The sequence below is a fragment of the Molothrus ater genome, chromosome 7 (assembly GCF_012460135.2).
Source record: "Molothrus ater isolate BHLD 08-10-18 breed brown headed cowbird chromosome 7, BPBGC_Mater_1.1, whole genome shotgun sequence".
Classification (NCBI taxonomy): Eukaryota; Metazoa; Chordata; class Aves; order Passeriformes; family Icteridae; genus Molothrus; species Molothrus ater.
Genome location: NC_050484.2, coordinates 25,805,011 through 26,079,644, shown reverse-complemented (window position 1 = coordinate 26,079,644; position 274,634 = coordinate 25,805,011). Strand labels below are relative to the sequence as shown.

The 274,634-nt window shown below is 39.2% G+C and overlaps 4 protein-coding genes across 14 annotated transcripts; 1 reads left to right on the top strand and 3 right to left on the bottom strand.

The window, feature by feature from the left end:
- The first annotated feature begins 32,256 nt into the window (after positions 1-32,256).
- Positions 32,257-47,343, top strand: LOC118689137 (leucine-zipper-like transcriptional regulator 1 homolog). 3 transcript variants are annotated; one of them, XM_036387223.2, is made up of 8 exons: positions 32,257-32,807; positions 39,546-39,798; positions 40,535-40,614; positions 41,397-41,475; positions 42,988-43,034; positions 43,795-43,915; positions 44,821-45,007; positions 45,344-47,343. In XM_036387223.2, the coding sequence occupies exons 2-8, from the start codon at positions 39,645-39,647 to the stop codon at positions 46,008-46,010; spliced, it is 1,335 nt and encodes a 444-aa protein (XP_036243116.1). In that variant the 5' UTR covers positions 32,257-32,807; positions 39,546-39,644; the 3' UTR covers positions 46,011-47,343. The 3 variants fall into 3 exon arrangements, with proteins under 3 accessions (XP_036243116.1, XP_036243118.1, XP_036243117.1); XM_036387224.1 differs by lacking the exon at positions 32,257-32,807 and having other exon boundaries at positions 39,738-39,798; positions 40,522-40,614; XM_036387225.1 differs by lacking the exons at positions 32,257-32,807; positions 40,535-40,614 and having other exon boundaries at positions 39,718-39,798.
- A 2,451-nt stretch (positions 47,344-49,794) lies between these two features.
- EPB41L5 (erythrocyte membrane protein band 4.1 like 5) lies at positions 49,795-102,011 on the bottom strand. 4 transcript variants are annotated; one of them, XM_036386483.2, is made up of 26 exons: positions 101,900-102,011; positions 100,791-100,975; positions 90,358-90,462; positions 85,470-85,512; positions 84,272-84,350; positions 81,722-81,766; positions 81,363-81,415; positions 79,446-79,566; positions 78,959-79,046; positions 78,239-78,327; positions 78,004-78,073; positions 77,136-77,305; positions 76,568-76,674; positions 76,099-76,126; positions 73,910-73,952; positions 73,497-73,612; positions 65,218-65,375; positions 64,645-64,739; positions 59,552-59,680; positions 58,945-59,006; positions 58,184-58,294; positions 57,538-57,631; positions 56,529-56,606; positions 55,663-55,704; positions 55,153-55,280; positions 49,795-54,645 (listed from the first exon to the last, which is right to left on the bottom strand). In XM_036386483.2, the coding sequence occupies exons 2-26, from the start codon at positions 100,968-100,970 to the stop codon at positions 54,588-54,590; spliced, it is 2,292 nt and encodes a 763-aa protein (XP_036242376.1). In that variant the 5' UTR covers positions 100,971-100,975; positions 101,900-102,011; the 3' UTR covers positions 49,795-54,587. The 4 variants fall into 4 exon arrangements, with proteins under 4 accessions (XP_036242376.1, XP_036242375.1, XP_036242377.1 ...); XM_036386482.2 differs by lacking the exon at positions 101,900-102,011 and adding an exon at positions 101,728-101,818; XM_036386484.2 differs by lacking the exon at positions 101,900-102,011 and adding an exon at positions 101,715-101,735.
- Positions 102,012-104,487: 2,476 nt separating this feature from the next.
- On the bottom strand, positions 104,488-247,456 carry PTPN4 (protein tyrosine phosphatase non-receptor type 4). 3 transcript variants are annotated; one of them, XM_036387030.1, is made up of 27 exons: positions 247,436-247,456; positions 175,086-175,240; positions 168,518-168,625; positions 165,640-165,682; positions 165,465-165,543; positions 162,113-162,157; positions 161,817-161,869; positions 159,676-159,796; positions 158,520-158,607; positions 157,684-157,772; positions 152,347-152,410; positions 146,132-146,304; positions 142,389-142,457; positions 135,531-135,665; positions 134,170-134,328; positions 129,556-129,715; positions 126,587-126,670; positions 126,445-126,501; positions 124,950-125,106; positions 123,314-123,480; positions 121,775-121,865; positions 121,628-121,689; positions 120,712-120,858; positions 118,294-118,422; positions 116,717-116,865; positions 113,549-113,684; positions 104,488-111,074 (listed from the first exon to the last, which is right to left on the bottom strand). In XM_036387030.1, the coding sequence occupies exons 2-27, from the start codon at positions 175,221-175,223 to the stop codon at positions 110,988-110,990; spliced, it is 2,790 nt and encodes a 929-aa protein (XP_036242923.1). In that variant the 5' UTR covers positions 175,224-175,240; positions 247,436-247,456; the 3' UTR covers positions 104,488-110,987. The 3 variants fall into 3 exon arrangements, 2 of the variants coding, with proteins under 2 accessions (XP_036242923.1, XP_036242922.1); XM_036387029.2 differs by lacking the exon at positions 247,436-247,456 and adding an exon at positions 213,837-214,485; XR_008508494.1 differs by lacking the exons at positions 104,488-111,074; positions 113,549-113,684; positions 116,717-116,865; positions 247,436-247,456 and adding exons at positions 119,028-119,146; positions 213,837-214,489 and having other exon boundaries at positions 118,343-118,422.
- On the bottom strand, positions 247,330-262,689 carry TMEM177 (transmembrane protein 177). 4 transcript variants are annotated; one of them, XM_036387033.2, is made up of 3 exons: positions 262,483-262,689; positions 259,890-259,964; positions 247,330-248,749 (listed from the first exon to the last, which is right to left on the bottom strand). In XM_036387033.2, exon 3 carries the CDS (start codon positions 248,733-248,735, stop codon positions 247,785-247,787), a length of 951 nt encoding a protein of 316 aa, XP_036242926.1. In that variant the 5' UTR covers positions 248,736-248,749; positions 259,890-259,964; positions 262,483-262,689; the 3' UTR covers positions 247,330-247,784. The 4 variants fall into 4 exon arrangements, with proteins under 4 accessions (XP_036242926.1, XP_036242924.1, XP_054371455.1 ...); XM_036387031.1 differs by lacking the exons at positions 259,890-259,964; positions 262,483-262,689 and adding exons at positions 249,897-250,225; positions 251,694-251,974; XM_054515480.1 differs by lacking the exons at positions 259,890-259,964; positions 262,483-262,689 and adding exons at positions 249,897-250,000; positions 251,694-251,974.
- Between the last annotated feature and the right edge of the window lie 11,945 nt (positions 262,690-274,634).

Genomic DNA, 274,634 nt, shown 5'->3' with positions numbered 1-274,634 from the left:
TTGTAAATAACTTGATAGCCAAGAATCAAAAGAAAATAAAGGGTCTACAAAGAGTTAGAAGAGGTTGTTCCATGGCCCAAAGCCAAGATCAGTTACACATATATAATTTTTTGGCATGCCATTTTTTAAAATGCAGCTAAGATTGTGGTATTTTCATTGCAGTTTGTTTAAAGTACTGGACTATTTTATCATAAGGAAAAAACCCAAGAACATTCACCTTACCTGTCACTTTCTGCAGATTAAGCATATTAATTAGTTCTATACTGGACATAGCCATGAGATTTTTTTTTTTTCCCCTTTTTTGCACCTGTATGATAAATAGTCAAAAATCATTACTTTTTTTCACTCTTTATAGTTCTTTTCCTCTTTCAAATAACACCTGATTTTGCAGCTGTTTTTTGTAGATCGTGTTTCCTAACTGCCAGTCACTCTCCTTCCCCTTTGGACTCCCTCCAGCTGGCTGATGTTTCCTAAAGTGTACTGCTGAAGCAGATACATTAAGTGAAGCTTTACCTGTTAAATGTAGAGTAGAAAGTGTACCTTAGTGTCTCACAGATCACACTGAAGCCAGTTTGGTAAAAACATGAACTATTACAAAAATGGATAAGGCAGGAGATTTTTGTTTTAGAATAATAAGCAGCTAACAGAGTTGAGGATTTACGTCCCTGAGTTGAACAGTGCTACCTTGATGAACAGCTTCTGTTGGAAGGTAGTGTGAGCATACTAGAAAAAAATTCATGCTAACAGATCTTGTCCCCCTTATTTTTAAATCAAATTTTCCAGATTAAAATATTGACAAATATACTACATTAATAATGAAAATTCCTGGCTTTTATAGCATCCAACATCCTAGCAGTGTGGGAGCAATACTTCAGGAAGAAAAATAATTTTCAATTAAAATTATATTATTTTTAAGTACTTACTTCTGTCTACAATCTCTAATTAAGGTGATGTAACTTAGAATGAGGTTAAAATGTCTTTCTGAAAATTAAACCAGATAATTAAACCAAACTTTTTAATGTAAAAATATTCTGACCATGAGAGCCCTTAATTTTTAGTCTACTATCTTCATTACTAGAAGTGCAGTTTTCCCTATTCCATGTTTAATCACATCTTTTGCAAATGTTTGGAAGGTTTGATGCCCCTTCACTGTTTAAGTGGCAATAGAAGTTTTTTTTTCTAAAGCATCTCACAACTTAGCAGAGAGATCCTGGCAACTGAATTTTGTAACACAGTTTTTTATGATGACAGTATTTTACCTATTCAAGAATGGCACTCCTTCTAGAATAAACTCTGACATGACTTGGCTAAAAACTATCAGACTTTTCTTGCACCTACAACATAACTTTGCACTATTGTGCTGGGAAATGTCTAATTAAAAAACGGTCTAAATGGGAACTTGAATGGAAAATCTCTTCTGGAATTTCTGTTTGAAGTGGTTTGGATGGTGAAACAAGTGGCTACAAATTTTGTCTACAAAAATTCCTCTTCAGCTGCACTTTGCTACAGATACTACTCCCTAAATTTACATCATATAACACTTCACTGTTTGTTAATTCCTGTATTTAAACACAGAGATGAAAGCCTTAAAAAAGTGGGTAAAACTGGGTAGTAATCCTGTAGGAACTTATTCCACCAGTGAAGTTTTTGAGGAAGTTTGTGTGCTATGATACATTGATGTAAGTATTGTATTATTATAGCATTACATTGTCCTCAACTAGAGAGCTTGTTCAGCACATTATACACTCATCTGATAATACTGCTGCATTTGAGAAATTTTCACTACTGAGCTGAGTGTTCCTGTGTTAGTTTATACAGCATTCTTTTCTAGAAAAGACACGTTACTTGTGGTTGGTAAGTCTACAGTCCACAAGGTCTCCTAATACAGTCTAGAAAGAGCCCCTCCTTCTTTTCAATGTTAAATTGATAAGAGCACAATATGCTTTACATTAGAGGATTAAGGAAAGCAATTTCAAAATAAGCATGCCTTGTATCCTGTAACATTTGGGCTTCTGAATTGTTTTTTATCTTTTCAGTGAACAGGAACACACACTTAGGATCTGTCAGAAGAGTCAGAGATTAACTTTTTAGAAAAGACTAATTGCTAGAAGCTAATTACGTCATTACTAGCAAATTGGGATTCAATATATTAATAGGTTTAATCAATATTCAATCTACTAACTCATTAAAAAATACATTGTCAATTAAAAAAAAACCAAACACCACTACATTCTGTCTTCTGATGCAACTTACAGTAAATCTCCTATTCCTTTGGAAAAGCTTGGGAGGAGGTGTGCTGGTTTGTGGGATCCTCAGTCTACAAAAGCAGTGTACCTTGGCCAAAAAAATAACTACAGTACACTCTCATTCACAACCACAGCATAAGCTTCTCTTCAATCCTCAAGTTTTTGTTATTTCATTAGGATTTATTTCTGGAATACTATAAAAAAATAAAACAGGAGCACTACAGTAAAATGAAGGCTAACAAAATTGCCAAGAGCCAGGAAGTTCTGAGTTGAACTTCTGATACTGTGGATAATGTGAGCAAGCAAAGGGGAAATATAAGGAGGGAAGAACCTCTGAGGGGAGAGAGAGATGCATATCTATGTGGGTATATATACATTTCTAATTTAAAAGTTGAAGCTGTTGTGATTTTGCACAACTGAAATAGTGTTTAGGGACAGAAATACTGTTTGTGCCCAAAATTCATTGAATCCATTGCTACACTGGATTTCTAGCACAAGAAAACTGCATTATGTAGTCACAAGCAAATCCACCCACTCTTCTACCTAGGCTAATCTCCTCAAAGTAAATAACTGAAATCCCAAATTCATTCCATATTTGCAGCCTAAAAGGAGCTGTTTACTGGGAAACAGTGAATATTTGCTTTAATTTAGTCTGATTTTCCCCTTCCATTGCAGGACTGTGCTTTAAAACCTTGCAAGTTGTGTTACAGATTTGCCTAGAGCAGAATGACCAAAGAATGGCTTCATCAGACATTTTTTGATAACTACAGTTTATTGAATAGTGTCATATCTTGGCTTTCTCAAATCTTGTTTTCTTGTTTTGACATTTTAATAGATGAGAGCAGAATCTGTGTATATCATTTACTGCAAATCTGCACCTGTACTACTGCTGAATCAGTGTGTCTTGTAATGCAAATGCTGAGCAAATTAATGCAAAAAGTTCCATCTATTCAGAATGAAACCCTAAAAATTACAGTGAAAACTAAACCTATGTCTGCATCTTCTAAAAGTCCTTGAGAACTATGATTGCCTTTAATCATACAAAATACCTTTGTGTAACTTTGAGATCTTTAGTAAGAAGCTTCACACAACCTTTCAGGGAACAATAAATCAAACTCTGACTTTTCAAAATTGATTTGCTGCATTCAGGCATGAGTTTATCTTAAAGCTGGATTTCTTGAAGGGCAGCAACAGACCTTTAGTCTATTTTTCCTGATCAGATTTTCAGTAGCAGAAAATGAATTGGTTTGATCTGGCTCACATAACTACAGTTATTCCCTTTATAACTCTTGCCTTTTTTAGGCTTTCCATTTTCTATGCAATAGTTCACTAACATTTTAAATGGAATGATAACCAGGTCATAAGATGTACAAGACCTGCTTTTCCCCTAATTCCTGTCTGTGAAAACCCCTGCAAAATGCTAAATGTCAATTGATAGAGATTTAATCACTAGAGAAATGGTCACATAATGTGGAGAGGTGGCCCATAATCTTATTTTTCCATTCTCTGGAAGCAGTGTACAATGCATTAAAATTAATGTGGAATCTTCCTTCATCCTTTAAAAAAAAAAGCAGTCCTTCCTGCTCTTTGGAAAGCAAAAGTGCCATGGATTTGACCATTGTGGCTGCAGATATCCATCATGTCAGATGCAAAATGCAACAGTCATGTCACGTCCATGCTAGATTCAGCTTGATGTAGTTCTGCCTTTTCAGTTTCCTTTCACAGAGCCTAAGCAATGTGACCACCTGCTGAATCCCTCTCTTTAGCATGTAAAGAATCCTTTGTCTAGATCAGCTGGGCTTCTTTGACTTCTTAGCTCAGAAACAGTTTCCTTGTGGCTTTTCTTACACCTCTCCAAGGGTTTTCTTGGGATAACTTGGGAAACTTTCAATTCAGAAAAAGATGGTAAAACTCAATTCCTTTTCCACTTAGCTGATTTGCACTTTCTTGCTTTGTTGTATATCAGTGGAGATAGGTCTAAGCTAGCATTTCTAAATACAGTCTGAATCATGGAAGAAAGAGTTGCAGCACTATTCTACTTGCATTTAAAATTTCCTTAAACTTCAGGACTCATCTTTAATACTTTATTAAATTAAGCTCATCTTTACAATTCTTATAATTTCTTGCCCAGAGATTTTACGAAAGTTTTCAGTTTCACTAAGACATAGCTAGCTTTTCTGCCATTAAAGTTCCACATATCTTATGGAAGTTTCATTTCTTAGTTCTTCTCATGCAAACACAGCAATTAAAAAGTAGAAGCAGGTAAAGATTTCAGCATGGGGAAAAAAAATCAAAACTTCTGATGGAGAACTATTTTGCAAATAGAAGTAAAAGATTCACTTAGCTTTTACCTGCATTAGAAGAATTGATTACCAGCATTAAAAGTCAGGGATCATTATAATATGATTCCAGAGAGCCTTAGGAGATCTCAGATCCAGGAGTCTCTTCCAGTTAAAAGCAAATGAGATTTATTCAACAGCTTGATAACAGTGTGGGAAACACTCTGTCTCATCCCCAGAATTTTCCAGCTTTGCTTAAAGCTGTTCTTATGAGGTGACTCCACACACAAGATCCTTATGACATGAAGTTTAACTGTTGGCTTTTGACATAGCTGTTGCATGACACAGGTGAACTACCTGATAATTATCGTGTCTGCTTCTCAGGAATGGGTATAAATCAAAAATAATCCTTCCTGTCAGTTCCCAAAAGCCATAAGTGCAAAAACAAGGTGTGATTGCCATTATTTGTCCTTGGTTGCTGCATCTACAGCATCAATTTCACCTCCTCTCTTCTAAAATAAAAGCCCTTTTAATACAAGGGCTGCCCTCCTACCATGTCAGTTGTTACAAAAGCAGCTGTCATAAAGGAGGATACTGCCTGGTTTTACAGATCTCAAGGTCACAAATCAACAATTAAAAAGGCTGTAAAATTTATTTCTCTAAAAAGATGGTTTCCATCTCCCTCAAGCTAAATATAAGTTTCTTTTAATTACAGAAGAAATAAGACTTGTGCTTTTCCAGTCAGCTAAAGGAGGACCATGCTCACCTATCTCTTTAGAGACTTCTTTCAATATATAGCCATAATTAAGAGGAAGACCAGCCTTTAAAGCTGACCAATAAAAATCTGTCATCTTTTTAAGATGTACATTCCTTCTCCATCTAGCAAATTTCAAAAATGTGTCACAGGTTTGGATTGTGGAGAGACTCTGAAGTTGCTGCTAGAAGAGGTGTGAAAGCATGCTAGTCCAGATTAGAAAGTGCTGAGCAGCAGACAGAGCTACGATACATTAGAAGGCACCACACTTGTGGCTACTCCTGATCTTATTTTAGATCCACACCACAGAGCTATTTCCTATTTGTATTTTGGTCCATGTGCATTTCTAGTTCTCTGAGAAGCATGCTTTGTGTTCCAGCACAGAGATTTTGAGTCTGTTTTTATTCTTATTGACTAATATTAATTCTAACTCCATTTCTGTGAATTCCAAACTTTTGACTATTCCTTTTTCAGGAGAATGTCAATGGCTCATTGCTCCAGGACATAACTCATTTGTATTCTCAATTCACTAAAGCAGACTTTTCCAGCCTGCTGGAGACACAGCTCCAGTTATTTGGGCAGCCAGAGCTCTCATTCAAACCCTAAGTTTTGAGTGAACATTTTTCTCATATACTCCTGATGTATTCCAAATCTACCGAACCAGTCTGCTGGCAGCCTTGTTTTAGTTATATAAAAAAATGTTTTAGTTCCAGCTCTTACTCTGTTCCATGTACAACCATTTCATTCTAATTCTGCCAAAACTTTGCCACTCTTGTTCTAGTTCCTGTTAATAAAATGCAGTGTTTCCTGGTCTGCATCCTGTTAGTGCTGACACAGTGTCCTCATATCCAGTGTGAGTTCATCCCACCAAGGACAGGAAATGTTCTGCTTTGCTGATTCCAATCCAACCAGAAATAATGTGGACAAAGAAACTTTTAAGAGAGATAGTTTAGGTAAGAACACAACAGTTGAGAATGTAACAGTCAAACTCAAAGGGACAAAATATCAGAACTGGCTTGAAAGTCCTTGATAAATGGTAAGAGTCATAGTAATGAAACACAGTCTGAGATTTTAGATATATTCACCTAATATCACCTTTCTTCTTTGTTTTTCCTAAGGTTTTTTTTTTTTTTTTTTTGGTGATTGTTTCTTCTTTTTTTTGGTGATTGTTAATGTATTCTAGTCTGTATAACTTGTTACTTTCAATGGTTTGAGCACATACCAATTTAAATTTATATTATTTAACAAATGTTTCACAAGTATTTTTGGAATTTTATGTTGCTAATAAGAACTTCATGTGGAATCACCTCATGAGGTTGGCAGCTTTCAATCTTCCATTAAAGCTGCCATTTGTGACCAATTGTCTAAAAAGACAACCAAATCCACTTCTAAACAGTTAAAACAAACTGTGTGATTGACTGTGATGGGTTCTTGAAACATTAATATTACAAAATGTCTGTGGAACTGGCAGTTGCTAGACAAGAAGTGAAGGGCTATTAGGGCACAAGAGGCTGAACTCTAAGGACTCACCTTGGCTTAGGGGATATAGAAGTTCTGTGTGTAAAGACAAACCACTGTTATTCAAACTCTGCTACTTAGTCACATTAAATATATTTGAATTTCTCAAATTATCAAATGGCCTGCAGGAGCTGTGCTGCTGAAAGAATGAAAGTTCTCTGCTGAGAATTTGAATGGGACATGGTATAAATATTTAAGCCAAGGCATAGCACAAAAAGAGGAAAACTGACCAAGTGTGCTTGTTAAATCTTGATAGAGGGAGATGAAACAAAGGTAGGTAAGCCCTCAGGTTCTTCATTTCACAGCTTCCTTGAGCAAATTAGAAAGTCACAGTGTAGGAGAGTAAAGTTTAATAGGTACTTTGCACAGCCACATCCAAAATCATGGCTTCTTTTTCCTAACCAAATCTGAATATCCTTCTGCTTCAACAAGGATGGGTAAGGGATTTGCTGTGTTAGTAGGGCCTCTTTAGCTGATTTAGCATGACTAGGCAGGATGCTGTCCTTCCTCTGAGATTGCTAACGAGTGTCAGGAAGTATTGCCTTCCTTCCTGGCTCCAAGCTTGCTACCTCTACAACACCCTATGCCTCTTCTGGCAGGGCTTCCTTGCCAGAGTACAGAGCAGATATCCACATGCTGCTAAAAAATAGAGAGTGCAGACATTTCTGGTGGATGCAATAATCTTATTTCTTTTTTCTTCTCTGTTGTATAAATAACCATCATGTTTTATCTAGTAGTGAGTATTTTGGTTGTGAAGGACCAATCTTTATTATGATAAACTTTATTATGATAATTATTATAGCAATGTAAAATTTTGGTCATATAGATTAATTACAATTTTGGAAAGCAATAGTTTTGAAACCTTTGGGTTTGAAATATGCTGTATCAACTGATTTGGGTATGTTCAATATACCTACAAAAATTTGAGTATGTTCAAAATACCTACACTTGTAATTATTTTCTTTCAATTCTAGTACATGTTTCACCTCTGTAATAATGGATTTTCCCAGTGATGACTCAGAGGAAATAGTCTCTCCAAGCAATTTTTCACAGAGTAAATCACAAAAGTTTCCCAAAGCTTTCACTGAAAAAAATGCTACTCTTCTGCTAGAGAAGGAATTTAATGCAACTCCAAATAATACTAGCCTAAATATGTGACCAAATGTAATTTCATGAAGTTGTGACCTCAACAGAATAGTGCCTGGTTTGGGAACCTTTTTACACTGTTACATAGCAGATGTGCACTTCTGAGCTATATTAGCAGCCTGTAACACAAGGCAGCACAGACTCAGCTTGTCCTGCTGACTAAGCCTTATTTAACGTCTGCATAGTCTGAGATACTGGGAATGAATCTATTAGCTGCAGTATTACTGGCCTCCTCTCCCCTTCAGTCTCTCTGTTTCAAGAGTTATGACCATACTCCATTCCAGTGACTTTAGCACCAAATCTGGATATGCACAGAGATGGCAGAGAAGAATCTGACAGCTATTCAAGATGGAGCTACTTTGTATTGTAAAATTACTTCTTGTTTCCTTCTTGATCTTCACTATTAGCTCAGCTGGTCAGAGTATGGTGCTAATAACAACAAGATCATGGATTTGATCTCCATATCGGCCATTCACTTAGAAGTTGGACTCAGTGATCCTTAGGGTCCCTTCCAACTCAGAATATTCTGTGATTACAGAAAGTTACAGACATAAATGATGCCTTAAAAGGCATAAATGATGCTTAAAGACAAATGCCCCTTCCTTGTGGAGATTATAATCAACAATAAGTAATTAAAACACAATATAAAGAATTACTGCCAGGAGGCAATAGATTCTTTCCAGAGACTATGCTTTCCTATGGGACATGCATGCACTTAGTCATTCTTACTCTACAATCAGTCCAGATTAAGTCCTGTGTTTCTTTTAAAGATGTAAATAGCAACGCCTAGTGGATTAGCATAGAAACACCTTATGGAAGAAATGAATCTTAGGAAGGATTTGAATGAAGATAGATTTGAATGCAAGTTCTTCCAGAAATCTTATCAGAAAAGATTTTACATTCAGAGAAGAATAGTTGCTGCCTTTTCATCACAGTTACTTTCTGAAAAACAAGCATTGAAGAGAGATAAGGAAACTTTCTTGTAGACTATTCCTATTATCAAATAGCAACTTTGCTCCACCCTTCCCTTGGATTTGGCTTCTTACAGAGTGCCTGGAGCTGCTGTTTTGTTCCAAGATTACCTTCAGAAAAAATCCCCTGCCATTATCAGACATGCTAACAAAAGAAGTGTATACCACTTCCAAAGAGGAAAAACATAATTAATTGCCATTGATCAAAATCTGGAGAGGGACCCTGCTAGCTTGCCTGAGACAACAATCAATAGCAGCTCAGGACTGTGATTTCATACCTCCTACCATTCACACTGTCATACTTGGGCAGTGAATCATGCTTGAGGGGAAGGCTGGGTGGAGCAACAGGCTGCAGGGGAAAATTACTGTCCCTTGCTCCCTACTCTGTGTCCCATCCCTCCTCCCTACCCCCCAACAAGCAGCAAATGAGAACAGCACAGGTGGAGAGGTGCTGCTGTTCCTACCTGCTCAGCAAAGAGATAAGGCAGCGGCTATCTAGGAGGGTTTCTTTTGCATGTCCAAGCACTCACAATCATTCAGACAGAAGCACAGCAACAACTTCTCTGTATTAGGGTGCTCTCCTTGCCCACATTTCCTTCTCTTTGGGATGAGGCAGCAGCTCATCCTGAGAAAAATCCTCACTCCTTTCCTTCTCTTTAAGAGGAGGCAGCAGCTTGCTAGTTGGAATTTCCATAGAAGAGGTGTTTCAAACAAGACAGAAGATCCTACAGACCAGACTGGGCCAGAGAGCTGCATTTTGAACCATGCTGGTCAAGAATCTCAAATTCATCTGTGTCAGCCTGACTACATCAACTGACTGTGCTCAGTGTTAAGAGCTTTTGGAGATCACTGTTTATATCTGGACATAAAGACTCTTATTCCATCCTCAGTCTTTGTGCAAACCTTCTCTTTGCAATAGGACACTGCTCACAGCAGGGCTACACAACCCTATCAGGATAGTCTCAGATACTGGGCAACATTACAAAGGAAATTGTCATCACCCAAGAAATTCACACACAGTTTGTGGCTTTTGGAGTCATCAGTCCTTACTAGAAACAAACAGAGACCAGTACGAACAGGCTGAAGAATTATATTGAACTCATAATTCTGACAGCTGTAGCCAGTTTGATTTTTCCTTGGTTACCTCATTTGTTGTCACAACACTTCATTCTGGAACAGAAACCCAGTGGATAAACCATGGGATCAGTAAATTAGTAATCTAAATGCACCCTTAGCACTAGTCCTTATGTACTGTAACAATGCGGAGATTTCTGCACAGTATTATGAAGGAAAGAGTTGTGTCACAGTGCTGAGGTGGAAAAAGTACTGTTTATGATTCCTATTGATACTGTGTTGCTGCACCATAGTTTTAGTAAGAATAATGCTGCAACATAAATGTTTCTTTCAGCTGGAATATACCTTGTTTGTTAGACTACAGGAGTAGAAGGAATTTCCAACATTCAAGCTCATAAGATGCCTTTTAAGTGAAAACAGAGACTTGGCTGATTGAGACAAAGACGAAGGACTGAAGAAGTTTGGCATTTAGATCACAGTAGTAGCAAAACCAGATGACAAAGCAGAGCTTTAAAAAGCCTCTCAGATGGAAAGATTTAGGATGGAAAGGAAGTGAGAGGAATGCAGGGTGTCTCTTATTAAAGGGAGGAGATAGCAAACAATGATGCTGTTGTGGCAGCAGAGCTGATGAAGGTCAGGGACAATAAGCTCTGATTTGCATTCTTTCAAAACACTCAACAAAGTTGGTGATTTTTTAGTGTAAAATTAGAGACATTGTGGCCAGGGAGTTTGATGTGCTTGCATGATTGCAATCTACAGTGCTTTAGTTTTTCAAGCAAAAATCAGTGCCTTCAGCAATTTCATGCAAAGGATATCTGCTTTGCATTAGACTTGCCGTAAGCCTTCTGAAGAATTAGCTATAAACCTTAAGATCTGCACTTTACAGGAAGCTCTGGGAAGGGTCAGTCCAAGCTCTGGTATCTGGAAAAGTCACTGGAGGACATGGAACAAGCAATGAGGCTGTCAGGTCTAACTCCATCCAAGAGATACTAAACAGAATATTTTCATTTTAAATACATGCTTTTCTGACCACCTATTGAAGAACTGTGCCAGACACAAGAGACAAGTGTCTGAAGGGCATGGGATCGTGGCTGGATCTTGTGAAATTAATAATGGTTAGTCCTACAGGGGGATCCATGTTAAATTTCTTTTACATAAATAGCTTATATATATATCTATCTCCTAGGAAACAGTATTTATCTACATTAACATTCTTTATCTAGTACTAGATATATAGAATATGCCTAGGTTCATTGCAGTTTAGGTTTCCCTTCTTTAGCAATCCTACAGCTTGCCAGAATGTCTGCTTCTGCAGAAACAAAGGTTAATTAAACACATCCGCCCATTAGATCAAGGGGTGAACATTATTACAATCTGGCCCCGAGCTACCTTCTTCAGCTGTCAGCACTGAAAGACACTTGGAACTACAAATTAGTCCTCAAGCAAAACTAGTTTCAGCAGAAACCACCTGTTTTATTGAACAGAGAAGGTCTTCCCCATATTTACAGTTTCGGCTTGTACTCATCTTGCTGTTCCTAGTTCCAGCAAGAAAATATTCTAGGGGTATTTTGCAAGTTGTGTGATGATCCAAGGTTCTTGGACCTTTATGGTGCCATGTTAACACATAATAAGGAATGTTAGAAAAAAATCTTCCTTGTCTGCATTGCTAACACCATATTTTATAATAGAGCTTAAGGTAACTCATATTGGATTTTTTTTAACTTGAATGCTTAGTTTTGCCCCTTTCACTGTGCTTTGGCCAGTAGAAGAGCTTGGGAAATAAACTAGCCAACTCCCTCATTATGCATTTCTTTTCACTTTCTTTTCCATTTCATTTTCTGGCTCTCATGTATAAGCGCCATATTACCACAAATGCTTTCTCAATTCTGTGAATCAAATCTAAAGAATTACACATTAACTACATGAACTCTTCAGAGCAGCACTGTGGCTGTACCTCAGTTTCCCTCTTGCCATCATGGGGAATGAAATCTGGCAGCATATACCTTTCACAAACATGTACTGTTACCATGCCTATAACCCCCACTACTTGAAGAACTGATATTCATGAAATGCTTTCTTTCTGTGCTGAATCAACAGAACAGGGCTGCAACAGACCTGCCAGGGAGCAGTGACCAATAATCCGATTATTCAAGGTAGGCAGGACACAGTGAGGTCTTCTCTGAAAGCAGGATCTTAAATAATGTTAATTATGTAAAAAAGCACAGTATCTACTTAATTATAGAAGCTGGCTTGTATCTATTCTCTTCAATAATAGATGAAGCAAGTATAACTCTTTGCATCCAAAATTCAAGGCCCATATTTTGTCAGAACTCCTCTCAAATGTGATAGTGTATTATGCATCCCCCATTCTCATTCAGATTATCCACAAGTAATGCTTTTCTCACACTGACTCATTTTCATACTTATTAGCTGAACTGTTAATGAAAATGAATCTCTACCCATGAACTGAATGTTCATGTATTTAATTTCTACTGGTTTGGCTAGTTTTGGTCAGACACACAGACCAGATTCTTTCCCCTATTCCCAGTCAGGAAGAGAACACCTGGGCATTTTATTTTGAACCCTGGTTTTTTTTTAAATATTGCCTAATGTTTGATTAAAGTTTTCAACTTCTCAAACACTATTACCATTTCACTTAACGGGTTAATAGTAGGAGCTACAGATAAAAGGAGACATAAATGAAGAGCTAGCAAAAAAAATCAGTTATTTGTACTGCTTTTTTGGGTTTGGTTTCAAAGTCTATAAAAGTCACAAAACTATCTTTGCCCAATTTGTACTGAACAACTCCTGCCTGCTTTTCAAAAACCCTTTGAAAGGCAGCATCTCTGTCCCTGATAGCGGTACACAGACACAGCGCTGTCTTGCAAACAGCTCATCACTTGGCTTCAGGATATTTGCTGAAATCTCTGAGAAAAACCTCTTACTCTCTGGCAAAAACAGAAAGCAAAGCTGGAGTGGTACTTTGATGGATCTTGGACAGCTGATCACTGATTAGACAGCCCAAGTGGCAAAGTGCAAAATATGCTCATAGTTAACATTTTAAGAAGATAAACCCCAAAGGAAAACTACACGGTAAACTGGAAGTATTGACCCCAAAGAGGAAACAGAATGTCCTTATTGGAACATCTCTCCTTAGCATCTTACCTGAAACATTCTGTCTAGCCTGTAATTCAGTAGGCAAGATGTGACAATCTTCTTTACAAGTACAACATGTTAAATTACTTTAGAGTTGTTTCTATAAATATAGCATGCCAATGCTTACTGACTGATTCTGCCACCTAGGAGCTTTATTTGCAGCAATGCTTCAATTTGTTTTATTTGCAGCAATGCTTCAATTTGCAACTGCTTCATTCAGCAATGAAGCAGTTGAATTTTTAAGGTATTTTGTTGTTAAATTTCAATTAAGTTGTAAGGCTGCCTACATCACAATGTAAAATGTAAATTCGTTACATGTGGCAAAAGTCTTGACAAAAATGTTGGAGCTGACCACATCCTTTGCTGCTTGTCTCACCCACACTAAAAATATTGTATGATACAAAGTATTGTATAAGGCTGTGTAACAGACAGCTATGTCTGAACTCAGGTTTAATAAGAAGCAAGCCACAGTAATATCATTCCCTCATTCCTCTTTCCTGAGCCTCTCTTATACCTAAGTACATATTTTCTGGGCCATTTATTCTATCCTATGCTGAAGAACACTATTAAACAAGTAACATGGCAAGGATTGGAAAAAAATTATATATGTCCTATCAGCATAAACAAATCTGTGGACCATGCTCAGGAAAGCTCTAAAACTGCAGGAGCATTTCATTAGCCTGAATATGGGTACTGTTAATTTAAACAGGTCTGCAAGGATGGCATCTCTTTCTCTACCAGTTTATTCAGAGATGACCCAGCATGTAGTTCAGTACTGCACTTCTAAGCACATATTTCTTAACATGCTGTTTGCTCTTTTGTGCTTCAGGATACATTTTCATTTAGTCATGACAGTATAACCAGCAGTCAATCTTTTGCTTTCTGTGGGCCAGTAAGTTCAGCATGCTCCATTAATTAAAGCTATGGCTATTATTGAGTGGAACAGCCCTATACTCACAAGAGTATGAGGAAAGTAATATTGACTGAAGGAGATTGCTCTGAGTTTTAAGTGCATTTTTAAAGTGCATTCCTTTTTTTTTTTTTGTCGAGATTCGCTAGATTATATTTTTGAAGTTCAGGATCACTGTAAACAAAACATATTGAGCTAATAACCTGAAGCAAAATCTGAACAAGAAAGACAAAAAGGTCCTAAGCAAGGAAAACTTTTGTAAATATTTCAGTACTGCTTAGGTGATTAAAACATTAAGCAAAATTTAGAACTATTATTTTAATAGACTAAGGAGTTTATTCAACTTTAGAGTTGAGTCTACTTTGATGATTAAAATACAGGGAAAAGAACCAGAAGACAAAGTCTATTTTCAGCATTAGCACTGACTCACTGTGTGATATTAAGCAAGTCACTTAATTTACTGCCTCACTCTGTCTCACCTGTAAAATGAAGGAGCCTGCCTCACAAGTGCTGTGTGGGATTACTTAATTAAACATTTGCTACGCACCTAACATGTCTTAAAGGCAAGGTGCTGGAAAATTTATTTTTGAAGATGTATAAAAACAGGATACAAGAGCAGAATCAGATAGTTTCTGTAAAGGAAAATACACATCTCTTTCATTTGATTAATTCTTTTCTTTGGATTTCTAAAGCATGACAACAACATAATTAACTACTGGACCTGTTAGTCAGCAACACAAGTGAGCTAATTGGTGAGATCAATATTGGCAGCACCCTGGGCTGCTGTGATCACACATTGGTGGAGTTTCCAGTCCCCAGGGATATGAGTTAGGTCAGGAGTAAAGTCAGGCCCCTGAATTCTAGTAAAGCGAAAAAAATTTCCAGCTCTTCAAGGAGTTAGCAAAAGGAGCCCCCAATAAACCATCCTCAGAGAAAAAGGAGCAAAACAGAGCTGGCAGACCTGGACATTTTCCATAGAGTGCAAGAGCTCTCAATACCCAGGTGTAAGAAATCAGGAAAGGACATGTGGGACAGGGAGGAGATTTGAGATATTCAGCATGGCTTCATCTAGGGCAAGCGGCCAACCAGGTGGCCTGACTACATCACATATTCTAGAACTCTAAAACTGTGAGTCAAGCCCTTGAAATAAGTTTATAAGTTGAAAAAAATCATTGTCACAAACTAGACAGACCAAACTATAAGTAGAAATAAAAATATATTATTCTTCAGTAGATCACACAATCGAAATGCTAAGTTGAGTTTTTTCTATGATGTATAAGCAAGTTTATATCCAATGGAAATGAATTGCAGTGATTTAAATCCAGAGAAAGGAAATAAATGTTTTTTCTAAAATAGAATTTTTACTCAACTCATGGCCACACAACTTTGTTGGAACCAAGATCTCAGAGAATTCAAGAAACAAACATTTCTATGGAAACATGAACATCCACTGTGATATTCTATTAAATGAAAGAGTTACAAATCTGTCATGTTGCAAGGTACAAGACAATTATTAACCAGTAGACATGTAAAAGTACTAATTGGAAGGCATGTAAAAACATGACCTGTGAAGCCTATTTGACAGCTGATCTCTCTGGACTGAGCTGGATCAGGTCACTGTGGGAGGCAGAAGCCTGGAGGAGGTGTTCCAGTGGTCATCTCTGGTACAGCAATCTCCATGCTAATGAGGCTGAGCAGCACACAGCCCATCTTTAGCCTCCTGCTACTCTTATCATAGCTGTGTTATAGAAAATATCAGGTTTGATCGATCATAAAACTAACTACATCCGCAATGTTTTAACTAAAGAGGAGTTATTACCTCACAGTGCAGTTTAGCAGACAACAAAAAGCAATGCTTTTTACTAACACTGTGCTGTGACCCCATGAAGGAGTTCATCAAAACCACAGTGAGCAAAGTAAAAACACAAAGTAATGTCATCAATGACATATGCAGAGGTTATGTGTTTCCTCTATAATTGCTCACATCACCAAGGACTTTTTTTGAAGACAGTTATTGTTATCTTAAGCCTTCACAGAAATATCACTGCTGCTTTCTGTTGCTTTCAGCTAATCCTAGATCGAGGCCTTTATGTGAAACATGGTCATAAGTCTTTTACAACCTTGGAATGAAGTGCTTGATATTCTATGAGGACAACAGACACAGGAAAATTCAGATGCTCTATCCTTTTAAAAGCAACTTTCTAGGTTAATAAAGGAGTTCTACAAGTTCATTTGGTAGATATAAATGAATGTCATTTATTTACTTTCATTATAACATTTTTTATGCTGTGAAACATGGATCATACTACCTTACTTATACAAATATTAAATATAATAAGAAATCATGATCATAAATTTATTATTTATATATTTACCTATTTTCTACTAAATTATCATGCCAGAGACATCTAGACAAAACCTTAGGCTCTCCACCCATGGTAGGAGAACCTTCAGCTCCACATTTCAGAGCTACAGATGAAGATGGAAAAATGCAGCAGTAACACCACCACAGGTTATAGTTATACTAAAAAGAGTCAATGACTCACTGTGAATGTGTACTTGACCTGCATGCTTTAGGGATGAGTGAAGATTACTGAAGACAACCCTTTCTTTTATTCTCCTTTTATTTTGCTTATTACTAGCTAGTACTACTACATTCCTTATATGAAACCAGATTAAGAATAAACAAGAGGTGCTTGTCATCCAGCATTAATACAGTACCATGTGCTTGGGCACAGCTACTTGCACATACATTTTAGCAGCTGTTTTTTTCCTGTCTCTCTGTCCACCCACAGCAAATAGGTATGTTGCCTGGCACAATACATGTAGCTTTTCTACACCTAGCCCACACCTTTAATCCAATCTCTGCACCCTGAGATCCTCCCATGTCACTGCTGTTCCTTTTCTCACTCCAGCTGGGCCAGGGAACTCCCTTCTCCACTTCAGTATCAAATAACGACAGCAAGTTTTGATTTTACTTTTGTGTCCCAATCTACACAGAAATGTAAGCACACAGAGCAGTGATTGCTCTCTGATGCAACTTTACAAGCTAGATAAATTGGTTGCTTTCTCAGCTGATACTCACTGTGCTTAAAGGATCCTTTGTCCTAGAGCAGCAGTTTCTTCAGGAGTAGGAATCAGGGAGGCAGGAGGTGGCAGAAGGAGCTTCACTGCAGTTTCACAGGCCAATTCTCATGATGACTGTAGCTGGATGCCTCCTAGTACCTCAGAAAGTTACAAGAAAAGGGAAGGGCTCAGGATATGATATCATGCACTCATTCTAAAAACAAGGAAACTGTTGTAGATAATTTAAAAAGTAACAGCTTAAAAATCCTGAATGGCCAATAAGAGAAAATTACTTTTTTAATTCATCTCCTACCTTTTCCAGTGAAACATTTCAATAAATAAAAATTACAAAGTTAGAAAACTATGTTTTCATCATTAGTAGGACTAGCCTAGGAGACCCATTACAACTGAGCCACCTCAGAGCAATGCTTGCTGCTGCCTCTGTCAGAGCTCAAGCTTTGAGCTTGTTGCCAGCTCTGATGAGGCAAATATACCCAGGCCCAACACAGCTGGGTCTGTGTAAGCAGCAGGGACCCACGTGTATCCACTCCTTGCCAGTATCCTGACTTGTTCATTGCCTTTCTCAGCAAAAGTAAAATCTTCTAAAGCATCTAAGTGATTCAGGAATCCAATTAATATTTTCTAAAGCAATGTAAGCAAACAGGATTTTAATTCTTATGAAAAGTCAATGTGATTTTGTGCAGATTTGCCAGGTTAAGTTTTACTCCTCAGACCTCTTCTAATTGCAAGTCTGCTTCAGAAATTATTTGCAGGGATATATTACTATAAATGTACTTACCAGGTCATTGTCTACAGCTTTTAAAAAAGAAATTAATAAGCATTTGAAGCAAAGTAGATGTCCTAACTCAGCACAATTGTTCTTTACCTGGATTTAGCTTTTTCTGTTTTTACTTCAGATCTGAAGCAGCATTTGCATGCCTGGAAGCTTCTTTGTCCTTTCCAGCTTTATGAATTCATCTACCAAGACACTCATTTTTCTTTCAAGTTGTCAGGATAATTTTGTTTCTATTATAATCCCATAAAACACACTCATAGAAAAATTTAGCCCAGATTTCAAGCAAGCAACATTTTAATGCTGTGTTAGGAATTGCTACATTCTCTGTTATGGTGGTCATTGTGCTTGGCTTTCAAATTTCTTCTTTTTGTATTAAAAATTTCCAGTGATTTTTGTTTATGCAACTCATCCCAGACTCAACATTAACGCCACCTGTGAGTGATATTATAGTTTATAATAATTTTCATAAATGTATTGGCTTTTAGTTAAATGGCTGGAATTTTGAGGACATCATATCATATTAAACTTATCATATTAAATCAGTTTAGGGATCAGGCATTCTACATTTCAGTATTTGTCAGGACTTGTACTGAGCTGCACAACAGGGTGTTGCTCTTGCAGCTCTATTGTTAAAGAAGAAATATTTTGCTGCCAGATTTCTTGTTCTATTTGTACCTTTTGTTAGTGGATTTTCAATTTCAGGAACTTGTTCTATTTAAGAGGGTAAGAGAACAATACTTTATAATATATTATTTATTAAACAGATGCTGGTATTATCAATGCTCGTTTATCCGGTGGTGATGCATCTCCCAAATAAACCAGCAGCAGCAGTAAAATAAACCAGAGCACAGAACCATTTTCTTCATAAAGATTCTGGGGACTGTTTAACTACTTGTACTCTGGAATGAAGGATCTGAGGGCAATGACTTCTCAAATTGTTTATGAGTTGGAAGACTGTGATTTGAGATCACTAATACATTAATTTTTGTACAATTTGGGAAGTCCTTCTAAAAAAACTGTGACAGAGTTTACGTGTGTATTTTGTTTCTCTGCTCTCACCTTGATTTTTACTAGTACTAGGAAACCTAAAGAGGTGATCACCTGGATCTGAGATTTCCTAAAAGAGCAAACAATTGTCACAGGTCTGGATTTGATTTGGACATTTCATGTATTCACACCCTGGACTGCAAACCATACCTTTGAATTGTTCATAAGACAAGAGAGCTGGAACTGTTGTTTGCCATGAAGGGGGCAGGGGCACCTCTGGTGTGCTCCTACTCCTCTGCAGCCCCAAAGGGGTTAATCTCCAGTGAACATCTGGCTGCAGCACCCAGGTCACTGCTCAGCCCAAGCTCTGAGGAGGTGGGTACTGCCTGCATCATTCTCCTACTCTGAATCTGCAGCAAATAAAACAGATGGTGCCTTGGAATATTTCAGAGGAGAATATTCTGAAGACAACACACTGAGTTCTAACCAGGCTTTGAGGTCAAACAGATGAAGTAAGCCTTGGTTAACCACAGACATGTTGGTGTTCATTCTCTTCTTGGTTCTCTGCAGATTTTAGCATCTCTCTGATTGCATCCTGAGTTACTCCAGTGTGAGCATGAGAAACAGGATAACTGTGCACAGCTCTGTTTTGTTTTGTTGCATTCCTTTTGCTTCTTGCCAGAAAACCATATTTTTCTTAGATTCTTGTATTCTCCTTCTTCCTCTTTTTCTTCAAGATTTAGTTAGAATTATGAAATAATTTTGATTAAAAGGAATCACTGGAGATAACCTCATCCTTTACCTGCTAAAAACAGAGCTTCAAAGTTAGGCCAGGTTGCTTAGCACTTTGCCTGGTCTAGGTGTGAATATCTCCAAGGGTGAACATTCCAGTCTCCCTGGGCATCCTGTTTAAGGGTTTGACCACCCTCACTGTGAAGTCCATATGAAGTGTAACACATATAAGGGTGGGAGGTTTCCTTATGCTAACATACAGCATCTGGTAGAAAACCTGGATAGGGAAGAAGTTTTGAGCTTGGGAAAGAGGTTGGAAGGGATTTATAGCATGGGGAAATGAGGAAAAGCCAAGATTTAACATTTATAGTAGGAGAGACACTGATGAGCAGGAGTAAAAGGAATCATGGCAGTGAGAGAGAAAAGCAAGGACTGCTTCACAGGTCAGGCAAGGTCATGTGTGGGAGGAGAACTTGGATGATGACGAGGCAGGACCATAACTGAAGTGGTCACCACCCCCAGATTTGGGTACCTCTCACAACCCTAAATAAATCTTCAAGAGTGTGTCATAACTAAAAATATCTTGCCAGTTCTGGCATGAAGTTGATTGCAGGAGCTTCCAGAGCATTTTGCTCTCCTGGCACCCTGCAATTCCAGTTGGATAGTACTTCACATTTTAAACAGTGCTGATCTTTTGGTCTGCTGCTGTTCTGTTCTAGAGAAAGTTGTCTTTTTGAAGAAAGAACTACAGGTCCTGCAGCATGCAAACATAGGCAACACATAATATTAATACAGGGGCACTACAGGGGCACTCTTTATAGATAACTCCAGTTTCAATCACAGTTAATTCTCTTAAAGACTGCTGGACTAAAAAATGCTTTATAGATATATGCAGATATTCTTCTTCATAACAATACCAAGGAGTTGGAGCAGTAATGAGAAATTTTAGTAGTCAGCAATATTAGGTAGGAAGCATTTTCCAATACTGATAAAAAGGAGAACAGAAATTGAAGAAGAATTATTTTCTTTTGCTGAGTATTTAATTGTTCAGGAAAATACAGTGTGATTGTTAAAACTGCTCTCAGGTGTATAAAAGCAGTGCTAGCAGCTATTGCACTTTGCAATAGCAGAATGCAAAGAAGAATACGGATGTGTGAAAAGAGGGAGAAGATCTTTAAGAAGGGTGAGATGAGTTTGTGTTCATAAGAACTGAAGCCTAGGTGATTTATAATAGGAAATCACTTTTAGTGATTTAAACATGTTAACTGATGATTCCTCCCAAGACTGTTGTGAAGCAGGGAAGGATTATGCCTTGTTTTGACAGATGGAGAAAAGGCTAAGTTCTTACCAGGAACTTTGCCAGCTCCTTTCAAAGTAGTTTCCAAGGAAGATCTTTCCCTTCAGAAATCTTGAAGCTACAGACATCCTTCAAAGCATCCCTCCGTTACCATGGGAGAGCAGAGATGGTCATAGGTGTTGAAGGTACTGGCCTGGCCTTTTTGGAACTCTGACTGGATTCAATCTGAACAAAGAACAAGCAGAAACAACCTTTCCAATGTGATGACTCACCCTGCTAGAGGAAGATTAGTCAATGGAAATTTGTGTGTGCCTGTATTAGTCAGTAAATATGTACCCATGCCTGCACAGGGCCAGGGGCAAAGCACCAGGGCAGTGGGGGTTGAAGGCTGAATGGAGCAGTCACAGCTTTTTTGCTGTTGGCACTTCAGCATCAACAGAAGTAAGAACAGAGGAGTGCTAGGCTGATTTCCAGTACTGTAACAGAGTTTACATGTGAAGGATGTCAGGTAGTGGGTCTCGGCTCTCCCATTTACCCTTTCTGCTCAAAATCTGTCCAAGGCATACTCCAACCTTTCCCCAAAACATGTTCTTTTCACCTCATCCGAGGTCAGTACAGGGCTATTAATTTTTCCTAGATCTTTTCACAAGGAAAATTATTCTCTCTAAAACTCAGGTAACTGTAGGTTCATTTTGCACTGCCCTATTTGCAAGCATTTTGCACTGCCCTATTTACTTTCATCAGTAAAGTAGTAATGTGGTAACCAGCGTCTCACAGTGGTAAAGGTAAGTAGAGATTTAAGAAGTTTGCATTTAAAAAATATTTGTTAAAAAGCCAGTCTGCTTCTTTTTCTTCATTCTGGTCATTGACAACACTTGCATCAGGATAGATCATATATATAGTCAGGTGTACCTTGGCTTTGCCATTCTTTCCCAGAAGTTTCTGAAACAGAAAGAATTACTTGCCAGCTAAACCAACTCCAGCTCACATGTTCCTAATACTAGTTTGAATGTTGCCAGCAACATGGTATATCCAGGGCCACATCCTAATGTAGCCTTCACTACAGATTCAAACAGAAATCTTTCAAAGCTCTCTTCATGGCAACTTCTCTCTACAATGAACTGTTGTTGAAAGAAATCTGGAGATAAATGGGACCTCAACAACATAACTTTGTGCCTCTTAGTTCACCTAAAACTTCAGGAGTTTAAAACCTGCAGATTAAATCACATAAACAAAGCCTGCTAATACCCCACTGTAAAGAAATATTTTCATTAATCTTAATAAGATCATTCTGCTGCCATATTCTCTCCACTACTCATTAACTGTAGGACATTAATAAAGTTCCTGCTTCCAGTGTATCTTGATGAAACAATAACCAATAACCACCCCCAGCAACACCAGCCCGAACCACTGGACCCAGTTTCTGTGTTCCAAGCTTCTAATGCGAGCTGAATAACTTTAAAATAACTATACCTGTATCGTTTTAATGGCACACACAGAGACTGAGAAACCTGCCTGACCCCTAGCAGAGGGTCTTCAGAGGGGCTCCACATGGAACTGGGCTGGGAGAGCCATTTGCTTACTTATTCACGACTTCCTTAGCTTAACTACCAATGCCTACAAGCTTATAGTTTAGTCTGTTCAGAGGGGAAAGGAAGACAAAATCCTCTTGGTTTGCAAAGGATTTTCTTAATCATCACTCCTTACTCTTTTAAAAAATTTCCCACGTTACACATCTTCGCAAAATAACAAGTCATTCGTCTTTTCTCAGTCTACTCTCACTCCCATGGCTTCCAGGTTTTATCAGCATTTCAGGTGAGACAGAATGCCTCCTGTTGCTCTCTGAAGATTATCTGTCTTAATATTTGGCAATGATTTGCTCTCATTTGCAGAGAAGCCTCCCTCTTTATATGTAGGCTGCCTTCTTTAGTCATATGCCCCAGCCAAAATACTCCAGCTCTGTCTGCATCAGTGGAATTTGGTTTTTCTTGTGGGGTTAGGATGGGAACAAGACACATTCAGAGATTACATCCTTGACTACCTGACACTGGTCTCTCAGTTTTAGTTATTGCAAGTTGAGAGATCAAACACTGCCTGGTCTGAGCATTACAATAGACTTCATCCAGATTTTTGTACAGACTAGAAAAAGACAGAATGGCAAACCTAGCACAAATGGGCTCACAATACAAAACCAGTGTAGAAGTCAATGCAGATATTTTTGCTTCTCTTAAGTGCACCTCATTTCTTGTAATAAAAGCTATTGGGATGACAAGCAGTTACTGGTTAGGATAAGAACAAAAGGGAGAGAGGAAAACATGTCTCAGAGTGGGTTGCTTGTTAAAGAAACTCATTATTTTAATATTAAAATAGGAAACACACTGCAGAGAAAGAAAAAAGTTCCATTTAACTGCTCTGCACATTCATTTCTTGTCATTGAAAGCTATTAGGTATCACCAAGTCTAATTAATCACATCATGAATTCCCATGCATAAAATAAATCTGTTCATTTAGGGGATCAAAAAATATATAAGACTGTGTTGTGTGATTTGCTTCTGTTTCTTATCCACATATGCTGTATCTCAGCTTCTCCTAGTGCAAGAGGATGTTTTGTCCTCCTGAAATTAGGTACTGAACACATTTAACCTGTGTAAGTTTCAAAGCCAGCCCATCTTTTCAAAGAAGACAGAAACACAAAAATAAAATTCATCACTGATTATTTGACTCTTAGCTAAAGGAATTACATATATTGAAACTACATTTCAACTACTGAGATAGTCTTTAGCTTAATTTTCACTGAACCGTCTTCTTTGCACAACAACGCACCTTTTGGGGCAGAACATCTTCTTTTGCCATGTTCTGTCGAGCCACTAGATGTCCCTCGTTCCTACGTAAAGCTCCAGGTGGGAGACAATCCATGAGGAAAAGCAGGACTCAGGTGGAACTCAAGCAGTGCAGAAGCACGTTTGTGTTCACATCAGGCAGGACTTTTCTGTAACAGGTGCTGGTCCTTTGAATCACACCGAGTGTGATTCTGTAAGTCACAGCAGGTCCAGATATTGGTGCTCCAAACAGACAACAACAGTAACTGTGTTAAGACAAATTACAAAATCAAGAATCATCAAGGTTGGAAAAGGCCTCCAAGATCATCAAGTGCAGCCTTCAAACAAGTATGGCCATGCCCACTAAACCACATCAAAAAGTGCCATGCCTACCTGTTTTTTGAACACTTCCAGGGATGGTGACTCCACTACTTCCCTGAACAAACTGCTCCAACTTAACAACTCATTCAGTGAAGAAATTCCTAATATTCAATCTGAGCCTCCCCTTTTGCACAAAAAAAGTGCATATATGGCAAATACAAAAATCAGATGAGACTGAAGAAAGCAGATGAAGATAGTATTTAGGAAAATGGACCAGAAACCCAGGCATCACAGAAACCGCCATCATTCCATCCCAAACTACACATTGACAATAGCATTATTCATATTCACATGTTATTATTTTTTTTCCATTCATGAAGTAAAATAGCATAGTCTCTCATGGCAGTCAGGTCTTATTTAATGAAACCATACATTTGTCTGTAGTTTAGTTGGGGTTTGGAAGGACCATATCACCTTGTAGATTTAGATAATTCCAGTCTAGCGAGGCAATGATCACGTCAGTATCAGACTGTGAATGCTTGGCAATGTAAGCCAGACATGACATAAATAACAGCATTTGACTTACACTGGCAATGATGAAAGCAAAGTCAAACACTGCTCTGGAGGAAACGAAATGTTTCACCAAGTAAATGGTGTCAGGAAGCTGCTTGCAACTGCCCACTAGTTGTTCAACTCCCTTTTCCCTTCCTGCACCCTATCTACCTTTCACAAGTTTCCTGATTCCCCTCAGTTAATTTATACCATCAGCACTTTTCAAGACCCTGCCACAGAAAGTGCTGCATCTCCAATTCTGTTTTGGAAACTCTTCCTCCGATTCGGACTCACTTCCTCAGTATTTTAAATTCACAAACTGGAAGGGAAAGGTCACATCTAAGGAAAAAAAAGAAGAAACCCTTCCTCTGGATTAGTCTTGCTTTTTAAGTAATGTGAATGATGCCAAATTATATCCATATAAGAAACAGGACTCCAATGGCCTGTTGGCTTTTTTTTGTTAACAAAATGTTCATGACAGAAGGTCACAACATGTCCTTTTCCAATTGTTTTCAAAACAGGAGTGCTGTCATTTTTCAGTAAGGATACATATAGGAGGTTCTGCCAACTCAGTGTACTTGTTACCTAATTTTAATGCCACTGACTGAATGATACAGATTTTCATTGCTAATTAAATATCAGATCATGGTGCACAATCTCAATGTTATTCATGCTTTTAATGCCTGATTATTTCAGGGGGAGCATAAGTAGCTAAATGCCTTTATGAGTCTTGATCCTATTCTTAAAGATGAAGGGAAAAAATACACAGTTCTCAACAATGTATTTGTTTGTCCAAGGCATTGTCAAAGCACAGAGAGCTAGGAATGTAAGAACTTAAACCTACAAAATATACTTTTGGTCTTCTCTACAGGAGGCCTTTGAACTCTTCTTCTGATTCTCCTTCCCAGCTGTTCTCCGATTGACTCCACTGGAGTGAGTGATGGTTGAAAAGATGGTTGTATACAACCATTGCTGGCCCTCCAATTGCTGCATCCAGTCTGGAGCTGTACAGATCAGAGATAACAACAGTTGCTACCAATATATTGTGTACTGGTGACCGGTTTCCACCAGGCCATCTATCAGCAATACCAGAGAGGGTCAGATCCAGAGCCCAGTGACCATCAGTGTGAAGTGTTGTTTTGTTTCAGTGGGATTTGTATCAGATTGTTATTTCCACTGATGAAAGATAAACTATTTGTGGGCTAATAAATCTCCCAGCTCCACATAATCCCTGGTGTTCATTGCAATGCTTAATAACTCTGCTCTCACCAGTTATCTAACTCAGTCTGAAGCTAAATGGATTTTTTTCCACAAGCCAATACACACATTACACAGAATCTCCTTTCCCCTCCTGCTTACTCATGCTGTTGGCCATCTTTTTAATAGGAAACTGAGAGCTAAGAAATGGAGAGAACAGAATGACCTATTGAACCAATTTTGCTCCACAGCAGAGCTGACAGGAAAACGGCTGCCTCAGCTCAGGGTTCCAGGAATGGAAAAACAGATGTTTCTTAACTGCATTTAACAGATGCTATTCCAGCTTGAAACAACATTTTAAAATGCAGATCTCAAGCGTTTATGTATTTCCAAAGTATTCAAAGAATGGGAAAGTAGAAATTTCTTGAAAAGTCTTCAAGTAGTGCCAAACATGCCTTTTATTCTTTTTTCCCCCCCTTTATTTTCCCAAACTAACTTCTCCAGTTTAGCATTCCTGGGGCTGATACATGCACCTAAATACGCAGTGGTGCCTACATGCCTTAGATAATCAGGTCAGGTAGATTAACAGTGCCACAAAACTTGCATGTGACCTTGGACAAATCCCTTTATTTCCCTGGATCTCAGTTCTCCACTTATGCTTCCTAGAGCTTGTAACTTTCCTTTAAGAGCATCTCTCTCAACTACCAATACCTACAATAGCTAATACATAGAAACCACAAACAAGAACACAGACCTGGGGAATTGCCACAAAATAGATTTTAAAAATTAAATTAACTATCAGCTATTCAGTGAATGGCAAGGGTACATACACCAAAGTGGGTGAGACACAAGTGAATTGGAATTGCAGACTATCCTGTCAACTGGGAATGCTCTAAGTCCCAGCATCAAGTGTAAAGACAGAAGGGCAGAAATATGAGAAGACAATAGTTTCCAGCCTATTCTCTGAGTATATTCAAGTTGCTGTGTTATTCAGCCATTACAGTCAATTGAGTGTAATTTAGAATTGACTTAATTTAGAATTAAAAACCAGGGAGGGAAGGAAAGGCATGCTGAAACATTCTTACCCTGAGCCTGACAGGTTTGCCTCTGAGTACGTTTAGCCCATGGAAATAACTCTTCTGTCAAGCATCACAGAATTTGTGGATTATTATTCTCATACTACAAATAGAGAACTGAAGTGACAGCAAGGAATAACCAAAAATATACATTAAAGATCTCAAGTCCATGGAACTGTGCATTTCCCAAGAATAAGCTTTAGCCCATATTTACATAGTTTCCTTCTTCCAGTTATGCCAAGTAAATCACAAGATCTGGCTGTGATAAAACTCTGAGCACTTCCTTCCCTGGCTGAAACCAGAGATATGCTACCAGCCCCAAAATAGAAAACACCTCAGCTTAAATTGGTTACCAGCTCTTGTGATAGTTTTGGTGAAAGTGAAGGTAGGGAAGATGACTTTACTGAAGGAGTTGTTGAACTTGTCAGATATTCCTCATGTTCAGAGTACTGTGAAGTTTGGGGTTGGGGAACTGAAGCTCTTAATGGGAAAGAGGTGTCACCATCAGTACCAACAGAAAAGGAGCAGAAGCACAAATTTAAGGAAGATATTTCCCTGATGTTCAAATGTACTTGCAGTAATTTCCTGGTGTTCTCCCATACACCCCATTGATACACAACAAGCACAAAGAACATTAAACCAAATGGGTTATCTTTACTAAAGAGTTATTGGGAATAGGATTCTATTCCACTAGAGAGCTGAAAAAATCACCACTTCTTAACAATGCAGATTTAGTCCAAAATTGATTCCTTTTCAAAAAACCTAAATACTTTCTCAAAAAAAATGTTGACTTTTACACAATTATTATGCTATGTGAAAAAAATGAGCCATTATTCAAATATTTCAAAATAGTAACATAATATTTGGGATTAGAAATTATTGAAACACTCTCCAAACATTTTAAATACATAGACTGGAAAGTTTAAAACAAAGACTTCAAATGTTAACTTTCAGAACTCAGATAACTTCTTGTTTTAAGCCAGCCATAGTAGAAATTTTTTGTACCTTTAAATACTGTGTATAATACAGCAGTATTAAGGGCAAAATCACTTGCTTGTAACCAGGCATTAAAGGTCAGTGATTAGAATTTAGTGTAGATTGTAATAACAGAGTATGATACTGGGTGCTCTTGGTCTTTCATGGCCAGAGCCTCTACTCTTGCTCCTTGTATTTATGTCTCATAAATGGTTCAAAACTTTAATAATTGAATTAGCAGTCAAAATATCACTTCTCAACATCTGGTTCATATTCTTGTCCCAGCTATGCTGGTGCAACTCTAAATTAAACTAAATGCCTTACATGGAGTACCTCTATGATGGTGTTTGGAAGAAGTGGAAGCCTTTAAAAAACATCTATGTTTGCAGCCAAATAAAATCACAGGTGGTTACAGCCTCTGTGGCACAAGATTGCCATCCAGTGGTAATTTCCAAACCTGTATTCACTGAAGGCATTCCCAGAGAGTTGACCAGCAGCCAGTGCTGCTTATATCTACCAACCTGTTAGCTGCAAATTCAAACTCCTGAGTAGCTATTGCTAGGCTGAGAGGAACATTTCTGTTAAAAATTGATAACTTATCTCTTTTAAAAAAAAAAAAAAATCAGCTTTCCATATTGAAATAGTTTAGATGTATGTAGATTTTTGCTTCCTTAACAGCAGGAACATGCTGAAGGGGGAGGCCCCTGGCACAGCTATATTCAGAGGTACTACCACCACCCTCTCAGCTACATTTCAGCCCCCTCTGCTGGCATGGCATTAGTCAGATCTGAGAGGAACACACCAGTGCTCATTTAAGCATCCTTGTACAGAGCTTCATCACCTGCTCTGGAGTGCCCTGTGCAGGGGATGGAGCTGAGACTGTGAGTGATCAAGCTTTGAGGCTGGTTTCATGTGAATACTTACCCAGACATCAATATGGCTACTGGTACCTCTGATCTGCAAAGAACAGGCCCTGAACTCAGACCTTCCACTTCCTGGATAAATGCTTTACCTGCTCTAGTAGATCACAGAAATGTCTTTTAGAGGGAACAGGTACAGCTCCAGTTGTCAAGACTCAGTCTGTTTGGCATCCTTTAGAGAGGTTTGAGGATTACCTCTTGAACTGAGCCTCTCTGGGGAACTGAACAAAGCAACACAAAGCTTTTAGTTCCTGATTGAGCTGAGATATGAAAGAGTGCCAAGCTGCTCAGCCCTGTTGAACTGGTGCAGATCTAGGCACACAGAGAGGCTCTATACAGCAGAATATTGCTCCTGTATAAACAGGAAACGTGGTTTGGGAATCTAGGCGTGATGCGAGGTCAGACACAGCTCACTGGGGTTTTTCCACTATCTCAGTTTTAGACTTAGGAGCTCAAATTCTGCTCTAACCACTTATTTTTTGGACTTGGCTTGTAGCCAATAAAATAAATTCTGGTTAAGACCCCATGTATTTCATGCCAGTTGTACTGATCTACCTTATTCTCTGTTTTACCCTCCCCCCATCTGTAATGTTTTCCTTTGTACTTAACTGTATCTCTTGCAATGCAGATGTGTAGGAATGATTGTGAATGATTCATGGATTTGTTTGGCCCGATTGCCCACAGATTAAATAATTTCATACAATGTTCCCATTAGCATTATAGGCATCTTACTTCTGAACAGGAACTGAGTTATCTGGGGTTGTGGAGGCACCATTGCTGTTAAATACTTGCAATCCCAATGAGCAGCCCTTTCTGCCAGGTCTCTTTAGGAGATGCAGAAACAGGAAAAACAATACTTTTCTTTCTAGGAAAAATTCCATTTTGATGCATCTTTTGCAGTTGAATGTTCAGGCAGCTGAATGTTCAGGCTGCTCCTAAGAGCAAAACAACAGTAGAGTTTCTCCCTCTAACTTCTGAAAAAGATCAGTGGGGTGCACATAAAACTGAGAATTTCACATTTTTATGATCACTTCTACTTCACATTTCACTCTGTTCAAGAATGAAAAGTATACACTAAATTAGTACAAATAAACTATTTTACCTAGAATTGGTCTAGCCAAAGTAGTAATATTCAAAATTGTGTGAAATATTAACAAGTGTGGGAAAAAAACATACACAAACATTTTGCACTGAAGAATAAAGACTCAAATGCTGAAAATGAGACTTATTCTCCAGGACTAAAATTAATGGATTTGACTTATGAATTTTGTGTGGTACAATTGCTTTGAGACCCGGAAAGTGAGACTGGTAAATCAGCTCTTTGTGTGCTTTGTAGCCATCATCATATTATGGATATGTGGTGGAATGAAACAATGAGTAATTTACTTGTCTTAATTCCACAGCAGTTAAGTCAATAACAAAAAAAAAAAGTATCCTCAGACATTTTCAAAGCAGTTTGATTATTTTTCTGTTCATTAAACCCATGCTGCAATCCACAATTAATTTAAAAAAAATCAGAAAAAAAATGTAAGAAGAAAAAAAAAATCAGAAAAAATAAGTCCTCCCTTCAAAAAAAGCAGAACCCAAATGCTTATTATCAGAAACAGAGATATTACTTGGTGTCTAAGGGATCAATACAGTTTCCTCACGTTTGACCAGTAAAACAGAACAAATATTTTTCTAGTCTTTTCTTAGCTAAGCTGCTTTCTCCTAGATAAATTTTTACTGCTGACTCCTGTACACAGGGAAAGGAAATTATCTTCTTGGAATGCAAGTGCTCTGTCAGTGCAAAAGGCTGCAGTGGGCAGTTGCAGCAACAGGATTAATGACTTGCTGGCAAGAGAAGCTTTGAGCCAAGGTGGGATATCGACACAATCACAATTTACATTTTCTGACACCTTTGCTGGGGCTTTCTACTCAGGAAAAAAAAAAAAATTGATTGGGGGGTGTCTAAATTTAGTGAAACCTTCACACTGTTCATATTTGATCAGACTAGAAAAGACAACTGGCAGAATCTCACCCTTCCAGGGTGCAGACCTCAAAGGAAGAGCCAAAGACAAGTGCAGATCTGCCACCTCCTGTTTCTAGTGTGGACAATACAACGACGGAAATAATTAGCTAATCTTTCATTTAAATAAAGCCTTTTGGGGGAAAGGCTAAAAATAAACACTGATTCATTCCTTGTCAGGGAAGTTTCTTCTGTCAATTATCACATTGTTACTGCTGTTTTTAATCTAGTCAGATGGTGAGATTGGCAATCCTTTCTGCAGGGGCTTCTGGGTGTTATTTTGTGGAGAATCTTACTTGAAGGACTGATTACTGCTTTTATGGGAGCCAGTGGGAGTTTGGCCACAGTCCTTCATGCATGTTAATTTGAGGGACTTCCAAATGTTAGCTAATGATCTCAGAGTTCTTTTTATGAAATATGTGTGGGTTTGGTTTGGGGTTTGGGTTTTGTTGTTGGGTTGTTGGTGTTTTTTTTAATCCCTAGGAGAACACAATTAAGGCTGGAGAAAGAGCTGCACTGTATTTCTGGACTGGCCTCTCAATAACACCTGAGTTCTAGAATAAAAAAGTTCAGAAGTGCACATCACTACTATAGTCAGATATAATATACATAATATATTAAAATCAAACGTATTTGCATTATTTATATACTCCACATCATATGCTTTGCATTGCTATGGACCCGGTCTATCTGTCGGCCTTCACTTGCAGCTACCTAAGTAACTCTTTTTTTAGGAACAATGCTTAGGGGAAAGCTTTAGCCTCCGCCTCAAAGCAGGGAAATATGTCAGCATGGAAAATAGATGCACGTGTGGGTGGGGGAGTTTCATTCCTGTTTTCTGAAGCCTTATGTAGCTGTAAACGAGAAACAGGCAAAAAAGCGAGCCGGTGGCAGCCCAACGGAAAGCCAAGGACACAAGTCCAAGCAAGCGCTGGGGCTGCGGCTCCCTGAGAAGCGTGCAAAGGGATCTTTGGCTAAACGCTGACTTGAAAGGGCTTGAAACGGAGCACACCAACAAACACCGCTCTCCGTCCTCCCCCTTCCCACAGCCGCTACCACAGAAAAAAAACCCCAAAAGTTATAGAGATGTTTGCTTCTGGCTGCGTTCAGGCCAGAAACGAGATTTTGCACTTTCCCCATGACTAAGAGGGCAGTTAAGGACTAGGAGACGTTTTCCGCCCGCAAGGAACGCAGCCCGCAGCACCCCGCGCATCCTCGGCTCAGCCTCCCCGCCGCAGGCACAGGGACGGGAACCGCACCCGCCCGCGCGGCCCCGAGCGCGTCCCCACCCGCGGCGGGCGGCCCGAGCAGCCCCGGCGGCGCCGCGCAGGCTCCGGGCAGCGGCCGCGCCTCCGCCAGCCCCGGGCTCGCCGGCGGCAGGGGAGGGGAGGGTAAGGCCGGGGGAGGGCGGGGGCGCCCGGCTGCTGCCCCCGGGAGGCGGGGGGCGCTGCCGCGGGCTCCCGGCCGTACGGGACGGGCGCGCCGCTCCCGCCCGCGGATCAGCGCTGCCCCGCCGGGCTCAGTGCCTGGGGCGGGCCCGAGGGGCGGCAGCGGGCGCGGCCGGCTTGGTGCACCCCTGCTACATGCCGGCTCAGAGGTTGTTTTTCCTTTTTTTTCTTTTCCTTGCCCCCCTCTCGGTGGGGACAAGCCCAGCCGTGGTGGGGATCAGAGGCCTGAGGGGGCACGTGCAGCAGCCAAAGCCGGGCCGGGGCCGCCGAGGAGCAGCGCCCGGGCCGCAGGGGGAGAAGGGCGCTGAGGAAAGGCGCTGAGGGCAGCTGAGCAGCGCTCATGCACGCCCAGCAGCCCGGGGAACACCGGCACAGCCTGGCCGGGCACACCGCGGCACTGCTGGGCGGCGGGGCTGTGGGCAGCTGTGCACAAAGTCGCTTTCACTCAAAGGTACGAAAAGAAACAAAGCGCATGAAAGGAAGGAAGCGCCCTCAGCGCTCAGCAGCCAGGAGACCGCTGGGGACAGGGACCTGCCGCTTCGGCGATGCTGCGCAGGAGGTCTGTGGTAGGAATTGCCAGAGCTCTTGCTGCCTGCTTCTAGTTTAGGAGATTCACCACCCTCTTTTTGCTCATTCCCTTTTCCACAGTCAAAGAGCATAAAGCACAAAATGCCTTCTATCGAGCAAAAGACAAACAAAGAAATGCAACCATCCAAAACCCAAGCCAAAGTGCATCTGGCTTGGGATGAATACTGGATCATGTCAGCTGGGAGTGAGAATTTTTCAGAAGGCTGGACTCCAGTCCAAAACGGACCCTGTCATTTGGAGTCTGAATATGAAAACAGCTTGCAAAACATTTTTTCAGGCTTCTGACAAAAGAGTTGGTCCTTCTTTTGCTCTGGTATCTAGGCTACATTGTGCAGGCTCATGCATATCACTGGTTTTATTCACATGAGTAATTCCATTTGAATTTGGAGCGACAACGTGTATGTGTAAAGTTACTCATATGCTTTCTGTCTCTTTTATATATTGAAATGATGTGGGTTTCGTTTTTTTCCATTTGATGGTGCAGCCCAGTAACTGTTGGCATCAAGGTTATAGTGAACCATCACAGTTATTATTACTCTTTGTCAGCTGACACCTTTGTTTTCCTTGCCAGACTAAAATGCAGCTATTCCTCTCTATGCAATCTATTTCATTTATGCAATTATATCATGTTTTTATGCAACCATCTTTCACCTGATGGTGTAAATTCATCTCCCCATAAAAGATCTTTTTGTACTCAGCTTTTTCTCCAGTCATGACTGACAGTCATTCCAGTTGTGCTGTCTGAGTTTTTCTCACACAAGTCTCTCATGACTTCTCCCATACAGAATAATCTAAACTCATACTGATTCTAACAGGATATCTGAATGTTTTAGTATCTGCCAGCTGGAACTTTTTATTTTTCTGATTGTCAAATGCCCTTTCTTTCCTCCTTCATATTTCTTTAAGCTACAGCTTCTGCTATTCTCATAACCTTGTATGTCTTCTCTATCTCATTGCTGCATTTTTGTCTAAGGGCAAAATGTCACAGGGACAAGAAAAACACAATGTCTATCTTCCATGAAGTGTGGCATTAAGTTGCAAATGTGACTGAGTGTTTTATTAGATGCTTCTTTTCCTCAGTCAGGGGATATAAAGAACAACCAAGTAAAATTCAATGCTGACTTTTTTGTTTTAATGGAAGATAACAGTTTTTCACTGAAGACTCTCAGCTGTCAGGCATAAAACTAGTACCTTAATTCATGCCTGAGGAGAGTAGTCAGGCTGAGCAGCCACTGACTCCTTTGTCAACCACAGTCTTTCTTCCTAAGCTAGAAAATTTTGTGAATTAGTGTGAGTAGACTCTCCCTTAGGAAATAAAGTATTTTGAAGTTACTTCAGCAGCAGGTCACAAGCTGTCAAGAAGATGCATTCAGTCACACCTAAGGACAGATTTATTACATTCAGTCTCCAGGGGACCTGCCTACTGTACCTTGAAAGAATCCAGCCAGTTAGTTTTTGTGAAATCCCCAAATGATGCCTTCTAGGAACACTGAGAGCTGCTATTTCTGGGGGAAGGGTGATGACCTGTGCATTGAAATGACCTGCTCCAGTGGTGACAGTACAAATTACTTCCAAGGAAAGGCTAAAAGGCCAAATACATCTTAAGACTGCCCTGAGAACATGGTGGGAATTTCTCATTTCTTTTCTCATAAAGTCTGAGGACCAGGAACTGTATTTCCTCCCTCTGTCATACCTAGAAGATGCAAAATCACCTGTTTGTCTCGGGTAATTTCTGCAGAGCTTCCCTGCTGCAGCAGCACTTCAGAGTCAGGGTGTCCATTCCATTCTGCATTGTGCTGAGACCACAACAGAGACTGAGTTCTGCCCAGGGGTGGAGTCACCAACAGGACCCTAAATAAGATTTAAAAAGCAGATTAGGTTCCTGAAGTAAATATCCTATTAAGGACCATAAATAAATAAAACCCATACACACACTGAATATGAGCATAAACTTTTGCTCAGACATGGTTGCTGCCCTGGATTTCTATATCCATAAGATGCTATACTTGTGCCACCCATGGATGTGTATTTAGGGAAGCTCTTTGTCAGAAACTTCATTCAAAATTGAGATGCAGTTTAATAATTGTTTGCAAATGTAAATTGTAATCAACAGATTACCTGGGGAGGTCTACTAATCAAAACTATATATTCTAATTTTTAGTTTATAAAAAAACCCCATTCTTAAAAAAAAAAAAGAAAACCAACAAACTATCAAACAACTAACAAACAAAAACTAAACAAAAAATCCCCAGCAAATGAAATTTTAATTTACTAAGGAAACTAAGGTGGGAAAAATGTATTCACTTTCATATTACCATAAAACATATTTAAATACAGTGGAAAAGGCAATTTCCTGATTCATATGCTAGAAGTGTATGTAAAAATGTAACAACCCCAGAAATATTTAAAATACTGAATTTCTTTTTTCCAGATACTTCCTCCTCCACCATATTTGGAAAATATTTACTGTATTATTCTAAACCAAGTTTGTATTTTTGTGTGTGATAAATTTGTTTACTTAAAAATAAGAATTATTCCTAGCATATAGAAAATACAACTGCATATATTTATATTTATTTAATAAGTTAATTTATTACTACTTAAGAATTCACTTTGTAACAGACATGAAATAGTGTTACAAAACACTAACAACTAAAGCATTTTAATTCTTGGGTGAAAGCTTCTAGAAAAAAAAAAGACAATGTATTAATAATGTCAATTTGCAAATTTTAATTTTGCAATGATACACAAACATAAATTTATTATGAACTTCTAAAATTAAAGCTTTAATATTAATGTGATCTGAATTAAAGAAAAGCAGTCTCTTGCCTGCAGAGCTGCAGAAACAGGCAGTGAGCTTTTCTCTGGGAGAGATTGATGATGTTCTCTCTGTTGTGCAGTGAAGGTGCCAATGCCCTCGGTGCTATGGCACTGCTCTCTCCAGAAGGAGCAGTTACATACAGAGCCTTACAGCCTAGAGAAACTGTAATTATTTGCTTTGTAACATATAATAGAACATGTTATAGAAACTGCAATATATGCTGTCTCAGAAGAGTTGCCCCCTTTAAAATACCTGTTCATGTCAAAAAGCATTTTGAAGCACTGAGATATAGCAGTGATCATGTTTACAAATAGTGCCCTAAAACTGTTAAAATTCAACTAAGAGTTATTCAAATAAAAGCTGTCCAGTTTTTCTGTCAGTTTTTAGTATGTCTACTCTAAGCTTTATTCAGACAACAGGGATATTATTGTTGTACTTGAAAGTACCTGTCTTTCTTCTGAACCCTGAAATCAGGATGGAGCCGTGTCTTCTGCTTTGATTTGTCATTTTACAAACCCTCCTTCTGTCCTTCAGCTTCTCCCTGTAAGGAGCAACACCTCTTTCTGTTCCCTTCCTTTTGTCTTGACTCCTGCACTGTAAGCTCAGTCATGTGGTAATTGCATGTTTTACAACACGGGGCAAAGCCAGGCCCTTATTTCAGTACAGAATGCTAATAATACAGAACTGTCACAGACACCCAACAGTCCCAGAGCCATTCACATTTTCAGGGTGAAACTCTGAAGCTGAGCATCTCTGAAAATTACTTCCTGTATTTTGAAAACAAACGAAGCCAAAACAAAAAAACCTCACCACAGAAACAGTTCAGGTTATCTTGAGTTTAGTAAAAAATAAAATAGCAAACCAGAGGATACTAAATTTATCACACACAATGAAGCATTGCAAGTAAACATGATATACTGAAAAAAAGCCTTTTTCTCTATTCTAAACAAGTTGGGTTTGTTTCTAAAACTTCGTAAGGGCCTTGCAAGTCACCAGAGTTTCCTCATTCATGCAGGCAGTCCCGTTAGAACAAGACTTACAATAAAACCACCTCCAGAGCCACGGTTTCTGGGATAAGTACAAATGGGAAGATCTGTTATTATTTTTGAAAAGCAGTAAAACATCAAGTTGCCTAGTGAGAAAATGCAGTGTTCTGCCTGGAAAGGCTCAAGGCTGGAGTTCAGAAAACTGGGTCATTAACAAAAAAGCCCCAAAACAGAACAAGATTTCTACTTGGGCCCCTCCCCATATTAGTGGTTTCATATCTCATTATATTCCAAAAAGCTTGATCATTTTAAAAATGAAACTTTTCTGAGTGTATTGAAAACAGATGGAAATGAATCAAGGGGTTGAGATAGAAAAATGCTTTACTGAAGATCTATTTAAGCAATACTTTAAATAAATAAATCATTTGTCTGAGAAACCACATCTATCAGAAATATAAATAATTATATAATGAACATATAAACTACATTTCCTGAAGTAATTCCTGTCTTGCTACATTTCCTGAATTATTTGTATTATGAAACAGTAGTGGGGCGCCATTAATTGATACACACTCAGTGCTATAGTTACTGCACTAATTGCAGCTCTCCAGGCCCTCCACTCAGCTCCTCCAGCCCTTTAACAATTGGGATTGATTGCACAGAAGCTATTTTTAGAATGGAATGGCAGAAGACTTTGGAGAGCAGCAGACATTTTTGTGTGTGCTACAGCTGTTTTGGGGGAAAAAAAAGTTGAATAAAAATGTTCAGAGTTGTCTTTTTGGATTTTTTTTTTCTGAAGTCAGAGCTTCCTATTGGATAACTGATATTGTATCAAGTTGAAACTGAGGTCAGTGGTGCGGGACACAGAGGACAAGGCTCAGTGGTGCTGTTCTCAGAAGAGGAGCAGCTTTTCTTTGGAAATGGGACTGCTCAGGTTGACAGTAGATGAACTCTGATGGGTTGGGTTCTGTAGACAGGCAATCAAGGACAGGACAAACTTGATAGGGAGTCAAGTTTGCAGTTTAAAATACCAATGATGAAAAGCAAGATTTATGATTAACTTGGTGGGTTTTTTTCCCCAGCTCTGAAGTGGAGCAGTTAACTGATTGTTCAGGATTGTAGGTCTGCTTCCAAGAATGCTTCAGCTGAGAGTAAATAGCCAAGATTCACAAGGGCCAGGCGATGCTGAAAAGGTGTGACTGAGAGGTGACACCCATTCAGTTCATCACTGCTTGGCCTTTTGTTATCCCATCCTGCTCACCTGCCTTGCAAGAGTTCAGCTGGGCTAGATAAACAACTGGACAGGACTTCATTGCTAATCTGTTATATGAAATCAGGGCTGTCATCATCTCTGAATGTTTGTACAATAGGAGGCAAGGCTTGGAGGAAGAAAAACAAGGAGAAATACGTAGGAAGAAGAATAACCAGCTTTATAACTGAGAAAGAAACCACAAACAGCAAGGGGACAAGCCTGTTCTACCTATGTAAAATATTAGTAACCTATCACCCTTTTCAGAGTTAATGATATCAGTAGCAGTAATACCTTGGCACTGTTACACTGCACCGCATCAGCAAATTTGAAGTGTTGTACTAAGGAAGTGACTGTCCCCATTTAGTTGTGGAAGTGAATGATTTGGCTGTGGTTGCTCAGAAGCTTGGCAGAGTTAGGGAGATAATCCCTGTTTCATGCCTTCAGCTGCTTTTCACTTTTCAATGGGATTCCAGAAAGCATTAGGGACTTACACACCTATAATGTGTCATTACTTCATATCTGCTAATTCCCCTGGACATGAGAAATGCACCCTTAGTAACTGCCACCCATCTTTGTATTCCTTCTGAGAAAACATACAAAGAATATGCTTCAGTTTCTACAGTAATAGCTTACAATACTGGTTTGCATGAAAAAAAATCCCAACAAAACTGAAGTAGTTAATCTTGCCCAAATATGCTGCAAGAGATTCTCTAGCATCTCTTTGTCACTGAATATATTCCAGTCTTAAAAAGGGTAAGTTTTAGTGATTAATTGGATGATAAATTAGGTACAATAATTTCATATTAATATGAAATATAACTAGCTTTTGTATCTAGCTTGTTTTACTATAATCTTTGTTCTTCCTCAAGTTAAGTACAGCTTGCCCTGGATTTACACATTACTCTTAGGTAAATGACTCTTCCCTATTGATTTCCATCCTGGGTTCTCAATGCAGCTGGAATCTGGCTCCCACTGAAAAGTGTTGGAACTGGGAGACTGTCACTTCATTTGGTGACATGCCACCTCAGACACATTATCAACACAAATTCCAAAATCTGGTCTAATGCTGGGGCTTTTTGGGTGTGCTTTGTAAAATAATCTATGTTAAAATAAGCCACTGTTTTGAAGAGGGTTAATAGAAGAATGTTTTCCTGGTAGTTATGTCTTCACAGAACACAGTGACATCTTGTGGCATGGGAAGGGCTGGTGTCATTTTTTTCCAGATGCATCCTCATTTCAGCAGGTTTACAGATAAAAGTCTAAACAAATTCTGGAAAACTGCTAATGCATTACTTCCATCTGTAATATTCACTCTTTCCTAAGTTTTTTTTAGTACAGGTTTGTCTAAAGTACTCTTTTAGTTGTGAAAAAAGACCAAGCCCTGGTATTGTAAATGTAGCGTGTTGGAGCTTCACCGATTTCAGTTTATTGATATTCCTTGGAAAACTTTCAGCTCCAGGAATGTTCCTGTCCCAACCTCACTGGTACAAGAATCTGAGTCAGAATTTCAGGTGCTTTACTCAAGTTAGTGTACTATCACAGATGGACAAAGTTGTCCACTGTTGCTTTTGAGGGTATTGAAAAGAAAACACAGTAACATTTTATCATAAGGTAGAGACTTTTCTTTTTTCCTTTTTTGTCTTTTTGCAGACCAAACAGGGTTTAGCCCTGTCCCTGATATTTTGGGACCCTCCTCTGACATGGTAGCCCTTTGCAAGCTGATCCTTGGATAAGATCCCGGTTATCAGCATGAAGGGAAGAGCTGCCTGCGGAGCGGCCGAGGCGCAGCAGCCGCGTCCCTGTGACCGGTACAAGCACGCCTGTGCCGTCTGCAGAGGCTTTGTTTATCTCTACGGAGGGCACGGCAGCACCACGCTGAGGGACTTCTGGAGATACCACACAGGTGAGCTGGCCCCTTCTCTTGAATGCCTGGATTAAAGCCATTCCACATCAGTCATCGTGAAATTGAGGATGCTCTGTGCTTAACAGATTATCCTCATTTAAGGTCTTTCTGTCACAGGGCTGGATAAACTGCTTTTTGTTCATTGGGCAGATGGGGGGTGTTTGCTCCTCTTGCAAGTGTCCCACAAAGTTTTGATTTCAGTTCAGTTCCTTTTGGTTTTGGGGTATTTTTCCTCAACCAAAAATACTGAGTCATTTAAAATATCCTGGTTCTAGCAAGGGATATCAATGAGCTTTCTTGACTCTCTAACACAGCAATAGTTCATGCATATGAGAGTGCACAAAGGGAACATGTGAATAGAATACCTTGTAGGTTTGTAGTATCAATGCACTATCAAATATAAGCCTTGGTATTTTTTTACTTGATGTATAGTTTTGCCTGGTCAGTTGTTACTGGAATAAAACAGAATTGTACTGGGGTTCATGCTCATGGAATTGTCCAAATTTGACGTAGGTAACAATTAAAATACAAGCAGTAACAATTATTGTATTTAAATGTAACTATTACTGTTACATTTAAATTTGCTAAATAGAAAAATTCATATATTTCATTTTTAACAGAGGAAAGATGACAAAATGCTTCATTTTAAGCAGCACAGCCACATTCAAAGCCCACCTTTTCCCTACTGTTAATGTGTTGAGTGCACCACTGTCTTAACTTCAGCTTTGGTTTATAGTGAAAAATGAATGGGAAATGTTGGATTGCTCAAGAGATGGTCCAGAAGAACTGGAAGAACATTCAATGGTGGCTTATAAGGTACTAGACCAGGATTATGTTGTCCATATCCTAACATTTTATTTCCTCCTATACAGTGCAATAAAATGCCATAGGTATTAAGTACTGAAATACTATGCCCAGAAAGCATTTTTGTGTTGATGCAGTTCTGGATGTAGCTGTACCTATGTTTGGAAATCTTTCTGAACAAAGTGGAAGTAATTCAGCTCTGCAGCAGCCCCCTGGTTTCCTCAGTCAGTGCTCAATAAGTAGCAGTAATACCAGATAAAGACCCTGGCAGCACTTTCTCTGACTTATCTGTGCAGTTGTAACAGTTGCTCTGAATTCATTTGCATGATCAGCCACGGCACAAAAACATTCACTACAGAACTCGCGTAGAAGAGGGACGGGGGAGTAAAGCACAGTAAGAATTACAGCCCTGCCTGTGAGGGGAAGACAGAATTTAGGATATCAAGAGCTACCACACAAGGAAACATTTCTCTAAACATGCATAATCCAATATACCTGAGCTAATGCCTCAAGAGAGCTTCAGATTCCCAGCCTTGAAGCTGCCCCAGGCTGACAAGAAACGAGCAGTTCTGAAATACTGTTCCCATTAAACAGCACAATGTTCTTCAGGGCTTCACCCTGGGAGAGAATAGAGAGAATAATTAAAAATTGGTGGCTTTTTGGGATTGTTAAAAGATCATCATATTGTTAACTGAATTTTGCCGATAGCAACCTTTGCATTTAAGAATTGTTTTTAAAATTATTTGCATGCTATGTGCCTTCCTGTAAGTGACAAATATTTGTCTATTTTGCAGGGCAGCCTGTATATTTTTGGTGGGATGGTGGATTCTGCTTTCACACAAGCAAAGACTCCTCTCTGGATATATGACATTGGTATGATACACAATAGCCAGTATTTTCCATGGGATATTCCATAGGCAGTAATAAATAATGAGAACCAAACTGTTTTCTGCTGCTTGTAACAGAGCCTTCATTAAGCTTTTCAACAAGTAATGAGTGTAAAACTGTGTGCATATTTTCCCCTCCAAATTAGGCTGTTCAGCTATCAGAGATGCAGGTCTTACTTCAATTAGAGAGGATTATATGGGAAAATTGTATGTATTTTAAAGTCTCAGAATTTCCATTTCTCCCTCACTCCTTTTTACATTTACTATTTGATCATAAGACCTGATAATTCATGTATTATTTAATTTTTATTTTTAATGCACATATATTTTAAAACCAAGCTTTCTTGGCTTCTACTTTCTTATGAAAGTAGATCAGTAAAATATATATCATTTGTACTTTTACTGAAGAAACACATAAGCTAGAGCAAGAGAAATCAAAAATTAAATAAGGTGGGAAATTAACATCAACAATTTATAACATGTATTTTTTTTTTCTCGTAAGAACAAAAATTTGGGATCTCTTAAGTGTGTATTCTAATAAATACAGTGCAGTATTTGAATTTAATAGCAATGTCATACACCATGGATTCGCCCTTTGGAAATCCTGTGTACAGTAATAGCTGTTATTTTGATGTTAGACTGGGAGGGGAGAGAGAGAGGCTCATTTCTTTTTGAGCTGGTAAATCTTGTGTCCAGACCAAGATTTAAGTTTCCTGTCTTCTTTTGCTACTTCACTATGTAACTTTAAGTCAATGGGGTTTTTTTCAACCCTTCCTTTGTGTTTTACACCAGTTGTCTGAGATAACCTGCTGGAAGAAAGAAAAGCCTCAGAATATATTTTAAAGGAGAAAGCATCTTATTACTCACAGTACTTACCAGTGGAAATTGGAAATGAGTGATTCAACATTGGTTGTGTGTCTAGCTGTTTCATAGTTATTATTTAAAATCTTTTGGCAAGAATAGCTTTAAGTAATGCAAGCCTGCACTGATTCCTCATTGTATCTCTGTGCTGTGTTATCTGATATTTCCTCTCCTTCACGGTGATCGCAGATCTGTGATTGCTGGCTGTTATTTGAGGGCTATTTAAGGGACCTATGAAAAAGAACAAGAAAGAATAAGTGTGCCATAATAAGGTGTGTGTGTGGTAAGCAAAAGGAGTCATACATCCATAGGGAAATCTGGGATTCCTACAAGTTCACAAAATGATGAAAATCACAGGTTACTTCTGCATTATGAAATTCAGCTTTAGGAAACAGGAATACAGTGTGGCACCTATGTGATTCTGTATCAGATAAGGATAGAGGAAAACTGTTCAAACTGTGTCTCCTGAAGTCTGTCAGTGCTGCTGTCCTAGCAGGATTTCTTCAGCCTTGTCAAGTAGAAAACACCAGGACGAGACTTCCTTGAAAATGAGCTGTGCAATTTGAGCAGTTACTGTGGGAGGAGTGTCCTCTTGTGGTGCGGGATCTAAACTGCGCTTTATTAACTCAATCCCCAGATTCCGCAAGATGGACAGAGAGCTGCAACGAACCAGCAGAGACGGAGGTAAGGAGCCAGGAAGTGGGGAATGTGTGAATCAAATGCCTGTTGCTTTGTTGATTAAACAGATTGCTTTGAAATATGTTCCCCCAAACAGTTCCAATCTCATCTCTTCAGAGACATGTGGCTGTACTTTATTTCTTTGCACTTTCAATAACTTAAGGCTTTTTCCTTCTTCAAAACAGTGTTTAAAAATACTGCTCTTAAATTTTAAGTCCTATATAAGAAGTTAAGTCCTCTCCTCTGCTGCTGCTTCTGTTTTTCTGAAATCCTTATCAAGAAAACTAATTTTAAATGGAATATTGCAACCATACGTGAAGCCTGTGCTTTTAAAAGTAGGGTTGTGAAAACAGATTGGCAGCCATGCTAATACGTTTTGGAACGTGAAGTGCTACAGCATTTTTCAATTCTTCAGTGTGAACACGTGGACTCACCAAGTTACTGCCACTTCTAATTGAAACCTGAGTAGAAGCATTTGTGGCTTGGTCTTTTGAGATTGATTTTGTATCACTACGCATTAGGAATCACTCATTTCTTGCTACTGAAACTTCATCATCACAATGCTTCTATACCTTGGAAATTGCACCCAGAATTTTTTTTTTTAAGATGTGACACAGGTGCCACTCTGGTTACTTTTGCTTGATGGAGGAGTCAAGAGAAATTTTGGGACTGCAGGGTTATTTGTGGGGAAAAATAAAGGTGAATTTCCAAGACAGATATTGCTGCTGATATGACTTTATAGGCTTTTATTTTTGAACTGTTCTAGAGCTCTGCACCAGCTAACAGAAAAGGTCACAGTGCAGTCGTGTACCATTCCAGCATGTACATCTATGGGGGATACTTTGGTATCAAAGGCATTTCTCAGGAGTTTTGGGAATTCCATTTTGGTAAGTTAAAAAAGCAGGATAAGGTTTTGATCCAGTGTAAAACAACAGCTGCAGCAGGAGAGCTTGCTCTGCTAAGAAAATTCTTGTCAGTAGAAATCCTGTAAGTTAGTTTTGGCTTCTCTTCGGCAACATTTAGTAATAAATTGTGTCAAATTCAATTAATTTCTGGCTGAAATTAATTAGACTATTACACTGGAATACATTTTGCAGTATTTGCCAGTTTTACAGCTCAAAATCGGGGAGAATGTTTGTTTACTACCCACTAAAATTCTTCAAGGATTACTAAAAACTTTCAGACCGAGCAAGGACCCTGATTTCAGCCTATTAATGTCATCTTTTGATCTCCAATCTCCAGCTGACCATGGGAGTCAAACCTGACAGGAGATAGTTTCTTAGCATATTCATTACCAGTCTGATTACTGCAAATGAGATGATTCCCAGAGATTTCCTAAATGCATAACTTATGGCCATTATCTGATGGCCATTCTGCCACTATTTTGAAATAAATGATGGGTTTATCTCATCCTCCCTTCCCTCACTGGGAGAATAAGCATAGACATTAATGAATTAATGTTTTTGTTGACTGATTTTTTCTCTCTAACAGCCAGGAAAGTATCTTTCTGTATCAGAGTCAATGAACTGACAAAGCTGTAGGAAAAACTGCTCTGTAAATAAAATTTCCATGGCATCTGTCACAGAGCATCTGACATTTTCATTAAAAGTTTATTTCAAAACTGATTCTTTTAAATGCACTTTTTCAGTGTCAGAATTTAATATGTTAACTCATAATAAACTTAGAGCAGAAACCCTTATTCTCCAACTGAATAGCTACCTCCTCCAGGAAGCAAATCCTTTCTCAAATAGGGTGAATTTGATCCATCTATAAATCAGTGTTTTTGTTTCAGATACAAGGAGGTGGTTGTGTGTCTCCAGCCCCTGTCACAGCAGCGGTCCCGGAGCACGGCACGGCCACTCGGCAGTGGTTTATCACACAGCCATGTACCTCTTTGGGGGGCTGCTGGGGCTCACTGAACAGAGGGACTTGTGGAGGTGGGACTTTGGAAGCAGCAGCTGGTCCAGCATCAGAACAAGGTAAACTGTTCTATTTGTTACACTAAAGGAGCAGAGAAAGAGAATTCATCTTACTCTGATTCTCCGCGCGGGTGGAGAGGGAGCCGATGCCCTGTTGGTAATTGCAGGGATTGTTCAGATCAGGATGCAGTGCTGCTGCCATGCCTGGGGCTCCAGTTGGCTTTGCTCGGGAGAGCTGTTGGCAAGGCGTTGATGCAGCTGTCAGCAGTGTAATTTTGATGTCCCAATGCAGCTGTTCAGCAGTCATCCTTCTGAGTCAAAAGGAAAACAGAAGCTAAAATCAGTGCTAAGTTTCTTCTTGGTCTCCCCTTAACTGCTGGTTTCTCTTACCTTCAGCCAAGGACCTCCTCCGATGGTAGGTCACGCTTCAATAGTCTGCAAAGACTCTATGCTGATTTTTGGTGGAGGGATTTCAAATTCCAGCCCTTATGATGACCTCTGGAAGTATCATTTCCATACGCAGACATGGAAGAAGCTTAGTAGTACTACAAAAGGAAACTTTTCTCCTAAAATGTATCACTGCATCTTAGGAATTGGTGTGGATTTCCAAACTACCTCAGATTTCACTGACGCATTCCCCAGCCACTGCAAGAGTGAGCAGAGGGACCAGCCCCAGCTGGTGCCCATCCTGAGGCACTCTGGCTTTTGCAGCTTCTTCTGCCCACAGCCCACAGAGCGGAGCAACACCATCGAAATGAAAACCTTCAGCCTGCCCCTGGAGCCAGCAGAACTCCCTGCCTCCCAGACCACTTCAGAGACAGGACTAGGCCCAAAGAGAGTCAGGAGCTGTTTGTCCAAGGACAAGTCTCTCCCTCTGTTGGCCTGTTCAGGAGAGGCTTTTGCTGCTGCTCAGGCTGTGGGTAAAGAGGAGAGACCTGACTGGGGGTGTGTGGCCATGGGGGGTGGGATCAGCAGGACCAACACACTGCTGCTCATCGGGGGCAAACCTTTGTCCAGCTTCTCTGAGATCTCCTTCAGGCAAATGGAGTTTGATTGCTTGTGATTGCTTTGCTTGCAAAGTGAAGGAATAAATTTCCACCACCGTGGCAGTAGGTGGAAAACCAACTGCTTGCAACTGTCTTCAGCTTCCTATCAGCACACTGGGGAAAAAAATAATTAAACCTTCTCATACTTGCTGTGAACAGATTTTTTACAATGTTAACAAAACCTGACATATATTTAAGTCACAACTTGCATGTAAGTTGTGATTTCTGAGAGGAGCTTGTTGGAATGCTGCTCTTTTTGTTACTTTTCTCCTGGTCACTTCATACCATTTCAAATTGGCAATGGCTGCGGCTGCCTTGAGAATCAGAACTGCAGTAACCCATGCTGGCTCCACAAGATGCCATTTCAGGGACAAAGCTTGCTCATTTTGCATGGCATAAGAGAGAAACACAGTCACATTTGAGGGGTTCAATTAGTCTTAACATGAATGTTCTCTAAGATTTTAAAGATTTTATATTCTTGAGTGTCCTTTGTACAATATATTGGCAACATGAGATGGCCTATGACAGCAGAACCCAACAGACAAATCAGCAACTGAATTCTAGAAGATATTCAAGGATTGTATATAACCTTGAGGAAGTGAAGCAATGAGTGCCCCCTGGAAATCATCAGCAAGGACCAGAGGAAGGGCATTATACCTGTGAGAACAAAGGATGTGCCAAATGAGTGTTGGCTTTAATGGCTGAACACAGAATCAAAAGGGCTTGATTTCCCACAGTGGGGTGGGGAGGGAACAGAAAGAGGAGGGCTTGACAGAGTGGCACAAAGCATGGGCTGTTTCCACTGGTAACTCATGTTTAAGCCCTAAAGAGATTTCTGCTTTTCCAACTCCATCTCTCTTTTATCACCCTACGTTGCACTTGTTACACATTTCCTCTCTGTAGTAGTAAGTTCTGAGTTCATATATGGTTTTTCTTTGCTGAAAAGAAAATGTGCTTGTTTTGCAAGGTAATATTGTCCAGCATTCAAAGCATTTATTTCCATAGAAGTTACTAAATACCGGCCTTCTGACAGAACAGCAGCTGTCTGTAAGAGCTGCTGGTATCTGAAATTACCTGAAAGTGTAAGTTTATACTTCCAAATATTTGAAAAGTTCACTTTCCAAAAGTTTCATAGGAATAATGACTTTGAAGTAATTTACAGATTTCAAGAATATTTACAGATACTTTCATCATCTCTTCACAAGTAACTGTCACATGAATTCAGTAGGAAAATTATAGGTGGATGTGCAAAAGCTGCTTAAGAGTTATTTGGACCATCCATGACCCTTACCTGGAAACAGAGAGGACTGTACACTACCACATGAATAAAGCCTGCTCCATTTCCTATCACTGTGTGCTCATGTTCACCTTTGTGAGTCTAAAATATGTGTACTTTCTAACTGAACAAGGAACTTACCTTTCTGACCAAGGAACGCAATTCTGCAAGCCCCAGTCATTTCCCTGCACTTCAGCCGGCTTCGAGGGCTGCCCAGGCTTTGAATTTCTCCTCCAAGAACAAGAATTTCCCAGTTTGAGGTTTGTTTGGAAGGGACATCAATACAGCGACTGAGCTGAGCATGTACTCAGCACTGCAGTCTTAAATCAGCAGCTTGTTTTCTTGGTGCTGACTGACATGTCTGTTTTGGCTTTATCCTGGGAGCTGCTGTAACATACAGCCTTTTATCCAGGATTGACAAGGGAAGGAAATTTAACTGGAAAGGGCAACAATAAACCAGTGATTTCTCCAAGTCACGCGAAGGCCTCCTGGCAGGTAGCGGTATCCTGGGGATGTGCAAGAGCCCCAGGAAAATGCCATCCAGCCTCTGCCATTCCTTTCTTCCTGCCCCCTCAAACTCTCTTCCCTTTGGCAGCCCCATGAAGGGTTTAACATTTACTCGAGCCAACGCAGGCGGGACAGAAGCCAGCCCAAAGGCAATGGCTTGGCACGGGCAGGAAAAGCAGCTTGGAGCGAGCCCATCTCCCCTGTTGGCTCCCCTGGGCTCTGCCCGTGTGCCAGGTCAGGTGGGGGCACAGCACTGGCAGCACCACACCCACTCCATCACTAAGGGATGCCAAACCTCTCGAGCTGGCCCTAAGGGCCCTGCTGTTCCCTGCCCTGGACAGGACACTAGGAGAGCAGGGGCTCGGGAAAGGCCTGGCTGCAGGGATGGGAGCTCAGAGCTGGGAGGCTGAGCTGGAGTTGGGCCCAGCCATGCTGTGCAAGGGAAGAGAGCCTGGATCCTGAAGTGGGGCTCTGTGCTACAGCAGCTTTGCTGAAGCTACTGGAGGATCTTTTTCCCCCTGTGGCCCATTCCCAGGTCTTCAGAAAACAAGGGTGAGCTCAAGCTGGAAGAGAGGGGTGTTGGGAATTGAAGTGACTGCATCCCACAAATGCCCACAGGAGTGCCTGACACCTCAGTCCACTCTGGCCATGCACAAACCATATTTCAGGTACCCTCCAGTGTCCAGACCTAGGGACACAGTCCTTGCTCACACCACTGTGACACTTCCTGATCATATCCCCTTTCAAACCTTAGCCAGTGCTATCAGCTACACCAAAAAGGTTCTCAGGAGCATCTCACTCCTCTTTTCCCACTGCAGGCACCTTTTCAGAGAGGCAGAAAAAAGCCTTTGTGGATGTGCTTATGATATTTCTCCATAACTGTAGCAGTTAATAAGAATTCATCCCAGGCCCAAGCGAGTGACTAAAAGCTGCTGCCATCTGAAAGCTCAGTGGTGGCCTGCATGAAATAATGAATGGAATTACTCCAGCTAGTGGCAAATATTTAGAAACAAAACACAACACCCCATTTTTGGCTGGGACTGAAGGGGCTGCCACTGAAGTTGGCTGTTTAGAATGTCTATGAAAAGCAGGGAACCTTGCACATATCTGCAATGCTCACAGAAATGCAGTCCATAGAACAAATGCAAAAGCATGCAGAATTCTTGGCAACCTCATCTGACATAAGATGTGCTGTTGTATCATAAATTTTATATAAGGGAACAAATTGATCAGCACTAAACATCTCAACAAACTCATTGTTTTAACTGACATTCGGTTTCTGAACATTAAAATGTATGAATGGCAGAAATATTATCTTCTAAAATGCAGATATTCAAAGAAGATTTTTTCAGTTGCTAACAGAAACACCTAAATGTTTCACTGTTTTGAATTGTAATTGGATTTGAAGAACAATTCAGTGATTTATCAGTGGGATCACGGTTTGACCTACATAACAAATTATGCCACAAGAGAAATTATCTCCTATGAGCTTAGTCATTAGGATGGAGTAATTTCTCTTCCTTTTGATACTTTCCAAATAGTTTTTGAGAAACAAAGATGATCAAAGGGTTTAGTTGCCCTTTGCTACCATCTTTAGCATTTAGCCAAAGTCAGGGCTTGGGAGTAAACAGTTCCCTTTAAACAATCAATCATCAGTGCTGCTGCACTTGAGAGCACAGCCCAGTCCCTGGCTGGAGACTGGAGTGAGGGTGCTTGGTTAACTGGCCTGCACTGGAACCACACTGGGCAGCTCGGGCTCTCCTTCTGGCCACACGCCTGGGGCTGCCTTTCAAAGGCACTGCACACCTGACAGTCCTCCTGGACACTCTCAGCTCTGTTGGAAAAAAGGCATTTAATTCTTTAGCATCTACCTGCAAGCTTTGGTGCCGTCCTAAGTTACACTTTAACTGACAACAGGCTAAGTTTAGAGCAGCAACCCAGTGTCCCAAGCCCCAGCTAACCCACCTCTGAGTGCTGTGCCATTTAACACAGGGGGCCCAAAGATGACTCTGCAAGACTTTTGCACTGACATGGTGTATTTAAGACAAAACTACAGTACAAACATTCCAAGACTGGGTTGAGTGGACTACAAATCTACTTGTTCCCATGTACAGTTTCAATACAGATCTCAGTGCAGTGCCTAAGACAGTTCATACGTCACCAGTGTTGTGAAACAGAAGCAAGAGGGTGCACTTTGTTTTATAAAAAACCCAACAAATAAATTATACATTGAGAGCTATTGCCAAGCTTTACATATAAAAAGTAAAAATACAGTAGTTAGTGCGGCTTTAACAAAACAAATCTAGCTAAAAAAATATTCTTATGTACTTTAAAAATAAGTTTGTCCAGTTATATAGGTGGGGGTGGTGTGTGTGTTTATGGAGCAGAGTGCTCAAGCCAAGCAGTCTAAAGGAGGTGAATTCCGCAGGAGAATCCTGTGGCTCCCGGCCCTGAGGGTGTGGCAGCGCTGCCAGCAGTGCCTGCTCCTCAGGCCAGCAGCCACACGGAGCCGCCTGTGATACCGAGCCGGGCCTGGCTTTAAGGGGCCGTGCTGAGCATCCCCAGCAGCACTGCCCGGAGCCACTGCAGCTCTGCCTCTGCCCGGCACTGTGGGGAGGGCCCTGCACTCCTGTCTGTGGTGCCAACACCTGGAGCAAACACACCCGGATCACCCCTGTGTCACTGAAAGGCCATTAGTACATATTGGTCTATCTTTTGGTTGAAAAGTTGATTGTCCAGCTGCATTTGAAAGCTGTGACATTACAGTGTCTAACAGCTACATATATATATATATGTATATAGATACTACAGCTTCCTAAACTCAGAAACACTATGTGCCCAGACAGAGCTTTAAATGCTAGCTGGCTGCTAGCTGCTATCACTTCACCAGTAGATTTGGGTTGTACCAGAAAACGTTCACAATGTGAAAAATACATCCAGTGCTGTTTGTGAAGGACACGCTCATCCCAAGAGTACGTCTTTGCTTCATGAAACGAGAAGGAAGGAGCAGGGTGCAGACAAAGGGAGAGCAGGCAAGGACTGCAAACAGTTTGTATAGAGACCCACACATAGCTGCATTGTTCACCTGAGCTGCTCTAACAGGGCTGCAAATTTTCTTGCCCAAGTTGTGTCCAAAAAATTGTCCAAAATTATCTTACATAGCTGTCTGTCTTTGACAAAGTATGAGAAAAATTTAAGTTTAAAATCAAATACATTCAAGCTAATTCATTAACCATGACTGATTAACAGGTAAGTAGGTAATTTATGTGCTATAAATTACCTAATATTAAACTCTATTACCACTGAACTAAAGAAGAGATTTCCTTAATTCTGGTGTATGAAAGCCTCAACTCCCACAATTTAATGCCCATTTCCTAAGCCTGTAAATACACACAGCACATGCAGACTCTGATGGTCCTAAATGGGTGAGACTGAACTGCATCTCTCTCAGGTTAATCAGTCTGAGATAAGGGCAGGGATGCTGTTATTATAAACACCAAGATTTCTATAAAACCTTTTACTCCGGTCACAGAATGTGACTGGAGTAAAATCACTTCTACTTTCAGATGCAATCACTTAGCATTCATTCATTCACTCCTGTCAACTCTTACAGCTTTTCAGTGGTTGGCAGACCTGCCAACATCCTGACACCAAATTCACACAAAAGCTTTATTTATAAATCTCTTTAAATAAATACCAAAAAATAGACTTTAAGAACAAGCTTGGACCCTATAGCCAATCAATCAATAGTATAGCAAAGGCAGGAAAATCCTTTTTTCTCAGTAGCACACAGGCATTAACTGATACTTTATAACACTAACTGTAGGAACTATTATCCCTATTTGTGTTTGATAAAATGCAGGTGATGAGGAATGCTACATTACCTGTTAGGCAGTCATGTTGCAAGACAGTAGTTCTAGCTGCAAACCAGAACAGTGATGCCAAACTGCAGGATGTTCAGATCACAAACCTGTGTCACCTTGGTCTCGCCAGGCTCCCTACACAAGCAATGATTTGGTTAGATAAGTAAGCTACATCAAGGTAAATTGAGTGAATAGTTGCTCCAAGTATCAGATTTTGCTGGGAAGAGTTGGGTTTGTAGCCCCAAATCTATAAGATTTTGCAAGTTCCCAATTTACCAGCTGAAATGTTTGCATTTTTATGTGAAGTTTCAAATATTAGTCCTCTGAAAATCGAGGAAAGCCTCGCCCCTTTGAAGTTTCTGTGTGTGTGCATGTATGCAATCACAACATTCCCCTCCAAACCCGGCTATCCTGACCATGCTGAAATAACAGTTGGTTATTTGGAACCATTTAGATTTCAGGGGACACACTCACCACACGCTATTTACTTGTTATTTGCTGTGATGGCTTGGGAGGAATCTAAGGATGGTATTCAACACACAGTGCTGGAAAACTGTAAACTTCTGTTATTCCAGTTTTGGGAGGGATTCAAGCTGACAGTTCGCAGAGCTCCTGAACCCAACGGGAAGAGCCAAATATCAAACATGCCTAAGAAAATGCTACTGCATTCTGTCTATTTACAAACCCAACACATGTAGCTGGTGAATGCCAGCTCAGCTGCTGAGCAAACAGATGAATAGCAAGTGCCAAGTTTCCACACACAGTCCTGGCTTTGTGCAGAAAGCAGACTGTTGCAGCCATTGCTTCCCTTTTCCTGCAGGAACTTTGCTGGCAACTGCATTATTAATCCAGACTAAGACATTTGATATTCGAATCAGGAATCTTCTACATTTTAAAAAGCAGTAAGGCTGAGACTTAAAAGTATAAAAAAAGCCAATACTCAACTGAAAGTAGCAATGAGAGAGCTGAAGGGCTGGGAGCAGGAGTCCTGTGCCTGGCAGGGGCAGTGGCTCCGCTCATCCGGCAGTGCGGGAGCAGGACCTGCCGTGTGCTGCCCTGGTGCTGGCTGGAGAGGCACCTGCAGCACCTGCCACTAATCCTGAAATCCTGGCTCTTGAGGCAATGGCTGCAAATCACTGCCTGCAGAGTCACTCCGGTATGTCAGTCCTAGGAGCTTTCTCTGGTCCCTACGTTCCTGTTAAGGCCTCAGGGGTTTTGAGACGTGGCAGTGGGTCATGTAAAATCCACGTGGCTTCTCCCTTAACACTCATTCAGCATCTTGCAAAGAAGAGCACGAGAGCAACAGCAGCTTGAACACCTCGGCCTGAATGCAGCAGCCTCGCTAGGCCCAGCTTACCTGCACAGCTCATAGTAGTTTGGTCCAAACCTTTGTTTACACTGAGACACCGTGCAGGCAGCCAATGGGCAGAAATGAAGTTGTGCATACAGGATCCAGAACCAATTTTCACATTTAAGTTTGTTTCTAATAACCACATGCATGTAAGTATCTACAAACAGCAGCACTATGCAGAAAACACCCTCCAGCCTCAGTCACAGGTTCAAACCTCTTCCTCAGAAAGAAAGATCACAGTTGTTTTATCTGTGCTTCTCTGTTAGATGTGGGATTCATCATCTTTGTTTCTCCTCCCTGTGACTCTGCATTACTTTTTTCACAGGCTACATCACCAGGGTCCATGTGATGATACTGCTGCCCAGAGCTCAAATGATCTCTGAACTGTATGCACTGTACCCCAAATTTCACCTGGGCACCCAAATGCCTTCACACTATGCAGTGTGTGCTCTTACCTTCCTTCTACAAATAAGTGAATTGCTTAAAGGAATTTTTAATCCTTTTTTCCTATTTTCACCCTAGTCTTTCTGTTATTTGTTCCACATACAACTATTAGATGACACTTGGAACAGGATTCAAAGTGGCGTTAAAAACTGATCCAGTTGTATCCTCAGGCTGCAAAAATACCTGGTAAGTATACCTTAAGCACAGTGTCTGGAAAAAACACCCAGAAACAGCATGAAGAGAAACAAGAAAACTGTTTTCCTTTCTAGTCCTAGAAGACTATAATACTAATCAATAAGCAATTCCTGAAGCAAGCTGCACTCACACCTTCACTGCTTTGGCTCTTAAAACATACAGATCTCTAGTCTAAAATGCATGTATTTGAATCATGTAGAAAATGAAATCATCAGTATAAGTCTTCTGCTGTATTCTGCTAATGCTACAAGCTGTTTGGCAGGTAATTTCCATTTTCCTGGTTGCAGTGAGCAGCAGCTCAAATCCAGCCTACACAGCTGGTCACTGATGGACTAGATTCTCATGCTTTCCAGGTACTGTAACGGGTGTGCAAGGATTATTAAGGGGGTTAAGGCCAAAAAGGAGAGTATGTGTTGGTACAACTAGGGAAAACCAGAGAGAATAATCACACAGAAGAAAATGTCCTTGGCTGTGCGGGAGGGACAGTGACCACCACGGAGAGCCCTGTGCAGGGCACGGCCACGAGGTGGCCCTGCGAGTTCTCCTCATCCCTGCGACGTTCATTATCCCGCAGCCATCAGGGCCCCAGCTCACACCCCAGAGCTCTGCGACACCTTACAGCACCAGAGCCAGCTCAGGGTAAGGAACAATCAACCAGCACCAGCAGGACACAGCTGCTTTCTTTTCCTCAGTTCAGAACTAGCGCCAGTGTGACAGTTCACTTCTCCTGAAGGAGAACATCAAATGTGCATGTGGTTTTACATCCCAGTTCAGGCTGCAGTTCCAGTTATTGTGAAAAATGCAGAAGCCTCTTCCTGGATATCCTGGCAAACCAGCTGGCTGTCTGACTCCCATTCAGAATGAGTTTGATCCCAAGCAAGTCTTTTGGAAGGATCCCATGAAGACATGTTAGAAGATTTGAGTTTTTACAAGGTGAGAGTTTCAGAGACTCCTTCTTTCAGAGTTCAGTGGTGAGTAAACATTTTGTTCTTACTGTAGCATCCTCAGTAACTGGGCTAAAAGGGGTGAAAAAAAATAAGGCTCTGTAAATACATTCCTCCAAAAAGGTCTGCCATGATGCATTACAAGAGAGGAGTATTGCTTCAGAGAGCATTCATGGCTGTTCCCCATGTAACCTAATGAGACCAACAGACAAACTTTTCTAATGGACAACTGCAGCAGAGCAAACAGAATAAATTTAAACAATGCAGCAGTAGCACCACTGCCATTCTTTAAAGGTGGTCACTGCAAGGGTGGTTGCCACTGCCATCATTCTGCCTCACCAGCATGGCAGAATGGAATAGCAAGGGAAAAGGCTTCTACCAGTTGGGTTTTCTGACACTCTTATAGCTTGGAATTAACATACACACATCCATTCATTTGTCATACTTGAAATGCTATAAACTGAGACAGAGCTACAGTTTATTAGCACAGCAAAACAAGGCATTATGTCTAAATGGCCACTGTAACTATATCAGTGGAAGCAGTAAGAGTGCCCACACAGACCTGTGGAGTGAGCTCACCTCACTTCAGGTGCCTGCTGGGATGGCGTCAGCCCAGCTGAGGACATCAGGGTCTCTGTGCTGCCTTTCACTGCCTTCAAAGATAAGGCAACGTTATTTCCCAAAGGCCCGTTGGAAATCAGTCCAGTCTGAATGGGGAAGAATGAGATAAGAAACTCAAAACACCAGCCAGGACAAGACAAGCTAACATTTCAATATGATTTACATATAAACGGCAAAAATAGGATTCATTAAACTCCAGACTGGGCTTTACTAATACAAATTCTTTAAGAAATTTATGGCATTTACCTGCAGTACAATACAGCAAAAATGAAGTTTAACTATTAAAAGGGTATGTTGTCTGATTTACTCCAGCTGAATTAGTTTGCTTTGTTTTTGAAGGTCTATAAATTAATGTACCAGATCAAACTATTAAAAATTATTGTATTTTATTATTTAACTTGAACTCCTGTTTCTTAATCATGACAAAAGCTTTCACTTTTTTCTTTAAGAAATGGTCAAGTAACTCACTGGCACTATCCACCTCGGTGTTACAATGGGCTGAGAAGACACCTACAAAAAGCAAACAAAAACTCAATTAAAAGGTTGAAAGCAGTTAAGAAACGTTGTCAAAATAGCATACCTCCCAAAACAACACCTCCCCCAAACCAATCTCAGATATTTGCCCTTTGTTAGCCTTTGAATCACGCTAGTGATTAACTGGAGATGTGGCACCCACTGAGCACAGAGCCAGACACTCACTGGGTGCAGTTTCAACTCAGTGCTCCCTTCCAAAGGCAAGAATCCATCATCTTTTAGTGCTTTGTGGACAATCTTAATCCAGAGGACACTACTGTGAAGAGTTCAAAAGTCCTCCTACTTCCCCCTTTCTCTTGGTGCATACAATAGAACTCATTTTTGCCAGCATAGATTACAAGAGATTTCTTTTTATCTATATAAGGCTTGATTAGTATTACAAGTTTACTAATCAAGTATTTGTGTGTATATCTATATATACACAGACATATACACATGTACATACATCTTCAAAATATAATTTCTGAATTATGTATTTCTGAACTCTTACATATCCCTTATTAAGTGTGAGAAGCAGGCTGGCACTTGCAGCTCTACTAAAACAGTACTAGAGCTTCCTGTGGCACACATACAGGTTCACTCTCCAGGCTCCTTCATTTCCCTGCAAAGCTGTCACATCTACATCCCTACACCAGCCACCCTGCAGGTGGGGGCCATGTGAGCAGTGATCCCTGTCCATCACTTTTTTCCATTGCTGCAGATCCAAGCCTGGCAGACAGACACTAAAGCCAGAGAAGAGTCCATGAGTAAAAATCACTGTTATGTGCAAAGGAAAAAGTCTGGGTTTGAAATACATTTACCCGAGGTGTGGCTTCTGTAAAGTCAATTAGATTCTCTGTCAGTGATGTTAAGGAAACGTCCTGGTCATCTGGAGTGCTCTATGGAATAAATCAGTTTTGAATTGAATTCCCAGTAGCAACCACACAGGTCTACTGAATACTCTAGTGGCTTCCTGAGTTATAGACCAGTATCTTTAATGAACATTACTTTTTATCAGGCTTATTTTTTCACGTCTTTCCATTTGATCTTTAAAAATAGCCTTTTGATTTCCCTTATTCTCATTAATGTACTGGAAAAAACATGATTGCTACTGTAAGCAAGGCAGTGAAACTGTCCCCTCCCCTCTGTGAAGGTGGGGTATGCACCATTTGAAAGCTCAGCAAGGTCTAGAGTGGGGTGTTTAATTCAGTGAAATTTATGATTATTCAGTGGGATCAACTATGTAATACTGGTTTAGAGGCCAAACAGCTACAGGGCAGGATGTTTTGGTCATCCAGAACAACCTGTCAGTCGGCTCAAGTAAAGGCAGCACAGGTCCAATGCTATTGGATGGACTCTGCTTACTTCTAGAGAGGGACAAAAGAAATTTTAATCCCCGAATTTGTGCTCTTCATGGAATCCAGTTAAAAATACCTTAAGGTAACTAGAACATAACAAATGAACATCTAAATTTAAACTTTTCCTTCTGTAGTTCTTTTGATGGGAACTGCCTATGTCAGAATTTCATCCCTACCACCTTCTTACTGGAGCATGAAATCCTTGGGATGCAAGGGGCTCCCTCCAGTGTGAGAAAAATAACCAGTTCAGAAAAATAAGAGTTATGCCATGAACTGGAAAGGACACGCAGAAATGGCCTTTGGAAAGATCTGTGCAGTGTCCCTGCCTGCTTCAGAAAGCACTCTCTGGCATTCCCCAGCGGCTGGCATTCACAGAGCTATGAGAGGCATGCAGCAAGGTCTGCTGGGCTTGCCTGGAGGCATCAGAACTCAGAATGTGACAGAAACCTTCCAGGCTGGCAGGTGGTGATACCTTTGAAACAGCGGCCTCCTCAGCTGGAGCCAGATTAGCTGGAATTAGCAGGTCCTCGTGGTTAGAGTCAGCATTGTCCTCATTCAAGGTATTACTGAAAGGGGAAAACATCCTCATTAGCACTCTGCCCGGATAGCATGGAACAGGGCTGCTTCCCGGACAGCTCAAAACCTTGACACCAGTTCCAGGGAGGCAGACAAAAGACTGGTGTTCGTATGTTGATGTAAATGCCTTCCAACTACCTCCACAGATTACTGCTCTCTCCCACAGCTCCAGCTACAGCTGTGCATAGACCCAACGGTATCCATGTCTTCTATCTCAAAGGAGTTTCTTCAGCCCCTGTGTCTAATTTGCCTGAAGCCTTTCCTGTCATCCTCTTATCTTCCTCTTTAGAGTCAGGGGCAGCAGGATGTCAGGAATCTCAGTCCTTTCACAAGATGAGAGAGATTCTCTTACTGCTTGCAAGGATACTCACCCCGAGGCCTGGCCCACTGATTAACTGCTGCAACGGTAATTAAAAATGCATCCCTAAACCTAGTTAGATGTAGCCGAAATGCTCAGCAACTGTTCCTCATCTTTTCAGCCCTCATCATACCCTGTACGTGGTCCCCTTACCCCAGAACCATGTTTCTCCAGAGTCACTTACGGAACAAAGGTGTTTGAAGCAGGGATTGCTTTCAGCAGCTCTCTTGGATCTTGAAATACTGGACTGGTTGCTGGGGGACTGCTCTGTGATTTGCCTGACAGGATAAGGTTCCTGGCACAAACCAACAAAAAACAAAAAGAGAAAACAGGTACAACCTTCCATGGAAAGCTCTTTATGAATCACTTGTTACAACAAAGTTTTGGGACTGCTAATGTAGATTTTGTTTGTACATTTTATTTACAGTATCACCCTCTGCTCTTTGAGATGTGCCACATGTGCATCGTCACAAATGGTCAAGAAGTTAGATGTGGTAACCTTTTACATTTTTTAATTCCTGCTGTCCCACTGGACCTGCAATCATTTCATATTTAGTAATTCTCAGGAAACTGGCACTGCAGGAGTTTGTATACAATTTCTTTTCCTCCACTAGAAAACATCTACTGTGAACAGACTCATCCCCTCTCCCCACACCGAAGTTGTTCACATTTCAGAAATAATTAGTGATTGAAATTGCTGTTTTAACAATGGTCATCAGGTATGGGAGAATAAAGAGCATCTGTATTATCTTGTATATAATAACACTTAGCAGTTATAATCCTGGTTTTCTTCTCAAAACCACTTCACACTCACGAGGTTAAGGTACCCTATGCAAGGTAAAATGCAATGGTGACTGAGCCACTGGCAGACCACACTAAACTGCAGATTCTCAGTTCTGCAGTGAGGTAACTAAATGACATGTTTCTTACAAATCTATTCACTACCTGGCAGCAGCCTCCTGAATATTGGAATTCTTGACACCTGTCATGCTGTCATCTTTTCCAACCTGAGAAGAAGAAATGAACAGAGACAGACATTTGTGATACCTGTTTGCATCTTGTGTCAGTTCTGAGATTCACAGTAGAGTCTCTATCCCAGCACAAAAAAGTGCTGTTCATCTACAACTCAGGGACTTAGAACATCAATTCCATGACAACTTCAGTGCAGAAATAAAAACAGTTCACCAACAAAACCAAATAAAATACTGTTATTTGGTAAGGAATTTACTACAACATGCAAAAAGCCCAGTCTTAGTGACTTAATTGCTTGATTAGAAGGCAACCTCTGGAGGTTACCTGTCTCAATGACCTCTCAAACCAGGGCTTACACACGGTCTTGTCCTGTTACCTGCTGAGTATCATCAAGGACAGAAATTCCTCCTTGGGCAACCATTCCAGTACAGAACCATTATCACTGTGAGAAGCCCTTGACTCTGCCTTGGACAAGGCTCCTGGAACACCCTTATCTGCAAGGTACCTTCTCCAACACCAGGCAATTGAAGAGAAATAAAACATTTGAGAGCGTCACAGCTCTGCTCAGTCGAGTATTTACCTTGTGCCCTGCTTCTGCCTGGGCCTTCAGGATATTGCTTTTGAGATCTGCTGGAAGCCACTTGGCTGCTACCATTGGGCTCTCGATTGCATTGTTAAGACATTTATCTGTCAACTTCACCACTTCATCCTAGACAGGAAAACATCTTTATCAGAAGCAGTTTCCACACGGACAAGTCTGGGTGGAAGTTTATCAACATCTCTAAATAACAAGGCTCTGAAGCCAAAGAGAAGTCAGCAGATTTATATTGAAATGAAAAAGCAATTTTTCCTTTATTTTGGAACTCATTTATAATGTTAAGCAACACATAAAGGAAAAAAAGCACAATGCTTGAATATGGATATGCAAACTGCTGTGCTAAAAATACAGTGTGCAAGAAATGAAGTGCATCCTAAAACTGCAGCCTAGTTTACTGAGAGGAGATTAATATAACAGCCATTTTATCAGGTCAGTGTAGCCTAAGTAAAAGTTGATCATTTACTCTCAAATGCAAGTTGGGAAGATTTTTAATTTAAAATCCACTTGTAAGTTAGACCAAGAGTTTAATTAATGTGCTACTAACTACTTCTCCCACCACTGATTATATCAGAGCAAACTGGCAGCCAGATACATAATGAAGAGAAGTAAGAACGAGATACCTTTCACTACAGTATCTTTCATTATGAGAATTTCATTTCTTAATTATAAAATGTTAATTAAGCATTCAATCTACTAATTGCTATTTGAATAGTGGCAGAAGTTAATTAGCTGAGTGAAAACTAAACCCTGTGACCTTCCTTCTGAGGGTATGACTCAGCAGGGGGAGACAGAGTCCTGCTTTCCTCACCATATGCCACGGTCTAGGGCAGGCTGTTCCCCCTGTGCTGCAGGACTGCCCCGAGCAGGGACAACCCTGCTGCACTGCCACCTGCACCAACTGCAGCGTGCCCAGGAGGAATGGAGCACATTGCAAAGAGAAGAGCAGAACAGAGGAGTTAAAAAGAGGTGAACACCTGTCCCCCCACAGCTCTCCATCCACTGTCAGATCTCTACATTCCCTGGAGACACTGCTGAGAACTTGTAGTTATTTTGTCTTTAGAGAGGGGAAAAACATTTTCTTTTTTTTTTGTCTCTTTGTAAATCGCCTTTTGGGATATCCAAACAAGATCTTAGGAGACTATCTAAAGGAGAATCCATTTTCAAATTTTGACCCAGTCAGCAATGAACTTCACAAAATATTCAAGGGTCACTGTCAGCATAAAAGCTATGAGGACCAACAGTACTTTTAAGTACTTTTATTTCAGAGAAGTTGCTGGAATTACCAAAAGGAATAATTACAACTAAATTATTATTATTTATACAGCTGCAGCACCCACTGAGATAATCTTTAAGTCTTTACTGGACCTCACTGAAGCAGATGCCATGTGTGACACTACCTGTACAGGATTTTGAATGCATTATTCCACTAATACAATAAATCAGATCATTTTAACTGAGCACATCAGTACACTGGTGCTTGAAGTACCATTTTATTGTTTAACTTCCTCTCAGCTTCCTCCACCTGAAAAATCAATTTAATTAGGTCACTCTAGTCTATTAACAATTAGACTCCCTACTTTTGAAAAAGCTTAGCACAATTACAGAATATTTTAATTTAATAGAGCATAAATTTCCTACCACCAAGGAAGCATTTCCCTCAATATTAATGATCCATTTTTTCGACCCTATTTTGCACTTGAAAAAAGCATAGGTGTCTTACAGGTTTTTTAATGAAAAAAGCATGTAGCTAGAGGGAAAAGTATCCAGCACCTGCTAATGCCTCCAGATGTCTAATTTACAAGACATTTCAGGTGTTCACACAAAACGCTGAAGCTGCGGGGGTTTGTCATTATTCCAGCTCATTAGGAACGTTTGCTGTTTCCATGGACCAGACAAACTACACTTGTACTGTGTTCTTCAATTAAAACATGGAGCTAGGCAGTGATGCAAAAAGGCAAGGAAAGATTAAAGGCAGTAACAAGGCATGTGATCCCAACCCTTTGTGCTTTTGAGTTCTGTTCCCAGTGCCACTAAAACTCACTTTGTGCAGGAAGATGGAGCCTAATACAGGTACATTTTGAACCAACTTCCATGCATTTACAGATCACAACAAATTCAGAGAAAGTAAACCCTCACGTCCTTGTATTTCTGACTCAGGAGCAGACTTTGAAGACGGGCAAACAGGGTGAACCTCTATTGTTCATTTCCCTTCAGAAGCTGATGAAAGCAGAGCACTGGTGTATTTAAAGCTATTTGCTCTCTTTGCCAGATCTGGTCACTGCACTACTGAAAGCTGGGAACAGGACAAAGTCTCATTCTTCCATCCCAACAGATTTTGGCAGTGAGCAGCAGAGAAAAATGAAGCCATTCATTCCCTGGCTTCCTCTTTTTCTCTAGAAGAACAGGGTAGCTAGATAAATATTTCCCTATCAAAGGAATCAATCAGGATTGATTGATTGCAAGCATAGAATTACATAAAGATGGCTGTCAGGCCATCTCTATCTCCTGATGGAAAACAGTTAAAGATTTTTAATTAACAAAGCTGAAGTGAGTTGGCATATAACAGTGTCATGAAGTTCAGGATGCAGCTCTGCCTTCAGGAGTAGAAAGATAACACTTTCTCCCAATGCATTTTCCAAACCTCTTATGTACTGTAACAGTTTCTGCATGTGCTGAAATTTGTAATCACACACCTTCAGAGAGAATGCTGTAATACTGCATTCCCTCTGAAATAATAGCAAGCTCCAGGATCTAAACTTATTGCAAGGTTTTAGCAGATATATTGCAGTCTTATGCAATTCCGCCAGAAGAGGATAGCACAAACACTTTTACTAACAGATTAAGAAGAAAAGTAAGTACAGGAGAAGAGCCCACAGGTACATTTTATAACAAACACCATAAATGAAAGCTTCTATGTTTTCTAAAGCAGCCTTCAAAGGCAGGAAACAGAATTTTTAATGGTGACTTTTAGGTCACTCTTTTCAGGACTGGTTTTCAAACCATTAACCTTCCTCTCTGAAGGGCGTGCTCATTTGGTGCTACTGTAACCTACATATCTTTGCAATCTGAAGCATTGGGAATTTCAAGTATGCAGAGAGTCTCTAATCTTTGTCTATCTTTTTTAAACAAACACTCTCAAGTGACTTCTTGGTAAACTACATCATAGGTGGAAAAGTTTTATTCTGTCTCTTCTACCCTAAAAAAACCTCCAATGATCTACTCTTACATTTTCCTAATATAATTTGCACTTCCTTCTTGAAAGCTGAACTGTGTTTTATTACCTATTGGCATACTGTAGATCCATAATTCTCTGTTATGCAAATGTTCTTGCTCTCTAATCAGATTACTGTCCTCCCAGTATCTATAACCTCTGAAGTTCCTTGGCACCTTATGTGACAGCAGCTGGATGACTGTGACTGTTCTGTATTGGCAGCTGTTTGTTAGATTAGCTCATTACAGGAATCTTAGCTTGCTTATTATAAATCAGCCACAATTTAAAAACCTCTGAAACAGGTCCAGGCCATTCTCTTCAATGAACCAATTAAATGTTTTTCCCTCTCTCTGTCTGAACTAAAGTGCAGCTCAACAGGCTAAAATATTCTTGAATACACTGTGTTCGTTTGCTTTAGTTTATGTAGAAGCAGTGTTTCAGCATAACAGGACTGACAGTCTACTGACTAATCTTCTTAGAGACCTGGTAATCTTTTTAATGCACTCACCAAGCAGAGAGGTGCACCAGGCAGCCCTGACAGCAGCCCTTAAAGGGGACATGAGCCAAGCAGCCTGCAGCACCACCCACAGCAGCAGCCTCCTCTCACTTGGAGGTGGAAAACAAACGCTTAGGAATGGGCTTAGCTCAAACACACACTGCTGAACACCTCTCCTGGCACCTGGTTCCTGTTACTATTGAGGGAGCAAGAAAAATCATAGCTGCTTCACTCAGAGCTAGATAAATCCTCGGGCCTCCCTGCAAGGGAGGGTAGCCTAAACAGAGATAACACTGCCAGGTGTTTCACTCTCGCTGCTTGCTCAAAACACAAAAATCTCCCAAAGATTTTGCATCAAAGAAAGCAGAGTAATGAAAAATAAATTTCATTTTTAAAGCTCATTAAAAAAACACAGAAGAATATCCTGTCTGGAGGTAGTTGTCTGATAACCAGTGAATCTATCAAAGTTCACTGCTGTTGTTAAGGGAGGATCCTGGCTTCTCCATCCCTTCTAGCAACAGCACTTATTTTCACTATGGCCCTGGCATTTCTTTGACCCCTTCCCTGAACCTATTTAACTCATTATTTACCAACTTAAAGAGCAAACTAAAAACCTAAAGAAACCCAGCACCTCGACAAAAAGTTCAAAACAAAGGCAGGAAAAAATGTTTTGCCAGTTTGTAGATATATTTGTTCAGTAAAACCTGCAATGATTCCTGGTGGTGAGAGAGGAGAGAGGGAAGCTGAAGAGGAAGGAGGGAGAAGAGAACCCCCACCCTGTTCAGGGCACTCAGGCTTGTACTTGGCTCAGCTGCCCGTGAAGTGCAGCCTGGCTTGCTCAGAGTGATTTGAGAGCAGTAAATCAAACCATATCAACTCCTCTTTGTGTAAACACCAACACCTACATCAGAGAGCAGGTACAAACTGGCCACTTAACAGGAGGGATGGATCATCAGCAAACTTGACTCAAAATAAAGCATCTTGGTTTTGATGCTTCTTCTTGGAATTGAAAAATGCCAGGAAAGCAGCTCAGCCCTTCCAGACAGAGGGTGGTGAACTACCCAACACCATGCAGGCAGTAACCTACAGATAAAGACAACTGACAAACATTTCAAGCATTTATGCCTTTTACTCCCACTGATTTTAGAAAATCTCACCAGGGTACAAGTCTGCACACATGCACCTCTGCCCCCATCTTTATCTCACTGCCTTGTCACACACAGGTTTATAGATCATAAAGCATTTGTATTTCCATTGCTATCCCCCAGTATGACTCACTCATTGCAAACAGAGCAAGGCAAGTAGAAGGCTTTTCAGAAGGATCTGAACAAGATCCAGGACTGTAGCAGGGGAATGGAGGCCAGTTACCTGGATGTTTATGTTTACATTGGGACGCTCAGTCGGCACGGGGCTGCTGCGCTCTGTCTCCAGCTGTTTCAGTTTCAGGAATGTGTCTTCAAATGCTGAAAAAGACAAAAAAGGTATAATCTTCCTAATGTTCCATGGACTTATTTGACTTTTAACTTGCCTTATTCCTGAATACTAATTACATAATTTTGGAGTTGTGCAAAAAAGCACAGGGATGGGGGAACAATCTACTTGCTCAAGCTTCGGTGCAAATTTCAAGCCTGCAGACTGTGTGCACCAAACGACAACACTGCACTCCTGGGGGCTCATTGACCCAGCCATCCTCACAGTGAGCAACAAAACACAGAGTTAATTGCTTAGATGGTTGCACTTTACTGTATTTGTGGACAAAGTCACATCCAATGTAGAACTGACATTTTACTTGTATCACTGTCCTTGTTGTTCCAGTAATAGGTAAAACTGTCCTTATGCATACAATCCTGCATTTTTCGTAAGGAAACAATCTCACATCAATCTATTATTTCATCTTGATCTCACACATCACAATATGGAAAAATCTGTCAGTTTGCTTACGATCAGAGTCTGCTTTGTCTGCAGCAGTTTCCTTTGTGCCAGGACTAACAGCCTCTTCTGAATCTCCTGCTGCCAAGCCAACAACTGGACGGCCCAGGGCATCATCCACACAAGTTTCTGGCAAGTCTGTGCTGTCTAGCAAATCAACAAGAGGTATGCTGCAAGGGCAGAAAGATGGGCAGAGAGACGCACAATCATGTTACCACTCTTCCTGTAACAAGAAATAGCTTTAACACATGCAATGTCTTTTTTAAAGCTGTCTTCTGCTGATCAGCCACAATCTAGAAAAACTGTTTCAGGTACCTAACAGACATTGGTTTTCAGCGAGCTTAAGAAACATGAAAAAGGGAACATTTCATATTTGTATAAGAGAGTTCTTAACAGAACAGGTCCATGTTGCCTGCTGTGTCATTACATAGCAGTGGAAAAAGTGAAGAGAGAAGAAGGGAAGTTTTTATCCATGAAATACACTCTTTGGAACAAACACTTGCAGTTTTTCTAAAAAACTTAATGTACCCTTTAGGATTTTACAAGAAAAAAAGAAAAGTTAGGGCAAGGGAAGTTGGTATCACAAAAAGCTGTTTGTGCAGCACTTCACCCACCACTGGTAAGCAGAACAGAGGGCAGAAGGGTGCACTGCACAGGACTGCTCTGACACTTATGGTCAGGCATACCTAGAACCAGTTTTGTTAACTTAGGCAGAGCAATGAATGAAACCTTAGCAGTCACAGTGTTTTATGTGAACCACAGCGTGTACTCTGTACCCTGTCAGGATCACTTGTTTCACCTCTCTTGGTTTCTGATGGAAATGTCTCCTTTTAATTTTGCCCTATGAGCTCTATTTTCAATGAACAAGGAAAAAGAGTTACAAAAACAAAAATTATATTACGATGTTTATGTTGAGCAAGCAGTCAAGAATCTCATACATCTCTCTAAAGCTTGGAAACAGCTAAAGCTATCCAAAGAGCAAACACAGAAACCACTGCTGCACAATGCAATGGTTCATCAGACAGCCTGTGCACACAACTGCAGCTTTACTGCTGCCCAGCTCAATCAACAACCACTCTCTAGCAACAATCACAGTTTGGCTGCAATATTGATTTAAGAAAAATCTATCAATCCCTTTTGCAAGTCCTGTCCCAAATATGAGAACAATGATATCAAGCCCATACCCACCACAACAGAATAGAACCTACCCTTAAGCACAGACAAGAGACATTTTCTACTTGACAGTTTAGACCAGCTTCTCCCTTACCACTACCAGGTTAGTGCCTCATGCCCTGCTCCAGTCCCTGGAACCTGGAAGCAATGTCCGGTTGTGACTACAGAGGCTGCAGGGAAAAACTCCTTCCCCTTCAGCTCAAGCACACAAAGAATTCTTTCAATGTTAAATATATACCTCTGAATCAGATTACAGGATATCACTGTTCTAGTGCTAATAATGTACAAATCATTTTAAGTCAATTTATTGCTGTGAGGCATATTGAGGCCACTGGCTTGATTCTCTTAAAGCAGTGGAATAAGAAGCTACTAGTAAAGCAAATAATAGGGAAAATTTTTCAACTTCCTGTGCAGCCTGGCTCTGCATCACTAATGGGAAAAGGCAAACAGCACACAGTCTTGCAGAGAGGGAATGACAGATACAGAGATTTAATTGCTAGAACTAATAGACAGGAAGAGATGCTCTTCCAATTAAGGCAACAAAGAAAGTGGGACTGAATCCCATACCTTACTTTGCTGATACATGAGTCGAAATGTTTTATAATCTTCACGTGGAGACAACAATTTTCTTCCTATTTTCTGACAATTTTCTGTAAATAGTCTCCAATCTTTAATACGACCACCATTTCAAGAAGTTCAGATTTTACCTACACCATTAAGTTGCTGACACCATGACAGTTTGAAGGAACTTTCACCTCACATCAGGACAGGGCATCAGGGAAATGAAATGAATTTTAGATAAACTAAAGGAAGCCTCCTAAGTCAAGATTCAAGTAGGAATTGACCCCTCTTGCCTTCAGACCCACTGAAACACCTCCTGAGCCACCTGAGACAGGCAGTCAGTAAGAGGAAAGTCGTACTTGAGAGACCCTCAGCTACTGGAATTTGCAGGCATGAGTTCTCCAAAGAGCAGCAAAACTTTTGAAGCCTCCCAGACCCTTCACCCTCTTCAAAGCACCAGCAAGAAGATTACCAGGCAGGCTTCATAAATGGCTCAATCATGAATGCAAAAAGCACAAAAAACTTGAATCACTGCACAGAATTTCTGACACCTCTTACAAAATACTCACAAACTGGCACACCAGCCATAAGGGAAATTGTCCAAGGCTTCCCAGGAAAATTAGGGCTTCTACCAGTCAGCTCCCAGTACTCAGGAACTGAACAGGTATTAGCCTTCCACAAACCTGCATTTACCCACACACAAAGGGATATTTTGAACTTTGCATAGTAATAACTGCTAGGCTTTATGTCTTCAACCAACTTCTACCATCATATTTTAAGAAATATTCTCTGGGAAATGCTGATAAAAGATACCAGGAGTTCAAGCCACATAAATAACGATGAATATAGGAATAATGAAGGGTTGCAATGCATGTAAAGGTCTATCAACACATTAATAAGTCACTACATGCTCAGGGAGCTCACACAGTTAAGGCAGTAGCTAATGCATTAACCCTTCTTTTTGCCTGGCCCATATATTGGTATAAATAGGTACCACACTGCATTCAGTGTATAACATGACTGAGAAAGCTCTCAGTTAAAAGTGGTGTGAGATATCTTGTCTTTTTCTCGCTCAACTACACAGACATTATACGATACTGTAAACAACTTATTTTCATTTGCATATTCTCATGCAACTTTATAAATAAGAAAGAAACAAATGAGTTTGCTTCACTCCAGAAGTTTACAACATCCACCATTCCAAACCTAAAACTAAAAAGAGCACAAGAGATTGTTCCAATTAGCTTGGTAGGTGTCACAGATCTTTAGTTTACAGCTTGTTCATACTTTTTTTTTAGCAGTGTTGTAAAATAGAGAGACATACTTCATTAGCAAACACTTTCCCCCCATCAGATGTGGGGGTGAGGAGGCCAAAATATCTCATGCAATATTAAGTTATGTCTTCGCTGACACTTATTTCTTGGTTCTTCAGGTCTGGATATCTGAAAATAATGTTTTTTTTATTTCTGGGCTCTGTGGCAATTTGAAACATAGTGAAATAATTTGAAAATAATTCAAACAACACCTTTATCCTAAAAGCTACATAATTAACTATAATTAACTATAATCCTATATTAACTTCAAAAGCTCTCTGTCACCATTTTCCCTTTTTTTTTTAATAGGAAAAGAATATTGCAATTTAAAAGCAACAAACTTCACAAAACACAAGAAAAAAGTTTGTTCAAGGGTAAAGGTTTGTTCTTCGTGTTGTTAAAGGCCCCCAAGAATACCACTGACCCATGAAGCTGGAGTCTTAACCTCTGACTTAACAATTAACCTTGTGAATCATATGGTAGGACTGGTGTTTGTCAGGAAATCTGTTTCTTTTCAACTGGACCAGAAAAGCAAAAAAGAAAGAAAAAGTTGTAAAGCAAAAAAAAATTTAAAAAATTACTCTTTGCCTTTTTGACAGTTCTGTTAAATTTATTCTTAAAAAATTTAAAATAATTCTATTCCATTTCCAAACAATATTTCTCAGAAGAGGTCTTATTGAGAAAAAAAAGGTTGGTTTTCAGATCAACCACATATCTTAAGATATTTTTACATGATCATGGTTCAAAAGAAGGGCCAGTTACATCCTCTATTTCTCAGATTTTTGAACCCATATTATAACCCACTGGTCATATACGCAGTTTTAAAATAAATGTGACTTCCTGCATGTCTCTCAAACCCAGCTAAAAAAACTGGATCTTTCGCTCATTAAGAAAAACTTTAACACAATCTTAAAAACATATCTATCTATATGCACACATAGATAGATATATATACTGTTTTTAAAATAAGAGTAATGCGTGGCTTCTGGTCTATATGTCGTTTTTCTTTGAAGACTCACTACCAGCAGCACAATCTGCAGAGCCTTTGTAATAAAAGCTTCTGCCCCTCTATAGCCAGCTCCGGGCGCGTAGTCCTTGTCCCAGAGGGAGCTCGGGAGGCGATTTCCCAGCCTGTGCCGGGGAGCAGTCCCGAGCTGCGGCCGGCCCCCGAGTCACAGCGTGGTGATGGCGGCCTGCAGCGCGCAGGCAGCGCCGGGCAGCCCCGCGCTCCTGGCGCTGCGCTCGGGCACCAACGCGGGGCTCGCTCCGTCCGTGGCGCGGCTCCTCGGCGGGGCCCACGCGGCTCCACCACGCTGACAGCGGCCGGCGGCGTCGGGGGGCCTGGAGCGGTGGGGAGCGGGAGGGGGAAAATTAGTCAGCGAGAAACGAGGGGGAAAGGGTGGGAAAGTAAAGCAAAGGTGAGGGCCAGGAGATTGATGCGAAAAGACAAGGAAAAGGGGCATTCCTGGAAGGTGAATACGGGAGGGAAGAGGCATGCAAGCGCAGGTGCACATGAGGACGCTGCCAAATAAACCCTTTTCTGCACAGCATCGTGCACGTTTCTGCACAGGTCTGAATTGACTCTCACGTATATGTTGCTTACACTTCCCAAATGTAAAGCACTTCATTTTCAAAACACTTCATAGAAGTAAGCAAGAATTATGTGCATTTTACAGATGGGAGAAAATAATGGGAATGAGAAACAGACCTCAAGTATACAGCACATTTTGTTTGCAGAAAACAAGTTTAAGTGGTAGCTCTAAATGTACACCTGAAGCAAACACCTAAAGCAATACCAGTTTTAAAAGTGCCTGAGAAGTGCAGATTCTAAAGCAAATTGAAAAAAAAAAGTAGAAGAAAATAGAAGCTCAGAAGAAATGAACATTACTGTGCAGAAACAAACAGTAGAGCAAACGAATCATCCACAATTTAGGTGACTAAGGGATTAATACTATTTAAGAAGCTGTCTGCAGCTATAACTTGCATTAACATTTAAATTTAGCTGGAAAAGAACCATTTTACAAAAGGTCACAACACAAACTAAGACCTCACTTTCTAATTTTGCATATGAAAGCACAATGGCTTGTAAGTTTTAAATTTAGAGTTCCTAAAATCAAACCCACAGAAATGCTGTGCACAGTTATGGCCACTCTTTGCCACAGTTGGTATGAATTCCTCCAAAAGCTAGAAAGAGGTGCAAGGGAGAACATCACTTTATTCAGTCTTTTGAAAAATATTATTGTGCAGGAGCCCCTAGCTAGGAAACTGGAAGGCTTTAGGCACAAACATCTCCAAAGCAGAAGGGGTAAGCAATTAATGGAAAACAGCTGAATTTTAAAATACTTGAAAAATGGACAATGATCTGTAAACTGTTGTCTGTGTAGCACTAGGGTCCTTCACCAGTATGTTTTAAGAGAGGCTGATAAAAGGTACAGTCATATATCAAAAAAGTGCTTGGAAAAAAGCACTTCATAAACTACTCAAGTAAGGAAATTCCTAAAACAAAGGTATTCCTTCAGTTTAATGTAAAAGATTCGATTTAATGAGCCAAATCTAAACAAAGTGGAAGGATTGTTGCTGTTCACATCGAGGGGTCAGACAGCCTTCAGCTCAAATTCCACCTTCTCATGTTCCAGAATAGCCAAGCAGACAGCTGAGTTGGAAGATCACACGTGTTAAGGCAGGCAAGCAGAAAAGCATGCAGGATTCACAACAGTGGTAAATGATTAACATTTGGGGATAGTCCTCCTTTAGAAAAGAAACAGGATTTATCCAAAGATCACCCATGTGTAAATTCAGAATTTTGGTTTTTGTGAAATACACTGAGGAAGTGACCCGTGAATACTGAGGGCTCCAATCCTCAACAGTTCATTCCTTTATTTTACCATTTCTCTCATGGATGTGGTTAAGGGAAAGCTACATCCACTAGCAAAAAAAAAACCTTCCCTATTTATCCCATAGTAAGGAAGTAAATATTAAAGCTCTGTCTGCTGTCCTAACTTAGCAAAAAAATCCTTCCTATCTGGCAAAGTATTTTCTACAGTCTGGCAAAATTGCTGTTGGCAGCTGCAGCATTAACATTTTAAATTAAAGGAAACATTGACATTAGGAAGGGATCTAAGCTGCAAGGTAGCCAGTAGAGGCATCTGCCAAGCAGAGTACAGAAACCCAGGAGGTCAGGACCTTACTTCTAAACCCCTTCAATCTAACTATCTACAAAATCCACAGGCCAGAAAATTTTGGTGTTCTCAACAATCTTTGGCAAGCTCTCTCTAAAAGAAGACTATTTTTCTGACAGAAAGCAAAGATAATTCATGCAGAAACAGGCCAATTAAAGACAGTAGCAGTTGAAAGGAGATCTTGTTAGCAGTGTGGAGACACCCTTGCAGGCACAATAGCCAAGTCACAGCCCCCAGCAATAAAGATGTATGTTCTGGCAATTCCATTAACCTAACCCCACTTCCCATCGAGGAAATCAGAATGTAGCTCAATTCCTGACTCAGCTCCAAACTGTTGCCTTTTTCCTACAGCTGGATTTGCCTTTTATTGCAGGCAGTACTGTTTCCAGTGAACACAGTAAAACCAGAAGACAACTACTTTCACTAACAATGTCTCAAGGAAATGTAGCACAGACACAGTAGAAGCATTGCACTCTCAATTAAAATGCATCAGTTGCCAAGAAGCTTCTTTTCTTTAGGACACACTGTTTTGGGTTACATGCAGGTATATTTTGCATTCATTCCCACTCTTCTATACAAACACTACATCCTGCAGCAGCTGGCATGTAAGCTGAGATTCCGGGACAATGTTAAGACAGACGGGCTCAAGCTCTCAATCCTAAAAACACACATAACAAACCCAAAACTGAGGGGCTATAGAGCCTTCTCTGCTTCAGAACCAAAGAAGCAGGATTTCAGTAAGCAACAGCAGCCTTGCAAACATGAGCAGGAACATTAGCACAAATCAGGTACCCAAGAAGAGCTGGTCTGGAGCCAAGTCAAACATTTCCACCAAAGGAAATACAGGTGACTAGCACTCATCTTGCAGTTAGGCCAAAAGAATAAAAATATAACCATATTGAGAATGCTGAAGAAGAAAGATGCCACCACCTTTCACCCACCACCATGGAAGGAATCGAGCGATCAACAGGATCCCACCATAGACAAGCACAGATTTCAGATACTAGATAAATCAAGGGTAAAAGAAAGAAAAACAGCATTTATCATCATATGTTCTGATTGAAATGTCAATAAAATGCAACTCAAAGCAGAATAACCATCCCCTTTATCATTCAAAATTGATAGTATTAGAAGTCTTTAAATTAATACAATTTACACAATTGAAGTACATTTGTCACAGCACTGTTAGAAACAGGCACAATCTACTTGTAAGAGATACTGAAGCAAAGCAGATTCATATGCCTGACAATGGGAGAAAAACCCTTTCTCTTGAGGGCTGAAACTGCTTAGGATAAGAGCTTTGGTGTCACTCCATTCCACCATGACTGATGAGTCTGGCAGAAGCCAGAATTTCCCTTCTTGGAGAAGCCATAGGCAAGAGAAGCCAAAGAGGTTAAGTTGATCTGTGCACAAGTACTGGGTTGATATATGCCAATTTTTGGACTGAAAATAGCTTTGCAATGTAGAATTAGTTTAAGAAAAGATAGATAAATGTACATGTCATTTATCTTCAAACAAATCCTCTTCATTTTGAGATGCATCTAATCCATAAAACAAATACTCTGATTACATGAAATCAAAGCTCTTATCTTCAGCTTGTGTAATTTTCCTCAAGCTCCCATTCTACACAAGCTCATGAGAAAAGTCAGCTTGCCTATTTCAGAAGGTTCAAAAGACAATTCACAAGGATATAAGTTTACAAGGTTCTGTATTATCTAAGGATCAAGGTTAAATCCTTGGACCCCATGATACCAAGCAAAGAGTTACATGCTTATGGCAAAGAGAAGGACCCAACTCTCTCCAAGACTTTAAAATGCTATTCCTCCTTAAATCCTTTAGCCCCACCCCTGAAGAAATTTTCTTTTGGTTGGCAGTGACTAAGCCTGCTGTCCTCACCTCTCCACTCACAATTCATAGGAAGAAATCACCTGCATCATCCCTAACTTGATTGTCAACTTATTTTAGAGATACAAGGATGGCAGCTTATTTAAGCACAGATAAAGGAAAAGCTACTTGAATCATGCATAAGTAACCAGAATTCATTTCCCAGCAAAGCTTAACATACCACTTCTTATCTTGCTGGCTGGCTCCTGGGCTCCTTGGGAGGTTTTCTATTTCCACTAAGACTGGTGCAGAAGGAACCGCTGTTAGGACAGGTAGGCTTGGCTTTGCATTCCAGCTCTTTAGAGACAGAATACAGACAAGTTATTATACACACATTAATGAAGTGATGACACATTAAAGTGAACAAAACATATCCACGCTTCTTCTTAAGCACAAAGCTAAAGCAAGGCCATTTTCTTCCCTTATCTCCCTAGCATTGGATATCTATGCCCAGTCTTTTCCAGCACTGTACATAGTTAATAGTTAACTGTAACATTCAATTGGTCAATCACTGGATTTCAAGAACAAATAACAAAATCTTCAAATCTGTTGAGACACATGAAAATTGCCTTTAGAAAGAATGAGAATTCTTACTTGTGATCCATTAATTTGGCTGATAACAGCATTGTTTGCAGCACTGAAAGACAAGAAGAATTTAAAACTGAATCAGATCAACAAACTGCTTTTGCAGGCTGGTAGAACTGTAAGGACTTTCAGAATGAAATAGTCTAAGATATTTCCAAAGTACTCATCTCTTTTCACAAAGGGTATCAAGTTAGTTTTCTTTTGTTCAAGCTGTAGTTTATCTGCAACTCATCTGTTTTTAACTCTTCCTTTCCTAAACCCATTTGGTTTAAAGTCTTCCTGATTCAGCAGTAAGATGTGGCACTTCTAAAGCAAAAATGATACAGTTCTAGTTAAAACACCCAGCAAAATGTGACATTGTGAAAAGCTCACCTACACGCTGTAGATATTATGTTTGTTCCATAACTAGAACCCTCCTGATTTGACGTTTCACCATCACAAGAGTTTATCAGAAAAATTAAAGAGTTTCTTCTGCATACAACCTCTAAAGGACTTAAAAGCAGCTATTCAAATTTACATGCACAGCATCTCAGCATAGCATTAATAATAATTTTATGTTATTAAATATTTACTATATTTGATGAATTAAATAAGACCCATATCCCTATTCTTGATGATTTCTGCAACTGCAAGAGACATTGCACATTTCTGAGAGACTTAAAAGCAGTAATTATGCATTATAGATTTTATGCAAAGCAAATTTTTCCCCAGACTTCTAGCCTTTAAAAAAGGTTCCCATCTCTTACGACCTGTTAATTTTCTGATTTATGGTCTGGATAACAGCTATCCAACCTGGCAAGCTGACAATTCAAATAGATTTCTGTATTTACTTCAGTGACTCTTTAGAATTATTTTATTTAAAACACCATTGTGTCAACACTGAACAAGCTGTTCCTTGCCTGTTTCCCCCTTCACCCTTTCTCTATTGAGCAAATGTGGAGGCTACCCCGGAATTTTCAGAAATATTATGGAGTGTCTTCTGACTAGCACATTCTCCTGTGCTGGGTTAACACAAAGAAGGGAACAACATACATCTTTCATGATGCATTTCAATTAGCAACACTGGAGTGTAGAGTTTCAGAAATGGCATAGCTTGCTGTGGAGACACAACACTGCCACACCTAAGTGCAGATCAGGAGACTGCAGTCTTATCAGGAGGAGAAACTGCACATGAAGTTTCTCTTCCCACCCTCAGAATGACCTAAGCAATCTGAAACTCAGGGAAGGGCACGACAACACAGTGTGACAAGAGCACCAATCAAATAGGCACATTTTGCATGCAGAGGATCTTAATGACACCCAGGTTTGCAGAGTATTTTCCCGCTGTATAGAAATTAAAAACAATTCAGGAAGTCACACTGCAGCCTTGTCCCCCCACTTCCAGACTTCTCTGCTCTCATGAAAGAACCAGCCCTGCTACTACAGACAGAAAATGTTGGGCTGCATTAAATCTGTTGTTCTGAAATGTTATTTTGGCATTCCATGGTGCTCAGTATCTATGAATATCTACTTTTAAAAAAATAATTTGGTTGCAACTGATCATTGAAGTGTTCACAAGTTATTAAGGCAAAGGACAGAAACCAGAACTGAGTGACCTAGGTTTCTTCACTACCAGGCAGCTCCTTTTAACCTGGTTTCCTCTCTTCCCTCAAGGAAGGGTATGAAAATCATATGATTCAGATACATATGAGTAATTTACATTGCAACAGCAACTATGAACCTACAGATCCAGGAACTTTTGGTAGAGAAATAAAGAACCAAAAGGTTTCCCTTTCAATGTTGATCATGCATGAAAATAAATGCAAGTGTAACACAGAATATAAACCCATCAACTTCTTTCAAAAAGACTCATTTTACTATCTTTTCCCTGTTTTTGACCTTCACTGAATGAGTTATTTCAGTCACAAACTTTTACCTGATCTCTTTACATGGCAGCACATCAACTACAGCTCATATCCAGCAAGAATCACTGCTAGTAATAAACAAACTTCTTTGCTAGCTAGTAAACAAGTCTGGCAAAATTGTCTGTGTGCAGCAACACAGAAGCTTTGCTTTGGACATTAACTTTTATATAAAGCAAACAATACCCACAGCAAAACCACAGTTAAGAGTCCAACACTATATCCTCCTTCTGCACGTGCTGAAGTACAGGTGCCAAACACCAAAGACAGAAATTCAAACACTGGAATGCATCTTACCTTGTTTCTTCTGGTTTAGCAGTGTATGCTGCAAAAATATAAAGCATTAATTAAAATTTAATTTATAATTAGGTTACCAGTTAAACATTAATTATATGATTAATAAAAATAGCCTAGCATGGCCGAAAAGTAGGCAACCAAAAGAGCAAAAGTTGAACCAAAAGAGCAAAAGTTGCAAAAATCTCGTGTATTACGTGTGAAAAACAAAATCTAAATTGGAAAATAAAATAAAAAATCTGAAAAGCAAACCAAAGCCAGATTTAAGCAAGTATTTGAAGACAAATATGGCTTTAATTAAAAAAAATTAAAATTAAAAATAAAATTTAAAAAAAAATTATAACTATTTTAATTTTGAAAATTCAAGAGAAGGGCAAACAGCTACAGGAGAATTCCTACCCAAAAATTTTAAAGGAGATGATTACCTGATTCTCACATTGGATTATACTTCTCAGAATGGAAGTTCTTTTACCTTTCATTTGCAGAGTTCGTCTTGAGTATCTCTTGCTGGGCCTTCTTTCAAAGGATGCTGATCTCCTGGCTTTGTTGGTCTTTGTGGTTTGATATTCTGTTTTCCCACTAAAAATGCCATGTAAGAGTGCAAAGCAGTAAAATAAATCACTTATTTTTAATGATGGAATAGAGATAATGTTCATAAAAACATCACACTTCTACTTAAACTTCATAGCTATCTCATGACAGTTCTAAAAAAACATCCCAAACTTCACACCTCAAAAGACCTTTCACAAAAGAGGGTAAGAGTTTTAGAAACATTCTCTTCTTCACCCCATTTCCCCAAGACAAATGGCAGAAGCAACAACTTTTTAAATACTAAATTGCTGACAGAAGCATGTGTGCCCTTTGCATATTTCTGTGATCTCACTGCACGAATTTTGGGAGAAGCTGAAAATTCTAGGAGAGAATAAAGCTTAAGTAATATTGCCAAAAGTCACAGAGAAAGCTGATAATGGGGCTAAACCCCAGCCTCCAGGAAAGCAAGGAATGCCAGGAGGTGTGTGCCAAGTGCCAGTGACACTGACCTGTAGCGGAAGCGAGAGCCCAGGCGAATGAAGCCAGACCGACTGGAGCTTTTCTGGACAGGCCCCCGGAGCCGGAAGAAGGCGTGGTGCTCCACTGCACACTTCCACAAGTGTTTGCAGGCTTTGGGATGATCCAGTCTAAAGACAAAAGTGTGCTCCTGCTCCTTTCCCTTAAAGCACACAAAGCACACTGACAACTTACAAGGGGCTGGAATAAGTGCAAGCTAAAATTCCATGCAAGCCAAATAAAATTTGGTTTTTATGATTCCTAATAAATATTTAAAAAAAATGTTTTAGGCAGGAAAATCAACATTTGCAGAAGCTATAATGAACAAGTGCTATATAGTCTAAAGTTGGAAAAGTCTGGAGTCCATATATTTAACAAGCCAAACCTCTGAATAACTGCAAATTAAAGATACTATTACAACAGGAAGGTACTTGCTCATGAGGCTAACACTGTTTCATTTCCAAATCTAATCTTCTCAAATTACCAATGCTCACTTTTTAAATTGTCTCAGGTATATGCAATTTCTTCCCCATAGAAACAATTCTGAAACCTGCTTAAGTAATTCATTCTACTAAATGTGGTATGTGGAATTTTTTTTAAAACTTTGTTGTGCAATGCATGCTGTTTTCAAAGTACCTGCTCTAGTTTTACCAGGCATTCTCTTTTTAAAAAATGGATGACAGAAAAGTTTATCTTTTACTTATGTCCCTTCATTTTTGTCCTTCCCCCACAAGCCACAATCAAAAATCTTTCAGGCATCCACATTAATTCTTAAAACTTAAATATAAGGAAAGATTAGGAGTATGTACACTAACAGTGTATAATCAAGACTGAGATTTAACTAAACAGATATTTATCTACCTGTTCATCATCTTCCACAACAACCAGAGTGAGTTTGTTCTTCTTGAAGTCAAGCCTTGTTATCTTTGGCCTGCCAGATGAACAGAAATTGCAGGTTATGTCTAACTTTCAGTAACTTACTGATAAAGTACCTCATATTCATGGTGCTCTCACAACCCAAACAATTTTATTTTTTTTGCTATCATAAAAGAAAAAAAAGAACCAAAATCGAGAACAGTACAATCAGAGAGCTTACCAGAAAAACAAACCAATCTTTGTGTCACCTTCAAAGACAAGAACTCCTGTAGGTGTTAGTCCCAGGCTGTAATCATTGCCATCTCTTGCCTAATTGACACAAAATAAAAATTAGATTCATTTTGGTGTTTGACCCTCTATCCAATTTACTAGAGTGATTAATGTAATTTGTTTGTCCAAGCAAAGCGTTATAATTACACACACGTCTGCTATCTTATACAACAAAATTCTTATATTTTGATGATCTCATGCAATGGATTTTTCTTGTTTGCAATCCTTCAATAAGGCTGACAAAAGAGGAATATTAAAGTTTCTAGATCTGTCTGTGTAATAAAGACACCTTTATGCATTTGCTGCACTTGTGTCTCCACAGGAGATCTATGCTTATTTGTAGTTCTTCAGCTGGTAGCTGACTACACCCCAGCAAATTTGAATTACTGTGATTTTTCACAGAATTCCTAAGTCTAAATACAAACTGTAGTATTACTTCCACATCAATCACACATTTAACATACAGCAGATATGCTTAGACTCAAGTTATACCTTCTAGACACATATACCAAAGAGTGGAATGTTGACACAAAGCCAGCTCACTTATTACATGGATTGCAGGAGAACAATATTCCTTTTCTTTCCCCCCTCAAAGCAGAACCAGTGTTGAAATGCAACACAAAACTAACACTATCATTTCCAAAGGTCACCATGCTGTGGTTAAACATACCTTGACTATGTGCATGTCTACACCATACATTTCCAGCCACTTAGCTTTGTTTAAGTAGTTAGTTTCAGCCTGTGCTGGTGTTTGGCCCCTGAAATAAAATTTTTGCTGTTAGGTAAAAAAGCACAGAAAGGAAAAACCGGTAAATGAGGAAAGAGGAAAAGAACTTCCTGAAAGTTGTGAAAAATGTAAACACTGGTGACACCTGTTCACTTTATTGAAGATCAAGGTCACTTTTTAAAGTTTTAATCTGAAAGTGCTGCTGCAAAAATTACTGTTTTTCAAGATTTTGTATCTCATCATTTTACTCAGACCTTTGAAAAGCTTAATTTATCACATTATATTCTTTTACAAAATAGGACAGAGCCATATTAAAATTCTATTTCTGAACAAGGCCACAGAAGAAGCATCAGCAGTATCTTTTTAATAGATTATCTTCTCAGAAAAATCAGTGCAAACAGCATTGAGTACAAACTGGAAGATCTAGTACCTGCATTCCTTCCACTTCTCAAAAACAGCTAATTCCATCTCTTCAGTCTGAGTGGGAACAAATCTGAACTCGGACACCAGCTCAGGGACGTGTTCAGCGGGATCATAGTCTCCAAGTTCAGCTACAAAAGAACAACACTGTCAGGCACTGTTCTCAACAAACACAGTGCAAATTTCTGCAGACAGAAGAATTTCTGCACACTTTTCTAGTTTGTCTAAAATATTAAATTTCTTTTTGTGGTCTTTCTCCTACATCCAGAGATGCTATGTAGAAAACATACAAGAACATACCAGTCAAAGGGCTTGCCACATCAAAAATACAACTCCATCTCCCACAGATGCTAACAAGTCTGGTTTTAAAGACAGATAAATATCTAAATGCTGAAATTGACAATTAGAAACCTTTACAAAAATGTACCATTTTCTATTTTACTGATAGAAAACTCCATTTCTTGGGTTCTGAATGCTGCAAGCATAATAACAGTCTTTTTACCCCCTCCTTTTTCTTTTTTTTTTTTAATGCTGACTGAGGAAGTCTGTAGTTCTATAATAATTTACTCCCACTAAAATGCCTGCCTCTGTTCAAAGGAATGCTGTCAAAGCCAGCTTAGGTTCCAGCTGATTTAAATAAAAGTACACAGCTGTCAGACAGTAAGATTAAAGCCCTGCTACAGGCCTCATTGTGGAGAGAGGAAAGAAAAGACCACCACAAAAAGCAGTGGATATATGGCCTAATTAAATCACTTTGTTCTTCCAAAATCTTATTTACTGAACCTGTATCTTAAGGCTCTAACAATGCTAATATTTTTAAGTGTGGAATGTATTCTAACTGCTTTCCTTCCACACAAAAGAGCAGGTTGAAAAGGCAAGTGTCTTCACAGTTTAGTCCCAACTCTCATACCTACACATGATTTAGGGCCATTAGCACTTCCTGCATGAAAAGAAGAAAGTGTTTTGAAAAATACTTGTAAGAGACAAATTTCAGTGACTTAGTCCTACCTCATGCAGAGTAAGTACAGCAGATTCATGAGATAAATGTTGTGTGGAGAATTTGTGTGGCTCAAACACATGGCACATCAATTGGCTTGAATAAGGACATATATCCATATATCTATACCCTCAAATAAGGACCCAAAAGCCTACTATAGCAGGCATTTCTAACACTTCAAGCCTCCCCTCTTTCTTTTGTGAGCTCCTCTGCTTGAAACCATAGGAAACTCCACATTTGTTAACATCACACCCTCATGCAAACAACACATTCTCATCTGGAATCAAAAGTTAAAGACAGCTAATTAACAAAATCTCAAATGATTCAAACACAGTGCTGTATAGCTGAGGAAAAAAGAGTATGTCACATCTTGTGGCCAAAGAAGAATCTGAAATCCTAACAAGTGCAGCTCAACCTGGCAACCTGGAATGCTCAAGTACAAGCAGGAGACATAGGGCATTAGATGTTCTACAAATAAGATGAAATCAAAAGCTGCTATTTTATACACAGTGCAAACAAAACCCATTTTTATGTGATGTATCTGACAACAAAGACAACACTTGACAGAATCTATATGATGAAAAAGAAGTGAGCTGTGTTACTACACCAAAGTGATTCAGGAAGGCTGCAGGCCTCGTATCTTCTGTGAAAGTGGACAGATTTGTACATAAGCACCTGAGAAAACAACTTTAGGGCAAAGCTGCTTATGTTCAGAACCTCCTTGTTGTTTCCTGAGGAACTCAGTAATTTTCTGTACATACTCTCAAGCACAAGTACAATCTAAAAGATCTGCACTTCACACAGGATCACTAATGGCTGGGCAGAGTCTATTTTATGGACATAACAAGGACAGACTTTTTTAAACAATTAATAAGAGTCTACACAAAACTGTTTGTGCAACTTCACCCTTCCCTTCTTGCATCTACTCACCTTGCATGTTATAAGCTGCCAACTGGACAGCAGTGTCAAAAGGACATTCCAATCTGCCAAAAGAGAAATGCACTGTTAAAAACTGAACTGACACCATTAGCAGACAACTTATGTAACTGACAGTAAGAAACTGCAAATGTCTGGGATAGGAAAATTTAAAAGTATTGGTAGGTTTTCAGAAAATTATCAGGAGATAAGCAATACATTATTTAAGCATTCCTCTCCTGATATTCATGCATAGAAAATAGTATTTTAGAGAAAAAAAAATTACACTATTAAGCAAAACGTATTAATTATTCAAATATAAATGTAAGAAACTCTATGCTAAACACACTGTAATGGTTTAAAAGGCTGCTTACTTTCCATTAAGAATATCGAGTTTCAGCTGCAGAACAAATAAATACCTGTAGGATTAAATAAGAAATAAGTCATTGAGTAATAGTGCTAATGTGTCACTTAGTCAACAGGAGTAAGAGCTTGACAAATAAAAATGTTTTCTACTCTTAATATGGGTTTCCAAGATGAAAGAAACGGCACTGTTACCTCTCAAGGCTTCATCAGTTGGGTTTGTGTGTTTTGCAGGCATTTCAAATGAAGCAAACCCAAAAGTACAAGCTGTCAAAAGCTGAACTACAGTGTTGCATGGAAAAATAAACAGGGTACTGAGGTAACTATTTTTTTTTCTCTTCTGATTCTACTTGAGCAAAGAACAAATTGCATCTTACACATTTCCTTCATTATTCATACACATACCAACCCCATAAAAGAATGGTTATTTTTAAGTCTTGAAAAAAAATATTTCTACTATGGATTGCTTAGTTAAAATCTAACCTGGAATGCTGACTGCAAAGTAACTAAAAATAAATAGCAGGCTGCAGCCTTTTCAACTTGTTTACCCTTCAGAGCCAGCTTTCCTACACTGCCTTGCATATCCTCTACTCTTTTTGCTTAGAAATGGGGCAAATATTGAGTAAGAATCCCTTTGGTGTGCAATACCAATTATTCTGATCCAATACCTCTGAAGAGCAGCCCTTTGCTCCATTATGGTACACAGCTTTCCTTTATCAAGAGAAGAGCTCTGATCAAGTATAAAACATTGGCATCCACCATGGTATTCAGTCTGAATTCTAGCAGAGATTCCTTCTAGTAGAGATTCCTAGAGAAACCTCTAGTAGAGGTTTCTAGTAGAGAAACCTTACACATAACTTCTGCTTCAACATGTGCCTGTGTCTCCTCACTCTTTCATACACAGACACAAAACAGGTGCAGGTGTTTTTCCTACAGGTTTCACAGAACTCCACAAATACTTTGCCAAATCATTTATTAACCTAAACCTTTTGAACACTAGTCTCTGCACGGGGAATAAATTTGGTTGGTACTGACCTCAGATATGAAAATGAACACAGGCCTCCAGTGTGTAGTGGGTGTGACCAGTCTGTGCTTATCAGCCACATAACACTTCCACACAATTCAAGCACTTCCCGTGCTGTGCTACATGACCACTGGCTGAGAACACGAGCAAGCTGCACCTGTGGAAGCTGAACAGCTCCAGCTGGGTGTCCTGCTGTTTAAAGGTAGAACCCTGGGAAAGCCCCTGCCAGTGACACCTATAACCCACAGCAAAGCACTGCTTCTGCTATTTCAAGGTGTCACGCTGTCTCAAGACAGAAGGACAACTTGCTGCTCTCCTGTTCTGGAGGATTAGCTAAGCAGGCAGACAGTGTTTAAAAGCCCTCAGGTTTCAGGTCTGCCTGGCTAAAACCTGCACAGCAAGGTCTGACTGGCAGAACTCAAGTCAAAATGGACGAAAACGTTCCATAGTAGTAGATACAGATACAGGTCTGAATTTTGTATGCAGTTGCTGGTTTTAAAGACAGTTAAATGATTATTCAGGAACATGTATGGGGAGGTAAAACATTCTTCCCAGATCAGCGGGAAAGCATTAAAAAGCAGCAGTTACCACATTATGTTACCACATGTAAATATGAAGCTGCACAGGGTACATATGGCTGGAAGGAGTAATGCTACTATAATCTTCCTGGTAGCACTCCAAGGGATTTGGCTAAAGTGCAGATTGAAGATCCACACAGACATAAACCTGAACAACAAACAAATGCACTTCACACCCTTACAAATGGCTGAGGTATGAAATGTCTACAGCTATCACGAAAACATAACTTTGTTTACTCTCCAAAAGGGATCAGCAGCAGTAACAACGCAAGGAAGTGCTGTCTCTTACAACAGATTTATACTCCTGACAGGTGGTAGGTTGTGCTCTTTTTCAAAGCTCCCCTCCTTGTCTCAGCCCATTCAGAAATGCAGTTCTATGAATGGATTTGTGAAATGCTTTAATCAAGAGGAACTGCTGCTCACCTGATACTACAAACCTACACCTCTAGTAGTGTTAACTCAGCTCAACATGGCAGTAAAATACTACTTTCCCTTTCCATAAGCTCTTTGAGGACCACACGTGCAATGAAATGCTAACTGAAATTCCTTTTTTCAAAGAGAACCTCTAACTTGCAATTCAATGCTTTTCTGCCTGGAGACAGGATGCTTGCATGCAGTTCAAACGAACAGCTTAAGAAAAAAAAAAAGACAGAGGAATGATGTCTGTTCTCTTCAGTGAAAACCTCTGTCCATCGTGTATAAGCTACTCAGATCAGTTGCCAAAATTGCCTAATGAAAAATGGTGCATTAAGTAATATATAAATATTTAGATCTCTCTGTGTCACAGCACATTTATTTCCACACACAAAATAGCCACTTTACAAAAAGAAAACTATATTTACAGAAAGTAAAGTAAGTAAGCAGTTTTAAAGAATTTTCCAAATTGTTTAAATAAATCCTATGGAAAACATTTCCCTGGCCTTATTTGGGTCCCCTCTCACACACAAAATCCCTCTTACCTTGTTAGCTCTTCACGTAGATTGTTGGGCTCTGATGAGTAAAACTTTACACGAAAATGCAGACAATATGGGGGGCCAACTGCAAAGCAGAATTCATGCAAGACAGCAGTACAGTTACAGGATGAGACAGGTTATTTATTTATTACACAGAATCACATCACAAAACTTGACTGAAATTGGTTGGCTATGTTCTACACAAGGTCTTAAGACAGGAATTCCTTTATGCCAGGGAAATCCATGAGGAACATCAGGGTGAAAGGACACTTAAATATGCACACAAACAGTTTTATGTGTTACAAGACAAGCCAATGATCATATCACTTTAATGTGATTCTTCCTGCCAAGAGCATGTGAATCCAGGTTAATTGTTATATTTAAGAGCTCTATCCATCACAACAAAAGCTAAGCATCTTGGCTCTACAGTTGACTAAACCTTCAGGCACACTTGGTCTCTGCAACACCTTCCCAGGGCTCTGGGAAATACTCACTGCTGACAACTCAGGCCCTTCTATTCCACAAAAGTTTAGACATACTTTGTGGGAATTTAAGAGACCCTTCTACAGAAGAAACATCTCTTCTGGAAACCAAAGAGTTAATTCAGCAAAAGGGTGGATTAATAGCTCTTTAAAAATGTGCATCACTCTGCTGATTCTTGCATTTGACAGGAGGAATTTTCTCCCTCTCACTGCTTCCAAAACCTCTCTTGTATGAAAACAACACCACAAATCCCTGAAGACTTCCCACAGAGCAGAGCAAGGAAACTGCTAAACAACATCTTCACCAGGCACACATCACTGCCACAACCAGGCCACACTGAAGCCTTGTGCAGCAGGTGAGGAGGACTTGGTGGACTGGACACAGATTCAAGCATGCAGGACTGCCCCATGCATGAGGTTCCAAGACAAGTTTTCCTACAGCCAGGAAAATGCTCCATAACCCTAGAACATCTTCAGCTGCCTTGACTCCACTTCAACTATAATTAATGTGCCCATAACATCTTTAATTAAGAACATTAAAATAAGGTAGTATGAGCTACAGAGGGAAGATGCCATTAAACAATCAGTAGCACCATGCTGGGCTTTTGTCACTTGTCACCCTCACTCCCTCATAGGACACTGCCCCCACCACCCATTTCAACTGGCTGTGCTTTCTGTATGTTAAATACAATGTCCCAAGAGAAAAGGGAAAGGACACTTACTTTTAACTTGCTTTTTAATGCTTTTGGTGTTGTCCAGCCAATGCTGAAAAATAAATTAATTTCACTGAATTATCAATAGAGAAATCTCCCAGAAAGAACAAAAAAGGAAGTGTGAAGACCATCTTGGAATAACAAGTAGTTTGTTAAAACAATCTAATTCAAATCTTTCACAATTCATAGCTTTCTGTGCTTGCTGAAGTTTGTTTTGCTCAAAGTTTGTAATGCAAAATGTCAGTTTTGAACAACAGAAACATCCTGTAGTACCTTATTTAGACCAAATCTTCAAGACAGCATTGTCTACTTAAAAGAAAAATAAACATACTAGCAAACCACTTCACTAGATTTTCATCCTGTCCAGACAAACACTTAATTCACACATTAGTAGGTCAGCCAGTGACAATCAGCCAGAGAAGCACAAATCATAGCTGAAGACTCTGGCACTCAGCTGTGTGTGATGTTTACTTGGGGCAGGAAGGGGAGAGACAAAATAAATATTGCTGGCTTTCAGGCATTTTCTTTTGATGACTCAAGTGCAGTAACAGCAGAGCTGTCTGATGTGTCCCAACATCAGAGTCAGCTCTACCTAATTCTCAAAAATCTATTCACGGGTGACATTTCAGCAACTGTCACATGGGAGGACAAGTTACTGCCTCACCTACTAATGCTAATTATAAGCTATATACTGGACAAGAAGCCAAAATAATGGCTTGACTTACACTGTGTACAACAGCATGTGAAAAAGCTATTCTTGGCAGATTGAAATACCTACACATGTACACGATGCTCCCCAAAATAATTGCACATAATGGCACTGCTGAAGAGTTTATAGCAGAAGTTAAAGCTGGAAATCCAACACACATCTAGCGGGACAGATCTCCCTCCTAGTGCTGTGCAGGGCCAACAGCTCCCTCCTCCGAAGGAGGTGACTCACCCAAACAGGAAACATGGCACCCTGACCAGCATAATTGCACTGACTCAACAGCCAGAGCCAACTACCTGACACACCATGTCCTGCATGGTTCACCTGCCCAGGGAGCAACACCTCATCAGATCAATCCCAAACATCACCAGGCAACTAATACCGATGAATTATAGACTTAGTAAGACTCCTTTTGTTAAACAGTGTGACATGAAGTTCACAGGGAGCTCCAGGGAGGACAGAAAAGCAAGAAGGGTATGAAAAAGAACCAGTATTTTCAGGTTGCACTGCCAAGTGTAAACACATTCCTGCCTGCAGAACAGCCCTGCCTTCTGCAGAGAGCTGAAGTCAGCCTGTAACACAGCCGGGCTGTGACTGATTGCTGTATTAGCTGCAGATGAGAATGCTTAAACCATCTGCTGCTGCTGTGCACACAGCTGAGAATGCTCTCATTGCCTATTCAAACTAAGTAGCTACAGAGAGCTATCTGAAATGTATCTAATACATTTTTAAAATAAAGCAGGAAGCTTAAGGAGGAATGAAGCAAATATTTACATAAATTTTGCTTACGCTACCAGTGAAATGGGAGTTAAGCAATTTTTTTTCTACAAGGAAATCATATAATCTTTTTTCCTATTCTGTAAACTCACTTGCTGTAAGAGAGTTTACTTACTCCTTCCTCTACCAAAAAAATATAGAAACCACACAGCTGGAGGCTTGCAGGTGATTTAGATACTGAAATGGCAAGGAGAGCCCTTTCTAGGCTCCAGGGCTGGCTGTGACCCCTGTTTCATCTCCCTCCTGTTTTCTCTCATCTCCTCCACATTCCATGGGAAGGCAACAGAGAGGCAGGCCCATGACAGGCACCGATAGCATTTCACTCTGCTGGGCTCTGACCACTGCTGCCCACAGGAGCTCTGCTCAATGGTGATGATGTGCAAGGCAGAAGGGAAACAGAACTGCTTTTAAGTGGGGGTGGGAATGAAACAAACAAAAAAAAAAAAACCAGCCCCAAAACCAACAAATGAATGGACAGACACAGACGTCAAGAAGCTTGAGATTTATTCCAAGTGATTATAATGGAATCCAAGTGGACCTGGAAAAAAAGTTTACTTTTGATGAGGGTTTGCACAGCACAGCTGAAAATCAGAGATAAAGTTTGCTAAACAGAAGGCATTACAAACAACAGGCTGCGCAGAGTACTGGAAGTCCTGACTAAAGGTTTGGTGCTCCAGAAATTAAAAACAAAGCACATACAAAAACCCCTCAAATCCTCACCCAGCAACATTTCAAGAAGTTTGGGCAAAGGAGGTTTGTTAGACAAGATGTTGAGGCTAAAATTGATCTCTTCCTGAACAGCAGACTAGAGTGAACACAGAAATCACGTGAAAACAACAATTCTTTCATTTCACTAATGGTTTCAAGAACATTTTAAAAGAAGCTATTATTTGAATACTAAATTCCAAAATGCCAGGTAGTTTCCATTATCTGGGTTTGCCCCACTCCCCAGGAAATCTTTAACACCCAACTAGTGATCACTTCAGCAGCAGAAAAGGATGAAAAAAAAGAAATCCTTCAGTTGTTCACAACAGATCTACTGAAAACTTATTTGTACTTAAAACAAGCGTGGGATTTCTAAAACTTTTGTATAACTATGTATTGCTAGTTTGTATCAGTAAAAGTAACTAGCAAGTATGGCAATATTCTTAGATTGAAATTGGATAGCAGAAAGATTATATCCTTCAGAGCCAGTGGACAATTCTCTCTGCAGTAAGGGACTGGATTCTTACACAGTTTATTTAACAGGTCTCCTAAATAATCTTGGACAAGTCACTTGATTAGTCTCTGTTCTTTGTTTCCAGCTGCACATTGGGTTTCTGCTAAAACTTGCCAGCTCTTTCTGCAGGAATGGCTGCTATTGCAACAGTTCTTCATTTCTTAAAGCAAGTAATTATTGCTGACTGTTGCATTCAGCTCTTCTGGCAAAATTCAATCTTTTCTGCTTCATTATACACAGCTCATCATTAAGGTCCAGTTTAAACAGATTGTTATCTCTACTCTGCTGCTTTTCAGTCACACATAGTTAAAAAAAGGAAGCAAACAGAGTTTGAAATCCCCTGTACCTGGTAGATTGTGCAGTATCAAATATTCAGTCATGTGCCCTCTGGACTGGCAGTAATAATTTGCTAGAAAAAGCAAGGCATGAGCCACTGCTGTGGCAGAAAAGATTAATTCTTATTAACACATTTCAAGATGAAATAGGTTTATTTTCTAGCAGATCAGGAAGAGAAAAAAATTATCATATAGATAATTCTACCAGTTAAAATTAACCCACTATGATCTCACAAGATCCTGGAGACAGGGAAATACATCAGAAGCCACGAGGCAGAAACTGAGTTAGGATACCTTAACCATACAGACCACTGCTTTTCTGAAACAAAAAGATAAATGCAATAGAGTACTTCGCTATCAATACTCAGCATCTTGGACTGCACATGCTGAGCACAGCTAAAATGATTTGAGAAATATAAAATGGTATGCAATAGGCTGTTTCCTCATTTCTGTTCTGTGCATGGCTCTGAATGCCATCCATCTGTTAGTGTATCTTTAGTGTTAAATGTTTCTGTTCTGCAAGGGGTTTAAGACCACTTTCACTACTGGGAACTACAGACCACCAGCAGCTAATCCCAGTGGCCATGAAGTTTGCTTCAGATGCAGAACACCAACAATTTTCTCTGAGGAGCATAATCTCTACAATTACATGCTAAGCATAAGATTTGATCACAATAATTCTGGAAAGAAGCCATCAGGTTATAAGTGCTTTGGGGTGGAGCACTGCATCCAAAGCTGTTAGCTTCTTTCAAAGGTTCAAGTTTGTGGATTTTTTTTTTTTTGCCTTTATACAAAGTTGCAACAACTAAGAGATCACCTTCAAACTGTTATGGACACAGATCTTCATAGAAATAAAGGAATATAAATCACTGCCTCCATTTTTGTATGCTGACCTTGAACAATTCTGATATTTAGCTCAACTGTCTGTGCTTCCTGTCTGCCATCCTAAGCATGAAATAATTCTGAAGTGGCCTTAAAACTCAAAAACAATTAGGTTATACATCTAACAAATAAGATTGACATATGCAGCAGGAAACACCAATCTCATTCTACCTGGGGATGTTGGGCTAAGTGAATACAAGATTAAGTTGCAGGGATTCAGGACAAAGAAAAAAACCCTCCTTGCCTAAAGGCTCACTTAACTTGCAGCTACCCTAGGTAGGAATAAATACTTGACTATAAGAAGCATCTATATAAAACTGCATAGCCCACAAGTGAAAGAACTGTGGTTACTACTGACAATGCTCTGCTTCTGATTTCAAAACCTTACATTTTTAGAAACACACAATAAAACACCAACAAACTTGGGCTTGGAAGAGCCCTCAAGTCAAACTGATACATCCAAACACACCCGTAGCCTCCTAAAAACTTACAGTTGCAGGTCTGAGTCACAAATGATTTGAACAAATCAAAGGTATACCCCTCCTGCAAGCAGATATTAAGATGACTTTTGCTGACAAGAAAGCTGACAACATTTGCAAAGGAAAACCTTCTCCTCTCTGTATAGCACACAACAAAAGGGCTAAGCACACTCTAATTTTGCTCCATCCTCTCTGTATCATCAGCACCAAGAGTTTCTACACCACACACCAGGCTCTGGGGTCCAACTGGACCAGCCTGCCTAGTGACAACAGGAGTGTGACAGGAACATGTGGAAACAAGAAAGGAAGAGACACAACAGCATGGTCATACATTAGAGTGCTGGAGGCAGAATTAAACTTGGGGACACGGAAAATCACACGCTACAGAGCTTCTGCACAAAACTTAATTCACAAAAGGCAGCTTTCTTATAACATTTTTGTCAGTACTAGGATTCAACTTTTACATTGTTGCTTAAAAAAGAGCATAACTACTTACTGCCACTTGTGCTGAATCCATGAACCTCAATCCAAAGTAGTCGCTTTCGATAAGGTCCAGATGATACATGATTTGCTCAAACAGGAGCTGGCCTTTGGCTTTTTTCTGAAAAGATAACAGGACTTAGTACACAGCAGGTAGATTTATTGTAGCATCTACCTTTTTCTCTGCACACATTATATTCTAATTACAAAAATTTAGTTTCTGAAAATATAATGTGGACACCTTTTTTCACCCCCTTGTATTTTCTGATGGCTTCTTCTCTAAAAGGCAAATGTACACCCCACAAGAAACACAGAATATCCATAAAGAACTTGCATAATCTCCTTTCTTGGAAAATGTCAGCACTGACTTGCCAAAAGTGTTAAAATGTCATTTTATCATTTTTGCTTTTAGGCTTTCCTTACTCACTGACATTCAATAGAACTGGAAACACAGCCAGTACAATTGCAATAACCAATGTACTGGAAAACTTTAGGGGCCAAGTACAGCAAATTGCTTATGAATTTACTACTGTTTGGTATCTAGGTGTTTCACCCGTTTAGAAGCAGGTAGCAAAACCCATTGAATTAGGAGATAGCATTCCATTAGCAAGTGCTTTTAACAACTACTAGGAAACAGTCTGGGGCAAGCAACTTGAATCAACAGCACTGAGATATCGCATTTACAAAACTAAGTTCATAAAACTAACTTCCAGGTGCAAAAAGCCAGCTCATATGCTCATACATAATTTATGAAAAAAACAGCTCTAGCCCCAAGGAAACTTCATTTTTACAGTGATGATCTAAAAAATTAAACAGTTGTTTTTAAAGAGAAGGCACATAAATAGCACTGAGCAGTTTCTACACAACGTATATTCTTCATGCTGTGAGCTCCTTTATAACAAAAAATGGAAATAATAGTTAAAGAGTTTTTATATATAAGATGCTTAAATGTAATAAAATACATTAATAAATTATTAGATCAGAGTAAAGGTCATAGTGTAAAAAAAATTAAATGCAAAGAAATGCAGACATTATGCTTACTCTGCCAGCAGCTGAAGGGTTTCTCTATTTCTGTAAAACCACCATCTTGCAAGATTTTACCTCAATATTTATACATTCACAACATGAGAAATGGGATAACTTTCTAAGCACATATTTAGTAAGCTAGTAGCAAATTTAGTACAGCTCTCAAAATTCTGGGCCAGACAAATTCTTGTTCTCAGAAATAATCTGGTTTAATCAGTAATACCTAAGTAAGTAAAGTTGCATGCTGTAATTCTTGTCACCTTCTTCTACCCTGATCTTCAAATATTTTATATTCAACTTTGCAATCACCATCATTGGTTTACTTCATGTATCAGTTAAATGCAACACAACATATCAAAGATGAAAGCAAAATCCTAAAAAAAAGTTTGCAAACAGAGCCTGTCTAAGCAAATTCTCACACAGTTATTTCTTTCCAGGTACTGGGGAGAATAGCAGGAATGGAAGGCATTTGGGCCAGCAGGCAACTTCACAAACCATAGCATCTACAAAACATTGTATAATACAAATACTAAATGTCAACCTATCAAATTCATTCAGACAAAGTGTCCTCTGTTGGTCTCAGGAAAAAATAATTTCTCAGGCAATAACAGATTTATTAAACACCAGTTCAAACAGAAACCTTAAGGCAAACCATCTACACATACAAACCCATACCCTTCTTTCTTAGTAGAGTCTGTAGCCCCAGTTTGGAAAGACCAAGGCATCAAATTGTTGATATGTTTCTCAACACAGGATATCTTCTACTTAAACATTAATATAATAATACAAGTGAAATCAATTCAGCACCTGCAACAGCAAAACTAGAAAAACATTCTATGTTGCATGAAGCTTTCAGTAGCTTGTCTAAAACTAGCGCAAAATCTCCCCTTATTGAGCAGAACATTTGAGATCCTTCTCAATTTCTCTGTAGATCATCTTTAAAAAGTGGAATTAACCAGTTATCTCAGCAAATTCCCTGCTGGTGACAGAAGCACTTTGACTCCAGCCTGGAATACTACACATACTACTTCAGACTACCCACGAGCAAAACTTAAATTTCTGCAGTGTCAGATTAGTCTCAGAATGTGTTCCACATTTCAGAAATCTCAGCAGAGGACTCGAAGATTAACTGGACCCTGAAAAACTAATGTGGGATAAAGCCCCTGAAGAAGCAGTGGAGCAGCTGTGGAAAGACCTGCAGGACTTCTGGTTGTTCTCTGACTTAAATCACCAGGGCTGTCAACATGGAATTAATTGTGCACTACTTTGCATATGACTTAAATCATCAGCAGCTGTATTTGGTGCAAGTCAGCAGAAGTGTCACACATGCTTTACTTTACTTAAGTCCTTCCTCCTTAAACAAACAGCAACCAAAAATATTAATGCTTTGTAACCAGTCAACTTTCATTAATCAAAATTAATTTTTTTGTACTCAATAAAACTGAGATCTCAAGAGTTTTCAAAGAGCCAAGATACACTTTATTACATTTTCTTGTAAAAAATTGCCCTAACTTTCTTATGGCAACATTGGTGCTAATAACATCAAGGTTGCGGGTTCAAACCCCGTATGGGCCATTAAGAGTTAGACTTGATGATCCTCGTGGGTTCCTTCCAATTCAGAATATTCTGTGATTCTGTGAAAGTGACATTTTTACCCTGTTGCTGTCCTATGCTTTCCCCCCCCCCTCCTTTCTTTCCCTTACAGCAGAGCTCAGGTTACACTCAAAGGACAAATATTTTTAAACTGTTTAATGGTTACTGATGAACTATTAACAACACCACTCACAAGCAGTCCAGCCAGTAGCTGGTCCTCCCTTCAGGGCACAAATTAAACTCCTCATGGGTTTGCAATTCAGTAAAACCTGACTATTTGACTTACAGAGTTTGCTATTCTCTCTAGGAAGCAACAGCAAACATCTCACAGCCGGAGAATGAACAACAGGAAAATGTAAACAAAATACACCATATACATAGGGCAGGACCTCTCCTGGTTTTGCCACACTGGATAAAAGCATCTTCTGATCACTTGGGAATGAATCACACGGCCCCCGCCCCCTCCCCCCCTTTCCCCAATGAAAGGGATGCTCCCAACTAATGACATCTCCTGCTGCTCTTAATAACTGCAATTGCTGGCTGAGTAGGTGTTCCACAGGCTGGGCTCAGCCCGGTAGCTCAGCAACAAGGCTGGGTGTTCACCTCGGCGCGCTGGTTTGTCCCTTCACTGCCGGCTAAGGCGATCCCGGCACATTCTCCTCGGCTCAGGCATCGCAGCCACTGCCTAAAACCTGAAAGGCAGCATTTATACCCTCTTCTCACGGTCTCAGAGTATCGGCTATTTCATGGACACGCATCCATGAGGAGAAGCCAGCCAGGTGCTCCAAACCTGCCGGATCAAAGGTCAAAGCCTCTTTCAGGACAGAGCAGCCAGGACACAGCAGCGCTGGAGGAGCAGCACAAGCTCACAGTCACTGGAGAGGAGCTTGTGCTGGTGAGCACCAGTTGAATGGCTCACTTCAAGTTTTTAATCGCAGCAAAGTAGTTCTTTTTTTCCCAAAACTTGGGGAAAAAAACCCAAGATCAAAATACTCACCTAATAAAACAACTAATTTAAATACTTATCAGAAAATAATCTCTCCTGTTTATTTCTTTCTTTGTGAAGAAATGGAGGGCCCTATACAAGAAGAACTTTGGAAAAAATAGATGAATAACACTACCTTCATGGGACTAACTATCCCTTGCATCTTTGCAGCTGTACTTTTTGTTTAGATTTCTTCAAATGATCACATTAACATTTTTATTAACAATAACTAACAGTAGCTATTGTCTTCAATAGCTACCAAGTGGCAAAAACTTTCCTTCCTGGTTTTTGTCAACTTACCAGGAGGGTTACCATTCATATGCATACGAGCTTCCTTAGAAATACACCATTTACACACACAGAGAAGGTATGGGTCCCTATTCAGGATTTACAGCTACCCAGTTGCTAGGATGTCACCTATGCATGTTTGCAGAGCACAGCAGCACAGAAGCAGCAGATAAGCCTGCCCATTTTTTAAATGAAGTAAATCCTCTTCTCTGAAACCACAGGTTTCAAATACCTAAGCTTCAACAGTGAGAAAGCTTCAACAGGTTTTTCAACAGTGAGCTTTAAAGGAAGAAGATTTCATACCAATATCACACAAAAGGTGTCTATAGTTAACACCATTAAAGTTTGCTGCAGAATTGGAGGGTTAAAACCCTTTATTGTTACAAAGGCAGCGTTAGAAGTACACATTATTTGTATCACCCTGATCTTCTTATGGCTTTAAGTTCTGACCTACAAATGGAGCTGCTCCTCTCCTCAAACACCAAGCACCACTCCTACAAATAACTTTTCCAAACTCTCCAGTCAATTTTCTTCTTCATCTAAAGATGCCACTGGCAGCAAAACACTAATTCTTCTAGTGCTTCTTTCTCTGGTTTATCCTCAGTTTTTGACAACACTGCTATACACACTTGTGAATATAAAACCCTGCAGGCTGGAAGGCTGGAGAGAATTTCTACCTCCAGACACAGCTTATCAATTCTTGTATTTACTCAGTGTCTCACAAGTACAGGAAGGTAAACATTTGGGATTAAATATTTTGTTCTTTTATTCTCTGGAGAAAGAAGGTATTTCCCAAAAATTGTCATAAAGAATTTTTTTCAATACCCAATCCTAACTGTACAATCATTAGAGTGCTATGTAGGAGGATTTTAATTTACTGTGCTCAGGCTTATTGACCCTATTACATAAGACAAAGCCTCAAAACATTCATGTCTGACAGTTTGTTTTGTGGAAGCCTCTGTTTCAACTTCCTGACCATTTTTATCTTTTAACTACCAATTTGATTTAATCCATTTTTTAATTCTTTCTAATACAGAATATTTCCACATTGCTTGTTCAGTATTAAGGTTTACAGATTAAATGCCTCCCCCTATTATATTGTCAAACATTTCAGTTTTATTTGGTGTTCCACCTGCAGCTTTCTCACGAGCACTCTGATTAAGAGCACCAGAGAGTCCCAAGCCTTTGAGCTCTTTGCAGAGGCAGCTCAGCAGGAAAGCAAGACTCCAGATAAAATTCGCTGTGAGTTAGGAATGTGAAACTTTCAGGCAACTAAACCAGCCTGCAGCACAAGCCCCAGAAACACTCTGGCAGCACACTGCAGGCCAAACAATTTTCTCTTCAAGCAGCAGAGATTGCTGCCAGCTGCTCCCTTCCTCCCTCCTTTCCGCCAGTGCCAGGGCACGGAGCATTGCCCCGAGCCTGAAATGCCCGCCTGCCCCGGCCCCGAAGCGGCTGGGCTGTGAGCAGGACCCTGTGCGGGCAGCCTGTGCTGCTCACAGGGCACAGGCACTCAGCATCCCCTGGCTCAGGCTCGATCTCAGCAAGGATTTCAGTCTTCAGGCACCCCAGGAAGCACCGGCTCACCCTGCACTGCCGCCGGCCCCCTCCCACCGCCCGGACAGCAGCGCCTCTGCTCCGGCTCGCCAATCATTTTGTCCACTTTCAGTCCCCTAAAGCTCTTTCAGAAGTTTAAGCAAACACTCAAAAGCATGTCAATACTTTCAGACAGAAGATCACATGGGAAATAAATAAAGTTTTAATCCAAAACTTTATAGCCTCAGCACACACAAAAAGGGGCACGTTCAAATGTTTATGTAGTTACTACTTCTGTCAGCTGAGCTTTATTTTGAAACTTTAGAGGTCAGCCTTGAACACAGAGTACTCATTTTATTTGATGACTGATTTTCTAGCATTTTTAACAGTATGAGATTTTCTTGTTCATCAGCATCCATGCCAGGAAGAGCATTTTGCATTTCACATTTACATCCACAAATATTCAGCAAGTGGCCATAAATATTCCAAAAGTTTTTAATAAACCAGAGTGGATTATTGAGTAAAATCAACTACCACAATGCATCTCTGATCTTGCAGTCAGATCAACACAAATCATCTCTCACCAAACAAAAAGCTACTGGCACTCAGTAATGATTTTTACATTCCAGATAGATTTCTTAATTTTTATTTAAAATAGTCACCACAGATACAGTCCTTTTTTCATCTTGTTTTATACTCCAAAAGTCTAAACAGCTTAGTTCAATTCCACTCTTACACACAACCACTGGACTGGTTTATACAAGACCTTGTTCTAATGATACTTCATTATAATAAGGACAAAACCATCTCATTTTGCAACCTCCATATCAAATTTCATGCATGTGTAATAAGGAATATTCCAAGATAAAAAACTACTCAGAGAGAGCATCCATTCTCATCATTTCTCTCTTTCATCTTATACCACCAGGAAGCATTTACCTAAAACTTTGCACATACAGAAACTGGAATACAATTAACGCTCCATTATCCATGAGAAGATTATGTAAATTGTGGGTTAGGCAGGGTCAGGTTTTTTTACTGAAACACAGCTGGCTTCCACAAGTACAGTTCTGTTTCCATAAGACCCTGCACTTACTATCTGTCTCTCTTGTAAGGCTGACCTTTCACCCTCATAAAAAGCAAACCAAAAATTTTATATTTCAAGTGCACGTATTTACATTATTTATATTAACATTTCTCCCCCTATCTACGTTATCTTTTCCCTCTCCCAATTACTACTATGGATAGCATAGAATTAAGTAAACAAATACTCAATTGTAAAATATTTTGATTTTAAAATCCTCTGGAGCTCTCTATTACTTAAAACAGCAGTGTATTTTAAACTCTTGACAAACACTTTTGTTCCTAATTATTTCATAAGTTGTTGGTGATGCCAGATAAAAGTTTTGTGTACTTCCAAGTACCCCCTCACCAACTTGTCTTTCCTCACAAACCACGAGCACCAAGAGAGCTGGTGTTCCAGCTGTTGAGGGGTTCCCTTGACAGATCAGAGTGGTATGACTGAGCTGATGGAATCTTCAGGTAATAAACCAGGGCTGTTCATGGCTTTTGAGCCTTGGGAATTCCAGAGGTGCAGTGGGGGAAGATGTAGTTTAGTTTTGCATGGGAACAGGATGAAAAGTGAGATAAGGGATGTCAGCAAAACAGAGTTCTTGTCCTCTCACCACTCATACCACTCAGTAAACATTCCACCCACGGATCTTAAACAATGGGAAGAAAAAGCACAACCTGACGTTTGTCCAAGCTTAACTCAAGTTAACAGAAAAGCAGAATGTATAATGAACAACATCCACAGCAGCATTTACAGACAACATCTACCTTATAAAAACTTTTTTAAGATTAACAAAGTAACAAGCTTCTTAGTGTTTCACTAGGCACATAAATCTGTAAAAACGGCTGAATGCAAAGCTTCAAAAGAATGGTAAGAGGGAAACTACCAGGTCAAAAAACAACTTTAAATCTGATATGAAGCTGTGGGAAAAAATCTGACATAATTCAATCTGCCCCAAAATAACACTGATAACTTGCATTAAGTTCATGCCTCCCATTTTGAACATACCAAGATGTCAGTGAATAGTACACATGACACTGACATTCTTCAGTCATTTACATAGCTACACAAGCAGTAGATTCCTGCAAAGAATCCAGTCTATGTACTGTGTATGACTGCAACTTTGGTGAAAAGTTCAAGTCAGGCATTTTCTAATTAAAAACAACAGAAGACATAGAAAAGCAGAAAGATTAAGTGGCTTGACAGACACCAAAGATAAGATCAGTGGACAAAAAGCAGAGTTACTGCTCAAATCCTGGCTCTGTGTCTAATAAGTTAAATCTCAACTGCATCATTTACAACCTGTCCCTTCCATCTCATTGTCAATATTCATAAAATATCAGTCTTTGCTACTTCATAATTCTCAAAGTGTTTGGCTTACATAGCAACATCCCTGGTGGTTGCTTCTTGCTGTTGTTTTTGCCTTTCTTTTTTCTTTTTTTAATTAAGGAGAAATTCAGCAATCTCAGGTTCAATTATATCAATGACTGTAAATGCAGAATACTCTTCTCAGTAAAAAAATTACTGTAAGGATAGAGCTCAACAGCTTTTTGAGCAAACTTGAGCCTGGTATCACCTCTAAATGCTTCTTCACCACATTTGGGGAGGCACATGGGGAACCAGATTGGAGAATTGCTCCAGCTGGAAACTACATAACGAAATTATACTGATTATTTTCAGCCACAGCATTTTCTTGACTTAGCTTACTGCCTGGCTGCTAAAATACTGTTTCTTCTGCCAAGGGGTATGAGAAAACAAGGACAAACGCAATAACGAAAGCAACATCTTTTCTTCCTGTGGCAGCAACAGCTTATGCCACTGTAAAGTATTTGTGTAGCCATGGATTTAAAAAGGTATGGCATTCATTCCTGCCTAGACAACCCTTTCTCTGGCTGTGAACTAACCTGTTTGCTAAATGATTCATGCTTAAGAAAAGCTTTGTTACTTATTTTTTTAATTGAACATTTTCACAGTGCTTAGGTAGACAATGCGACTGTGCACAAACGAACTGGCAGAGCAGGGGGCACCTCTTGGAGAGAAAGAGTTCATTTTAAAGCAAATTTACTGCCAAAAAGGTAACAGTACCAATCTTGTAAAATATCTTAACTCAAAGAGCACAAAGATTCTCAAAGAAAGTTTTTGTAAAAGAAAATAAATATACACATGTATTTTTAATTTAAGCTTTATATTTTACAAAGTGATGTTGTGTTGCGAGGATTTTGTATCCTCCCCCACTTCATCCCCTGTCTCTCCTACCCTTTTTTCTTTCCTTTTTAAGAGTCAACCTCAAAATATGAATGATGAAAGTGGAGAAACAAGAATAAACACTCTAGGAAGTTTGAAATGAAACATTTAATTTACTTTTAATTTATTGTACTTTAATCACTGAAGAAACTGGTACATGTCAGCCACTGACGATGCACTCTAATTACCACATCTGGCTACGCCAATTTGGTTACTGTTACTCATAACTCAGATGTTCACAGTCAAGGATCTATACTGGCTTTCAAAGAAAAAAATCCGGAGTGAAAAGAGTTTCTTGGAGAAGTAAATAGTTACTACTGCACCCCGGTCTGAGATTTATAGGCCAGGTGGCAGGTCGTGACACCTCTTCAGGTTCAATTTATGCTCCTCAAAGCCTTAGAAATGTTGCTGGAGCCACCAGGAATTTGCCTACAGAGCCGACTCCAGCTCCAAAGATTACTGCTCTGCTTATGCAGAGACACCAATATAAACTTGAGTACTTTTTAAGTGTTAACTCTTGCTATTAAGTGTTTGTGGGCATTCCTGGCCTCAAATCAAACATCCTAGGCACTAAGCAGCACTGGATATATTCATTACATTGCTTCAGAGATTTACAAATTGACTTTACCACCCTCTATAAACGCCTATCTGTACAGTCACTTTGCAAATAAAGATGTCAAAGGGTTTCTCTGACTCTAGATTATTTGGGGTTCAGGATATCATAAGAGTTATTTCTGCTAAGTCAACAGCACTGCTCAATCAAGCTGACTTCCTAGCACTACCTAAACACTCCACGATTAAAAAAGAAAGGGAAGAAAGAGCTGTGTGGAGCAGCCAGTCTTGAAGCAGCTTTTCTTTCTAGTCAGCAGTTCCAACACCAGCACAACTGTGATTGCAGCCAAAATCCTCTGGAACTAGTCAGGTCTCGCAGATCCACACCTTCCTAACTTCCTAATGCTCAGTTCTGTGAGCTTAAAACAAGTCACAAACAACTATAACACATGGTAATGGAAAAACAGAGCACATCACTTCTGGTGCTGCTGCTCATCCTGTTGGCCAAAAACAGGTATGCAATTAGGCAAGCAGAACAGGCACGTGCATATTAAGGAAGCTTTAGAAATGTAAAACAGTGGCTAACACCTCACTCGGAATAAAGCACCATGCCATGAGACAATCCCTACTATATAATCTGCCCTGAGGAGGGGAAGGAAGCAGATTTTTCCTCTTCCCCTCCCCTCTCAAGTTAGCGCTAAAAACTGTGTCTACCTCTGACACAAAACCAGACCAAACCCAACCCACACAGAAATTCCTGCTGGTACTTCTGCTCATCCCCCTCGTCAACAAGTTTCACCAAGAGATTCACCTTCTTTGTCAAGACAGATAGCTCACCAAAAAGAAAACCCAATTCACCAAACAGGCTGCTCTCTCTAAGTTATGCCCTGGCACAAAAATTGCATTAAAACATTAGAAGGTGTTCCGTGCGTAAGGCATGATGACATCCAGCAAACACTCTCGAATTTCAGTGAATGCCAAAGTTAACTATTCTTTCAGAACCTTTTTATGAGCAGCAACTTAGTGGACATCAAGGCACAGGGCCGACTACCAACAGCAAACAGCAATGCCTTTACCTAACTTGCAAACAGCAATCCACATCAGAATAACACAACCCAAGCGTATTTCAAAAACACACTTGGATCGCTCATACCGGTAAGTCCACGCTGACATCTGTGCCGTCCAGCAGCGCCACTCGGCAGGTGATGATGGATTTGGCATCCCCAGCTGCAGGGATGTGGGTCGCAGCCCTTTGGGCCTCTCTCAGCCTTTCCTTCTCTGCATGCTTTCGCATGGACCGGCGTCCCAGCGTGCGGCGGAAAAAGCTCAGCATCTTTGCTACAACACCCAACAGAGAAAATGAACAGGGTTAAGTTTTATACAGAAGAAAAACCCCAAAACCAAACCAAACAAACCTCAAACGGAGTCAGAAAAAAAAAGAAAAAAAGCTGCAATAAAGTTATTAGAGAATCCCAGACTTTGATAAAGAAACGTCAAGGATCAAACAGATTTTCACTTATATTTAAACACCCACAGTCTTTGGCTGTGAAAGTCTTAGAAAGAGACTTTTGAAATAAACCCAAACTTCAGAACTGTGAAGACGGCTGGGTGACTTCTTGGGAATACACGAAACTACGCTTAAGGGAAAACACAGCGATCGTGCAGATCACCTACTGCTCTCCGCAATCTTTCAATAGCACAAACGCCACGGCGCGCTCCTCAGAGACGGTGATCTTGCACAGCTGGGAGGCAACTGAGCGCTACATACCACCGGCTCCTCTCCTGGCTCACAGCTCCACCTCTCCCATCGAAAACAAGCGATAAGCGACCCTTCCCGCCTCAGAGCCGCGCTCCCAGCTCTCCGAGCAGGAATGGCTCCAGCAGGACCGGCGAGCGCCCCTCGGGCACGGCGCTTCCCGGCACACACACGGAGCTGTGTGGGGAGCCAGCCCCGAGCACGAGGGGCGACCCCAGACGAGACCCGGCCCCGCCGGGCGCCTTCCCCGCCCGCTCCGACCCCCGCCCTTACATAACGCCCCGGCCCCGCGGCCCCGCTCCGGCCCCGTGGCGGCCCCACCTGCCGGGCTCACCTGCGGGGCGGCGGGAGCGTCCCCACGGCGGCTCCTCCAGGCCCCGGGGGCGGGCAGGGGGCGGTGAAGGAGCCCCGGGAGGGGCCGGGCCGCCGGACATGGCGGAGCGACGTGGGAGGCCCTTAAACGGGCAGCGACGCGCCGGCCATTTCCTCCCCCCGCGCTCACTTACCTGGCGGCTTCCCCGGCCACGCTCTCCTGCTCGGTGGCGGCGCGGAGATGGAGGCGGAGGGCGGCGGGAAGGGAAGGGAAGGCGGCAGCCGGACGGGAGAAGGAACGCTGTGCTTGCCGCCGCGCCGGGAGCCCATCGCCCCTTTAACGGGGCGGGGCCCGGTGGAGAAGGGGCGCCCCCCCTCCCGTGCCAGGTGGTTTCGCCCGGCGGAGGGGCCGCCGCGGGGGGTGGGGGGCGCGGCGCCGACCACGTGCTGGCCGGAGGGGGGCGGCAGCGCGGAGCCTGGAGCGGGCCGAGGGCCGCGGAGCGGGGGCGGCGGGGCGGCCCCGGGGACGGGGCACCCCTGGGGATTGAGCCTTCGGGACGCCTTTCAGGTTATTTCCCAAAAGTTCTGGAGTTTTTGCTAATGCGGCATGGAAGTTTCCCCTCGGTGGTTTGGCCAGGACTGTGACCAGCCCTCTGCTGTCCAGCGGTAACTGGAACCTTTAGGCAAATGCGCGCTTAAGCCATAAAATTTGTAAGAAAGTCTTATCTTTAAACAGTGCCTGAAAGTGCAGCGGTAGCAGTGTATTAGATCAAGCAGAGCCGTCTACAAGCGAACACTGTTAATATGTATACACTGAAATAAGTGTATATTATACGCTATTATACACTAAATCAGTGTATATTTATACACTGAAATAAGCGACTACAAAATGCAGTTTTGTACTTTAAATGCAGTCGCAGAGCCTGTGCCGGTGCTCCGCGCTTCCATCGCTCTTCTAACGTGTCACTCCAGCCCGGGCCACCAGCCCCGCTCCTCGGCAGCAATTACAGAGGGCTGCACTAGACTGTGCTTTTTTATTACATAAATATTTGTGTCCAAGTCAGTATTTGAGGAAAAGCAATATTAAACTCTTCGTGCGTAATGCCTGCTAAGAGTGACAAAGCTCGGCGTAAAGGAGCTCCAGACACCTCAAAATCCCGGGATAACTGGGACTCCAGCCTATCTAATAGCCTGGGAGAGCAGATACTTGGGCTAAAGATAACACAACATTTTTATGCTCAGCTCTGAATCGCGGGCTGACACCGGTCAGTCCCTGCCAGGCAGTGGAATTGGCATCATGAAACCCACATTAATACCTCAGCTCCAGTGCCTGAATAGACATCGAGTTAACCCTGATGTCATTTACTGAAATGGGGGGCGGGGGGGAATAAAAAAGCTGGCCACCATTTGCCGACGAAGTAACAGGTTGACAACCACTCTCCTGCCGCGGGGAGGAGCAGGGCGAGCTTTGAGGAAAGGTGAGATTCACATTCATGTGCCTATTTATTCAGAAAGGTGAATTACAACAGGGGGGGTAATTTAGATATTGACTTTTTATCAGAGGAGCAAGGACTATGCTTGCTCTCCGTAGCCTGTCATGAAATACCTGTGGGAGCTTGCAATAAAGTTCCCAAAGAAACCATACAAAATCTTACTATATTTAATGTGGAAAAATAATTTATCTTGAGGGTTTGGCAGATATCTGAATTCTCAGATCAACTAACCAATGGTTTGCATATCAAAGATGCTTAGTATGTAGTGGAGATCTGCCAGGTAAATGGGAGTCTCCTGCCAGTTAAGTCTACACCAGTTCACATTCTCCTATACAACAAAGAATTGTAGGGAATTCCCTAATTCTTGGACGTTGTCCCTAAATGTTCTAACCATCTTCAACTATTCCTCAAATTGAGCTTCCTTCCACTCAGTCATTCACAAAGATTATGTCCTTCCTGTAGCTTTAGTGACACAATGACTCAGTAGCTCATTTTTGCAATTTCTACTTCACACCACCCTCTTGCTACTCTTCCTGTAATTACAGTCTACTCCTTCCTTGCTCTTTGCTACTCAGATACAGTCCAAGTATGCACAGTACACATTCAGCTGTGTTATCTGCTGCTTGTCTTATATCCAGTCTTCAGTTTAAACAAATCTCCTTCTATTGAAAAACCTCTTCTTACATCTGTTTTTCTCGTTAAAGTGCTTTCCCACTGGTTTATATTTTTGTACTTCAAATCCAAACACCCTGTCCTCACTTTAAAGTCCTGTATTTATCAGTAAGAACATACAGGGGTCTCAGACACTCATCCCTCCCGAGAATTCTGTCTTGTGTCCTAAGTCCTTTCATTATCTTTACCCACTTTTGTTTGGAACATCCCCTCACTTTGTGGCAGCAAATACTTCATCACAAGGTTCCATCTGGAGTTTTTGTTCTTCACATCAGTGTTTATCATACCCTCAGCTTTTTGATCAGATTATCAGCTCTACTGAACACTATCGCAAATACACTCACTACATAAAAGGTAATTTAAAAGTTATTTTTCCATTAGAGCAAATCTTGCAGTATTTACATATTTTCAGACAAAAACTTGGGCTGATGCTTTAACCAAGCAACTTAATTCCTGATAATTTGCAACCTCTTCTAATGCACAATCCACAGGGGTGTATTTATGTCATACAATGCCACGAAGGAAAATACAAGGTGAACATTATCTGGCACCAGACACAAATAAATGTGGCACAGCAAAACCGTGTGTACAGTAGCAAGAAAATCACAAAAAAAATATTAAACTTTAAATTACTAAAGCACATCTTTATTTTGCAATTAAACAATTAAGATCCACAACTAAACTATATATATATTTTCAAGTCTGTACCTAGACAACTATTTGTCAACTTAAATTAAATATATCCACAAAATATGCATAACAGCATTTTTTCACATAATAGAATGAAATTTTACTTAAGACTAAAACAAGACTTGTTAAATGTTAATTAGCATATTTATCCTGGGAACTGCTGGTTTTCTGTAGAAGTTAGTGTATAATTTTAATGGCAAGAATTTTAATTTTATCAAAATGAGGACAAATACATAAGGCCCTTTAAAGCATACAGTAGCTGCAGTGACAAAAGCTGAATTTATTTTCACATTGTCCAGTGTTGACCAATTTCAAGTTTCCATCGTTTTCCATCAATCACCCTGGCTGCTTAGCCAAGATGATGCATTTAGGTTGTTGGTTTGTTTTTTCCCTCCCCCTCATGTGCTTTTGAACAAATTTATAGGCAGAAGTCTACTTATGGGAAGAGCCTTTGCATCCCCCCAGTATTAATAAAGATACACAAGAGTTAGTCTAAACAATGCAAGAGCTGTTCAACTCTGAGATGATTTACTCCACACTTGCAGTCCATCATTCAGCAGTATGAAACTGAGATGAAATTTGACAACTGAAATCCACAGCTGGAAATGCAAATTAATTACCAGAAGTAACTGGCAAAAATATTGCCACCATCTGATTGTTAATGATGGAACTAAATAATCCTCTTCCCTTTGTATTTACACACAGTATAGCACCTGTTACAGAAAAAAACCTCAAACCTTACACAAACAGCCCTGCCAAATTGACTGGTTAAAATGGGATCACTGGTAAATGAAGCAAACCAAATGGAAAACAAATCTGGATACACTGGATAAGATAAAACCTTCACTCTCTTACCTTAATTTTCCTGTAACATTATTATGGGTTGTTACTGTGGTGCCCCAATGTACTGAGATAATTGCACTGGATCATTTATAGTCTAGTCCTTGTGGATATATTCTAGTTAAAGACCAAAAGAGCTTAACGTAAACTGTTTAACCCTCTCACTCATGTCTCAGGCCCTGGCCTAGGTGCAAAAGGGTGACAACTTCCTTAAACTTTGTTGTGCATTATCTTTAGTTATCAAAATTCAAATAAGTTAAATAAAAAAAAAATACTGATTTCCAGGTAATTGATCTAATGTTAAAAATAATGCTTAGCAGAAACATTTACAGTAAACATAGCTAATTTGCAGCTAGATGAGAGAGATCACATAAATTTACAAGTACCCTGTAAGTTTCTATTTGCACCTTTTTTTCCTTTTTTGTTTTTTTTTTTTTTTCCCAAATGTAGGCTTCATATTTGTATTAAGACAGGAAAATTGAGATGATAGAATTATCTTATTAATATCTATTTTCTGAACATCCCTCAGAAACACGTGAACAATCAACAAGAAATGGCTGGAACAACAGCAAGCATTCGTACCAGGGTGTAAGCCAAATCATCTCTGTACAGAAACCCATTAAGCATCTCTCTCCAAACCCAATTTATTTTGTCCCATAGTTCAGTCAGTAGTAAGCATGACATAAAGTGCTACTATTCAAACATCAAAACACTTTGAAAAAAATTATCCTTTAAAATGTGTAAGCTTGCTAAATATGAAATACCACAACCAACAAGCTGCCAGCCAGTCTGTGAACCATCATTCTTGCTACAGCAGACTAGAATCAGACATTTTAGTGGCTTTTTCAAATAAGGCTACTAATCAAAATGTCTAAATTTTAAAAATTGAATATTTCAGCTTTGAGAAACTTGCTAATGTCTCCTTTTTACCATTGAAATCTCAATGAGCAAAACATGCCAAAACCAATAGTCAGAACTTACAGCCTATGCACCAGATCAAAACTTGTAGCAGGAGAAGTCCTATGAAAATATAGACACCTGTGGGAGTAACAAGCACAGAGGTAAAATCCAGTGATAAGGAACTGGCCTTCTTTGCAGACTTCTAAACAAACAAGTGACTAAGTGCAGTGGGATAACAGAGACTGGACAGAACAGTTACACTGAAACAAACCAACCATTTCCTCCTTCTAACAGCTTCCAAATCACCACTAATTATAAATACCTGCATATTCATGCAAGGTCCACAGTTAATCAATGAATATGTTTTTACCAATCTTAATACTGGATCCTAGCACTAGAAGCAGCAATGGGAAAGAACTTTTTCAGTCTCAAGACAAAAGATGGGTACACTAAAATTGGCAAATACACCCAACCCAGCTGACTGGGGACCTGAGATGTGAGCTATAAAAAAGACTGCAACTGATATTAGAGGACATCATTCCTCTACTTGGTGGAAGTCCAAATATGCAAAATTTTCATGTGGACCATAACCAAATCACTCCTTTTATCCTCAGGGCTGAGGGGCTTGCTGATTGCCTGCACAGTAGCTCTACAGTCAAAACTACAGCATATGTACTGGACAACCTTCTTTTGCTTGGAAATTGTAGAGCTTGGTGCATCTGTAGAGCTTTTCATGCTCATGCTAATTCCCTGAGCCACCAAACATCACCCACATACCTGCACACACTGCATAAGCATAAAAATATCACATAATTCAGCTCCACAGCATGCCTGGAGCTCCAATATCTCTATGCCAGACCTTCCCTTCGTCCTGTTCCCTGGGGCAGCACAACTGCAGCACATCTGCTGCATTTTGGCCCTTCCACAGGTACCATGAAGCTTTTTGGAAGGTCTCCATGGAAAGTTGCCAACTACACAAGTTCCATAACAACCTCCTCATGTTCCTTAATGTCCCAACTGCTTTCTCACCCTTTCTTTACTAGATGGTGTGCCAGACTGTAATCAGATAATCTAGAAGAAGTGTTATTGCTTTATCTATATGGCATATAAGCTTTTGAGATTTAACAGAGAAACGTGGAAGAAATGTCAGCTAGCATTAAATCTAGCGAGAAAAATCCCAAGGCGTTCTCTTTTTCATAATGGGGAGAGAATAGATAAAAATAAAATGCATAAAAGCAGTATTTTACTGCTTAAGACCTACAAGTGATTGAAAATACCAAATGCTTCCAAGTTCAGGATAAATGAAATTTTCAGCCCTCAGTTACCTGGGATATCTAATGCAGTATTTCTCAAAGTGGACTGGCTGACAGTCTGTAGGTGGTTTATTAAACAATACCTGTATCTTATTTCATATTTAGCAAAAGTAAAAAATGCTCCCAAAAACCACTTAAAGCCCCCACTAGAGCCCCATGTCTTTCTACTAAAAAACCCCCTTCAAATCCATTTTAAACAAGAGATGGTAGTGGTAGTTTTCAATCTGAACCTAAAAATAAAACCAAAAATCCTAACATTTTACATTGGCACAAATTTGTCATAATATTGCTCTTATTTACAATGAAAACTACTGGTTTGTTTTTTTTTTTTCTTTAACTGGATTTGCATCATGGAAGTGTTAGAAACATACTCTTTCCCACACCCACCCAACATTTTTCCTAATCAAATGGTATGAAAATAATTATTCATAAAATCCAACAGTCATAACACCAATCACATATAGCTCTATAAGTCATTATGTCTGAAAGATACATTCATGTTTTGTACAGCATGAAACATACAAAAACTTCTTTAAAAAACTCTTAAGGATGATACAGATCTTCATAACCCAAAGTAAAATATTAAGCAGTTTTGCTTTTTTTGGCCATATAAAAATATTTTAAAGGCCATTTATACCACAACAGGTAGAAAAATTTAAATGACTGATTTATGCTGTAGAAAGGCTTCAGTGCTATTCTCTTTCCCAAGCAGTTTTTGGTTACCTTTATCCTGGCTTTGGAGAAGCCAAAAGCCACTGAGTTGCTAATGGCCAATTAATTAAGAATAGGTACTTTGTTTCAATTTTTTCCCCAGTGCAGCTAGTTAATAACCTACAAGTCAGTGCAGAGGAAAATTTTGAGGAGATCTACTATTGTTGCCTGTGTTTGTAATCAAAACAGTAATGACAGATGACCAATAATACATATCCCACGCTTAATTGTGGTATAAATGGGACTTTTGAACTTGAACTGCTATGGCAATTTACATAAGAATATTTAAATATGTGCCATACCAATGCTATATAATGCTGCATAAACTCCATTTCTGATTTCCCTCAGGATAACAGGGCAAATGCTATTTTTGTTTACAACTTAACTATGAAGAAAATTTCTTTCAGTATAATGGATGATTTTTTTTTTTATTTTTGGACAGTAAGTGCTGAGTTCAATATAACCTTCTAACTAGCCAGTAACTCAGCTAATGACCTCATCATATGGAAGTTAAAGAATTATAAAAAAGAATTTTCATTTGTTGCAAATGGCTTAAAATATAACTGAGATTAAAGCTACCATATTACTCTTTTTCAGTTCAGTTCAGATCCAGAGATTCTTGTAAAATTTATTTTTCACTGAGGGATAACATTGACTTCAGCATCAAATCTAGAAATATAAGTAACAGGGCCACAGCCCTCCTAATATTATTTTGTTTTCTAAAAATATTTAAAACTCTATCTTTCATTTGGCATTGTAGTTCTTGTTCATTACTAAGTCATAAGCCAGGATTTCACGTTGTCTGAATCCCTTTTCATTTAATAGTTCATAGCTGATCTGTTTCAAATGTCCATAGAACAAAGTATATTATACAATATAATTCTTCAATAGTTAAAAATTATTTAGCGTAGAACTTTCCATTTAAATTCTATGCTATGTATATAGCTTACAACAAAATTTAATGGATAAACATTTTCAGGAAACCAATACAATAAATTAAAACTTTTAAATAGAGGGCACAAAGTTATGCTGTCAGAGGGCAGTCAAATAAGTGACTCTTTTTTTCTTACAGTATATTACACTGGGTACCTTGCTTCTGACTTGGTTTCTGCTATACTAGAAAAATATTTAAAAATGGGGACACTTATGCATCTTTAGAATGAGCTCAGATACTGTATCAGACAGACATTTCTTACAAATCTTCTACCTACTTAAATAAGATGCAACCCATACCAACTGGAACAATTTTGCACAAGCATAACAGAAGGCGACTGGGGTCATTATGAAATTAAAATTAAGTTCTGGGATAACTTCATAGTGTTCTCCTCCCTTCTCCCCTCCAAACAAATAAAAGAAAATAAAGGCAGACCTGTACGAACATGGCTTGAAATCAACTATGAGGACTGAACAGGTTAATTAGAAGGTAATGGAATTAAGTCACATCTGATTGTAAGTTCAACTTAATTATCAGTGCTATTAAAGAGTTATGTCTAATCGAGTAAAACAGCTATTCTCAATAAAAGGATAAAACAAGGTATCAGCTTCTAATGACCTACCAGCATTTTGTAGTAAGATGCTAGTAAGTTACTAGTTGGAAGGAATGAAGGAATGTGTCAGATTTTTGATATAATTACAGCACAGCAGCATACAATGCTCATTCATTATGTTGGTAGAGGTGCTTTTGCTACAGAGTAGCACACAGGTACTTGTATAACAGAAGAGGGAATGGTATTTCCATGACCCCTTGTGGTAACATACTCCAAGCACCAAGGGCCATTTAAAAAATCTGAACCCATTAAGATAAATATGACAGGACAATACCACCCCCATGGAATCATGAGTGCCTTTCACTGGATGTACGCTGTAAGTCTCAAGGCACTTAAGGGGTTAAGACATAATGCATGCACTAGTTCCCATCACATAATCTGAAGTCACACAAATCAGAATACACCAGTGTATGACACACAAGCTGTGCCAAAGAAATGCTGTTTATTTATGTGTTGGTTTTTTAAAATTTTTATTGTTATTATTTCGTACAAGATGCTGGTAAGTGGGCATTATGCAGCTACTGCTGGGTTAACAGATGCCAGCTCTCCTCTAACAACCAGCTGGTCTCTAGTAAGGGTGTAGGACAAAGTGTGCTGCATCAGTAGGCAGTGTGTATCTATCTAGTATTGGCAATATTGCTAATGTTGTAAAAAACAAAACTGTGAGAGTCTGTACATAGTAAATAAACCTAGCACTGGAAAAAGACCATGGCTTAGTGTATTTTTTCATTTGTTTTTCATTTTAAGAGACATGGGTGTAAAACAGAGTGAAATAATTCCAAGCCTTGTTTGTAGCAATTCAACCAGAAGCGCAGTATATGGCACTACAATGAAATATCGGCGATTACCCTGAACACAATCAGTTCTTTCAGTCCATGGTTTGTTCGGAGCAAATCATGAAAATAAAGTCTTCAAACAGATGAAGGTTAGAAGAGTTTCAGAGACTGATTTTGTTTCAACGTAAAGTGCAACAGTGCTGAAGTTTTCAAAGTCCTTTGTCAATTCTTTGCTGTACTTCACTATCATTTCCTGCAAGCAGTATTATGGCACAAAGAATGTTGCCAGTTCATTATAGAGGACAGGATTCCTCAATTGATATCATAGGTTTTTTGCTCTTTACTTATGCAGTGATGCTTGTAAAGGTTTAATAAATCCTTCTTCATACACCTTCAAAATAGCTTCACATACAAATCTGTACTGACTCTGAAAAGGAAAGTAGATTCAGTAAATTGAAAGAAGTGTAATTGAAAAATGTCATTTGGAAACAGAAAAGGCCTCTAAGATTTCCCCACCCCATTCTCTTGACAGGCCAAGAACTATGTTTCAAAGTTAGTTTAGGAAACATAATACAAAGGGAACTTTAGATGACAGCATTTTGTTTCTCAGCAGAAGAATAGGATGAATGGCACTTTGAAATATATACCGAAAGTCATTACCCAAAACCCCAGTATTATTATTACAACATCACCTATTTAGCCATTTTCTCCTCTTTATTTCCTTGCTGAAATTTCACTGACCTGAGGTTTCCATGCCCTTGGATTTAGAAGCCATAGTTTCAAAGCACTTTTTCATACTTACATTAACTCAGGCATGTTACTGGCACCTCCCTGTCAGATCTGATTTAAAAGAAATGTTTCATGTTTTAAAAACCCAAACCTTCTGTTTCTTAACATTATATGTCTAACTCTTCAAGGCACTGAAGGCACCTGCATACACAGAGGTGACTAAAAGTTTGTTTTATTCAAATAACAGTTAAAAAACCCGACAGTAATCAAATTAGAATATAATGAAAACAAATTGAAATGAATGCAAAGCACCACAACTCACACTGCATCCTGCACAATGAGTCTATGCTAGTTAGAACTCCAGCACACCTGCACTGTCAGTGTTGTGGAACAGCCCTCTCTATGCAGCAGTTAGTGATGTCAGATCTTAAGAGATTAACATATGAACACATCTAGCACTAGAGCCATTATTTGCTATCCTGTCGCGTGTATATAAAGGAGTTCATTTCTCTCCTTGGGGTAAATCCGCGTTTGTCCCCAGCGCGCCCCGAGGGCGGCGGAGCGGGCCGCGCACAGCGCCCCCCCGCGGACAGCGAGCGAAGCGCGCCGTACACAGGGGCCCAGCTCCGGCTGCCGGAGGAGGAATGGGAACGGCGCATGGGCATGGAACCTTAAAAAAACCCAATTCCTTTATTAGACCTTCTCCCTCCGATGCAGTTAACACCTGCTTTTCACTGAATCTTGAAGTTTTTTGTTTTCCAAGAAAAATTAGGAAGCCAGATTATATTGAGCACATACTGTGAAAAAATGCAGTTAGAACTCTCACCAGTGCAACTCCTACCTTTACTAATAACACTTTCTCCCCCTCCACATATGTTAGAAAGACAGCCATCCATCCTAAAAAACTGTGACAAACAGCAAGAGCCATCCTTTGCTATTTTTCATGTATCATCACCTTTCCCATCCTTCCTGTGCTACCTGAATACAACAACTTTTTAGTGAAACATGAGTACTGGAACATGAATTCAGCACCACTAAATGACTGATGAACTAGAAATGGAGACACATACATACTTTTTGTCAGCCTTAGCACTCTCTGAAGAACAAAAAAAATTTATTCAAATTTTATTCAAGGAACAGCAGCGCAGATATGAAAATTACTACAGCAACTACCTTCAAGTAATTGTGATTCAATACTGGATCTAGTGCCTTTTCTCCTTCAGGATGCTTTCTCTCTAAATGCTGTATACTGTGAGTAAAACTACACCAATTACTCATGATTACTCTTTCAAAAAAATAAAAAAAACTGGAACTATCCGAAGTTTGGAACAACCAAAAATCCAATCTTCTTCTTTTTTTCTTTCTGAAAGACAACTCAAACTTTTCACCCTTTTTAGGTACTTTCTAAAAATGTAAACACTAACTAAGTGCTCTTAGAGATAAGAAACACCTGACTGATACAATAACATGTCTCTAAATCTGTTCTAAAACTCATACAAATCTGAAATATAACACACGAATTATCTCACAAAACTCAAACTTTACAGGTGCACAATAAGTTGTGGTATCTTAAGGTATGAAACCCTCAAAAGAATCCTTTAGTAAGTTACTCTTTTTAGACTAAAGAAAAAGGTACTTAGGATTGCTTTGATGCATCTCACATGAGATTTAATACACTGATGTTTACAAATATTATTTATCTGATAACTTGTCTTTAAGTCATTTACAGAGCATAATTAAGGCTTTTTTCCATTACAACTAAGGCATCATAAAATCACTGAATTTCATCACTGAAGTTTTTTCTTGCATACTTTGGTTCTTTCTGTGTTTATCTTTTATACTACTCCCATTCTTAACACCTGGAATTACGCTCCTTCTTTCTTCTCTGAGTAATTTTTACACTGCTTAAAATTAACCCTTTTTGTCATTATTTCCCAGGTATCCCTGAAACAGCTGTTGCTCTTTTTTCAAGTTTTCTCTGTAGAAATTTAAAGAACTGCTCCTTTCCAATAGCCTTAAGAATTTATTTTTACCTGGAGCCAAGGTTACAGCTACACTGGGTAAAGGTGATCTCTGCATTATGATCAACAAGTGCATTAAAAATCCATCCAGTATGACTGGATCACAGGAAATCATTGTTCTGCAGCCCAGAACAGCAGGGATGATACTCACAGGTGTTTGGATCATCATGGCTCTTTGATCTCTCATGGTTCTTACAATATCTAGAGGATAAACAGGCTGATTGCACTCAATGAGACACATCGCTGTCTCCATCGTGATCAGAACCCCTGTCCGGCCAATCCCAGCACTGGAACAGCAACAAAAACACAAAGTGGAAAGTGAAATCAAGTGTCTGGAGTACTGCTCATGCTTATAGATCTTCCTTCTCCTGGATTCTCAGGGTTGCCCATTGTGGCTCCCATACTGCTGGGGCAGGGACAGGACTGGTTGTGTGTGTGTCTGGAAGCAGCCTCAGTCCTGCCTGAACAGAGCAGAATCCATCAGCACCCATCAGAACTGCCCCTCCTTGGAGGAGGAAGTGCCTCACCCAGCCACTCCCCTGAGCAGAACTGACAGAGATAGATATCTGTTGAGATCCCGTTACATACCACACTAACATCTAGGGGATAACAAAACACGAGTGCATGCTGGACATGTTGTCAGTTGGACCATTGCTGAAATGATTTCTGCAAAGTTGGGCCAATAAAATCATATTCATGTCCTTCAAGCAATGCATACCTTCCTATTTCCAAGTAAGTAAAGGAACAATTACTAGAAACCTCTGTAGGGTGACAATAAGGACTGTTTTCTTGTTATTAAAAGGGATACATGATAGCAATCCCTTTCAAGACAAGGAAGTACCATAGGATAAACATATCAAAATGGCAAAATTATCGAGAGCTAACAGACAAACATTTTTTCCTTAAAAATAAAACAAATCTAAAGATTCATCTACTTTTATATACACATAGGCTTTTCCAGAAGTGGCAAGCCTTAAAGACTGAATATTTAATCTTGAATTCAATGAAGAGTCTGAAATTTTTCAATTAATGATGCACTTTTGAAATAGACAACAAATATTTCCCCATACTGCAATATAGGAACAAATACATATTTTGAAATGCCAGCATTATTCTAACTCATATAATAAATCAAAGTATTTGGATCTAAAGTGATTAATATAAACGTTTCAAACTTTGAAAGTCACTTGTTCTGATTTTAAAAAGCTACTTCAAATTAAGTCTGGATAAACTACTATTTAAATCTTTGTCCAGAAGGTGGCATTAAAGCTACTCTATATTTCAGTGATGTCACAAGAATTTTAAGACAAGATGTACATTTGCTGGTTATATAAAATGATTCAGTAATATTTATATTTCTAGAATTTATGCATATAGAACTTAAATGCAGAATGCTTTATCAAATCCAAGTACAAACAAACAGTAACTGTCAAAGAACCTAATGACTCATTTTACAATTTCAAAAGATTCAGAGGGCAACAACAATAGAAAATGTGATAATTTCCCTATGACAAACATAAGGTAGGGTAGGACTCTTCAGCTTAGAAAAGGCAATCGCTGATTGATGGAGTAGAACACTGAGACAGGGCATGAAAATCATGAAGGGCATGGGCAGGATGGGTGGTTCCTATCTCATCTAGAACAAGAATTAGAAACTGTTCAACAAAACTAGTAAGAGCTTGTAGAGATAAAAATAACCACATGACACAACATCAGAAACTAGTGGTTTATGCAGCTCAATATAACAAAAACCTTTCCAACGCCTTAAGGTATTGGTTGCTTTATAATCTCTATGAGTTTGGACCATTTTGTTTTTAAGTTATTATTATTGTACAAAATAAAATAATTTTCCATTAGCTACTTTGATTCCTCACAATAAGGTTGATGGCTTAGTCCTGAAAACAAATTTTGTTGCACTAATGCCCTGTCCTATTATACTGAAGAGGTGTTAAAAATAGAGTGCATGCACCATATGGAGGAACACCTGGGCTCCTTCTGCTTGACTCTCTGCTGGAATTTGGTTATACTTCCCAACAGCCACCAAGTTGGGCCAATTAAGTAAATTATGTGATAATCCATCTCTTTTCTTCTGTGAAACATAAATTTTTCATAAAGCTTCAATTGAAATTATCAGTTTGGAGCTGAACTGGTGCCTCCTTGAGATGAATGAAACTGTTCCTACTCTCCAGTGTTGTTTTTCCAGTGTTTCTGCACATTTTACATCATAGAGGGTGTATTTGGCTGCCCATTTTCACCATCTTTTCACAACCACATTAACCAGAAGTATATCAATAATGGAAGCTGAGAAGCAGTATCAGTTAAGACACTGGCATTCTGCTACTGGTTTCCCTAGTCAGTACAATTCACCCTGACCTGCATAAAACAGAACTTGAGAGCAGAACCAATGAAATACAATTTCTGATATACAAGGTGTATTTTTCTTTTTCTTTCATCTCCTTCAATACATGTCTAGTTTACTTGTAGTCTTCAAATTTGTTTTATCCCTTACACTTCTCAGCTTCTCTCTGAAAAGAACGATATATGCCTGACTCAGGCACACTGACTCTCTGAGGAGTATTCAGAATTCAGAGGTCAAATATTCACAGAACTGCTCTCCAAGAATTGTGATAGCACATGTTCATTTGAAAACAACTGGTATTATTCTAGTTTGCTAATCAGGTATTTTAAAATGATGAAGGTCTTGAAATTCACTAAGAAATGGAGAATGCTATAACAAAGTATTGCACAAGGAAAAGAAAATTACATTTCATGTGCGTGAAAAGATCTAAACAACAGTTATTTTAACTCATGACAAAGGTAAATTGTTGAGAAAAATGTTTCATCTTAATATAAGTATCAAAATACCACATAGCCTAAGACTACAGGCTTGAGAGAAAATGTCTTTTAAATGATCTTTTAATAAACCACCACATTTTCCACAATGGATCATTTACACAACTACTCTAGAGCTTTGTAGAATAGGAACCTATTCCTCACGGTTACCAAGCATCTTCTGCCATTTCCCTGAATTATTACGTAGATTGTTACCACAAGCATTTAAATTGGAAAAAAAAAACAAAACAAAACATCCCAGCAAACTGCCTGAACAGATCAACACATGTTGCTATTCAAAATCTTGCTTATTGAAATGTGATCACCACATTAAGTATTTATTTCAAGGTTTGAGTTTTCCTGTCATCCCCAAAGCAGATACTATTAAATATTTATTTCAAGAACAAAGCACAGCTTTTAAGAACAGCTATTTGATGATAAAAAGTTCACTTTGATGATTTAATAAAATGGAAGAAAAATGTGATACCTGCAGTGAACAACAACAGGTTCTTCTCTGCCAGCCCTCTTCTTTCGCACAAGACACACGAAATCGAGGAAATCGCTGGAATCATCAGGAACCCCATGATCAGGCCATGCAATGTACTGGATTTGGGTTAGCTGGCGGCTTTCTTCTTTCTAATCAGACACATGAAATCCAACCAAAGGTAATTCAAGTCCCATTTTAAAAAAGTGCCAAAAATAATAATAAAAAAATCAATAGTACATTTATAGCAACTTGTACCATATTCAAAGTGGCTTCAGGCAACTAGCAGTGCTTTGTGAGCGTTAACCATCAGTCATCCTGGACTTTACAATTACTTTTTTTTTTTTTTTCCTTAAAAGTAAAAAAGAAAATCCACAAATGCTTGCATCTTCAACAGGTGAAAAAAATTACAGAGCACGTAATAGAAAAGCAGTTAAAGGATACCAGCAATCTAAGTGAACACTAGATGTACAAGAAGGTGGTCATATTCTTAGCCAAATTTAACAGAACGAGATAGCATCTTACAAGATCGAACGACTTAAGTGGGGTAAGGAGGGGAGATCAGACATAAAAGCTTTCCTTCAGACCCTGTGTGAACAGCAGCAGTGTTTTGGCTTGATCTGACCCTCCTACACCTAAAAGGCACAATGACTTTGTTTTCCACTCCCTCCCGGCCCTTGCTGTGATATCACAAATATAATCAATGGCCTCTGGTTGGGGGAGGGGACAGCCCGGGCAAGCAGAGTCGAATTTCAAAAGAAGAGGAGCTACTGCACTTTAAATAGCCTTTAGGCACTGAATCATTTACAGATTCCACGGCTGATAGCACATGAGCAATTGTCTCAACAGGACACAGGGCAGGAATTTTAACTGCAAATTGACTAAAAGGCAGCTCTATAAAACTGGCTTCTCAACTGGTAACTCAAGCAGTGAGAAATAACTACGTGAACTAAATTCCAGATACTCATTTCCAAACATTTCTGACGTGTAAATGGTGGCTGACGAAGCTCTGAAAACTACATATGCCCTGAAAATCATGCAATGCATGTACAAAAAGGTCCTTGTTTACATGTAGCCACCACTCCAGATTCATCTTTCAGCAGGATTTATCTTCCATCTTCTTGCACATATTGTTCAAGATGGAATTATTAAGAATTATTTGCCTTTACAAAGACTTTTCATCATCAGTGTGATGATGAAACACCTCTAATGTCTCAAGTTCTGAAAACATCAAGGGAATAACAAGTTTCTCAACTTCTTTTATTACTCTTTTTCTTCGGCCTTGTTATGAAATACCCCAATAAAAACTTTTAGGATAATATATCCTTCATGTGATCCAATTAATATGATTATGAAAAATGAATCTCAGTGATATTTTCGCTTGTGAAAAGTTTGTTATCATTTTATGGACAGAATTCCTCCTAGGAAAGTACATGACAATTAGTTTTCTAGAGGGTTCTAGAAATAAACAGTCTCATTTATATGGATATGCCACCAAGTTGAAAAGAAAATCTATGTATGCTTTCGGTAGTATCCGAGGATTCTGCAGATTAATACATGAAAATATATTAAGATTTTACCTCCAGATTAGTCAATGTCATTTCTCGAAAGACATAAGCAGGATTTCCTTCTTCTGAATGGCAGGTAATCTGAAAATTCCCATATGATGAGCTTCCTGATGGCTCTGGCCAGTACTGATGGCATTTAACCTAAGGTCAACACATTTTTAAAGATGCCTGTGTTTAAATTCAGAGTATAATTTTCATTTCCTCTAGTTTTTATACCTTTATTTGTTACAGATTATTTTGATCATTTTGTAAACACTATTTAATTACTTACCAAATAGACTTTGTTACCTAATTACTGTTTATAAAATAAGGTATCACAAAGATTTCCTGTTTCTCCTTCCAAGAGGACACATGTACCAACTCTTGCAGTTAGCTTAATTGAAGATGGATGCCGCCTTTAACATCCATTACAATTTTTTTAAGACTTTATCTATAAATATTCCATCTTAACACTTGACTGACAAAGATGCTGCTTTATAAATATTTCTGACCTCCAAAATCCTAATCTGATCTTCTCAAAGTACATTTATACGGGAAAAGAACAAACAAAAAAAAGGGAAATATGCAACAAAAAAGTTGCTAAGCTAATGCAGAAAATAAGGATGAGGATGGTGGACTTCAGGGACTCCCAGTCAAGTCCTCAAATGTGAATGAAAACTTCAAACACTGATTTTCTGAAATATGGTTTGAATGCCTAATGACAGAGGTCATTTCAGCTCAAGTGTACTTTTGCATTTCCAACCCACCTGGCGAATCTTTAAGAGCAGCCAGATTTGCAGACTTCCTGCTCCACTGAGACATCCCGGCATGCAGTGGGATAGTGATGTCAGAAGCCTCATGATCAGCTTTAGAGCAGGGAGTCTGCCTATGGGTATAAGACAGATAAGGCCTTTTATTTCATTATTAAGCAGCTCTCTAAAGAACTCCACAAATATCATTATTGAAGGGGTGGGGGAACCTCAGAGAACTGCCATTGCAAGTCTGTTCTTAGCAGATCTGCAAAGAAAACTCAAAGTAAAAGGGCACTTGTACTGAAATTCCCTCTAATCATGTTTATTTGGGAGCAGGCAGCATCATGCAAACATTGAGTCACTGGAAAATGGTTTAAAACCACTGCAACTTCCCTTCAATTATTTTAATTCTATATAGAGTCCTGACCTCACAGCAAGTATATGGTTGTTAAAAAGTCAGAATATGTACAGGCAGCTGAACTACAATTCAAGTTGGTCAGAACAGCCACAACCCACTATAAACCCATCTTCAAAAGAAACCCTGATATGGAGGATTTCCACTACACTATTATGGCAGACAGTCATTTCTGTCCACACACTTAACCAGCCAGTGCTACTGTGAATACTCCAGACTAAACCAAGTAACTCAGGAATTACACTGTGTATGACCACACTTGATTGTTTTGCCTATCTGCAAAGGATAGAACTGCATGAAATCCAAAGCTATTAATGAGAAACTACAGCTTAAACCAAAACCAAACAAGCTAAAAAAAATCACCTGAGGCCTTTTATAGTATCATACACAATTATTTTTACTAATTTTAAGTCTTAATTACTCTATTACTGGTATTCTATTTTAACACATTTCATATACAAATTAAAGGGCAATGATTACTTCACATGATTAAACAAATCTTTATAACAGAATAACATTTTATGGGAAATTTTAAAGTGTTTAAGAAAATCCTTGATAAGACAGCCATCCAGGTATGGGATATTAACCCTAAAAAGCTGTATTAGGCTGCCTTAAAAATTAATCTCACTACATATCAAAGAAGTACTCTATGAAAACTGATGGAACTTCTTGGAGTTCCTTCGTTTGCAGTTTGGAGAAAAAAAGTTCTATGAAGCTAAATTCTAGATGCTTTTTACTTTACAATAAGGAATCAAACAGAGTAGACTGAAAGTATTTGAGGAAATACATGAAGAGTTAAGTGCATTTCAAGACTGAACAAAGTTTAACTATTGGCTGCATTAACAACACCAGAAGGTTTAAAATCTAAGACTCATCATTGCAAAAGAACTGGGAATGCCCTGCTCTTATGAAAAACACTTACAGACTGATCGAACAGTTCTGGTTGGAATGGACCTTTAAAGACCATCCAGTCCAGCCCCCTGCAGTGAGCAGGGACCTCTCCAACTAGACTGAGTTGCTCTGAGCTCCATCCAACATGACCTTCAGCCAGAGAGATGAACATTCACCACCTCTGGGCAACTTGTGCCAGTATTTCACCACTCACATTGTAAAAATTTCTTCCTTATATCTACTCTACCTACACTTTTCTAGTTTAAAACTACTTCCTACTATCCCCTTGACATATATGCCATCACAATATATTCCTCTAATCTTTTAAAGGCTAATCACTAACAGTTTGTTAGAAGATAATGGAAGTGACATCTAAGGAAATGTTTTACTTACTCTGCCCCGTTCTACTTGAGTTGTTAACATCACAACCATGGAAGAGCCTTGCTCCCAAGTCATCTGCCAGAAATCAGGACAAGTGTTCGGTAATGGACCTTGGCAAGCAATGTACTGGTTTATTATTGTGGAAGAAGGGATTTCCATCTAAAAGAAGACAAAGTCATTATTTCAATTCCTACACTACAGCAAATGAAAGTCAGGCATCAGACTTTTACAGTTTAGTAACTAATTTTTAAAAAACCATCCATGACATTAATTCTATTTCTTAAAGGCTAGCAAATATGAATTGGCACAGATAAAAATTCTTTAAGTGTTTCACATGCAAAATTACTACAAAGATTCAAATACACTTTACATATGAACTGACAGTCATGTAGTTGCCATAATGAAGATTAAGGGGTGAAAAAAGAAATTACAGAGCAGTTGGCAAATAATTCCGGGGCAACTATTTCTTGCTCTGTGGCTTTTTGACACTAGCTTTTAAAACACAGATCTCAGAATTTAATATCTGGAGTTTTTTTCATTAAAGTAAGTAGCTGTAAGTTTTCTGTTACTAACAATTAATAAAATAAGAAGCAAAAGAAATTGATACCAAATTAAACTTTACTGTTGTTGAACACAACTGTCAGGAAAGTAATCAGAAAAGAAGAATTAATTGCTCTGGAGAGGGCTGGCTTCAGTTTTCATTTTTTCACATTAAATGCAGGGCTAGACTTTAAACATTTCTGAAAAGATGTGCCACCAACATTATGAAGGAAATATATCTACAGGAAATTTCAAATCACCTGACTAGAGGCTTAGTATTCCAGCCTGAACTAGATTTATAAAAAAAGATTTTTTTAAATCAATTTTTTCATTGAAAAAACTATAGAATTACTTAATGTCAGAAGCACTTCTGAAAAATACTACTCACATTTATATAATTTGCATTGATGTAATCTTCATTACTTTTTAAAATAACCCGTGTAGCATCATCTGAAAATAATTTTAGAAATATGTTACTTATTTAGTAGCCACAGTAAAATACTTTCAGAGCACATATAGACATAGCAATACTTACAAGGCGAAATGTCTCTGTATCTATTCTTGGAAATGTTTTGAGGTAATCTGGCACAAGACATTGTCATTCCAGGCTTTTTCCTATACAATTGCTAAAAGACAAAGCAGATGGTCAGAACACAATAGATGCAATAGTCTTATTATTATATTATTACCTAAATAGAATTTGTTCTAAAAAGTGGTGCTTTTTAGAACATAAACTATAGAGCAACAGTAGCTTCCACAAACATACGTTCAAAAATAAAGCACTATAAATTTAGTTATGCTCTGGGATCACTGAAAATGACCAAGATGTAGCCAAAACTTGGTTAAAGACAAAGTGAACATTGAAATTTCAATCTTCCACTAGATCATTGATCCAGAGAAAAAGTAGTATTGTATAGTGGTAAGTGAACTCACTGATATTGACATCCCACTTGGTCATTTGGGGCAAGCAGATTATGTTGTGTATAGGCATTGCACTTCTTTCAGTTAGAATTTTTGGTTTTTTCCCCAGACATCCTTCTGTATTCCAATAACTTTAGAGCAAATCCTGGTTACCTTGCACTTTTCCTGTACAAAATTGCTTTTGAGAGGTTTCTGCCCTTTCATGCCTTAGTCAAGCATTGCCACTACCTATTTTTTGTGCTACAAAAAATACTAGTGAAACGATCCAGATTCAAAAAAAGCAGTTTAAAAAACTTTTACACATTGAACTTGCTAGGGAGAATAAAACTTATATTAAAGCAGAACTCTAAATAATTTAGAAAAAAAAATCCACTCTTTCTAAATATAAAAGGAAATTCTACCAAAGTTCTTAAAGAATAGTATACAAAATGTATTTTACAGATATATGTTGCAAAATACAATGCTAGGTCTCCATTTGGTGAGGAAATCACAGAATTTGCACTGCTGTGTTTTACAAACCTACTGTTTCCTGCTTTAAGCCACTTGATCTCATGCATTTAAGAGGGATATCACCAAGGCACAAGTCAGAGCTGAAGAAAGACCATGGCTATCAGCAGCTTAATGCCCCACAGAAAATGCACTACTGTTCTGAAATATGTCAATAAAAATCAACCATTTATAAAAAACACAGTTACACTAGCCTTTAACATTAGGGCAGTATTTTCCTTTGGTTATTTTACCTTCCCTCATCAAGAATGCCTACAGAATGTCAACAGCTCAGTGTCATTCAGTTTCTACAGCAACTTAGGTATGGAATGAAGACCTGAGTACAGAACACATATTTTGGTAGACATTCTTCAACCTTCATCTTTATGAAAGTATTTTATTAGTATGTCCCTGATAACCACAAAAAGTGTAAGTAATCAATAGAACTATTCATAAAATGAAAACCTAGGATTAGGTATTCTTAATTTGCACATACAATACAGGATTGATTTTCCCTTGGTTATTTTTCTTTTGAGAGTGTAAGGCAATTGTTTTCCTAAAGGATGCTGACTGTACTGAAATTTAACTGAAATCTGCTTTGTTTAAAGTAAGTGCTATCCCAAAAGAGGTGGAACTGGCCCCCGGCTCCAGGCGATCTGGTACTCACATCAAACTGAGCCAGGACAGTTCCAGTGATGAGCCCCTCTGCTAACTGAATCATGGACTCCCTCAGAGCATTATCATCTTGATGGACACCATCAAGGGGAGATTTCTCAGGGATGTACTGAAAATCAGGCTCGCTCTCCAGCTTCTCTTCCACAACATCGTAGACAGCTAGAACAAGAAAAGTTATGAATGCTCTGAAGATGCTGTTTGACTAAAGTTAGCTGTAAGTCATTTATTTAAAACAGCAGAAACACTGCATTTCTCCTGTAGAAAAATACACACTTATTAGCACATTGATTTTAGTCCCCATCAGCAAGGACAGGAAGCCTTTACTGATCATTATAATCCATGATAAAACTATTTTTTTCTTTGGTGTAACAGTAATTTTAAGTGAAAGCCCATCACTGACAGCTAAAATTTTGATCAAAATTTACATTTTACCCTGCCTTGTCTGATATAACTCTCAAATCTCAGATTCTCACATCATGCCTCTGATATCATTATAGCTGCATTTACATTTTACTTACAATTCACTTAGAACTCATTTTAGGCTTCAGTAATTGGGCAAGATGTGCAGACCACCTGAGAAAATTGCATTTAATACATGGCATTATAAAACTATCAATGCTCTATGTGTGCCTTGACTATAAGCTCAGAAATAATATGCATCCTCTGCTACACATAACAGACATATGCTGTTCAAAAGCCTGTTTTTGAATTATTTTACATCACTACAAAGAAGGAAACTGGCAACTCCTCACTTCTACAACTCACATGTTTTTATCCAGAACCACAAAAATAATCAACATGCAAGGGGAAAGACAGTTTGTTTTAGAAAATGTGCAAACAAAGCTCATAATTTTGTCTGAAAAGAAAGTAAGCACACAAAAGCTGCAAGAGAACTTATACACAGAATGACAGCGGATGTAAGTGGGTAGTGCAAATTAGTGAAAAAGGGAAAAATTTTTATGAGGTGAATGGGGTACTCTGCAAAAGTAATTGCAATTATTTCAATATTTTTCATTCTGCTTTTTCCTCTCCAACTCCACTGTAGTTAGGAGGTGCAGCAGAATTAAATCCAGTGCCCATCTGCTGGCTATGATCCAACAGTGTATATTGTGAATACACTGCATAAGCTTTTATTTAGACTGCATTTTAGCACTTCTACTAAGACTCCTCAAGTAGAAATGTTACCAGTAGTTTTGGACTGTTTTAAAAATATATGGAAGATATTGTATGTATTGACTTCTAATGTCACCTGAACACTGAGTATTTGGTGAGGGGTTTTTTGTTTGTGTTTGGTTTAAATTTTCCTTAAGATAACAATAATAACCCTATGAAATACATTCAATATCCATATAGCTTTCTGGACATTTTTATCAATGAGAGTGAGAACAAAATTTAAATTAGCTCTCTCAGAAATATTTGATGGCTGACTTCTTTATTGTTTTGCAACACTTAGTTACACACAGCTCCTTAGATTATGGATCAATACACTGTGTTGTTGCAATTCCTTTTCAGGGAAGGGAGTTATTTCTTACAGGTTACACATTCCATGCCAGGACACAAAATGGAGCTTAGAAAATGAGACCAGGGTGTGGATTTTTATTTTTAATTATGATGTACAAGCCACTCACCATTGGGTCGAACTAGGAGCACCAGTTCCCCTGAGTGTCTCTCACAGCTAGCTTTAATAAACATTACAACTTGGTCGTGGGTATGCTCTGCTATGTCCCTGCCATTAATCAGGACAACCTGGTCCCCTTCATTCAAACGAGGGACACACAGATCAGCCTGCAAGGTTGAGAGAAAAAACCAAAACCATCTGTAACACAAGCCATTACCAATTTCTTACCTTAAAATAACAACTTAAAGTAACTATACTTGGGCTCTCGAATCCTAACAGCTCTGTTGCTATGGCTGCTGCACTGTATTCAAATGATAAATCCAAGAGTTACACAATCTACAGGCAGTGCCATTCCCATTTGCAGCTGGGAGGTGACTGGCACTGTAATGTATCTTTCAGCAGCTGTTACTCTACCCCTCAGCTGATGCAGAAAGCTCCTCTGTTTGAATCACCCTTTGTACAGGCAATTAAGAAGCAGGATGTTTTTATCTTTGCAGGGAGGGGAGAAACATGGCAAAACCATGTCCAAATCAATTTCACAGGCTTAAATGCTTCAGGTCTGAAATACTGTAATGGTAATGGCAAAAAAACAATGTACAACTCCTAGTAATCCCAGGGAGAGGAATCAGGTGATAAAAATTGTTATTATAAGCATAGTCTAAACATCATTGCAGAAAAGAAAGAGCACAAGCCATCACTAACTATCTTCTCCCTACAGACTGAATATTTAAAGCCAAAACTATTCACATTATTAAATATTTCAGGGATAATAATTAACAAGATACATTTCAGCAAACATTTCAATACTTTCAAAGAGTAAAAAAAAAAAAAAAAAAAGAAAAAGGCAAATAAATAGTTAACTTCACTAACACCTATGGACAGAGCTGACTCCAGTCAGCTGAATACCAGGTCAGTATTTCTGGCAATAAATTGACAAATATTGTGCCTAGTTTGAAGACAATCTTATAGTCACTAAACATCAGTAACAACACACAATCAGACCTGATGAACGATTCATAATGTCTGGTTTTAATCTACATGTTGGCTTTACTCAGCTACATCTGTCACTGAAGTAAGACATTTGCTATTTTAGTTATTTTTAACACTCTTTCAATATGTAATTTATGTGAAATTACTGAATGTCTATATCTAAAAAAAGCAATAAAGCAAAAGTATTTTTAGGATGGCACAGCTCAAGTACCAGTACATACTGAGCATCTGTAATGCCTTGTAATTTTCAGAAATTAAACTTTGTTTCAGCAGGAAAAAAAATACTTTTAAAGATTTACATATTTAAAGATTTGACATACTTTTAAAGATTTAACATATTTAAAATATATATTATACAGCAATATCAAATTCTTACTGCATGTAATTTGCTTTGTTCTGATAATGTTATAGCAAAACCTAATTTTCATAGGCAGCTAGAAAATAATTTATCATTTTCAGTACATCCTTCAAGATACACAGATATTGCTACCAAGTCTGCTTTTTTGATAACTTACAGGTGTTCCTGGAGCTACCCTGGACACTATTACCGGCATCTTCTGATCATATCCACCCTTTAAAAACAAATTAAATTAGTAAGAAATCCCAAATGTCAGAAAATAACCTTAATAAACATAAAGGAAATAGATGTACTGTTACCTTTACATTGAAGCCAAACCTTCCATTTTCATCTGGTTTCATTCTGATCATAACAAGATTGTCATGGGGGACACCACCATTGGGCTAATAGACAAAAGTTATAATACATTAGTATATATTTTGTTCACAGTTAGATTTTGAGGATATTGTCTTTAGTAATTCTGCAGTTTCTTTATCAAATAACTGCTCCTGGACACTTGGGAATATATCAATCAAGAACACAAACATCTTGGGTTTGCAAAAAAAAGGGAAAAATTACACATTTAAGAGTCTTGGACATAGCTAGTTTAAAGGCCTGTTCTGTCAAAGTAAGCTCAAAGTAAGAAAGAATATGAGAAAAGACTAACTGGCTTCATAACTCTAATAAAAACAGCTTACCAAATGGAAATTTCTTAAATTAATTTTAATTATGACCACAGTGAAGAACTGCAATAAGAATGCAATACAATGAAAAGGAAGATAATTGAAGATGTCCTTTTGTTTCTTTTAACTGCAATATGCCAGTAGTAAGCAAGGAAATCCTGGTTCCCTATCTCTTACTCCATTTCCAGTCTACTGGAGTATGAGGTGTGACATATGCTCTGCACTGATTCACCTCTGAAAATTTTAGCTGCTTTCTTCTTGGTTTTATTGGGATGACAACAACACTGTTAAAGGAGATGCCAATAAACTCAGAAATATTAGCTACCTTTTTAATCTGAAAAAAACAACTTAGTGCCATTGAAGTGATTTTTAGCTGGTTCCCATCTATATTTATTTCACAGACTGAACATTAGCTAGTATTTCCACAGTTCCTAAAGTGAGAATGCAAAGTAATAAAGAAATGTGTTTCAAGAAAGTTTTCAATGTTACCAGTTACAGCAAAGAAGAAGACTCATATTCGGAAAAATAAACAAAAAACTTAGAAAAGCAAGTATTTTTATATGTTTGAAAGTTCAGAATCTGGAGTTACTAGGCTAAAGAAGTCTGCACAACTTGGCTCATTAGAAGTTAACTCAGCTGCAGGTGGCTTCTGTTCTTGGTTAAAACAAGACAAAATTCGCCAAATGCATTCATAGTAATGAAAAAGTGAAACATTTGGGAAAGTAATGGCACAAGAGATATTAATGGAAGCCTGATCATATGCCAATCATTTCAGCCTATGCTCAGTGGTGTGGGAGATCAGACAGAATGAACATCTACCCACCTGCAGCATTTGGCAGCTTTTGCGCCACTGCATTTCCCAGACAGAAAGGAAATGCTAATTTCCTGCTTTAAGATGCTATTTTGAGCAGAAGTTTATAATGCAAGTGTGCAGAGAGAACTGTATGCCATCCTTAATGTGTTTGACTGAAGGGATTTGACCACACCTGTTTTCAATTACTTTCAAGTACTTCTGACATTCTCAGACTGGACACTTAAGGATTGTACATGGAGTAAAAAGTTGTCATTCCCATATGTGTCCTACTACCTTTCAACACAGACCCTCCATACATGCAACAAAGAAAATTCAACAGCTTTATGAAGTCAAAATGGTGAGGGGTTTTCTTAAAATATTTGAAATGGAACAGCAGAAGACTTTAGCAGTGCAGGAACCTGAATTCTGGTCAGAAAAGCAATTTTGAAACAAAACAACATTCCAAAAATTTCAGTCATGCTATGTTCCTTCTTCTGCAATCCCCAAAATAAAAAGTCATCAGCAGACCAAATTAGATGTTCAATTAAAACAGTGAGCTGCCTTCAGCGAGCCTGCATAAATGTGTCCCGCTGGAGCACAGAAAACAATCACACTGACAATGCACAGAGAAAAAAACAGCTCATTCACACAGCTGTGTTGGTTTTGCAGAACTAAAAGGAGTTAAAAAAACAAGTGAAAGTTATTTTTGTCAATTTGGTAAAGATAACTGAATACAGAGCAGAAAAACTTGATGACTAAAGTAGTGTTATCTTTCAAAACCGAACAGTACTTTAATGTGACTCAGGTAAGCACTGTCTGAAGACAAAGCTGTCACAAATTTTGTTTCATTATTTAATTATAACAAAAAAATTTACAACATTCCCAAAACGCTCAAAAACTTAAAACTTTCACTTTTGAGTCTTTTATTAGAACCCCAGCTATGAAATGAAACAGGGGCTTTATGGGAATCTTAACTTTGTTGTAAGGCCTAAGAGATCAGAACGCCATAGGTTTACAGTTCAGGACGCAAAAAAAGCCAAACTAAGGCATTTCTCAATATGGGGAGAAATGTTTGGGGAGGTGACTCATACTTTTGAATGCTTGAGGTTGACAAAACTGTTTACACAGTATTTGCTACATCTGGATGTTTTCCCATTCTCCAACACATTTCTTGTCCTATTTACTGTTCACATCGGTATAAAATCTAGAACGACTGGAAAACTTCTGGAAGGATAAAAAACACAAAAGTGATCAGGGAGATCTCTCCTCAGTCACACAACCAACTGACTATCTTACTCATCTCACGCATGCTTGATTATGGAGAAAGAACTTCTGCTCATATTTTTGTATTTGCTATCACAGGCCTCTTGATGCTCTCTTTCTTGGAAATTCTGATGAGAAATGCAACCACAGACTCAAGAAGCTTCTCCTGATAAAACTACTTTAGAAGCTGGTAGGCATTTTCAGGTTTAGCTTTTTAGCTAAAGCTAGATTAAACACCTGCAATGTCTTCTTTAAAATTGATGGTAAATGACTTCTCAAAGAAGAGGTTAGGCAGAAATTTCTGCATGTGCTGAAAAGCTAATGCTCAAAAGGTTTCCAAAGCCATCCCAATGTAGTGATTTGTTGTCAACTGACAAAGCACTACTCCAGCAGCTAGAGTAAAACCAGCAGGAGCCAGTGAAGGAACAGTAATGCTGCAAGGTAATGCACAAACACAGCAGCTCTGAAATGCCTTAGAACCAAGCTCATGTTAAGAAGGACCATCATTCTGGTAAAAAGCAGAATGATTCAACTGGATCAAAAAACTTACGGTGGATTTTTCAGGTGATGCAGGAACATCAAATGTTTCATTAATATGGTTATCCAGTTCTTGCTGTGAGTGTGAATGATGAATTTGGTTCCAACTGTTCTTTTTAAATTGTTTGGGTGGTAATGCTGGAGGCTGCCCATCTATAGGAGTCTCTTGAGATCTAAATACCAAAACAGAAATATGAAGTGGAACAATCATGAGATATTGACAGTTCTTTCAGGGTTGCAAATAAACTGAAAACGTTAGAAGAAACTCAAGAGTTTGAGAGATGGTTATCTGTAGGTATTTTTAGAACCTCAAAATGTAGTGCAGTAGAATATATTGGCAGCTTATAGTTTGCACCTGTTGCAGCATTTTTCTCGACAAGTAACTGTACACAGAACCAGCAAGTTCATCTTTTACCTATAACCTTCTTAAGAATTGTTTTTAGCATGCTTAACCCATTACTTCTGATCTGCAAACACTCCTTTGTAGATTAATAAAAACGTTCTCTGTGTTTTTGTATAATATGGTGAGTTTCCTTTTGTTAATCCTCTTGGAATAAAAACTAAACTCTGTAATTCGTATTGCATAGATATATGATTCATCTTTCATTATATGGATTTATATTTAAGAACTAAGAAGAACATTTGGAAAGGCTCAAAAGGGCAGCGAGCTCACAGTTCCCAGTAACTTGGTTTGAATGCTAGTTTCTAAATACCAGCAGGATATATCTTCCTCCACAAGCACCCCATTAAAAGGTGCTATTAAGTCATTTAACGATTTCAGACAACAGCCCACTGATAGCAGATCCATAAACCATCAAGAATGAACTTACAGGTTATAGCTAAATCTAAAGAGAATGCTACCACCAAAAATAGGGGTGTCTGTTCTTTCACCCACATCCCTGGCTGCTTCCTTGAGGAGCCTGCTCCTCCTCCCTTGGCTAAGGCAGCTTACACCAAGCAACCAAAACCACTTTTTGGACAAACCTGGGTCCTCCGGTTTATCTCACGGCTGGCCACCATGCAGGGAGGGAAGGACACTCCCAGAGGCAAAAGGAGGACACTGCTCCTTTCATTATCAGCAAGCTGTAGTGGTAACTCATCACCTAACTCCCTCCAAAACACACAAACATGAGCAGCTCCACTGTATTTAGTAGTCTTGCCTCAGTGAACCGTTAGCAGGGCAAGACTTTCAGTATGAGACTGCACAGGATTTCACATTGCTGCAAATCTGAAAACCTAAGGCACGCATCAAACTTCATACCTTAAAATTCGTCTCTATGCAATTCAAGAAAGGCAGATCTCAGATATATGTTCAAAAATAAAAATCTCAGCAAAATGGAGTATACGGACTTAAAAAAAAAAAGAAACTTTTTCAAAAAGCATGAAAACTGGGAAATAGAACACTTCACTTTGAAATGCCAAACATTTTCTGCTTCAGTTTAAAAAAAATTAGTCAATAGTCTTAGAAAACAAAACTGGTAACATTTTTGTCAGTGCATGAAAGAAAACAGCACATTCTTAAAGATCCCAACAATATTTTTCTCTATTTTTCTGCTTTATTTCAACTTTCAGAAAATATTTTTTTCATGAAGTGTTACGAGAAAAAAAGAGCACTAATTATTCAGTCTGATGTCTGAAGAACCTTATGTTCAAAACACAGTTGGTAAGAAAAATAGTATTTCTTAACACTTTTCAGTGCAAGTAACAGAAAAAAGAGCACATTTCATTTTTCAAGATAAGCAGCTTTTCTAAATTCATTTTTGTGGAGAGAAAAATATGATGATTGTCAACATTAGCAAAACAAATCTGCAAGGCAGCTAGAAACTATTTAGACATCGACTAACAAAGGTCACCCAGAGATTTTTAGCTGCCTATGTATTCATTCATTCAAGTTTGGCCAGCACAGATTACTCAGTCTTTTAAGTTATGTATTTTCCTGAAAACAATTACCCCTGAGAGTTTTGAACCAAAGAAAAAAGGAACAGAAAACATAAATAGAAACATAAATGAAGTTATTCTGATAAAAGCAGAAGATGGATCTGATGTTTGACTAGATGTCTGTACATACATGTCAACAAACACAAGTAAATTCCTACTGAACACACAAACTTAAAGAAAAGATTTGAAAAGTTACTTAAATGAGCATTTTACAACCAGCAATGCAAGTTCTGTAATATATTAGCATAATGAATTGTGAGAACGAACAATCAAGCCTCGGGCATAAACTTCAGTGCTTTATATTTGCCCAGTCAGCTTTGAATTTCCTTATGAATGCTCAGACAATGGCAGTGAAAGCAGCCTATTTTGCAGGCAAAGCAGCTCTCTGTTACTGAATTCAGCAATTTACATAATAATAAAATAACATACAAACCCTGGCACTGGCAAGCTTTGGGTATTTTTGTTACAGATATCCGGTCTGATCTTTTTAATATATTTAGCAAAAGTTCCATACACACCCCCATAAATTTATTAAACTAAACACTTACCATGTGCTTTTGGAATTTTAGGTTATAATTAGCTAAGGGAACTACAAGCACTATCTCTCCATTTAGTGTTGAATAGGATTGAGGATGGAGAGAAGCCGTGCAGTTAAAGGTTATATTAGCTAAACTATAATATCCTTCTGAACTGCATGCAAACTGTTAATTTCTTTTGCTATGTTGATTCCAAACTCAAAAAGATCACCAAACCTATTGCCAGTCAAGTTAGCCCCTCTTTTCCACACATATAAATTTGATCAATAAATAAGAGTTTCTGACAAATTAGCACATGCACTACTCAAGTCTTTTCTGCCAGAAAGGTCAAATTGATTAAGAAATACCTTTTTGGATTGTAGAACAGTACAGTTTAAAATTATATAGCTACTATGAACTTCATGTCAACTATTTTCCTTCATAAATGGCAAATCTTGAATCAATAACATCAGCTTAAACCTTCAAAATACCTTAATGAAATTCATATATTTTTGAAAGTCAATGTCTCCTTTCTTAAAAGTATCTTATACTAGAGATCTATACTGGAATATTAAATTTTAGTTTTAAGCTTCTAACAAGAGGAAACAAACCCCAAAAATGGAACCCCTAACACTTAGTGATGGAAGAGCAATACTTTTTCTGCTTGGGCATAAAAAGTGCAAAAAACATGAAAGAGAAGCCATAGTTGTACAAAACCACTTCCTCTCTTTCTAAGACTCATTTCTATGATGACTTACTCAATAAATCAAGTACTAAATAAACAAATCCTAAGAACACCCAGGAAGATCTTGTACAACTTCAAGTAAAGACATAGAATAAAAGAGAGTATTTAAAAATTGTGCTTTCTTCACTGTATCGTTGTGTCATTCAGTAGGGGTTTCTCATAAGTGACTTCAGTTGGAAGTCTTAGAACAGAAGGGACCTGACCCTGTGTGGCCTTTGGACAATAAAACTCTAATATGAGAAAAGATTCTCATCTGAGAGTCCTTTGGCACGTCAATATGTTAAAAAGTCCACCAAAAAAAGGAGAATTTACGTGCCTAAGTCGAATTAACATTACGTAACCCTGAAAGTTAAGTAACTAGCTGAATCAAATTGTAAATATTGTAGTCTATTGTAAAAAGCATCATGTGCTATTTTAGAAAACTTTTAAAATTTTGTATTCTATTTCCCTCCTAAAAAATTACACAGAGTTGTTAAAACTGAAAGCATAGTCAGTCTAAGCAAGGTTTTACAACTGTGTTTAAATACTTTTTCCAGAGTAATTTTTCCTGAGACATATCATTTGTTTATAAACATGTAATTAGCTACATGCTGCTTTAGAGTTCTCAACTGAAACCATTTGTACGATTTTCCAGCTAACAGAGATTATGATACAAAACTATGAGGGCATAGCTGGCATTACATGTTAAGCCATACTAAAAGGGTACAATGCCAGTGATAATATATGGAAATATTTTTCCTAATTAATCTGTACACTGAACACAATTTATTGAGTATTTCAGTATCTTTGAATAACTCAATGGGGTTTTTTTGTTTGTCTTCCTTCGGGACCCAATACAGAATAATAGTTTTTATTTCACCCATTGTATCCCACGGTAAGTAAGCTTACAGTACAAAGAATATTCAGCATTATTAAAAAAAAAAAAAAAAGCCTGACAGTGTCAGCTTAAAAAAATAAACTCTGTAACAATATACCAAATAACTAGCAATGTCCAAATTCCAAATGCCTGGGTGCCAAAAAGGTATTTTGGCTACGTAGTTTGTAAATCTCACTTCTGTGCCTTGACAAAAAAGCAACATTTCCAGACTTGTGGGAATTAAACTTGCCTTAATTCTACCAAAAACCCAACTTTTCGTTCCACATCCCGACGATGTGGGACCAATGGTCACATTACAGCAAACCCACAGCTTGGGTTGGTGGGGATGGTATTGTAATCCTGAATCTGGAATATGTCAGACACAGGTATCTGTATCTGTAGCTCTTCTCACAGTAAGTCCTACACTAATACCCCTAAATAACAACCACTTTTTATTAGATTGCTCGGTTCTCCCTGACCCCACATTTAACAATAAATTTTTCAAGGCCAAGGTCTCTTTCTTCTCTTCAGCAGCCCTGCATGCCACAGTGGCGTAGTAAGAGCAGAACTTACGGGGATGATTCCAGTATGATGCTGTTGGCCTGGGTGGAGGATGGAGATCTGTGATTTACAAACACTTCACTGGGGGAGGTGTGAACCACATGATCCACTAAATGTCCGACTGATGAGGGTCGTAACCGGGCTCCTTCTTGAGTGAAGGCAGAGTTGCGACTAAGAGGGAAAGCAGAGCAGTGCAATGTGACAGTAATAACAATATTATTGTTAATCTACATTTGTGATACCACCCACTAAAATGGGATGCTAAAAAAATTTCCTCTCAGTGCAAGCACATGTTCATACACATATTTTTATTAAAATTTCAAAAATCACTGAAAAAATTATGCTGTCAGATCAACATGTATTTCATTTTTTTAAGTGTTCAAAAATTATTTTAATAAACACTAAGGGCTATTGAAAAAAATTTATGCTCCAATGAACAAGCCGGCAGCCCAGTCAACAAGAGGAAAAATAGATTCCTAAGAAGACAAATCCTGACTCTGTTCATGGCAGAACTTAACCTGAATCCACTAAGATGAACAATTTATCCCCTGCATCATCCCCTAGAAGAATCATAAGCTTTGCACTGAGAGTTTTATAATTTCTGGAATCCAGTATTTTCCCATTTGAAAACAAGCACGAAAATATTAAAATTCTTTCAAACATGCATGATTAAGTTTGTTATGCTTTAAGCATCATTATTACACAATTTTTCAGTAATTTTTAAATGCTACAGGTATTTACAACATTGATCTTGTGACTAGTATGCTGTAGAATCTTAAAATCTTGTCATTTATGTAATACAAAATTGAATAATACTGATTCTTAAGCAAGTTTCAGCACACTGAGAAAATTGGTCACCCTCCAAAAGAAATCAAGAATGTTTTTTCACTCACTTAAAACAGAAGGCTCTATCATATGAAGAGTGAACATTGAAAAGAAAGGCAGAAAAGCTGAGAGGAATAAACCTGCAAGGATTTCCAATGAAGTAATTTTCCCCAATGTTTAAAAAAGTGGTATTAAGTGAAATAAATTATGTTTAAAATATCACTTAGATTTTATCATCAGGGTCTTTTTAAAACCAAATTAATAACTTAGTCTTAACTGTGCTTAAGAAAACTCAAACTCTCAAATTTAGGGCAGTGTGATACATCCTACACTCTTTATAGGTCAAGTGAGAAAAGTGAGAAGCACCTAAAAATTATCCCTAAAAAAATTTTTTTTAATCTGAAGCCAAGTGTTACAGAGAATATTTGGCACACATTTTTTGAAGCTATTTGTCTACATAACACATGAATCCCCTTATTACACAAGTAGGTCACTCACATTAGAGGTAGAGAGTCACTTGTAGGGAGAGAAGATTTGATGCTACTCACTGATTTGGGGTTCCAGGTGGAGACCGTGACGGGAGGCTCTGTGTTTCCAACCTATCATCAGAGAGTGAGTTCCTACTCACTACTTCCCAATCCATCCCACTCATTACTTTCCGTGCCAAGGGTTTACTGGGGGATCTAGAAGAAGAAAGTCAAATGACTAACCAAAAATTGTATGATGTAAGAAAAAAATTATATAAAACTCACCACAATGAAACTGATGTTCTATCACAGGAAACCAAATGATATGTAAGAAAGGAAATGTAATAATGCAGAGCTGTATTTACATGGGCAGTTCTGTATTTTCTCCATCTACTGTACTTCATTTAATGTACTTTGAAAAGAATGCCATTGAAAAACTAATAAACTCCTGTAGGCTGTGAGGGAGACAGGCAAGACAGAATCTGAACTCACTAGACTTCTAATGCCTCAAAGACAATCTGACTCAAACAGCATAATCAGTGAGAGATCTGAACTTAATAAATGTAGAACAAAACCAAACAAAAAGGCAAGTAAAAAAATCCCCTCTAAGTAACATAACTGTTTAGCCACCTCAGGAAAAATAAAGCAGCAAAAACATCAGGCCAAAATACTTCCAAAGACTTTCAAGAACTGAAAGTGAGGTAATCAACAACATGGCAACAGAGTTGCAACGTTTTGTTTAGACATCAGAGATTTCAATCAAGACCACATGCTTTCTCCCAGAACCTGCCTTGTCACTTGCCAGGCAGATGCAATAATATTATTTAACTATTTAAACTTCTTTGTAGGTAACAGAACTTAATCTGGTTTTGTGCCAGTAATGTCCTTCAGGTTAAAGGTCATTCTCAGCAGTGCTTTTATACAAAAGGAATTCTGTTTTCTAGTTGTTGCCCTCTCTTGACATTAACAAAACTTCTTCTTCCTATTCTTCAGTCATTCCAGGATGCCTACAATCTCCTCTGTTTCTTTCACCTCTTTCTTAAGCACAAATGAAACCATACTTGTAATCTCTCATGAAATACAACATTTCCAGTTTATATTGGAAAGCAGCAAATGAATCATCTGTGGTTGCTTTTTTCTTAGCAATGCATTGGATGGTTCAGTCATCCTGCAACTAAAAACACCCAAACTTTCGTAGCTTGTTGTTTTCAACTGAAAATTCTTCAGCTAATAACAAAAATACTTTCAAACAATCCATATGTGTCCTGTACATTTTGTGTTACTAGATTTTTACTTTACTTCTAGTGCTTTCATGGTGCTACATAGTTCAGATTTCTCATCTATCATTAATCAACGATCTCTAATTCCAGCGATACTTCAATCTTTTGTGACATAATAATTTCATTTCCATTTGCTTTCATATTCTATCACTAAATTCTCCAGCTTTGCACAATGAGGTGACAACATATTATTGTATGAGCAGCTCCATACACCCATATCAAAAAATAATTTCTGCCTTCACTGTCCTTGTGACACATGGTAACTGTTCTTTATCTTTGTCATTATTACTGGTTTACTGAAAGAGTGACTCCAGAAAGAAGGAACCTTATGAAATTAAGGAACTACCTGCACACAAACTACATCCTCTGAAAACGGGAAACTTGCTAACAAATATATTTTTGCTTCTCAGAGAACTTAAAACTCAATGCAAGTCACCACCTTGAGCAGATAATATTGTCCTCACCATTACCAAAAAAATCTACAACAATAACCAATCAAGTACTATATTGAATAAGCTTCACAGACAGAAATAAGTAAGATGTCAATACTGTTTGGTACTGAGAGTGGTAGTGTTCTTGTGGAGGGTTTATTTTTATTTTTACCCCACCAAGCAGTTCTAAACATTTATTGCACTCTGCTTTACTGCTCTAAAGTCTTACTGAGTAATAGCAGACAAATTTCAGGCAGTTAAGTGAGATGGGCTATTTTAAATATTATTATTTCAGGTGTTATTTAACCTGGGGGAAAAAAATCTAATACTACATTGATATTTGAAAAGAGGGAAATATCAATTAATTCCTCCAGAGAAGCACATCCAGATTCCTAGCATGCTTCACTATATTTAAGGAATATTAATTTGATTTGAAAAATAATTAGCTTGATATCAGATCAATTAAACCAAAATTCAACTTTCTGTAATTTGCTTCAAATGTGAGCAACTCAAACCACTAAGGTATCTTTCTTCACAAATGTGTACATGCAAGCAGTTCTGAACAGGTAAAGGAACAGGAAACTGAAACAGCAGAACTAAAATGCATGTCTGATTCCAGCCTTTCGTTATTCTTTTATTGATCAGGGCTCTGATCAGCTGGACCCTGCTGACACTTAATCATCTCTTTGCAGCCAGCAGACGAGCACCAAGAGCCAGCTCGGCCAAGAGGTGGATTCTACTACCAGCCAAAGAAGAGTCTGAGGGAAAAAATGTAGAAGAACGTAATATAACCAATGCTGAATTAGATAAGTACAGGACTGCACATACAGTATTTGCTGACAGACATGTAAAGGCAATTACTGAACCTCATTTACCTTCAGTGAAAAAGCAACAAATGGAATGTAGGAAAGTTGGAAGTGGTGCTTTTCTTTATTTAACATGCAACAACAGTATAAGTGCACCATCCTTGCCTGTGTGAAACTAGATAAATTACAAAGAGAGACACAGGAGCATATAGGGTGGGGAAAAAAATCCACGTTTTTCCAACAGTTACATTTTTGACTGCTTGAAAAACCCCCATTGCTTTGCATCTTAAGCCGAAGTCTGTAACTATGTTTACATAAACTTCCTCAATCGATACAACAAAGGAACACAACTCCAAAATGAGCAAAGCATCACCTTCTTCCCTATGAAAACGTCCAATGTCAAGAAAACACTCACCTTTTATTGTGGATAGGGTCTGATCTTTCAGAAGATCACCTTACCATCATGATAAACAGCTGCAGTGTTTATCACCAAAGCTTCGTCTCAATTATTTTATTAACAGCTCTAACCTCAGAGTCCCCACCCACTCGTGTTTGTTGCCCCAATTTCCTGTCTTTGCAGAAATTTCAAAGAAAAAATTACCACACTGCAGAACTGAACTTCTTAGTGGTGTGCCAATTTTAGTTCTCCTGTCAACACTTCTAAATCCAACAATAAGGGGTTTTTTTTTATTAACATTTAAGATTTGTTGTGAAATATACCTATAATTTTGTCCTTTATCTCTGACTTCTAGCAATATTAAAACAATTTTGTCATGTCAGAGTGCAGCTGAGTAGATAGGAGAGGAGAACTAAGATGCATAAAACTTTGAAATTTTTGAATTTTAAATTTCACCTCTGTCTGCTCAACCTGGATGCTTCTATTGCACTTAGCACAGGGCACTGATAGTTAACAGAATAAGCCATTTACAGATTTAATTTTGGTGTACCTGCAGAGACATTCCTAAAAGTTGGAAGCAGTCCCATCTATTTGAGTAGCGACAGAAACTGAAAACTCTACCTCTCCCCAAGTCTTATGAGCTGCAATGTTACAGCAAATACAAAAAATAAACCCAAACACTCAAAACTGAGTAGCAGGGATGGAATTACATAATGCAACTAAAAAAACCCATGACATTATATTAGCTCAGCTACAGTACAGAAAAGCCTTCAAACACAGAATTTGTTTGGCATCCACAGCTGAAGGGCTAAAACCTTGCACAAGGTGGGAAAGAATAAAGGTGTTGTTTGGGAATACAGGTGGGAATTTAAAAAATAATCTCTCTTTCAAAAAGAAACATAACCTGAAGCCACAGTCTTGCTTTGTATTTTGACAAGGAGTACAGGGAACACATTTCTCAGCAAATCTGACAAATACTGCTGCAAACCAAGAGAGCAAAACTATGCACAAATCTACAAGGTACATCGTACAAATGACATATGCAATTTAAAGAACCTGAGAAATTATTTAATAGACTTCAATAAGTGCATAATTAAAGCAAGATTGAATTTTTGTAAACAGAGACTCCAATTTATGATAGGGAGTTTGCAGATACAAATGACTGACACCCTCTTACTCAAAGTCCCTGCTCTCAGCCCCCCGTGCACACCAGAACTGAGCAGCCCTAGAATATTTTGCAAGGACTCTAAGAGAAACCCTAACCCTTTAAGAATTCTCTCAATTCATGACTTGATTGAACCTTTTCTATTCTTATTATGTGCTTTTATTAATTTTCTGGGAATTCTTATGAAGTTTCATGGATTGTGAATATCCTGCAATAAATGAGGCCAACAGAAAAGCTGTAATGAAAATTATAAAAAAACCTTCCCAAAACAACAAAAAACCCTAAACAACAACGAAAACCGAAAACCAAACAAAAAAACCAAAACACCCACAAAAAACCTAAACAACTGCAGCAACAGTCTTCTGAATGCTGAACTTATTGCTGCATGAAGACTAAGAAAACAACACCTACATAATGTATGAGATTTATTACAGAATATATCCTTCACAGTAATAATTCCATATTTAAATGTTAAATGTAAAGGTTTCTACAACTTAGAAAAAAAAAATCCTTCAGCTAATTTTAAAGTAAAATCCTGAGAACAAACAGCTAAGCCTGCTTCCTGTAGATAAAAATTGCTTGTTTTATTTAAATGGCTGTTAAAAAAATTTATTTCCCTGTCTCATGCTCTGCACCCACGTTTCACTCAGCATGTAAAGGCCAGAGCAGCTAGCCATTACTTGTGGCAATCAACATTTCCCAACTTAGAGCAAACAGATCACTGTAGTAACATCTCTGTGTAATTCTCTATGTTCATTTTCTTACCATGAAATGATTCAAAAGTTTCCTTAAACAGCATTAAGCAAATAAGGCAGTTTCTAATTAGGTATTGTTAAGAAATCCAAGTGTAAATCTGGATAACTCTACAAAAAACCACCAAAAATATTGCTTGAACTGATCTTTAATTAATCTTCTTATGCAATAATAATAAAAGCAACAGCAATTATTTCAACTCATGTGCTCACCTAGTTCTCAGGAAAGACCTTGAAAACCCACTAAAAGAATCCTACTGCCTGAGAGCTTAAAAAGCTGTTCAACGCTACCATGACTTTGCCTGATAAAGACACACCATGAAAAAGAAAGGCAGGTTACAGGAATAAAATCCACACTATAGCTGGAAAATCTTAGAAAACAAAATTTATCCTCTGTATGAATACAAAAGGGCTGACAGCTACTCAGCACGTCAACCTGAGATGCAAATGTTTAGAAGACAAAGAATTAACGTTCTAAAATTAAATTTCTTGAACAACACTGCATTCTAGAAATGTCTTCTCTTTCAAGCTTTTTTCACTCTTGAAAATATTAAAGGTCTTTAAAATTGAAAATAAATTAATTACACACTGTCATGAGGAAGACAGAAGAAGCAGCTGATTTTTTAAAAGCCTTTTGAGATGTATTTGTTACAATACACCATTATTTCACTTCACTGATATAAACATATATGCCTCAGATATCAATCATCAACACTTCTTAGAAACTCAAAATATGTGGATAAATGCTCTATTTTTTAATCAAAAAAGCAACAATGGAAAAAAAATTCCTGAGGATGGAAGAGCCAAGCATTTTATTAACTAAAAGAAGCCAAGATTTATGAAAATGAGAGCAGTTCCAGCCATGGCTTTTGATTTTATTAACTTTATCCACTTTATCCAGCTATATTTTATAAACTAAAAGTGACCCCCAGCAGCACTTGCTGGGTTTTGCTGCAAAGGGAAGAGTGCCATCTACTGCATAAGAGCTTCTGAAATGATAAAAGCACTCCTCAAAACAAACTATCAGCTCTCCTCCACTCTCTGCACTTGTGGGGAATTGCCAAGTTTAGAGTGCAACAAGAAAAACAGTTTTTAACTGATTCACAACTGTCATTTAGTGAAGTAAAGCTCACCTGTCACAGTGTTGAGATTCCTGAGTACTAAAAAAAGTTGCTCCAAGTACAAATCTAAATTAACTCACATTTCCAAAGCAAATTAAATGGAGTAAAAAACAGTTTTACACAGAAAAAAATGGTTTTATAAAATCTATTAGTTGAACCAGTATTTCTGCCCCCCAAACCTAGTGTGCAGCTATCTATCTTTGGTGGGCTGAGCTAAAACCCAAATTAGATTCTAATGCACAGAAAAGGGAAAGAAGGGGTGGAGACAGGGAAGTAAATCAAGGCAGAATTCACCAATGCTCTTAGGAACAGTATCTGCAGGCACTTGGAAAATGGCAGCACTTTGCTGGATTCACTACTAGAAGTCTGCAAGTGTAAATTTGAACTCTGGAGCTCCTTAAAGGGCAAAAAGACATCTCAGATCTCTCAGTAAAAGTAAAATCATAAAAAGAGGACAGGGCTGCCCCCTCCCCACAAGGATTCAATTCATGATCAGAGCAAACTGCCAGGTGGATGCAGCAGGTGCTTTACTATGGAAAATAGCATCATAATTTCTGAATACATAACTAAATTTATGTCTTGAATCTTTTATTGTAATCACAAAACCGCTCAGGGGCCTGGAATAAAATTAAGCAATATATTCCTGATTAGCCAACTACTCTATCACCAAATACCTTCGGAAGCAGCTCACTTTTCATAGTAAAATGCCTCACAGAGACTACAGTGATAAAGCTGCTCTCACAAGTAAGACTCACTGTACTTATTGCTAAAGGAAATACACGTGTACAGTTGCAAGATATTATCACAGAAAAAAATACCCATTAACTCAGTATTTTAATGGAGTCTTTTAACAGCAGGAGACCATTCTTTGTAATAAAAACAGCACAGAGAGTAATACAGGTAACAACAAACTATGTAGACTGAAGGCTATCTGAGATTTTTAAAATACATAAATGGGGGAAATATTAAGGAATGTAAACTACTTACCTTGCAAAGACCCTGTCTTTATTTGCTCTTTCTTTACCATACTGCACAGATTGGACCTCTGTTCTCCCACTGGAAAGCAAAACAAAATCAAGCCACTAAATCCAACATGATTAAATAACAATTTCTTTTTAAAAATTGAACCATCTCAACAAAATGCCTAAATTCTGTTTTCAGTCATGCTCAAGCAATTGCCCTAGCTTCAGTACAGCATAACCTTAGAAAGCATTTGGTAGAAATGCAGGTCTTCTTTCCAAATAATTTTAGATGCAACAAAAGCTGCTTTTGTTTGCTTTTTTATTCAAAGCAATAAGAAATTTCTGCTTGGATCTCTGGGTAACACATAATAATAGTTCCTGTTATAGCCACTGTTAAAAATTTACAGCATCTCTTCCATGCTCTTCCTAAACTATTCCCTAAATTGCTAGTAACTTAGTTGCTACTTAGTTTAGGAAAATAACACAAAAAAATTACATGATAAGCATATCAGGATTGTATTCTTCTATGCAACTTGTCAAAACTAAGTTTAGATCTTGGAACTTGCTGACTTTTCATACAAGACCAGATGTCTTGTGTCAAATCAAAGATTCTTAATAATATTTCATCATTTCTCTTCTAGAAAAAATACCATTTTTGAGCATCTATCAGCACTTAAGAATTGGTGACAAGATACCAGCAACACTCACTCTTGTAGCCACTTCTCCATTAATAACTTCAGAACAAGCACAGAGCCTCCTACAGGGATATTTACATAATGAAACCCAAAAATCAGCTATTTCCACCTTCATATTACAGAGCTAGTGGCTGTGCGAAGACCTGAGAAACAGGTCAGCTGGAATCTCATGAAATTCAGTGAAGGGAAATGCAAAGACTTGCAGCTGAGGAGGAATAACCCCTTGCACAAGCTGAGTGTCAACTGGCTGGAGAGCAGGTTTGCCCAGCACAGGTGAGAGCACATCTGGAATGCCTGGTGGAGTTCCAGAGCTCCACAAGTCAAGCAAAGGGCCACAAAGACTATTGAGAGTCTGCAGCATCTGATGGATGGGGAAAGGCTGAGAGAGCTGGGACTGCTCAGCCTCAGGAAGAGAAGGCTCAGGAGGATCAAATGCCAGAAAGGGAAAGTAAAAAATACAGCCAGATGCTTCTTAAGGGAGTCCAGAGACAGGACAAGAGGCAATGAGCACAAACAGAAATACAAGACATCTTAATCAGGGCAGGCAGCAAGGACAGGGCTACAAAGCAACAGCCTCATCGCCTACCAAGACAAAAGAACATTTTTACTTTGAAGATAGTTTAACACTGAACCAGGTTGCTCAGAGATGGTGCACTTTTCCTCCTTGGAGACATGCAAAACCTGGCTGCATATGCTCCCAGGCAACATGCTACAGTGGACCCTGTTAGAACAGGGCATTGGACTCAGCAGTGTCCAGAGCTGCCCTCCAACCCCTGCCATGCTGCAAACCCAGGAAATTTCTCTTTCCAAACCTGCTGCCAGCTAAATTGCTGTGGTTACACATTTTAAACTCCAACAAGTAGTAAGTTGGCTGTATTTGCCTCTATTCCTTTCAAATAATTCCATCATTCTATTTGTCCTTCTATAACTGCTACTAATAACTGATTTAAGGTTTTCAGAGAATGCTCCTGCTATTTTCTCTCTTTTTCAGCACTGAACTTGATCTACTATTTTATTGCCTATTCACCCCTCACTGTGAAAAACCACCAAAACCTTCTACTATTGATTTCAGATTTTACTACAAAACTCTGTATTGCTTCAGTGGTAACTTCCCTCCATTGTGAAAAAGGAACCTGCTTGTTTCCCATCTGGTTAAAAGAGATGCTAATACACAGTAAAACTCTTCATGTTTTTTCACAAGTATTTGGTGAGAAATACTATAAGAACCATTTTGAAAAATCCAATGACAGTGTACAGAAGTCACCTTTGCTCACTAACCATCTTCTAGATCCCTCTTGGAAGCTCTATTAAAAAAATCCTAAATATTCTTTAAAATTTGATGCATAGAAGTATTTTAGACCAATAGAAATAGGTTATGTAACAATTCAATAGTTCAAAAATTTCATATCCTCAATTACTTTCAGAAGTGGAGATAATTCTGTCTAGACCAGTCAGTTCTGTATTTTACTGACTCCTTTTGATCATACAGATGTTGGCTAGAAGTCTCTAGTCCAATCTCCCACAAACACTAGGTCACCTCTGGCCATGGCTTTATCTAGCTGACTTTCGAAAGCCTCCACTAACAAAGAACCCACAGCCAGTGCAGGTAACAGTGTTCCAGCAACACAGCTCTAGAAAAAACCAAACACTTTGCCTCATGTCCACCCAGAATCTTCATGAATCTTCAATCTTCAGAAATCTCACCTGCCTGTTACCAGCACCTTTGGGTCCATCAGTACTGACATTACCCTTGAAGTAGCTTTAGGATTGCTGCTGAATCCCCCTTTGCTTCCTCTTCACCAGATTAAACAAGCCTAGTGCCCTCAACCTCTCTTTGTGGGCCATGTTATTCCTGTTACACTGCCTCTCAACAATCTCTCAAACTACTTGCAGAAATTCCAGCCTTTTGGCTGTTCCAGAAACTTTAATGACCTTCCTTGTTTTTATGCAGTTTCCCTTTTCATCTTATGTTAACTTAACTTAAATGTCATCATCAAAGAGCTGTAATAGTAACCACAATGATTCAGATTCAAAACCTTTACAGAAATGAAAAAGCTTCCTGAAATTCTCTACAGCAACATTGAGTCAAGTCTCAAACACTGTTCTGATCATAGAATGCTGTTTCTCAAATGGGTGCTGTGAAAGCTGGTCAAAAACAGATGCTATAAACAGTTAGCCACTGAATTACTTTCCTCTTTATATATTTATGCAATTCACAAGTGTGACAGAAATAGCCTGTTATTCTGTTGTCTAGCTTTTCATCATGTCCCTTTGTACGTCACAGACACTACTGCCATTCTAGATGGATGATTAGCAGCAGCTCTGTTATTCTCTGTTTCAGGCATGATTTAAACCACTGGCATTCTGCATTACTTGCAGAGACAGTTAATTCAGTCACTGAACAGATTTTTTTTTTTTAAATAAAAAGTACAAACCAGCAAAACCCAAAACCACCCACTCCAGCATTACAGGTATTATAGTTATTCCACAGTCATTCTGTGCACCTCCAAGCTTTTTGCCTATTATTTTAAGTTCATCCTTAAAGGTTATGGATTTAATTTCCTCCTCATTTTCTAAAGTTCTGGGTTTGATACAGAACATCTATGTCCTTTGTTTTCACCTAATTCCTATTTGTATGCATGGAGATAAGTGGGCTTTACTTGTACAAGTTTCTTTTCAGTGATTTGTATTTGGTATTTATTTAGGTCTGTTTTGTTGCTGTTGCTGCATGCAGTACCTGAGACTCAACAGTTTTCAAAAAGACCAGGTCAAAGACTTGAAAATTTTGAGACAACATTTTTAAGATAAACATAACCCAGCAGGAAAACAGGCCAAGAAATGCAGCTTGGGAGACAATCTCAGAGCACTAGTGCAATAATAACCACTAATGATGTAATAATTGTATTTTCAAGCTATCTTAAAAAATTAGTGACATTTGAAACTCAGGCCAACAGGGAAGGGGAACAGTTGCAGGATTCAAAACTTATTTGAATTACATTTGAATGTAGATTCTAGATCATTCCCTGAGCTCACTACTCGTATTTTTTCCCATATATTTCAAATCAGCACTTACCAGTAGCGGAACTTGGAACCCAAAGTGAAATAATGTGCAAAAAAGTTCTTCTGTGGCGGGAGTGGTCTGTCCAAACGGAAGAACGTGTGGTGCTCCACACAAGCTTTCCACAAATTCTTACATGCTCGGTAATTCACCATATTGAATCCCAGTAATGTTTCCCTAGATTCATGCTAAAAAATTAGAAAAATGTATTTTAGATAAGAATTATTCAAAGTTCTTTTTGAAACTAAGAAATATTGTTGGCTCTGGGGTATTTTTTTTAATAATGCTTTTTGAAGTGGGACTCTAATTTTCTATTAACTTTATGTACAACAAACCCTTTTGGAATACCTTTACAATTTCTTTAAAGAATTTTTTTTGTTCCCCTGAGTTATTTTTGTTTTAAAAACAGCCTGTTCAAAGGTTAACGGTGTGTTTAGTTATATAGAAACAACTCTCAAAGGTATGACCCAACCTACATGAAAAGAATTCCGTGATTTGGGAGCTCAAAGACAATGAGCTGTTCAAAACTACAGCTAAAATGAGTAATTGTCATGAACATGTGGCAATTGAAGATTGGGAACAGGTATCGATCTCAAGAGCAACTGACAATTTCTACTTCAAAATGATTGATTAGATTCCTGGGAAATGCAAAAAGCAAAATAGCAAAGCAAGCTAAGCTGTTCTGCCTGTTGAGAGAGCTTGATAACAACCTCTGTAGGTCCAGAAATATCAGCAGCGTTTTTTTTTCTCTTCACAGTACTAAATTCTCCCCAACATTTTGCACACCTTAACTGATTTAACTTAGCAGTAAAGTCCTTTTCCTAGTTAAGCTTTTGTTGGTCTGCCCATCTTCAGATCTTCTGAGAAACCAAGGCACAGAGACCTGCAATTCTTCCCTCAGTGTTGTATTCAGGAACAAGAATGACACTATTTTCAGCCACCGGACAAATTTAGAGCAAAATAAAATGGATTTAAAACAAACAGCAAATTCTAACTCCTTATTGATGAAATTCAAGAAATTATAGTCAAGAAACTAAATCCTGATCTTTTAATTCAATTACAAAGATTACTTATATGTGTTTTTAATTTCCATGTATCGCCAACTGTTCCCCGTATTTTCTAGACATGTGAACAGAACGATTTAAAAATCAGAAATCAGAAACAAGATAACAGAAATTAAGCCCATTACCTATGCAGTTATAAAAGGCTTTATCAACAACATAAAAGTCAAACAATATAAACAAGCTAGATTACTATTCTGCAAGAGAGCAACTATGTATAATTATGGACTGCCTTCATCTGGATCCAGTAAAGGATGAAACAGCTAAAATTTTAGATTCTATCAACAAGTAATCATGATGTAGCAAATTCTCATGTTCTGTCAGCCTTTTAAACAGTTGGATAAGAAAATCTGACAAGTTACAAGAGCTGGTGATCATGCATTTAATGTCATTCAAAGTATTATAATTACGGGTTGGGGAAAAAAAATATAACCTGCTGTTTCCCCTAGTTTGTATTCCAGAAACGAGCTGATCTGAATCTCATTCCACCATCTGATCAGTAGATCAGACATGAAGCATGAAGGAGGAGCTGGTATGGCAGGATGAGAAGGAGCTGCAGCAAGATCAACTTAATTGTAATGCAAGACAGCACTTTCACAGGAACTTGGTGTGCTAGAGCTTTAAAGGTACCTTAACAATAGTTCTATTCACAGCTTTTAAAAGCTTTCATTGCAGTGTAGGGAGAACTGATCCTCAAACCCTACCCCTCATCTCAATTACAGCTAGGAAACATTGTTTAAGATAAAGAATAATATATGATACTGGCTCATAAATGCACTTATCCCTCCCCTAGTCACCCTTGAAGGCTCTGTAATATTCCAGTGTAACTTGGGCATTTGAAATTCATCTTAGCTGATGATTCTGGGATGCAAGATCTGGTTCTACTGCTGGATTTAGAGAAAGGCTGCCCCTGTATTCCTTGGAAACAGTAGGCTTGAATCAATGTGGGCTTAGCACAGGACCCCAAGCTGACATTTGTAATATCCATGGTACTTCAGCTGAAAGCACATAAAGTAACAGGACAGTTACACTGCAGCCCTGCAGCCCAAGGAATGCTTTTACAACACAAGGCTCCAGCAAGATGCAGAATGCTCTATAGTCTGATAATGACATGCAGGCATTTCAGGGGGTTATGTCTGCTGTGTCAGACAGTGTCAGAGAGTCACAGCAGGATTCTGTTCCAAAATTATTATCTTACTAATTGTGTCTGTGGTTTTTATTAAAGAGAGGAAAACAGTTTGCTTGCCATGGAGAGGAAGAGTGAAGCAGCTGGGATGCAATACTGGTAATGAAGATCTGGGCCCCAGCACAAAACTACAGTAAGAAAAATAGAGGTAGGATATAGTGAAGTCCAAGTCATCTTTGTGATTCCTATTACTAAAAATGCAAACCCAACAAAAAAGCAGCCTGCATATTGGTGCTCCTCTCACACAGAACACCACAGTACTTGAATAAGCACCTTGAGTGGGGTCATTCCTTCAAACCCACCTTTGCCTGCTTTGAAACAGTGACTCCAGAGCATTGCTCCAATCTCTTGCTGCTCAGGAAAGAAACTAGGTTGAAAAACTTACTCTTTTACTTTGGCTAAACAAGGAAAAATCCCAGGGGAAAAAAAAGCAGAAATTCCCTACCCTATCTCAGAGAGACAAACAGACCTGTGCTTTATAAATTAGGCAGCAATCAGGTAGGCATCTAATTAATGCCAGTGCCACTTAAGATCTAGTATGTACTTGGGCAGATAAGCCCATGCACCACCTTGTGATTTCAGACCAAGTTCTTTCTAAAAGTCAGTCAAAAAAAGTCAGTCAAAATTCAAAGCACAAACTTCAGATACATAACCTATAATTAAAAAAAATAAAATCAATTGTCCTGAAATCACTGAAACTAGGTTTCAGTTATGGCCAGAAACCTATCATATTGTTTAGTTCCAGACTCAAGTAATTTTTCAATGGACATTTGCTTTCTAGAAGAGCAAAAGAAAATGCTGAACAGCTTCTTTGGCTGTCAAAGAATCAAGATCACAAAAACATGCTGGATGGCATTAAGAGCTTGATGCTGGCTATTGATATTACTACAGCCAAGCAACTAAATACAACCAGAGAAGTTTAGGGAAACATCTAGAAAAACGAAACTACTGAATTATTCTTAAGCAGCTTCAAAGCATGTAAGGGAAGCAGCATACAGAGCAGGCAGAACAAAGTAAGGTACGATGGAAAAAAATGCTACTGTAGTAATAGCTCAGGGGGCTTCTAATGCTGGATGAAGAAGTCCCACATATAACATACTTTTCCCCCACAAAATCATAAAAAAAACAACAGGGAAAAAAACCTACTCCGGTGGATATATGCTCCAGTCATATGATTGTCAGAATACTCCACCAGCTTCCACTCAAGATTGTATTATACTACCACTGGAAAATGACTGTGACATTCAACTGCCTTATCTCCCTTCATTTAAGTGATTTATTTAAACAGAGATATAATCTAATGAAAGTAGGCAAATAATTCTTTACTTATGTTGATGCCTTTAAGCTGTGCCAAGTCAGCGAATAAATTTAATAGGCGATTATGAGATAAGGCACTTGCACTTTTGAGGACAGTTGCAATTAAAAGCTCTCAGCACTTATTAGCAGTATTTGAAAAATATCTTTTTAGAATTATATAAAAGTGTATGTAACACAGTTGGGAAAAAATAAAACCAGTGGAAAATTCCTTTCCCAAGTCCACTAACTTAATATTCTACAGCATCTCAGCTTTGCATTCAAATAAATGCAGTTTCTCAGATGTACAATTTGTTATATATTTACACACCAGTTTGAAACACATCATCAGCATACCATGAATCTATTTCCCCTGCCATATTGTAAATAGGTGATTTAAAATATGCACTCAAAGCACTAGACCAGAGATATTTTACATACCAAATGTGCAATCACTGAGTCACTTCACCTAGTTTCTGCTGCCTAAAGAGAGTAATTTAGGCTCCCTTTATTGTTAATGGGAGAGAAAACAAAAGCAAAATGAAGAATATACCACCAGAGAACAATTTAATCCATCCTAAAACATACTTCCTCTTCAGGCAAGATGTGTCAGCCTTTGCATGTGGTTATTACAGAAGAAATGTAATGATGAGCTTTGGTGAGCCAAGTATCACAAATTGGAAAATATGTTCTTTTAACCTAACTGAAGCAGAATATAGGTGAGATAGATGAATCTTATCCTATGAATCTAGTCAGGGAAAGTAACGCTGGAAACAATAATTTTAATATTAACTGTGATTAAAAAATTAGTTGAAGTATGACTTCTGTGGAAGCCAAATTTGAGCTTTGATCTTAAGATATTCATGACATGGAATAAATGAAAATTAAATTCTTGCCACCAGTTTTCATCTGATATACAGAGTTTAAAGAAAAACACTACAAGGTTTTTAATTTGTCAGCTTGGATAAGATGTCTCAGAAGAGAAATTACATTAATTATATAAACTACATTCTCATGCAAGCATCAATATGTAGAGTACTAAAACGCAACAAAGAAATAAGAAAGCTATCTTAGTATTACCTTCTATTATAAGCAGATTTATTTTCTGCAAAAAGTAGAGAAAATACTCAAGTACCCAGTACCCAATCCTATTTTATATCTAGGTATCTTATTCTTCAAGGTTCTGAACTCTGCTACCACAGCATTTTCATCAAGTTCTAATTTAGGAAACAACTGCAGTCCATAATTTCTGAATTCCAAAAAAACCCCAAATTTTCATCTCACATGCAAATACAGCTTTCCTGCAAATGTAACGGAAGTTACACACACTGGTATAATGACAAAATTTGACCTCAGCCTGCCTTTGAGAAGAGGCCTGTAGCTCCAGTGGGGTTTTACAAAAATACTGTGTCAGCCCAATAAAACATTCCCCCTCCACCTTTTTTGTATCACCTCTTTTCTGGTCATGTTGCATGATGTCTGCTCACATTGACAGACCTGCTCACTTCATGATTTTGAAGGATGTGCTTTTAAGATACACCTGTTGATACCCCTTTTAAGACACTCCTTTAAGATGCTCCTGTTTTCAGCACTAGTAGCAGTCACCAGACACTGGCCTGTCCTGACAGAACAGGTATTTCTCTTCTTTAGCCACATTGTCTCAAAACCTGGAACCTGGAATCTCGAAGCCTTACAGTACTCAAGATGCATTTCTGCCTAGAGACATCTTTTATATCTAGTCTGTAACCTAGCATTTCAGGTCTTCAAATCACAGAATCATAGAACATTAAGGGCTGGAAGAGACCTTAAAGATCATCTAATCCCAACCCACTTGCCATGGGCAGGGACACCTCCCACCAGACCAGGTCATTCAACCCAGCCTTGAACACTGCCAGGGCTGGGGCATTCACAACCTGTTCCAGTGTCTCACCATCCTGACAGTAAATCCTCTCAGATGTAAGAATTGCAAAAAATCTCTTAACTAATCTGACAGGTTAATCACATACTCATATTTTTAATAAATTCCTCCATCTTTCCCCAGTGCTATGCCTGTGATGGAAGCTCATCTCTCAGGGGCACAGAACAATCAATTTCGTGCTGAATTAAATGCTCAGTGGTCCTGTGCTGCTTCATGGGGTAGCAAACACATATCTCAAGCAGTGAAACATACAGCTCCAACCTTTCTCACAAGAAATTCAGAAGTAGGCATAAAACTACTAAGGAATCCTTATCTCCTCTGTTTAATATAAGTAATAAAGTCATCATGTATTACCAAATCTGAATAATACAAATCAACATGTCTATCAAACATTAATTTACAAGCATATATACAACTGAAGCAGCACTAAGCTGCTTCAAAAAAACCCTTGAGTCTGGTTTTTCATGAAATTTAAATATAATATTGATTTATGCTCAACCTTTTCCACATTTATCTTACATAAACAAGTTACATTTCCTGCATACAAATGTAAAACTAGAAGCATCTAAAATAAAAGGCAAATCAAATTAAAAAGAAAACTTATAAAGCATTGTAATGGTCTATTTGAAACATGAAAGAGCCAGAATGTTGGTGAAACTGGACTTTTAATTGCAGAAAAAACAAATAACCAGCATAGTATCAGTCAGTATAATGCAGACAGGCAGTAGAAGAAATGTCATTGCTTTCAGATCAAATTTAAGACAGTACTCACCAGTTCTTTCCTAAGTTGAATAAAAAACTGCTTGCACTTAAAAGAAATTTTTACAATCTTCAACCTGAATGAAAAACAAAATCACAATATTAAAACATTTCATACACTGAATCATGGTTAAAGGCTTGAATACCTACTGAAAATATACTTTCTAGAGAGACCATATTTCCCTTCCATGGACAAAAAATAAGGTATCAAAGATTATATAAAATAGTTTGTATAATGTGAAATTTATGAGCTGTGTATTTGCGTTATCCATCAAATACACTTGTTTACATTCCGAACCCAAGGCAGTTGCTAATTTTGGTATCTTTTCCCCATTCCAAAGCCCAAAGAGCTTTTCTATCCTCAGGTCATTCCAGGCAGATGTTCTCTTTTCTCAGGCTGCTTTCATTATCCCTTAGAATATGAAAAAAATCCTTTGAACTTCACCTGATCACTGAAAAACATTCTTTCTCTATGTTCTTACATGTCTTTAAATATTACCAGAACTTGTTTTAGTAAAATAGTTAAGATAAGATGTAAGCACAGAGATAGGACTCACAATCTTAAAAAAATGATCACACTATTAGGAGGAAAAAAAACATTTACAATATCACATGACAGGGAAAAATCTGCCTACAGACACGTTCACCTTTCAGGTTATCTATATACATATTAAATACTGACACTAATTCCAGAGTGTTTTAGATGATCACTCTCATAGTAGTTATACAAAATGGGAAAAGAAAGGCTGTATTTTCATCACAATCTAATCTGATACACTTCTTCAAAGAAATGTAATATGAAGACAGTCCATATATTTTATTAAATATACAGGAGTATCACTTTGGTCAAGTAAAAAAGTGAGGTTCAAACTGTAAAAAGAAAAACAAGGTAACTTTTGTTACTTGAAAAATGAACAACTGATAAAATACTGCAAACTGACTGGAATTACTACTTGCATATTTATCACTTGCTGAATAAAAAACCCTTTAGACCAGGAAGGATGAGAAGGCAAAACATTAACAGACACCTAAGTTGGATATCTATATATAGAAATTATCTTCTTAACTAAATCAAATAAAGACATTTTTCTCCAGGGCATTTTTCTCCAGACATTCAGAGCAGGAACCTAAGTGGGATGTCCTAATTTGTTGGGAGAGTCTTTATCTGCAGTAACATAAAGACACTCCATGAATATTACTATTTAAATTATGGTTATTTACATATTTTCCCGTTTGTTTTTCTTTCCCAGCCTTGCCATTAGTTTAACAGTTAACAATAAAAACATTTTTTTAAAAAAGCAGCAGCAATAACTGTCCTATTTGTTAGTGTTTTTTTTTTTTTAATTCTTAACAAATTCTTGCTATCAGAGTTAGTTTCTCAAGGATTTGACACTTAAAGGTGTGTTATATCTTATCTACTGAAATCAAATTATTCCACTGGCAATGCACCAAACTTCTTAGAACCTCCTGTGACAAAAACCTGCTTAAGGATAATGTAGGATGGGTCCTATGTTTGCTGGATAGGACATACACTAGTGATTATTAACACTCTGACTGTGGGGAAAAAACAGAAAAAAAATATTAGACTCTTTAGGCTGCAGCTAATCAACAAGTATGTTTTTACTAATTTTTCTAACACTTTGGTGTACAGGGCAATTAAAAGAACATTTTAATATATACCTTTTCTAAAAATGGAGCTCCATATACTTTGCAACATATCAGATTTACTTAGCAATTATTCCATTTATAAAAACATTTACTATCTCTCACTCTCTGGGGTTTCCTTTTCTGCTAAAGAAATTACTACTTTTGGTGATTTTCAAACTCAAAGAGAATAATACATACAGGGTTTTAATGTCATCCCATAATTTAGGCTTACAGAGTGAGGTCAGCTGACTTCTAAGCCTGAAACCATTTGGAACAGACTCAAAGCTGTAACATTAGCCAATAAGGTCTAATTCAACTCAAAAGAGGCACCATTCAAATACAAAGAAATGACTCAGCAAAGCTGATTCCCAGCTATTTCAAAAAAATACAGCAGATGAGAGAGTTCCTATGCAGTGCTAACACCCTGCTAGGCACTGAGTGAGCACATCCATACTCAGCCCAAGGAAAAGGCATCCTGTCTATGCTTCCTGTCTCTGACTGTTGGCAATGCTGGACATAAAAGGAAAAGCATAAGGACAAGCAGGCATCAATATTATTTTCCTGGTATGGTTTTCCCATCTACAGTCACCTCAGACATCCTAAATAATAAAATATATCTTTTTAAATGAAGAGATATTTGAAATCCTAGTCTAAAATGCAGATTGTCCTCGAACACGTGGAAGGAATCTCCTGATACCAAGCCCTGGTTCTCACAAGGGCTTTGCCACCCCAACCCTAGGGAGGGTGATAAAGCAGAACATGAGCAATCCAGCAAATTTATTGAGCAAGACCTCTTGGACACAGGTTCTAAACCAGTCACCCAGGGAAGATGCTCGAGGTAGCTCAACTCACAAACAAGAAAGGATTGTCCAGATTGAGTAGCCAAAGACAAGCTGGCTCCAGCAGCTGGGAGATGGTGAAGCTAAAGATCTGAAAGGAAGGGGAGGGATGCAGCAGACTAAACCATGGGTTCAGGAGCAGGAACTCCAGTTTGTTCAGAGCTCTGGTGGGCAAAATCCCACAGAAGCTGCCTTTGGGTCAGAGGAACAGGTAGTCAGTATTAAAGGACAATCTTCTCAATCAAGAACAATCCTGATGTGTTAGAAAATATGCAAGCATGAAAAGAGGCGAGCCGAGATGCACTCAGAACTGCTGACTGGGCTCAAACACATGAAGATGCACTCAGAACTGCTGACTGGGCTCAAACACATGAAGAAGTGTCCAAGATGTGTAAGCAGGATCAGATGACCAAGGAAGAGCACAGTACCACTAATCATTGAGGGATAAAACCAGGAGATGCACAGCACAACTGCAATTACAACTGGCACTGGGTGCAAAAGGCATCAAACCTTTCCAGAGATACATCAACCACAAACAAGAAGCTAAGGAAAGCACGTTTCCAACTGCTGAACAGGTGGTCTAGTAGCAAAGGAAAGGCTGACCTACTCCATGATCTTCTCCTTTGGTCTTCAATCTCCTTGGATCCCCAGGTCTCTGTGCCTGGTAGCAAAGTTTAGGGAAAGGAAGAATTATATACAATACAGGAAGATCAAGTTAGGACACGGATAAAAGGCAGCGTCCTTTGTTTTCCTCTATTCCTCTCTTGTCTTCCTCCTCTTTAATTTCTCCCCATGATCAAAAAGTTCATAAAAAGCAATTTAGATATAATATCAATTAAGAGTGAGAGGGCAAAAACATTTTACTTGAGTCTTCTCTAAGCAATACAGTTAAATCTTTATTTCCTCCTGCATACATGAATTTCTATCCTCTCACTTGTCTCAAAACTCAGGAGTACTGAAAAAGGGGTATCCAAATATCTACTATACCTATAAAGCACTAGGAAGACACTACAGAGCTCCAGCTGCATAGGAACAAGAAAAAGTGGAAGCAAAAAGAAGTAGTATCAGTACTAGTGGCACAAGAGCAGCAACATGATTATGGATAGAAAGAAAGGGTAATATGTCTATTATTGAGCTATATTGTGGAAATTGGTATTTCAGATTATTACTCATAGCAAAAGAAAGCCTCTAACAGGGTGAAATGGGGAAGGGTGGTTTTTTGGTTTTTTTGGGTTTTTTTGTAAAGACCAATTATGTTGGAACTATAGTCTTCACAGCAAGAAATGAATATCCCTAGTGTCAGCTGATACGGTTGAATACAAAGAAGAACTGTTTAGGTAATTACACACACACAAAAAAACACACTAAAAGTTTAGATCAGCATCCCTGGCATGCAAACAATATGAAGCAGAACTCAGAGAAACCTCCAACTTCCATTAGTGACGTGTAGCTTAATTATGACTTAGATTGTATGTACTCAGTAATTTACCAGTGTGATTTACAGAACCTATTTCTACTATTGCTGTTTTCCCAAAAATAATAGTAGTAAAATCAGACTGAAATAAAACCTTCCTGATTATTACAGCATTCCATTTGTAAAGCAGCCTTAGCCCAGAAATGGCTCCAACATCTCAAAACTCTCACCACATGAAGGATATCTCTCCTGGAACGTGTCACTATTATAAGGGCAGGTCTGACTGACTGGTACAGTAGTTTCAGGTTTACCTTTGCAAGTTCCAGTTTTAATTTACCCAATAACCATGAAGACTGGAAATTTAAATGCTTTGTAGTCGTCTCAGTCTTATTTTTCTTTAAAGGCATACAGGTAAAATGTTCACCACATTCAGTTGTATTGGCTGCAGATAACACTTTGATATAGCTTCATCTTTTCTTTCTCTACGAAAATCAACTAAAATTTGACCAATGACACTGTTTCTCAGCTTGGTAAACCACAAAATATCTAACTTCCTACAATGAACCTTGAGACTAAGCTTAGCACAGAAAACCAGAATATCTCAGAAATTCACTGGGTTGCAGAAAAGATCAAGCACACATCAGCAGCAAAGAAAAATGCAAAATCAGTAGCAAATGAACAGTTCTGATCAGTTCTCCTGAACGAACAGCTTTTGTGCCTGGTGAACTAATGTCTGCTATGACAATCTTATATGACTGACTTCACCCACTCAGAATGCAGCTATAGCAACTCAGCAACACAAGGAATAAGGCTGTCAAAGTGAACTCCAAACCAGCAAAGAAAACCAAGAGAAGGTTACTTCTGCAGGAACTAAGAAAGGCATTTCCAGAAAGGCAACATAACTTCTGCAGAGCACCACAGAGCTTATAGAGTACTTCTAAAAAATTTAGAGATTCAAAGACTTTCTGCTGTAAATGCACTTTTTTGATCATATAATATAAATGGTTATTTACAGATGAAGAGATGACAATATCCTAAATGCTCCACCTCAGTTATTCACAAGTACCATAACTACATTAAATTTCAAGCACACAGTACAATTAATTTATAGGTCACAAAACAGGTAAAAGCAGTCAATCTCTAGTTAATATTTTTCAATTCACCTGTCTCTTTAAAGACTGTAAGCTAGCCCATCACACTGGCCCTGGCTATATAGTTAATTAAAAGTAAAGTATGCTTACAAACCCCCGAAGAAAAAGAGTATTGAAATTCATACAGCTGTTTAACAGCACAGCATGCAGACCAGGACAAAACCCCCCTCACAAAATTCCCCATGGCACATGAGATAAATAATTTCAATGTGATACAAAACAACATAAGTTTCAGTCTTTTTAAGAGTGGTAAAAATATTTTGAAATAGCAAATAAAAACATTAAACAGCTGTCCTTACCACTGAAAGGTGTTAATTCGTACGCGGTTCTTAAAAATTAGTATTCCACCTGACATCACTCCAATCATGATTTCATTGTTACTCTGATCCTTTAAAAGAATAAAGAAAATTACTTGAAAAACAGTATAAATATCTTTTCAAACCTCATATATATTCATTCTCATCTCTCTCTAAATACACAAAATAATGTGGAAGGAAATGTGCTTTAATAAGACAAATAAGAAATTAAATTATTCCCTCCTATTTAGGACAAACCTGAATGTTTGCTCTGAGTTCCTTATAAGCTACCTCAAAATTTTAATTTCTCAAGTTAGATCTTCTGTCTTTCACCTACTTTGATGAAATAAAGACAAGGGTATTCTGGTTTATTAAGAATAGCAGCACTAATACACTGACTTGGCATTTGCTACACTAAAAGCAACCAGCAACTTTAATTCCTACCTGAAAGGAAATTGCAATCTCAGAACACAGAGGAGAGTCTAAAACATACAATATTGCAAGCATATTTAAGTAGCACTTTTTTCTTGAAATATGTTTGCACTCTAATCAAGCACCTGCTATAGAACTCTCAATATGGCATTCAAGGCAACAAAGCTCAACCCGATTAACACACAGATAACTAAGCACAAATATGAGCAAAGAAATACCCTCTCTATAGTGAAACAGTGGATATTCAATCAGTAAATCCCAGTAAGGCACTTAACAGTATAATATTTTTTCTCTTATTTTCTCTTGTAAGCAAAAACCAGGAAGGCTCACAAAAAGAAAAGTGTATTTTTCCATAGATCTCAGAGGAATACATTTTTACATTGCAACACTAGTTCATCCAAACTTACCCTTGCATAGTGCAATTCAACTCCATAAAGTTCTAAGGTACGTGCTGTATTGAGATAATTGAACTCTGCTTCTGCAGGAGACAACCCTCTGAAAGAAAGCAGCTAAATCAGAAATGTTCTAACATGACCTCCCACATCAGGCTCCCCAGGTGAGTGCAGACAGAAAATCTGCATTCATTTTACTACTTCTATCCCCACCCTGAAATCTGAATTTCCTTTCTTATGATAAACCGATTGTAACCCAAAAATTTTAACAGAAAAGTATTTATGTTTCCAAAAGAACAGAAGTCTTGACAAGAGCTCACAACACATTTTATTTTAATATACTTTATCATTTAAATGTTTGTGGAGCCCTAGAATCTGGAATTTAGTTTTACAGTTCTCTATTTGGCATTGGTAATTTAAATAACCATCAGCTCACTCAAGTGTCTTTAACATAGCTAAGAGAATCTTCTAAGCCTTTATCTGAAATTAATGTAACATTCTGTACTTTTGAAAGCAAAAGTGACCTGATCAAGCAAATATTTTATAAATATTGCTTACATTTTGTTAAATTTAATTAACAAAAGGCACTTAAGTTCTAAAATCGGAAGGAACCATGACTGGAAAGTACCACAACGTTAAATACTGAAAAAAAAAATATTTCCATTGCTTCACTGCCTTTTCCTCTTTCTGAAAGGTCAGAGAATCATACACAGGAAAGAGGAGATATTGAAGAAAAGGACTTTGTTACTTCTAAAGTAACTCTTTTACTGGAAAGAGAATCATGAAAACAAAGTCCTTATGCTCAGAACATTCCCAAAGACTGAAAAGAAATCTTAAAGAAAATATATCTGGCTAAGTTAATATCCAACATAATATGCACAAATGCTGTTTTCAGAGAACCTTTAACTCAACATGTTCATTATTTCACTAATTTAGATAGTCATATTTTGTATAGACCATCAATGGTATTTATTATACAGGTATTTAATCTAGAAAAAGAAAAAATCACATTATCTTAAAAGAAACAACCAAAACCAACCAACCAACCAAAAACCCAACAACCCACCCACCCCAAAACCTTTAGGAAAAAATACTATTTTGTTTTGTATAATAGCACAGCATCAGCAGTCAGGATTTGACAAAGTCAGTATCTTCTGATGTAAATCCTTACATGTGCTGCTGATGTAATTTTGCTATTTCTTTTTCAAAGTCTTGAGGCTGGCTAGGGATGAAAGAATATTCTGAGAGGTAGCCTGGCAAGTTTTCTGAATGGTTGTAGTCTCCCAGCTCGGCTAAAATATTAAAGAGAGAGGTTATTGTTTATCACTGATGTATTTGGCATTGTGCAATGCCCCCAAATTCACACGAGTTTGCTCCCACAAAATTTATGATCCACAGCAAAGAAAAATAGAGAAGACATTTGGACTCCCATCTTCCCTTTTGAATGAACAATCATACTCTCAGTGAATATCATTGAGATTATTTAGAGAGAGCTTTGATTACGCACTTATGAAGGAAGTCCACAAAGTGTTTAATTTTTAACAGACAAATCAATCCATAAATGCTGTCATTACAGCTAGCACTAAGTAGGATATATATATATATATATACATATATACATATAGTAAAGTATTCAATTTTCTCTTAATATTTTACTTTTGCTTGTTTTCATGTGATTACATAAGTTTATTCTTTTAGCACTACAACTGCTATTTCGTTATGAAGATCTGCAAAGTCCAGCTACTCATTCTGCACCAAAATACACTCAGAAGCATTAGAAAAATATTCTTTGCACATTCAATTGTATGTATGAAACAAAGTACACATACATACACCTACATTGAAACTATTCTACTTGAAACTACTAAAATGTGTGTTTACATAACTTGTAACACTTTCCTAAAATTATAAGAAATAGATTACAATCACATTTGTCAGAAAACAACATATTAACAACATTTGCTTAAATTCTTTGAGGTTTTCTAACCACAGTAGAAAAAAAATCAGCTTTAAGTATCTGCAATCCATGTAGCAGATCCACAGTGATAGACAAGAAACATAAAATGAAAAGAGGAGAGATAACAGTAATAAATCATGATCTGGGGTCCTGGGCAGGCCTAGCAGCACTGACAAGACAGAAGAAGGCACTTATTGAGCAGGAGGATGAGGAAAGGAAGGGAAGGTCACTTGCATCACCTCTAACAGATCCTACTTTAAATAATTTAAAAACTAGAAAATTGGACCAGGTTTCATAGCAGAATACACTCCTTGCTGAAATCCAAGAGTAAAGGACTGAGATCTGCTATTTACATGTATTTATAAAGAATCCAGGAAGTTGCAGGTACAGGAATCATTAGAACTCTGCACGCTGGCAAACTTAGTAGCAGCAGGATGTCATGGATAAATGTAAATACAATGCATTGTGCATACCCACCACTTCTACAATATTTCAGAAAAACCCATATTGTGTTCTTAAAAGCTTAGAATGTTATCAAGTTTTCATAGGTCCTGTTATCAAATACTTCATCTCTTCTAAGACAAATTCCTAAGGTATGACAGCATTTGCAGTACATTTTTCAGGCAGCTGAAGTGTGGGAGTTTTGTTTAAGAGAAACTGTTCTATTGATTGACCTACAAAAAGGTGACCACTGAGAAAAACCATGCATAAAACATGACATCACCATTACTATATATTTTTTATGAAAGTATTAACATGGACACCGTTTCTCTGATATGTACAAAGTATACAAAGTACTAACGTGGATGTATCTTCAACAGTAAAAAAACACATGAATGTGAATGAATATATTGGGATTGCTTCATTTCAGCTTATGAAGAAAAACTGAGTGAGGAAGAAAACTAAATCTCAGTTTTCAAGACTCATCTACTCACTGGGTGGCTTAAAATTGCAAAGAAAGGTATTGAACCTTTTGGCCAGATAAGACCAGAACTCCCTTTTCCACACCTATTTGGAGGTTCACTGTATAGAATGTTAAAAATGTTCTAGTGTCTTAAGAAATACTTTTTAGTATCATTATCAAGGCCACAATTCCATGCTTCAGAATGCACAGGAATTAAAGAGTATTGATTTGGGGTTTTCTAACAGTGTGGCTTTAAGTATTTTTTCCATATCCAATTCAGCAAAACATGCTGGGGGAGGACAACCAATCAATGTCCTTAATCATGAGAAAATTAGCACCATGCCCACAAACACCAAAGTATAATGCTATACAAAGTACATTCTTTGGAAACTAATCAATAAGACTTTTTTATTTCAGTATTAGCAATTACACAAACACTAATTATACTTACATTGAACAGCATAGGAAGCCAGAAGAGCAGCAGTATTATAAGGACAGGGCAATCTGTTTTGTTTTTAAAATGATAAATAAATAAAATTACATATTTCATATGACATTTGGTTTTGAAAACCCTAGTCTTTTATAGTCTATGGACAAATTTGACAGGTAATTATTATAAACATTTCCACTTGCATAGACAGTGATTTAATCTTAATATGTTTTTATTTTTGCAGGCAAAATCTCCCATTATGAACTTTTTCTTGACCAGATTTGCATTTAATGCTTAACACAAGAAAAATATCTTACCTTCCAGTAAGAATGTCCTGCTTAATTTGCAAAAAGTACTGGTACCTTATTTAGAAAAGCAAACAAAAAACACTACAATTAAAATTAAAATTATTCCATCATTTTTCATCAATTTAATATAATTTGCTAGCAGATAGTGTAAAACTAACACTGGACATTTTGCATGCTATTACACCTCTCAGTTAACTTCCCTTCAGAAGCTCAAGTTTTCTTTAAATTATGATGTGAAAATGCTTGTTTTAGAAATTAATCTAGCTTTTTCATGCCCACTCTTTCAAGTCAAGAAGGAGATTGATAGAACAAAAAGAACAGCCAAACATTTTAAAACACCAACTACTTCCACCAAACAGGAGCACCAGAAACACCATGACTTGGAACTCCAACAAGCCAGAAAGTACAAACCAATTTCCCTCTAAATTACTTCCTTTGTTTCTCCAACAAACCCCAAATATTTTGTTAATGTCTCAGAATGAATCTTTTGTTCATTCAGTTTAGTTCCTTCGTATTTCACTCAGAGGTTTTAGAAAATTTGACAAGAGTATAACATTTACATCAAGTGGCAAATCACACCTGCTACAAAGCTTCACTGAACTAGAGATTGCACTGGGGTACCAAACAAGATTTATCAAGGTGACAGGATATTAGCAAAAGTTTAAACTTTCAGAATAAAAATCCTTGTAACAGAACATAAAAGCTGCTGTAGAATTTGTCTCCACTGCCTTTTAAATTTTTTAATAAAAGTATAACTGAGTGGCAAATTTAAACATCATTTCTGCTTTCTTATAAATTTAAACCCTAAATTATTACTATTATAACAATCATGTTTTCCTTTGTGTAGTTCTAAATCAAAAGCTGGGCCATACTAATTCATTACAAACACCAATATTACATATGAAAAGCACTAAATATTTAGTATTTATTTCCCAACAACAACTTCAACTAAGAAATTAAAGCCAAAATATATCACTTTATTACACATAACATGACGTCTCCTAACTGTAGTCTTCAGAAAGTGGATTATCTACCACTTAAAGTCTTACACAAACATTTACAAATATCCACAGAGAAATCCAATTATTTACAAGCTATATAACAGCAGAAAGGTAAAACATTCCATGTTTGTAAGAATATGAGGGAAAACATTTGTGAACTGACAAGCTCAACCCCTACAAAAACATCTAGAGATGCTTTAACTGACCAAAAAGGCAAGAAGCTTAGTTAAAAGATATTAACCTCAAGAAGTTAAAACTTAGACATTCTCCAGACTTTAGAGATCTCAAATATTTCAAATACTTAAAATGCATATTGAAATAAAAAAATAGATAAAGCAAATTTTTTTACTGATTAATAAATGCAATAAATTACAAGTTAAACATATATTAAATAGATATGCTTCACATGCTTTTCTTGAGCATCTCTTCACAAATATACAGCTGCACTTCCATTTTATTTGGATTTTTTTGGTATAAAGCTTTATTAGAAATATTTCATGGTACTTAAAGGACATCTTGATTAAGGGACACCAAGCAGAGCTCATCTTCTGTCCACTGTTTTCAGTGAACAGTGAGGTTAATGGTTTGTTAGCCAATCACCAGTTTGGACACTGAAGCCTCTCATATTATCGAGCAAAATGGGAAATCAATACAAGCTTTAGCAAAGCAGATCTGCAAAAGCCTGAACAACAGACTCCACTAAAACAACAAAGGCAGCACTGCATGACCATGTTTTCATCTTGCTTATATAGCTATAGCTAGAGAAGGGCAGGACAGAATTACTGCTAATGGAGTCAACGTTAATAAACAATTCTCCCTGCCACGAGGAGCACTAATGAAGCTTCATTCCCTCCCCAGCCAAGTTCCAAGCAAAGCTCTCCAGCACACACTGAGCTCCCACTGACCTCTCCTGACCCAGGGCATTCAAACCTGCCTCGCTCACGTGAACACACAGAGAGCTGACAAGACACTGAACCTTTCCCTGACAGCTCTTCATGCTGCTTTCATGTGTTGAGCCATTCCTCTGTTCTCATGGAATTTGTAAAAACTGAGCATTTTGGAGCAGTCTCAGCTTCAGCTGGAATTGTCAGAAGTTGCACTGTCTTTTCTTTCCCTTTTTTGAGGCAGGAATACTGATTATGTGAAAGGATCCATATTTGTGACATGGCATCCTAACTTCACTCCAAAAAAGCCCATGGATAATATCTCTTTACAATAATTCCAAATACAAATGAGTTTTCTCAGGGGCAATTAGGTCTATTAGCAAAAAAGGCAGAGCTGACCTAGATACAGAAACCATACATTATTTCCCATTTAAAAGAAAGCTGTGTTTATAGCTTTGTATTTAGAGAATAGCACTTCTCTGGTTTTCTCCTTCTTTATGGTTTACTTCACACTCATCAACATTTATCCTTTTTTTCATCTCCTCAGGAATATTACATATTTTCCTTTAATTCAGAAAACATGTTTATTCATTATTTTGATAGAGTAAATTGCCAAATTTTCCTAGAGTAAATATTTCAGTAAAACAAAGTCTCATGCAGAATCTCTGGGAGTTATTTTAGTGAATTCTGTCTGCATAGATATGTGCAGAATTTTGTCCAAAACATGACAAATTAAAGGCAATGACAAACAAATGTGGACTCAAATTGTCACAGTTTTGGTACTCAGGTTTCCAATGCTATCCGCAATCATTTTTTTGAATGGGGTTGACCTGTTTTCAGAATGGCCGACATCCAGAAATTCCAATCTGTCAATTCATGCCATTTTTGTAGAGGGCCAGAAGTAATTAAAAATATGGAAAATTTGAGGCATTTCTTCAGGGACTAATTGCAATTCACAAGCTTCTGATTTTGATTCACACTGAGCATTTTCTTTAACAGATTTCCACACACTGCTATCAAAATAAACTTACGTGATTCAAACTACAACTACAACCATAGAGAGATTAATTTTATTACTATTAAGTAGAAAATTGGGGAGGAAAACATGCAGAATGCTCAGCAATTTTTTTGTCACAAAGGAGAACTTGGAAGGATAGAATTAAATTTGTACTTATTGGTAAATACTGGGATTAAGTTTTTCCTCTTTTCTCTATTTTCCCTTTTCTGTTTCTACTTGGTAGCATTTGCTTCATGTAGTTACTTCCCTTTGCATATAAACTCATAAGTTTATTCACAGAGGCCTTTTGTTATACTGATTTGGTACTACTGCATAGCTCATATCTGTAATTATTACACAAAACTTAGAAGCTTGTACATACAACAAAAATGAGTTGAAAGAAAATTTCCATGTTATACCTTAAAGAAATTAATGACAGTTCTAGAGAAGTATTTTATTGACAAAGCAACCAGACCTACCTTGTATATTCCTCTTGGAGCTTGTTTGGGTCACCTACAAAAAACTTAACTCTGAAGTTCAGACTGTGAGGAGATCCTCCTATGGTCAAGAAAAGTTATTTCTAATTAATCAGGGCACCCTGGAAAAACAGCATAATAACAATAGATGAATTGACGAAATACATACATTACTCACTTTTTAATTGTTTCCTGATAGGTTTGTTTGGATCCAACCACCTCTGGAAAGAGACAAATTGTAACACAAACTTCAGAGAAACAAAGTGCAAATCACAGCCTTATACATCAAGAAACTGGTGCTTTTTATTACTTTTTACTTGGTCTTTTACCAAAATGCCTCACTGGCATACACAGGCTTATTACTGATTCTGGAGACATCAGCACTATCATCAACAACTGCTACTGCTCTTCTTTCCCCACGATTAACCTATGTTGTTCAGATACCTGTTTTACAGCAGTAATTCCCCTTTGAGTTGCTTCCGTGATTGTCACAGGAGCCTGAGAGAGGTCAGATGTGTTTAACAACTGTCAGCTACTCTTTAAGAAGAACCACCTAAGCTAGTGAAGAGCTGTAAGCAGGCTCATTTACCCAACTCAGAAGTTAACTTGTTCAACTACTTCCAGTACTTCTGACTCTGGATTTTGTGAGTCTGCCACATCCAGGGAGTGATCCCACTGGCTCAAACTGTCAGCCTGTGTCAGCACTGCTACATCACTACCTTGATCTTGGAAGCCAGAGACTCAGCACTCAGCCTCCTGGATTAAGGACTACAGAATAATTTTACTGAACAGTTCCAAATATTGATTATTTCTGCAAGAGAACACTGCTGTATACAGGCAGAGCTTTATAAAAATCAATGTGGCCAAATTTCAGCTAAAAGTACGACTGCCTGGAATGTTCTGCAAGTTGTTTAAACCACTGCCCATCAGCAACCCAGCAGTCTCTGTACACACCAACTCAGTCCAGGTAACTCCTAAGACTATCTTTGGTATAAAGACTGCTCAATTCCTTGAGCTGCCTTGCAAGGCAAGTCCACAAGCCTGAGGAAATCGTTATATGGGCACAGTTCCTAAGCAGTTGACAGACACCTAACCCTTACAGAGTGCAACTCCCTCACACTTATCACAGGGCTTTTTTGTTTTTTCAGGTGAGGGATGAGGAAGCAAACACACAGGTACCTGAGCTACCTTACACACACTGTGGATCTGAAGTTAGTCCTGTAATTTTTAGTCATTTTTTAATTCATTAGCCTGAATTTTTTCATGAGGAATAACAAATAATGATGACTAGATCCACATGCTGTATCCTTGTAGTAGTTAGCTTAAGAGGAAGTAAAGAGACTGTTTGATGCAGCCTCAAAAGTGTGAATACCTGAAAAAAAAAGCCTCAAACAGGATCAATTAACTTTTAAGACTAAATGTAAAAGCTTAAAGAACACTCTAGCCAGGGATATATAGGTAATTTATATAAGAGTCTTTCAAAACATGTCAACAGATACTTTTTTTTCCCTTCGATATTAATACTATAAAAAAACCACAAAGGCTCTGCAATTCATGAAATCCATGTTTAAACACAATGGTAGAGGTTTCACACTCAATTAGCAGAATCCCCTTTTCCTCATCATCCTTATCTGCTGCTGCATTAACTATATCTTAGCACTATTCTGGTGTGTTATTTCACAAATAACTAGAATATTCATCAACCCAATATGGTGTCCTTGTCCAAATGAATCAAGTGTAAAAGTAAATGTGCATCAAAATCTGAAATTATTCAAACCCATGCATTCTTCAAGCTTGCATGACTAATATCGGTAATATTTCTTTTTAGCTCTGACACATTGTTTTCATGGCAACTAGATAGTGCTGAAGAGACAAAATATTTAGAAACTAAAAAAATTTAAAACAATCTTTAAAGTATGCTCTTGTACCAAATACCTGATAAGTCACTGCTTCAGACTAACCCTTAATCAGATCCTTGTATTACAGTGTTGTACTCAGCTGCTTCCAGAGAGATAAACTAAAAGAAAGAGAGCTTAGAGGTCTACCCTTTGGAAAGCCAGAAAAATTTCTGAATGTTGAGTGAAATATTGACCAATATTCAATTAAATACTTCTTTTAAAAAGATGAAAAATAATTCAGCCTTTCTTCTGCTTGCCTATGTTTTTTAAGCCTGAAACAAAGTTTAGAATAAAAATATTACACAGGCAGTCCACCAATGTCTTAACAGAACTGTCAACAAGTGAATGAAATTGGGAAGTAAGTTTTGACCCCATCATTGTGCTGCACATATAGTAAGAATTAGGTAAAGAACTGTCTTATAAGGAATAATGCTTAGCTAAACTGCACTTTGCAAAACGAGTATCGACCATTTGATACTTATAAAAGAAAATATCCAAGAAGTGCTCTTCAGGCAATCAAGATGCCAGTAGGACCCAGTAACTAGTGCAGTGAATGCTACATTTGCATCTTTTAGTTTCTACTCATGAAATTTTCAGTTGTGTAGAATTTCCTTCCAATTAAGCCCATGAACTGTTGTAAATACTCATTTCCAAGGGAGTCCCTTCTTTGTTAAGGTGATAAAATGACTGCCCTTGTCAGATACTGGACTATACCAAGCACTACTGAAAGATCACCAAGGTATCTGGGCTACCAACAGAAACTCCATACACGACAATCTAAAACTCCCTTGTTATTCTCTAAGTCCTAATGACAAATACAACTACTAAACAAATCTAAAACAAATTCACTTTTTTTGACAATGATAATGCAATCTAGTAAACAGATAAAATAAAACAAGCAATATCCTTTTAAGATATTACTTCATAAGCATAGAACTCCATATTTTACTCCAAACCTGGGACTATTAACATGCAATTTTATCGTAACTACAATAAAAGATGATAGATACCCTCACAAATGACAGCTGGGGAAGACAGCAAAATCTTGCAATGGCTTCTATTTACCTCTCTTTAAATAACACAAACCACAGTGATGAACAAGATTATGAGTTTTAAAGACTGTACTTATAAAACAGAGTTTTTTAAGGGATAACTTACAGGGTTATCAGTAGATTCATCAGCCAACTGTAAACCAAAGTAATCTCTCTCTGTCAAATCGAGATGCTTGAAGACTACGTCCAACAGAACTTGGCCCTGATCGTGTTTCTGCAGAGAAAAAATACAGACCTTTTCTTTAATCAATAAATGTATATAACTGGACACACAGATTTCAGGCAGGTAGAGCACATATAAATTCTTTCAGATGTGCTCTAGCAGCACTTTTTAAAATACCACAAAGTGTATCCCAGCAGCACTATTTTTAAACGAGCTTCATCTCTTTTTGAAACATATGTAAGGAAATCATTTTTCTTCTCTGACATTTTCTGACAGTAAGAACTTCTCACTTCTCAGCTAGCTACATGATTATTTCTGAAAGCCTTTCATTAGCCAAATTTGATATGTAAAAGGAGAGCAGAAAAGGAAAAAAAAAACAGTCAGGAATTAATAAAGAACTCAGTGCAAACAAGAATCTTGTTTGGGTCACCGAATTCAAATGTACAGGTCTACACAAAATATCCTTCCTGATCTCAAAATCTATTCCTGACTTTAAATGAACCAGCATATTGAAAATGTTTCCAAAGTTTAATGGCATAGACAGCTGAAACAGCCAAATACCTAACCAAGAAGTATCATTAACATACATTCTAAGATAGCACTTCACTCTATATTAATTAATTTAAGGTAACTGAGTAGCAGTAACACTTCTTTTCAGAGTCAAGTGAACAAACTTGATTTCTACTACAGGGACAAATGTTACCCACAAAATGATATAAAAAGAATCTGTAGTTGTTAGTACCTAGCAATTTTTTGCCTAACCTGGAAATACTGCCAACATAGTAATTGAAAGTCTGAGTGTGCCATTATGACAGGACTCAATAAATACGTTTGGTGAAATCTGAAGGGAGTTTCCCAAAGAAGTTAAAAGTGTCATAGCACCTTGAAATACAAAAGACAAGCAAAATTCTGCAAGAACTGTCAAACAAGAAGAAATGTGAAAGAGATGATTGATACATTTTCCACCCAGATTTTCTACTTTTTGTCACCAAGCAGAGAAGCTTCTAATAATCTTCTAGGTGCCAAGTATTATTGCAGCTACAGTGGATTTGATACATCGTGCCTTGTTTACTGTAGGCAGTAAGAATAATTTTAGAGTTTTAGAACAAAAATCCCTGCTGTTCTGCTCCCAAAAGACCCTGATTTGCATAGAGATTACATAACAGTTTACCTTTACAGCTGTTGAAATGGAAGTACGTAGCTAAAAGATCAAGATAAGGTTGCAAGAATTCCATTAATACCCATACAAGAGAAAAATCTACACATCTACCTTCAGACATCTTTTAACATCTAAGCGCATCCTATCACAACTAACTTTTTTTATTCAGATGAAACTACACTGAATTCAACTGAAGTTTAATAAACTGTCAGAGGCAGTTTTACTTGAGCCTAAAACCTCCAAGAAGCATGATAATTTATTTCAAAATAATAAAAAAGTAGAGAATAATTATACACAAATTATGTCTGAAATAATACCATGAGGACAATCATACCCATAACTTTGCATATATCTTTAAGTTGAAATTACATAAGGGATATATTTCAGGTCCCATATAAATCTGGCTAAATTGACCTAAGAATTCCAGTATTTACTTTGCCAAAGACCTTATTTTTCCTTAAATGGTACAGAGAAGATGTCTTACAAAATGTAGGAGCACCACTGATAAGATGTCCACCACTGAAAAATTTACTTTACAAATTACTAAAAACAAGCAAAGAAAAAACCAGATGTTAACACAATAAATGTACAACAGCATAAATGCATAAGGCATTTTTTATATACAATCCAAATATAGTCACTTTAATTTTTACTAAATTGGAAGTTTCTGTTATATTTTGAAATAAACCAATAATCAGTACGGTTTTTACAGCAAATAAAGCTAATTTTAAAATTACATAGCAACACTAATTGCCTCTTGGCATTTTTCCCACGTAGATTTAAATAAGAACACAAACTAAGAACTTATAACAGTAACTACCAGAAAATGGGAGATGTCTGGAACCTAAGTTTAGTCTTGCAATTACCACAGCTGACATGTTACTTCCTCTAACAGCATGCAGATACCATCTCTGTAGCTTTTTTCCAATCTAATCCTGCCAATGTATACTGTTTCTTAAAAACCTGAACAAACGCTTCCTAATGAAAAAAGCTTAGAACTGGCTGATCAGTTTGAATTAAGAAAAACAGAACATCATTCCACAACCGCAAGAAGGTATTTTTCCTGCAATTGAGCAGCAAATTTGGTAAGAGAAGACAGGTTTCAACATGAAGCATTTGTTTGGATCACAATGTTTTACTTAGTGCAAAATAAAGATAAGCATCTAGCAAAACCAGACCTTAGCTTAACCCATCTCTGATATTTATGCAATGATGTTGCAGCTTGCCAAAGCAGGTGAAGGTCACAATTCTGCTTGTTGAGAAAGATCCAAAATACTTGTAATACTACCATAACACTGACCAGCTGCTCAAAAATATATAAAGTATGAAAGCATGTTTAAATATCTGATTTTTTTTTTACAAAAAAGCAAACCAAATAAATGTAAATGAGCATAATAAGAAACTTGCTTTGTTGCTACAGATTCAAGTTATTATTTTCTCATAAAACAAGAAATAATGAAAACATGTATGAAAAATGGGAGCTATCTAAGACAAAACCACAAGAGTTAGACACAAAAATGTCCAATTTTTTCTGAATTGAAGAATTAGAGGGTTATATGCACATACTAGTCATTGCTGGAGGCAGAATGTCTCACAAATTTTGGCTTCTTAGGTCAAATTTGACATAGACACTAGACATCAATACATGGACTGCATTTTATGAGCTATTTATCATCTAGTATCACTAGATAGATACAGATTAATTTTTAATTGCAAAATGATTGTCACTTGTTCACAAACACCATGTGTGAAAATTTAGGCAGACACCTGCAGGTTTACACATTACACAGGTCTGATGCCTGCTTAGCAGCTCCCACCCTTTTCTCCATCCCCATAACTGACATTCTGGTTTTGCTGCTGCCCACAGAACTGGCTGCACCCACAGCAAACACCACGAGGCATTGCTGCCGTGTCAGCCCAAAAAAATTTGGATTTCTGATGCCAGAGGAAGGGGATGACAGGTTCTGGGCTTTCATGGAGAGGGTCACAGCTCTGCTGCTCACATATTTGTGGGAGGCTGTGCTCCTTCACTACTGGCAACACAACCCCTTTCCCTTGCAGCTCACCACAATGCCTGGGCTAACGCTCCAGGAGATGCACTCCCCAACACTGCTCAACTCTCCTTTCCTTCTACAATGGATGCTATTATTTTAATTTCTGTTTTTTTTGGTCAAAGAAAAAAGGGCAAGTATCAAAGTAATGCTGAAGATTAAATTACTAAAAATTACTAAAAAGGTCTAAAATTACAAAGGGGTGGTATAGGGTTTCTTTGTTTGGTTTCTTCTTGTTTGGTTTGAGTTATTTTACAGGTTTTTACACTTTGCTTCCATCAGAGTGTAAATTCATAAAGTTTGACGTTCTGGGATAGTAAAGGCTCCAAATTGAAACATTTGTCCATGACCATTAGCCTTTCTCACAGAACAACCCACCCCATCTACCTTGACATATTGGCTTTCAGGAAATATAAGTAAGCCAGCCTGCGTGGAAAGATGTAATTTTACGTATTTAAACAAGTAATTAAAACAAATTAAAGTAATTTGATCTCGAAGAAACAGTTTTACAGTAATGCAAATCATCCTGATCATGTTGTTAACTCACATCAGCCCTCTTTCTTCTAGCTGCATGATCTACTGAAATCTGCTTTTCAGGATGGAAGGAGGATTTCTTCATTTGGTAAGCAGAGCATTTTAAAGAAAGGGTTTTTACTCCTCAAACATAGGCACAGGTACATTCTAACTGATTCTTCTGCCTGGAAGCAATGCAGCATTTCTCTGGCTATAAACCATGGGGATTATCTGGTTTGATTTGTTACGCTCTCTACAAGGTAAGGCTTAGCACAAAGGTGCCTTTTGTTCAGATCAATGGAAAGGGCTGGTTGAATTGTGAACTTAGAACATCACATAAATTATCGAGAGACATTGTCTGTGATCAGCACTTTGCTGTTGGAGAAGAAATAGCATTTGAGTACATTTTTATTAACACATCACTGCATCCTCCAGATGATTTTTACAATCATTAGCATACAAAATACCTATAGCAATCACCAGGAGAAAAATAAAAGGTGCTAATTTATTTGATGTTAACTTTGTTCTTCCTATTTTGAAAACAAGTCCATAAATATTTATGGCTAAGTATAGTGTCAACCACAATAAAGTAAACCAAAGTTATAAAACCTGAGAACCTGTATGGCATGTAGGTTACATTTGCTACAAATGAATACTTTATTACTCCCTATTTGTGAAAAAACAGATTGAGGCTAAGACATGAGATCAAGATGTTCAGCATCGAGGAACTTTTAATTCCCTAGACTCAGTTTTAATAGACAAACTTGCAGGCTGATCTGTCTAAGCAGTAAAGCATGATCCATGCAACTAAAATATTTAGTACACTAGGGAGGTGGTAAGAACATATTACATAATTTTTTCTTGGGAGAGACAGAACAGACTTTTGAGGATTTATAGCTGGTGATTCTGCTTTTCTTAGAGGCACTAGTATCCTCTAAAAATGTACAGCTTTTGAACACCTAGATCAGAAGGAAGCACATCTCCCATACCTACTGCCCAACAATTATTCCTTATTCTTCCCTATTTTTACTTTCTTCATAAGAAAAAAACACAAGACAGATACTTTAATGGAAAACTCATGCACCTGAAAGCAAAGATGACAACATTTACAATTTCTTATGCACTTCTAATGCTTTATATCCAACTACATTTTGCACATAGTGATTTTTTGGCAGGCAGTATAGACTGGGAAACTATTAGCAAGGATGAGAAGTTAAGAGATACAGAAAAGGGGAAAGCATATAGAAAAAATTATCTCAGAAGGGAAAGGAGGCTTGATGTTAATAGATTCAAGTCTTTAAAAATCTGTCCCTCAGCTCCATCATCCAAAATTCCCACACTTTACTACTCAGAAGTCCAGGAAAATTAAGTATTTTTTGAATGAACTACAAAAATACTTCAAGAGAATATCCTAAACCCTTCCATCTTGACTGACATATCCAAAACAAATAACCATCAGATCTGCCTCTGAACCTCAAGCCTCTGGATGCTGCATTCTTGCAAGTTTTTGCCAGATAACAGCTTTCACTTGTGATCAGCAGCTGCAGGCTCTAACCACTGATTACAGAACAGAAAAAGGCAATCCCTCTCACAAATCTTCCCTGAAACATTCAAATCTATCAATATCCTTGCTGAACACTGGGTTTCAATATAATTCAATATAATTACTGAGCATTAGAATTTCTTCAAATACTCTGAATTGTATTTCTCCATATAGATTTGACAATTGCTTCACTTTCTCCCTCACTTCCCATCTGAAGTGCCACAGCCTTATTTGATACTCCTACACTCCATTTGCCGAAGTTCAATTTCCTTCTGAAAAATTTTAATTATTATGCCACCTGTTAACTTTCACCATCACATTATTCAACCTTTCTCTATATAAGTCATCAATTCTATAGCTTTCAAAGTAAAAGCAGAGTTCTACTACCACAGGAAAACCTACAGCTTCTTTCCTGTGGAGTTCTAGTTCTTCTCACACACAGATGACTTTAAATGCTTTAATGTTTTCTTGTGAGGTCCTTGCCTATTTTTCATGGGTTTTTTTTTCCCCCTCAGGAAGCTGAAAGAAAGGGTTGCGCTTGTGTAACATATACACAACATCATGAACATTTTCATTAGAAAATGGGATGAATAACATATTTTAAATTCTGGTTCACGTGTAAAAGTTGTTGATTTTTTTCCATTAGCAGTTCTCAGTATTCAGCAACCAGCTTTCCATTTTCCTTCCTGTCATTCTCATTAGTGTAGTAGAAGGCGGTGAGCTGAAGTGAGGGAAATCACAGAACAATAATATTATCTGAGGAAAGCAAAGAGCAGGGAGATACTCTAAGATGGCAGCTGTGACCAAGTATAACCATACAGGTGACTGAACACAGCTACACAGCTATGGGAAGAGTTCCCACTCCACCTTACTCGTGCTCAAAATATAAAAACCAGAATGCAGCAGAACAAAAGCTGCACTCAACTCAATGGCAAAACTGTCCTCCATTTCCACTGGACAACTTTAATCCATGAAGAGAATTACTAGAAATAAATTATGCTCCATACACTGGATTTTGAAATGAAGATGTGTTAGTGTGACAGAGGATGCCAGAATGACTAAGTTCCCAGTAACTGTGCACACGTGTACAAGCATGCCTGCCTGAACACAACTTCCCCTTTTATTCTCTACTTCACACTGTTTGAAAGTCAAACTCCAGCCATACAAACGCAGGAAAGGAAGGCAAGCTCGGGATATTGATCTGCAATAAGCCAGATATTGATTTGCAGTAAGAGCATTACTTACACTAACTCTGAAAGCTTGTACAGTGTTATCCAGGAGAAGAATGTTGCAGACCACCTCCGTATGCTGCCTGTCTCGTGCCAGCTCAGATGCTCGGACATTGTAGGTTCTGCCAGCAGGCAATCGGAAACGTGCGGTCATTACTGTCCACACAGGGTCTGCAGGCAAAACCAACAGAACATTTAAAAAGAGCCAAAAAATGCAAATGCAAGAGTGTCTCACTTCAAAGAAAGGTGAAAAGACAGCAAGTCCATTATTTAAAAAGTCCATTACAGACAGAAGAAAAGTGAATACGAAATTCACAGTAGCCAATAAGAAAGCAACGCCTTACATGTTACAACACAACCTTATACCAAAATACTCAGTCCTTTACTTTCTGCCCATTGTCCACACCCTCCCTATTTTAAGGTTGTTTTGTGGGTTTGCTGTTTTCTCGTTGCATTTTTTGTTTGTTTTTAAAGATTCACAACAACATTTTCAATTCAAAAAGCATTGTAATTGCTAGGCATTATGGCTACTAGCTTCCTGATATTAGATGCAATTAAGTAACTAATTTCAGTGCAAAACAGCAAAAAATGCTTACATAAAAAGCTTTATGGAGAAAAAGAAAACAGCAAACAAACAGACTTTGATGCATTATCCTGCAAGGCCTGTGCATTCACTATAAAATCAGAAAATATGAGAACGTACAGTGGTAACAAAACATTAGCATTGTTTCCCCCCCTTTTTTTTTTAATTACAACATGAATAGTTTAATGTTTGTCAAACTACTGAATCTTCTGTCTATGTCAATTTGATTGGATTTACACATTTAGTTTGGGAGCATAAACAATTCTCATCCTCTCAGCAAGCAACCATGACCATCACAAGTGTATGCCCTGTGCTGAGAGCCAATCAACAGAATGCAAGAATTGACTTCCACTCTTCTAATCTAAGATTCTTGTGATTATCATCCAGCCCCAGCCCAGCAAAGTCCTTATGGGCCCACCTGAAGCTATCAGCTCTATCCAATGATACCAGCTACTTTCTCAAGTGCCTCACAGGATCAGGGCCTGCGATTCACTTAATTACACACTCAGCAAACTATTTCTACATCCTTTGACAAGGGCGTAAGCAAACAGAAAGTTTCATAACTTAAGTAGAGAATATATTGAGACATAAAATTAAAATACCCTGAGAGTAGCAAAAGAGCACATATACATTCAAAACCAAATATAAAAGATTGATTTTCCTGATCTTGCATAAAATTATGAAGCCTTCAAACACATCTATGTATTAACTTCACATTTGTGGAGGGGGACAGGAGCATATGATGACAAAAAAAAAAAAAAAGGACAATTTAGCAGAGGACAGCAAATATTCCAGCAGTGATTAGAGAGCTTGCATGTATCATAAGAGGTATCTATGCTCCAATATACATAAAAGAAGAGGGAGGGGTAAGAAATGAAAGATCAATTCCTCCTAAATAGTTGGTAACTCAGATACATAGGCTCTCATGGGAAAGTGGAATACCAAGAACCAAGCTGGGACTTTGCAGTTCCATCATCTTTCCACTGCCTGCAGACAACCTCCTGAGCAACTGCCCTAAAAATCCCGGAGGTATTTTGCTTTTCTAGATCACATCTTCAGCTCTTTAGTATGACCACACACCTAAGACATACAAAAATCTGCTTGATGATCATCCATCCTTGCAAAATGCTTGTTTTGACTTACTCAGCATTTTCAGATTAACTAGTAACTGCTTCCTCACCAGACAGCTTTTTTATTTTGGCTACTTGGTCACTGGCTTCAGAACTGAAATGCTGTATTCATGTAGAACTCCAGCAAGTTTATTTTTGTTTTGCTAAACCAACAAGACAAACTGAATGATACAGACATCAGATAAAGCCACCAGCTGCTAAATTTATGACTATGTCTTAATGACAAATTTATGAAAAATTGTGTCAAAACATTAAAACTCTCAAGTAAAACCTAAAAACAAAGCCCATCTGACAGCTCCTCATGTAGAGGCTGCTTCTGCTATACTTTCTACAGACCTCAATGATAAAAAGCAGGAGAAAACCTTTAAACACCAAAGAGGAATTGAACCTCCATACCAGTGATCCAAGCCAACCATGTAACATTTCACAATGTACATTTCAGTAGTAAGGCTTGTAGCTAGTGTTTTGCCACACAATCTACAAGCCTTACTAGTCATAATGGCATAAAGGTTGGCATTATCAGTGCAGCTACACAACTGAGAACTACAGCCAAAATGTTAGGATGCTATTTGCTGCTGAGCTAAAACTAAGAAGGTTTCAGGAAAGCACACAATTTGATTAAAACCAATTTCTCCATACCACAGAAACAACCCCTTGGCAGGTGTAATATACAAGGATTTGAAAAAGTAACAAATAAACCAAGAAACAGTGAGTGTCATCTTCAGAGTGCTTTTCCACAAATACAAAGACTAGTGCACAAAGGAATGTTCAGCTTTCAAATTTAAGTACTGCAGTCCTCACAAATGCATTTGGTAGTGAGCTAGGAGAGTAACTCAACAAAGCATAGTTTTGCAGGAGAGGGGAAAAAAAAGGACTTATTAAAAACTAGAAAACAATCTTAAAACCATCATGTTTTAAGAGAAGAAAATGGTAAGTCTCACCTTTTCTCCTATTCTTTCCTCTATTTTTGTCATATTTGCTGATCAAGACAAGACCAGCAATACTTTTTCCTTCCTCATCACTGCCTTAAACTAGACAGAAAACTTGGTTTCAGACACAGCAACAAATCCGAAAGAGTGAGCAAAGAGAAAATCATCCCTTAGTGACCCTCAAAATCCTTTATCACCATGAAACCATTCACTCTGTCCCTTCAATAGACCCAACCTGCAGATCTATCAAGGTTCTTGCTGTAACACAGATCATCTTTGCTCCAGCCAAACAAAAAAATATTGCATAGTTACGCACAATGACTGGATTTTTTTCAATGTACATAAATGAAATGATCAAATTCAAGAAAGAAGCACTGTATTATGAGTTTGTTATGGAAACAGGAGCAGCTACATTGGGCCAGAACAACAGTTTGTGTATCGTGAAGACTGGAGGGGCAATGCCTTCTCCACTCTCTCTAAGGAAGAAACAACAAATAGGGCACACACACTTCTCATGCTGTTCCAGTGGAGTTTAGCATCTTCCCGGTGGGAAGCTCATAGTTCCACCATGCTGGACATCAGCAATTCATGAATGTTTTCTTTGTAGACTTAAGAAACTATGTTTTGTACTTTCAGATTATGCAATGAAACATTATATTCTATGTCCCATATAAAATACACCGTAGCTGGAACCACCATCTCATAGCAGACAAGTTTCTTGCATGAAACGAAGAGGTTTTTGCAACTACAGAACACAGTTTAACAAGTATAATGACTCAAATCCTGAAATGCACCTACAAAACGGAAATAAACAGCCATGAAACTAATAGAGAGAAAGGTGACAAGAGACTGACTGTCTTCTGTAAGCCACATTCCAAGTTAATCTTTCCCTCTATGTCAGCAAAGAAGCTATGGAAGAATGTAAGAATATGTTAAAACACCTTCACCATCACATGCACTTTCAAAAATACTCCTCCTTCTAAGACCTGCCAGGGTTATTACACAGAACTGCTCTGTGGCCAATCATGTGCACACAACCCATATTTAAACCTCTATCAGCACACGTACACTTAACAAAAAGGACGCGGTTGTTAAGCACAGATAGACTCTGCAATTACTGGTTTTACTGACACACTTGTTTTACAACATAATTGGCCCCAAACTGTACCCGTATCATCTTTGCAACTTCTTTCTTTCAGGAATACATAAGCCAAGAACACAGGATTATGTCTCCCAAACACATATTGCCATTCTTGCTATATATTTTGAAAACTTACTAATAGTGAGATGGCTAGCTCTTGCTTATAAGGTTACAAATTACAGCTGATTTCCTAACAAATATTGATATAGAAAATGAGAAAATGTGACAGAAATTCAGCTACACTCATTGCATACTTCTGCAATAAAAATATTATAGCTAATGTTAGTACAGAACAGAGGACTGCTTTAGGCTCCAAAGTAAAATCTGCATCCCCAAAAGAAATAGGAGTAAAAACAAAAGCTGAGACTTAACCAAAAAACCAGTTTGAGAACATCTGGCTTAAACAGCAGGCTAACTTAAGCAAGGTACTACTGTGTGTGCATATCCATGTTGTGGGCAGTGCCACGGCCACTTAATGCTAAAATATTTTTATACATGCAAGTGGATTATTTAAACCGGACTTAATCTTCGCATATGGTGAAGGTTTTCTGCTTATAATTTTTCAGCATCTTCTGGTAAGCATGTAATATTTATGTGAATGAACAATCTAAAGAACATGCTGTACAGCAACTGGAGAAGGACAGAACTCGTGCAAAGTAACTCCACTTACCTCTCAGGTCTGTGGAGGGAGTAAGTTGTACATTTCCTGCCTGAGCTCAGGTTTCAAGTGGTGAAGCAATTCCAGGGAGTGTTCCCTATCAAAGGGCAGAACATTCCTGCAATACTGGCTTGGTTAGGGCACTAAAGAGCACACAGAAGCTTCACAAGTGAATTTTCGGCATCCTTTATTCTTTTATGTAAATGTATCCAGTATAACGACAATTTGCTTGGGCATACAATAAACTAACTGATTTTAAGCAGCTTAATAAATAAGCAGTTGGTTAAGCAGGTAATTAACTGAAATTTAATTTATCCAAGAGTGCAGCCAATTTGCTGACTTGATGCGAACTTTCTTTAAAAGGACTCTTGATGTAATGCACAGAAAAACAACCACCTTAACACATTACTGTATGCACATGTGCATGCAAGGACATGAGAAATTTCATTTTTCATGGCTCATCTAAAGCAGCTATAGAAGCTCACGCATTGTCAGATTTCCATTTGTTTAGGAGCTTGTATTTTAGCAACCCAGAAGGCACAGATTTGCACTGTAGCCCACCTGCTCATTTGGGTCCAACACAGTACATGAATTTCCTACTAGAAGTAGGAAAGTAGGTCAGACTCATAGAAGACCCATGTCCTTATAACACGATGCAGCTTGAATATAATAAGTAAAATGCAGACCCCATTGTTACTAAAATTATCCAGACAACTTAATTATTTATATATATATATATAAAAAACAAAAAAACACCCTTTTAAATGTACTAAGACAATTATGAAGGTTTAAATAGAATAATAAAACATACTGCAATTCAGACAAACAGTGAGATACACCTAGAGCCCATCTTCATAGAGGTTTATTGAAAACACATTAGTGACACTACATTAAATGTTTCAATCCAGACTAGTTTGAAAATGCTAAACATTAGCTGGTCATGCATTTTCTGAGGGAATTCCACATTAAGTTCAAAGAAAATGTTCTTGTCTTGTTTTGAAAGCTTTCAGCAATTCTGATGCAGTATACAGCTTCAGGACATTGCTTATAAATGAAAGCAGAGCAGAAATGCATTTTCATTTAAGTGAATCGACCCATGCACTACAATCCTGAAACTTCCAATGAGAGTTGGACTTGATGATCCTTGTGGGTCCTTCCCAACTCAGGATAGTCTAAGATTCTGTGATTCCTTCCTGCTTTATGCTGACCAAATAATGGAAAGTATCATTAAAGTTCATATGTAAACCCTGACTTATTTCACTCTGCAGTCACAGGTGCAAGGATTCCAGCAAGACTTCTAGCCAGGCAACAGCATCATTAATGATTCCAGGCTCTATCAGGCCCTTTTGTTTTATTTCTAAGTTTATTTAATATCAGTTACATATAAATCAACCACATTCATTCTACATAAGGAAGATAATATACTTCTGAAAAGTTATCATATGGCCACTTATTAAACTTTTCCTAAAACTTTACTGAAGAAAACGGATATCACATCTTTACTGTTGACCATCAGTACACTGTTGGCCCAACTCAATTGTTAGGACAATTATTCTGACCATACAATGTAACTACAGCCACTGGTTCTTCAGTGCTACTATGTTCCTACACAGTTCTGGGAAGGGCACTGGATACAAGGAGATCCGCCTTTGGAAGCTAGGAAGCTCAAGTTCCCAAAACCTCCACTACTTCTCTCCACTGGTGGGTAACCAGATTGTGCTCTTTAGCCTGGTACCTGCATGGGGCTGGCAGCTCCCAGACTCCAAACTCTCCTGCTCCTGGGTCAGGCATTCCTGCATCCTCCCTTACAGCCTGGCACTGAGCAGTCTCCACGCTTCCTGTGCAAAAACAGCACACAAGTTGAGCTGATCTGCAGCTGCTTCTACACATTCCTCCAAGATCTCTACTATCTGCAGACACTGAGCTGCTTGAGCAAATCCCTCATGGATGCCAGAAATATAGAACAGTAAAGGAAAATCCTACTTCACTTCTCAATGTCACCAAGAGAAACATACTTATGTTCTCTTCAGAACATCCATTATCTCACCTGCATTTCCATGCATAAGCTACTCTTACATCCTCCTTTTCCACATCCTCAATCATAAGAGCCAAATCTAACAAAAAAAGCATTATTTCTTATGTATATAGGACAGTTTCTGAAAATATTGGGCCAAAAGTCCAACAACTGACAGAAAAGAAGCTGAATTTAGCCCCTCTCCTCCACCATCAGCTTCTCCTATACATGAACCAATAGCAAAGAACTAATTTAATATTCTAGCCACTTACTCAGATAAATTTCTAAGACTGTTAATGCATCTCAGGAACACGAGGGTTTCATAGGGTTGGCTGTGGATTTCAGTGCAGTCTTGATGCCTAAATTAATAAGCATTCTCAGTTAAAAAATTACTCAAGGATTTTACTAAACTAAGACCTCCTTGAATAATGCTTTTTATCTACTTCTCTGAAATGGAATTTCCAATTTGAACAACTGCTGTGTGATATCAGCAAGATGCTCACTGTTATAATCACATAATTACTGATAGAGACAAAGGTTAAAGATGAAACACCTTGCTCTGTCACGCCCAGATTTTCATACTTTCTAACATAAAAATAATAATTAATGAGTGTTCAATCACTCTACATAGGATCTGTTAGAGACAGCTGGAGGCTGTACACCAGAACACAGCAAATTAGTGAGACAGTACCGTAGCACGCTACTGTTTTCTCTGAAAAATAAACTATTTGGACAATTTGACAACTCCCTCCATTGCTCCTCCCTGCCCCCAAGAAGGGCACAGCTAACAGAGAAGCCTATTATAAATGACACTTCTATCTAATTAAATGTCAATACTCATTATGCTTGAACTGCATGCACCACACTCACAAAAAAGCCTTTCAAATTCAGCTGATCCCTTTCTCTGTTTTGAGTCAGAAGCAGGACAGTACAGGAAGACTGGTATCTGCTTTGCTCCTGTGTGCAACATTTCAGGAAACACATAACAGCAAGGTAAAATTCATTAGTTAGAGATTACAACACCTACTGGCAGTTTAGGAGCAATATTAATAAATAAAAGAGTTTTTAGAAACCATGCCATCAACACTGATCATTATTTTGAACCTAAGCCCTTTATGTCCTCCCTTTCTGTGCTCAGTCATGTTTCACATGCAGACAATAACCTTTCATCTTCACTATCCAGGACTCTAGATGAGATAACAGCCTGAGAAGATATTAAAATTTCCTTGGCAAGGAAAAAAGAAATGGGAAAAAAAAAGGCAAAACTTATAAATTCCAAACAGCTCAATATGGCTCAAACCCATTTTTAAGCTTCAGATTTAGTCTTAGTGAACACCTGTCCAAACACATTACAGCTTTGGATTGTCAGAGTGGCTGAAGAAACTCAACCAATAGACTAAAAGTCTGCGACCAAGAAAGAGCTAGAATTAAAACACACCTTTCCCCCCCACCCCATCCTACTTCATCAGGGCCCCCATCTCCTTTTTCACTGCATCAGTTTTACAGGTCAGAGTGTGAACAAATGTAAAGACAACAGAAAACCTCCTTCCAGCTATTCCTGCCAGCTCATGGCTCAGTACTCACTGCCTTGATGATAACAATACTGCAGAAGAGACAAGACCTTTCACATAATACAAGAAAAATGCCTGGAGTGCACATGCCTTTAGGCAAAGCTTCACAGGGAGCACCTGTGATTATTCACAAGCAACACAAACCCATCTGTCCTGCAGGTGACACACTGAAGCCACAATCAGAGTGGAAACATCACATGAATTTATGCAGCTCTGTTTCTGACCTGGAGACTTTTCATTTCTAGGTGCTATTCAGGAGTTAGGGAGGTTTTACAGAACAAGTCACAAATACATGTGAACAAGACGTGTGAAGAACCTCACATGAGGTTTCAGAGATGACTTTGAGCAAAACCACAGAAAATTTCTCTGTAATATGCAATACACCCCTACACACCTTAAGGATCAGAAAAAAGAGCACATCTATCCCCCTGTTAAGCAATGGACTATAGCTGATCTTCAGGAATCACCTGATCACAGCATGACTGCTTTACAGAATGGGTTAGGGAGCCATACCTTGGTGTGAAGAAACAGAGAGAAGGCAGCTGAGGCTAGAAATGTTTTTATGTAACAATACTGGTATCATGTAAGGTCTGTTACATGAGAACACAAGTTGATGGCAAGCACCAGCTCGAGCAGTGCCAGCTTGTCAGGCAGTAAGGCCACAGAGGGGGAAGAGGCCCCAGGGGCACAGCTGTGGCCACTTCAGGCGGGCAGGCAGCAAACACGCACAGCAGCAGCAGCAGCAACCCACACTCCTGCAACGAGCCACTGAGGATGGAAACAGCAAAGCTAGCAGGGAAAAAGATTAAATCTAACTTTATTTTTTAAAAAGCCAACCAATCCCTGTGGAAGGGCAGATAGCTGAAGCAGTCAGTAAAGGATTCGTCTGCCAGGAAAAACAAGAATAGGAAGAGGAGCAGTGTTTAAATATCACTAAATGATGATTTCAACTATCCTCCTCTATTTAAAAAATATTCTAAATTAAACAAATATGCAAATGCATTTATAAGACATAAAACCTCCTTGTTTGCCAGTATGCAGCTCTCAGTTCATGATATTTGGAAGTGTTTATCATGTTAAAGATTACTAGGAATAAATAGAAAAGTTTTCCAAGTGAGTTCTACCTCCATTATTTTAAACTTGATTCTATCCATAACCTGCCCTTGTTTGAAAGTAGCATTAAAAATGGTAATCCATGACCTTCACACAGATGATTACTACATCTATCTCTTCCCATTCCTGGAGCTGGATCTCTTATTCTTGCTTTTATGACTCAAACCTATAATAAGATGTAGTAAATGAAGACTATAACGAAACATTACTAAAATATCTTGATAGAGACTTCTCAAAATAAATCCCCAGTACTTTTTAAAATGTGTTCTTAAACTAGGTTAAATAGATTTAAATAGATCTTTCATTAAAGGGAAATCTGGCTCTGATACAACTCTAAGATCAGGAAGCCTAAATATTACCTATCAAAAGAAAAAAGGGCTGAAATCAGAGTAAGTTCAGAAGCACCAGGTGATAACTTAGTATTTAATGTCTTGCTTAAGGGGAGGGAGAATATACACTGCCACCTCAAAACCCCCCAAATCCAAATTTCTTCCTACAGTTTTCCTCAAAGGTTTCAAAGCATAATTAAATTTGATTCCCCTTTGCAATATGACTTTAAAAAAAATTCTCCACCTATTAAAGAAAAGACTTTACATTTCTCCACAGACCTAGTAGAAAACTAAAGCTCCTTGATATATAAAAGGAGTCTTTTAAATTTTTGAGCTTTTAATGACAATGCACAACTGCCTGTAGCTAGGATAACCAAGTACAGTCCTTTCATGACACTAATTATTAACAGGTCTAAATTTGAGCAACAACCCAACTACACACCATGAATCGAGGAAATATAACAAGTGAAAATTAGGTTTTGATTTCAGCTTTTCCATCAACAAATAAGAGGGGTATTTTAACACAGTTTAAGAAATCAAAAAGAGAAAAGTTACATGCAAATAGCAACTGATGGTCCTCAACAGTGGTACACAATTAAGCAGACGGGTAAAACACCAAATGATGCAAAATTACACATTCTAATTTGGTGAGACTGTAAATGAACACAAGTCCCACTGTGTCCTGTATGTTGCACAAGCCCCAACCACAATTATCTGAAAACAACACTGACAGAAAACATACGATGGAGAAAATCTGGGGGCTTGCCATTAGCCACTTGAGCACCCACGGATCAATACTGCTGCACGCTGAAGGACCCGCAAGTCCAGAGCAGCCAGTGGAACCGGCAGCTGTAGGTCCAGCTGTAGCACCTGTGTTGTGAAGCCTTTGAAGTTAAAGGCAGTCTGAACTGAAAACAAACTGGCAAAACTCAGAAAAAGCTTGTATTCTACTCATAGCCAACTTCAAGTTGAATTTTGGCTGGCACTAAAACTGAGGTATTAGACAGGGGGAGGAAAAGTTGTCTGTGTATATTTTGTTCAGAGTTTCTAAACCTAAGCCAAATTATCTTCAATAGATTTAAACACAGCAGATGCTAATTCTATGGCTCAGTGTAACCAACTGGACACTTTCCATCAAAATTAGTTTTTAATCAGAAACACCATTTCCATAAAATAGAAATTTTCACGTGGAAATTTTCAGTTTTGCCAAAACCCACCAATTTTCTGCAGGAAACATTGAAATAATGCCTATCTGGCTACCTGCCTGGAAAACGCTTGTCAACTCCGCTTCTTCCTTCAGCAGAAAACAAGCCAAGGGATGTCTTCTGGCAGTGCTGCTCAGAAAAGTGACCTCAGTCCATCCGTGGCCCTGGCTTTCAGCCACCCTGCCCTGCACTCCGGGCACTCAGCCTCTCCACAGCGCCGTGGCTGTCAAAGGCAGCAGGTCACCTTTTGGGTGGTTGTGGGATGAGCACTCGAGGGACCCCAAAGCAAACCAGGCAACTGCAACAAGGAGCTCCCCACATGAGGCAAGATCAGTCTAGCTGGTGTACCTGTCCAGTTGCAAAAGAACCATCCTATTTTGCATCATCCCAAATTTTAAGGCCTCCTTTTATTTATTTATTTATTTACTACATTTCACAACTCCACCTCAGTTTAAGTTTTTCTCTGACTTCTGCCTCTTCTCAAAGACTTTCTTAATAGGAAATAATTTCCATTTTCAAGCCAGATCAAGATTAGAAATTCAAAATTACCTGAAAGAATCTATCATGCATATAAAATGACAATGAAAATATCATGCATATGATGTTCAAGCAATCAAATCTTATAATCATTCACATGCAATGGAATTTTAAACAGGAAATATAAAATCACATTTTTGTGTGTTTAGTTTCTTTAGCAAAGTATCTTAAAGATGTCTATACTCCACAGATTTGTAAATTGTACAAATCCACTTTGTAACAATTGTATCTGTACTTCTAACAAAGTGAAACTCTGAGCCAAATCAAAAGTTTCCCAAAATTGTGGCATACTGACCTCAACAGGCACACCTTTGTCAGGGGTTATGACATGCTTACACGTTAAGGGCAGACTGCAGACCCCCTGCACTCATATTCATGCATTCAGAGGTTTGAAAATTGTTAAGCTACACTCAAGTTTGGACATAAATAAGAAGATAAATTATCTTCATGCATATTTCTAAGAGTATCTAAAAATACTTTTCACTTTGGGATGTATTTCCTTCTCTTCAAAATAAATTGACAAATTTACAGAAACATCTGTAAAAAAAAAAGGGGAATAATGCAAGAGGAAAGACAAGATCCAAAATTTCATAAAAGTTTGTAATTCTTACCAGGGTTCATCAAACCAAACTTCAAAAACCCCCTTAAAGTTTAATTTTTTTGTTTCTGAATATGACTGTTTTCTTCCTTTTAGCTTTTGTTCTTTATAGAATTACACAGTAATACTTGACAGTTTTCACAAAATAAGGTTAACAAAAATAGCAGACACTATTAACAGTGTGAAAATATAACACTGCAATGGCTAACTATGAATATACTGCGGGGGGAGGGGGGAGCAGAAATCTCTACATCCCTAAATCCAAAAAGTAAAGGCACAAAGTTGAAGGTATACAATTGGAAAAGGAGGAAGAGCCAAAACCACAAAGTTTATAATGCACTCTAGCTCCAGACTGAAGACACCATGATACCCCAGTGAAACTAAAATTCACTGACAAACTGCATATATACATATTTCTGCATTATACCTCTCATCTATTCAACCTCAAACCTTTTATTAGAAGTTAGATTTCTTTTACTAGCATATTAGCAAATCACTTTCCAGGTATAAAGTAAACATGTACTATAAAGAAAAAGCCATCTAGTGTATTTGAATTTAATAAAATACCAACTGAGAAAAATTACCTGACCATTTTGCTTGGAGCTGGAAACTTCTATAATCAGCTGCCATTCAGAACCAGCAAGAAACTTTCAATTTGGTTGGTCTGAGATTAACTGAAGTGAATTATCCTATCAACTACTGAATATATTTTTAGAAGGAAAATAACTTCTACCATCTCCTCTAATGCATTCATGTTCAGGAAGACACAGAGGCTTTAATGCTTGTTTATCATATTGACTCAGTTCAGTATCAAGTTTCACATCCGCTGAGAAAACAGGCACATAACCATGGTACAAACCAGTTATTCAACTAAAAACAAAGCAATAAAAGAAACACCACAACTCCAGTGGAATAAAACATTACCAATAAGGGCAATTGAACCCCCACATGTAGAGTTTGTGTGCACTGAAGTTAAAGAGCAAAAGGCTATTAAAAGGAGAAAGTACTACAAAATTATAAAAGGCTATTTATAGGCTTCATGTCATGCTACTATTTAATCACACTGCTATTTATGCTTTCTCTCATGCATTTACCAACTCTAAGCAAGAACAAAACCTTGAATGCAGTTTATTCACCTGCATGTCACAGGGCCTTCAATTGCATTTACTTCTCTGCTGCTCCCAAGGACTTCCTTTCATCTGGCCAAACTGATTCCCTGCTAGGACACAAGCACACACCTCCTGCCACAAACCAGTGTGGGGAGAGCTCATTGGCACTGATGATTTCGTGGCAGTAATCAGATTACCTCTTATTCTTCCTTGTAAGACAACCAGAGGTCTGGAAGGACCCTGTAAAAACGTGTATTCTGTCACTAAAACTGCAGTATGGTTCAAATCCTCACCTCGAGCCGTTTCACTGTGCTGCAGCTGAGAGCACACAGTTATGTCTCTGCCAAGAGGCTGGGGGCAAGTTTGGGTTTTGATTTTTTCTCCTAGTACAACCCTAAATGCCATCTTGATTGTAACCACAGCCCAATACAGATGTCCACGTCACCACTTCAAATTTTCTCCAACTTGTGGTATGAAAGACCTGACCAATTTTATTTATTTTTTCTTTTCAATAAAGCCTAATACTAAGAAAACCATGCTGTCAGGGAAGATTACATATCTAGTCACTAAACTCTGAGTAAGTGTAACACAAATTAACTTTTATACTATAGTGCCTATAACTGATATCTGTTTCTTCATAATAAAGTAATCCAAGCACAATAGTTGCTCTCAGAAGAAGTCTTAATCCAGTGATTAATTTAGCTTTCTATGCCAGAGAATCATAGTACTTGCACAGAAAATTACTGTCAAAAATGAACTTTACTGTTCAGCTGTATACAGGAGAGATTGCCATGTTCTAGTCTTCAACAATCTTTTCCCACTATAATAAAACTAAGGATATAGCACTCTTTTTAAAATCAAAGGACTAAAGCTGTAAACTTGATTTAGACGCCTTGTATACAAGCTAATTCACCTTTCAACATACAGCAGCTTTACAAAATGCTTAGCAAAAAATCCATTTGGATAGTCTCTTCTACTATATTGCAGGCTAAGAGAGACTGTAAGACAACAGAAGCAGTTATAGTCTCCAGGCTGTCAGAAACCAGAACTTTGCAGGGCTGTCCCATTTTCCCTGCGGTGAGTTCTCTGCTGCCCCAGGCAAGTGCTCAACTCCCAGCCCCACCCCTGCTGAGCCAGGGGCTATGCAAGGCAGCAGGTCTGAATGACAGAATTGAACCGATTCCCTCAGTGCTCTCAGTTCTCCTTTCATTCTACTGAAAAAGTACATAAGAACGTTGCATGTCTCTCTGTTTCAAATTCGTAACAACGACTGGAAGCATGTGGTAGCCTATAAAAACCTGACAGCAGAGACCCAAAGCAAGGCTTAGTGAGCCTGTCTGCAGCGAAGTGGGCACACTATAAATACCAGAAAGGAATTTCATAGTCCAAGTAAAAAGGCAATGTAAATCTGCAAGGAAAAACAAACATCCCACAATTTCCAAAAGCATGCAAGGAACACACACTTCAAGCAGCCGATCTACTGTTGGCAATGACAGCATAAGAAACTGTCACAGTGTAAAACTCACCCTGGTATCATATTTGTTATTTTTATACACGGGGCAACATCCTGACTCCAAAGCTACTTGAGAAGCATCTCAGTTACACAAGTCAATGTACTTTTATGATAGTAGACCTTCAACATTTGGTAATTCATACGAGCTTTACGTAGACATGCTGATGTTAAATCACTATGAAAGACGGCAGTAACTCCTTGGTCAGAACTAAGCACAGAAACTGTGCTGCAGTCCTGAAATCTAGGACATAACTACATCCTCAGGTGTAATTATGGTAAAGCCAAACACAGCAATGGACTTACATCAGTAGACAAGTTTCTGCCCAGCATTACAGTTCTCAAGGATCTCTATGACCCATACTTGCAGTGTGAACTGCTTTGTGAAGATGCAAATCTCTGACAAATGAACTCTGAAATTCCTCCAAGCCTGTAGAGCCAAAAAACCTCAAAATTCTTTACAGAAATTATAAACCTAAGTGTCCTTACAGAGAAAAAGATTTGCAGAATGCACCCAAGTTTCCCAGCTTCTTATCCTTTTGGTAAAGGTGAGAATAAAGATTTTTAGCTGTTGTCTATAAAAGCAGTGGAAGGGAAGCTGCCAGCAAGTACAATCACCACTTCCTTAAATACCTTTCCTTTAAATCCACCATTAAACACTTTTTTTTCTGCTTAACTGCCAAGCAGTCAACATTCTGGGACAGGTTCATTTCTCTTTTCTAAAAGGGAACAGAAGCTACTGTGGGAGAAAAAGGAAAAAAAAGCCTCCACCTCTCAAAGTACAGAGCACAAATGACTATCTGTCCAGTGCAGCCCTCTGAATAACACAAGTGCAGAGGTTGTTGATGGTCAAAGGAAGGAACATCTTCAATTCAACCCGGGGTCAGCCTGGGCCAGCCCCAAATTACCAGCAGTCCTTAGAAGAAATGTCACCACTAGGTCAGGTGTGATTATTCACCACTAGTGCTACCTTGAAAAAATGAGAAATCTTACCTGCAAGAACAATTCAATAAGCAAACATCAAAAATAATGAATGGAGCAAGTTCTGACAAAATTCTGGCTTAGTTTTCCAAAAGCTCTAAAAGAGCTTTCTCAAGACATTTTTGTTTTATATAAAGGACAGTGCAGTTCTAATATTTCCCACTACAATTCTTGCTTACATCCAGAGTTTGCTAAGTCACAATAAAAAGCTCAAAGGTATCAACAGAAACTTGCACAGAAATGAAAACAAGTTACAATAATGAATATTTCACTTATTTTTATGAATACCATTATGGTCAAAAAACAGCCTACTAAGTTGATAATATAAAAAAATACATTTTTTTCTAATATACTTTCTTGTTTTATAATGACACATGGTGTCCTTTGGGAGAATCATTCTTCTATAAATATTTGACATGAAAAGCAAGATTTTTTGTCTTAGCAAGTATGCTGTGATTCCTAACACAAATAACAGATAACAATGGACAGTGGAGATAGCACACCAGTTAAGCTGAACATAAAACATAAACTGTTTAGATCTTTGGACATTTCAATGGGGTCCTTTAAAAGTCATTAGGCATTATTAAGCAATTTAAACAGTATATTAACTAATCTTAAAATAGCGTGGCTCTTGCTCCTGTTGTTCTCCCTGGATAGGCAAGTACAAACATGGGTCAGATTCACAGGTTGATGAGGTAGCTATGCTGAAACTACAGAGGTAATAAATTCATCACTTAAACCATCAGTTTCCTACCATTCACTTCCTGCAAATACTCCAATCTTTTCCATGTATGTTTTTTCTTTCTTAAGGCTCTAACAGTCCCTCTTCTAACTGTTCAGGTTCCTTCATCACTCAAATCCTTTCCTACATTTTGTCCATTTCTCTAATCACATTTCAACTTTCCTCTGGCTTACTCGATGCCCTCCTCCTTTGGGGTGGGTACAGAAGATGGAACAGCAACAGAAATCACAAGAATGTCTCCAAAATGCACAGAAAATCAAACAGGTTCTGCCTGAAGGCAATAAGAGAAACTGTAGCCAAGAGACAAGAGCCATGCCCAAGTCCACTCCCAAGGTTAATACAGACCTGCCAGGTACATCCACAGTCAGAGTAACAGCACAGATGTCTGATGCATTCTCCTGAGATGCTTTCCATGTGGTTATGAATGGAAGGGATAAATGGCAACCTAATCATCTACGCAGCATTACCAAAAATCATTAAAAGGCTGTTAAATTTCACACATTTTAACATGCAGTACAGAAAGATTTCCAAACCATTACAAAAATCCATTAAGAACATGCAGTCAAGTTATTTCACCCTAGCAGTCTCCAACATACATACATTTTTACTTAAATCTGTTTTAATTTTATATCATTTTCACCAACAAAATTAAGTCAAGCTTGTAATGCTTAGGGACAACCTCCTTCAAAAAAAAAAGACTTCAAAACAGAAGACCCAAAAGGAAAACTGATGAAGTACACATTTATTCTCAACATGCACAAACACGTTGACAGTGACATGAGTAATTTGTTAAGTTTTCTGATACCTAAAAAGAAAGCTTTTTATCTATCAAGCTGGACTTAGCTATCTAACTGTTGGACTTGATGATCTTTAGCGATCTTTCCAACCTAAACAATTCCAAGATTCTAAGTGTGAAGAGACAGATGATAAAAAATAACACTCACCTTTCTTTACAGTGAAAATATTGTACCAAGTGCACTGAGAAGGAACAGTCTACCAACATACAAATGAAGATGGCATTAAAAGGCAACAAGCTGAGTCAGCACATCTGCACTGCTCCTCTTGGGCCCTGTGTTTAAGAACTCTGTTCATTCATGTGCCCCTGCAGTCAGGCCAAAATGGCTTTCTCACACCTGCTTCTTTAGGCACTCTTTTGTAATTAAACTCAGCTTCCCCAAACTCGTTACATCTATAGCATCCCAGAATTAAAAGGCTACAGAAGAGCGACATATGGCAGGATACGGAACGTGCACATTAACAAAGAAAACCAAGCAACTGGTTTCTGCTATTTTCCAAGTCTATTCACATGCCCTTTTCCCTGCTGGCAGCTCTGCAGCACAGCCCAGGTCCCCTAGAAAAGCTGCAGGAGCCACAGGTGGAGGCAGCAGGAATGTTGGTCTGCAGTGAAGGTCTCTCTGAACAGTGGTACTATGGACACAAAGTTCTTCCCCATGCCCCCAGAACTGCTCAGAAGAGGTATTTTCCAAAAATAAAGACACTAACCATAGCCATCACACTCACCAGTGAGACACAGTCACTTTCTCTCTAAACAGCAAGACAGACTCATCAGAGTATCAGAGATCAGACTCAGTTATTCTGGGAACTCAGATCTTTCACTGCAAAAAGTACTTTAAATTGGGACCTTAGGAAATTCAGTATTTTCAAAACTGCATTGGTAAACTCAGTTAGCAACAAGCTTCCTCTTAACAAAGATGTACAGGACAGTCCAGAACAAAAAGGCTCACCAAGTGCAGAGCACCAAACCAAAACCACTGGCTTCTTAGTTCAGTTTTCCCAGTTATGTCTTCTCTGAAACAATCTGTGGATCAGTGACAGAGATGAACAAGCTTGCTGTATTATGAAAAGGCAAAAAACTTCAACCCACAAAAAGGAAAGCATTCTTTTTCCCATTACAGGTTAAACCTGGGAACAGACATAGAAACTACGTTTTTTAACAGAATAAAAAATAAGACCTGAAGCCACCACATTTGCATTATGATTATGCAGAGCACTCTGTCTGACAAAGTCCAGATTGAATTGATCCTTCTGAACTCCAGCTACCACACCAGCAGCATTAGCAATACTGACTACAGAACAAGTACACACTTGAGCAAGTGTCTGTTGCCATGGATAAATACATATGGAGTAGTCACCTAGGTACAACCATGCAGTTGTTGAAATGGGATGACAGGAGAATTCAAGAGTCTCAGAACTGTCAGCACACTAGCACCAATGATAACATACCATGAAATAGTTAATACCTTCTGTGGAAAGACGTGACACGACACAATTTGTTCCCTAGACCACAGGAAGCAGATCCTGGTGACCCATGACTGGAAATGTTTTGGTAGCTCCAGAAAGTTGCAAAGAGAGTAAAAACAGATGAATGAGCCCCTTTACTGTCCAGTAAAGGTTTGCCAAGTTTTAGCTCTGTCCACTGCTGTAACGGGTCCTCTCCTCAGAAGTCAGTCTTAGTGTGTCCAAAGCTGGAGTCTGTGAAACCAAGGAAGAAGTGATGCAGCTCCAGATGGATCACACAATTACTGAACTGAGGCTGCCAGGAATATGCACTGCCCATGGAACAGTGGGTGGTCAGTGTCATGCACCATGACTCCTTCAGCATTACTCGATGGCTGGGTGTCTCAAGCTGAAGAGTATCTGAAGGGTTCTTTAGTTCTGACTGTTCAGAGGGGAGAAATGTATCAAGGCTTGTCCTTTCCAGATGCAGAAACTGGTGTCAGGGTGCTCTGGCAACTTCTTAAGAATGATGAGCATGATGTTATGTACATCATGGAGAGAGGCAATGGTAAAGAGCTTAATATCACCACCACATTATCCTTATGAAAAGTAGCTCCCACCCTCCAAGAACCAGCACAGCATGCCTATTTACCAGGTCACCCAAAAATATCTGAGGGAGCTTCTCAGCAGCTAAGAGTATGAACAATCTACAATGCCCATCTGAGAATTTTCTGTTCTCAAATTCTGAACCGAGAGCCCAGAGAGCAGAAATCCCTGTTATTTAACACAAAATCGGCAAAAAGCTTCTGTCTGCTACTGACAGGCAGGCAGACTGCTACAAGCTATTCTGATTCCTCATGAAGGATGTAACATAAGCATTATTAAATAACAGACGTGTCCATCTGTCCTCTGGAAGTATATAAAGAGAAACACAAATTAGAATTTCTTCACAGTCTTAGATCATCCGCCTTTCTGTAAGAAAATCTGCTGAAAAAAACAGAGAGAAATGAAAAGGTGCCAACTAGACTGAACAAGTGCTGACAGAGCTCATGAAAGTGCAGAAAAATCTCATCTAGCTCTCAAGAAATCCAAAATAAGTAACTCAAGAACACATACACCAAAACCTACAGCTTATGCATACCTCGTGGTAGGCTTTGTTTTTTAACAGATATAGAGGCTACACTACCTGGACATCTCTGTCACATGGTGGTCACTACAGCAAAATAACTTTAAAAATCTATGACCAGCCACTAATATTTTTGTCACTATATATTCTATTAAGCCACTTTGTAAGATGACCATAATAGTCCTCTGAAAAATGATATGGGAAGATGCTGGTAGCTGGAGTAGGAGCAGCCATACCACCATTACATAGCAAGTTTTAATACCACTACAAATCTGGTTCTTACATCTCATCTTGCAGTTCCATGGACTGATGAATTTTTAGTCTCAACCACAAGGGATGAGAAAAGTGTTAAAATTGTAGGTGTTTGAACATTTATGTAAAATTCACTGTTGTAGTTAGTTTATTTTCCTGTTTTGTTGGCTTCACTAAGAAGTTTCTTTCAATTTTCTATTGAATATGGTTGAGAGTTTAAGAGAATAAAAAATTGCTTTCCAGAGTAACTATATCAGAGTTAGAGATGATCAGAGAGCTATTACTTAAATGCTGTTTTCAGAACATTTACAGATAAAAACACAACATCTATGGAAACTATATGAAATCTAGGCAAGGCAACAGGAGACAAAGCTGAAAATTTGTCAGCAACATTAAGGTAAAGAGAACACAACCATTGTCTCCACTGGCAGCAGATCCAGGAAAGTATTACCTGAGAAATCTGAGAGCAACTCCTGAATGAAGATCATGCCTTCCTTTCAGCTGGGAAAAAAGAACAGGATTCAGGGGCTTATGGAAAAGAGCAGGCAGAAGGATCTATGTTATCAGCAGGCACGAGCAATACAGAACTGATACAAGCTAAAAAGACATTACACAACTACTGAGAACAGGAGGGAGGTGATGGAAAGAGCTCCCAGAGGAGTGCTGCCAGCCTGATGATCTGAGCATCAGATCCCCAAGTGTGCACATAACAAGGCCATAGGATATTTTGGGAGAAGATCTAGAGAGGAACCCACAAAACGTCATATTTATTTACACCTTATGTGCCACAGACAGTTTGCTTTCTATTTCCAATTTGGGATTATACTTCAAGACACTGGAATTTGGTGGTTCACTTTCATCAGGGCAGTGCATCCATTCCTGGTATTAAACTCTGGAAAATGACCTATTTACTAAAAAAACCAAATACTGAATGATCATGTGTAGCCTGAGTGAGCTCATGCCTGTTTTGGTGCATTAAGCTCACATTCTTGTTTTACTTCTTAGCTCAATCTTTGAAAGAACCAAACATTGACTCATTTGTATAGAAACAAATGGAAATTTACAAAGTCAATAATTGGGATTATGATAGCCAGAAAGAAGGCATGGACAAGACAATGAACTATAGCTCATATGACAGACCAGAGGTTAACTAATATCACTCCTTTCTGAAAGGTTGTACATCACACTGTTAAACAATGCCACTTTTTCTGTTATTTTTTTCCAAATAAGTACAGGAATAGAGGGAACATAATATACAAGAATTTTTAAGAACAACTGTGGAATATTAATCCCAATATTACCGGGTGGGATGTGCGTGGGCCCATCTGACCCTTGCTCAGAATGCAGACCGCATGGTCCCGTCTCCTTTTAAGCCCGGGGACAGGGGGAGGGGAAAGGAGAGGTTGGCACACCTGGGGGGTTGGGATAGGTGAAACAGGAAATGGCATCACACTGCAACATACAACAAAAAGTTACTCTGCTCTTACATTAGTTGAGATGTTTTGAGACTTCAACACTTGTAGCCACACCATTACTCACAGGCTCGGAACAAGTCTATTTACATGGGAGAATGCAGAATTGCATTTAGAGGGGAATTCATATTTTTGGTGGACTTTAACCTAAGTTCAGAAAAATGATCATATTTGCAGGTAACTTAAATTCAGATGTACATTTTACCATTTCAGCATCAGTTTAATATCTGTAGAGTAAAACTAACATCCCCCAACAAACATAGAAAGAAAAAAAAAACACCAAACACTTTCATGCTGCTTGTTAATAACTTGACTGCAAAGTAATGAAGTTCATCTCTGCAGACTGAGGAAAAGGAAGGGATTATTTAGTGCATTGGTTTGCCAAGCGCATCTTGTGATTAATTTCAGGGACATGAAATATTTTGTTATCAAGATATCCAGTCACTGTTGGAAAGACACTATGAAAGCAGGTTAGGTTTGCAACCTTACATTTTTTTGTTACCAATGATTCTACCACAATGGCTAAAGTTTTTCAAATTTCACAATAAGCAGGTACCATACTGTACTGATTTGGACAACTACTGATTTAAATATTTTTTTTAAACTTATACATATCTAACTCAAACAGCTTATGAGTCTAAACCTCACTGTAATTATTTTATGGGTATGTACAAATGACAGTACAGGTTTAACTCACGATGTCCACACAAGTTATTCAAACAGGTTTTCAACCTATCCTGAGAGCAACAGGCTCCACCTCCTGAGCACACTGAGAAATGGAGGCTTTCTATTGATGTTGTTATTGATCACTTATTCTAAGAAAGATATAAACAAGGAGCTTTGTAAAATATGTCAAACAGTAAGGGGGAGAGGTAGAGAGGTTAAGGAAAAAAGCAGCAGAGATCATGATTTCTAGAAGTAGGATGCGACAGTATCACAGACAACTAGACTTTACTCTGACAAACTCTTTTTATTTTGACATAACCTGGCAGTGTTAGCTAACACAGCATCCCTGACCCACTCCTGAGTCTGGCCTCTTGCTTCCAGCCTTGCATCATTCTTTCCCTACTGCTGACATAGCCATTTGTACAGCCATATGGTAAACCAGAGTGGGGAAATAAGAAGCAACACAATTCTGGCAAAATTATTCTTCAGTCAGACCAATTCCCCAATATGACTCACTGTGCAGCGGCAAAAGCACTACAGCAGCACAAGGAGGGCAGCAGGTGGCCATGAAGAGAGGAAGGCTTCCTTCATGGTCAAAACAAGGAAAAGAGTAGTGGTATGAGCATCCAGCCAAATTTATATAATTCACTCGTCCATTTTGTTAAATGCCTTTTCAAGAAAAGAACAAAAGGGTGGAAAATGTTGAAAAGGTGAGGAAAATGTGAAGATAAATTCAAAACTGAAGCTTTCGACTCTGCATTTCCTGAATCTGGGGCAGAACACAACCAGATAAAGTGGGGTGATAACTAGAATCATCTACAGGATTTTTTTTAAATTATGAAGCTAAAGCAAACATTTAATGTGATGAAAAACATCTAAGGAAGTGAGCAAATTAAAAAGGAATTAAGAATGATGACAAACAGAATGGAAGGAGATGAAGGTGCAAAAACAGCACTGGAGACCAGAAATTTCATGTATTTCCCACTTGTTCCATAGGTACCTATGGACTATCACAATAAAAGTACAACTTTATTAAAAAAACAAAGCACACATCAAACCTGTTAATTTCCATATGCCAGTGCTGAAATAATGCCTTTTTTATATGTTTATCCAAATCATCTTTTATATATATATACCTGAAACTGTTGCATCATTTTCCTACTTATCTGCTACAGACCTCCCTTAAAAATTTCCTGCCTTATTTAGGCCCTTTCACCACAGAACACACAAGGACTTGCATACAATACAGTAAACAATGACAATGAAGAATCATTGGGAAGAAACAAGTGGCATGTGATTTGTTTTGTGGTGTCTGAATCACTAATTTGTATTTTGTTTCAGGAGGTGCCAGGGGAAAGATTAAGACTATAGTGTTAATACAGACAATTCTGAAAAGGTCAAGTTCCCCAAAACATTATGAAAATTCAGTGATGAAATGCAGCCAAAGACATAACATGACAGAGGTGATGGAGATTGACAGTGAGCTACTCTAAAGGGCTCCCTGTACTGTTTCATCTGAAGGCGGTGCAACGTCTGGCATATCAAAGAAAATGGAATGGTAGTTACCAATGCAGACACCAGAGCAGTTTTATTGAAGCTGTACTTAACTACAAAAAGAAACTGAGCAGAATATGCCCTGAAGTGCTGAATCTGACCAAAACCCCTACTTTTCTTTGTGCATTAAGAGGTCTTCAAAAGTACAACGTGGCTTAATACAATCCATAATGAGCAGCAACACTCACCCTACTGTGTCTGTACTGGTAAAAGACTTGCACAGAACCTGGTATTTGCTGCACTTTCTATCTTCAAATTTATATACTCAGTAGGCGTACAAAAAATATCTTCTTTTATCCAATGATCTCAGAGTTTTACTGGGAAACTATTTCTCATTTATAGAGGAATAGAACAAGATGCAGAAAACCAAGTAATTTGCCTGTCATTACACAGTGAGTCAGTGGCAGCAGCCCACACTGGTCATACATCTCTTGCTGTTCTTATCAGGTACTGGCATTAGAATAAGGTCTTTTATAATAGTTACATCCATATGTATCAACAACATGATCCTCACAATTTCAAATTTATGCTTGTTCTTTCTTTTGCTCAGAAAATGAACACTAAGCTTATACAATGCACTCTATTTAAAAGATAACACATTAGTGCCTTCTTTTTTCAGCCCAGTATTTCTTTGACTGAAAGATACCAGAATGCTTTTGTGTTTGGGTTTACAATGAACATTTTAAAATAGTTAAATATTCTACAGAATAAAAGTTATAGCTATGAGTAGCTACAAGTTAAAACCACACAAACCTAGGAATGGATCTATAATCAGTTGTATGTGGTTACATCAAGGAAGATTCTCTGTATACAGGACACGAGTCTGATAGGTCTCCACATTATTCACCACTGTCAGGATTACTGAGTTCCGGATCTTTTATCTGATCCAAGAGTGCACTCCCATTCTTATCTGCAGCACGTGCTGTGCCAGCCCTTTTGATGCAAAATTTTCCCCCTGTGGTATGAAAAGTGACTAGTGCATGAGAGGTGGGGGGAGAATGACGATGACAGTACAAATGAACAAGGAACAGTAACACATAAACAAAAGATGAATTGTTAGAAAAAAGGTTAATTTATGCAACTCAAAGAAAAAAAATCTCCTCTAGTTAACAAGCAATTCTTAAAACCCACAGAACTTGGCATCAATTCTATGATCCCTTTAGCATATCATCTTTGGCACACAACCACAGGAAAGGTTGGATTTTATCTTCATCAATGACTTTGGAGACCTTTCCAAAAAGGAAGACTGTTGTAATTGGTGCTAATACATTTTCCCACAACTAGTCTCTGCAGCAGCACTTTCACTGAAGTTTCTCACTGTGCATTCAGTTTTACCATTTGCCAGAATACTGACGGAGTCTAGACTTTTAGTTCACAATTTTTCTTATCCTGCACATGTCCAAGTCCAAATAGATAAACTCATATTGGACATAATGATTGCCACTTTTGCCAATGAAAAACAAAGAATGCCATTCTGATGTATGGAAACACAGAGGTTGGGCTATGAAGAGTTTCATGCCAGTGCATTCAACGTAACTGGCTCACAGCTTTCAGATCAGGCAACAGAGGGTGAGTAGGCAAGGCCAAGTTGATTATGTAGCTGCTTGATACATCTTCTCCCACCTGAAAATGCCATGTAACTGTACAGACACAGACTCCAAAGACCTGTTGTGGGTAAAGCAGAAAACCACCAGCAGCTGAAGGAAGAGAGAAAGCAGGATCTGCGCCATCCTTTCCAAACATCTGTCATTATTTCAAAAGGATACGGTATGGCTCTTTCAAACAGATATTTAAATGTAGGATCCTGGATCTTGAGCCCCTGCGTGATTGTTTCTGCTGCACCATGCCAATCAAAAAGCTATCAATCCACATCAGCAATAAGCACACACCCCTGTCACACCCTGGTGACACAAGATCATGACATGTGCTGAGATGGTGGCACTGGACTTACAAAGGCAAAGGTAGTTGGATGACACAATCTCCCTCCAGGAACGCTGCAGGCTCCCACAGGTGGGGGGAGCAGCCCCTCCTGTACACATGCTCTTAAGCTTCTCATGTACAAATACAACTCACTAGTTGCCAGTAAATGTATACATTCCCTTGAAAAGCCAAAGTATGCATAACATTTAGAATAATTATATTTTTTAAACACACATTGGAATCCGCATAGCCATAGATAACCTTGTTTCACAGGATCTGCAGTGCTCAAGGGATGTATAACTGCTATAGTCAATAGAGGCAATACAGCAGTGAGAATAGCTGAGGGGACACGGGCTTAACTATGCATGGCTAAACTAACATCTTCTGGAAAGTGACTACCTGGCATGGAGCAGTAATTGCTACAGAACAAAAATATTTATACAAAGTAGCCAATGTTTAATTGGGCATAGGGAAAGGAGAAGGCATATCCCTATATATTTTTAGGTGTACTTGTCTATTAGACAGCTTAGTTAGCTACAGGTTAAAAATTGAGAGATGATTTGCAGAGAGCAGTATTTTCTTTCTAAAACAGAGACTGATACTAAAATAGTATTTTAAATTTACTTTCCATAACAAAAGTTGTAAGTGCTTAGGAGTCCATGTCAAGGAATAGAAGTTTTTAACTATCGCATGACATGAATTAATTTCTTACTTGTTCGAATATTATGTTCCATACATATTGATATTTTCTGCATCTCTCTATTTTTACACATGAGATGTTCAAGATACATAAAAAGACTCCACAAAATCTTTTTCCTCAAGAAATAAAAACAAAAAGGCCTCCTCCAAAATATCAAGGCAAGTGGCTTCAGATGTTCAGCTTTCAATCCAGAATAATAAAAGAAAACTATTTTCTGAAAACATACATTTCCTTCATAAGTTTGGAGAATTTCTTTACTCTTTCAAGCAGGCACGATTCACTACAAAAATACCGGAATTGCATACAAGGTGGTTATACACCAATTCTGCTGAAAAGGATCTTAGAAGGTAAGTGGGAAGGCAAGAGAATATTTTTAGTAGGTCATAAGATACAAACATAAACCAACTATGTCATGCTGTTGTAGAGAGGGAATTCCTCATTGAGGATATGGAGTCAGGCGCACAGCCCACGGGACAGATGAAGGTCCTCTCTCATGATTCTCAGCATTGCAAAACCTCAAATGGACTTGGTTTTAAGCTTCCTAAACCAGATGCAGGTCAAATAAGAACAGACTGGTTACTTCATACAATACTACAGAAATTGAATGTATTACAGCTTTCAAGCACTTTGAAACAATTTTTATCCATATATAGCTGATAGAATGCTTACTAAGACATTCAATATTACATCAATTAGATATTAGACTCAGTTCTTTTCTTATGGTAAGGAGGAGTGCAACACACTCACAAACCCTGCCCTAGGAGAAGAAAGCACTTCTGGAAAAGGGATGACAAGTACAAAACACAGTAAAGTGGTCAGGGAAGGATTTAGTTCAAATTTAGGACCGTATTTTTGTCCCTGAGATAAATTTTTAACTACCTGTTCCACAAACAAGATATATACTTGTATATACTTCGAAACAAAGTTCAATAAAAGGGATTACCTGACAGTGGGGAGCTATGAAACACACTATGCTGTATCAAATAATAACTTCTTTCTTGCTCCATACCAATACTATATTTTATTATATCTCTGTTTCAGGTTTTCTGGCACCTACTTGCATGAGTTGGATAGATTGCTGCTTTCCAAGTCGTCCTCATCTCCTACCACTTCTGGCATTCTCTGGTTTTTCCACTTCTGTTTCTTCTTCTTGCATTCAAAATAAATTATAAACATTTGATGCAAAATGTATCAAAATGTTTTCTGATATATTTGAGGTTGGCTGTCTAAGAACAGCACTGCCAAAGAAGATTGATAATCCCCACAAATATTTGACCCATGTCAAAGAAAATATGAGGTACTGGGTTTGTCTTGCTTACTGCCATGAACTGTTTTTCATAAAGAAACAGAACACAGATAAACCTAAAAATACAGAGTGATGCTCACTTTTAGAGAGATTTAAAATTATTTTTTGCCCTTTAGCAGAACCAAGTTTCCCTAACTAAACTATTTTTAGATGCCCATGATTATTTCTTCCAGCTTATAAATTTGTGACATTCAAAGGACCTAGAAGAACAGAGGAAGGGCAAGAATGTGTTTTAAGAAAAAAAGTCATGTTTAATAAACTTTAAACATTAGGATTGCAAATTGTGCCAGCAACGTTCCATTATCTTGTTTTGATAAATGCAGAACAGCCTGGGAAATTAAAAGAAGCTTCATGTTGCAGTGACAAAATTAAGATAGGTTTTGGTGTACCTATCAGTCAGTTGAAATGCAGACATTAACATACTAACTTTGTGGATCCTTGAATGACATAAGTGTCAAGATGAAAGCAGCTGACTCAAATGCAATCTGAATTAGAAGTGGAAAAGGAAATGGGGAAGAATTTTCAGGAACCAACAGAAGATCTAATTTCATTTCACTTTTTTTTTTTAAGGTAACACCATGACAGGATTTAAATCCCAAATGCATATAATTCCAAATGAGAACACTGAACACCAGTGTCTCTGTAGCTATGATATTGTCTGTGGTACCAATCTTGCTCCTCACCATACTCTACCTTGCCCCTCTTTCCCCTCATCACCAGCAAAACACTTCTCAGGGTGCAGTGTAAATTTCAGCTGAAGAATGTCTCCACTCCAAGTGTTAGGGCAGGGAAGGACTAGAGACAGGCCATGCTTCCCTACATCTCTACCGAGCTGAAATGCTTCTCAAGTGCCAAAACATGCACCTGCTCATGCAGCAAGGTAGGTGAGGAGGGGACTGTGGGTCTGCATCTCAAGGTGACTGGACTGGTGGCAGCAAGTCTCAGCATTAGTTGGTTCTCAAGATGGAATTCCAAAAAGCAGCTCTTAACACCTCCTTCTCCTCACACAGAACCAGACTGTCTAGTGAGGAGGAATTAGGAGATTGGGAGGGTGGGGAAAGGCAGCTATCATCTAAAAGGTCCTGCTGGTACCTTCACTTGGTTCTCTGAATTATCAGCAACAGTGAAAAGTAAAACTAGAACACAGAAAAATCCATTAATCTGAGTACCCTGCTGACAACCAGAACAAAACTCTTCCCTTGTAGATGTGCTCCCCACCCCAGGTGGTAACACTGCACCATTACCTGAGGGGAACTGCACGAGCTGCCCAAAAGCAACACCACTCAAAGGGCTCATTTATAAAAGCAAAGCATTACTGAACACAGAGTGCTGTATTTCACATCACATCATCTTGGGACTACTTCAAAAGACAAGCATCAATTTTTCTAAAGCTTCTGGTGTGCTCAAACTACGTCCCTGAAGATAATCTCACTTCCTAGAAGCCACCTAAAAACTTCAGGATCAAAGGAACTGTTCCAGATGACATAGCCTGAGGTGTAATATGAACACTAGAGGCTGGAAGTAGTTCCAGCATAACCCTGCATGATCACAGTTTGGTCACTTCTATGATTGCTAGCATCAGAAAATTGAGTGTTTTGGAGGAGAGGATATGCTTTACACTGCATGAGTTGAACAAATGAAAATTAACCAAACTCCACTCTTTGAAGACTATTTTTACATTTTCATCACAATATAAGAACAGGAGATTGTGCCTAACATTTGGTTGATCTCTGAGGAAAAATCCACCAGGGAATATTTCACTAACAACCTTAGCACAGCGCTCAACATGCAAAATAACATGAATAGAGCTTGAGAGAAAAGATAAAAATTACACTGTTTTGGAATGCCGAATGTAAATACATCATTTTCAAATGAAACTGTCAAACAATCTTGTTGTAGTGGTAAAAACCAAATCACTATGCAAAATCATAATACAAGAAAAGTCAATTGTATGTTTCTAATAATAAATGCTCTTGTGGCTTTTGAAGTCACAAAAAAACTCTTGGCTGAATTGAAGCATTGATTTCTGTAGTTATTTATGTGCAGTTCCTATTAGAATTCTATTGAATTCCTTGAATGGTGAATGGAAGTGCTTTTGAAAACACACACAAAAACTGTTAAACAAGGGACAAAATAAATGGAGAGTGTCACATTGCCAAAAAGTTTCAAAAAGTCAACAGAACATTTCAATGTTTTTTGAACTGCAAGCATGTATGGCATGGCTTGACAGAAAATAAGTCTAATACAAAAACAATATTCAAAATACATTTCCCCATCACTCCTGAAGAGGAAGCATAAACACTGGTATTTGCTTCTCAGACATTATTTCTAAATGACTTGCAATACTCTTGAAATATAATCTATAGTAAAACATAGTTTTATTTTACAGAATTTTAAAATGCAATCTCTCCATCTTTTTATCCACTATACACCCAATATGATGATATTTTACTTACTATGCATACAGATATATCCAAAGTGTATATTATGTTAATTATGCTAAGAAGATAATGATATTTATACAATGCCAAAAGAAAAGGTTTCACTGTGGGTTTTTCTGAGTACTAATAAGAGACATTTAAGTCTGGAAAGCAGATTTTTAGAATGTAGCTTTCTGTTTACAGCAGAAAAATAGTAACATTAATAAGTTTATCTTCAGAACTTCTGTATCAGCCTATTTTTATTTTAATAGAAACCACATTTGTTTTCTCATTGAAAGTAATGAGCACTTTTAAAATAATCTTACCACAGAGTGCTCTTCAACAACTTAAGTAGTACCTTATTTTGAAGCAATTTAAAATTATTATTATTACAGCATTACTCAATACATATATTAATTTTTTTCTATTTTTCCTAATTACTCATGGCACACTCATTCTGCTGAACTATAGCAACTTCTTTGAATCTGCAGTTACACATCTTTGTCCCTAACATGATGACATAATTTGCTATCATGCCCTACTATCCAATGAGGGATGGATCTCTGATCATGTAACACATCCCAGCTTATGGTACACAACTGCTGGAGCACACACAGTTATCATGGCACACCACAACACAAAATATATTCAAATGAATATGAAAGACTTCAGTGGAAAAAGGCTTTTGCAGATACCAGAGCAGCTACAATCATTTCCCACAACAGTTAGAATGAATCTGTTTGTCTGGCAAACAAAGGGAAAAATACTGTAAAAAGGTGGATTGGAACATGCTTACATCAATGTAACTTAGAAATAGAAAACAGATTTGACAAAGTAGCTTTACTGGCAACATAAGTTCTATTCAAAGGTGGCTGAACATGAGCTGAAGTTTCAGATGTTAATCAGGTTTCTCTTTCAAGCTACTCTCTCACATACATTTCATTAGTATAATTTCTACAAAGCACTTTTATTTCTGTTTTCTCAGGACTGTGTATGTGTTTCCAATGCCAAAGAAGTTATAATCTACATCACCCTTATTCAGAGACGGATGCTTTTTATGAAAATCCTGCAGAAAGCATCCAGCATTACTGAGCTCCCATATAGCTTTCCTGTAAAAGGAGGGAGAACACATGTAACTGGGGAGGGGACAGCACCACGATCATTAAAAGGAGGCAATGCTTCTGCTACTAACTACAACTGAGTCTTTTAATTGCTCACTTCAGTTTTATTAAATAGCTTACAGCTATCTAGAGAATTTCTAATCTTGCATTTAATTAATCTCAAGAATGAAGTTCTCCTGCAGGAATTTCCTCTTGGAGGACTTTTTGTCAGATGTTCATTTTCAATCTATTTTCTAGCCCTCTACTGAGGAATTCTGTTCTAAGTGTAACTGTATGTACACATCCTTAGTGGTTACTCACACCTCATTTTCTTACTGGACAGCTCTCAATCCTTCAAGTGGCATGTCTTTGAAAGCAGCGATATTTTAATTAATATCTTTATGATGTCTGTTATTCAATCCTATACAATTTACTTAACTATTGAAAAGCTTGAACATAATCCAGAGTTTCTGCAAGCATGGGGATTGTGGAAAGTCCAAAACAGCTTTACCAAAAGAATCCAGGGAACATCCACCACAGTGAATCCCTCCCCAGGCACACACTCACATGGTCACTTCCCCAGACAGATCCAGGAACTGTTGAACAAAATACTCAAATCTATACTATGAGAAAAGGGAAGAGACAGTATCACCAATACTGCAAGTCTCTTAAGTAATAGCAAACCATTTAAGGTGAAGGTGCCAAAAAATTGTAACCACATTACACCACCCAGAAAAGCAAAGCAAAAATAACCTTTTCCCAACAACCAACTCCAAAATTATTTCCTTAGTCCAAATTTGAATATCTAAGACCATTTAGAGCCTGAGTAGTTTACAAATCTGACTACATGGTATATTTTAATATATCATACAATGAAAGGAGAAGCAAAATATTAATTAGGGAAGGGTTAAGAAAGGTAAGAAGCTTTTGCCACCATTAATGTTCTGTCCCTCCTCACCCAGCTGCATGTATAGCAAACTTGAGAAGAGGTGACAGAACCACTAGCAGCAACTGCATCACCTCTTAGTACTGGAGAATCTAAATCAGTAGTCTCACTTAAGCCCACAGGAAACAAATAAGCCCAAAAAAAACTTCAAATCACTTGGAGGTAAGACCCCATAATGTAACCATCTGGTGTGTTTGTTCCATTGTAGCACAACTTCTGCATTTCAGTTTCTCCCTTCTGTGGTGGTGCGTGCCACAGTTATTTCAGCACAAACTTCACAACAGGTCATGAGATTTGCAGACAATTAAAAAAAAAAAAAAAGTATTTACCTCTTCTTCTTCATTACATTTACCAAAACCCAACACACTTTAAAATTGTTGCAGGACAGCTGTCCTTCTCTTTCCTCTCTTTTCTATCCCAACTTAGACAAAGATGATACGCTCCTTCAGTTTTGGAGGCAGACACATTTCAGTCTTTCAAAACATTCTTTTCATAAATACTACACCCTTGCAAACATTAAAGAGATCTGCTCCATGGAAAGCAGGTGCACTTGGATGAGCTAACAGGATGCACTCTCTCCTTACAGAATCAACACACAAGCCTAAAACACAGTAAGTGGGGAATTACTTGTAGATTAGGATTCCCATCCATAGCCTCATTTGCACTCAAGTACTAAAAACAGACTGTGGCATCAATCCTAACTGCAGCCTGCCTCCCAAAAAAAAGACAAGAGCCTCTTCCAAGGGAAGTCTTGATAGCAGCTCATAGTTTGGAGCTTACAGGCCACAGATTTAAAACTCAAATGCCAAGTTCCATAAAATTTTATTTTTAAGTCAAACAAATTGATACACATCCCTTCTCCAAAAGTAAAGCTTTTCTAAATAGGGGCACTCAATAAACTCAGAAAAACATTTTAAGAGCAGTACTGAAGCTCTATGCAGTTTAGAGACAATGCAAAACTGGCATATGCAGTGCACACACACAATTCGTATGGGAAAAAACAACTTACAATGCAACACATCACTGGACATCAGCACTGGTCATCTTTAACCCTATTTACACATCAAAAGACAAAAATATGTCTCACTTTTTCAGATGACACTACAAGCTTGTTGCACGTATCAAGACAGACAAATGCAAAGTGACATATGTTAATTTTAACTCTCTCCAAAGCCAATTTTTCATGGGAAGACTGCAGGTTTTTTCCCCAAAAACATCTCTGAATTCACTGACAAGGCTAACAGAAACAAAATAAACCCAGTTTTATCATGTGATCTTCCTCATAAATGGTCATTTTTAAAAGCATTGAATCAAAAGCATTGAATCAAAGCTGTAAAATCTGAGAAGCTTTTTTTTTCAGTACCAAAAGAAATACATTACATTTTTGATTTTTTTTTTTGTTCAAATCAGTTATAAGAACTTTAATTACAATTAACATGTTTTGCAACTTCATGGCCTAGGAAAATAAAAGGGAAAGCAGCATCAAGAAATTCTCTATTGGCCTGGATAAAAAACTGTGCTAAGTTGGAATTTCAGAGAGCATCAGTAGGAATAACAGTTCTTCCACTGACTGGTATATTTTCCAGGTGCTCTTACTGATCATGTGGTAATTTCTCTACCTGAAGGACAGGAATGAACAACATTTCCAGTTCTAGTCAAGCCTGAACTAAGTATGAAGTTACTTCAGCACTGTATGTCTGTTGGCACATACAAGAGAGCACAAGCTCCGGTGCGTCACACTTGAATTTCTCCTTTGAAAAACACAGCTTTGCAGTGTTATCAAATCCATTTGCTGGACACTTTTGCACATACCACCTTCCACTGTGGCCAGAAAAAACAGAAATCTCGCTTGTTAACCTCCTCCAAGACAAAGTATGCCAGCACATCTCTGAGACAAAGGAGCCACAGCAGGCTCTTTTACCAGCAGCTGCGTGGACAGCGATCTGCTGCAGATACAGTTTCAATTTCTGGTTTTAAACCTGACATAAAAAAAGCAAACAACTTAACTAAGAGTCGTTTTCTCATTTAAGAAAACACCACTTACGTAACTTTCATTGCACTCAATAATTGACACAAGCTTCAGAGCACTACTGATATAATTTGTTTCTCATTTCTGTCATTTGCAGCAGACACAAAACACTCCTTGGAGGTTTGGGTGGGTGGGTTTTTGGGAGGGTGGGTGATTTGTAGATCAGAGACATGTCGGTACACAAAGGCAAAAACTGGCCAAAGGACTCGGGAAAAGCTAAAATACACTCAGCTGTCTTAAAAGTTAATATCCTTCTGAAGACAAAATGAGGATCATTTGCTTAATCCAAGCACAGCTAACAGCACAAAACCAAACCAATTAAAATTGTTACTTCTAGCAAACACCAGAAAAGAGCTTATATTTTTTTTTTTCAATTTGGCTTACTAAAACTATCAAACAAAATAGCAAAATCATATAGAACTCAGTACCTTCAGACTTTAACTGATGTTTCTCAAAAAAAAAAGCACCAGTAGAACAAGGTTCTGACTAGCAGATATTGAGCAATTTTTAATTTAAAGTCCAAAATCCAGGCTAATAAGAGAACTGAATACATCCTCCTTAAACTAATTTTAAAAAAGTAAAAATTCCAAGTATGAAAATGTTAATCTCTAGCAGCACTACATTTGATTGTCATTTGAAGATCTGGGCTTTTGGTCATGCAAAATAATTCAGTTATTATTCTCTAATCTAGTTACCCTGAAAAAGATAAGAATACTCAGAAAGGCAATGTAAGAACACACGTGCCATAAGAAGTGGATTGTCTATTTCTCCCTCATCAATCTTAGGGTCAGACTGAAAACTGTCAAGTGGCAATGAAGAGCTCACTTCACACTCCAATCAGGAAAAATATTTCCCAGAGCATTCCTCATTACAGATCATAAATACTCATAATCAAAAGACTGTTTATTTTTAAATGGATATTAGCCATTTCCCGCTTCCTCATGTAACTGTAGAGATGGCAGTGTCTCATAAACCACACAAATGGAATTGCATTTATCATCCAATAGTCACAGTAAACTTGTCCAAGAGTAATTGCAGTGTGAGACAAAGTAGGGTGCCAAGAGAGGCCTAATTGCATCACCCTACCAAGTCTTTGTTTGAAGGTGCATAAGCTGAGAAAGGAGAAGCTGGTTCAATTCTCACATTTCAAAGAGAAATTCATCAAGTTATGTTTGTCTGATCTACTGGGAATCTCTGTGACCACCAGCTGTAACATTCTGTGGCATGTACTGGGACACTGCATACAACCAGCACAGACTTCAGTGTGCTGTTAACCAGATTCTTTTAACCTACACATCTGGACCCTGAATTCCGGTATGTCAGCACATCAGTAAAACTTCTGTGAACCCTTTAACTGCTATAAACTTGAAGTAATTTATTTTGTAAATAGGAAACAGCAATAGTTTTCTAATTCTAATTTTCTCCATCTAAATAAAGATGGAGAATTTGAATATGTACCTGCATATACAACACTGTAATAATTATATATGTGTGTGTGTATATATATATAGACTTAAAAGAACTCCAAAATTTTAGAAATTAAAGGTTTTCAAAAGCCTAGAAAAAAATTGTTTTTGTGCTACTTCAGTGGATTACAAGTCCTGAAGGAAAAACAGCCTCTGTTCCCAAACAAGCATACATGAACAGCTGGTCCAGACAGTAAAGACCTGCTGTTGTATTACCAGCACACTGCTGAGCTCCTTGGGTTTTGTCTCCTGCTCAGGCCATTCTCCCCTCCCGTTGCTCTTCCACCTTCAGTTCCTTCTTTCCCCCATGAACAATTCCATATTATATACATACACGAACCATTTTTACAGTTATTTAGGTTGGAGGACATTAATACCCACGAGAATTTTGTCTGGGCATTTAATGAAAAGTGACAGCACCAGAGTGAAAGTGTTGTATTAAAAAAAAAAAAAAAAAAGCACAGTCAACCATCTGCTGAAAGATTCTCTTGTTTGGCCATTTTTTAATTGGTGAGAATGGAAGTGAGGTGACACAGAAACAGGATGTGAATGCATGGGATTCATATGATCTTGCACCAAATTTAAACCCACACTGGGGGAGGGGAGGAGCAAGGCACAATCATGATGAATCAGAGGATCAAACTATTGGTAGTAAGAAGACCCAAGAAGACAAACCATAGGAATGCACTATTTATCAGTTTAGGGAAAATAGTCTAACATTGATTCCAACACCAAAAAAAAGCCATGCACATGTCTGCTGCTTGTTTTAATTAAAGATTTGACCAGTTGAAAAGTTAGAACAGACTATTAATCCATTGTAATTTTAAGAAGACATTTGCCCAACCCACTGACTACATCCAAAGCCTAAACTGCCCCAAGCAAGCTGCTCTTTTTCCCACACATAGGTGAGCTGATGGCTGACCCATCCTGGCTACCTTCCCCTCCAGTGTAACCTCCCCTCAGCTCTCAGTGTGCATCCCACCTTCTATATGTGCACACAAACCAATGCACAAAACTCCCATGTACACTCAACAAAATCCTTATGAAGTAGCAACCATAAATAATGGCCCAGTGAAATGGAGCCCCCAGATGCTGCTCAGGACCTTTCAGCAGTGCTGTTACAATATGAAAGCAATCTTTTAGAAGTCCCTTTATCCCCAGTAATCATGTCACACACTATTGTATGAGGCTGCCAGCCCTGGAGCTCTGCATGCCCAGAAGCCCCTGTGACATCACACAAACACAACCAAACATTCACACACAGCAAATGCCCAGGACAAACACAGGCCTGATGTCTACTGAACCAATGCTGGAGCTCAAGTTCCTGCAGCAACTTCTGTGCAGGTGGATCCATCTGCCCAAAGAGGGGCCGCTGCAGGATCTGAGCCAAAATGATGTACCCTGAGTATTAACTTACCATATATTTCAAATATGGCAATGGCAGTAACATGTAAATAGTACTACATGAACCCTGCTCATTAACAGAGAGCTCATCCACTCCACAGAGCCATTAGCATTACTTCTAAGATTACAGGATTTTGGTTTTTATTCACGTTTTAAAAGTATAGCTGCTAATAATTAATTAATTCTAGTCACAGAAAAACGATATTGGCTGAACTTTCCTGCTACTATGGTGTAAGTGTACCCAACCCTGAAAGTATTTTTAGCAAGGATGTTCAATCAATACTGCTACGTACAACCTAAATTAGGCATTAACAGGACATGAGAATTGTAAAGCATGGCAACAAACAATACATTCCATGGACAATTTTGTTGAACACAAAGTAACCATCGAAGTAAACTCTAAACAGGTAAAATCCGATTCCAAACAAATTTAACTGCAAACGTAAGGAAAACATACTGAAAGGTAAAATTATTTAATACATTTCTGCTTGTGAAGAATATGCATTTGTATTTCAATGTTTAATCTGACTCTGAAAAACTAAAATTAAAAACACACATCTAAAAATACAAAGAAACTGTAATGACAACAAAATTATAGCAAAAAAAAAAAAAAAATCGGACCAACGGTACACTTCTGAGTTCATAAAGTATAAACTTGCCTGGGAAACATATTGACACACATGTACATATTTGTAAGCTTATCACCCAGAATCATATTTTATCAACATGGTGCAAGCCAGAGTCGTGCCAATATGTAAAAACAACTTTTTAGGTCAGTGAAGCAAGAAATCCATTGTCAAGAAAATGGCACCCATAAGATTACAATACTGAATATATTATGTTCAAGCAATGAACTGGAAAACTTTCCTACAATATACATATCTAACAAAAAATGGTTTTACCAATTCTAATGGAACTCCTTCCTGTATTCCTGCAACGCACATTTACAATGTGACGAGCACACAATGTCTGCATGCGTGTGAACACGTCGGTGGCTCTCAACATTACAGAGCATTAATTTGCCAAAACAAGCAGGCAAACGTGCACTCACAAAACCCCCTCAGCACTGAACTCTGAGTTTAGCTCAGGGCAAGAGAAATGCCCCGTGGGTGAGCAAATGTATGTGCACACTGCAGTCTAACAATTATTCTTCAGCTGAGATCCATTAGCACTTCTGTAATACACCAAGTCACACAAATATTTTCTATCTCACAGTTTAAAAAATTGTAACAGCTTGGCCACACTGAAGTCCTGGATGGGTATAAATAACAGCATAAAGTTCGTTCACGTGTATTTTACATCCGAACGATGTATATCCTTCGAACAGACCAGAGACGGGAACATCTCACGTACACTGGCAGCTATCTAGTTTTAGCTACTAGCTCTTAGAGATTTTTAAAGGAAAAAGACGTTATGGCTCTTCCAGCCGGTGCTGCAACAGCATGCACGAGTTAACCCATCGCCAGGTACACGAAAAGCCTCTGTCGCATATAGACACAGCGATTATACAAGCCTTCTGCTCGAGGGAGACACTAAAAATGTACCAGAGGAATGCAGCGACAGCACTCAAACCTATTTTCCCTACCCATAACCAGGGCAACGCGCACATGTGCCTAGAAAGCACAGGATCGCAAAGTTTTTTATTAAACACGCTAAAATAAAAATCCGTTTCGGGCGTTCGGCAGAGTTCACTGCATTTTAGACCCCGACCTGCCCCCGCAGCTCGTTCCCCTCGAGGCTATTTACGCCCCCCACCCCCACACAGCCCCACACCCCCTTGGCCAGAGGGGAGCCGGCTCTCCTGCTTTTTCGGAGAGGGAAGGGGAGGGATAGCGCACACACAAACCCCCCCGCCACCTCCCAAAAGGGCTCAGGGCAGAGTCGCTCTCCGCCCGCGGCGACCTGAGCGCGAAGTTGCGGGAGGGGGACCGGGGGGGTTACAGCACCCACAGACGCGGCTCGCAGTACCCCTCGCCCCCCCAGCCCGGAGCCCCGAGGGCGCCGGCGGCCGCCTTTACCTTCATGTAACATCCACGTCCTGGTTCCAGATGGAGCGGGGAGCGCGGAGGGAAGAGGCGCGGGGGCTGCGCGCTCGCGCCGCTGCCGCCCCGCGCGACCCCCAACCCGCCTCCGCGGGCGCGCGCACGGGCACGCGCGCCGCAGACGCTCGGGCACGCGCAGCGCCCGCACCCCCCCCGCGGGATCGGGATCGAGTCCGGGAGCGGAGGCGCCGCTCGCCGCCCCCCCCCTCAGTCTTCCCGCAGCGCCCGCCGGAGCCGCAGCCTCGGGAGCAGCGACAGCAGCCGCCCCGCGCCCCGCCGCAGCGGCGAGCGCCGCATCGTACTGCAGCGACTGGGCCGAGGGAGCGGGGGGGAGGAGAGGGAAAAGAGCTGGGGGAGAAGAGGACGGAGAAGCCCCGGGGGGAAGGCGGAGGACACCCCCACCCTCCGGCCTCTCCTTCCCCCCTCTCCTCTCAGCGACCGGCCGGAGGGGCCGCAGGGGCCGGGGCTGTCCCACACGGAGCGCGGCACTGCCTAGCACGGACCGGCGGCTGCCCCGCACGCAGCCCCGGCCGGGAGGCAAAGGGGACCGGGGGGAGGTGGAGCGCCGGGGCGCTGCGGAGGCGCCTTCCCTGCCGGCGAGCGAGCGAGCGCCCGTGGGAGAGGAGGGGGGAGGACCTGCAGCCTCCTCCCCTCATCGCCGCCCTCCTGCCCGCCTCACGCGGGCAGCATAGCAACGAACATGGCGGCTGCGCAATCACCCAGCGGAGGGCGGGAGGTGGCCCCCGAAAGCTCGCGAGAGCCGATGGGGGGCGGGCGCTGTGCTCTCCTTTCTATTGGTCCGTCATGTGTCCGTAAAAGGGAGGGGGCAGGACCGGGAGTGCAGCTGGCGGTCTGATTGGCTGGCTTTACCATGGCTGAAGGCGGCGGTGAGCACTGATTGGTCCGCTGAGCCGTAACTCGCACCTGTAGCGGTGCGCTGGAGCCGGCGGCCTTCCGCGGCGCTCCGTGCCTCGGCTTGGTTCTCGCCGCTCTCAGCTCGCCCGGGGGACGCGGCCCTCTGAGGGATCCTTGTGCCCGTGGGAGCCGCAGGCTGCTCTTCTGACCCGCTCCGTTCCGAGGGAAAAATGAGCCACAGTGGAGCAGTGAGGGTGTGTTAATGTCGTAACCCTCCGTCTTGGTCACATGGCCGCCCAGCCTCACCCTGCAAATGTCCCAGAGGGTCATTACTGCCTGTAGGTCCTTGCCGGAGCTTTCCAGAGCATGAGGTATATTGTGCATCCTGGCCACATAAACATTTTCATATGTGGCCCATGGGAAGGTTTGCATTCAAAGACGTGGTTTAACACAATCCGGTCCTTTGATGTACTTATATTGTGTATGAAAGGGTTTGGTTAAAAATGTCTTTAATGTCCACTTATTAAAATACAACCTCTCACAACAAGCTCTTTACCGAGTAACAGACACATACAATATATAGAATCATTTAGGCTGGGAAAGACCCTTAAGATTACTGAGTCCAATGTTTGGGAATGAGTTCTTGGATTTCACAATTAAATTTCTAACCATAGCAAGATGTGGAGTAATACTGAAGGAGTTTGCATATTCTCTTCTAATTAGGAAGCTTTCTAAAATCTTATTCGTTTGATGTTTGCAAACCTTACATACATTTCCAGCCTAAATTGTTCTTGTGCCAGTTTTGTTCTTTTGCTTAAATAGCTCTTCCCTCTTAGCAGTGTTTTGCCTCAATTACTTTTAATAAAGCACTCGTACCCCCTCCATGTTAATGGGCTAAATAATCCAAGGACTTGTAACCTTTCCCATTTCCTTAGAGTATTAGGATATACACGATTTCTTTCAGGAACAAATTGAATCAGGGGTGAGAAGACCGAATTTGGGGAAAGCAGTCAAGCAGAAATTTCAGATCACCATCTCTGGAGCACTTTTAAATAATAGACTTCTTAATGATAATGAATAGAAAACAGTTATAAATTGCTGAGATTTACATTTTATTAACAAAAGTCTAAAAGCTTGAAAATGTGAATGATTCCCCTGGATCGAACACTTCCTAGACTGATGATTTCATAAAGCCCCAAAATAATACACACAGCATCAGTAATGCCATTCTTTGTTGCATTCCTGTTCCTGCAGCTCTTCCTGAACATCTCTGTAGTTACACTGACAGACCGATTGTGGTGTAAGCAGAGACATCCAGCAACTGTATCCTGCATTTGCGAGCTGCTGCCAGCCTCTTGAGCAGGGCATATGTTCCTCTGTGCATTAAAGGCATCCTTGGCTGCAGAGTTGTCTTGATTTCCTGATAATTCTTTTTCAGTTCATGTCAAATTTAGGCACAAATTGCACATGTGCATTTCAATCAATTTGCATTTGAGATTCCAATTCTGCCTCTCACATTTTCATATCACTTTCTTGTGCATGGTTTGTGTCAGACATACAGTTATGTTCCATCTGAGAAGAGCAATAATTAATACATTGCTTTCAACAGAGTGTGTGATGGAGGAGCAACCCAAAGCACTCCATGTGGTGACAGTGGAGCTACACAACATCATTTTGGCAAATGCAACCTTGCAGTGTTACAAAGGGATTTGTTTTGCTGATCTAACACAAAATTAGTGACACATACAGATATTATATGTGCATTCCAATGTTAATTCCTTGCAATACATTGTCTTTTCTGAATTTTCTTGTTTAAAGAAGACTTGATTGAAAGCCCTAAATCAAGGCAGTGGCAGATTCCCACCATGTGCAGAGTACTTCAGGTCAGGCCTACATTGCAAGAGCACTAAACAGATATTGAAACAGAGCTCTCCAGCTCATGCTCTTACAACAGCAATGGAGCAAAATTGCACTGCAGAATGTTTGAGTGCAGATATTGCTCAGATGAATTCAGCAAAAAACTTACTTTGCAGAATTCTGAGTTACATGTTATAAACCCTGAGCAATCACTTCCCAAAATTATGAATGAAAGAGAGAAAGCAAACTGAAATGTCATTTTGTCATTATTTACTCAAAAGAGTACATTCCTTTCTCATGTAAAAAATGCATTCAGCTCAATTCTCTTTCAAGAGCATGGCTCTTTCATATAACAGCAAGTTTCTGGCTGTTGTCTGCCTGTGTACATAAGCAATGGAAGCTGCATTTTGTGAAAATATTTTGCATAGCAAGAGTTTAATTTTCAAAGCAGTGTGTGGGGATTTATCTGTACTCTGTTGATGCATTTTGGGGAGGATATGTTATCTCATGGCCTGTTGTGTCCTGCTAGTAAAGCACCTCTATCTTAAACCGTTTTGTACAAGTTAAACCTCTTGTGTAAATATAGAAGCAAACAAAAGCTTCTCCTTTACCTAACAGACCCATGGTATGTGTTTGTGCCAACAACCTTATTACTCATGCAAGGCCTGCCAACCAAGCTGTGATTAATTTATGTGAGAAAACTGTATATTAAAAATGTGAATGGGATTTTAAGCCTCTCACTGAAATACATGCAAACTGCTTTGTGGCCAAGAAGACATACTTAAACACTGCATTAAAGCAATTCAAGATAAATTACTCTCACCACAGGTGGAGTTTAGCTGTGAAAACAGGAGACAAGGCACTTAATCTTAACGCTAAGCTTGATCAAGCATAACGTGTTTGTTAGCAGATAGGTTTTCTATAAAGTAAGGTCCTAATTCAGCAAAGCCTTTTAAACATACACACATTACTCAGGGAACAACCTTAAAGTTGGCCAAATCCCACGTGGGCAGTGCCACTGCTCAGCATTAATGGCAGAGAAGTTTGTGCTGGAGCATGGCTCTGGGATCACTGTTACTATATCCACAGAGCATTGTATGGACATAAATACTGAACGTGAGTGCTCAGCAGTGTCCTAAGCTATGGGGACAGAAGAATTTTGCTGCTTGGGACAAGGACTCACTTTCTTTTTAAGTTTGTGCAATACCTGGTGCCATAGGGCTCCACAGTACTAATTGTTAGAATACTGCAAAATAGTAATTTGTGGTAATAAGCTTGTTGTAGTTATCATCCAGTCTGGAGGCTGGCTGTATTTATTTTATAAATATATGTTATAGATAATGCTCAGAAATGCACCGAAACAAAAAGATAATGGAAGCATCAGTACTTACAGTTTCTGGACCATGTTCCACCAAGTCCTTTTTTTCTCCAGCCAGCCTTTGACAAACTTCTTTGCCTTTAATACACATCAAAGTACCACAAGGTTGAATTGCTAGATACCCACTGCAAACAGCCCAGTGATTTTGTGAAGTCCGCTTGTGCATTCACTCATGGACACGCTGTTATTTTCTGCTTCTGTCCACAAGAAGCATAAACGCTGGCAGATAGCAGAAACTGGCAAAACAAAACCATAATAAACCAGGTAAAAAAGTATTTTGAAGCATAATTTTTTTTCCCCAAACACATCAAGAACAGATCTGCCAGAGAATGTGAGGAACTAGCAGGCAACAGAGATGTAACAGAAGCATTCAGGGAAAACGGGAGAAAACGAAGTACTTTTTTCCTGTCACTGTTCTTTTTGTCAGATTTTGAGGTAATTGCTACAACAAAACCTTTTTTAGGGGCGTGGTCAGAAAAAACATATTTGCAAAAACTGGGTGTCTGTGGTTTTGGAGCCAGTCAGTAAACTGTACAGTACCTGACTGCCAGGACAATGTATTTTTCACCCCAGAGTTCAAAAGGAGCTTGGATCTGAAATCACCAAACTATTAACTGTGCTTTGTAATTTATGGTTTGGAGTGAACCCAGTTCTGGAAGAATAGAAATTTTTAGACAAGACTTCAGAGAAAACAAAAATGACAACCCAGTCAGTCTAACACATGGCTCATCACCATATAATGAGAAGAAGTGGAAACTGCAAACCTGGTAGTGCTTTTAAAATGTCAGCAAAGTCAACAAATATTGATAAAGAGGAGCTGGCTTATGTAGACTTTGTATAAATACTGGGACTCTGGAGTCTTCAGCCTTAATCAACTCCCTGTTGGAAGAAGACCAAGTCTGTACCAGCTTCTGCTATCTTCTTCTCCTCTCCTCCTCCCAGTTTGCTTTTACTCTCAGTCTAATTGCTGCAGAAAGGAAACCCAAATGTATGGCACCAGGGGAGACAGAGCATGTTTGGGGTATCTTCCCAGTCTGATCCATAAAGAAGCTATGGACATGACTGAAGAACATTTAACATGCAGCCTGGACGAAGCAATCACATATGAAGATTTCCCCAAACAGTTTAAAAAGCCCAGGCGGTAAGCTCTCTTTGTGATTGGTAACTGCTTCAAAGGGAAGATGGATGGGTAAATGATCACAAAGGGAGTAACCGGTGAGATTCCAAGTGCACCTGAGCTTTACAACATGTTCACAAGTGGTAAGTGAAACAGGATTGGACAGTGTTTACTAGGGATTCACAATTATTTAGGAAAATCAAAACCAAAAGGGCTGACACAAAGTAGCCAACAGAAAAAAACATCATGATAAAGATGGAGTAGGTGATAAAATACCAGCTAAAATGAAATGAGCAGATGTCAATGAAAGTAAAACAAAAAAAATATCTACTTGTGCAACATAGTAGGCTCTAATTAGTTCATATCAGTCAGCAAAGATATTTTGAAGTCACTATGGATAAGTTTTCTGAAATTGTTATCTCAGTGCTCAGAGAGGCAGTTTGGACTGATAAGGACAGAAGAGAATTAAAAAGCAACAATAAAATAAAATGCTACTGTATAAATCTTCAGGAATCGTGTTCTTTCCTTTAATACAAGACAAAATTCTGCTTATAGCATTTTGACACGTGGTAGCATCTTAAGCATTGGAAAAACGTAAAAAAACAGGAAAAAGAGTGCCCAGATTGATCAGAAAGATAGAGTACTTTCTAAGACAGGTTAATTACTCTGGAACTACTTAGAAAATAGATGAGAAATGGCAGATGCAATACAGGTATCAAAAATCAAGTCTGACATGGGAAAGGTGAATAGGGAACAATTACTCATTTCTTACGAGAACAACGATGAATCTAATAATATTTTTTCAAATGGAAGTGTAAAAAAAGCAAAAGGAAGTACTATTTAAACAACATCTGCTTAATTTGGATAATTCATCATCATGAGATCTTTTAGATGCCAAAAATACTTAGGGCTGCAAGAAGTTCCTAGACAAATTTGCAGAAAAACAGGCTGCTTTGCAGAGAAATGGTGAAAGCCTCCAATTCCATCCTTAGATAGTCAGAGATTGAACTGGTAAATAGGAGGAGAAATTAAGCTGTAACTGCTCTATCCTTATATTTCCACTCTAGGGAACTGCAGGGCACCAGGTTACCTGGACTTTTGGTGTGGCTTGGGTCAGCCTTTCTTGTATCGCAGCTGCAGCAGAAAGATGTCCCCACCTCAAACCTCTTGCTTCCTATCATATCCTGTGGGGTTTGAACCTGAGAAATCCCAGTAAAACATTTAAATCAATGGAACATCTAATGAACGTTTTTAGAACTTTAAAAGGGATTTAATCAACATTTTAAGATCTTAATTTAGCAAACGCGTTGCATAGATACAAAGCCAAAAATGATGGTTTAGTTAGACCTTCATTTTGACTTAGCCCAAAGAACCTCACCCAGTAATTTCTGCAACAGCCTATAACTTTGGTTTGAGCTGTGTTGCAAATTTTAAAATAGTTTTTTTTTTTCTTTTTCTAAGCCCATCATTAAGCAACCCAGCACTGACAACTGCCACTAAAGCCTTCTAGATTTGGAACTCTTCAGAAAATTTCTGGAGTATTTGGGAGGAGAGAAAGATACATGCAAAAAGCAGAGTATAAGTGGGCTCCATTTGTGTGGAATTGGTTCAATCCTACTATTGAGTTCTTTCTGCAGTGATAAAAAATAATTGAAGTAATATTTGAAATGAGCAGCTGACACATACAGGTTTCACCTCCACAGGCTTTGTTTTATTTTTCCCTAACTTTACATCGACCTTTATTTGACTGAATTGTAGGTAACTATCCAGAAAGCAGACAGTTTTCTTTCAAAGCTGAAAGTCAGATAGCACTGGTTCTAATAAGAATGATGTAAGTGCACAGGTTGCTGTGTTTTATACTCAATGCTATTTACATTTCTGTTGCTAAGATCCCTGAGTGAAGGCCACAGCACTTTATTCTCTTAAGGTGACAGCAACTTGTGTAGATAAGCAGTGCACACTGTACATCAGTAAAGAAGTTGCTTGAGTTGGTTTTGCTTCCTTGATCTACAAGACAAACACTGGAATAAGCTCACACTTTCAAATGGGCAGTTTCATATTTCAGCCCTGTTTCCAGTACAACATCAGGAAACCTTTTGAAAAATACCAGTACATACAGAAGAAGAGAGGAGAAATGGCCTTTCTGTCATCCCTTCCCATGTTTTTTTTCCTGAGGATTTAAAAAAAATACTGTAGTGCTTGGTTACCTCAGCCTTTCCCAGGCTTTATAAAAGTTTGCACAGAACTCCTCACTCATGTGAGACCCAGTGGAGACCATGTGTCACCTCTCACTGTGCCGCAGTTTCACAGTTGTGGTTTTGAGGTTGGCATTGTCTGCCAACAGCCAGCAGCAGTGCAGGGCTTTTCCCTCACTGGTAAAACATAGCCAGAAATGCACCCCCAGTCCTGAAAATGCCTTTCTCCATTGCAGTATAACATGACATGTTTCCAAAGTGTTCTTTACAAGTATTTCTGAAGAAGAAAATAAAAGAGCATGTGTTGACTGTTGTGGTTTGTTCTGACCTTGAATTAGAGCGCAGTACAGAAAACTGCCAAATTTGGCCTGTCCTAAGAAAAGGACAAAGATGGCACAGCAGCAACTCAACTAAACAAAACATATGTGCAAAATACTTCCTGGTACACCCTCGTTCTGGCCTCCTGCAAAAAAAAATTGCCAAGACAGATTTTTTGACCAGTTAAGTTCTTCCAAGAACTGTATAACCTGTTCTGCACTTTTGATTCATAGAATGTTCACTTTCTGGCTTCCTGAAGTGGTTCCAAAGTTCATGTCATAAGCAGAAAAAATTTTAGAAAGCTTGGGCTGATCATGTAGAAATTAGCCAGACTAATTATAATAAAAAAGCATCAACATTTACAGAAAATTCAGCTCACTGCATTTTCTAATCAGGCAGAAAAATATTTTCAGATCAAGAATGCAAAATGTTGTACGTGTTGCTTTTTTATATAAAAATATTTGTGTCCTAACGATAGCATGGGTAGAGTGTACCAGATAACATCTGAAACTTTCAGCAAAGACAAGAGGACCAGAGAGCCATCGGGAGTTTTCAAACTGCCATTTGGTGAATAGAACCCGGAAAGATGCTTTCACAGACACAAAAGTGGCTTCTGGGTTACCAGGGAATAGAAGAAGAGAGATGCCAGTAAAGGGTAAGTTAGCAGCCCTATGGACTGACAACATTGAAACCAGCAAAGCACAGTATTGCTCTTACACCACTACTCTACCTGCACCTTCCTTACTCAACCCCAAAGGGACCACACATGGAGGACAGGCTCTCTCAGTGCTTCATGGCTCCGGTAACACCACCACCAAGGCTAGCATTTATTTGCACATTGAATGTGGCTTTTATCTGATCTAGAGCAGGTCTGTAATGTTACCCACAGCTCATAAAATTTGCTTGTTATCTAAGAATCTTAGTTTTTGTGTGCTAGTGTTACCAACAGCCATGGTACTGATGATGAGTGATAATGACGAAGTTTCTAGTCATAATAGTTGTGGGGACTTGGAAACATGGAAGTTTAATAAGTCAGAAAAAAACCCAGAGAACAACAGAATGAAAATTAAAATGCACCTACATTATTTCACAATCTTGGAAACAAACTCTTTTTTGAATGCTTGCCTTTACCAGTAATGTTGTTACTGATACTCCCAAGTCACTTTTAAGACACTAGAAACTGTGATTATATTCCTGTCTGCATAAAAAGGTAAAAATCTGTAAAAATCTGTAGCTCTTTCTCTCCAGCTCCAGGCTCAGCAGTCACTGACTGGACTGCAGTGAGAGGGGTTTTTTGGTGATGTCTGCTGCCATTTCTTAAGTATTCAAAAACCAGTATAGTTACCCTCATTGCAGTGAACTTGTTCTGGGATCACAGGACAGGACTCTCAGCAGTTCAGAGGAGCAGGAAAACATCAAGTAATGAGGGGCTGGACAGAGATTAGGACAGAGCTGAAAGGTACTTTAGGAGATGACCTGGGAGGCATTTTGGAAGACAGCTGGGCAGTCCCACTGCTTGCAGGCAGCACTATCATCTCTACTCTTTGCACCAAGGTAGGAAAATAGGAATCCCCCCTACTTTACACCTTCCAATGTGCTAATGGGGATTAAGGAGGTAGCAGATCTGATCTATCTTGCTCCCAAGATTTAGTAAGGACAAATACAGAATGGGGAACCTTTGAGTCTGCTGCCTATTGGTTAGTGCCACAAGGCTAATGTAGATTCTTCTGTAATTGCTTGCTACACATATGTGGCAACATACAAAAGGCCCCATGAATTGCAAAGAAATTGTATCTTAGATAATTTTGGATTAATCACAGTTTTCTCTAGAGGTACTTTTAATGAGGGACATACCCTCTACTTTGTATTCCTGCCCAAGGCAGCACATTTCCATGCCATATCATGAGGAACTGGCTCCACAAAGCCATCATTAATTTCATAGCTGTCTCCCCCCCTCTAACAGTGGAGGACTCTTCACAATGAACTGTGCCTAGAGGCAGACTCTGGTGTATGGATTTGTGCTTCTTTGTTCACCTCCCCATGAAATACTGAAGACATTATGCACTTAAAAAGTCACAATAAAGTTTAAAGAAAATAATTATAAAACAAGCCTTCTATTCTTTACTCTGTTAAGGTCGCAGTTATTGAAAATTAAGATTTCTTCTCTTTTGCCATGGATATGCTACTCTAATTTGTTTATAAACAGAATATAGTAATAACATTCTGAAAAAATTATATTAAAAATGTTACACTAAGTTTTTTTTTTGCTACTGTTAAGTAATTACACAGAGGACCCCATTTTCAGGACCTGCTGAGATTTGGTATGTCTCGAAAGCTAAGCCCTTGAATCCCAGATTAAATATGCAAAGGCAGTGGGAACAATTCCTGCTTTGCTTGTGCATTCACAACTTCCCTGAGCCCTGCAAGGTCTGGCTGCATCATGGGTCCTGGACCAGTCCTGAGCCAAGTCCCCTGTGAGCCAGATCTGGCTGTGGTGTTTCCAGTGTGACCAGGTGCTGCAGAAACACTGACATCGTTCAGGTTGTGCAAGGGCTAAGTCAGGACAAAATTTGGGGAACAGCAGCTCTGTCTCTGTAGTTTAATTGGAGACGGTATTAGCATGAACTCAAAAAACACAAAACTGACTAAGCCAGGACAGAAACATTATTGCTGCAGCAAAAGCAAATTTAAACTAAGTAGGGAAGTTTCTAAAGGACAATTTGCCTTCATAGCAATTGTGTACCTCAGACACAGAGACTGTCCTGAGCTGAATTCAGGCCAGTGATACCATCCTGCTCTGCCTGGATTAGAAGCCTTGTACTGTACCCAGTTAACTGCAGCCACTTTGCAGAAACCCCCAAAGTGTTCCACTGAATGATCTGAGGGAGTATTCTCAGTATTCCCCCTCCCCAACAGGGCACAATTTCATCCCCACCGTGCACCAGGGTTAATGGCACTGTTCTGCTTTGCATTTTTTCTGTTATTTACCCTTTCTCCACTAGATGCTACACTGAGACCATCAAACATTTATTGAGTCAAATAACATAAATTTGAAGACTTAGTGCAGAATAGTGTGTTTAAAATAAAACAGTGACAGCATTGCTCTGTGTGGTGTGAGGGTGAGACTTGTGCTTTTCACATTGGAGTAACTGCTCTGACTTCATCAGAGATTCTTACTTGGCACTGCATGAAAGAGGGATAAAGCAAGTTTGTGTTTACTGGCATTATTATTCATATGCAATTGTATCAAGAAATCACCTAAATGTGTGAAATGGTTTACTGAGAGTGCCACAAAATCTAAAATTAACCAAATAATATATGCCAATACAATGAGCTAGTCCTTTTTTCTCTTTATATCTTAGAAATTCAAAATTGCATGCTGAGCTGGAAAATTACACGAGATTATATTTTTTTTATGAAGCTTCTTCAAATAATATCACAGATACACATTACTTTTCTTGATGTTATGCAAGCCTTTGACCCAGGCAGCTGGGGAAGTGCTATGCAGTGTGGCTCCCACAGAGCCTGCCAGCCTGGTTTTAACTTGTGCGTTGTGCAACACCTTCTGGTAAACAACCTGAGATCCTCTTACCTCTCAGTGCAGGCAGGCCCAACCAAGCACTGCTGCAGAGCCTTTCTCATGTGACAAGTTTATTGGATGATGTGTTCCAGCCTGTCTTGGAGGCTCTACTTGGACAAAGCGAAGTGAAGGTCGGAGACTGTTTCAGCTAATTGAGGTCTTCAGGGCTGTGTGTCTATCAGGTCTTTGGTTACCCCCCATTCCTGAAGGTCTATTTATTATGTACCACACTATTCAGAAATGTGCTGTGTGTTATAACCCAATTAGCAGCACCTCTATTGTTTCAAGAAAGGGGTAAATGTAATTTGAGAAAACTGCAATATGACCTGGTTAAGGTACAGCATCAGTGATATACTTCCTTTCCAGCAAAAATCAAAACACAGCTTCCAAACCCTGCTATATTGGCCTGTCCTGCTGTGACATGCTTTAATTTGCTTATCTGGTCTTAATCTGGGAAAAGAACTAGAATAGAAAAGAATGGTTTGTTGAAGCTCAACAGGGCCTAATGGCAGTCAATATTTACTGTTCAGGAACATAATCTGCTGCTAGTGTGATGAGGTTCAAAATATAAATTATATACATCAGCTGAGGATCTAGGCCACATGCTCAGCAAACTGGGCCCTGGCCTCCTTATTGACCATTCACAAGCTCATCTTCAGATTAGTATAGAGAAAGGTGGATTAAGAGCATGGTGAGGAGGAATCTCCTTTTTTGTTTTTCTTTTCTTCCTGTAGACATGGTTAAGCTTAGATCAGTTTAGCCAGTGGCAAGATGCAGCATTATTTATTCTAAGCTATGGACTCTACAGTGTTTCAGGCCAGAGGTTTCATTTTGGCAGAATTTAATGTAATACTCTGCAGTGAGGAGTAAAAGTCAAGGTTAGGAGTAAAAGCCACAGATTTACTAAGAAGGGCCCTAAATATTTTTACATTGCACTGGTTATACTGAGAAGCTATTAAAAATATTAAAAATAAATTATTAAAAGTACTAAAAATAAATGCTTGTCCTCAGGTAATTAACTTACTTTCTATTTACTCCATCTGAAGAGTTAAAAATAAGCATGAAGCCCAGCCTCAAAGTAGGTCATAATTCTCTGAAAAATCAGACATAAGGTCATGACCTAAATGAAATAGAGTTTGCTTCATAATGAACCTGGGAAGGAAGGGATCGGCCAGTGGCAGGGAATCAGCATGTCAAAGGGAATTGTGAATGGGAGTTTTGCAGAGCTTTCATCTTTTCCAGATGGGTTCATCTCCAGCTCAGGTCAGTATTGATTGAAAACTGTTACTCTGCACAGTCTGTTCAGTGCCCAGTGACTCTGGGAATTGAATCATGCTCCCAGCAGACAAGCAGTTGCATCGCGTAAAACCACCACTAGACCTGAAATTAATTTCTAATTTTGCTGGCAGCCTTCCAACAGAGAGGTCAGGCTGAGGAGCAGCCGTAAGGATCCTCCTGGCAAAGCTGGAGACACATGGGGGGCACAGACCACAGGGAAAGGCAGATGTGGCTGGGCAGCAGCAGATTCGCACCTCTGCTGTTCAGGCAGGGATTTCAGTCTTCTGAGTGGAGCAGCAAGTTCAAGGGCTGCTCCAGGTCTCCCCTGTGAGAGGTGGTTCATGGCAAGAGAACAGACTGGAGAGAGACCATCACAAGAGAACCAGCAAGGCTGGGCAGCCTCTCCATGCCCTGCTGAGCACCTCCACGAAGCTGCTGGTAACTGCAGGCAGGACCACACAGGTGACTCTGTGGAGTCAGACCAACAGAGGCAGCATCACAAGGGGTGACTTAGAGAACTCATTTGGTGCCAGTGGGGGAGATAGGAGGAATACAAATTTGATAGGGTACTACAAAAGTTTAAGTGATCTCATGTGTGCAGACAAATATTGCTCTTTACCTGCCTGTACTAGGGAAGAAAGCAAAAATATCCCTGTGTTTCTTTTCCACTTCTGCTAGCTTCTGTGTTTGCACAGCATCAGACAATTTTTGGGTGGAGACATTTTGCTTGCTAAGGAATACCAGGGAGGAAGCATTTAGTTTTCAAAGTCCCTGGGTTGGAGCTTATTCTTGCCATTTGTAGGGAGAAACCCAAACATTACGTGGACCTTTTTTGCTCCATACAAGAAACCACAACAAAGTCAGGAATTGTTGCAGTTTGCAGTATTGGAAAGTTTACTTAAAAAGAAATAGTAATAGGAATTACTGAAAACAAGGAAGTCATTTTTGAGGCCTAATTTCTTCAACACATTTATATTCCTATAAGATTAGTTAATATTCTTGCCTTGCATGTGATGAATCACACTGCCCCAAGCCATGTAGAACGATGCACTGCTGATACTAAATAAATTTAACATATCTTCAAATCACAATTGTTGAGTGCCTGTCATTTTATGGTAGAACTAGTCCCAGGAAAGTCTGGATGAGTGATACCACTTGCAGGTATCAAGCACTGGAAAATGCATGCACACATGCACACATAAACTGACCCTATGATACAAAATCTCTGCAGATTACCACTTTTCCATTTAGCACATTCAAGAAATACTGCACTGCTTTTGCACTGTGCTGGTTTGGGCTGGGGTAGAGCTCAGTTTCTTCACAGTAGCTGCTTTGGGGCTGTGGTTTGGATTTGTGCTGCAAGCAGTGCTCATAATTCACAGTGTTTCCATTATTGCTGAGCAGCACATACATGGTCAAGGCCTTTTCTGCACCACCCACCAGTGAAATGGCTGGGACGTGCTCAAGGAGCTGGGAGGGGACAGAGCCAGGACAGCTGACCCCAAGTGACCCCATGGATATCCCATCCCATATGGCATCACGCTCAGCATACGGAGCTGGGGGACGTTGGTGAGGGGACAATGCTCAGGAACAGGCTGAGCATTGGTCTGTTGGTGGTGAGCAGCTGTGGGGTTTTTTTCATCAACCGTCTTTCTGGGGTTCTATTTCTCTCTCTTTCATAAATTCAAAAAAAAGAATTTTTGCTACAAATTCTTATCAATTTAATCTTTTTTTGGTTATTTAACTGTACTTTTCTTAACCCAAGAGTTTTCTCACCCTTCCATTTCTCTTCCCCCATCCCACCAAGGGCAGTGAGCGAGCAGCTGTGTGGGGCTGAGTTATTGGCTGGGGTTAAACCACAATCTACAAAAACTTAGTCCTTCACATTATCCCCTCTCACTCTCCCAATCCTCCCTGCTTCTCTCCCAGTTCCACTGTATCTTTTGCTAACTATCTTGTCTGTAACCTCTTGAACTTGAGCAAGTTTTTCCAGAATGATCATAGGTTGGGCTGGTACAAGACCGTTATTTCTGGATTCATCCAAATGCTGCGTGGATTCTGATGCACTCTCCCACCTCTTCTTGCCCTCCCAGACTTCTAACCACAGCATCTGACAGCGCATCCTTGACTCTTGTTACACTTTGTTCCTTCCAAAAACTTCCACCTCTGGAAGATGGAGAGTCCAGTGTGCCGTTGACTCCTTTTGCTGTCCTTTTTTGTGGATCTGAAGATCCTAGTGAGACACCTCACACATATTTTAAGGAAAGTAAAGAACCTCTGAATGTGGGGCAGGGAGGAAATTAAAACTTTATGCAGCATGGCTAAGCCACATGAAGCAACCATTTACTGTGTGTTTCAAAAGCAAATTTGCTGGCAGGTGGACCAAGTGGATAACACAGAAGTTATATTTAGGGATTTAGAAAATGTCCTTACTTAGAAATAGGAACTGTGGGAATGCTCTTTTTTCATTCATGCCTTGGATCAGTGCTTTCATATGAGGATGAGACAAAGGGCTTCACCCAACCTCAAGCATAGCAGGTTGTGCCCCACATGCAGTGCCAGGATACACTGGCACTGTCAGCTCCCCATCTCAGGGGATAGATTCCTCATTTAATTCCTGCCCACTTTGCCACCCCCTGACTCCCTTGCCTGCACCATTCAGGGTGATCTGGCAGATGCAATCTTGCACACAGGATGTGCTGCCATGTCCCCTCTCACTATCTGGTTTCTTATGTGTCAAAGTGATCATTTCTCACACCACTGCAATACCCCTGGCAGAGCACAGCACAGGTTTGGAGGCTGTTAGAAGGCAGGCACTGAGGCAGCTCTAACAAGTGACAGATTTTTATATCTACCCACTGAAGCACTGTTAATGCATCATACACAAAGTTTAATGGAAAAAGCCAATGCTAGGATCACACTTCCACCACAAGTGAAATGGTTTGTTGTGCACATCAGTAATTACACTTCTTGGCATTTTACCCCAGGCTCACAGTATTTTTTGTGGAGCTTTTTGTCACTGTATATTAGTGATTTTGCCAAAGATGAGGCACAAATAAAGAGGGAAATATAGTGCTTAATTGAAAGCAGCTCAGGTGCAGCAATATAATTTGTATGAGGCAAATTTACCAACTGCAGTGGGTGTAGTTCTCTGATGGATGGTCAGATTGACTGGTCCCTGTAACCTCACCTGGCCCCAAATGTTGGAACTAACCCTGGAATAAGGTCCACATAGGGAGGTGCTCTGAGCCCACCTGAAGGCTAATCACTTGTGATTTCTACCTTCACACCCCACCTTAGGAGGAGAATACAGCTCTATACTATCAGCTTTGACATGCCAGCAGTACTGCCAAGGTGCTGCATATCTCAGAGTAGCCTCGGGGGATGCCCTGCCAAACTAAGTGTAGAAGTTTGGCCAAATGTGCCTCAAATCTATTAATTTCACAACTGAAGGTCAGTTTTGCTAATAGTTATAACATACCATGCTATCTATATCTGGTGAGAGTAATGAGGTCTTGGCTAATGCATCATTTAATACTATTAAAATTGTGCTGAAGCTGCCAGGTTGAGGTTTCTTTGGTTGTTGTTTGTTTTTAGCAGCGTGAACATCTTGGGTTTGGCTTGAGTGAAATAAGGAATTAGATCCTGCTAGAATAAAATTTAAACATAGTTTCTGAAGCTGAGAAATGGCATAAAAGTAGGTCTTTTCAGTACAAACCAATTCAGGTTATTATTGCACGAATAGCCTCTCAAGAGAAAATATAAATGGAAAATATATATTTAAGATTCAACTGCTCAGACATTCAGCAAAATAGATGCATTTTTGCTTTTACATCACACAGCCTGTTAGAGCTGAGGTGACTAAAACACCCTACAGAACTGTGACTTGGACTAAATAACCTCGTGTCAGAGCCTGCTCAGATCCGCAGCGTGAGCCACCCTGGAGTTGGTCTGAAGGCACTCTGTCCTGTCTCAGCATGGAGGCTGCAGCTATTTATTCCTCAGCTTGCCAATAGCACCTCATTTTCTCCTAGAGGGGTCTTCGGAGGAAGTCAGGTACTTACCAAGCAAAGCTTTCCAGAATGAAGGCTGCTGAGGGAGGCAGCGTGAGGAGACAGAATACATTAGCCAGAGGCCAGATACCAAGGATAGAAAGGAAAAGTTGAGAGGATTTTGCCCGTTTGAAAGAGGTCCTTAATGAACATGCTAAGATTTGATACAGCAGAGTTCAATGACTTCCTAAAAACACAGACTACTTGTGTAGATAACATCAGGTACAACACAGGGAAAAAACCCCAAAGAAGAGCTCTGAGAAGGCATCTCTCAGAGAATGTTTAAGTGTCTCATTTAGAATAGCATGTAACACTAGTTCTCAAGAAGAAAAGAAAAAGCAGGTCGAATCTGGAAAAGCGGTAAGAAGGTCTCAAAATGAAAGAGTAATGCCTCTGGCAATGAGGTGTCAATAAGAGCTGAAGTTGGAACTTCTGTCTCAAGGGAGGGGGAAAGCAGATTTGCCTTAACGCAGAGTCCTGTGTGATCCCAAGGGAGGCTGGCTGCCGGTACCCACAGCTGACATGCACTGTCAACTTCTGGTGGATCAGAATCCTGCTCACATTATTTCCTAGTCAAATCCTTTATTATTACTTTGAGAAAAAGGTGGTCCTGGAATTGTAACAGCAGCCCTGTACCAAATGGCTGCACTAAGGAATCATTTCACAGATACTGTTTTTCAGAACTGTCTGCAGATAAAAAATGTGGGCTCAAAATGAATCCTTACAGGATATCCACTAAGTGGATTCATGGCTGATCATTCACATTACTACTGTCTCCTGAGGGGATGCTGCTTAACAAGCTCACCGGATGGCACGGCTAATTTGTAAGTCAGTGTTTCAGCTTTGTCACTTACAACATGCAGCATCTTTTTATGCAGCAAGAACATCTTTAATTTACATACTCAACATCATCAAGCTGTTTAGGTGTGACCATGCTATAAAACCTACATGATTCTAGTACAGCTTTGTGCAGACATTATTTATTTATTTGCTATATCAGCCTATGTCAGCACAAAATAAAAGCAGGTAGAAAGGCACATGAATTTTCTTTAGCTTAAAAATCAAGTCACAAGAATTTTGTTCCTACAAAGACCATATAGGCTGTAAACCCATATTTATGTCTAAACATATCTGCTTCTTGCAGTCTTTTCCAGTGATTTACAATGCCAATTATGCTAGAATTGGACATATGGAATGGCATCATCAGGGATGATGAAGGTCTGCAAGCTTTGTATAAAGCAAAGGTGTTTTAAGCAATACAGCAGTTAGATGTTTGTTTTCCAAGAAAAACCAAAGGGTATTGCTTTCTGCACCCAAATTAAACCAAAGGCTCAAACCAAACAAAAGCAATACATCACAAGAGCAAATACAATGATGAAATAATTTTAAATATGCATCCATAGAGGATATCAGAGTGATCAATTTGCATACCCAATTCTGAAATAAGATTCCTGTGTGACTATTTGGTTTTATTGCAATCTTTTGTTCCATCTACAGGAGCCTCCACCTGTGCTGCCAGCCAGCTGCAATAGGCTGTTACACAACTCAACACATGTCCCAGTTAGTCCCTAAAACTGGTTTCAGCCAGCTCTCAAGATTTCATTTCTCTTGAGAAAAGTAATTTACTAATTGTGATGTGTACTTTAGGCTTGTGGTAATGTCCTGTGCCTTCAAGGCCCTGCTGACATCGTGTTCCTGTGCTTTTGGTGGCCTGCACTGTATTGCCCTGCTTTTTTTACAGTGAACTTCGAGGCCTGGCTTCCTGATAAAATAACTCATGTTTCACTAGCACAATGTGTACATCCCCACTCTAAGGTCACTGGATAGTTCAATGTACAGAAATAATGGTCCGTTGAGACGTGCATAAAGATAAGCAGAGAGATATTAATAGATACAACGTTTTCCTAATGTTCTATTATTAATGTATCTTCATTATGGCAGTATGACTGCTGTGTTATCAAAACTGCTTTACAACAGATGCAAACTTTTAACCAGACATATGGGCTGATACAGTCTAGAGAGCTCTTTGAAGTCAGAGGGTGAATAATCGAACCAGCTTAACTTTAAATCCTCTCACACAGTTTTTGGAATCAAGCAATTGCAGTTTGCTTTAGAATGACAAGCTTTTAAAAATCTAAATCTAAAGGAAATGTTATTACTGTTCCACAATATATTTTTCTTTTTTTTCTCTTACACATACCTCATATACACCTCTGTGGCTTGGAACATGGGTTTGTTCACTGCCTGTCCAGGGCTTAACAACAGGATGCCAGATTCACAGCTATTTACATTGCTTGACTCCCACTGCCTGCCTAAATGTCAATTATAATGAAAGAGAAGAAGAAACATGGTGGGGAGATCTTTTTGAGTGAGCTTTCTAGATTATTGTGTCTTGTTTTTCACAAGGGTTTCATCTTTCATCACAGTGTCCAATAACCAGTCTTATCCATCCTTTGGTATTTCCCATCAGCAATCTGTTCAGATTCTAATCATCTTTTAAACACTAAATTGTATCCATTTTAAACATGCCTTTTGTATTGGTAAGAAAGGGATGTTTAGGGTGAAACGAACACACACAGAGTCCTACAAAACATATCGCTGGTTTGGGCTGCTGCATTGTTCCTCCATGCAAGTCCCAAACAGCCTCCCTGTGACTAACATCACCATGGCCTGATTTACACACAGATTTATTACCTGCAACTCATTATCATATTTAAACTTCTGGGTGGCTCAACTCCTTTGAGAAATTGGACCTAATAGCATTCTACACAGAAAAAGATGTAAGTACCTATTAACCTGTAGCAATTTACCATAGCATTTATAACGATATGAATAATGTGCAAAGTCATGCACATCTTACTAATGCAGACTGAATTATTCATTGCAAAGCTGGGCAATATTTTTATCAAATACTTATTATGGATAAATATTTTCCTTATTCAGTACCTTGATGTGTGTTTGAATAACACCTTGCAAATAATTCTTCATGCAAATGTTGCACTGAAATATTAGCTCTTTCTTCCTTTGAATAGTTATTTCCAAATCAATTTCCTTTGTGTTATTTAATCATTACAAATGAATAAATGGTATTCATGGAGCTTGTTTGTCTCTAGGCTAATAAACAGACTTGGTGTTAGCCCCAAAGTACTTGCAATCTCAGCTTCATACGTGCAAACTCTTGCACACAGTGGATCTCCATGCTATCACAATATTTCTGGCATCAACATGGAGATAAAAAAAACACAGGAAACCAAGGAAAAGTGACTCAAAAGTTCAAAATATGAAGTCAATGCATATGTATCAGTTCTATGTCCTTATTCCATTGACTGACATTCTTTATGTTGGTTTTGGTCTTTCTGTCCTTTTCTTCTTTTAATGCCTGAATACACTCAATCTCATATTTTCTTGTCTATTTGTTTGAGATTGACCAGTTTATATTTGCTTGCAATTAGTCCTGAATTTCTGATCAAATGCTGTTCTTGCAGGACTGTACATACAAAACTCTAAATAATTCTCCAGTCGTGCAAATATTCTCCAAGACATGCAGGTACTACTTTTGTCTCCTTTCCTTTAATTTTCAAATATAAACACACCATCACCATGAACAAAATTCACCTTTGTCATCAGTGGTCAAAACAGGACAGCCCTGGCATTTTGTGGTGCAAAACCTTGTGGACAGCCTGTACTTCCAAGTTTGAGGGAAAGTATTTCTTCTTATAAATTATAGACAAGATGTGCATACCGTGAGGTAAAATGTGGCCAGTGATTCCCAGCTCCTGGAGGCACAGGCCGGCTTGTGTCCATAAGGATCAGGGCTCCCTCCCTCTTAGAAAGGTCACACACACATTACAGGATGGCCCTTCTTATTGTGAGACACCATCATTACTGTCATTATTACTGTTATTACTGCTGCTATGGTAATGCCACAACAGGGAGCTGGCTTTTTTCAAATCACCACGTGTGAAATAACGTGGTGTCTGTGCTGTAGCCCTCTGGGGCAAGGCTTTTACAGGTCAGGCTGTTGGCCTGCTGTGGGGTGTGCAGGAACATGGGGGCTCTGGGTGACACTGGATAACCAGCCAAGGTGATGGGGAGTAACACTCAGCAGAGTTAGGAGAGACATTTCAAAATCATACTCCAGGACCAAACGGAAATGCTGGTGCAGGTGCACCCTACAGCGTGTGCACAGATGTTACTCTCCTGCAGCAGATCAAGCTCCCTTCTGCTAGAATGAAATGCTACTTTAAAAATGCTTCTAGCTGCAAACTGGCATTACTGCTTCCTCCCAGTAATGAGGCTCTGGCAAACCATTTACTAGCATTACAATTTATCTCTACTCAGCTTTGCACTTGCATTTGCTGATCACTGCAGCTGAAGCAAAAGAAAATAAACACATCGAACACATCCACACATTACTTAAATATAATGCACATTACTACATGTTGTCCTCAAAATAAATAAACAAACAGAAAGCAAATTCACAGAACAGGGTCTCTGTCTACTCTGCCAGCTACCTAAAAGTCTGTTGTGATCTCTGATCGGACAGATCAGTCAGATATTTATGACTTTGTAATTTTTGAACATAGAAAAATGTAAGTCATAGCTACTTTTAAAAGAAAACACTGATGTGTCAAGAAAGAAAAGATAATAGCAGCACAGGTTCTGGCCAGATCTAAATCTCAGGTGATGGAGAGAGAGGGGATTAGGATAGGATCCTGTGGTCCAGGGACAGCCAAAGTAAATGGTGATTATCCAGTTCTAGTTTAGGCAATTTCCCATTCACCTATGTCATGTTTTTTAGAACAATAACCATAGGAATTATTTAACATCTTTATTTACTGCCACTCTTCTGCTTACAGATGAAGGTCGCAGCAGTTACCATCATGAAACAGGACCATATGGCTTCAAGATCAGAAACAAATTTGCTAAACCCTGTCTGTATTATTTTAATTCCTATCTTGATAATGAAACACCAAATGAGAACAGAATTCAGCCTAAAAGATGAGGTGTCAGAATAATTTTATATCATGTCACTAGGTAATGACTGTAATGGTATCTCTTACTTAGGTACCTTCATTAACAACTTAATGGTGAGAGCATGTTTTAGTGATTGTGAACACGTGGAATACTCCATGTTCTGGAGTGAAAGATTAGTTTAATGAGGAGAGAGCCAATTTCCTGAAGAAGTGCCTTATATAGTTCCTGCTTTTAAAAGAAGAGTAACATGGACAATTTATCATTACAAGGTATAAAAACACTTAACTTCATGGTTGGTGCATTTATAGCACCCCTGCAGAGGGGAGAGAGATTAATAGATTTTTCTCACGTGGTAAAATAGGTGGAAATCTGTTCTTCCAAATCCTTTTGCTCAGTAGAGAAACATTCATTACCAGGAGATTGGGTTCAAAGAGCAAACTATCACTTAGGCTCTCAGTCACTTCATGTTTCTCCACATGTTTATTATGTTTTTAGGCACCTTTGAAAATGTGACCAACAGACACCCAAACCCTGTGAATAGAGCTTTGATAAATGCTCATATCTTTCAAATACATTGCACTTTATTTTATTATAAGCAAGTAGCTTTTACTTCAGTGGGCAATAACAAAACCTCCAAACAACAGTGCTGCAATGTTTAGCAGAAGTAAAGAAGCTGCAGCAAGGAACGACCATGAACATTATGTCATCTAGTCCATCTTGCCAACAAATGATGTTTCTCTACAGCCTTGGCAAGCAAACCTCATAATTAGGCATGCCAAAATAAAAACTGGCAAAAGCCTTGGTACCTGATGTGCAAAGAAAAGAAATCAGTACAAACCTAGAATTTACTTTGTCTGCATCTTTTTCAGAATTGAAGCAGAAATGCTTCAGTGTCCTTGAATATTCATCCCCAGGAAAAAGCTCATCTAAATTTGCTGTCTTGGTACTTCACAGTTCATGTCATCTTGCATTTTTCCAGTAAGTTTAAGTAGAAAAAAATTCTACAGGGAAAGTTTAATTTTCTTTTCCCATTTGCTAAATATAAGATTATTTACCAGCCTACATCTGCAAGTTATGACAAGCTTACCATAATATAAAAAGACTGTGAGTTCAGGGAACTGAGATTTAGCACATTAAAAGATTATAGTTTTAAACAGTCTCAAGCTCTCTTACTGTTCTGCAGCAAACCCCTTCTGTCTCTGAACTCACAGCTAGCAACCCTTTTCCAGTGCAACCATTCTATTTCTTGTTGACTCCAAATAACATATTTGCATAAAGAAAGTGGATTCTGTCTGTCTAGAAAACTATATCATGTTAGTGGTCCTCTGTTATACAAGAAAGATTAAATATGCTGGACAGGCATCAGACAAACATCTCCAAATAGAAGATATCCTCATCCTCACATAGGAGTGAAGTTACATGAGATACTTGGAAAGTTGGATGGCAGCAACCAGTTTGGTGATGGTGAATACTTAACTGGACAAAATGCTTTTCCCTATAATATTAATTTTTGTTAAAGCCGGTCACCAAACAAACCAGACCAAATACAGGATCTTTAGGCTGACGGTGCACAAAACCCATTCTGCTTTGAGGTCAGGGGGACTGGAATGGTGCCTGCCACTCTCACCAGCCCATGCTGGGCTGGCACACACAGCACACTGAAAATCCAGGTAGGAGCCATAGCCAGGATGTGGCACCTGTTCCCCTGCTATCTTGGTAAGCACAAACTGAGAGCTGCCTGAAAATAATCTACACATCAAACCTATGGTACCATTTACTTGGCAAACAGATACCACAGAGAAATAGCAATGCTGTGCTGATCATTTTTCTCCATTATTGGTCAAACAGAAATTTTTAGGGACAGAACATTGAAGGCACCTTGGAACTACCCTATTTTTTTTGAGTGGCAAATTTGGCACAAATAAAAGTCTTGCCTCTTAGAGAAGGATCACTCAGTTCCTTCTGAGGGACCAACATCTGGGCTGCTAAAGGGCCAGGGCTCCATGGGAAAAAGAAAATGGCTCAGTTGGCAAGACAAGACACCTGCTGCATATGCCTTACACCAGGCTTTAAGCAAAGCCAGTGTCTGGCCAAACCCTCTTGACTCAAATGGCATCCTGTCCATCTGTGGTAAATAAATAATTCAGAGTTGCCACAATGCAGACTCTTCATTTTAGTCTTATTAATTAGATGACAGCAACCTTGAGCCAGTCTCCCTTCCCCTTGGTTTGACTCTCATTAATCAAGCCCTCGAGCTAGATACTAGCTTTCCTATCAGCATGGCCTGGGCACTTAAAATCCCAGGATTATACATGGCAGATGTAACATTAGGTGAACCAAAGAATCTCACCCTGCAACTCCATTCAGCCTGTTAATTCCAGGAAAAGCAGTCATGTCCTCAAAGTCTTTGTGCCTTGCTGAATTCCTGAAAAAAAGTTCTCTTTCAGAGAGAATGTCAAGTGTTATCCCCACTGGGCAGGAGTTACTCAAGCACATATGCTCATCACTGATTTGCTGCCAGTACATGTGTGACTGCCTGCCTGCAAAGAGGGACACAAAGTTCACATCTGACACACAGAGGCTTCCCTGGATGTTCTCTGCCTGGCAAACCACTGCTCTTTGGTCCACAATATATTTATTCCACTGCCCCCAGAAACAGGGCAGGGGAAAACTTCTGAATTTGTGATTTTCCTTAAATTGTTTATAGGGACATTGAGCAGTAATTTTTAAGCTAGGGAATCACTGTTTCATAGCTGACAGCCCATGAACCCATCCACAAACTGCAGGGTGGAAAACCTTTAATAGCTGAGTTACAAAATGTACAATGAGTTTCTGATTGTGTGACGGATGCACACATTAAACACCAAGAAAATAAAACAGCTACAACATAATCTGTATTTGACATGTTGCTTTTCATGGAACCTGTTCATGCAATAAGAAATTTATATTGCATGCTCTTTGATAGCCTGGATGGAAACTAATCCAAAGGAAATTACAAAGTACTAAAAAGTGCTGTAAAGATAGAAAATTGTAAAAGATACAAGGTGATAATATTTCTGTGCCAAAGTCTATAGAAAGGGGCTTTTTTGATCATAATTTAGCAGTCATTTTCCTCTCCATAACCTATTGTGTAGCAATGAAAGTGTTGGTTTGATTCTTTTTCTTTTTTTTTTCTTTTTAGGAAGCCAACATAAAAAGAAAACCCAAGGTAAAATAAGACTTGAGAAGGAGGCAGAGGGTACATTGTTCCACACTGCTGAAAATAATCCGTCCAAGGAAAACCCGATTAGTGCTTTGTGGTGAGGTCAGCCTCCTTGTGGGATTACTTGGTTTCAGTCCCTTGTTTCCCAAGGAGTTAAACACTTTCCACATTAGCTACAATGAATATGATGGAAATATTCCTTGGATTGCATGACACAAGTATCCCAGTCCCCATTCTGTTTAACCCACCATAATATTCCCTCTGTCTCTCCCTCTTCCAAAGCCACAATTCCTAAATTTCCTCCTGCACCATGACACTGGGATCCCCTTCATCCATTCGTGCCTGCAACTCCCTCTCTCATATAATCTCCAGGAGATTATGGTTTAAATCTACAAATCATAAGCCTGAAGAGACGATTTAGCACAGATCTATATTCTCAACATGCACGCTAACATGTGGCACAACACAGTGGGCGCAGTGTCACCTCCGGCAGCCATGTGATAAAAGGACATCCCAGATCCCAGTGGTAATGGGCCAAGCTTTGGGTGGCTCTGAGCACAGAGCAGTCTGATCCCCTCCCCAGATCCAGGAGCAGTGACCCAGGGGCTGAGCAGGAATCTTCCCTGGTCGGCAGCAGCACGACCGGGTCACTTGCAGAGCCTGGCATTCTGCCTGCCAGGTAAGCAGAGCTTGTGCTGGGGTGAGGCACCTTCCTTCGCTTCCAATTTGTATCACAGCATCAGCCATGCCTCCTGCTGGTTTGAGGGAAGCACCTTTGTTGGATTTGGCCATCAATATTGGCTCTCTCTGTACCATTTAAAGCCAAATTGAGTAGAAAATCTTTAAGATTAAAATCAGAGCAACACCAGGAAATAAAACTAGGGCATAGTAGGTCTGTTCTTTTCCAGAAGCTTTCATAGTTTAGGCTGAAGCCAACATGCACCCAAACACCTATAAAAAACAGCTAAGGAACAATTATTTCAGACCAGACAACATATTGTAAAGTCCAACATGACAATGTTCAGTAAAAGGAGAAAAAATTTGGACATATCCAATCACAGAACATGCACACATACATTTTTGCAGAGTTCAAAGCTGCATCAAATCTTTTTCCAGCCTCAGAATAAAATAAACTTCAGAGACAGCCATGCTAAAATTTGGGAAATCTGTGCTACAGGTGAACTTCCCTTTAGTATTTCTACATAACACTTCTCCAGTGCAAGCAAATTTTTTATGGGGATCAAGGAAGTAATAAATGTGTGTGCCAGCTGAACTGCTTGTTCAGAAAATGCTTGGCATCATGCTTGGCTACTGCATTTTTTTTCTGCATAAGCAGAAAAAAAGATCTAGTCCCCTGTGACTCCAGAAGAAAATGTACCTTTTTGATTCATCTATTGTGAGGTCTCAGCAGAGATTTTTTCCTTTAATACTAACTGAAAGAAATCCCTAATATGTAGAAAATCCCAATTACTCTTCTTCTCATTCAGCTCTCAGATAATTTCCATGCCTCTATATATCCAGTTCTGCTACTGGAAAGTAAAAAAAAAAATAAAAATTGAAAGAAATGTTTTTACAGCTCAATTTGCAATTGCTAAAGCATGACTTAAATTTGAAATACATAAATTATGTTCTGGCTAGAAAAGCAAGAAAAAACCTTTGTCTTTTCACCTGCTTCACAGGTGTAAAGCCATCATACACATGCCAAGTTTTCATCCAGCCACCTGCAACTGTGCCACAGCTGTCTTCATATAAGATATGGGCAAACATGATTAGGATCTCTAAATTGCAATTGCAAAAAAATTACCTGAATTTATAACTTCCATAAAATGATGGATTCAGCATTTCCTTTTATAAGGTTCTACCATGCTTAATGAAAACTTCAATAAAAAGTTTGTCTGGTTGCTGACTTGACTTTTTCAATATTCAGTATGATATCTTTAGGTTAAGGTGAAGAATGTGGAAATCAAAGGGAAATAACTGTTAGGGGATGAACACAATTTTCCAAGTTGCTTAAAAGAATATATAAAAATAATCTTTGGGATCACTGGCTTTTATTTTCCTATGGCAACTTCTAACCATCACAGGCATATAATGAATGTCTGAACATTAAGAATTTATGTGTGCTGCCTTAGATGAGCATAATTCTCAACTATTATTAATGAGGAACTATAAAATACACTTCAAGATTTATGCCTAAATTACATGAAGTTTCCAAAAACCATAAATACATCTGTCTATGGGTATCTACAGAGAATTATATAACATGCTTTTAAAACATGGTCACTGAGGCAATGAAACTCATCCCAAATGAGAAAAGATCTTACAAGGAAAACTTTCTACAGAGTAATTCTTACCCTGCTCTGTTGTCTGAAATATTTATATAGCTGCCTCCAGTCTAGTCAGAAAATGAAGAATAAAAAAATGGGGGAGAAAAGATTTTTTTTAAAAAACCAGGCTTGTTATTTACAACATGGCTTGATCTTAATTTTAAATCTTCCCTGAGAAACGCATCCAGTATTTCACTGTGCAGTAATTAAGAATCAATGTAGCTTTAAAATACTAATGCAGGTTATAGTTTTATCTTTATTTCCTCATAAGTTGTATCTCTTAATAGCTACAGTGGTGTAATTGACTAGTTTGTACTTCTAAAATCCCACTTCAGATTTTTATATCACAAATTATGGCTTCAGTCTTAGCCAATTCACATTGATATTGACCACTATATTTGTGGTAACAGAACTCTGCAAAGTTCCATTTTCTTTGGCTGGAAATAAGCAGTAGCATGGGCTTTTTGGATCAGCACACCTGGTAGTGCCATTGGGATATTGAACTGTCACGTTGCTCAGTGCAAGTTGGAGAGGGAACCATCACACTGAGTTTTCATCTCCTCTAAATCAGGGCTTGCTTCAGTGACATCTGCAGTGGCAGAGCAGCAGCTGCTTCCAGGGCAAAGGAGCACTGAAGAGCAACTGGTTTGGGTAAGGGGGCTGAAGCAGAAGCTTTGTGTTACCTGGAATACTTGGAAGAGGCCTGCATACAAGGAGCTGAGAAGGATGGAAAAGGTGCTGCTTGAGGATGCACTGAACAGACAACCCAGAAATCAGATGCAATTGGTTACAGAATGCATTGCAATTCTTGTGCAGTACACATCTCTGTAAACATCAAGACTTAGAGCATGTAAGGAACATGGGATTAGTTTCTTTGGTTTTGCCTACACTTTTCTTCCTCATTCCAAACCCCTCATCCTTGCAAGACTCATTAAAAATATTTTATCAAAATTAAGTGTTCTTTTCAGCAGACAAAACCCAGCAGACCCCTCTGCTGCTGCTTGTGGCAGATAATTAAAACCCATGTATAAAGTCCTCAGTGTAACTGGCAATATAAGAATCCACAATTCTCAAAACCAGCACATGGATGTGCCTAAGTACAAGCAGCTAACAGCACTGCGTAAGTTATAACTTCTCAACTCACAATACCTCACCTAGCCAGAAGTATATGAAATACCCTGCAATTTTCAGGAACAGGAAACAGTTTCTAAGGGCTTAAAGGGAATAACAGCATAAAAGTGACAGAGGCAAATTAAGATCAAAAGTGAACTGGGTGCCATAGGCAGCAAATAAGAAATACATCTTTTAAAGAGTAAAGCTAAGCGGAAATTTCAAAAGTAACATCAAATTATTTTCTTATGGCAAAATAGGAAAGATTTTAACTACAATGCCTATTTTTCATGTAGTCAAAAGCATTTTTCCCTGAGAAAGCATGTAGACTAAATGTAGTAAAACACAGGAAAATGGAAGCTGCTGTGGTCTTTGGCAGGTAAGTACTGTAGGAAAAAGTAGGAGGTGCAAATGAAAGTGCAAGCAGCAAGTGAGCACTAAAAAGTTCACAAATCTTGCTTGAGCAAGCTAAAGCAGCTTGTAAGATGAGTCAGTAGGCAGAAGAGGCAATTAGAGTAACAGAGCAAGGGGAAATGAAACAGAGAATGAAGAAACAACAACATTCCCACTGGAAAATTTCCAGCATATGATAGAAACAAAGCTTCTAGAGGTCAGCAGGTCTGCACTAAACCACTAAACAGTTACTGGATAAAAGTTGTTTGGATACTCCATTTCCTTTCTTCATGTTCACTCTGCAAGAACTGCTGGAACTGTGAACCTGGGATCAGGCTCACAATGTCTTGTGTTTTCTAAATACTCTTAGTAAACCTAATGAGATCTGCTTTTGCAAGACTTCTACAGAAGCAGTTTTATTATACACAAAGGAGGACACAGCTTCAGCTTCATCTGTTACTTATTTATATTGAAAGAAGCTGTTAACACCTTGACTACATTAACAAGGTAATACTCCTGCAAACCAAAGCAGAAAGTGATTCTGAGAAACCAGGTCAGGACTGGAAAGGGGATCAACTTTCCAGATGATGGAAGTTCAACCATGGGAGGAAAAAAAAAAATAAACAGGAAAAAGTTCTCCAGTAAGCATGATTTGGGGGACAATTATTTTTTCAAGACAAGCTGAGAGCACCACAAATTCTTCTATCAGTATGTTTTTCCTACAGAAAAACTAAGGTAGGAATCAAAAAAAGTACACCTGGGTTGGCTGTGTTTATCAAAGTGCATTTTTGGACACAAAACTGAGTTTTTAAGAACACACTTTCTCTCAAAATTGAAGACCTGGTAGATTTTGGCAAACTTGGTCTTACTGAGGACAGTAAATAATTCCAACTGCTGAGATATTTCAATGTTCATTTCTGGCTACGAAGCTTAAGAGTTTGGCTTGTACTTTTCCAGATGGGAAAAACAGATGGATTTCTGGCCAAATTTTAGTAATTTTCTCTACTTTATGGATTTGGCAGTTTGAGCAGCCCAAATATACTCACTTCAACTTAACAAACCAATATATTGTCAGTGAAAAAGATGCCCAGCAAAACATCCATAAGCCATATTTCAGTGCCTTCAGTTTAATTTGTCTAACATACCAATTCCTGAAGAATAATAAGTTTTTTCTATTCTTTAGTCTGGTTTTGACAACAACCAAATTTCTCTCTCCCTGAAGGTGCCCTCCTTATTCCAAGATCTTAAGTATGTCTTCCTACATCAGCATTGTTCTGCTTGAAAGGCAGAATAATATAGACTTCCAGCTGAGATGGGTGAAATCAAGGAGAGACTGGATGCATGGATAGCAGATTGTCTGCAACTTACTGATTTTTATATGAATGTAATCACAGTTGCTACATGGAGCTTTTAGTGAACAGGAGCAGATAACAGTTGCAGGATAGGGTCCACATTCTGCACATAGCAGTACGCACTCCTTGATGGATCCTCTGCATTTGTTCCTCTGGTGAAAGCCACTTGTGTTTCAGTCATTATGATTTGATTCATACATTCAAATTCACACCCCACCCATGCAAGCCACACTTTGTCACTGTGGTTGTTTCACAACTGCTGCAGCCAAGGGCAAAACAGTAGTAGGCTCTTCTCAGCATCACTTCTCCCAACACCACCAGCTTTCCCTGCAGGGCAAGAAGCTCCACAGCTCTGCAGTCAGCTCTCTCACCATCTTACCTGTCAAATTCTGGAAACCACCTTAATGTGAAATGGGGTGATAGCAGTGCTCTACTGTAATAAAAAAGGCTCTTTTCTAAAGGACCACTGCCCTTCAACTGAACTCCTCTGGGCAAGTCCACATGCTTTACTCAGTGCCACCTGGGTAGAGATTTCCCTCTTTCTGAAGCTCCTGCTTCTGTAAACTGCTAGAGAAGCCAGATACCCATAGCAGCTGATTCTGGAATTGCTGTAATCAGATGACTTCCACTTGTTTGTCTTCAAGAAAACTGTCTAGGTCTCAATATTGCTCTTTTCAGACAACTTTATCTTTTTGACCATTAAACCATCTGAAAATACCTCCACAACAAGAAACTGCAATTTTTAGGATAAAGAAATATCTGAGTCAGGTCCTGGAGTACATTTCTTACACTTCAGTGGGAATTCTGAGCAAAGCACCTTGGTGGCCAACCCTCATCTCTTGCAGCATCACCCACTAAAGCTTTATGAAGCAGCAAGAATTGCATTTATATAAAAAAGAAGTTACAAGGATCATTTTCTTTTCGGTTACATAGAACATTCAGGATAATAACACAAATAAACCAGTCAAGCAAATCCCTCTTTAAACCAGATTTTATCTAAATTTAAACTAGCAGCTCATTTTGGTCATTTGCTACTTATACTTCTTCATCCTTTAATCACTTCACCAGACAGAGAGGTTCATATCTGTAGATAGTATCCATTTTTATGAGAGCTCATTATTCCACTGACATCTTTGCTTTTACAGTTTCTAGACTTAGACTTCTTTTATCTACATCTCCTAGCAATTCTTTTAGCTTAACATTTTTTGTTGCTTTTCTACACAAAAATTTATACAAAGTGTGTCTTGTCTGAGCAGCAAAAGACAAGCCAGTTAATACTAAAACAAGTTCTTCAAATTCCTCAGATTTTTAGCTTCAGAGCTGGGGGAGGCTATATCACACGATTTACTGAAAACTGATTTGTTTGGCCTTTTCTGGGCCATTGAATGAACTTGCTTTTCTACATCAGACCATTCTTAATATGGAACATTTCCATTTCCACCTTTAATTCTGGGATACTCTCAAAACCAGACCATTTTTATTACCAGTATGTAGAGTTCACGTTTGATTTCAATGATAGTTCTACCTACAGGAAAACACCTGCAGTATAACAAAAGACTTTTCACGAGTACTGTTATGGCCATGTATTTGAGCTGTGCTATCCTTACTTGCCAAATAGCACGGGTGATCTTGCACACAGCAATTACCTAGCAACACATACACACAAAAATCTTTTCCAGGACTACCTGCACATTCCCAAAGTTCAGGGAAATCTTACTAAGCAATTGTGATTGCAGTTCCTGTTTTCCCTGTATTGACACTATGCTCAACTGTATAGAGAGGGAGGTGTGTAAGCCCTTGGCAAGAATCTGTCTGTGGAAAGAAGGGTCATGCATCTTAGTGCTAGCCAGCCCTTCCTTACCAACACCAATGTGCCACAGCCAGTTCAGAGAAGGTTAAATGGGACACAGCATTTATAGATACATGGAGCTTCTTGGAGAATCCCACTGCAAGAGTCTAGTGAAGTGCACAGCTGCAAAACCCATTACACCACTGGGGCTTTACACCCCAACAATGTCAAATAACCACACTAGCTGCAGGCATCATGATGAAAAGCAACGGTAAAGAGTGATAGAAGACAAGTAGATTACTTTAATTTCATTTTGTTTAAACTATTACTTGTTGTAAATCGCCAAGAAGGCCTTGATTTCCTCTCTGCACTCTTTATGTAGCAGCAGCTCCTTCAACCACATAAACTAAATGGGCCAAGTTCTCCCTCAGAATATTTCACAGAGTTTAGATTTGTATGAAGGAGTAACAGGAGGATGAAATAAACTCACAGACTATATAAACCAGGAATTATATTCCAATCTTGAGTCCCTATGTCACTACCAACAAACTTCTGTGATGTCTTATATTGGATTTATCTGGAAGACAAGTAAATAATAAAAAAAAAAAAGCTCAAAGCTTTTAAAGACCCCTGCCTAAAAGTAAAGTCTCTTCTTATTCCACAGACCAGGAAAATTTTATCACTCTTTCAAAAAGGACACAGAAACAATAGCTTTATTCCTTACAGCCAGAAAAACACCAGAGAGATATCTCATGACCTGCTGAGGATAAGTGCAAGCAATAGGTGATGTTTCAGAAGCATATGGCACAGATTACTTCAGCAGAAACTCAAACATCTCACACACATGGCTTCAGCAATGGAAAGCAACAGCAGTGCTTCAGCAGCCAGAATATCAATTTTATGTCACCATGTGATTCAAAAGGGAAACAGAACTCAGTAATGCTTTGAGCAAACACAGGTGTGACAGTTCTTATTGAGGCAGATGAAGAAAGGACAAAGCCAGGGCAGAGAGGACACTCAGCACATCTCTGACTGAGAAGACAAAAAATAATAGAAGCTGCTGGTGAGAATGACGACAGAGATGAGAACTGTGTTGACGTCACCAGGGAGAGCTACTGGAACAGCAATAGAAACATAGGAAAGAAGGAACCACAAAGTTTGAAAACTATCACCTTGAAAATCAAGGTGAGACTATAGTGGAAAGCTTACTGCCCATGCACTAAAGACTTCTCCAGAAGATAAGTAATCCTGGGCAAAGCTTGGCCTGCCAGACAAAATCTTGTCGAGCCAGGAGAATAATCTCCTTGGCAACTCTGCATCCCAGACCTTACCAGTTTCTGCACCAAATGTCAGACTTATGTCTCATACCTTGCCATCACTGACATAACAGGTGACATACATCTACACGTATTTTTAAATGAAACAAAAAACTCTACCAAAGCAAGCAGAAAAACCTTTTCTCAACATGCTTATCCTACTTGTGAGAAGACAATCCAGGACAGTCCTCTTACACACTACCACTCCTGGGGACATTGCAGTCACCATGTACTAGAGAGAGCAGAACTAGATTTAAGCAAATTATGCAGGTGCTGGTAATAAACTGTCTGTACTGGTAGGAATTGCAGCATAACTAATGTCTCACCATGAAGAATGGTGGCTGCAGCATAAGAATATACACAGCACAAGAACTTACACAGAACAGAAACACTCTGTCTTGATATTTATGTAACCACATGATACAGACCGCCCATTTTTTAAAATATCTGTGTTGTTCCACAGGAGAAAGAGCAAACACCTCAGTTTAAATTATAATGATCACCAAACCTCCGCTGGACTTGCACCTTGCAATTTGCCAGACTGAAATGGCAGGAAGGCAAAGCAGCACAGCAGAACTTCCAGATCAGTGTCTGAAAAGTTTCCCTTCTCAGCAGTCTTGTGATTTGAGATGCACACAGAACCGAGCACTTTGGAAGCAAGTCTTTAATATTTTAAGAGAGAATTCTTTATTCAAGAAACGTGCAATAACTCTTTCTGAACTATATGCAAAAATAAACCCCAAAATTCTAATGAAGATACAGAAGAAAAAAAGCAGAAAAAAAGCAGCACAGCAGTGTTCCAAAATACATAATTCACAAGTTTAAAATTCAAGCACTCCCATCAGATGCCTGGAGCTCTCTTAAAATATTAAGAATCAAAGTTCTCCGGTAAGTGTATGGGGTATACTTTATTCTGAACCAGTGCCTTGGGAAAAGGTTACCACTCGGGGCATACATTTTCATCCCTTCTTTGCCCATCAAACCACGAAAAATCCTGTTGCGGGACAAGATTTTATCATAAAATTCAAGGCCACCGCTGGCATAGTCCTTGGAAAGCCTGGCTGCCTTCGAGTCGGCCCTGCAGTCCAGGTGATAGGTGATGGCATCAGAAGAGACATAGTAGCAGAGCAGTCCTCCCATGGCAGTGACAAGGTTACAGAGGCCCCGGAGGATCACAGGGCCACTGGATAACCCCAGCAGCAGCTTTAGAGCGCTCCCACAGACAAACGTCCCAGCCAAGCAAGTTGGAGCCACAACTGCACTTGCTAAAGGGCTGCCATTCTGCAAGTACACAACTTCTCTGGCAATGGCAAACTTCTGAGCTTTAAGGGAAAATGTGAGAGCTCCCTTCAAAGCCACACCTTCACTGCTCTCCCAGTCTACTTCCTTGCCATTTATTACAACAACATGGTTGACTATTCCTTTTTTATCCTCAGCTGTGCTATCAAAGTTAGGCGGGATGCCCACCAAACAGCCTTCAGGCAGCCAGGGAATTCCAGCGCTCACAGGGTGGAAGCTAGAAGCTGCAAAGGCTCTGTAGGAGCCAGTGGACTTCACACCAGTATCTTGAAGGACATCCTGAAACACACCACAGAGCTTCTCCGAAAGCTCAGCTGGCTGCCCCTCTGACCAGCACTCATGCAGCAGTTTGAATGTCTGCTCAGGAAACACGTGATAGGAAAGGTTAGTGCCAAGCAGTCCCATGCAAGAAACGGCCAACACAGTGATCTTGTGCTTCTTGAACCACACTGATGCCTTCCACAGGAACCGCACTGCCATAGTCAAATCCTAACCTGTTTGTAACACAAAACCAGGAATTAAAGTGTGCATAGATAGGCTTGTCATCTCTCTAGTGCTAAAAAAAACCCCAAACAACCAAAGCAGAAAACATGAGAAGAAGCAGAGCACAATAACCAAAGAAACAATTTTTTACATTAACAAAACGCAAAACAATTTTACAAGAGGAAGAGATACACAATAATTTTTGGGGCCTTGCAACACAGGATGATTGATACGAAGAATTAACTTCTCCCTTTCCTCCAGTAAATCAATTTACCACAATAAAGACAATACTAAAGCCACCATACTTCCTCCTCCCTCAGCAATCAATATATACCCTGTATTTACCCAACATACTTGTCTAGTCCTTGCTAGCACAATCCCAGTCCTGCCTTCCACTATACAGTCTACAGGTACTGAGGTCAGAAAGAGCCAATAATTAGATCAGTCTATGCCAACCTCCTCTACAGTACAGCTGCAAAAATTTTAATCAGTAACCTGAATACTAAATTCAATAAGCTGAGTTTGACAACAACTTTCCAAACAGGATCACATTTTGATTTGAAAAATTTCAGGAGACAGAATTTTCCTTTAGGAGTTTGTACTCATGGATAGTCAAGCTCAGTATCAAACAAACAAACAAACAAACAAACAAACCAAAAACAAACAAACAAAAAACCAAACCAACAAAAAACAAACAATCAAAAACCAACAAGAAACAGTATGTGCTTTCTATACATTTTTTTCTTTTCTTTCAGATTTAAACTCTCAGGCAGTGGTTCTAGCTTATTCAGCAAAAAGGTATTTTCAGAAAGCAGCATGCTTTCAGCAGCTACTTTTAAAAATTTGACTCTGAAATAATTTCTCTGACAAATACTATGTTCAGTCTAGAGCAGAAGCTGGAAGATAAATTGTTTCAGGGCCTACGACTATGTTATGACTCTTTAAATAAGCAAATAAACTTAAAAACTTTCAAACCTGCCAACTCATTCAGTTCAAGAGTCATGCTTCCCTTGGGAAACATCAGTTCTTTTTATGGTCCAAGCCGTATTACATGCTCTTCCCAGGAAAGCTCCAATTTCCTCTTAAAAAAAATCTATTGGATACAAAATTCCCGCCTAGAACAATCCTACTGGGAGGGTATAAAAGTGAATTAGGCACCTAAATCCAGCAGAAATCAGTGAAAACTGGGCACCACTTTTTCCATTTGCAGAGTCTCTTCTCTCAGGGCTTTCACATACGAGCTTCACAGAATCTTGCTGCAGCTGTTAAAGACATGAGTGTTTCCAGCTGTCCTCACAGAAAGCCAAGGTGGAAGAAGGGAATTGAGCTTTGATACAACCAAGTCTGAGCGTGCAGTGCCATCAAAGGTGGGTCTCAGCTATGCTGCTGGGCTCTGTGTGGCAGCAGCTGAAGCAGGGACACATGCTCTCCTTCCACATGTGCTGAACAAGAACTTCTCACAGAGGGGCAGAGTGGACAACTGGGGTCTGTAACATCATCAAACAGCACCACAGGAACATGCCAGGATACACCAGTCATGATCAAGAGCAAATGAAAGTTAACCACAGGGAAACAAAAAGAGATTAATTTAAAGGGGTGTTTTAATGATATGTTATTACTACTCCTTCCTATGAAGATCTTTCAGACTGTAAACCCACCAGGGGGAGAATAATCTTGTTTAATATTTATGCTGCACTAAACACACAGTGAGTGCTTAATAAAAACAATGATGTATGTAATCATACAGTAATTTAATATGTATTTTTTAGTGAAATAACTAGTGGTATTCTTATATTCTGCTGAAGACAGAGGTGGGGGTTTTTCTGACAATCTTATTTAAGAAAAACACGCCAAAGAGCCGAGACCTTGGATGAAACCAAATTTCAGGAGAAAATCTCCTTGATAATAGAACTAAAACCCAGCAAATGGTAGTACTTAATACCAAACGACCATTTTGAAGTTTATGACCTCTCAGCAAATCTGGTATTTAGATCTGATGGAAAAGGTCATGTCATTTACAGTGCAGGGGGAAGCACTTCCAAGGGGATGATTGTAGGGAGCCTACCACTTGATCCTCATGTGAAGCTGAGGCAGGGACTTCAGAGGTTTCTCCTGTCAGAGAATGGCCTCCCACTGGAGACAGATAACATCGTTTTAAGATTAGAAATGCTTCAAGGAAAAAGTCCCCCTTCAGCTTACATCCATACCCGTGTGGGGAAGGACAGACCACACTGAAAACTCCACTCTCCTTTCTTGCATTACCTAATAAAAACTCCTTCCTTGCATGACCAAATGTGATAGTGCACATCGAATGCAAAAGTAAGCAGGAAATGCCACATTTGTTTTCTCATAATAGTTAATAGTCAGGAAAATAAAGGGAAAACTGCCCACAAAACATTTTAGCATTTATGCTTCCAAACCTTCCTCAGGGGTCAGTGCAGATGCTCAGCTCCTGCAGATATCCCACTGCAACCCTAACCGTGCACAACATCTTTATTTTATTCATAAACTTTGTGCAATTTATGTATGAGGATAGCAACCGGAAACTGCAAGGCAATTTATGTGGCCCATATCCTGCTAATTTAATCGTTTAGTAACCATGAAGCCACGGCTACACGGCGCCCTCCCCCACATGCTGAAATACTTTCTATCTCTGCGGTGTCACAAGCACTTAATTCTCACTTGAATTCAGAGATCTGCATCAGCTAAAGTTCAGATGAGGGATATCTGGGCAGGTTTGGCCATAACACGTGTGTGTTACTGAATTTATTGCTTTAAAATCGCACGTAGTCGAAGGGAAAGCCCAGCTTAAGGCACGATCCATCAGGAAACAGGGCGCGGGCCGGACCCGCCTCCAGGGCTCCGGCTTTCACGAAATTAAAAACATAGCAGAGGAGAGTGATACAAATGCACAGCCCCGGCCCCCCCCCCGCCCCGCGGCCGCCCAGCACCTACCGCGGGTCCCGGGCCGAGGCGGGGCTGCGGGCGGAAGGGGCGGGCGGAGGCGCCATGGCGGGCGGGGCTCGGCTCCCCTCACAGCGGCCGGGTGTGGCTGCAGTGACACAGCCCGGGGCTGGCCTCGGGCGAGCGGACCGAGGGGCGGATCCGACCGTCTGAACCTGGCCTCGGGCGAGCGGACCGAGGGGCGGATCCGACCCTCTGAAGCTGGCCTCGGGCGAACGCACCGAGGGGCGGATCCGACCCTCTGAACCTGGCCTCGGGCCAACGGACCGAGGGGCGGATCCGACCCGCTGCCCCTGCAGGCGAAGAGCAAGAAACACCCCCCCTACTCCTCCAAGGGCAGCCGCAGCATGAGGCGGGGACTGCCGCTCTCTGCCCGCCTTATGACTTTTTTCTGTGTTCTAACTCCCAACGTTCTTCCTGCGAAATACTTTACATCTGTATTGCTAATTCAGCTCTCTCCGCTGCAGGGCAGGAATGCTTGCCGCTAAGGCAGCAAGTGGCAGAGCTGGCATCCGTCGTGTAGGATTTATCTGTCATTTCTTATGGTAAAATAACATACGCAGGGATTTTTTAAAATTTGCTTTACAGTTATTGTTTGTTCAAAGCATATGGCCAGTGTGGTTTCTCAGTAAGTCCTTGTGGATTTGATCTACAGCCTGGGCACCCCGAAGGCCCTGGAAGACGTGGAATTAGAGGAGGTGGGTGGCAGGGCAGCACCCTTTGGAAGCACCGGCATCCGAGGGCTGAGCTCTGGGAAGTCCAGCCTTGCCCCTGGGATGTGCTGTCCTTGCAAAGACAGAATACAGAATAGGTTTTGGCCAGGTTAGGGCTTTATTTGGGATGGAGATAGTGAAAGGTTGGGTTTGTCTCATTTATAGGAAGCTTGCACTCATGCTGGATGATTGTTTTAAAGTGTTCCTCCACACCAGGCAGTCATAAGGTAATGATTTTTCACTATCCAAATGGAAGTTATGCTGGGTGAGAGGCAACAGAATAGAAATAAAAGCAAGCTGTTCCTACTTTCTACTTGTGATTCATTTTGACAGGTCTTGCTTTCTTTGCAGCAGCCCCTGAGTTAAGCATTTCTTACAGTAAAGGTTTAGTTTCCAGACATTTTAGCATGACACTCGAGTTCACATTAAAGGACTAAGATTGTAAACTGACTACTTAGGAGTTCTAATTCAAATTCATGGGGATTTTTAGGACTTTCATGAAAGTATCCAAATGAATACATTTATCCTATGTTTTCCCACTAGATGACCTGATTTTTAGAAATGCTAGTACTAAACAGGCCTGGCTAGGCATAGCCTGTTGTGAACAGAAGCTGGAAATGGCAGCCTTGGTTTTAACTTCCAATAAGCAGGTTGCTAAGAAAACACACTCCATTGTGACAGGGCACAGTTCTACCCTTAGGTTATGGTTTTATGCAGTATGGCAAGGCAGGTGAATAGTTTGCTGCCACCCAAAGGGAGAAGTCAGAGAAAAGATCCCACCTTTTTCACCTGTCCCCCTGTGAGCCACTTTTTGCCAGCTCTGTCACCCATCAGACCCTCTTATGCATCACGTTTATCTCACTATTAGCAGAAAACATAGTAACCGACAAAAAGGCATCATTTTCTGCTAGGTTATCAAGCAGAATGGGGGCATTGAAAGCTCTGAGAAGTGCCAAGGTTCTAACAAGGTATGAGGCAGCCAGAAAAAAAAAATAACACAAAAACAAACAAACAAACAAAAAACCCCAAAAAAAAAAAACCAAAAAAAAAAACACACAAAAAAGCAAGCAACCAAAAAACCTAAAAACTTCACATCCCTCTTTATATCAGCAGAGAGCTGTTACAGTCTTTGTTCTGCAGCCTCAGCATGGAGCTTCATCATCTGCCAAAACTTACAATTTGTAAGCTGGCATTGGTATTCACACTTCATGCAGATGCACAAAGAAAACATGTATGTAGGTGATGACAGACAACAGACTCCCACTAACTGAAACACACAGAGACTCTCAGTCTTTAAAAATCCCTCATCACACTGAGATTTACTTATCCTGCTGGTGAATACAGAGAAAAGGTTGGGTGGGTTTGTGAAATCTGACTTTGGGAAGTGTGTCTGCACCAGGTGGAGAGATCTAGAAAACAAAGATTTCTTACACTAAACCTCAAAAATCTGGCATTGCATTCTTACTATGGTTTCTCTTAAGAGATTTATAATTAATACAACTGGGAGAAACAGCACCCCAGCTTTACTAATCACCACGCTGGCACGGTTCTGGTTTCAAGAAGCAGCTGTTACACCAAGGAAGGTGAAACAAGACCGAAGGGCACCCTGGTTTTAATGCACATACACATCATTGCAGTCATGGATCCAGGGATATGGACCACTTCTAAATTAGCCTGCTAGGTGGTGCTGTAGGACACGCTCTGCCTTACTCAGGACCATGATCCAGTTCTCTCGCATATTTTACCATAAGATAGAGGTACCTACCATCATCTGCCTCTCTAACTTGCAATCTGTATGTATGAAGCCTTGTTGCTACATTAGGAAAAAGGCTGACATTTAAAAACAGAACTGAAAATCATTCATTTTGCTTAATGATTTATATGGTCTTGCAGTCTATTTTGCTCATGTGATTTCCAAAGTAGAAATGTAAATGTGATCAGTGAGTGTCCACAAGCCCAAGATGTAGACATGTCTCCCCTCAACATCTTCTTACTTTATGGAGTCTGTTTATCTGATTTATCTGCCCTTTTATGCAAGATTTTCCACAATCCATCCTCTAGGTATGAGCTTTAACAGAGGGAACCTTATAATTTTGGCACAAATTTATGCAACATTGTATGTCCCAGGTGTCAGATGAGAGGTTGCAGGAGTCTGGGATTAGGAAATTACACTATGCATGTCTATAGAGTTGCATTGATAGCAGCAGGAGGAGAGAGATTCCAAAGCCTACAGGACGCAGATCATCCACCAGTTACCTATGGATGTAATCATGAAAGCCAGGGAACTGGAGTGTGGACATTAGGGAGTTTTACAGGACATGAGGACAGAGAAATCTGATGAAGAACAGAGGGAATGTTAGAGGGCAAAAAGATCCTGAAGTGAGATGTGTTGACTGATCTGGGGAAGATCCTACTGTGCAGGAAGGGTATGACTTGTGAGCCTTCTTTTAAGAGCAGCTCCCTGGCCCACTTTTCAGTATTGCTGAATGCAGTGCTTCAGTAATGAACATGCAGAAGCAGTGCAATGCTCTGAAGCAAAACATATGCCTAGGAAGTACCTGTACTAAGGTGACTTACAACGGCCTGTGCTGGAACTACTTCCAGCTCAGCACAAAATGCATTGAAAATTGCTGTATTAAGTGACCTTTAATGTTCTTGACAGGTGCCAAAAGGTTGAGCCTGTTCGTACTTGAACTGCACTGAAGGGGAAGAAGAGCTTGTGGCAAGATGGGCTTTCCAGCTGTCATTCTGAGCAAGTTGCCCATCTCCAAATTGCAGCAAATAGCACAGTGACAGTGGGATTGAAGCATACACGGCATTGAGCAAAAGCATGAAGGTGCAGCTCTTCAGATCTCAGCAGTTTCTGTTGCTGGAAAGGGGAGGTAGCAGCAAATATTGATAATATATCCCTGCATGTCCCATTCCACTGTGCCTCATAGTCCCGTGTGTTCCACCCATGGAACATTCACACTCACCAGCTGATGGGGAACACAACTGCAAATTTTGCCTGTATACCAGGAGTTTGCTTTTGGCTCAGTTAACGCAGATTAGAAACCACATTTTCCTTTCTATCAGGTTTACGGACAAGGTTTGGCTGAAATGGCATTCTTATGCTGATAATCAAAGCCATGTATAAGAAGTAGTAGGAAAAAAATGTTCCCATCTCCTTTGTTAGACCTCTTCTGTTGAAAAAGATGAACTATTCACAACTATTTTTCTTATACCTGGGGTATGTTCATGTTATTAAAGATAGTACCTTGTGTTTCCTCTCAAGATGGGTAATGTAGACAAGCATAATAAAGGATAAACATTCAGAAACACAGCCATGAGAAGAGGTACTTATATTTCTGGTCTCAAATCAAACCTTCAAACCCCTGTATTTATATATATATATATTAAAGAAGGACTAAAAAGATGACTAATTTTGTTGTTGGTATTGGCAGGTATATAGATCACAGTAAAGCAGAGAGTCTTTAAAGAACTGGGAAGATATTTTCTTCCCTACTATATCACAGCTTGGAACTGATCAGGGAATGAAAAACTAGTGTTTTGGAAGCCATAAAGAGGCTGCAAGTCATTTGGATGGCTACACAGCTCTGGGACTAACTTTTCTTTCCAGAGTTTTTGAAGTATTGATTTGCTGATCCAGACCTGCCTAAACCACAGACAGGCTCTCTGTGGCAGCAGACACAGAAAAGGGAAAATATGCAGGTTTTTATCTCTTTGCTACTGCATTTTCAGATCTGGGGGCTAATTGTACAAGCTCCCTCACCTCTATCTGGATGTACCAGAAGCTGATAAAGAGTGAACACCCTGTGAAGTAAAATAGAAAATCCTTCCTTCAAGCAGGATTCCTTTGAGTGTAATCATCAAACAATCCTTGATCTGAATGTGCTTTGCAATCTCTGCTGAGGTTAATAGACACACATCCACCTTGTTTAGGAGTGACTATGGTGGTGCTACATTGATGGTTGGACTGGATGATCATGAAGATCTGTTCCAAACTTGCTGATTCTGTGATATCCAGCAGGTGAACACGGGTGCTAGTAGAAAATCTGGATACCTGCAGCAGAGAGCTGAGAAGAAAACCACTTGCAGCATCTGGTCAAATCAATTCATGCTGAAGCCCATGGTTCTGCAAGTAGTCTACTGCTATTTAAAACTGCTTCAGGTGTATCCACATTGTGCAGACAGACCCTATACCATATTGCATTAGTTGTACTACAGACACCATTGTGATGTCATTTGATGAAATCAAATGAAAACTGACAAACGTAAGTTCATTGTCTAGCCTGGGTTTTCTTGGCAGTGCACATGAGCCAAGCTGTTAACCAGGACAATTGTTCACTGTCTATAACTAATACAGTTATTTTAAAGAGCTCTGGTCCTGCATTTAGCTAGCTCTCCTAAAAGGAAGGTACTGTAGTGAATTAAGATGTCATATCTTCATAATACAGCTAATTAGCACCGTTTCCCTTCAGAATTGGAAGAAGTGTGTCTTGGGAAGGAGAGGATGCCAGTTCTTTGAGGCAATGGTATAATATTTAACAGATTGAATCATACTGTCTAACCTTGGGAATATTTGAAGTTACTGCAAAGGTAATAATATTTGAAAGCAAGTAGAAATTGGGGCTGTTTCACTGAGTCAATCAGCCTAGGTGGTCACTGAGCACTACTCCATGGTTGGATTACTTCACAAATGCTGCGACCTTCCAGGAAGGTCCTTATCACTGCAGATAAAGGTAATTTTTCCTGTCTCATTAAAAGCTGTGGAAGCTACAGACAGAATGCCAGCTAGTCTAAAAACCAGTACATTCTACTGTAGTACCAGACCAGAGATTCCACTCTGCCTCAAGTCAGTTGAAAAGACATCCCAGTTCTAGGGAAGAGCTATCACTAGAAATAACAGAATTAAATTATGAGAAAATGCAAGATGAATGTTAAAGTGAGATCTATTTGGAACATTGGATTCCTATTAATTCAATCTGTTTAAGACTTGTCTTATTCAGTGTTATTACCAAAGCTCAGACCCACATTTTTACTGTCTAGGAAAAGGAGACTCATGCTGATAACAGTAACAAAAGACACATTCTGTTAATGCACAAATAATTTTCTTTAGCACTGGAAATCCAGCATTTTCTTTATGTTACCCTACTGATTGCCCAGTGCTTTGGTGGGGAGCTGGAGACTCAGGCCCAGTCTGTTGAGTTTCTAATTCAAAGACACCTGCCTACAGTTTTTTTACCCTCTCTCAAAGTGGCACCTAGGTTTTTTTCCCCTCAATCAGAGGTCTTACTTTAAAATACTTCAGAAAAGGTCATCATGAGAAGATGGGATCACATATAGCTGTAACACACAGCTTTTTTCTTGGACAGCATGTGTAACAGGAGAAAAATAACAGCTTCTGAGTGGGAGCTGATCAAGTCTTACACAGAGTGTGTGAAGCAGAGAGCAGCTACAGTAAACCAAAGCTGTTCTCCATAAACCAACCACCCTGCAAACCAGGTGAAATCTGTCTGCTTTAGCACTGTGGTATGGCAGTGTGTAGGAGGGAAGGGGTCTGATCCCACACACTCTTCTTGGGAAAACGTGTTCGGCCACTGAACGGTCCATGTTTTCTATTTCATCAGTCACTTAAGGATCTTCCAGTACTTTAAGAAACTTTTTGAGCTGTATTTCAGACTGCACAGATCTCTGAGACTGCACATATTGCAGCTTTATATATAACTGGATCAGTTCTTGTGTGCTTGCAAATAAATTAAGTTTTGAAGAGATCCTCTCTCAGATAAAAGGTCTTAAGAAAGCAGTATCATCCAGAGAGACTCGTTCCTGTTTAAGCAGTAAATTTGTTTTGAAAGAGATAGGTTTGTTTACATGGTTTATGAGCATCTCTTTAATCAAATACTAGCTTTCCAGGTCAATAGCTTTTTCAGGATAGCTGCTAAAGGGAAATCCAGATACCATAATATCAAGTTCATTTATACATCTACTGCCACTCCAATTATATATTGCTGATGATGCCTAATGAAGTGCAGGCTACACACAATTTCCTATAGCTGGCTTGCAGCATGAGCATCCCAATCTGTGAAAGTAAGCTCTAAAGAAAGATGTTGTGAGTACCTTTTAAAATAAGCATTGAAGATCTACACAGCTGATGTTATTGCCACCCACAGTCACACCACAACAAATTTTTTGCTGTCTTCCAAGAGTTGCCCAAAACTAAAATCATCCAGATCTCAGTACTGAAAAGTGAAGGACCACAGGTTCAGCGTCCTTTAAAGTGATAACGCATATTCATGGTATAAAACAATATCCTACAAATAACTCTGTATGAGGAGAAATAACCATAAAAACCCAGAGACAAACTTCAACCCATCCAGCATCCTACAAAAGGGGATGTGCATTGGTATGCAGAAACCAGTTTTGTTTCAGAGAGTCTGTTGTTTGTGTCAGGGGTGTTACATTCTCTTCAAGCCTCCTAACAATTCTACCCAAAGTAGAAACCATTGTTTTTCCCCAACTGAAGGTATTCTTCACCTTAAAATATAAACAAAGGACTGAGAAAGTGGGCTATGGTGAGGATAAAATTCTAGGTGCAGATAAACAAGCATGAAACTCTATGACTAAGAATATGCAAGGCAGGGACCTGTGATTGTTAGGCCACACCTGCAAGAGGCTATTAGCACTGAAGTTTACATTTGTATGTCACATGGGAAGACACAGGGATAACCAATAATCCGCATTCTGAAACATAAGTTGGTAAATGCCAAGAATACTTCTGATGAATGCAAACCAATCTTCCTGCTAATCTGGAGCTGATAACAGTGACTGATTGCACAATTGCATCTGGAGAATCACATGGGACCTGACAAACTGGAGAGTCAATCAAAAAGCTGGAAGCTGTGTTTGAAGGAGCAGTCCATATTACCCATAAAAACAAAGGAAAACTTAACACATAATATAGCTACTCACTGGATAGTATGTCATAGATAATTTAATGTTAAAGTCAGGAGCAGCCATATCAAGTGCTACAGATAGCCAAAGTGGTTTACAGAGAGCAACTTCACAGATGAGGGACAACATCTAAGAACCAGGTGAGGAGTCATAGTGTCCACAGCTCAAACACAGAAAAGAATTGTAATAAATGTATCTTTTTATGTCACAGGATTTACTCATTCAAAGTTAACAGATTTAAGTTTAGGAGAACTTGCAAAACAGCACTCTAACCAGCAAGAGCTGACTATAGCTCACAGATCCCTCTGATACCATGATTTTCTGCACACAGATGCCAACATTCCATCCAGTTACAGGACAGGAAGACTGTTCCTGAGTACTCTTGGAGAACATTCAGGTACTTGTTTTTGCTCCATACTAAGGAAGAACAGCAACGAACAATTTTCATGGAAATGCACACACAGACAGAAACTATAGTGCAGACCAAAAAAAATTTTTAAATGAAAAAAAATTAACAAACCTGTTTGTTGTCCAAGCCTATCCTCAGTAATGCAGTAAGTCAGGAGCAGTGTGAAAAGCTTCATTTGCAGAACAACTGGCAACATAGGGAAAAAAACCAAAACAATACAAAGACCAAACAGAAATACCCTTTTTTTTCCAAAACAGACTTCATTCACTAACAACTTCTCTCTCTCCCTTAAATGTACCCCAGTTTAATTGATTCATCTCATGATCTAGGCCACCTGAGTCTTGTTTCCTTTCTAACCTGCAAATTTACGAACCTTAAGGACCATTTCTAAAGATGTGAGCAGTGCTAGTTAGCCATTTTACACAAAAATCAAGATCTCAATTGTGTGTATACTGTTGTTAGTATTGGGGAAAGTCTAATAAAAACTCTAAACCTAAAAACCCTGTTCTGATAATGACCACAAGGACAATGTAGTCCTGGCAGACCTTCTAGCCAAAAACCCTCTGTGCCTGAAAGGTTCAACCTGCTCCTTTCATCTTTTATTTGGCCACTATATATCTTGCTTTACTCTGTAAAGCTGTCTATGGTACAAAATGTAGGCTATGTGCAATCTGAAATAAAGCTGCTCATTGCACAGAGGATGCCAAAATTATTAGCTCTGAATTTTAATGAAGAGATGCTTGATTTCTATGCCACTGGGATTGCAGGAAGTAAGATAATATGCATGAAAACAGGGCAGGGGGAAATAAATAGAGTAACCAACTTTGTCTGTATTAGAGTTAATCCATTTAAATGGCTGTAACAAAACCTGCCTGCAGGTTTGTTTTTCAGAGACTACCTGTTTAAGCTCTAACAATCTGCATTCCCAAGTTACTCTAGGTCCAGACAAGAAATAACAGAATCTGGGTTTGTTAGGGGAAAGTTTGCTGCATTGAGGTCATTGAAGAATCAATCTGTCTGGCCCAATTGTGCCAGATGGACAACACAACATTTGAGCACTTGTGGTACTACTCTTTATCCTGCCAAAGTACCTCAGGAGTGACCTAGAGAGCCTCTTTCTCCCATGTGAAAGTCCATGCTGAGCCCCTGCTGTCCACAAACACTGTGTAACATCTCTTTGTAAGATTGGTTTTGATTCCATATGCTAGTAGTCAGTCTGTGACTAAATTACTTTTAGCAAAGGTATTGAACTAAAACCTAAAGAAATGGAAACTTTCATTTGGACTCCAGTGGGCTTTGGGTCAAGTATAAAAAGAATAAGTACTCTAAAGCAAATAAAGCTAAATTTCAGGTTTCCCACCATCTAGTCTCTTGTAATCAGAGGTGCCAGTCAAGGTTGTTCAGCTGCTAGATGCTATCAAATGCTATCTCAAACCAAGGTAATTACAAGAGATTGTCAGAAAAGCAGCAGAGAAAAATAAGTGCATTTTTGTTGACATAATCATTTTTTGATAAACAACACACGGATGGGTCTCAATTCACAATCTTTCCCAGGAGGTCACTAGGGCTGCATGTGCTCTTCAGTGGTTTAACCTGGGGTTTACTCTCTTTTTCTAAGCAGAAGAGTGATCTGCTTAGACTTGTCCAAGAGACTTTTTCTTTTGAAAAACAGACTCTTCAGTTCTTCCTTATGCTGGTCTTCAATTAATACTAGTTTAAAGTAGCTGGGGACTTCATGCAACAACTAAATGTGTTCAGAGCCCTAAACACTGTGTAGATAAAGTTGGACACAAGGCTCCAAAAAGTCAGTGTGCCAAGTAAGATCACCATGGGGGGAAGCACAAGTAATAGGATTATTGATTATTGTTGCATTATTATAGATAAGAATGGTTTCAAAACTCATCCCAAATTCCACCTCCATTTCCTCTGCTTGAGGAATGTCTGTTCAAGGGGAAATGCCTTACAATGATTTAATAAGTTCTCCCATTTTATTCACCTTTAATGCACACATGGCCACCTCCCTCTTCCAGCTGACCCCTGGCATTTTACCTGTGCCCTGCACCAGTGGCCCCTCCCCTGCAGCACCTTCTGGGTGCTGGGCTCTGTACCACTCATGCCCATTTCCATCAGCTGCCAGCCAGCCCTGGGCACCACTGTTCCTAAAAAAGGCAGCAGTTGCAAGAGGTCGTTCTTACCTTCCACCTTTTGGGGGGTTTCTGCTGGAAAAAGCACCAGCAGATCAGGTAATCCGTGGCACATTTCCCTGTGCTTTATGGTCCAGAAGACAGGAAAAGATGTCTCTGTACTTCCCAGCTAGTGAGTGAGAGGCATTTGTCTGCTTTGGCACGGGCATTGACTGGTGCATGTGATGAGAGAGTGGAGTGGATCACAAGCTGGCAGAAAGCAGCATGGGCTTAGCCCTGTCAGTTCTCCAGGGGTGGTTTCATCTTGTCACCCCCAGTGGCAGCGCCTTATGCACTGAAAGAATTAAGGTATTTGGAGGAGTCCACAGGGTTTTCTATCTGATAATTATTCTTAGGAGAAAGGCTAAAGCTTGGTACCAGAGAATCCCCTGATGGCAGGAAGGGGGAAAGGGCAGCTGACAGAATGCCTGTCTCGCTATTTTTCATCCAACAAAGCTGAATCTGATCCAGTTCCCTGTGAAGGGCTGTTGGACAGGCACTCTTGACTAATTTTCACTCACCTCTTCCCAAGTGACCTTCTCCTTCCAAAGATGATGAGGAAATCATCTGTCTCAGTTGCACTCTCTGGGAAATATCTTTTGCAAACTTCAATTTATCTTCATTGAAATGAATTGTTTTCATTTGAATTTAGCTTCAAACTTGGCTGTGTGACTGGGAAGAGATTCACTGCAGTGCACAACAAACGTTGTATGCTGTGCCTCTTCCATCTTTTAATATCTGCACAATAGCAGGACCTGGAAAGCAGAAACACTGAATCATCTTGGTCCAGGAGTGTCACTCGCTTCTCTAAGAGCAGCCTGCGGCATCTCACATATCATGTAAGAAGTGAGCCTGTTCTTGAATGCACAGATCACACAACATGGCTCATTTAACTTGCAAGCTCAGTGCTTCATAAATTATACTTTTCTCCAGGGGCTGTTGCAGGAAGACATCAGAGCAGAGAGCTGTGTTTCAGGCCTCTGTTTTCTAAAGCTTTGTGCTAACCCAGAAGGTCTCCTCTCCTCCCAAGTACAAACAATAGGTCACTATAAATCTGCCCTTTACAGTTTTGTACCCCTTTAGATTTTATGGGAAATACTTCTGTTTGACAGACGAATGCACAGGTTTAGATTAGATATAAGTAAGAAATTCTTCACTGTGAGGGTGGTGAGGCACAGGTTGCCTGGAGAAGCTGTGGATGCCCCATCCCTAGAAGTATTCAAGGCCAGGTTGGATGTGGGCTCTGAGCAGCCTGGTCTACTAGAAGATGGAGGGGTTGGAAAGAGATGATCTTTAAGGTCTCTTTCAACCCAAACCATTCGATGATTCTGTGATCAGAGAGTTCATTCAAGAACTAGTATTGAAAGCATTGGAATAGCATATTAGATCACCTAAAAATGCCCTCTGGGTTTAAGAGAGCAAAACATCAACACATTCTGTCTAAACAGAATTATACAAATAATTTAAATTAGCTGTATGGGTCATGAATAAGTCAAAAATGAAAGACCCCTCCTTCTGATGCCATCCTGCTGCTCTGTGTTACAGTTCCTTGCTTGCACAGTACACCTGCATAGCTGAGAGCAGGTAATGTCATCCACTTTGAAGAACATTGAGTAACTATGCGTAGGAGCAGAGTTAAACAGAGGCATGAAGCCCCAGTTCTCTTTGTTTGAAGGCACTGTACATTTTAAGGACAAATCCTGAAGCAGAGAGTGCTGTGTTCTCAGAAGTCACGACATCACACTTTTGTGTGTACTTTCCTGGAAAGTCTAATTGTTATTTGGAGAAAGTCCCAGGTACAGGAGGTCCTTTACAAATTGCCACTCTGGGAGTTGCTTGTGGAACACCACAGTGCTTCTGACCTGTCATGTCCATCCTCTTAGGTCCTCCAGCCTACTGCCCTCCAAGGGAAGGACTGACACAAAAATGTGGTTTTGAGGAATGTACTTGGAAGTGCACACTGTGCACATCCCACTCTGATTGCCACCATCCCAAAAGATTCTTGATCCTGAAAAATTTGCATTGCTATAACCTGAGTAGTGCACACAGGATGATGTGCTCTCTTTCTAGTAGGGAAGATCAGGACAGTTCTGCTGTCTTCTTGGCCTTAAATTTGGATCCTTCTGGGCTTCTTTAAGTACCTTTTGGGTGTTACTTGATAAATAACTGAACAGGACTTAGCTGTCATGAAAAAAATTTGAGAAACTGTACAACCCCTTAAGTGTATCTCTCTCTGATTAAAAATTGCCCAGCTTCATCAAGAGTCTAAGATAAATTTTTTAATAGAGAAGGATTCTGCAGTTCTGATAAAATAGCAGGTAAATATTGCAAAGAGAGAACAAAGTGACCTTCCTTCTGTTTTTCCTTGCAGCTTAGAGAGTAACATGTCTTATTCCACTTGCTGCTGAGAACCTCCCTCATGGACTAGCCACTTGATCACACCACATCCCACACGCACGAAATCTTCTCACAGCACTGACAGAGGAGGAGGAGGAGAAACACACCCAGCATTTCTTTACCAGCCTATTTCCAATCCCAAATTAATCCTGCCTGGACATCCCAACGACTAATCGGGTTTTGTGACTCAGCTTTAACAAAACCTCGAGTGGATGAGTACCCACTCCATTAATCCTCTGCTTGATCTCCCAGTGCACAGGCCTTATAAAGGAGAAGGGGCAGGCACTCTTTGAAGGCATTAAGCTACAAGCCGTTTGCAAACAGATTTTCTCTCTTCCCCTAAACAGACAAGTGCTGAGTGCTGCTCAGCATCCAAATTCAGGATAATTATAGTGACCTCCCAGCTGTCAGCGACAGAAGTGCAGGAAGGCGGATTATGCACATGAAGTCTTCTGCAGCTAAAGCTACCATATGTGCAGGTTTCACTGGGCATGTTTCACAAAGCCAACTTTCTCCAGGCTGAAAAAAGACTTTGGCCATTTGTCCTGAACTCATTTGTGGCTGGAACCCCTCCCAGGCTGGCTGACATTTGGACTGGATCCGTTGAGCACACTCAAATCCCCTGCATATGCTGGCTTCAGCTTTGCTGGAATCACCACGTTTGTGCTGCCCATCTGCTGGAGCTGAGCCTGAGGGGCCTTGAAAAGGCAAAGAGAAAGGGAGCTTAAACCTTAGTGATGACAATTTTCATAAAGAGAGGGAAGTGAGAGCTCTCTCCTGCCTGCAGCTCCTGCAGGCAGCTCCCAGCATGGGCAGGAGTGATGTGGGGCAAGAGTTAGGGCCTGAGCTCTTTGACAGGAAGCTGTCTCTCCAGACAGGAGCCATGTCCTGTGTCACTGCTGTGAGGAGTGCTGCGGCAAGCTGTGCCTGCACAGCCTCTCTGCACAGCTGCTGCTGTGCTGGATGGCCCAGGCAAGGGCCTGGCAGCCACAAAGATCTCGTGAACCACAGTTTATTACAGCATCAGCTACATCTTGACTAGAAAACCCCCTCTGCAATACACTGCCTGTAGCTCAGCTACAGATTCAAGAAGGTTTTAGACTGTAACTCTTGGGGTTTGAAAGGCCAACAATATTCTTTCACTTCCAGAGATTCATAGATGTCCTGCAGGCATCTTACCATAAAATGAAATCACCTCCCCTCATCATGTCTGCATGGAAAGATTCAGGTTGGTGAGTCGCAACTGGTTTAATTCACCAGGAACTTTTTGAATTCTGAGCCTGAAGAAATGTTTGCTTAAGCTTTTATAAAAAAAATAAACCTATGCCAAGGAAACTGAGAAGAAAACAAACAATTAGAACATGCAGAGCTTGACTTTTTCCCTCTAGTGAAACAACACAGTCATTTTAATAATTAAGCAGCTTCATAATGTTTGTAGAGGGAAACAAAAGTTTATTGCTCTTGCTGTTTCTATAAAGGCACAGGGCAAAGTGTAGGGGCTTGCAGAGGAGAAGACTTAGGGAAGGAAAAAAGTGATGGTGCTATAAGGTGAAAGAACAAATCTCTAAATCCCTAGGTAATATTTACAGTACTGTAGTGGGAATTCAGTGAGTCAGGGTTTGGGGACTCACTTGGTAAACCAGTATTTTTGCACATGAGGAACTTGAGTGAGTATGTGGTTTAAAGGAGATTCTTTAGGCCTAGCCCAATGAAAATTGAGTTGTGCAATTCTGACTCATATTTCAGGATCACTCATGCTCTAATTTAAACCAATGGGAATTTTTTATTGACTTGAATGAGAACAAGATTAAGCTTTTATTCCATTGTGATTCCTTCAGAGAATGTGGGACTAAGGTAAAATTAGCTGATGGTCACTAGAAGTGTCAAAATCAAGTGATTGCATCTTCCCCCTTCCTCAGAAAATGTATGAATTGGGAGAAACACATTTATTTCATTTCTTTAGACAGATGTACCCATGAATCAAACCCCTTCAAAGTTAGGAAGATTATTCTACCTTTGTATCTATGCAAGGGAAAGGCAGAGTTGATTCAAGATGTACAAAGCTAAGAGATTTAAACTCTGCCAGTTCCTACATAGTGCTGAAATTGATACAGTATGTCTGGAATTGATTTTTGCTTGGATGCTTGCAGACAGATCTCAGAGATGTGTTGGTACCTGCCCTGTAAATGAAGGAATGGCTGTAAGTTTACAGATCCATGGTTTGTAGTTGGAGCATTTGGGAACAAAGAGTGGGAAAGAAATCCAAAGCATAAGCAGCAGATAGCAGGAAAAACACAGAGTGACAACTGACAATTATAAAGCAAATATAAGAGCGTGCTCCTAAAGGGTAGGAAACCACACTGCTCAACATCAAATTGACTGAAATAATACCTAGCATGGTTGGGGAAGATGATGGAAATAAAATCAGCTAGATCTCAAGAGAGGCTGGTAATGGTGGAAGTTTAAAATTTTTCTAGCTCTGTTTTTCTTATATAATTTCAAGGTTTTGGTTTTTGTTAGTTTTTTTATACATATATATATATATATATATATATATATATATATATATATACAGTGTGATAGAGCAGTTATTGCTGAAATAATGATTTCATTTCCAACAAAAGAGATGACAGATCCCAACAAATTACATTTCAGATACAGAACTGCTTTACCTGTGCCCTCATTCCTGCACTGACTTTCTTGTACTTCTGTGAAGGATTTGTCTTGTTTGGGGGCATTGACCACAGAGCTCCTGGGGCAGGGTCATGTGTGGAAGGGCTGACGAACATCTGTCTTGTGACTTAGTGCCACTGAATGCAGCTGTGAATGGGCACAGTGGGAAAAGTTGAGCTGAGTCCTTAGATCCTCTCATATCCCTCTGATTCATTCTGTGCTTGGCAGAGTAAGTTCCTATGTGCACATTCTGGTCTGGAAATTAATATACTTTATTGTAGGGTAGGAAGCATGGGAATAATCCCTAATTTAGTAGCAACATAGGAGTAAACCCTAATTTACCAGAAGTTTGATCAGCCTTTCTTCCATCCAAAACATACAAAATTATACCAAATTGCTTTTTTTTTTTGTCCAGGCTTCACTGTGTATGCATTAGTATTTTATGGTACAGTGTAAGAGGAAATCTTACTTGCTTGGCAAGAGTAGTCGAATCTTTGTGACATGCTACATTACAGTTTCCCAGAAGCAAATCCAGTTAAAAAAAAACGTTTGAGGGCATAACTACAGGAAAAAGTTAAGTTAGCACACCTGAATGGGGTGAAGAACCTGTAGGTGGGAGCTTGAACTCAGACAAACTTCTTGGACAGGCTTTGCTGCCAGAGCAGTCCTGATGGGAAACCATTTCCTCAGTAGCAGAAGAGCCTTGTCATGGGGGCAGCAATGAACTTTCTGCTGTGAAACATGATGAGGTGACAAAACTGTAGGGAAACAGAGATGTGCTTGCCTTGTAGCCTCAGTAAGTGAGATCCTGCTTTGACTGTAGTGCCAGATGTCAAAGCAATGGTGAATTACCAACCTGAGCAAACTAATGTGGGGGTGTGGGGGAGGAAGTGTGAAGTGCTGGTGTGTAAGCATCATATAAAATGCACTTGCTCTATAAAGGATAGGTCCCCAAAGGCCCATAGCAAATGCATGGACCTGCTTGGACAACATGGTCTGTGCAAGGATGCACACACTTGTTCAGAGTCTTTGTCTTGTAGGCGGGGACCTGCACTGAAAGAGTGTTTGGAGTATTTCTGTTGTAAGCATAGAAACACATTTGAGATTGGAGTGAACAGAGGTGGTAAATGAGGGTGCTCACAATGTTCATGGTGTTTATGCTTCTCTGGGGTAGGAAAAGGAGGAAAGAGTTGCTACTGCTGACAGGGGAGGAAAGTGGAGGAACAGAAACCCAGATGTACTCACTTGCTTGTTCGTGGTCCCATCAGTGATCTGTGGAAATAACAGAGATTATAGCCCACATTAGGAGGATGCCTTCTCATCTAAAATGTTAAATGGGGTGGGAAGAAAGCCATGCACAGAGACATCAAAGCCTGAGCAATGACTCCACAGACATGTTGTTCCTGAGGGTTCATGTACAGGCAGAGTTCCAGCATGGACCCTCCTAGATCTAGGAAGGGTCATCTCCATCCCAGCCTTCCCTTCACCCTGTGCAGTAAGCTGAGTCCTTAATAGCATTTGTCTTCTCCCTTATTTAATGAAATATGTGGGCACTGCATAACATTTCAGATTCTATTTTCCTCCTCTGTCAGTTGTTTTAAATTTGGGTGATATAGCTGACAGTGATAGGACTGGGAGAAGAAGGATGTGGGTGACAGGGTTGTTGCATAAGACTGTTTTCAAATGGTAACATGGCTAAAAACTGAGCAGTCTGGTGTTTTGTATTGTCAGTTATAAAAGGCATCATCAAATCTCTGCCAAAGAGGAGCGCTGCAAGGTGTTGAAATTGACCATGTTTTCATGATCACAAATATCAGTGTAACAAAGTAGCCATTCTAAGAGTGACTTTTGGTTGTTTAATTTAGATATCAGCATAGTTTTTATGTAGGGGAGGGTTGAGTTAATTATTAAAGCAGGTTCCTTTGTTGCATGTTCATCTTTGCAGAAAGATTATTGCAAAGATATTGGAGAAAAATTTTGAAGCCTGACAACCACCCTATTTTTCATGCCCTAATTATCTGGTTAAAAATCCTACTTTCCACTGAGTCAGTCTTTGCTGAAATTAGTGGAAATGCTTTTGGTTTACAGTGAAATACGAATTATCCAGAATGTGCCCCGAGGAGAGAGAGTGAATGCTATTTAATATCATTAAAAAACAAGAAGGAGAAGCTGAAATAGCTTTTGTCAGTGGCATAATACTGTTCCCAAAGAGTTGTGACATCTCTGTATTTCCCAGGGCTACAAAGGCACAGTGTTTTGATATTTTGTCCTTCAACTCCCCTTCCCCACTAACAGCCTTTTTTCTGGGTTATAATAGCTCCATATCCACTTCAAATTAGTTGAGACCTACTGGAAGGCAAAGCACTCAGTAGGGACGTGGAATCTTTAAAGTTCCTCCTTCATCAGCAATCTAGGGATCCTGGCAGTGCAAGGGTTAACCTGAGGCCAGGGAAAGTGTTGGGAAGAGACAAACTGGGGAAGCCTTGGATGTGTGGAAAAGCCACAGCACAGAGAAGAGGGAAGCAGCAGCAGTGGGGCAGGGTAAGGGTGCCTCACCACAAAGCAGCAGCACCAGCCCTGAGTGAGAGCAGCTGTGACAGAGCCCCTGACAGCTCTGACAGAGCCCCTGGGCATCCAACAGTGTCAGCAGCCTTCTGCAAGAAACAGTGAGGAATTCAAGCACAGACACAAGGCTTTCCCATTTCAGTGCCTGTTGCTGGGACATGCTTACTCCTTTCAACCAAACGGCAAATGAAGAAATAAGAAATCTGAATGCCGTGGCTAAAAGAGAAACACTGATTCCTGGAAAAGTTCCCAAGATTTTTCTGATTATCATTTGCTTGGGTCTGCTCCCCTCATAAATTGGGCAACAGCTGAGCAATTGGGGAAGAGAATGGAAACTTAGATTACACAAAAATTTGCCTTGAGGACTCTGATTTGAGACCTACTTTAACCTAACCCTTCCCCTTACTTCATTTGCTTCCCCTGGTTCCTTTAAGCACGTTGCCTTACCAATGCAGCCAGAACAAGGGACTTGCAGTGGGTTGAGAGGCTCCTGTTTTTTCCCTCTTTTGGAAATATCTCAGAGCAACCATCTGTCAGTTCCCACCAGCCTAGAGAGCTGCTCTGAGAGCAGATACACACAGCATCTCCCTGCTCAGCACTGGCACTGTGAGAGGAGGGGATGGGGAAGGCTTGTGCAGGGCTTGGGAGCAGAGCTGAGGGTTGCAGCTGGTGTGAGAGCTTTTTGCTGAAGTGAAAACCCACCAAATGGCTTTTCTCTTCCACATGCACCTGAAATGGCTTGTCTGCTACAGTCAATAAGTAGAGATTTCATTTACTGCTTTCTGTGAAGAAGGGGAGGGTGGTGTGGCTGTCTGACAGCCACCTGTGCAGATTTGGTGAGATCCCCAGGGTTAGTTGGAAAGCCTCTCAAGTGAGCAGCATGCTGTAGGAAAGGGGCTGTGGTGGCTGTCTCCTGGTGAACTGACAAGAGATGAGAGTCACAGGTTAACGATTTCTTGCATCTTAATGGGTTTTAGGTGAGAGTTTGCCAGAAAAATGGATAAATAACATCACAGCAAAAAGCCAGTACCAAAGCCAATAAGCACCAAAACATGATGAGTTTCTGCTGTGTTTATGAACAGTGAGTCTGCTGTGCAGGAGTGAATGCCACTGCTGCACATGAAATGTCAGAAATCAAATCCTTTAGCCATCTATGCAAGTATTTGTTCTGGAGGTGTTGTTGTAGTTATTCGCTCAGGAAATGGAAATCTATCTTGCATTTTTCTCCCTACCCCATAAAACTGCTTTTGAAGAGTTTGTAGCAGTGTGCTAATGGAATACAATACTTTCAAAATTTGGTTACCAATAATTTACCAACAGCTTTACCTTATGCCAACAACAGGTCGGACATAAAAACCCCTCATGTTTTATATTTCAAAGGTTCCCCCCTAAAGTTTTAGCCAAACTCTAGACTCCAAAGGTTACACTGAGCCTTCATGCATTTCCCCTCCTGCCTGGAAGGTGATACCCATTTCCCTCCTTGGCTTCACATTCCCTGCTCCAGCTGCTGCGTGAACAAATACAGACTACAGCCACTCATTTAGCATATTCCAAGTCCTGCATCCAGACTAACAAAATTATCCTGAATTATCTTTGGCTCTAGGCTGCAAACAGTCAGCTGGTACTGGCTACCAGTTGCTGGTGCTTTCGATTTCGGGCTTGCACAGGCAGAGTCAGAGTGGATATCACTGTGCCCAGGTGCTATAGATGCCACAATTGAAATCCAATAGGAGCTGAGAATACACATGAATTTTATGTGGCAATATGGCTGCATATTGTCACAGGCTCTAGGTAAATGCAATTTTTAAATCACTTTCTTTTTAGTGAAGCTTTAATGCTGTGGAAATCCGTGGAGGAAATAGAGGGAAAAGATCATACTAGATACCAGAAAAGCTCTCTCATGTTTGATCTGTCTCTTGTACCCTTTGGAAGCACATATATTTATTTGCAGCACGATCTCAGCTCCACTGAAGTCAGCAGGAAGTCTGCCACCATGCTCACAGGCAGCAGGCTGTGCCCCGGAGGGCTGATGGGCTGAGCAGCTCTCCTCCTCTGCTGCAGAAGGAGCCACTAATGCGTGCCCTGGCTGCTTGCTGTGCTAAACACATTTATCTGAACCATGGCAGCAGAAGAAGACGTTTTAGTGATTAACCCCCTTTTACTGCTATAAAACCAATCGAGCTGCTTCTTTTTTATTTACTAGTGGAGTCCGTTTTAAGCTCCCAGATGCTCAGTTGAAGTGGGGGAAGGTAAGTTTTGCACGTTTAAAATGGGGTATTGTATTCATTTGGGGAACAGGAGGGGAAGGGAACAGCAAGTGATCCTTTCCCTGCCTGGAGACTGACAGCCCCCAAAACAGAAAAGCCTTTGTTTGCTCCTTCATGGCCACAGTGCCCACAGCTGTCAGGTCCAGTGCTCCCATCCTGGCCAGCTCCTAATATTAGGAAGAACCACAGTATCCAAACAGTCAGGGACAAGCTGAGCAGATCTATCAAAGCAGAGCACAGAGACAAGGAACAGGTCTGGCTGTTGAAATTAGGCAGCTGAGTTCTTGAGATGGGACACCCTGAAAATCCAGGAGGGTTAAGATGCTCAACACGTCTATAAGGCTGTGAACAAATTTTCAGGGGAAATAAGAATTTAGGAAAGCTTTCACATGTTATGGAGGGGATGGTTAGAAGGTACTGCTTCTCTTTGAAGTGGGTTAGCAGCATTAAACGTGCACTTTAAAGATCTGTTAATATCTGAAACTGTAACAGAACTCACTTTGAAACGTCCTTTGCTGTCTGGGGGACATGAGCAGCTGCTCCCTCCAGCAAACTGTGTGTGGATGGAAGGAGAGGTGAGGAAGTCCTAAACCATGTACTTAATGTTCATGTGAAAAAGTCCCAAGAGGTGCCAAGCTGAGTTATCCCTGCTGCACTGACAAACAAGAAGCACTGCTCTTCAAGTTTCAATAACAGTAAGAGGCCCTTAAAGCACAACACATCCTATCCTCTGGATTTCTGGCAAGAGCAGTTCAGATGAGCACCCCTGGGAATTAACAGCTCCCTCAGGGTCACAGAGCCCACCTCCCCCCTGCTTTATAGCCCAGAAGACCACTGGTGATTCCTCTTGGCTGTAGCTGGTGGCCTGCTGGAGGGGTTAAAGCTCTTTCCTCAGCTCTGGTCCAAGCAGAACCTTGAGCCAGTACCTAAACAAAAGAGCTTTGCCTAGAGCTCCCCTCGGCCAACTTCAAACTGCAGCTCACACAAACAGTCCCTGGCAGCGACCTGGAGCAGCGCCGCTCCCGGGCACGCAACCAGGACCTGCCCTGTGCCAGCTGCCAGCTCTGTTAGCTGGGGAGGCCCCTTCTTGCTCCTCACGTTTTCTAAAACACAGGGAACTTCTCCTGCCTCCTTAGCCCCGAGGAACCACGACAAACATCTACTAGAAATATCACTGAGACTTAACTCCTCAGAGCCACCCCACTGCCCTTGCTGCCCCAGGCAGTAAGGTAAGCCCTGACCACAACTGCTGGCCTAGGGCGAGCCATTTGGAGTGCTTGCTAATAAAATAGAACAAAATAAAGTGAAATAAAATAAAATAATCATTAAAGTGGGACAAAGGGGCAGTTAATAGCCCTCCTGTATTTCAAACTTTGGAAATATGGAAGACAACTGATTTAGACCCTCTGTTGTTCTGTCCTCATTAGCTGCAAATGTCAGCAAAACTGATGAAGACAGCAGTGGGAAAGCAGCTTTGTGTGTATCAGTAAGTGGTTCTGAATTGCTTGACAATTCCAATAGCTTTCAGCTGACTTGCACAAAGGGCCAAGTTATGGACACTACAGCAACAATGAAGAGAGATAAGGCAGTATGAAAAGGTGACAAATATATTATAAACCTTCTGAATGAAGAAAACACTACCATCATTTTCACAACCTTTTTCATATATCAAGCAGGTGCCCACAGCAGGGGAGAGGGGTCTGAGAAGCCCCGGTAGCACTCAGGAATGCCTTCCAGGAGCCACAGACAGGATTTCAGAAAGAGTTTGCTTAAAAGCAGCTGGCACATTGCTTGCTTTTAGGCTTTGAGGCCAGGTAGAGGCTAATGAGGCAATGGAAACACAGGTCCATCACCACTGAAATAAGTCTTCCACAAGAAGCAAACCCACTGACAGTTTGTGGTCCACGCTCCTGCACTGCTCCCTGCAATAGTCCATCTCTTTGTTGCTGCTCCCTAGGACATCCCAAAGAGCACACCTTGCTCCTCACACCTCTCTGTGGTATTTTTCCCATGTTTTTCTCTCCTTTTTCTCATTTGTCCTTGTCTTTCACTTCATGATATGGCTTCTAAGCCAACTTCCCAGCTGCCTCCTTGCCCTCCATCATGTATTTTTCCTCTTGGCGTGTCAAAAGGGATTATGGGATTTGGCTGATCTGAAGCTACACTGGGCTAGCTGGCAATCAGCCATCAGCAAGCAGAGGGATGGCCCTCAATTTTCCCTCAGTAGAGGCATTAATAACTTTTTCATCTCTCTCCAGCCATAGATTTCTACATTGAGCTTATGGAAACTTCTCTTGGAAGCCTCCATTTGTCTGCCATACGTGTTTATATGGACAAGAAATTCAGATTACCACAGGCAGACCACAGAGGGACTGCATGGATTCAGTTGTCTTAGGAAGCTATGTTAAAAAGCTAGAATGTTATATTTATGTATGACAGAAAAAAAAAAAAAAGCAACCTGTAATAAAATAAAATGGTCTTTACTAGCTTGAAAAGAAAGATTTCTGGGGAGCTGACAGGTAGCAAATAGCTTTATATGCATTGTCTGATCTCTGGCAGGTGCCCCTAGAGAAACAAAGTCCATATTTCTACACACTCTGTTCGCTCTTTGGGAGACACTTCTTCCTCAGACTGACATTTTGGTTACATTCATTCCCTGAGGCATTTCACAGGAAAACACAGGAACGTATTTGATTGTTCAGGAGGTGCTGAACTTTACATAGATGAAACTTGGAAACACAGAGAGCTCACGCCTGGGACCTCCAACTGCT

Excerpts from the sequence above, each read along its gene's own strand:
- TMEM177 (XM_036387033.2), bottom strand. The coding sequence starts at position 248,735 with ATGGCAGTGCGGTTCCTGTGGAAGGCATCAGTGTGGTTCAAGAAGCAC.
- PTPN4 (XM_036387029.2), bottom strand. Across the intron at positions 152,411-157,683 it reads CGAATTAACACCTTTCAGTG|GTTGAAGATTGTAAAAATTT; the intron begins GTAAGGACAGCT and ends TTTTTCATTCAG. Across the intron at positions 129,716-134,169 it reads ATCATACTGGAATCATCCCC|ATCTCAAGAGACTCCTATAG; the intron begins GTAAGTTCTGCT and ends TTTGGTATTTAG.
- LOC118689137 (XM_036387223.2), top strand. The coding sequence starts at position 39,645 with ATGAAGGGAAGAGCTGCCTGCGGAGCGGCCGAGGCGCAGCAGCCGCGT. Across the intron at positions 40,615-41,396 it reads ATTCAATGGTGGCTTATAAG|GGCAGCCTGTATATTTTTGG; the intron begins GTACTAGACCAG and ends TCTATTTTGCAG. Across the intron at positions 41,476-42,987 it reads TCTCTGGATATATGACATTG|ATTCCGCAAGATGGACAGAG; the intron begins GTATGATACACA and ends CTCAATCCCCAG.
- EPB41L5 (XM_036386483.2), bottom strand. The coding sequence starts at position 100,970 with ATGCTGAGCTTTTTCCGCCGCACGCTGGGACGCCGGTCCATGCGAAAG. Across the intron at positions 65,376-73,496 it reads AGCCAGCAAGATAAGAAGTG|CATACCTCTTGTTGATTTGC; the intron begins GTATGTTAAGCT and ends CTGCCCTTGCAG. Across the intron at positions 56,607-57,537 it reads AGGAGGCCGCTGTTTCAAAG|AGCACTCCAGATGACCAGGA; the intron begins GTATCACCACCT and ends TTTATTCCATAG.